Source organism: Synchiropus splendidus, chromosome 5 (genome assembly GCF_027744825.2).
Source record: "Synchiropus splendidus isolate RoL2022-P1 chromosome 5, RoL_Sspl_1.0, whole genome shotgun sequence".
Taxonomy (NCBI): Eukaryota; Metazoa; Chordata; class Actinopteri; order Syngnathiformes; family Callionymidae; genus Synchiropus; species Synchiropus splendidus.
In genome coordinates this window covers 34,225,201-34,445,200 of record NC_071338.1, presented here as the reverse complement: position 1 = coordinate 34,445,200, position 220,000 = coordinate 34,225,201, and the positions used below count along the sequence as shown (strand labels likewise).

Genomic DNA, 220,000 nt, shown 5'->3' with positions numbered 1-220,000 from the left:
CGGGTCACCTGACCCACGCACGCTTCTTCTGCTCGCAGCAAACCCTTCCACGTCCTCTTCTGTGTCGCCAGGTGGCCACCTTCCCCTTCGAGGAGCTGCCCGTGGCTCTACAAGCTGCCAAGCAGGACCCGGCTCCGGATCCCGCTCCAGAGTCCAGACCCGGCCAGTCAGAGTTCCTGGGCGGTTCAGGATGGGGGAGGACCGACGACCAGCAGCTGCAGGAGCTCCAGGAGGTGGTGTCGGAGGCGGAGCTGGCCCGGACCATGATCCAGCGTCTGACTCAGGGTTGTCCTGTCCTCGGCCGGAGCGTGACGGGAAGCGGCGCCGGCCACCTGCTGCAGAGAGCCAGTGGCGGCCAGCTGAGCGACAGGTAGGCCGGAGGGAGACGCTCCCGGAGACCTGTGGCGCCGCCACGCGTCACGCTTGTTGTTGTGATGTCGTCACAGCGCCGAGAGCCTGAGTCTGTGCGGCGCCGCCGAGGGCCGAGCTCGTCCCCTGGGCTCTCCCAGGCTCGGCGTGGCCAGTCTGACCAAAACCTCCGACTACAGGTGCCACGCTCTTCCCGTCACCGGCCTCAGGGGTCGGAGTTCTGATCACGTGACCCTTCCTCCTCCGCAGGCCGCCGTCCTCGCCCTCTCACAGGTGTAAAGTCTACACTCAGAAAGGGGTGGTCCCGGCACCCCCCCCCCTCCCCGTCCAGGAACCTCTCACCTCAGACAGTACGTTTCCTCGCGGGGGGCGTGGCCTCTCGGAGGCGTGAGCGTTTCCTGTCTTCCCCACAGGCAGCCTGGCGGCAGACAGCGGCCGCTCCTCCACCGAGTCGCTGCTGTCCAGAGGCTCCCCGGTGGGCATGGGCCCCCAGGCCAGAGAGCCCCCCCTGTCAGCCAGTCTGGGATCTGCCGAGACCCTCTGTGAAGACCACGTCCCGCCTCTTCCTCTGGACCCTCGCAGGGAAGGTGGGTTGACTTGGCTCATGTCCCAGTGATGATGTCAGGACACTGAAGCGAGCCGGGCCCCTGCAGGGCCGGGCGCCGGGGCCTCAGTCTCGGGTGAAGAGCAGGAGCTGCCAGAGGATGTGGGACTCCCCTCCGAAGGGCTGGAGCGAGTCCTTCTGCGTCCAGAACCCGACTCCGGCGTCACAGAGGTGGTGGCCATGGCCGAGGTCGGTGTGTGGATCAGAACCAGCACCTTCTGGGCAGGGATGGGCTGATTTCCTGGGTCTGCTGCAGGTGGCCATGGCGAGGCTCCGGAGCGACGGCGCCGTTCTGCCGTCGGCCGCGTCCTTCTGCGGCTCCTCGCTCTCGTCCTGGATGAGCGACCTCAGCGTGGCCGGCGAGGCCGACCCGTCGCTCCACAGGGGTCTGCAGGCCGGAGACACGCTGAGGAAGATGCCGCCGTCCATGGCCAAGACCGCCATACAGTCTCTGGGCGGAGTGTCCGTCCCTTCCCCAGGGAAAAAGCCCAGCCTGGGGCAGGATAGTGGCGACCCCTGGCTGAGGCGGGGACTGGATGGAGAGGGCGAGGAGCTTCAGTGGCGAGAAGGTAGGAGGCTCTGTTCCCTCACCATGCCGTTCCCCGTGCTGTCATGCTGGATTCCCTCCCGGCAGGTCTGGACCCGCCCACTTCAGCCGGGGACTTTGGGAGAGTGGCGGACGGCTGTGAAGCGGTCTGCCTGCGAGGAGACGGCGCGGCCGGCAGGTACGAGCCGGACCTCCACCGCACGGCCAGCCTTCCTCGCGGCTGGCACCAACTCAACCGCCACGACGGCCCAGAGCCCGGACCAGAGCCCCGGTCCACGCCCTGCAGTCCCCTGGCCACCCTCAAGAGGGCCGGAGCCCCACCTGCGCCTCCAGTCCGGAGGTCCAGCCTGGACCAGCGGAACAGAGCGGGGCGGGGCTCGGGCCTGGAGAGCAGCAGGCTCTTCAGCGCCAAGCTGGAGCAGCTGGCCTGCAGGACCACCTCTCACGGCTCCCACTACCACTGCCTCTCCCTGGAGAGGGGCGAGACCCTGAGGGCGGGAGGGGGCGGCGGCCGCAGCCTGGTGCGCGCCGGCTCCGTCTCCTGCTCCGCGGGCAGCAACTACCACGGTCTCTGCGCCGGCAGCGCCACGCGCAGCGCCCCCCAGTCTCCGGCCAAAAGCAGCAGCCAGTCCAAGATCTCGGCCGTCAGTAAGCTGCTGATGACCAGCGGCCCCAAGTCCAGAAGCCTGTCGGCCTCCGGCACCAGGACCCTGAGTTTCTCCTGCAAGTCCCTGAGCTCCAGCCCGCCCCCTAATGGAAAGGTATGACGCCAGCGTGAGTCACCTTCTCTGAGCGGGTTGTAACGTGGCCCTGTTCAGGCAGCGGGACCGAACCCTGCGCCGCCGCAGGGACAGACCTGCGCGACCTGGTCCACGCAGTCGCTCAGCCGCAGCCGCGGCGGGAGCCTGGCCGCCAAGCTGCCGCCGCGAGCCGTCAACAGTCGCATCTCGGAGCTGCTGCAGGGGAGCGCGGCGGCCCGGACCAGAGGCGAGGAGCGGGGCGCGGCCAGGTGAGGAGGCTCGCCGTCAAAGCCCCCGTCTGGGTTCGTGACCTGTGGTGTGTCCCGGCCACAGCGAGGCCCCTGGAGCTGCCGAGGAGAAGAGCCTTCCCTCCCCGTACAGCAAGATCACGGCGCCCAGGAAGCCCCAGCGCTGCAGCAGCGGCCACGCTAGCGACAACAGGTACCTGCCCGCCCTCACCGGTCCAGCCGTCCGGGTCTGACCGTGCTCCGCTCCAACAGCAGCGTGCTGAGCGGCGAGCTGCCCCCCGCCATGGGGAAGACGGCGCTCTTCTACCACAGCGGCGGCAGCAGCGGCTACGAGAGCATGCTGCGCGACAGCAGCGAGAACACGGGCAGCGCGTCCTCCGCCCAGGACTCCCTCAGCGAGCACAGCGCCGCGTCCAGACGCAGCTCCAGGAGCGGCAAGAAGAGCCGCGGCGGCACAGGTGAGGCGGCGGCGGCGGCGACCTCCACACGCAGAGCAGGGCCAGGAGGCCAGCGGTCCCAGTTAGCTAGGGTCACCCCGTAGCAGAGCAAAGAGAAGGGAGTCCCAGTGACTTGACACTCACAGTGAGGAAGTACACCTGCAGCTTACGTTTGACATACGTACAGTAGCACACAGACGGAGAGCCCATCCATGAGTATAACGTGAGCCTCTAGTGTCGTGTATTATTGAGGCGATCCACAAGCAAAGGATCATGGGAGTGGAGGACTGGGGCCAGGCTTGTCGTGAGATGCTCCCCTCCATCGGTGCATGCATGGGACTCCAACATATACATTGATTATTGAAGTGTGGATGAGAAGAACAAACCCGGGACGCCAGCTCCACACTGCTTGTCGACTGACTGAATACGTGAACGACTACTTCAGTCAACGTCCCAGGACAGTCCAAAGGAGACGAGCGTACCTTCTAGTAACCTACCACTATATGGTTGGTAGCACACTTGCTGCGCTTAGACTCAACAACTGGGGAGTTGAGGTCAGAGGTTTGTCCAAGCTGAGACACCGCGACCTGTGATGACACGTCACGTGACCCCGGCCGCGACCTGTGATGACACGTCACGTGACCCCGGCCGCGACCTGTGATGACACATCACATGACCCCGGCCGTGACCTGTGATGACACGTCACGTGACCCCGGCCGCGACCTGTGATGACACATCACATGACCCCGGCCGCGACCTGTGATGACACATCACATGACCCCGGCCGCGACACGTCACGTGACCCCGGCCGCGACCTGTGATGACACGTCACGTGACCCCGGCCGCGACCTGTGATGACACATCACATGACCCCGGCCGCGACACGTCACATGACCCCGGCCGCGACCTGTGATGACACGTCACGTGACCCCGGCCGCGACCTGTGATGACACGTCACGTGACCCCGGCCGCGACCTGTGATGACACGTCACGTGACCCCGGCCGCGACCTGTGATGACACGTCACGTGACCCCGGCCGCGACCTGTGATGACACGTCACGTGACCCCGGCCGCGACCTGTGATGACACGTCACGTGACCCCGGCCGCGACCTGTGATGACACGTCACATGACCCTGGCCGCGACACGTCACATGACCCCGGCCGTGACCTGTGATGACACGTCACATGACCCCGGCCGCGACCTGTGATGACACATCACATGACCCCGGCCGCGACCTGTGATGACACATCACGTGACCCCGGCCGCGACCTGTGATGACACGTCACGTGACCCCGGCCGCGACCTGTGATGACACGTCACGTGACCCCGGCCGCGACCTGTGATGACACGTCACGTGACCCCGGCCGCGACCTGTGATGACACGTCACGTGACCCCGGCCGCGACCTGTGATGACACGTCACGTGACCCCGGCCGCGACCTGTGATGACACGTCACATGACCCTGGCCGCGACACGTCACATGACCCCGGCCGTGACCTGTGATGACACGTCACATGACCCCGGCCGCGACCTGTGATGACACATCACATGACCCCGGCCGCGACCTGTGATGACACGTCACATGACCCCGGCCGTGACCTGTGATGACACGTCACGTGACCCCGGCCGCGACCTGTGATGACACGTCACGTGACCCCGGCCACGACCTGTGATGACACGTCACGTGACCCCGGCCGCGACACGTCACATGACCCCGGCCGTGACCTGTGATGACACGTCACATGACCCCGGCCGTGACCTGTGATGACACGTCACATGACCCCGGCCGCGACACGTCACATGACCCCGGCCGTGACCTGTGATGACACGTCACATGACCCCGGCCGCGACCTGTGATGACACATCACATGACCCCGGCCGCGACCTGTGATGACACGTCACATGACCCCGGCCACGACCTGTGATGACACGTCACGTGACCCCGGCCGCGACCTGTGATGACACGTCACATGACCCTGGCCGCGACACGTCACATGACCCCGGCCGTGACCTGTGATGACACGTCACATGACCCCGGCCGCGACACGTCACATGACCCCGGCCGTGACCTGTGATGACACGTCACATGACCCCGGCCGCGACCTGTGATGACACGTCACATGACCCCGGCCGCGACCTGTGATGACACGTCACGTGACCCCGGCCGCGACCTGTGATGACACGTCACGTGACCCCGGCCGCGACCTGTGATGACACGTCACGTGACCCCGGCCGCGACCTGTGATGACACGTCACGTGACCCCGGCCGCGACCTGTGATGACACGTCACGTGACCCCGGCCGCGACCTGTGATGACACGTCACGTGACCCCGGCCGCGACCTGTGATGACACGTCACGTGACCCGGCACTTGGTTCACGGTCAGAGCCTCCACTGAGTCCAGACTGCAGCATGAAGACTCCTCCATCCTTCTCTCTGCGCTGACATGGACTCCCTCCACGCACTCTGGTTTCCTCCCACTGCCCCCAGTGAGCTCGGCGAGGGTGTGTCTCACAGGCGCGACTCCTGTCCTGCAGGCCTCCAGCGCCGGCGCCTGACCCCAGCTCTGACCTCAGACTCCTCCTCCTCCTCCAAACAAGGCGCCACCTCGTCCTCGTCCTCGTCCTCCAGTCCGGGCGCCTGTTGGGTGGACGGTCCTCTGGGACCCCCCACCTCCAGCGGCCTGCGTGCCCAAGCTGCGACAGAGGCCTTCGAGATCAAGGTGTACGAGATCGACGACGTGGAGCGGCTGCAGAGGAGGAAGGAGCGAGCGGCGAGCACGGTGAGAGCTTCACTGACCTGAGCTTGTGAGGCAACACTGGAGGCGTCCCTGATGCAGGCTCCAGCAGGACCAGAACCCCCGCGGTTCTGGAGCCGCCAGTCGGACCAACCTCCAGAGTGAATGAGTGAATGTCCCCGTGTCGGTCAGGAGCTGGTGCACGTCAGCGCGAAGCTCCGCCTGCTGGAGAACCGGCAGCAGCGCATCGGCGAGGTCCGGGCCAAGTACCAGCAGCTGAAGAAAGAGCTGGACCAAACCAAGCAGCACCTGATGCTGGAGCCACAGACCTGGACCTCCGAGTGTAAGTGGCCCGGCCTTCCTGTCCACCCGCGTCCCCCGGTGACCCCCGTCTTCTCTTCCAGTCCAGCTCCAGCAGGTCCACCAGGCCGACTCTCTGGAGTACCTGGCCGCTCTGGAGACGCTGACGGACAAGCTGGAGACCCGGGTCAACTTCTGCAAGGCCCACCTCATGATGGTCACCTGCTTCGACGTGTCCTCCAGGCTCTCCGCGGTCTGAGCCGCTCAGGACAGGCGGTGTGATGAGGAGGACCCGGGCTCGCTTCCGACTCAGCATGCATGAATCATGGGACCAAACCAGAGGGAGTTCACCATCGCTGCTTTTCTAGGTCACCAGTGGTTCACCGGCTCCTCTCCTCGCTGCGAGTCGGGGAGCGGAGCATTTTCTCAGCATGTGTCGAACTGAGCCGCCGACCTGCCGTTGTCATGGCGACGCGTCCGTCCGCGTGGTTTCTACCTTCCTGTGATGTGTGTATTTCCCGTCTGCCTGCTTCTGTCTCGGTCCCAATATAAACCTCTGAAGGAGCCGTGCCTTCGTCCCCGCTCCCTGTGAAGGTCGTGACCTTGGCGACAACACCGGAACTGAAGCAGAGAGCCGAACTTTATTGGTGAGGCCGCTCCAGCTCGCGGCGGCACTCCTCCACCCGGGTCAGTAGGTCGGCGGCCAGAGGAGCCTCGCCGCCGTGCGTCACCCGCACCACCTGGAAGGCCTGGAGCAGCGGGGAAGAGCGTGAGCCAGGCTCTGACCTGCGGCAGGACGGAGGCCTCTCACCTGCCCGAAGGTGCCCAGGGCCTCCTGGAGCCGGCCCAGGTGATGCTGCAGCCTGGCCACGCGCAGCAGCTGCAGCCCCAGCACCGGGTGAGGGTCGGGGAAGTGCTTCCTGGAGGACAGGCGGGGCGTGGATGAGTCACATGGGCAGCCCAGGGGCCCCGCCCCCTCACCTGTAGGCAGGAAGCGTCTCCTCCCCGAGCGCCGCCGCTTCCTCCCACAGCTGCAGCTGCACGGCGGCGTCCAGAGCCAAATCCGTGACCCTGAGCTTGAAGACGTTCTCCTGGGGCAGGTCGGCGCCGGCGCCGCTCAGCAGGGTCCGGCAGGCGTGGCGGAGGGCGGCCCAGTCTGGAGCGCAGCTGAGGAGAGCACGGAGGCGGTGGCGGCGAGAGAGAGAGCGGGCGGCGAGAGAAGGATACTGCACTGGCTCTTCAGCTGCTCCAGGCTCCGGAGCTGCTCTCGCAAAGAGCTCCAGGACGACTGGGGTCCAGACAGCAGCAGCTGGTCCTGCAGACACATCACGCCTCAGCCTGAGCTGCTCCGGGGCGGAGACACCAGGACACCTCACCCAGCCAGTGGGCGGGCGAGTGAATGAGCGAGCGGGGAGTCACCGAGTCTGTGGACTGGCATCTGCTGCAGCGGCAGCTGAAGTGGAACTGCTCCTGAAGCTGCTTCTGACGACCTTGAGAGTCCAGCAGCGTCTCGATGTAACTGATGGTGAGCTGGGCGCGTCAGACAGGGTCACACACACAGGCAGCACTGTGGGGACCGTGCTCTCTCTCTCTCTCCTCACCTCCTCCCCCGGCCGCAGGTCCCTCACGGCCCTCAGCTGAGCGCGAGGCCCCTCAAACATCAGCGCACAGTTGGGCCGGCACTCGTGGTTCAGCAGCGAGAAACTGAGGAGCAGAGCAGAGGACGAGTCGGACCTGGAGCCTCCACTAGTCACACAGCACCAGACTCAAACGTCCCCTCTGGCCTTGTGGGGACCGCTCCTGCCCAGCACCCTGGACGTTTCCACCCTCAAATCTCTGTGTGGACCGGCCAAAATGTCCACACAAGATGCGTGTCTTGTCACAGACTGGTCCCCACAAGGACGCCAGTACACGCCCACACACACACACACACACAGTGTCGGAACAAAGCGGCGTCCCAGATGTCGGCGGCAGATTTTTGCGCTCAGTGATGTTTGTTTTGACAGTTTCTCTTCTGTTGTCAACAAAAACAAACATCAAAGGCCGTCTCCCCTCCCTGTGTCCCCGTTATTCACGCCGTCATGTCAGGCAACACCTGGACACCAGGGCCAGCGGACGGACGGACGCGGAGCAGCAGCTCCACCGCTCGTCTCCAAGACACTGTCCTGTGTGTTTGGGGCGGTGGGGGCGGGTCTCACCTGGGGTAAAGGCCCACTCCAACCTCCTGCAGCTCCTCATCACTGATGGTGAAGCAGTTGCACGACACCTGCAGAGCAGACAGGGGGCAGCAGTGAGAACAATCCTTCCACCCGCAGCCTGAGCTGCACCACCAAGCTGGTCCTATAAAGGGGGGAGAGGGAGGAGAGAGGGAGAGAGAGAGAGAGAGAGGGAGGGAGAGAAGGAGGGAGAGGGAGAGGGAGGAAGAGAGAGAGAGAAGGAGGGAGAGAGACAGAGAGGGAGAGGGAGGAAGAGAGAGAGAGAAGGAGGGAGAGAGACAGAGAGGGAGAGAGAGAGAGAGGGAGAGAGAGAAGGAGGGAGGGAGAGAGAGAGAAGGAGGGAGAGAGGGAGAGAGAGAGAGGGAGAGAGAGAAGGAGGGAGGGAGAGAGAGAGAGAAGGAGGGAGAGAGACAGAGAGGGAGAGAGAGAGGGAGAGAGAGAAGGAGGGAGGGAGAGAGAGAGAAGGAGGGAGAGAGAGGGAGAGAGGGAGAGAGAGAGGGAGGAAGAGAGAGAGAGAAGGAGGGAGAGAGAGAAGGAGGGAGAGAGAGAAGGAGGGAGAGAGGGGAGAGAGAGAGAGAAAAGATAGAAGAGAGGGAGAGAGAGAGAGGGAGGGAGAGAGAGAGAGGGAGGGAGGGAGGTATAGAGGGAGAGAGAGAGGGAGGGAGGGAGAGAGGGAGAGAGAGAAGGAGGGAGAGAGACAGAGAGGGAGAGAGAGAGGGAGAGAGAGAAGGAGGGAGAGAGAGGGAGGAAGAGAGAGAGAAGGAGGGAGAGAGGGGAGAGAGCGAGAGAGAGGAGGGAGGGGAGAGAGAGAAGGAGGGAGAGAGACAGAGAGAGAAGGAGGGAGAGAGAGGGAAAGAGAGAAGGAGGGAGAGAGAGAAGGAGAGAGAGAGGGAGGAAGAGAGAGAGAGAAGGAGGGAGAGAGAGGGAAAGAGAGAAGGAGGGAGAGAGGGGAGAGAGCGAGAGAGAAAAGAAAGAGAAGAGAGGGGGAGAGAGGGAGAGAGAGTCCAAGCTAATTAGCTGGCAGCACCATCTACGCAGCAAACGAGAGCTAAGACTGAAGCAGGAGCAGACAGAGCCGGTCAGCGTGTGTCTGTCTGTGACACTCTGGACTGACAGACGTGATGAAACAAAGAAAGCTGTGTGAGTGTGGAGAGTGTGAGGCGAGTGTCTGCAGCACTTGCTGCTGGACAGATGGAAGGCAACATGAAGCAGGAGGACACACTCACACTGGAGAGAAACCTGGGGCTGGTCTTCATCACAGCTCCTTCATCATCCTCAGCTGCGCTACTGACCACTGCTGAGCACCTCCAGCAGGTGGTCATAATGTTTAGGGCATAACACTAACAAGTACATGAGAGACACACGCATTCAACCTGTGAGCACGCTGCCCCCTGCAGGCGAGGAGCGGCGCTGCAGCGGGTTCGTCATGCGGCTCACCAGGGGCCTGACGCTGCTCAACCAGCCCTCTGACCCAGGAAGACACGCTGACGTCATCACAGAGGCCGGTGCGTGTGTGGGTGGGTGTGTGTTGACGTGGGCACCTTGGCGACCAGCTCCAGGGGGTCCTGGCAGGGGGTGGGCAGCGCGGACAGGTGGCCCTCTTCTGGCTGCAGGTAGAGCTGCAGCATGGAGGCCAGCAGAGACAGACCCTCCCTCTTCTGCTGGGACATGGAGGTGAGGTCTGGAAGGTCACAGGAGAAGGAGAACCTGAAGGCTGCACCCGGGTCACATGACGGGGAGGGAGGACTCACGCGACAGGTGCTCCTCCAGGGGGTACAGGTCCTCAGGTCTGCTCTCATCGGGACTCGACTGGACAACAGGGAGCACAGGACAAGAGAGGCGTCACCACCGGCGCCCGGCAACAGATCAGCGGGCAGAGAGAGAGAGACACTGACCAGAGCGAAGACCAGTCGCGCTGACAGACGGACGGCGTCTGTGGGGACCCGGGGCAGGAGGCGCCGCAGACACCTGCACTCTCGCTTGTGTCCAGGCCACGCTGCTGTCTGAGGGACACACACACACAGTCTGCTGAGACTCTCTCTCTCTCACACACAGTGCTGAGACTCTCTTTCTCTCACGCACACAGTGCTGAGACTCTCTCTCTCACACGCACAGTGCTGAGACTCTCCCTCCCTCTCTCTCACACACACAATGCTGAGACTCTCTCTCTCACACGCACAGTGCTGAGACTCTCCCTCCCTCTCTCTCACACACACAGTGCTGAGACTCTCTCTCTCACACACAGTGCTGAGACTCTCCCTCCCTCTCTCTCACACACACAATGCTGAGACTCTCTCTCTCACACGCACAGTGCTGAGACTCTCCCTCCCTCTCTCTCACACACACAGTGCTGAGACTCTCTCTCTCACACACACAGTGCTGAGACTCTCTCACACACACACAGTGCTGAGACTCTCTCTCTCACACACACAGTGCTGAGACTCTCTCACACACACACAGTGCTGAGACTCTCTCTCTCACACGCACAGTGCTGAGACTCTCCCTCTCTCTCTCTCACACACACCTGGCAGGTGACGTTGCAGTAGTGTGCAAACTTGCAGCTGGAGCATCTGGACAAAGTGTCACGTCTGCACAGAAGAAACACATGGATTCCAACTAACAGAGGACAGTTGGGTTCAGCCACAACTCCACTCCACACAGCTGTGTGTGTGTGTGTGTGTGCAGCTCCGCCTACAGGCGCGGCGGCTCCTGAGGAGCCCGAGGACCAGGCGGCGTCACGTGACGTCAGGAGAAGCCCTGGCGCCACCTGCTGGTGCAAGAGAGAGGACACACACACGCACACAGAGAGAGGGAAAGGCGCGCGCGCGCGAGCTACCTGGTGAAGCAGCGGTGACACACGCTCGCGGAGTGTCGCGAGGACACGCAGCAGGCCAGCGGCTCGGCAGCAGCCAGCAGCGCTCCGCTCCTGACGGCGACTGTGGCGCGCACACCGTTGCCTTTGCCCGGACTGACGAACCGCTCCAGCTTCGGCGCCATGTTGGGCGCGCGCGAGTGACGTACGGCGGCGTGATGACGCAGTCATCACGTGGGGCCCGCTTTTCGCGCCACCTCCTCCGGTTCGCTTCCGTGTCGAGAGAGTCCGTCCGTGACGTCACCAGGCGAGCCCTTTCACACGCACATACATTCTTTATTCGACACCGCGTGTTTCCAATACATTCAGAAAGACACACACTGCTGTTGGAAGACTGGAGAAACACAGGTGATCCCCACACGACGCCCTGGTCCACCAGGGCTGTGAAGAGTCGTCTGAACCAGCCAGGCGACTGGCGCCACTCCCAACCAACACACCGGCCCAGACTGGACCAGAGTGGCCGGAGCGCAGCTGGCACTACGAGGGCCACGATCGGAGCCCCCTCTCTGACGTGTGGACGACTCGGCCGCAGGTTCAACTCCCAACCCAGTGTCACACTTTACCTTTGTTCATGGAAGAAGCCAGCAAATCGTGGCCTGACTGTCAATATGTTTCCTGAGTGGAGCCCAGCTGCACCAGCCAGGAGGCCACCGTCCGCTCTGCCCGCACCACGAGTCAGCAGGAGTCATTCACCTGAAGAAGTGGGCGGGTCCAAGCTGGGACCGGCGCCGGTTGAGGGCCGAGGGTTTTAGAGTGGGTCCAAGGTCATTCGTGGGATCACGGAAACATCTCCAGAGAGAGAGAGAGAGAGAGAGAGAGAGAGGCCTTGAGGAACCACAGGCTCCTGAGTGAAGCTCCACGAACGCGGGACGAGGCCAGCAGCTCCCAGCTCCGGCGGTCCACGGACACGCCGGGCACCTGAGGACTGGACGGACGGCTCGGCGCTATGAGGAGCGGCGCAGCAGCCAGTGCTGGAGCTGGGAAGCCACGCGCTGCGACTGGCTGAGGCAGAGATGGAGCTTCCTGGAGAAGTCCAGGCAGACGGAGGAGTGCGGGTCCCCCAGGGCGCAGTAGAGGGCGGTGCCCCCCACGCTGATGACCACAGTGACCAGGCAGAGCAGGAGCAGCAGCAGACAGGAGTCGCCCCCCCCCACCTCTGCAGAGAGACGGGCTGATCAGTCGGGGCCCCCCCTTCCCAACCCCCGGGATGCGCTCACCGCTCTCGTATCCGTCGTCCGACACCTGGAAGCGCACGCGCCTCGCAGCCGGCGGTTTGGCGTCTTCCTCACGCACAATTCTCCTCTTCAGGATGGAGACCAGGCCGGAGGCTGGCGACAGCTGAGGGCAGCGAGACAGGTCATGAAGCCAGGAGCTGCTGGGACGCACCAGCTCGCCGCGGGGTCACGAGACTGCGTGGACTCGGCAAAAAGGCCTCCGTCAACAGGAAGCACCGGCTGCTTTCTTTCTTTCTTTCAAGGTATAATTTCATTTAGAAAATGTAACGACATTGGAAAAACCAATACGAATCCACAAGCGTCCTGGTTCACATCGTTGTGGTCACGTGACTTGAAGCTATGCAACAGTCATGGACACAAACGCTGAATCAGTGTCAGCCCAGTCAAGTTCCGCAGGTGTCAGTGGGGCAGGAGCCTCTGTGGAGTGGTGTTGGCTCACCTCCTCCACGGTGATGAGCCTGGCCAGGTCATCGAGTTTGGCGGCTCCTCTCATCACATCGTCTGACTCCTCCTCCTCCTCCTCCTCCTCCTCCTCCTCCAGCTGCTGACCCGGCTGTGACGGAGGCTGCTTCTGCTCCTCCTGCTGCAGAGAGAGAGGATGGAGACCAGACTTGGCTGCTTCATTCATCAGGACGAGGAAGACACAAGAACGATGAAGGAGGCGAGCACCTGACTGTCTGAGGCCCTCTGGATCTCCTCTTCTGTCCCGCTGAGCAGAGTCTCCTCCTCAGCCTCATCTTCCATCTCCTCTGCCTGACCGAAGTCTCCTCCCTGCAGCTGAGCAGGCTCAGACCCATCCCGCTCTCCGCCAGTGGCGAGGGGAGGGACGGCGTCTCCCACCTCTCCCCTCCCTCCCTCGCAGGCGTGGAGCGCCTTGGTGTCAGCAGGTCTTTGCTCTGCCGGAGAACAAGGTGGAGCAGATTAGCAGAGGCGACCTCAGGGTCCGTCCACTGGCAGGTCTCCAGGACTCGCCCCGACCTGAGTGGATCATCAGAAGCCCCACCTCCATCAGCGGCTCGCTCCCAGAGGAACATTCCTCAACAATAGGGAGGAGCCGTATGGACCAACAAAGTTGGTGGTGATAAAAGTTGTCATATATTTGGTGATGTCTCAATAGAAGAGTGAACTCTGCAGCGCAGAGATGAGCAACTCAATGTTTCAGGTCTCTGGTAGAAGCCGCTGGTGTCTGACAGGCTGCTCTGCCAGCTTTATTTAGGGCTTCAATGGAGCTGTCTGTCTGTCTGTCTGCTGTGTCTCATGTCTCTGAACAGTTGACTTGAACTATGGAGCAGTCTGGACACAGTTCCTAGATGCTACTGAAGAAACATTAGAAACCATCAGCTGAAGAAATGATCATGGAGTCAGAGTCTATTCTCCAAGTCATGATCCAAACTGTCGGTCCTTTGTCTTGTGTGATGAAACAATTCTCTCTCCTAAAATGCTTGTTCTCCATGGCCTTATTGAAGCTGTCACTCAGACTTTGAGGCTTTAGAATTTGTTGACGGTCCCTAACTGATGGCGGCTCCTAGGTTTAGCGCTGCCTGTGAGAGTGTGTCCTCCATCAGTGCACCATCAGTTATGGCGCGTCCCTACTGGACACAACCACGGTGTCGCGGCCTCCCCCTCCTCAGCCTCCCATCATGATGTCACAGCCGAGGGGCGGAGGCTCAGAGGAGGCTCGCAGGCCTCACGTCACGCGTGTCTCTCAGGAGCCGAAAGTCTCACCTGCAGGGCCTGGACCTGCCGCGGCTCCTTCTTCAGGTGTGGGCCTCCAAGAGTCCATGTGTGGACGCTGCAGAAGCACACGGACGGACAGGAGTCAGTGCGGACTGAAGCACACACAACAAGACACACAGAGGTCGGTGCACCCCCACACCACGACACACACACACAGGTCTCTCCCAAGTCTTACCAGAGCTTGTGTGAGTCTCGGCCTGCAGACAGGACAAAGAGAGAGAGAGAGAGAGAGAGAGAGACGGTGAGACCAACTGTCTTCCTGCTCCTGCTAGGTGAAGAACGAAGACGCAGGACGGCCCGTCTCAACACATCAAGGTCTAAAATTAGCCCCAACACTTAGCCTTGTGCGCGTGTGTAACATTAGCAGCTGAGTGACTGCTGAGGTGCAGGAGCAGCGTCTGCTCTCCGTCTCCCTCCCACCCACTTCCACTCGGCCTCTCTGTCAGTGACAGCACGACTCGTGTTTCTCTCCGATGTTCAGGTCTCACACTGATCCAGGGGCTTCTGAACCTTTTCCACAACAAATGGCCCCGGGGCCCCTTGAAGGAATAGAACTGACCCATTACTGTGCATTTGTTTCCAGTAGCAAGACACGTAAACAAGCCAAAAGCTCGTGATCAGATCAAGACAGCGGTCATGGAAACGTCCAACCAGCATGTTCACCAAATGCACGACAGAAGAAAAGAAGATGCAAACTGTTGAGGAAAGTGAAACCACGGTACGTCATGAATACAATTCTGAATGAAATAAATACAATAAAACGTCTTGAACAGTAAGTCAAGTGTAAGTGAAAGCATTGGCCATCTCATTAACTTTAACAGTGAGTACTGTAGGGGGCGCCATCACTTTCTTCGTCATTGTTTCTTCTCCACAGTTGGTGACTATCACAGATGTGCAGCTGTCAGGTCAGTTCACTGACTCACTACTGCCACCACACGTGGTCTAGAGGGCCAGAGTGGGCGTCAACGCTTGGTGCAGCACACTTGAGCCTCAGCGCGAGACGCCTGGTCTGGACGACAACACCTCGTGTTTGGAGCCGTCACTCTCCACAACAGAGGACGCTTGGACCAGACACGTGTAATGACAGGCCTGGCCGCCAGGGGGCGGGGGGAAACGTGAGTGACTGACCGGCTGTGAGTCCGGCACAGCTGCTGAAGGGCCTCCAGGTGCTTGGTGTCCGTGCTGAGGGCGGCTCCTCTGCACCGAGGCTCTGGCAGCAGAACACAGCAGGAACGTGTCAACACAAGACAAACCTGTGTGTGTGTGTGTGTGTGTGTGTGTGTGTGTTACCCCAGAGCTCCTGCAGCGCCTGCAGGTTCTCCAGCACTCTCTGATGGTACAGTCTCTCCAGGTGGATGCAGCATAAGGCCTGCTGGTCTGGGACAGAGTGTCAAGGAACGCTGGGGCCTCAGGAGGAGACCTGAACCTGGAGCGGACCCTCAGCACGGGCAGGCTTTGGTCCTCACACGCTCAACACCACACACTGAGCCGCTGTGCTCACACGCTGAGTCAGCAGCCATGACATCACAAGGATACAGTCTCCTGTGAGGACCAGGGCCTGCGCCACCTGTGGAGGCAGAGCCGGAGTGAGAGAGGGACAGAGGAAGACCAAGCACAGAACAACATGGAGGAGGAGGAGGAGGAGCTTCTCCTGCAGCAGCTCCGCACCTCTGACCCAGACCTTCCTCACACGCCCCGCCTGGAATCAATCACAGCGACAGGAGCGCCACACCCCTGGCACCGGTCCAGTCAGGCAGGTGTGCCGCGAGGCTGAGCTCATGCTGTCACGTCAGCCACACACACCGGGGGGGGCGGGGGGTACCTGGTGCAGCCGCTGAGGCAGCTGAGCGTCGTCCCCATACTCAGCCAGCTGCTCCAGAGAGCCGGGCTCCGAGGGCCGGGCCGCCGGTGAGGTCAAAGGTCTCAGCTCCTCAGGGCCCAGGAAGGAGGGCGGTTCTGGACTGGTCCCTGGACTGAAGGCCGTCTCCAACAAGCTTCCTACAGGGAGAAAACAAACATCACTCCAGACCTACAGCAAGTGCTCTGCTGGTCAGGGCCACCAGAAGGTTGGTTTCCTTGGTGCCGTCACTCGTTCATGCTTCAGGTGAGTTACACTGTTGTTACCCATCTGAACCAGGCGATGCGCTCTCAGAGTCGAGGATCAACTCAGGCGCTGATGACGTCACCCTCAGGCCACTGTCGCCCCTCTGATGATGTCACCAGGAGGTGGAGTTTAAAGCCACTGTTCCTCCATGTCGCCGGTTGATGACATCACCGACTGGTTCAGTCCAGGTCCCCACAGGTGAGTGGAGACAATACGTTGGTCCAGTTTGTGACTGGGGAAGCAGCGCAGCTCACTTCCTGCCTTCTCCTTTCACCAGCTTGTTCTTGCAGTGAGGTTGTTGTGACTCATGTCATTTCAAGGAAGTCACTTGTGTGTGCCTCAGTTTGCCACAGAAGCCTGACTCTCCGTCACGCGCGGCCTCAGAAACTGAAACCGTCCACAGGAACTTTCCCTCCGCGTCAGCCTCAATTATTCATCCCGAGTAAGTCGACCTGCTGCATGTGTGTGTGTGCGTGTGTGTGCCTCACCTGTGTCTGAATAAGAGGAGTCAGTCATCGGAGTTCCAGGAGACGGACAGTGAACCAGGCTGGAAGCGTCTGACTCTTCGTCCTCCTCCTTCATCAGCGCATCAGTGTCGTCCTCCTCCTCCTCAGATCCTCGGTGCGCCCCCTGCAGGTGGCCGTTGTCGTTGAGGGGCGGCCCAGTGAGGAGAGCGGCTCCGTCTCTGTCCTCCTCCAGAGAAAGAGAGTTGGAGGGGCAGAGGTTGAGGTTCTGGCTGAGGAGGTCCGCAGCAGACAGGCCCTCACAGCGGTGGGACATGATGGCGCTGTCCTGCTCTCCCTGACCTGGGGAGGGGAGCAGCGCGTGAGTCGACGGCGTCAGCAGCAGCAGGAGCTCCAGCAGAGCAAAGGTCAGCGTGTCCTGGTGGGAGGGAGTCTCACATGCTGGACCTCAGGCCAGCAGGACGCAGCCGGGACTTGTTCAGGGACGGATCACAACCAGCAACTGGGCAACTCAACCCAAACCACGTGACACAGGGAGGAGGGAGAGAGAGAGAGAGAGAGGGTGGGGGGCAACACACCGGCATGATCCATGTGGCTCCGCCCTCTTCACCTGCGACCCCTCAGGCCCGTCCTTCCAGTCTGTGGAGAGAGGAGCAGGTGAGACAGGCAGCAGGTGAGACAGGGAGCAGCGCTCAACCAGTTGGGCCTCATTCCTGTCGAGGACGGCCGGTCCCCCAGGGGCCCGCTCCAGGACACCAGTCCAGGAGGGGCCGTTCCTGGCTCCAGCTCCACAGGGGCAGACGGTGCCGTGTTCCAACGCCACCTGACTCTCTGAACACGCGCGCGGTCTGAGGGCCTCAGTCATGGGCTGCTCTGGTCTCAACCCCTGACCCGTCTCCCACCGCGCCACCTGCCAGGCCAGCATGAATGGACCAGAGCAGGTTCTGACCTGCAGCCCACCTGTCATGGTGGCCCAGGTGAGGGCGGAGGAAAACAGGTCCCGGCAGCTAGCACACCTGGGCAGGTGACCTCCAAGGTTCGGACGTTGAAGGGTCTGTGCTAGCTGCTAAAGCTAACGAACTCCCCGCAGCAGCGACCGTGTCACGTCTGACAACAACACGAGCGGCGTCCTCGCGCACACTCGCAACAGTCACGTCGCACAACCCCGAGTCCGCATCTGGTCGGAAGGGGGAGCCGAACCTTGTTGAACCTGATGCCAGTTAGCAGCGCAGCTAGCGCCGAGTCTGAGCTCCGCACGAGACAAGACAAGAGGAATCGACTCACAGGCGACGAGGCTGAAGTTCCGACATCAGACCGCTGCCGCCCAGACTGGAGACGGTCCAGGGGAGGGACGGACGGACGGACAGACAGGCGGGTAGACGGGCGGGAGGGAGGGAGAGACGGGGCGCGGAGCCGAGTGTCGCCACCTACCGGCCACTGCGCTCCTCTCTCCCGACAGGAGCGTTCGCCCAGTGACGGTGGTGACGTCATCTTCACCGACGGTCGCTTCCGTGTGGAAGCTTTGCCCCACACAAACATGAAGATGCACTGACTGCAGTAAGATCTGGGGAGGGGGTTTGAAGCCGTTCCAAAACAAAGTCCATGAAAACCAAGAAAAGCTTCTGGAAGAAAGGGGATCATTTCTGAAGCCGAAAACCATGGGTCGGTGGAGGAGGTCCAGAGATGGAGCAGTGACAACATGCTGGTGCAGTGAGCGTCATCAGGCTTCTACCAAGAAAAAGGCCTTCTTCGGTGGAGCGAGGTCTGTGACCTTCGGCGTCACACGCTGCAAAATAACAATGGAGAAAAGCAGCAGTGACATATGAATCACACTGGTGTCACAGAGCGCTGCGTGATGTGGAACAAACGCTCTGAGTCAACGGATGGATCCGCGAGGTGGCTCACGTGCTTCCTGTGTCAGGAACGCGCCTCCACCTTCAGGCCGCTCCGTGGCCAGCAGGACACAAACTGCAATGATTTCCTGACTCTTTATTCCCTCACACCTGTGACTTCTGCGAAGGTGGTGGCGCCCTCCACCCCAGACGCCCGTGTAGGGCAGCTGTGTGTCCAGATGAAAGCACACGGCGCTCGATCACCACGGGCTCCAGCTTTACAACCCTCTCCTTCAACACAAAGATATACTGGAAGCTGTTGACAACAACAGCAGCAGCAGCAGCAGTTTGACTCCTCGGAGGAGAGGCGCCGTGTTTCTTGGTCGAGCGACACAAATGGCTCCAGGTGCCCGGACAGTCACCCCCCTCAGGCCCAGCCCTCCCTCTGCGTGTTCTCCAGGACCTCCTCATACAGCCAGCTCTGCGTGAACTCCTGACTCTTGTCCATCAGCTGGAAGAGCTGGAGATACTCCTGGGGATAGACGTGTCCGGTGAGGATGTCCTCCATCATGCCCATCTGCGCCAGCAGCTTGGCGCCGCTGTCGGGAGACCAGAGGCTGCAGGAGGAGCACAGCCGGCGTCAGCACGCAGCTCAGTGGAGGCGGCGGGGCGGGGCTTACTTGAGCCGGTCCAGGAGCCGGACCTTCCTCTTGGCCAGACACTGCTTGACCATCATCAGCAAGGTGGAGGCGTTGGTGGGGGTCAGTCCCCCGGAGAAGAGGTGGCGACGGGGACGCAGGCGCACCAGGCACATGTGGTCGTTGCACAGCTGCAGAGCAATAGCAGAGCGACAGCAGAGCGTGAGGCGCCTGGCGACAGGTGAGGAGGAGCAGCAGGTCTCACCATCCCTTTGTAGGCCGGATGCTTCCTCTTGGACGAGGTGACGAAGGACGACCACGGCTCCTGCACCACGGAGGGAGCGGCGTTAGCGTGAGCTGAGCAAGAATGAGCTGTAGGGGGCGCTGCACCACCGGGGGGACATGACCTGGCCCGGACACAGGGGCCCCTCACCAAATAAGAGCAATTGGAGCAGGTTCAACGGCAACGTGAGTGTAGGTCCTCAGACCTGGAGCCTCATCAGATCCACCATCAACACGACTCAGTTCCACATCTTGACTCTGTCCTTCCCTCAACTAAAGCTCTGGCATGTGTTTCACCTGTGACTCACTGTTGATGGAGGTGAAGTCTGTGAAGATGAGACACTCCAGTCTGCAGCGTGGCACGCACGCACGCACACACACACCGGGGCCACCTTATTGGTGGCAGAGCCTCACAGCCTGAGGTGTTTGGAGCATGTGGCTCTGCTCAGCAGCACAGTCCAACAATGGGGCTCATGCAGGGCAGTTTCACACCGCGGGTTCTGTCTCGAGACAAAGCTCTTTTGGCTCAGAAGTCCCAGATGTGAACACAAGCCAGTCGGGTTTTGGCCGTGGACCTGATCCCAGCTGGAGAGCTGCACTTTGTCTGGGGAAAGTCTCCACGGGGGGTGAGCTTCTGGCCTCAGGCGACTCGGCACTAGACGCTGGAAACTAGGTGTCCAGCACGACTCCACACCATCATGATAGATGCCGGGCAGTCAAGGGTCTGATGGCTGTCTGGGCCCACGACATGCTTCACAAACCACTTCTCAGACTCCCTGAACATTGAGGTGAGCAGCTTCAGCTGCAGGAGACTGGAGCTGGGGAACAGGAGCGCAGAGGTCCAGGACTGGAGATGTGTGCAGGGTTTGATACCTCAGGTGTTTTCTCCTTTATTAGGCTGATCAACACCTGATGTTACTGACAGAGTTGCTTCAGTGAACCACGCTGTGCTCTACAGTCACTGTTCTCACTGCTGTGATCTGCAGCTGTCACTGCATGAGGAGCACAGTGAGGAGGAAAGAGTGACTGAAGATCACCAGACCATTCATGGATCATCTCTGACCTCTGGATCTGGACTTCACTGACTGAAACCTTCTCCATCCTCAGTCATCTCTCTCACTGTGGTCAAGGTGTCGTGAGAGCAGCGTGGACCAATCCAGACGCTCCGTATGGCGCAGCTTGTTTCTGCTGTTACTTCCTTGTAAAACAAACATGACAAGACTCTTTCATGTTTAGTTTTGGCTGTGAAACGCCGCACTCTGTTCCAGCCGTGGCTCTGCTCCGTCATCGGTTCAGTTCTGAGGGGAGGACGACTCGTAGAGCTAAGAAGTGCCCGAGAAATAAGGAGGTCAAGGCAAACAGGTTGTCGCTTGGCTGATGGCGACTTCCTTGAGACCTGCTTCATCGTGGGTCACAAAGCAGCTATTGTGTGCAGAGCGCCCCCAGCTGAGGAGGAAAAAAGGGACATGGCCTGAGGCGCACAGCAGGGGGCGCATCAGACTCAGACCCACACGAGACAGAACCCGCAGGGTGAAAAGGCCCTTGGCCTCAGACTGCTGGGCCAGCCCTGCTCGAGCCTCCTCGTCTCACTACCGACACCTGCTGGACACCTGTGGAAGCAGCGTGAGCCGTCACAGGAGAGCGGAGGCCTTTCCTCCCACCGGGCTCGGCCCCAGGACCTGGGCAGGGTCTGAAGCCTCACCTTATGCAGCAGGTCAATCTCACAGGCCATCTGCCAGAGGACGCTGAAGGAGATGTAGTGCATCATGTCACCGGGCTGAGACACCAGCTTCTGCAGGAACACGCACGCACGCACGCACGCGCGCACACACACACACGCACGGTGAGAGGCCGCTCCGCAGCGCCGCAGCTGCGGGGCCGTACCAGGTACTCCCTCTCGCTCATGAAGACATTGAGCTCCACCCGGCCGTATCTGAAGACCGACAGCCGCTCGAACAGGGCGTAGACCATCTTCAGCAGCGTCCCGCGCGTGTTCCTCTGCGGCATGATGCCCACCACCTTCACCGGGACGTCTGGACACAGCGTGAGGAGTCAGGCAGGAGCCAGTCAGGGGGGCGGGGCTTCCACTCGTGGCGCCTCACCGTCGGTCCACTTGGCCTCGGAGATGCCGAGGTCGTCGAAGAGCTTGTCCGTGAACATGACCGGAGCCTTGACGTTGCCGCAGCCGATGGGGTCCAGTCTGAAGAAGTCACAGTGGAGCACCTCCAGCCGACCGTCCAGATGAGCCTCCAGCTCCTGCAGCACAGAGGACGGTCCCTGGTGACGGGACCCTGACAGAGGCTCACCAGGCGCCACACACGCGCACTGAGGACTCACCTGCAGCTCCGGCAGGAAGGACTTGTCCCCCTCCAGCGCCACCACTCTCTGGGCCCCGGCGTTCAGCAGCGTTCGGGTCAACACTCCCGGGCCTGAGAGGAGAAGCGGCAGCTCTCAGCACCGAGCGCGCCGCGAGCACGCACGCACGTGCACACACCTGGGTTGCACTCCAGGATGACGCTCCGGTCCTTCCTCAGGTCCGGTCCCATGTGCTGCACCACCAGCTGGGCCAGAGCCGGGTCCACCACAAAGTGCCGGTGTTTCTTACAGGACTGAGCGCGTCGGGCGTTGTCCTCCACCTGGCCCAGGTCCAGGCAGTCGTACTGGCTGAGCGGACGACGCTGACCCTGGAGAGCGCCAGTCAGAGGAAGCATGTGACTCAGCAGGTCAAACTCAGGCCTCACTTCCCTGACCTGACCGCAGGGAACAGACTCCTGCCCGGGATCTCTCCCTTCACTACAGTAAAGGAAATCCCAAGGTCATTTTCTCCAGCTAAGGTGCAGCCCCACCTCCAACAGTTATGAAAGGACGGGACCTTGGTGTCCACCAGGGGGCTCCCTGAGTCATGTGAAGGGAAGACTCGCGTCTGGACTCCACTGAGTGAGTCAAATACAGTAGAAACCCCAGTCACTCAGGAGACTGACTGCTGCGGCTCACCTGTACTGCGACAGCAGAGAGGTTCCGGTGCGACGGCGAGCCTCTCTCAGGCCGGGCCTGCTGGGTCGCAGGTCGCCCGGGCCCAGACGAGAGAGAGTCCAGACTCAAGGCTCGGCTGTGCAGCACTGGAACACTGGCGGGGGAGGGCGGGGTCAGCACCGGGTGAGGCAGACGGGTTCCGCTCCTCAGGGTGGCACAGCAGGGCGAGCGGACCAGCAGCTGCAGAACCCGACACAAGCGGCCCGACATGATGGAGGAGCGGTGAAGACCCAGAGCAGTCGCTGACCTCGCGGTGACGTCACTTCCTGGAGAAGAGGTCAGCAGGATGCATGTGAGGAAGGTCAGGAGAGAAGGAAACGCCACGCAAAACGGCATCAGAGTGAAACGGAAATCTTGGGAGGAACTCGACACATCCTAACTGTCCAAAATCACGGCGGGGCGATGGAAGATCACATATACATCCGTCAGAAAAGTGCGAAAACAGCGGCGTTGTGGCGACATTGTGAGTGACAGAACATGGTTCCGGTCTGCTGGGGCGGACGTGACGTAAAACTGCCCGCTCCAGACGATGGAAGAAAACGCCTCAGGACGGCCATGGAGCCAGGTCCCGGTCAAACCCTCACCATCGTGAAATCGGTCCACAAATCTCAGCCAGACCGCGACAGCCGACAGTGGAGGCGAGTGAGAAGTTTCTTCGACGACAATACGCGAAGCGAGGTGAAGAGCGTGACATTGGCCGTCCGGCAACTGCGCAGTTAGGCTTCATAGGTCTCCAACTCGGAGTCGTACCTGAGTGCCGGGGCCGCGGCTCCGCGGGAGACACCGGTTCAGACGTCGGGCTGCCTCTCCGTGGCCGCTGGCTGGGTGAAACAGCGTGACATTGAGTGCACGCCGGGTCCCCGTCACAATAGCGTCCACACCGTCCTCATGACATGCGCGCGCATGCGCACCAGTGCGGCCTGGGCTTCCATGTTTGTATGGCAACCCAACAGGGACACGTTTCCGTATTCGTTTTGGGTTCGGCGGCCGTGAGCGACCCAGAGCTGTTCTGAGTGAACTTCACGCTGGCGCGCTGCTGTGACCGGCAACGACAGCCTCCAACTGGATACAGTGATGCAAAATGTTGTTGTCACTGCCTGATGTGGTCCGCCGGAAATGATGGTGCTGTAGCAGGAAGTTACCGACGAAGCGGTTTACGGTAAGCAAGCGTTACTTTGGTTTATTTCTTTGTCAACGTCAAACTGCACAGACCTGACCCTCACCCTAACCCTTCAACTAGATTGTAGAAGTAAAAATTGTAAAACGTTTTTAAAAAAAACGATATAACTATGGACGCACGCGCGTTACCAGTAAATGTCAGTTGGTAAAACATGCGCAATTTCCGGTTCCAGTCCCGGAATTTCCGGCGGACCACATCAGGCAGTGACAGTTGTCAAAAGTGTCGTTGTTGTCTGTCACTCAAACGGCAGTGGAACGCATGACGGAAGGACACGGCGTCACTTCCGCAGGCGGAGCCGAGCTCAGTCGTCGCCGTCACCATGGCCGGAGCGGACGTGCGCCCCGAGCGGCCCTACCACCTGCTCATCTTCGGAGCCTCCGGCTTCACGGGCCAGTTCGTGCTGGAGGAGGTGGCGCGCGCGGCGGCCGAAGGTCCGGGCGGGAGCCTGCGGTGGGCCGTGGCCGGGCGGAGCCGGCCCAGGCTGGAGCAGCTGCTGGAGCGGGCCGCCGCCGCTCTGGGTGAGTGAGGGCGCCTGCCTGACCGCGCGAGTCCCGGCTGTGGTGCGGGCGGTGCGGGCGCTCCACGTGTCGCACTTGGACCCTGGAGATCCCGCCTGGCCGCGAGGCTCCAAAGTTCAAGGCGATAACCCTGATGCACGCGCGCACACGTGTTGCGGTCCGTGTTGGGCACTCGCGCCTGGTCATGACGCGAGCCTGTGTGTGTGCGCGCGCGCGCAGGTGAGCCGCAGCTGAGCGCAGGTGTGGACGTCATCGTGGCGGATGTGGAGGAGCCAGACTCCCTGGCGTCCATGTGCCGACAGGCCGTGATCGTTCTCAACTGCGTGGGTCCGGTGAGTCTCTCGCTCTGCCGGCTCCTGGCTCTGGTCTCCGAGTGACGCGCCTGTGTGCGAGAGCAGTACAGGTTCTACGGTGAAGCAGTGGTGAAGGCCTGTGTGGAGAACGGAGCTCATCACATCGACATCAGTGGAGAACCTCAGGTGAGAGGCAGACACTGAGGGCTGGAGGTCCTGGCCCCGGCCCCGGCCCCGGCCCCGGCCCCGGTCCTGGCTCCTGCCTGGGACCTGGTCCCACTGACTCTGAGGGAGCTGAGCGCCGATGCGGTGTCTTCAGTTCCTGGAGGAGATGCAGCTGAAGTACCACGAGCAGGCGGCCGACAGCGGCGTCTACATCGTGGGCAGCTGCGGCTTCGACTCGGTGCCGGCAGACATGGGCGTGCTCTACACCCGGGACCAGTTCAAAGGTGGGCTGACCGGCGGGCTGACCGTGTCCCGGGGTTTGACAGGTGCGTGCCTGTGCGCAGGTCAGCTGACGGTGCTGGAGAGCTTCCTGACGGTCCGGGCCGGCCCCCACGTGAGTGACCGTGCGCTCCTCCGCCGGTGTCCGCGCCTGGCCTCACCGTCTCGCCCTCTCCAGGGCGCCAGCATCCATGACGGCACCTGGCGGTCGGCCGTCCACGGCTTCGCCGACAGCGCCAGACTCCAGAGGCTCCGCAGGAAGGTCAAGTCCAAACCTCTGCCGGTGGTGGGCGGCAAGCTGAAGCGCAGGTGACCGGGACTGGGACCTGAGCTTGAGTCGACCTTTGTGACTGACCCGGGACCTGACGGGGATCCAGAGGGTCCTTGTTCTTTAGCTCGGAGATCCAGCAGTACTCGGTGCCCTTCATGGGCTCGGACCCGTCGGTGGTCAGGAGGACGCAGCGCTTCCTGTGGGAGCAGCGGCAGGAGACTCCGGTCAGTGGCGCCTCTCGCCGCCTCAGTGTGCGCTCAGCTGCGGAAAGTTCTGCTGTGGCTCCGCAGGTCCAGTACGCCGCCTACGCCGGGGTGGGCGGCTTCAGCGCCGTGATCAAGCTGGTGTTGGCCGGCGCCATCTTCTGGCTGCTGGTCCAGTTCAGCTTGGGACGGAGCCTGCTGCTCAAGGTGAGTCCTGCAGGGGGCGGCCTCGGGCGGCGACTGACCCTGCCTCATGTGACCCCTCCCCCCAGCACCCGGAGCTCTTCTCCTTCGGAGTCTTCACCAAGTCTGGGCCGACCCGGAAGCAGGTAGGTGTCCGGGCCGGGGCGGGTGGCCCGGTGTGACCCCTCTGACCTGCGCCTGCAGATGGAGGCCTCCTCCTTCCGCCTCGACTTCTACGGCCGCGGCTACGCCGAGGGCCGGGAGCCCGGCGGGGCCCGGGGGCCCGACGCCACCATCCGCACGGCAGTCCAGGGCCCAGGTGAGTGGCCGCTCACCAAAGCTGGACTTGTCAACCCGTGTCGGTCGCTGAAATAGAGATAAAATCGAGGGTTTGACGAAGTGAAGCGCCACGGTCTGTTTCCAAACAAACTGCAAAGAGCTGGAGCGAGGGGAAGCTCCTGACCGCAGACCTGACGGACGGATGGAGCGCGAGGCTGAGCTGAGTCCCTCACCGACTCTCTGTCTCCACCAGAGTGCGGCTACGTGGCCACGCCCATCATCATGGTGCAGGCCGCGCTCACCCTCCTCCACGAGGCCCGTGACCTGCCGCCCAGGTGAGCTGCACCCCTCGCCTCTGATGCGGAGCTCCTGACCCGCTGCTCCGTCCCTGCAGGGGCGGCGTCTTCACCCCGGGAGCCGCCTTTGCCAGGACCACTCTGATCCAGCGGCTCCACCGGCACGGGATCACCTTCTCGGTCGTCTGACCTGACCTTTGACCTCTGCATCGTCTGCCTTCTGGTCCTTAACCCACCGAGTGTTTCCGCCCCCGCGGTCATGCGATCCTCTTGAACGCTACTGCCCCCTGCTGTGTCACTGTTGTCATTAAAGCCTCGCGCCTGTGTGGCGCCCTTTAGTGTCCATGTCGTCTCACTGCTCTTCGGGCCTGTGAGCTCCGGACCGGAGCCGCCTCAGGCGGGTCAAGAGTCCTTCCCGCTCCAGGATCACGTGACGAGGACACCGGTTCGACCAAGCCATGCAAGAGTGACACCTAGCGGAGCTGCTGTTGACAGTGACATTGTCTGCAAACGTTTTATTGAACTGAACCGGTGTAGAAAAAACCCAAAGCAGAGACATTCATCCTCCTTCATGACGAGGGATCCAGCAACACAGAAGTCCAACCAGGCGGGACAGGAAGACGGAGGGACGGCTCGCTCCTGCAGCAGAACCCAGCTCCTCTCTGGCGCTTGACTTGTGGAACTGAGGTAGATGAACCCCAGAGCACACACCGGCAACACTGGCGCGGAGCCGCGTCCTCCCACCGCAGTGCACTCGGATGCTAACAGCTTGTCACCTCAGTGGACCAACAGTAACTGGTGATGCAGCTGGCTCCTTAGCATTGGCATGTTGCTAACTTGGGTAGCCGGCGACTCGACCTGGACAGGTGAGCGTGGGAAAGAAGCGGCGCGTCATCTTGACCTGAGATGGCTGGTGTCGGCGCGATGATGTCGGGGGAGGTGTCGGAGCCTACAAAAGTACAAAAGTGAGTCCGGTGCCGTCGCGGCACTGGCTCCGGTAAGTGCGTCTTCGCGGCGGGTGGAGCTCCCCGCGTCCATGTGGGCGCACCTGGCCCCGTGAGACTGACTGCGGAGGTCCAGTCAGCAGGCGGAGGACCGGGGCAGGGGCATGGCGCGCTCCTTTTTGCCACCACCGTTCATGTGCGCGTACGGCGGCAGCTCGTCCGGGGCGCCGCCCTCAGCCTCCGCGCTGGCAGAAGGCGGAGTCTGATCCTGGTCCGGCGGCGTGTCGGCCGCCTTGTTGTCGGCGCTGTGGAAGAAACTGACCTCACAGAAGGAGGGATCCAGCTCCTCCTTCACGCTGCTGATGATGTCCACGAAGGACGGACGCATCTTGGGGTTGTACTGCCAGCACAGCCTCATCAGCTCGAACCTGCTCACACACACACACACCATCAGTCACGTGACCTGGAGCCAGGAATGATCCGTGCGGCTGATCATGCACTGTCCCTGCGGGGCCCACGAGGTTGCGCCTCAGGTGGAGGGTCAAAGCGCTTCACACTCACAGCAGGTCGGGGCAGCTGTGGGGCTTCTCCAGGAGCCCCCCCTCCATGACGAAGCGCAGCACCTGCTCGTTGGACAGGCCCTGGTACGGCTGCTCGGCCAGAGTGGCGATCTCCCACAGGACCACGCCGAAGGACCTGGGCGGGCGAGAGGGCGGTGAGGGAGGCGGCCGGCGCCAGGGACCCCGGTGGCGCGCCACCACTCACCAGACGTCCGAGTTGGTGGTGAAGACGCCGTCCTTCAGAGACTCGGGCGACATCCAGCGCACGGGCAGGAGGCCCTTCCCGCCCTTGCGGTAGTAGTCGGTCTCGTAGATGTCTCGGGTCATGCCGAAGTCTGCGCACAGCAGTCACACCAGAGAAGCTCAAGCGGCGCCCCCCGGTGGTCACTCTGAAAACTCCGACACGTGCAGGGCCCGGCAAACGGGTCAGAGCTGACCCCGGTTTTGGCGCCATCTCACATGAAAGCAAGGGCCAATCCGTGCCAGCCAATCAGGACGGCGGAGAAGAGCCTCTGACCTCCGATCTTGACGGTGAAGTCCTCAGCCACCATGCAGTTCCGGGCCGCCAGGTCTCGGTGGACGAACTTGTTGGCGTGGAGGTAGGACATGCCGTCGGCGATCTGACCCGTCATGTGGAGCATGGTCTTCAGCGGAGGCAGCGCGAGAGACGGGTCCTGCAGCTGCAGACGGACGGACAGGTGAGCGGGGAGGCGGGGCAAGGCGCCGGGCGCCTCACCTCTTTAGGTCTGAGGGAGCGCAGGTAACTCTTCAGGTCCCCTCGAGTCATCAGCTCCATGATGACCAGCGTGGGCTGACCTTGAGACACCACGCCCAGGAGTCGCACCTGCAACCCAACAGAGGCCCGTCAGCGCCGCCCGCACACCTGAGCCGGCCGGACGCACCACGTGGTGACAGTTGAACTCCTTCATGACCGAGGCCTCGTTGAGGAACTCGATCCGCTCCCTCATGCTGGCCGACTCGTTGACCGTCTTCACCGCCACCCGGGTCTCGGCCTCGTCCTTGACCACGCCCTTGGCCACGCCCTCGTACACCATCCCGAAGGAGCCCTGGCCCAGCTCCCGCAGCAGAGAGATCCTGTCCCGAGGCACCTCCCACTCGTCCGGCACGTACACTGAGACGGAGGGAGGGAAGCCACGTGAGTCATCCGCGGCCGAGACCACGGCGCCGCCCCTCCACACTCACTCTCTGCCGCGCTGAAGTACTCGGGGTTGACCGACGCGTACAAGACGCCGTTTCCAAGACGGTCGCTGTTCCTGCGCCACACAAAACACCACAAGGTCTGGCTGCTGAAGGTGCTGAAGGAAGGATGGAGGAAGGAAGGAAGGAAGGATGGGAGGAAGGTGGTGAAAGAAGGATGGAAGGAAGGAAGGAAGGAAGTATGGAGGAAGGAGCTGTAGGTAGGAAGGAAGGAAGGGAGGATGGAAGGAAGGAAAGAGATGAAGGAAGGATGGAAGGAAGGTGGTGAAAGAAGGATGGAAGGAAAGATGGAAGGAAGGATGGAGGAAGGAGATGTAGGTAGGAAGGAAGGAAGGGAGGATAAAAGGAGATGAAGGATGGAAGGAAGGATGAAGGAAGGAAGGATGGAAGGAAGGAAAGAGATGAAGGAAGGATGGAAGGAAGGTGGTGAAAGAAGGATGGAAGGAAGGTGGTGACAGCAGGATGGAAGGAAGGATGGAAGGAAGGAGATGTAGGTAGGAAGGAAGGAAGGAAGGGAGGATAAATGGAAATGAAGGATGGATGGAAGGATGGAAGGAAGGTGGTGAAAGAAGGATGGAAGGAAAGATGGAAGGAAGGATGGAAGGAAGGAAGGAAGGAAGGAAAGCGATGAAGGAAGGATGGAAGGAAGTATGGGAGGAGATGAAGGATGGAAGGAAAGATGGAAGGAAGGATGGAAGGAGATGAAGGACGGAAGGAAAGTGGTGAAGGAAGGAGGGATGGAAGGAGATGAAGGACGGATGGAAGGAAAGATGGAAGGAAGGATGGAGATGACGGATGGATGGATGGAAGGTGGTGAAAGAAGGATGGAAGGAAGGATGGGAGGAAGGATGAAGGAGATGAAGGAAAGAGATTTAGGAAGGAAGGAAGGAGATGTAGGAAGGGTGGATGGAAGGAAGGAGGGTTGGAAGCAGTCCATGTGACTCACCTCTTCCTGTTGAACATGAAGAGCAGAGACAGCAGGACGCTGGCGATCAGGATGAGCATGAGCGGCACCAGGACCAGGGCGTAGACCAGGTTTTCATAACCTGCAGAGAGACCGAGACTGGTCACTGCGTCAGCTTCACTCCTCCCCTCCAGCCGGAGCCAGTCCTCACGTTCAGCCACGTAGAGCTCCATGCTGCGAGTCCAGGAGCCGTTCCCGGCCAGCGAGGTGGCTCTGATCCGGACCGAGTAGTTCCCCGGGCTCAGGTTGGACAGGCGGACGCCCCGAAGGCTCTGGTAGGTCTGACTGGAGACGCACTCGTGCTTCTCCGTCTGAGACACAGGCACGGCCACACGTCAGACGCTCACCACGGCGGGGGCGAGCGGCCCACCTCCACACACCTCAGCGGCCAGTTGAAACTTGATCTCGTACATGAGGATGAGACCGTTCGGTCGCGCCGGAGCCGGCCAGCGCAGAAAGACCCAGTCCTCGTGACCCTCCCAGGTCACCGGCCCCGGAATGTTGTCGGCCTTTTCTGAGAAGCAGAGCAAGAGATCGTGATCATGACTCGGGCCGCTCAGCCAGGCCCGGCGGACTCCTCACCTGCAGGCTTGGTTCTGGAGAAGACGAACTCGGCGGCGCTGCAGCGCTGGACCTGGCTGTTGCAGGCGTGGACGTCGATGCGGTAGACGGTGAAGGGCTGCAGGCCGGAGATCTGCAGCTCTCTCTCCGTCACCGCCTGCTCCACGAACTCGTACTCGCGGTCCGCTCGCGGCGGGGGCACGGAGCTGCTGTTGGTCGGCACCAGCGGAGGGGCGGCGCTGCTGTTGCCGTGGAAACGGTCCCGTTCACCACGAGTGGAGTTGGCCACGCCAAAGACGTCGCGGCGCCGACGGTCCGGTGGCCTTAAAGCGAGAAAGAAGACTTGAGTGCATGTTCACGTCCGATATGCCTCACGGATCGGCTGGTCATCACCAAGGTCAAGAGAGGTCACGAAAGCGAGACTTGTTGATCACCACGCTTTTCATAGAACGGCACGGTGCGTTTACAAACAAACTAAAATGGCAGCCAGACGTTCCATCGTTGCGGCATGTTCAGGTGATCCGGGCTGGTTTCACGTCAGCAGGTGCCGCGTGTCGAGTCGGTGACTTGTGGCGACCCGTCGACGATGACCAGTGCGAGCTGACCGTTAGATGGAGTCTCTTTCTGGAGCGATTTCACTCCACAACAAATGACCAGAACTAATAAGAGCTAAAGTGAAACTCATTGAAAGCAGTCGACCTGTTGGAGAAACCAGTGATGCTCCGATCATGATCGGCCGATATCATCCTGATGGGTGTCACTGCACCACTGATCAGGTGCGACAGCCGCGCTCTGGTGAAGCCCCGCTGCTGGTGATGCGTCCGCTCCTGGCTGCTCGCTCAGCAGCAGCACGTCTGCTGTGGACAATGCTGCGCAGGGAAGCGCCTTTAAATGAAACTTGACGGAGCACGGAGAGTTTTCTGGGCTCATGACAGCGAGAGCGCTGGTTCCTCCGCAGCCGCCAGCGCAGCCGCCAGCGCAGCCGCCAGCGCAGCCGCCAGCGCAGCCGCCAGCGCAGCCGCCAGCGCAGCCGCCAGCGCAGCCGACGCTGAGCAACACCCGCCGTTCCCAGCGTGACATTTGGAACAGTAAGCTAAGGAAGAACGAGTCACTTCACCGAGCCTGATGAGCTGCCTTTCTCAGCTGTCGCTTTGGAGTCTGTTGAAAACTTCTGGAGAGGAAACTTTGATCACTGCAGTGCTCTCTGTCTCTCTCAGAGTCCCGCGACACTGTGTCAATATTTCACCGACACAGCAGGGACTCACCTGGACTTAAGCGCTTTTCAGTCGTGTCCTTTTGTCAAAATGGCTGCTGCATTCAGCAAGGTTTTTCTATTGTTTGCCTTCTTGAAGAGGGACATACAAAGGTGCCCGAATTAAGAAGATTAAAAGTTCCTGTTTTCACATCACGTTCGCCGAAGGTCTCATCATTTTGATGACAGATTCATTCCTGCGAGAAGCCCCTGCCAGACTGGATGGTGACTGTTCCCACCTCGGTCCTCACCCTTCCGCTCTCCACACGTCACTCACCGCGGCGTGAAGATGGAGTTGTGCAGGAAGTTCTCAAAGACTTTCCTGTAGGAGGCGTCGGCGGCCTCGGCCTCCAGGTCCTCCACAGACTTGGGACACGGGCAGCAGGGACCCTTGTCGGCCTCGTCTGGGTCCGGTTTGGTCGGGCTGGTGTCTTCCTCCGGGTCTCCCACTCCGACGGCAGCCACTCGGATCGGGATCTTCAGGTCTGTCGGGACAGAGACGTGCTGGGCATCTGGCCTGGGCCGAGTCAGAGGTCCGGATACCTTTGGAGCAGTAGTTGTGCTGGTACAGCTCGCGGTCCTCAGCCTGCTGCTGCCAGCGGACCAGGTAGTAGGTCTGGTTCCCGTTGGGCGACGTGGGCGCCGACCAGCGCACCACCAGCTGCGTGGTGGAGTTGGAGTACGCTCGCACATCCAGAGGCATAGAGGGCGCTAGAGGAGACAGATGAGCGGGAGACGCGGAGCCTTCTCCAGCCTGGGCTCCGAGCCGGACCTACCTGCCGGACTGGTCCGGATGTAGACCACCTTGCTCTTGGCGCTGGGCGTGTGCTTGTCATCCACCGCCAGAGTGATGGCCTTGACGAAGACGGCGTACTGGGTCCAGGGCTTCAGGTTCGACAGCAGGACTCCGGGGTCCAGGTCCTTGTCCTGCCGCAGCTCCACGTCCACCATGTTCCAGCTGTTGGAGCCGCAGCCGTCCTGACCCTCGAACTCAGTGATGTTCTGGTGAGGACTGTGGGGCGGAGGAGTCGGGTCACAACAGCGCCGGCGCACACGGGCGAGGGCGAGAGCGAGGTCTGGAGCTTACGCCTCCTTGTAGTAGACGATGAAGCTGATGAGGTCTCTGAAGTCGTGGGGTCGGTAGCGCTCCCACGTCAGCTTGATCCGGCTGCTGCTGGTGCTGTTGGACTTGAACTGGAGAATGGTGCTTTCACCTGCGAGACAGGGCGGCGTGAGCGCAGCTCCGCCAGTTGGCCACCACCTCACCTCCTCACTCACAGCTGGCTCGGTCGCCATTGTTCCTGAAGTCGCTCTCCTCAAACTGGCCCCCGATCCCCGTCTTCTGCCACATCTTGTGGATCTCCGACATGCAGAGTTTGGGGTTGGCCCGGAAGAACAGCTTGCCCTTGTTGATGGTGAGGTTGTGGTGCCTCCAGTCCCATAGGTACTGCAGCTGCTGGTTGTCAAAGGCTGAGAAGGCGTAGGTGCTGCGGCAGGAGCAGAGGGGATGTGGGGGCGTGGGGGGGTTTCACAGCCAGGTCAGAGGGCGGGAGACCACATCATCATCCTCATCATCACCATCATCATCTTCATCATCTTCATCATCATCTTCACCAGCTTCATCATCTTCATCATCATCAGCATCATCATCATCATCACCATCATCCTCATTATCACCATCTTCATCATTAACATCTTCATCATCATCATCATCATCATCTTCAGATTCATCTTCACCAGCTTCATCATCTTCATCATCATCAGCATCATCATCATCATCACCATCATCCTCATTATCACCATCTTCATCATTAACATCTTCATCATCATCATCATCATCATCTTCAGATTCATCTTCACCAGCTTCATCATCTTCATCTTCATCATCATCATCATCATCATCAGCATCATCATCATCATCACCATCATCCTCATTATCACCATCTTCATCATCAACATCTTCATCATCATCATCATCATCATCTTCAGATTCAGCTCACTGCGGTGAGGTGGATGGTGGCGATGATGATGATGGTGGTGGTGGTGAAGATGATGATGATGATGATGATGATGGTGGTGGTGGCGGTGAAGAAAATGATGATGATGATGATGATGATGGTGGTGTTGATGATGATGATGATGGTGATGATGAAGATGGTGATAATGAGGATGATGGTGATGATGGTGAAGATGATGATGAAGAAGATGACGTGATGATGACGATGAAGAAGATGATGTGATGGTGGTGATGATGATGATGAAGAAGATGACGTGATGATGATGATGATGATGATGATGGTGATGATGATGATGAAGAAGATGACATGATGACGATGATGATGGTGATGAGGAGGGCGGTGACTGCCAACTCACTCGTCCAGAAGCTGCTCTCCATCGATGGTGCGGAGGCTGCGCAGGAAGGCCAGCGAGCTCAGCGTGTGAGAGCGGCGGATCCGGACGTAGCCGGTCACTCTCTGGATCAGACCGGTGAAGCTCTCCAGCTCGGCCACCATGTTGTCTGGGCGGAGACACAGGCACAGACGGATGAGGGCCAGCGGCGCGGCGGCTCCCGGGCTCAGCACTCACGGCCTCTGCGGATGTTGATGTGCAGGTTGCCCTTGATGACGGTGCAGCCCTTCAGCGACTGCGCGGCGTCCATGGAGTCCACCACCTTCTCCTCGCACACCTTGTCACACAGGCCGTCGCAGGCTTTGCAGAACAGGCTGCGGATGAGACGGCAGATGTGAGAGGCTGCCGTCACGGCGACCTCGGGCGAGGCCAGGACCCACCTGTCCGGAGAGACGCGCGTGTAGCCCGGCGGGCACTCGGACATGCACTCGCCGCCGTGGATGATGAAGCTGCCGGGCAGGTGGACCTTGGAGCAGACCTCGGCACTGACGCAGCGCCAGCCCTCGAAGCGGTAGGTGCCGCGCGGGCAGTTCTTCACACAGCGCCCCTGGTGGTTGTAATGCACGCAGGCGGAGCAGGCGCTGTCGTTGGCCGGCGCCGTGCAGCTGCCCAGACACTGAGGGTGGCAGCACTCGCCCGCCGCCGTGCAGGCGCGCTTCTTACACCTCTCTGGACACTCTGGGGGAGAGAGACCAAGGACAGCCGTGGGCACAGGTCAGGTGACCGCTCCACTGAGACTCTGGACAAAACTGGCGGCAGACTGCGTCGGGGCTCAGGGTTCTGTCGCGCGACATGACGACACCCCAGGGCACGGTGGAGGACGGGGTTCTGTGAGCCCCAGGAGCAGTTCCAACGGTGAAGCACTCTGATTTACTCCCAACACCTGGACCATCTTTGAGAGGACCCAGCAGCGCCACGGCCACTAGGGGGCGTCACGCCTTGCTCAGAGGTGGATGCAGTCCTGTTGGTGATGTCTCACACACACTTGCTGCCGAGCGGCTGGTCAGGGCTCACGCTCACCTGCGCCACCTTGACCAGAGCGGTGCCTCACCGAGGTCGGGACAGTGCCGCGTGACCCGCCACACTGCCACTCTTTCAGTACAGTCGGGGACAGAATAGCAATGTCCCGGGTCGTGCGAGGACAGAGGTCCCCACTGAGCCGGCGCCATGGCAGCAGAGCCACGACGTGTTGATGCACAGGAGGACAATATGGCTGACATGATGGTTTCCTGCGGGAACAGAGCCGCCTTGTTCCCGTTTGGCCAGTCAGAGACGGCTCTTTAGAGGAGCAGCGGGCCACTTCTCCTTTCACCGACTTCATTCACGCTCTTTCATCCCGACGCAGCGGGCCGAGACCGCACGTCACCGCGGGCCGTTCGGGACAGCTCCAGCCAGACGAGCTCACGGCTGCTCTGAGGAGAACCTGGACCTGACCCTGCTGAAGGCTCAGACCTGGGAATGACGCGCCGCGGCAGAAGCTTGGCTCCACGCACCAGCAGCACGCGGCTTGCTGTGGCAGGGACGTGGACCCGACAGCGCGGGAGACTTCTGTCACTCCAGATGTGCCGCGAGTCCTCTACTGCGAGTCGCTCGGCTGCGGCTGCCCCCACGACCTCACATGTCCCCGGACGCTCTGGCTTCACAGAGGACAGGCCGTCCCTGAGGAGCACCGAGGCCAAACAACCTTATCAGGCTCCAGATTCCACAGATGAACATCACCCGCCGGATTCCAACCAGACGGAGGAACATTCCATCTCAGAACAGGAGCTCCAACTAAGGCCATCCGGTCATGACACGGCGGCGCCTCCAAAACGACTTGTGGTTTCCACCAAAAGGATTCTGGGTCACATGACTGATAGCACCAGACAACAGCCTTGAGGAACCTCACCTCAGTGTGCGCAGCCTCACACTCCCTCCCTCTCCTCCCCCCTCACCTCCTTTCCTTCCCTCCCTCTCTTCCTTCCCTCCCTCCCCTCCCTTCCTTCCCTCTCCTCCCTCCCTTCCTTCCTTCCCTCCCTCTCCTCCCTCCCTCCCTCTCTTCCCTCCCTTCCTTCCCTCTCCTCCCTCCCTCCCTTCCTTCCCTCCCTCCATCCATCCCTCTCCTCCTTCCCTCCCTCCATCCCTCCCTCTCCTCCCTCCCTCTCCTCCCTCCCTCCCTCTCTTCCTTCCTTCCCTCCCTCCCTCCCTCTCCTCCCTCTCTCTCTCTCTCTCTCTCTCCCTCCCTCCCTCCCTCCCTCTCTCTCTTCCTTCCCTCCCTCCCTCCATCCCTCCCTCTCCTCCCTCCCTCTCTTCCTTCCCTCCCTCCCTCCCTCCATCCATCCATCCCTCCCTCCATCCATCCCTCTCCTCCCTCCCTTCCCTCCCTCCCTCCCTCTCTCTCTCCCTCCCTCCCTCTCTCTCTTCCTTCCCTCCCTCCCTCCATCCCTCCCTCTCCTCCCTCCCTCCCTTCCTTCCCTCCCTCCCTCCCTCCATCCATCCATCCCTCCCTCCATCATCCCTCTCCTCCCTCCCTCTCTTCCTTCCCTCCCTCCATCCATCCATCCCTCTCCTCCCTCCCTCCTTTCCCTCCCTCCCTTCCTTTCCTCCTTCCCTCCCTCCCTCCCTCCATCCATCCCTCTCCTCCCTCCCTCCCTTCCTTCCCTCCCTCCATCCCTCCCTCTCCTCCCTCCCTCCCTTCCCTCCCTCCATCCATCCCTCTCCTCCCTCCCTCCCTCCCTCTCTTCCTTCCCTCCCTCTCTCTCTCTCCTCCCTCCCTCCCTTCTTCCCTCTCTCCATCCATACCTCTCCTCCCCCCCTCTCCTCCTTCCCTCCCTCCCTCTCTTCCTTCCCTCCCTCTCTTCCTTCCCTCCCTCTCTTCCTTCCCTCCCTCTCTCCCTCCCTTCCTCCGGACGCACAGCTGAGGAGGAACCAAAGACATCAAGCGTCCACACAACATCCAGACTCCAGCTTCCGTCAGTGTTCTGACTCTGCACCTCGGAAACAAGGCCTGGACTCAGCGCTCTGCCCCGGCTCATCCTGCCTGACAGCACTCACAGAACCCAATTAAAAGCCACGAAACTGCAGCTGGCAGCTCGGCACCACCAAACCAGCAATGTTCTCTTCCAAAGATTCCAGCGGTGGGTGTGACTGGGGACTAAAAGTAGCCCTGTAATTACAAGCCTCGGTCACAGGGGGTCGGCCCGCGAGTGACGGGCTCATCAGCTCCACTGGAGAGAGTGGCGGGTGGCAGGCCAGTGGCTTGGATGTTGGGAGGGACAGCGGAGGAGGCGGAGCAGACCCTCGCCGCGCATCAAACTAGCGCAGCTAATGAAGTGGGCCACAGCTGGAACTTCCCAGCAGCGCTGCTGAAGTGGTTCTGTCAGAGGTCAGCAGGGTCAGCGCCAGTCCACCTCCTGACAATCCCCACCCTCCACACCAGGCCTGTCACCACCACAATACAAATTCTAAACCATATTATTGTCAACAACATTTTCAGACTAAAGCAACCACCCACTTAACGATGGAGCATGAACAAACGTATTTTCTATGATAACACACAAACCCTGCACGGCTCGGTGGCGTGTGTTGGACGAGCGGCCTGACACGCTACAGTCTCTCTTCAAACTGTTTCATGATGAAACGTATTGAGCAGTCTGTCTGTCTGCTGTAGCTCATGTCTCTGAACAGTTGACTTGAACTATGGAGCAGTCTGGACACAGTTCCTAGATGCTGCTGAAGAAACAAGAGAAACCATCAGGTGAAGAAATGATCATGGAGTCAGAGTCTATTCTCCAGATCATGATCCAAACTGTTGGTCCTTTGTCTTGTGTGATGAAAAACCTCCTCACAATTCTCTCTCTCCTAAAATGCTTGTTCTCCATGGCCTTATTGAAGCTGTCACTCAGACTTTGAGGCTTTAGAATTTGTTGATGGTCCCTAACTGATGGCGGCTCCTAGCATTAGCGCTGCCTGTGAGAGTGTGTCCTCCATCAGTGAAGCCTCATGGGGACGCGGAAGAGGACGCCGCCGCCGCCAATATCCAAGTGTTGTCACCTTGGCAGCGGGAGAGCTGCATGTGTTGATGTGAACCAAGGCAGAGGAGCGCCTCAGAGAACCTGTGAGGACCACTCCATCTCATCAAAGAAACAGGGATCCAGAGAGTCAGAGTCCACCAGTGTCATGATCCGCGTGTTCACCCTGAGATGCAGAGTTGTCATCGTGGAGGTTGTGTTTAATGGCGGGATATGGTGTACCATAATTTATGGCCCGTCCGTAGTGTCACCGCATGAGAAGAGACTGGACACGGTGGCTCAGTGGGCTGACTGATTATGGTGGTTCACCCACCTGAGTGAGACGTCACATTTTTACACACGTGTATCTGTTTGCAGGTGTGTGCGCCGGCTTCTTGTCGCAAGAGAGAAAGCATCAACACGCCGAGTCTGCAGATCCACGCCCGTCTCCAGGGAAACAGCCGCTCGCGCTCAGTCAGCCAAAACACATGGAGCGCGGCGCGACAGCCATCTGAACGCTGTAAACATCGGCGTGAAGGACTCGCCTGACCTCGCAAGCAAGAGAGGCGGAGCACAAACTGAGTCAGGAAGGAGCCTGTGAGGGAGTGAGCGGCAGGTCGGTCCGCCGGGAGACGGGCCCAGTCATGACGTCATCCAGCTCCAGGCAGACAGTGGTATCAGCAGTGTGATAAGTGGAGCTCGCCAGCCTTGGAAATCTAAATATCGCCAATGTAAACACACGCACTTCCACCCCAAAATAACCCGGGCAGAGAACAGCAGGGAGACACGCTCAGAACACCATCACCCACATCTAGTTTGACTTCAAGTCTTGGAAAACCCAGCTAGCGTGTGTTTGTGAGAGAGAGAGAGACTGGTTGATCCTGACTTGTGGGGATCAATTCTTGACAAAACACCTCCTTGTGAGGACCTGATGCCTTTCTAGGGACCAGACACCAAAGGTCCAAGCCTCAATTTCAGGATGAAACTTCAAATTAACTGGGTGATTCTAACTGGGTTCCAGAACCCTCCTCAAACACTGGACAACAGCGGGCCTTATGTCATTGAACTCCCAAGTCACCTGGTCGTGGTTGGTCGTGGTTTGCCGAAGGTGCAGGTGAAACCGACACCAACGGCTCAGCTGCTCATAGATCTGACAGTTGGAGCAGAGGGGTCGCGGTGGACTCACCTTTCTGGCAGTGGTTGGAGTTCCAGCAGCGATAGCCGTAGTTGTTGTTGAACATGGTCTTCCGGCACTGGGGGCGGTTCTCCATGATTCCTGGGCAGACGTCGCTGCACTCCTCCGACTGCTTGTTCCCGGCGATGAAGTTGTTGAACTCTGCGTCCATGATGAGCGACCAGTCGATTGAGTCCAGATAGCAGAGCTCGGGGTTCTTCTCGATCCGGATGGCTCCTCGGGTGATGTTCCTCAGGCTGTGCAGGCCGACGTCCTTCAGGCTGGTCATCTCGAAGATGACCAGGGCGTAGTTGTAGAAGAGGTTTCGCCCCCGGATGACGGCCAGGTTTGGAAAGAGCGTGCTGAGGCTGTCCAAGCCAGACACTCGGAACAGCAGCACGTAGTCGGTGACCATGGTGAGCTTGGGAAAGCTGAGGGTGCGGAAGATCTCCTGGTTGATGGCGTTGCTGTTCTTGTCTCCGATGAGGAGGATCTGCAGGTAGCCCTCCACCACTGTGCAGTTCTCCAGACGCCGGAATTCACTGATGTCATTGCCGATGTCGATGCTCGGGCCGCAGACTGGAGGAGAGAGAGCAGAGATGAGCGAAACCTTAGCGTCAGACTCGCTGTGACTCTGCAGTTGGAGCTCCTGCCGGCAGCGATGTGGGCCACCATGGTTGGTGAGAGCGTGCCCTCTCGAGTCAGTGTCAGGAGAGCCAGAGCTGTGGGCACAGTAGACACAGAGCACCTGGCGCACGTCGGTGTGGCTGCCCCAACATAAAGCGGACAGAACGCGGCCAGTGACACCACACAAATCTGTTACTTCTGAAGACCCGTTTACACTCAACATCATGTGCGGATCCTTCTGTCCATGCTCCGCCTTCATTTCCACCATATTTCTGCGAGTTTCCATAAAGCTTAGGGACACGGACAGTGCAGTACCACTGGAAACCGCGGGGGCAGTGTTGCTGCTCCCGCCCGATACGTCGCTCTAATGAGGCACAAAGAAGACATTACAATGGCGGAAACTCTCCGTCCTCCAGTGGTGACCACCGCCTCCTACAACGCTGCCTTCATATCCTCTCTTGTGCGACAGCGACATGATCGCCACAGTCACCATGTTGCTTTGGAGTTTGTTACTGTCGTCAACTTTGACTGTGAGCTGCTCCCCCCGGTGGACACAGTGGTGAACAGCCATACCAGTGTAAACAACGCATGGAGGTGTAGAAGCATACATGGGCCCCGGAAGGAGTGAGGGGTGGTGTCATCATGGGAACCACGTGTTTCTGGGGCCAAAAGCTCTGAAAAGTGCTGAGCCACGCTGCAAGTCCAGAGGAGTGACGGAGAACAAGGTGAACAAGTCCAGAACCTGGAAAGAAGATGGAGGCTCGTGGTCAATAACTGATGGACGGGTGACATCGTTCACCGTTGGAGGTCATGTGACAGCGACCTGCACCGCAGCACTCCGGTTCTGGTGCCAGAGTCAGGTTCGTCTCGCGTACGCTCCATCAGGGAGAGGCGGAGTCACAGAGCCGCCCATGACTCAATTCTGCTGGCGAGCGAGGTATCATGCTAGCTAGCTAACACAAGCCGCGGTCTTCACCTCCAGCAAGATCAAGAGTCACACACTTTCCAGGGAAAATGTTGACGCCTGGGTCTTGAACAAAAGGTCAAAGGTCAGATTCAGATCAGCACCAAGCCTGAGAAAGTCACGGCAGAAGAACTTGCTCAGGAGGCGCCGAGTCAGCAGGACGTCAGCCACCTCACACCTGAGTTACATCACTGAGCTCAGCACTTCATGGGAGCCGACCCTCACCACGCTCCACGCACGCACACACTCTGGATGACCTCGCGCGCACACACACACATTCCATTCTTCTGCCCTTGTGGGGACCTCTCCTGGCCATCACCCTTTCCCCGGCCTCTCACCAGACTGGAACCCAGTTAGAATCACACTGTTAGTTTGAAGCTTAACCTCGTGGGGTCCAGCCTAACGACTCCCCACGCACGCACGCGCTACAGAGCACCAGCAGGGGGCCTGACAGGGGAGAAGAAGTGTGTTCTGCAGCGGTGCCGCCGGACCTTGCTGACCCCGGCCATCTGCCCTGTTCGGATCCAGCCGACCTGCAGGAATGCAGAGAGCCTCGCCGCCACACAAGGAACCTTCAGACGGCTTCACACCCCAGTGAGAATAAATGCAGGACTTGGACGGGGAACCTCTCGGCTGCTCCCGGGTTTGTTCTGCACCACAGTCAGAGCCGGAACACGCCGCTCACAGGCCCCTCACTCTTCCCGGCCCAACAGGAGCCGGTCTGTTTTGCTAGCAAATGTACTTTGGCTGGTTCTATTTTAAAACCCAGGACCTGCTTCAACCCTGCGTCCCCCAACATGTTGTGTCCAGAACCTACGAATCAGAGAGCCGTTGACAGCGCGACTGGAGGAATGGAAAACTGCCTCTCGCGTGTGAACACAAATGACACCACACCACGGTCCTGCAGCTGGAGTCCGAGGGTTCAGCTGCTCAGGGCGCCGCTCTACACACCCAGTTTCACACCCGCCAAGCTCAGTTTGGGCCGGACCAAGGTGGAGGACCTGACCCGCAGGGGCTGTTAGTTCCAGCCAATCAAGCACAGGCAGGTGTCGGCTGAACCCACCGCCAACTGATGACGGTCTTCAGACGCCGGGCGGGTGACGCGGTGAGCGCTGCACCACCCCCGCACTCCAGTCCCAAGGCAATCACGTTGACCTGGTCCAAGTCTGGAAACGGCCTCCTGACCTCAGAGACTATGAGCATGAGGCGACACGTGCGACCGTCACCAGGAGACCACAGGGCTGAGACGAGTCCTCCTGAAGGGGCCCGAGGTTCTCACCCACGTCCGAGCCAGCGTGAAGACGCTTGGACCTGAGCTGTCAGGTGGTTCTGCTCCCTTACATGTGACGGCAGAGCTGCAGGTTTGTTTAGCCACAGAGGAGAAATGGCTCCCGCTGACGTCTGCTCCGCTCTACAGGACGACCTCAGCGCTGCACTGACAGAGGAGGCCCACGGCTCCCGGCCTCTTCTCCTGCGTGGTGACTGGCTTCTTTGAGTTGGAGTGTTCCAGGTGGGACACGACCTTGGGCTGTCAGGGGAGCGCTACACAGACGGACTCTCACTGACACGGCCAGACTCCAAAACATCCCCACAAGACTTGAGACGCACACACACACACACACACACACACACACACGGCTTTGAGGACACAACACACCTGCAGCAGGGCAGCCACCCAGCATCACGGCCCCACAGCAGTGTGACACTTCATCGCCACGTTCACCACGTCACGCCACAGCGTACCGCCGCTCCTGTATCAGGCTCCTGTCACTGCGGGACTCACTGTGAGGTCCAGTGCAGTCTCTGCTGGGGGGTCTGCTGTTGGAAAGCCACTTCCCTCTGTGGACAGTTGAAAGTCTTGTGACACCATGGAGGCGTCAGGGGTGGACTCGGAGCCCAGTGAGTGCAGCTTCTCTGCTGGACTGTGACTCTGAGGTGGAGCTCCTCACTGCCTCAGGAGTCACAGGCTTCATGAGTGATCAGTCATCAGTCCAGGTGGATGATGCTGGCACCGCTCAACACAACAGGAAGACCAACCGACACCTGCGGACATGACCCTGGAGCCAGACCAAGCATTCCTCCCCGACAGAGAGAAGGACGGGAGAGGAGGAGGAGGAGGAGGAGGAGGACGGGAGAGTGGAAGAAGAAGAACCCGCGGAGTCGATCACGAACCATGTGCATGATGGGAAGCGAGTGAAAGGGCCAGGCGGGAGCAGAGCGAAGCGGTGATGGAGGGACACCGGGCTCCAGACTTACTCTCTGCGGCGCCGGGCAGACAGGACGACACCGCCAGCACCAGAACCCAGGACAAGGTCAAGCTGCTCCTCCTCCGTGCCGTCCTCATCGCGGGAGCAGCAGGACCCCGAACCTCCGGGAAGACCACCGCTGAGCTCGCGCTCCTCGCCTGTGGAGACGCGTTCAGGGCAGCAGCAGCTTTAGCCGCAGGCCGGCTAACGGCACCAGACGGAGCTGGAAGAGAGTCCGTTCCGAGGGCTTCACCGCTCCGCCTCCCTCGCCGAGAGGAGTCCACTCCTGGCGTCTTCGGTCCCGACGGAGGCGCCGAGCGGCTCCATGTCCGCGGCCGCAGCCGGAGTGCAGGTGTCGCCGAGGCCGAAGCGGCGTCAGGTGTGTGGGGAGCAGCCTCGCAGCGCGCACGTGGCTCCCGCTCGGTTCCGCTGGCAGACGCCGCTTCTGTCGGGCGCTGCTGCCGCCGCCGCTTGTGGGCCGCCGCGTCCGTGGCTGAAGTCTGGAGGCTCGGTGGATGCTCGCGGGCGTCGCGTCACTTGTGATCCCGGTAAACACAGCGCCGCGCGCACAGATCGTCTCCGAGTGGGAGGAGCGCTCACTCGCGCCGCATCTCCATCAAGGCCAAGCGAGGAAAACGGTTGCCATGACGACCGATCGCTTGGTCTTTGATATGAGCTCCATATTGGCACAAGTCACCGCGAGCAGCCACGCGGACCGGCAGCAGCGGAAGCAGGCAAAGCCATCCTCCTCCTCCTCCTCCGCCCCAGCGCTCATCTGTGGCCTGGTTTCTCCGCTATAGCTTCTAGCTTTGAATGAGCAGCTCTGACCGGCTGCGCTTCGTCACGTTGACCTCCCGTCACCTCCGTCCTTTCTGTCGTGTCACGCCGCCACAGAGTGAGACCTCTGTCTTCGTCTCTCCTCCGGCTCCTCGAGACACGGCCAGAAGAAAACGAGGAAAACGGATCCCGGATCCGGATTGTTTTGCTGCTCCTGAGTGTCTTCATCGTCGTCTGACTGAAGCCAAGTCTCCCTCGGTGTCAGGGCCACTGCAGGTGACAGGCGAGCCAGAGTGCGCCCTGCCTCTCGGTCTCCCCTCTCACAACCTCACGGTCAGTCCAGGTCACCAGGGGTTTGGCCGGCTCGCACCGAAGCATTGCTGCGTTGAAGCACTAAACTTGCATTTGGAGATGGAAGAGGAGCTGCTGAGGTCGTCAGTAGAGACTAGAAAGTGACGAGAGTCAAGCATGTCTACCACAGCAGAGGGAGGGTCGCATCCAGTCAGAGGGTGTGGACCATGATGTTTGCTGACCAGACAGGGATCTGTAGTGAGGGCTGCTGTGATGGCTCAGAGACACTCGAGGCAGAGGGTGGGCAGGTGCTCGTGGCAGTGTGGAGGAGATGCGACAGCAAACATCTGGAAATGCTTGAATTTATTAGTCTGACTCGTAACGTGTGCTCGTATTTACTGCCGTTATGTGTATTGTGTTCTTTACGTTTTCCTCCTGTATAACCTTCTGTCTCTTGGTTTGTATCCAGTGCACAATGCAATTGCCCGGCCCTGACTTGGACCGGTGGAGGAAGCGTGACACGCGAGCAGGGAGGCGCAGGAGGCAGACGGATGAAGAAGCACTGATATGTATATATATATATATGTATATATATATCAGAGGGCCTTGTATCTGGACTGTCCTCTGGAAGTCCAGAGCCTGGTGAAGAGTGGAGTGACAGAGATGCTAAACAAAAGCGTCCCCACCCCTGACATTTCCAATTGTCTCGGTAATTACGGCCCGCTTTCATCACTCCGGCGAGCAGAGCGCCCGAGAGCAGCCTCCCGCTCACATGACCTCAGTCTTGGCAGCGGTGCGGGACCAACAATTAGCACGGAGAGAAGGAAGCGCCCTAAAAATGAAGCAAATATGACGGGCCACCCAAGACAGCGAGTCACCCTCCAACAAGTGGTCACTGTACCAACAGGACCCGCTTGTGCCAGAGAATGCTGCGCTTGTCCACTTGCATTTGTTAAGGGCCGGTGAAGGTCTGCATGACGGCGGCCGGCGAGCCCACCTACCACGACTGTCCTGGCGGAAGCCATTCTCACGCTGCACTCATGCGGAAATAAGCCTGTTTACCACCGGCGGGTCACACATGCTAATGAGCCTCTGTCGGTTGTCCACGGTGGCTGCGCAGGAGAACAAGTGGGCCACAGTAGAGGGTCTGGCAGGTGGCTTCAAGGAGGTCTGACAGCACAACAGGAAGGAGGTTTTCATGATGGCGGACGTCATCTGGTCTGATGGGGAAGGGCTCCAGGAGCCCGTCCTGAAGGAAGCTTCCTGCACCCACCCACCCACCCACAGCAAAGCAGCTCGCTGCCATGATGGGAGGGGTGGCCTTCATTCGCATGCCACAGTGGGACAGACAGAGTAGGAGGAAGAGCTCCGTCTGGCCTGGTCCAGCCGTGTTTGGGGGGGGGGGGGGAGTCCACACAATCTCATGAAAGGGTAAAAATACGAACATTAATGTGAACAACGTTTACTGACTCAACTCTTTTTTTTTTTTTTTTTTTTTTTTTTTTTTTATCGTAAACGCAAAAGAGTAGATGAACGAAAGGTCGGTCGGAACCAACGTTTCCAGTCTTGTTTCCGGGGGACCTTGGTATCAGACCGGATGTGGCCAGTTAGCGGCTCTGACCGACTTTTAGCACGAAGCTAACGTCAATCTAAAGTGTCTGGTTGTTGTGAGTCAGATTTTCATCGGGATCTACCGCGGGAGCAACCGATCGAAAATGATCAAAGCGATTTTAATCTTCAACAACCACGGGAAGCCTCGGCTGATCCGCTTCTACCAGTATTTCGTGAGTATTTGTGGCTGGACCGGGAGCGATGTTCGGTCCGGGGCCCGGGCCCATGGTGAAACACGCGAGTGTGTTCTCTGAAACTAGAATCGGCTGCACAAGAACCACGCGCCAGCCTGGCTATTGAACCAGAGCGCCACCTACTGCTCTCGGTTGAGCTGCGCGTTGCAGGTGTGGTCAGGTAAGGTCGATTTGGGTGTCAATTCTGCCATATGAGTCGCGTACGGAGGATGGAAATGTCGTGGGATTCTGACGTCTCACTGTCCGTGCTGTGGCGCAGGTGGAGGGGGCAGCGTGTCAGCTGTCTGATGGTCACGCCACACGCGTGTCTGGTGATGGTGCGAGGAGCTCGGCGCGGTCACGCAGCCGCTGACTGACCTGTCTGTGTGTCTGTGGTGCAGGCGGAGGACATGCAGCAGCAGATCATCCGGGAGACCTTTCACTTGGTGTCCAAAAGAGACGACAACGTCTGCAACTTCCTGGAAGGAGGAAGGTGAGAGGAAGTGCTGCCTCAGGGCAGAGTTGTGCAGGCGAGGCAGCAGGTCCAGCTCAGGCTGGGCTGCTTCTCATCATGCTCCTCGGCCTGAGCTGCTGAGGCAGAAGCTCGGGTGGAAGACCGCGTTGCTTTGGGTCGTGAATGAAGGAGCTGCACAGGACTGTTGGACAGCTCTGGACACCAAGGCTTGTGTTGAGCGGGTGTGATGGGAAACGGGTCGGCTGGGGGCGGGGCTACTCCTGGTACTCCGCTTCTGTCTAGTCACCTGATGTGGACGGCGCGAGGACGGAGGCGGCTTCAAACGTGACCTGTCGTCTTCCTCTTGCAGCCTGATCGGCGGCTCGGACTACAAGCTGATCTACCGACACTATGCCACGCTCTACTTCGTCTTCTGTGTGGACTCGTCGGAGAGCGAGCTGGGGATTCTGGACCTCATCCAGGTCAGCTGAAGCAGAGCCGGGAGGTGCAGGTGGAGCCATCGGCGAACAGATCCCTTCCTTCCTTCCTTCCTTCCTTTAGCCTCACCTGTATGCGAGACATATGTCTTTATCAAATGAGTGGGCACAGCGCCACCTCGCGGGCATCAGGTGGTAGTGAGTCTGAAGCTGAAGGTCTGTCTCTAGTCTCTTCTGTGAAGCAGCTCTGAGAGACCAGGAGGACCCGGTGAAAGCAGGTTGTAGATCTGCAGCGCCACTACTTCTTGTCGGCCACACGGGGGCGCTGGCAATCCGTGGTGTTTGCTGAAGCCCGCCTCTCACTGCAGGCTGTGGAGAGGGAAACGTTCACCAGGCCTCCTCTTCCTCAGGTGTTCGTGGAGACGCTGGATAAGTGCTTCGAGAACGTGTGTGAGCTGGACCTGATCTTCCACATGGACAAGGTGAGACCCAGTTGAGCCCAGGTTCCCGCCACTGCCCCTCATGGTCGCTCCCGCTCCGTCCGCAGGTGCACTACATCCTGCAGGAGGTGGTGATGGGCGGCATGGTGCTGGAGACCAACATGAACGAGATCGTGGCTCAGGTGGAGCTGCAGAACCGCATGGAGAAGTCTGAGGTCTGTGGAACCCTCAGGGTTCATGCTTCATCCCTCTCAGTCAGAAGCCCGTCACCAGGCGGTCATGTGACGCCTGTCGTGCCTCACAGCCAAAGTCAAACCGACCAACCGCGCTGGGTCCGGATGGTGCCCTCTGGATCTGCTGCACTTCAGCGTCTTCTCGTGGCTCTGGCTAGAACTAGCTCTCTGGTTGTGACTCACTCCACGCTCTGCCACTGTCAACACCTTACGCAAGACTTCTGGGAAACTGGGAGCTGAGAGCCAGAGCTGGAGCGTTGAGCGCACTCACGTTGGTCTTCCAGCCGCTTTGTGGGGACCGCTGAGAGCCATCATGCTTTCCACAGCCCACCTCCTCAAGTTGTGGCTTAACCTCGTGGGGTCCGGCATAAAGGTCCCCACAAAGCAGAGTGTCCTCATGAAGAACAGAATTCTTACACACACACACACACACACTCGCAGGTGGCATGAGCAGTGTTCTTGGGAATCTTAAACAGATCCAGATGCTACACACATACACTCCCTCTCCTTCTCCTTCTCCTTCTCTGTCTCGCTCCCTCTGTCTCGCTCCCTCTCTCTCCCTCCCTCTCTCCCTCTCTCTTCTCCCTCCCTCTCTCTCTGTTCCTCTCTCTCTCTCTCTCTCCCTCCCCCTCTCCTCTCTCCCTCCCTCTCTCTCCCTCTCTCTCTCACTCTTTCTCTCTGGTTCCTCTCTCTCTCCCTCTCTGTCCCTCTCTCTCTCCCTCCTCTTTCTCTCTCTCTCCCTCCCTCTCCCTCTCCCTCTCTCACTCCCTCTCTCCCTCTCTCTCCCTCCCTCTCTGGGGTTTGACTTTCTTCAGTTCTCCAACACCAGTTGGAACTGACTGGCGGGTCAGGAGGTCAGGGGCTTGGACTCAGGCGGTTCCTCTCGGGTGAAGGCCACTCATGCGCCTGTCTCCTCCCCCCAGGGAGGACTGTCGGCGGCCCCCGCCCGCGCCGTCTCTGCTGTCAAGAACATGAACCTCCCTGAGATCCCTCGCAACATCAACATCGGAGACATCAACATCAAAGTGCCCAGCCTCTCCCCGTTCTGAGGCCCGGCCGGCCCCCGCTGGGCCACAGACTCTTCCTCATTCCTGCCCGGGACCTGGATCCTCTCCCCTCCTCCGGGAACATTTGCACAGTAGCTTGTCAGCCCTGCTGAGTCATGGAAACGTCTCCAGCCCTCGTGAGCGTGGCGAGCGACGTGTTCATCTTCAGTGAAGTGTGTTTGTCTTGTGTTTACGTGTCGATGTGAGTGTCGGGAATAAATGTTTTCCCCAGTGACTTGATGGGTTTTTTGGAACGGTGCGTCCACTTCCTCTGGAGATGGTGCAGACTGACCTGCCATTGAGCCCAAACTCCACCCACTCACAAGCTGATGTGGCTTCCCGAGGACCTGGGCCTCTGAGCGCAGCAGCTGACCTGCAGTGATGAGTGCTTGGCTTGGCTCTGAGTTCCTCTCCGCTGCTGCCATGACTTTCCCGTCTGTTCTCCAGGCTCCGGTGATGACATCACAGCGCATGCTTGTTGAGACACTGAGGTTCTGCTCGCTGTGCAGGAGGAGGAGGAGGAGGAGGACTGGCTGTGGAGCGGCTGTGTTGATCCAGCCACATTCCTCCTCCTCTCACTGTTTTTGTTCCCTCCCTCCATCCCAGAGGAAATGTGGGAGCAAACCAGCAGCCTGGTCCAGTCCAGGACCAGACGGGATCCCGAGCCGACGCCTCTCCAGCAGCTCCGGTACGTGTCTCTCATTACTGCTTCCACCCTGCAGCCTTCAGTCCCGGAGCTCCGGCCTCTGGACCTCTGGAGTCCGAGCAGGTGTGTGTGGACCTCTCTGTGATCCAGGCTGCTCTGAGACCCGGGAGACTTGCTCAGGTCCGGTTCCTCCTGATTCTGCCGACGTCTGTTCCTCATTGGTCTAATGTTGAGGAGCAATGATAAACGGCGACAGATGAGTACAGTCCTCCAAAAGGACCATCGAGAGACGACGCGCTCGAAAGGTGGATGGAAGAAGCTTGGAGTTAAGAGAGAGTGGCCTCCACGGCGGCCATCTTTGTCAGGAACACGAGCGTCGGTGGGCCGCCCTCTGCAGGTCTGTGCCGCTCACTGACCCGCTGCCCCTCCCCTCCGCAGGCATGTAGACCGCGCCGGCAGCGCCAGCATCTCGACATGGGGCGGGTCTACCGCGTGGGCAGGAACGTGGCTCTGGGGCTCGTGGTGGCGGCCGTGTGCGCTCTGCTCACCATCATGGCTCTGTCCGTGGCCCTCAACACGGAGCGAGTGCGGAGCCGAGGCCGGCACGGCGCCGGCGCCACCCCGCCGACACCTGTCTCCACCCCTGCTGCGGCCAAGCAAGCCTGGGAGCGCTACAGACTTCCGGCCTCCCTCCGCCCGCTGGCCTACGAGGTCCTCCTGTGGCCCCGGCTGACCCCCGACCACGAGGGCCTGTACGTCTTCAGCGGGCGCTCCACGGTGGTCTTCGAGTGCCGGGCCGAGACCGACCTCATCATCATACACGCCAGCAAACTCAACTTCACCCAGCAGGACGGGCTCCACGCCGAGCTGCGCGGACACGGCGGCTCCAGAGCTCCGGCGGTCCGCAGCTCTTGGCTGGTGGCCGAGACGGAGTTTCTGGTCCTGCAGCTGAGCGGCAGCCTGACGGAGGGGGCCCAGTACCGGCTGAGCACCGAGTTCGTGGGCGAGCTGGCGGACGACCTGAAAGGTTTCTACAGGGGCCAGTACGTGGAGGACGGCGAGAAGAAGTAAGTGGGAAGAGCGAGGCCTCCTGAAGCACCTGGCCCTGACAGTGCAGACGACTGGCCCGGTCCCAGCTTGTCAATGCTTCCAGGCTGCTGGCCGTCTCTCAGATGCAGCCCACCTACGCCAGGAAAGCCTTCCCGTGCTTCGACGAGCCCGCCATGAAAGCTCGCTTCAACATCACCCTCGTCCACCCGCCCGGCACCGTGGCGCTGTCCAACAGCCGGGAGGCATGTGCGTGAGGAGGCGCGGGCCGCAGGTCGCCTTCCTCCGCCAGAGTTTAACGTCCCCTCTTGGCTCCCCAGCGGTGGAGGAGACTCGGATGGGAGACGTTTCCGTGACAGTCACCAGGTTTGAGCCCACAGTGCTGATGTCCACCTACCTGCTGGGCTTCCTCGTCTGCAACTTCGAAACCATCCACTCACCAGACCCCGGCTGCCCGGTGAGAAGACGCACATCCGTGTCCGAAGGACTCTGAAGGCGACGGTCGGTGGCGCCGACCTTCTCAGCCTGGTGCTTTTGTCCTCAGACCATCAGGATCTGGGCCCGGAAGAAGGCCATCCTGGACCGACAGGGAGACTACGCTGCCAACGTCACCTGCCGCATCCTGACGTTCTTCGAGCAATACTACGACTTCCCCTACCCGCTGGACAAGTCCGGTGAGCCGCCTGATCTCCTCTGGACCAGGTCCAGGTCCAGGTCCTGCCCTCCTCCTGCTCAGTAAAGCAGACACCACGCAGTGTGGTCCCTTACCTTCTGGAGCTGTGCACCACAGGACTGTGTGACCAGTCACGTGGGTCACCGGACTACAGTCTCGGGGGGGGGTCTCAGCCCCCAGGTTCCCGGGCGGTGAGAGTCTGCTGAAGCCTCACTGTGGCTTGTCCCTCCAGACCAGGTGGCTCTGCCCGACTTCAACGCCGGAGCGATGGAGAACTGGGGCCTGATCACCTACCGGGAGACGGCTCTGCTGTATGACCGCGACAGTTCGTCCACCGGAAACAAACAGCGGGTAGCGACCGTCATCGCTCACGAACTGGCTCACATGGTCTGTCCGAACTGACTGCCTTCGAGCGGCGCGTCACCGCGCGTCTCTCACATCTCACGTCCGCAGTGGTTCGGGAACCTGGTGACCATGAGGTGGTGGAACGACTTGTGGCTGAACGAGGGCTTCGCCTCGTATGTGGAGTACCTGGGGGCGGACTTCGCCGAGCCCACCTGGAGCTTGGTGAGTCTCAAGCTGGACTCTTGGCGTGTTGAGTGCGACCCGTGTTCCGACCCGCCCGCAGAAGGACCAGATTGTTCTGTACGACGTCCAGCGGGTGTTTCAAGTGGACGCGCTGGCCTCCTCTCACCCGCTGTCCCGGCCCGAGGAGGAGGTCAACAGCCCGACGGAGATCAACGAGATGTTCAGCACCATCTCCTACTACAAGGTCGGATCGGGTTTCTCCCTCTTCTCTACTTCACATGAGCGAGAACCTCGCCCTCCCTTCCTGACTGTAGTTCTGGCCTGTGTCTGCACCCTGCAGGGGGCGTCGGTGCTCAGGATGGTGTCGGGCTTTCTGGGTGAGAAGGTGTTCGCCCGAGGAGTCGCTGTGAGTTGACATGAGGCGCTGAGTTTCCCGTCCACCTGCTGACTCTAGCCTCCCCCTCAGTCCTACCTGAAAAGCTTCCAGTACGGGAACACGGTCTACAGCGACCTGTGGACTCATCTCCAACAGGTGAGTCGACGGCAGCAGCAGGTGGCGCTGTCGTACTGCTGTCTGAGCCTCTGTCCTCGCAGGAGGTGGATTCCACCCCGGGCTCGAAGATCCCACGTGCCGTCCACGACATCATGAACCGCTGGACTCTTCAGATGGGCTTCCCTGTGGTGACCGTCGACACCCGGACAGGAAGCGTCTCCCAGAAGCACTTCCTGTTGGACCCGGAGTCCGTGGTGACGCGGCCATCGCTCTTCAAGTAGGAAGTGACGTCAACATGACCAGTGGAGGGGGTGTGACCCTGTGAGGGAGGCAGGAGGCCAGGGTCCGGCTCACACGGCCTCCTGGTGATCTCCTCTGTGGGGGAGGGGTGGAGGTGCATAAGGTCAGAGCAGCCGGTCCCTCAGGCCAGGCGCTGCTGGGGTCCATGTTTGCTCTTTAGCAGGAAGGACAAGTAGCTCTAGACTCCTCGGCGGGCGAGTCACAGCCGACCTCAGCAGGTCTGGCTCACCATCTCACCTCCATGTGTCGACAGCTACGTCTGGTTGGTCCCAGTGAAGTGGATCAAGTCGGGTGTGGACCAGGAGCAGTACTGGCTGCTCCAGGAGAGAGGTGCGTCCACGGTGCGGGGCGGGAAGTGGGAGGAGTCTCAGCGCTTGTCTCCTCCCGTCTGAGCGCAGGCTCCAACAGGAAGATGAGGGTCTCGGGAGACGACTGGGTTCTGGCCAACACCAACGTGTCAGGATACTTCCGGGTCAACTACGACCTGGACAACTGGGAGCGCCTGCTTGCTCTGCTCAACAGGGACCACCAGGTGAGTCACACCAGCTCCGCCCCCCTTCGCCCCCAAGAGTCAGAGCCAGCTGTCTTGTCTGAGCCACAGGCGCTGCCCGTGGTCAACCGCGCTCAGCTCATCGACGACGCCTTCAACTTGGCTCGGTGAGGAGACCACCCGACCCGCCCGCGGCCCGGCGCCTGACATCGGCTTCTGCTTGTGCAGCGCCAAGATGGTGAGCTCCACGCTGGCCCTGAGGACCACCACCTACCTGAGCCAGGAGAGGGACTTCATCCCCTGGGAGGCTGCCCTGGCCAACCTGGAGCACTACATCCTCATGCTGGACCGCAGCGAGGCCTACGGAGCGCTGCAGGTTCTGGCACCCGGACGGCCTGTGTTTTCTCCTGGCCCGGTCTCACTTGCGTCTGCCTCTGAAGGCGTACCTGAGGAAGCAGATCCAGCCGCTCTTCCAGCACTTCAGGGGACTCACGGCCAACTGGACCCGGGTTCCTGCGGGACACAACGACCAGTGGGTGTCTCTTTCTCCTGTCTGTGCTTGGACGAGCTCGAGTGCAGCCTCGTCTCCTCAGGTACAACCAGGTCAACGCCATCGCCACCGCCTGTCGCATGGGGCTGAGCGCCTGCCGGGAGCTGACCCGCGGCTGGTTCAGGAAGTGGATGGAGAACCCCAGGGAGAACCCGTGAGTCTCCCTCTCAGGGTGAGAGTCGCCCCAGAGTGACCTCCGCTCTGCTGACCTGCAGGATCCACCCCAACCTGAAGAGCACGGTCTACTGCAACGGCGTGGCCTTTGGCGGCGCCGAGGAGTGGGACTTCACCTGGAGGATGTTCCAGAACGCCACGCTGGCATCTGAAGCCACGCGCCTGAGGGGGGCGCTGGCTTGCACCAAGTTGCCCTGGCTGCTCAACAGGTGAGTGTCGCCGCGGCGTGGGGTGGATGGAGAGTGTGCGCGGGTGTGTTGTGCTCCTCCCAGCACCAGTCGCTGTCCCGGGCAGGTATCTGAGCTACACTCTGGACCCCACCAAGATCCGAAAGCAGGATGCCACGTCCACCATCGGCTACATCTCCAGGAACGTGATCGGCACGCCGCTGGCCTGGAACTTTGTCCGGGAGAAATGGAAGCTCATCTTCCAGCAGTGAGTCACGTCATGTCTGAGCCATGTTGGCCCCTGGGCCGGCGCTGGGGCCGGTGTCAGTCACGTGCTCTTGGTCCGTTCCAGACACGGAGACTATTCCTTCTCCTTCCCCAACATGATCAAAGCCCTCAGCAGGAGGTTCTCCACCGAGTTCGAGCTGCAGGAGGTGAGTCCTCTGTCTTCCCACACACACAGTGCTCGAGGCTCGAGGTGTTTGGTTCTGCTCTGAGCGATGTGGCGTCTCTGTCGCTCTGCAGCTCCAGAGGTTTCAGGAGGATCACGCCCAGGTGGGGTTCGGGTCGGCCACGCAGGCCCTGCGGCAGGCCATGGAGACCACCGCCGCCAACATCAAGTGGGTGTCGGAGAACAAGGCGCCGGTGCTGGCGTGGCTCTCGCAGCAGGCCGCCTCAGCTGAGGGCTGAGCCCGGTCCTGGCCCTCTGTTTCCAGGTGGCCCTCTCTTCCTTCCCAACTCCCCGGGTCACGGGACGGTGCTCAATAAACGCTGGTAAACCTCAACATGACTCGTGGCTGTTGCTGATGGTTGGACTGGTTGGAGGGACTCCGCGCGCGGCGCAGCAGTGGCCCATCCGAAGGTTGCCCTCACGTGACTCCAGGAAACATTTACCAGGACCGCCGCTGATTGAGATCTGCTGACGGAGACTTTGACCTCTCACCCCGACACGCGGCAGGAAACTGACTGGAATAAGGACACGAGTCACTCGCTGAAGACAGAGCGTGGCGTTGTTACTGGTCGGTGAATAATATCTGCGGCGTCTGGTGCGAACGGTTCAGAAATACAGCTGGAAATCGAAAGCAAAGTGGCTCCTGACTGCAGCCGACTCCTGTGGAGCCACACCAAACACTCTTCTGTTCAAGAGTCAACAGACGAGTCCAGTGTTCTCGGCCACCTGGGGGCGTGGCAGACCCGGCTCAAACAGAACCGTCTGCTTCTCCTCTCCGTGTTTGAACACCTGCGCGTGACTCCGCCCCCTGCGCCTCCAGGCCCAGCAGGTGACCGAAGCAAACAAGTGCGTCACGGCTCATGGCTGTGACTCCTGCTCCTGTCGTGCACGTTGTTCCTCTCGTGCGCGTCGTCCGAGGAGCCACGCCCCCAGGCCACCAGCCAGGATCAGCCTGGAGTTCAGAGTCTGCTTGTCAACACACGTGAGCCTTGGACCATGAACTCCTCTCAGCAGTATAAGAGGCCGCCACGGAGCCGCCCGGGGTTTTCCTCGCTGCCGCCATGAGTCGAGGAGTGTTCCTCAGCCGGAGCGTCGCCGCCGTCTGCGGGGTGGCCGCCGTGGCCGCCGTGGCCGCCATCATCGCTCTGTCCGTGCTGTACGCCCAGGAGAAGGCCAAGAACGGGGCGGAGCCGGGGCCCACCTCCGAGCCCACCGACCCCCCCGCCACCCCCACACCGTCCGGGCCCGAGGGGCCGTGGCAGCGCCACAGGCTGCCGGACTCGCTCAGGCCGCTCTCCTACAACGTGACCCTGTGGCCCCGGCTGGAGCCCCGCCCGGGGGACGGACTCTACTTCTTCACGGGGAACTGCTCGGTGGTCTTCAGGTGCGAGAAAGAGACGGACCTGATCCTCATCCACTCCAACAAGCTGAACCTGACCACCTTCGGGGGGCACCACGCCCTGCTGACGGCTCTGGACGGCGCCGCGGTGCCAAACGTGAGAAAGACCTGGCTGGAGGTCCCCACCCAGTTCCTGGTGGTCCAGCTGGACGGCCAGCTGCAGGTGGGCCGCAGCTTTCAGCTCTACACCGAATTTGAGGGAGAACTGGCCGACGACCTGGGAGGGTTCTACCGGAGCGAGTACGAAGAGGGCGGAGCCAAGAAGTGAGTCTGTCACTCCCCTGCCTCCGCTGGTCTTCTGCCTATTTTCGTTCCTTCCTCCACACGACTCCGGCTCCCCGCCACCCGGCGGGCGTCCTGGTGGCGGTGGTTCTGGTTTTGAGCGAGCTGACGTGGTCTCCCTCACGTGCGCAGGGTCGTGGCCACCACTCAGATGCAGCCCACGGACGCCAGGAAGGCCTTCCCCTGCTTCGACGAACCGGCCATGAAGGCGGTTTTCAACATGGTCCTCATTCACCCGCTCGGCACCGTGGCGCTGTCCAACGGCATGAACCACGGTCAGCTTCATGCTCACGTCACGTCACGTCACGTCACGTCACGTCACGTCACGTCGGGCTGCACTGCTGACTGAGCGTCTCTGTCAGTGGGCTTCAGGCATGGTCCTGGTCCTGCTCAGAGCACTTTTAACACAGATCTCCTCGGACTTTCTTCTTCATTCAAGCTGGTGCTCAGTTTCAGTCTCCTTATCTCCTCATGTCCTCTTCTACTGCTCCTTTCCAGAACATCCTTTCATGGTTCTTCTTGCTCGAGGCTCGTCAGATGAACTTCTCCCACCAGTCTTCATCTTCTTCCATGCTTTCTTCTTGTTTTGACTTTCCTGTCTCTGGATGATCTTCCACCACCGATCTGCTGCCGGGTGGCAGGTGTCTCCCGGAGAACCTCCTGAGATGTTCAGTCACCGCAGAGCGCCTTCCTCCCACAGAGCCGGTCAACGTCACAGACCAGGGCCAGACTTGGACCCGCACCAGCTTCGAGCCCACCGAGCGCATGTCCACCTACCTGCTGGCCTTCGTCATCTCCGACTTCACCTTCATCGGCACGGACGGCAGCGCCGACGTTCTGGTGAAGACATGGATGAATGAGCGAATGAATGTCACATGCCGTCGCTGTAGAGGAGGAAGCGCTGTGTTTCAGTCAGAGCCCAGATGTGAGAGCGGCAGAGAAGAACCTCCCGAGGAGGAGCAGGCTCCTGCTGGACCGCTCAGCGCCTGGTGTCAGAAGCATCACAACTTCATTTGTGTGTAAAGACAAGACGGCCTGAGCTCAGAGACGGTTGAGAGGGCTGTTCGTGTTCGTTATTGGAGCACAAAGACCAGTCGATGTTCTTTGGCTGAGAGTGAAGACACAAAGAAAACATTCCAGAACAAATATTAGAGAAGGGAGCGAAGGCAGAGCGTGACAGGTGTCGGGTGCTGGCTCGGCTCACCAGGGACCATCTTCCCTCTCTCTCTCTCTGTGTGTGTAGATCAGGATCTGGGCTCGCAAGAGGGCCATCGAGGAGGGTCAGGGTGACTATGCTCTGGAGAAAACTGGTCCCATCCTGGCCTTCTTTGAGAAGTACTACAACTCTCCCTACCCGCTCAGCAAGTCCGGTAACCTGAGGAACCAAGCTCGAGTCCCGACCCGGCTGCCGGTCCTGATCCCGTCCCGTTCTGCTGTCTCAGACCAGATCGCTCTGCCGGACTTCAGCGCCGGCGCCATGGAGAACTGGGGACTGATCACCTACCGAGAGACGGCGCTGCTCTACAACCCTGAGGTGTCGTCCAACGGAGACAAGGAGTGGGTGGCCACCGTCATCGCCCACGAGCTGGCCCACATGGTACCGGCCCGCTCGTCCGTCTGGTCCTCACTTGAACCTCCAGCTGGCTCTCGGCCCGCTGACTCCGCTCCTCTCTCCCCAGTGGTTCGGGAACCTGGTGACCACTCGGTGGTGGAACGACTTGTGGCTCAACGAGGGCTTCGCCACCTACGTCTCGTACCTGGGAGCGGACCACGCCGAGCCCACCTGGAACATGGTGCGTGACGAGGGAGGGCCCAGGGCTTCTCAGGCCAGAAGCGGGTCCTTCAGTTGGCTCCTTGTCTCCTCAGAGGGATCTGATGGTGCTGAACGAGATCGTGGGCGTGATGAGCGTGGACGCTCTGACCACCTCCCACCCGCTGTCCAGCGAGGAGGCGGAGATCCAGACGCCGGCGCAGATCAGCCAACTCTTCGACGCCATCACCTACAGCAAGGTGGAGCCTGCGGGCGCTGACGCTCCTCCCAGCTTCTCACCGTCTCTGGCCTCCCTCAGGGCGCCGCTGTGCTGCGGATGCTGTCCAGCTTCATCACAGAGGAGCTCTTCGCTCAGGGTCTGCAGGTGCGAGCGCTGAGGTCAACAACGTTCCCAGTCAGGGACGACCACGTCCAAATCTGCGCCTCGACGCGTCGTGTTGCTGCTGGTGTGACGAGACACGGGCCGCGGGATTGTTGTTGAGAAGCAGCGAGAAATGATCACCTTCTCTGGAATCATTCAGATCTGTTCGTTTCTGCTCCTTTCATTGGCTCCTGACTGAGGACCCCAACGAGGCTCCGCCTCACCACCTCCCACTGAGTCGCGGAGCAGTTGGAGCAGCGACGGGTCGTAGATGACGCGTGTGAAGGACGATCAAAGCCCTTCACACCGTGGTGGAGTGGTGGGAGAGACTTGGGTCTGTGACGCCACGCAGCTCACAGCTAGCATGTGGGTTAGCGCGCCGCTCCCTTGTCCAGAAGTGAACTAGTCACGAGCTCCACTCAACACATGGTGTCAGATCATGACTCAAATAAGACCTTTTCATGTGGACCTGATATTTGAGATTTCATCATTTCATTATCAGGTTATTATTATTCTGTCAGCTGTGTGACGCTCCACAGGGTCAATACTTGCATGGTGAGATGGTTTTAGCAACTTCAGCTTAGACAGAAACGCTGACCCTGATGATGTTCGCAGACGTACCTGGAGGAGTTCAAGTACCAGAACACGGTGTACAGGGACCTGTGGAGGCACCTGCAGGCGGTGAGTGGCGTGTTGCGGGGAGTCAGAGCTGACGCCCGGCCTGACGCCGCTCCTGTCCCGGGCAGGCGGTGGACAACTCCAGCATCGCCCTCCCCGACTCTGTGGAGGTCATCATGAACCGCTGGATCCTGCAGATGGGCTTCCCGGTGGTCACCATCGACACGCGGACGGGACGTGTTGCTCAGCAGCACTTCCTGTCCGACCCTGACGCCGTGGTGACCCGGCCCTCGCTCTACAAGTAGGCGCTTCCCAGCAGACCGCTTCGCCGGTCATGTGACGCCGCCTCTTTCTCGCCTGCAGTTACGAGTGGTTCGTCCCGCTCACCTGGATCAAGACCGGGGCAGCAGAACAGAGCTCCTGGCTCCTTCGGCAGAACGGTAGGTAGAAGCTGCTCCTCCACGGCGCCCTGTCATGTGACTGTGGTCTCAGACACAGACCCGGCGCTGACTCTGGGGCCCGAGGACTGGCTGGTGGCCAACGTGGACATGAAGGGCTTCTATAGGGTCAACTACGACCCGCTGAACTGGGAGCGCCTCCTGTCCAAGCTGGAGTCCCGACACCAGGTACGTGAGCGGCGGCGGCGGCGGGACGCCGGGCCTGGAGCTCCTCCCAACTCTCTGCTCTCCTCAGGACATCCCGCTCATCAACCGAGCTCAGATCATCGACGACGCCTTCAACCTGGCCCGGTGAGTCTCTGGTCCAGCGGCTGAAGCCGGCCGGAGTCATGACGTCGTCTCCTCCAGGGCCAACCTGGTCAGCACCACTCTGGCTCTGAGGACCACCAGGTTCCTCCGCGCAGAGGTGGACTACATGCCGTGGCAGAGCGCCAGGCGCAACCTGGACTACTTCTTCCTCATGTTTGACCGCAGCGAGGTGTACGGGCCCATGCAGGTGGGTGCTTCACCAGATGGTCCCATGACGCAGCAGGAAACGGTCTCCTCTCCTCCCGCCCCTCCCCTCCCCTCCCCCTCGCCTCCTCTCCTCTCCTCCTCTCCTCTCTCTCTGCCCCTCTCCTCTCTCCTCCCCCCCTCCTCTCTTCTTCTCTCCTCTTCTCTTCTGCAGGCCTACATCAGGACCCGGGTGGCTCCTCTCTTCCAGCACTTCCAGGACCTGACGGCCAACTGGACCTCCATTCCTGACAAGCACACTGACCAGTGCGGACGCTTCTGTTGGCCGTGCTCCTCCAGCTGAGCCCCACTGACCCCCCCACCCTGTGTGTGTCCGTCCTTAGATACAACCAGGTCAACGCCATCTCCCTGGCGTGCAGCAGTGGGGTGGAGGGCTGCTCTCAACTCACCTCCCGCTGGTTCTCCCAGTGGATGAAGGACCCCTCCTTCAAGTGCGTGAAGCTCCGCGCTGCAGTGTGAGTGCGTGTGTGACGCTCTCTCTCTGCAGCATCAGCCCCAACCTGAGGTCCACCGTCTACTGTAACGGCATCGCTGCCGGCAGCAAGGAGGAGTGGGACTTTGCCTGGTCCCAGTACACGAAGGCCAGCGTGGCTTCGGAGGCGGACAAACTCATGTACGCGCTGTCCTGCACGCGCGAGCCCTGGCTGCTCAACAGGTCAGTGAGCGGCGGCTCCCTCAGCAGCTCCCCAGGCTTCTGAGCTCAGACGCAGCGGGAGTGAGGACCTGAGCAGGTCCCGGTGCAGTGGAGACAAGCTCTCGCTCTTGAATCTCCATCGGGTGCCGGGTCCGGAAACACCACACCAGCGGGTCTGACCTGGCTGTGTTGCAGGTACCTGACCTACTGTCTGGACCCGCAGAAGATCCGGAAGCAGGACGCCACCAGCACCATCGTCTACATCGCCAGCAACCCGGCGGGCCAGTCGCTGGCCTGGGACTTTGTCAGAGCCAACTGGAATCACCTGTTCAACGAGTGAGCCGCTCCACCTGAGGCCTGCAGCCCAGCTGACTCTCACCTCCTCCCTGTGTCTGTCCTCAGCTACGGCGGCGGCTCCTTCTCCTTCTCAAGTCTCATCAGTGGCGTCACCAAGCGCTTCTCCTCAGAGTTCGAGTACGAGCAGGTGAGCACCCAGGTCCCGACCCGGTGTGACGCCATGCTCTCCTCACCTGGGGCTCTGTTTGCAGCTGGAGCACTTTAAAGAGGAGCATGCGGGTCAGCTGGGTTCTGCCACCGCCGCCGTGGAGCAGGCGCTGGAGAGGACCAGGGCCAACATCAAGTGGGTCGACCAGAACAAGAGGGAAGTGCTGGACTGGTTCACTGCTGAAGCTGTTGCTTTCTAACCCTGTCTGTGTGAGGTTTTTTAATAAAGATTTGATAGAAAAACACGCGGCATCATTTCCCCTCCCTCCCAGTTGAGACGCTCACATTGTCCCAGATTCCCATGATGGACCCGTAGAACAGAGGGAAGTCAGAACTGAGGAAGTGAGTGGTGCAGCGACACTATAAACCAACATGGCCGACCTCCAGCTCCATCTCTCTCCAGGCTGTTTCTGAGCCTCTAGATCAGCAGCTGCTGTTTGAATGAGCCGCTCACACGCACCTTCACCTCTCAGACTCCACCCCCCCTCCAGACCTCTGTCAGGCTCCGCCCTCGTGAGGACAGCGCTGCCAGCCCGGAAACTGCTCACGGAACATCAGCATATTTATTTTAGTTTAGCGTTGTTGATCTCGAGGGTCCTGTCCACATAAGTGACTCAACGCTGAGCTTCAGCCAAGTGTTCCACAACACTGAGACGTGGGACCTTTGAACATGCTCCTAACAGGTGACCTTATCATATGATGTCACATGACATCCTCGTGATGCAACTAAGGTAACGTGAGCCTCTGTTAAATCTGACACCTTCCAGTGTAATGTTCGCCTGATACTGCACATGGTTTCCACATGACATGCTTCATTCAAATGTACGTATTCGTATTCAAACATATTTGTCCAGCTAGACCACGCACACAAGAGTCTCATTTCAGAGCAAGACTGAAGAATCTGCTGTGCCCACCTGTCACTTTCATGTCAACTGAAGACAAAATTGTTGTGTTTGTTTTGCTCTGCTTCAGCATCACTGCCACCTCACGGTCCAGCACGGTGTCCCTGAAGTGAGTGGCAGGTCTCTGGATCCTGGTGAGACGCAACTCTGGCGCCAGGCTTCATGCCACCGGAGGAGACCGCAGCGATGACCTCACGTGCTCCTGGAGCCTGTCACTTCTCCAGCAGGTGCTCAGGACACTCCGCTGTCCTGGCTCCCAGCAGGGGGCCGTGGAGGTGTCGTTGACTCAGCTGCTGACCTCAGTGGGGGTCTTTCCTTAAAGACTTTAGAGCGGAAGTGCTGACGCTCAGCAGCTGTGTGTGTGTGTGTGTGGACCTGAGTTTACCAGGCGCGAAGGCAACACACTCCCAGACTGGTGAATAAATATTTATTTTCGTCCATAAATAAGATTTTTTATGTACAAAACATGTTGAAAATAACATGGTCGTGGCTCATTGCTGCAATGAAGATGCTGACGGCTCGCGTGCGTGTCAGTGCTGCCCGGCGAAGAGTGGACCCTGGAGCAGTTCCTGTGGCGACCAACAGAAGGCGCTGTCACAGGCGCTCTGGACCTGAGGGCGCCTGAGACAAGTCCACCCCGGCTGTGGGGGGGCGAGCGGCGCCGGGCCCTGCTGGACCAGCGCCGGCCCCAGAGTCTCACTGGGCGGCCTCGGCTCCAGAAGCTGGGCCGACAGGTGGGAGATGTAGCGCATGGTGAGGTGCAGGGTCTGGATCTTGGTCAGGCTCTGATGGGCCGGGACCAGCCAGGCGGGCAGGTAGGTCCGCAGGTGGTGCAGAGCTCTGGTCAGGTCTCTCATCCTCAGCTTCTCCCTCTCGCTGGCCGCCTGGCGCTTCTTCCCCGGGAACTTGGAGCGGGACCTCCTCTTGCTGGAGGCGCTGGAGCAGGAAGGAGCCTTGCTGCTGGTGGCGTGTGCCGGCGGGCTGCAGAAGAGCAAGGAGTCCAGGACCTGCTGGGAGCTTGGCGAGAAACAGAAGGAGGAGTCCACAGAGGAGGTGGGCGACAGGCTGCTCCCGGCGCTGAAGTATCCTGGGTCCGAGGTGGGATCCCAGGCCAGGAGGCAGCGGGGGCTCTGGCTCGGCAGAGGAGAGTAGAAGGTTCCGTCCATGTCTGAGAGCGGCTCGGAAGGTGACTGAGCTCCGCAGCAGAGAGCCGCCTCCATATAAGAGGAGGAGGTGTGAGGCGGCACCTCCGGCTCCCGAGCGGCTCGACCGACACCTGGGCCGGGGGTCTGCTGGGAACCAGGCCTGGCTCGGGAGGAAGGTGCGACCTGGCACCTCGGCCGGACCCCGCCACACTTCTGCGGCGGGAGCGCCGGCGGGGGTCGGGCGGTGCAGGGGAGCCTTCCTCGCTGCTGGGGGCAGAAGCGTGGCAGCAGCTGGGAGGTGTGGTGTGGGGGAGAGAGAGGACTGGTGGAAGTCACGAGTCAGACGGTCACAAAGGTGAACACCAACAATGAACGTTTCTGTTTTTCATCAGCGGCGACTCCGCGCCTGACCGGCCGGTCGGCTGCAGAGCCAGCGGGAGCGCTCCTGTCCGACCCACGTCTCACACATGTCACACTCCTCATTTCTCAAGTGTGAAGCTCCAGTTCTGACCTCCTCCGCAGCCATTGCTCACCACCTTTGTGGAATAACAGCCCTCAGCATGGAGATCCAGCTCTGGGTTCCTATTTCAGAAACACACTTCTGAAGCTGCTCTGAACCTGACTTGGGATGAAGTTGACCTGAAGCTCAACGTGTTCCCACAAACTGCTGGCCCCTGCTCTGAGTCCGACGTGTGAAGACAAACAAGTGAGGTCAGAGGTCAGAGCCCTGCTCAGGGGAGTGGACAGATGAAGAAGACAATCTGCCCATTTATTCATCGTGAGCATAACAACGGCCTGAATGAGCCAGAGACGTCAAAAGTCTCTGGCTCATCATTTGTTTTCCTGAGTTTGAACCTCACCTGGGCAACATTCTGCAGGCTGACCTGCGACTCCTCCTCACTGTTGTGAACAGGACGGCAGCCATGGGATGACGGTTGACCGAAAACTTAAGTAAGGACAGTGAAAAGTGTGAAAACTGGTGAAATATTGCATTTCACGTGAATAGAAATCAACTCCACTGTGGACCAGACGATAAAAAGGCAGTTTATTTCAAAATATATTTTCAGTATTCCTTCAATGCAGTCTGAGGAACGTATGATGTGTGTGTTTAAGTTTTAGTCTGACGTTAAAAGGGCCACAAAAATACAGGCATCAGGCCACATATGGCCCCCGGGCCGCGCTTTGCCCAGGTCTGGTGCAGCTAGTGGCACCATGTGGTTTCAATCCTTTCACTCACTTGTAGACAGGAAATGGAGGATGAGCAAATGGTGGTGAAGGAGACCGAGCGAAGCGTCACAAGTCAGCCTGGCGACCTGAGGTCGGACCTGAAGACAGGAAGCTTCGGCAGGCCTCAGTGCAGCGAGCGCCACTGGTCAGGTGACCGCCACCAGGCTCATCAGCGCCGAGGCGTCGACTCTTTCATCCCTGCCTCTGGTGTTTGCTCTTCACATTAGAGGCTGCGCTGCGGCTGGGTCCACGCTGAATATTCAGGAGCTTAGTGAGGGCAGCAGGTGAGAGGGGACCGGGGCCCAGTCTAGACCTCGCGCTGCTGAGACTCATTAGCAGAGAGGCTCTAAATGGACTGGATCAGGAGAGGAGCTCCTGGAGAGGAGCCTCTGGAGAGGAGCCTCTGGAGAGGAGCCTCTGGAAAGGAGCCCCTGGAGAGGACTCTCTGGAGAGGAGCTCCTGGAGAGGAGCCTCTGGAGAGGAGCGTCTGGAGAGGACTCTCTGGAGAGGACTCTCTGGAGAGGACTCTCTGGAGAGGAGCCCCTGGAGAGGAGCCCCTGGAGAGGACTCTCTGGAGAGGACTCTCTGGAGAGGAGCCTCTGGAGAGGACTCTCTGGAGAGGAGCCTCTGGAGAGGAGCCTCTGGAAAGGAGCCCCTGGAGAGGACTCTCTGGAGAGGAGCTCCTGGAGAGGAGCCTCTGGAGAGGAGCGTCTGGAGAGGACTCTCTGGAGAGGACTCTCTGGAGAGGACTCTCTGGAGAGGAGCCCCTGGAGAGGAGCCCCTGGAGAGGACTCTCTGGAGAGGACTCTCTGGAGAGGAGCCTCTGGAGAGGACTCTCTGGAGAGGAGCCTCTGGAGAGGACTCTCTGGAGAGGAGCCCCTGGAGAGGACTCTCTGGAGAGGAGCCTCTGGAGAGGACTCTCTGGAGAGGACTGTCTGATCTCTCAGTGTCCAGGTGCTGGACTGTTGGACTCGAGCTTTGTTGAGGTTCTTCCACCACTTCGCTCCGTTCAGATTCACCTGAACTGGCTCTCTCTCTGACAGCCACTGACCACTGCAGCTCAGGGGCGCTCCGGAAGAGCTGCACCCCTCCGTCAAGCAGGTGGACGTAATGTTCTGGCGGAGTGTTGTGTTTCACATGATAGGAACAGTGAGACAATTCTCGTCTCACGTCACAGTCATCAGACAAAATCAGAAGGTTGAGGCTCACTCCGCGGCTGTGGTGAGGTGTGTCCTCCTGAGGCCACCGTAGCTGCAGAGCCTCAGCCTGCCCGAGCACGAAGCCCCGAAGACTCCACAAACATCCCTGAGAGCAGCGCTGCTGTGGGACTTCTACTCTCCTCATCCTGCGCCCAGTCCAAACTGGGTCCCCAGCTGGGCGGGGTGTGTGAAGATGGCTTCATGCTTTGCCTGACCGGCTCGTCTTCTGTGGACACGAGCTGCTGAGCTGGTCCTCCCAGACAAACTTGGACCAGGCAGATGGGAAGTGTTTCATTTTTTATTATAAATAGTGAAATATAAAAATAGTTTTGACATATGTACAAAGGAGCAAATAAATATGGGCGCAGCATATATTAATAATAAATACTGAGTTCACAGTGAGGCAGTTTGACGTGAGGGCGAGGAGGGCGAGGAGGGCGGAGCTTCTACCCCCAGAACTCCAGCGGCACCAGACCCAGGCAGAAGTCCTCGCTGTACACCTGCAAACAGAGCGGAGGGAGGCTGGTGAGAAGTGCGCTCTGGGGGTTGGGGGGTTGGGGGGGGGGGGGGGGGGGGGGGGTGTCCGAGGTCTCACCTGGCAGGAGGCGGCCTGAGCGCCCGGGCAGGACGGCGGCGGCAGCAGCAGCTCCGTGTCCCTGGCAGGGCCGAGGCTGTAGTGGCCGTAGCTCCCAGCATGCAGTGCGGCCTGCTGCGGCTCCCGGCTCTGATCCTGGCTCTGCACCAGGCGTCCGGCCGAGCTCCGCCTGAAGTAGCCCATGATGTTGTCGGGGGCGGAGGCGTCGCCTCGCTCCCGACGCTGGAAGAGCACCTCCTCGCTGAGGCCCAGCTGGGCCGACAGGTGGGAGATGTAGCGGATGGTGAGGCGCAGGGTCTCGATCTTGGTCAGGCTCTGTCCTGTGGGGGCCATGGAGGCCGGCAGGTAGGAGCGCAGGTGGTGCAGGGCTTTGGTCAGGTCCCTCATGCGCAGCTTCTCCTTCTCGCTGGCGCTCGCCCGCTGCTTGCTCCGGACCCGAGGCGCTCGGCCCACCTTCCCTGGGCCGGACCCGGGGAAGGGACGGGACCGGCTCTCGGGCATCCTGGCGGCGGAGGGCGGAGACAGGCTGGAGTCCAGGGAGTGGACCGGAGAGAGGGTCTCCGGGGACGAGATGCTGGACAGGTCCGAGTCGGAGCACCAGGAGTGCTGCAGGCTGAAGTAGGAGGACGAGTCCATGTCTGACGGGGAGAGAGGCGTCTGTGCTGCCGAGGCCGGCCGGCCGGGCTTATAAGGCCTGGGAGGTGTGAAGTCACACCTCGGCACATTCTTCTCTCAGACCCCTCCTCGGCCCCAGCAGCTCCCTCTGCTGCTCTGGGAAAGTGGAGCTTCAGCGCTGGACGTGTGAATTTCGGCTCCTCCGCTCCTGCTCTGCGTGTCCCGGGGTCACCTCGCTCTTCTGAAGAGGAGGAGGAGCCTTCTCCCACGCCACATGAGCTGCTGGATGGATGCAGGGCGGATGTGTGGCTGAAGGCACCGACACACGGAGGGATGTTTGGAGGACACGGGCTCTGTAGACCAGTGTTCTCCAACCGTTTCTAACCATGGCACCTTGGTCCACAGCACCACAGGAACCTGGGCCACTGGTGCTTCAAGCCCTGTAGAAACTCCCTCTTCACTGGTGAAACACTGGCTTGTTCTGTTGCCAGGCTGTTGGCAGAAACACATGGCAGAAGATGTCTTTGTTTCCCATGTGTCCAGAAAGAGGCGGCAATATGGCAAACTATATCATGGTTCATTGATGTGTTGACTGACTTGAAATCACTGTTTGGATGGGATCACTTCTCTTTTGCATGATGTGACTGTAGTTTCCAGACAAATCCTTGGCTTCTCTGCCTGAACTTGCTTCATAACAACAATGATTCTTTCTCTCTTCACATGTATTTTGTGGTGCGTTTAGTTGTTCAGAGCCACCTTTTAAAGCCCAGAGCAGACGTTGACAGTCCATGAGCATCAATACAGTTTGGAAGTCAGACAGGTCAGGTTAGCTCTGTTAGCTCTGTTAGCTCTGCGCCGCAGACAGTCTTTGGCCTGGTGGCGGCTCCCTCCCTCCCTCCCTCCCTCCATGGTTCTGTGGTGAAGGTGTGTGGTCCAGTTAGAGGCGCATCAGCTTTAGAAACAGCTGGAAGTTGTTGAAGCATGTGAGCGGCTTCTTGGCTGTGAGCGTGTGGGAAGAGGAGCGCGGCGCACCACAGCAGCGCTGCTTTGACTGAGGGAGGGATCAGCATCAGCATCAACACACTCTACAGTGTTGATGCTCTACAGGTGACGCCGGATCATTTTCCCGCGACACACCTGACTCTCTAGTGTGCCGCGGCGCCCCGGGTGAAGACCGCTGCTGTAGACGGTGGGAGGAGGGACGACTGAAGTGGTGGATGACTGGATGAGTGGAAGCAGATGCCTGAGCAAATGAAAGCTGAGGGGGCGGCTACATGTGTTGGACAGTTTGAGCAGGTCTGCAGTGGTCAGTGAGAGACCTTCTGAACTTGACCCTGACAACGCTGCCCCCTGACCTCTCCCGGCTGAACATCTGAGTCTCTCTCGGTCTGATCTCTCATTTTCTCCGCGATGATGGAGGAGGGATCTGCAAACCTGTTAGTGGCTGATGAAGCCTGGTGCTCAGTGCTGCGACGGAGGTGTGAAGAGCTGATGGGCCTGGAGGCGTCACTTCACACCTCTGCTGTGAGAACCAGGAGCTGCTGAGCCCTCCTCTCACTGAGAGCTGGCTGGCTGTGTCCCAGAGCTTCTCTGCAGGGAGAAGAACGTGGTGAAGGCAGCGACAGTGACGACCGCAGGGTTTTGGATGATGGTCACGGGCTCCCCTTCATCAGCACCAGCCTGAACTCAAACTGAGATTTGACGTGGAAGAGCGACGCTTCTTTAACACAAGCTTCCTCCTCTCCGCCTTGGATGGAGTGGACCGGGGCATTTCTTTGGTTTTCTTCTGCTCCCGGAGGCTGGCTGACCTCTGTCCAGTGTGTGGTGGCGGTCAGGCTCGGGGCAGCATGAACCCGGCGTGACCTCCCGGTGACCGAGGTGAGCGGCCGGGATCTGGCACCTCTGGGTGAACACCCACCCACGCTGAGACTCAGAGCGGGCAGACCGCCACCTGTCTGGACTTCACCGAGCGTTGACCCTGGCACGACCCGCCGCTGCTCACACACACGCTCAGACCGGACTCTGGAGGTCCGGCTGAAGTCGCGCAACCCTGTTTGGCTCAGCGCAGACGTCAAGACTGTGTGTGTGTTTGTGTGTGTTTGTCTATTGTCGTTGGGACCAGTTTAGAGAAAAACACCTCCTTGTGAGGACATTTGGAGAGAAATACGAGAATGTGTGTGTGTGTGTGCCTGTGCCAGAGAGAGTCCTCGCAGGCGTCAGGTCAGGTGTGAAACCAGGGTCACCCAGCAGGGGGCAGTCATTTGGAGCCCACTGCCAGCGATGACATCACTAGCGTGTGCTGCTCCTGCTGTGGTCACATGACCTCCGCTCAGCATGTGTGTCAGTTGGCCGTGGTCATGTGACAGGATCATCCTGGTCTTTATTCAGGTCTCCACTGTGGCACAGCTAATACACGCACGGCTACAGTTGCTCACGACGACGACACGACCTAACCACGATCTAAGCCCTGCCCCCCCACACACACACGCACGCGGGGCCTCAGTCACACCACAACATGACGCATACATCAAACTTCATATCAAAACCACTAGGTGTCACTGTTCCTGTCAGAAGACGGCAGAGTGGAGCAGCAGCAGCGACCAACAGAGAAACACGTGACTGGAGCTGCCGACCAACAGGGCGACGCTAGAGGAAGGGACGTAGGGATGGAGGAGGAGGAGGAAGAGGAGGAGGAGGAGGAAGAAGAGGAGGAGGAGGAGGGAGAGGAGGAGGAGGAGGAAGAGGAGGAGGAAGAAGAGGAGGAGGAGGAAGAAGAGGAGGAGGAGGAAGAGGAGGAGGGAGAGGAGTGGAGGAGGAAGAGGAAGAGGAGGAGGAGGAGGAAGAGGAGGAGGAAGAAGAGGAGGAGGAGGAGGGAGAGGAGGAGGAGGAGGAAGAGGAGGAGGAAGAAGAGGAGGAGGAGGAAGAGGAGGAGGGAGAGGAGAGGAGGAGGAAGAGGAAGAGGAGGAGGAGGAAGAGGAAGAGGAAGAGGAGGAGGAGGAAGGAGGGGAGAACGAAGAGGAGGAGGAGGAAGAGGAGGAGGAGGAAGAGGAGGATGAGAGGTGAGCAGGAGGAGGAGGAGGAGGAGGACGAAGAGGAGGAGGAGGAGGAAGAGGAAGAGGAAGAGGAGGAGGAGGAAGGAGGGGGAGGACGAAGAGGAGGAGGAGGAGGAGGAAGGAGGAAGAGGAAGAAGAGGAGGAAGAGGAAGAGGAAGAGGAGGAGGAGGAAGGAGGGGGAGAACGAAGAGGAGGAGGAGGAAGAGGAGGAGGAGGAGGAAGGAGGAGGAAGAGGAGGAGGAGGTCATCACGACGGCTCGGCTGGTTGGTTCCATCCGCTCGGCTCAGGGAGCAGGAACCAGCTCCAACACTGACTGGACTCACACTCTTGTACACAACAGTCAGGACACAGGAACTACTGTGTGTGTGTGTGTTCATGTTTTGCTGGGTTTATGAGGACCCAGTCTTGACAAGCTTTTGGCCTCAGGTTCAGGTGAGCCATGTGTTTAGGGGGAGGGAGAGGCTGGGGAAAGGGTGATGGCCAGGAGGGGCCCTCACAAGGACAGCAAAACAAATGTGTGTGTGTGTGTGTGTGTGCGTGCGACTAACACTGGTACAGGAGCTGAGAAGGAACAAGGACAAGTCCACGTAGGCCACCAGATATAACAAGTTCAGTCCTCTCTGCCGACGACAGCTCGGCCTTTTGAGCCCCGCCTCGCTGGACCCGCCCCCCCACCCCCGGCCGCGGCAGGTTTGGCGTCTCAGGAGAGGATCTTCTCCCGGGTTTCGGGCAGCTTGAGCGCCAGCAGGCCCCCGCAGACGAGCGCGGAGAAGGCGAGGAAGATGGGGATGATCTTGGTGACCCCGATGAAGGCGGCGAAGATGAAGCTGGCCAGGATGGCGGCGAACTTGCAGACGGCGTTGAGGATTCCGAAGGCAGTGCCCCTGCGGAGGACAGATCCGGATCAGAGGCGTGTCGGCTCCAGCCGGGGACGGCTGCTGGTCAGGTGGCGACTCCTCATGTCACGCCACAGTTACCATGGTAACAAATAAAGACCAGAGTTCCGGCCACTAGTGGGCAGCACCAGCTGAGAAGTGGGAAGAGCAGCGAGGACCGGAGGTGCTCAGCCTGGGCAGGAGGAAGGTGCCGCGGCCAGGAAGTAGGACTGACATTTGAAGGGTCACCACCTCCTGCTAACCAGGAAGCAGAAGCAAGCGCGCTGGCTCGCAGTAGCGGCGGCACACAAGACGGGACTTTGTGCGGCTGCGGGACACGTCTCTCAGCAGACGAGAGCGGTCTTTCTCAGACGTTCCGGGGCGCACTGGCGCCCCGTAACCCGCGAGGCCTCGGCAGCTTCCTGCCAGGAGTGTGCAGCTGTGTTTCACCGCAGTGGGAGCGGAGCACGTGCGCGGCGTGTGTCGGCACCTTCTGGACGACGGGTACAGCTCCACGGAGATGACCTCCACGCCGTTCCAGGCCGCCACGCTGACGGCGTAGAAGAGACACTGCCAGCAGATGACGGCGCCTTGGCTGAAGCTCAGCAGCAGCAGGAAGGTGCAGGCGGAGGAGGCCAGCATGGATCCACCTGCAGAGGGCAGCGGTGAGCCGGGGGCGGCGGGGGGCGGGGGGCGGGGCCCGGGGCACTCACCGATGATCCGGATCCTCCCTATTTTGTCCATGAAGAGAGCGGAGACGATGTTGCCCGGCAGCACGGCCAGGCTGCCCAGGAAGCTGACCATGTAGATGACCACGTCGTTCTCCTCCTGGAAGTTGAGGTGGCAGCCCTTCTTGGGGTGCAGGAAGGTGCTGTTCTCCATCCGGCAGTCCCTGAACTTCTCCTGCCAGAGGTCTGGGCGCAGGACATCCAGCCGGTCAGCGGCGGCGCCGTTGCCCGCCCCGCCCTCCTTACCTGTGTTGTAGAAGACGGTGTTCTTGATGGTGCAGTTCTCAAAGAAGGTGTTGGTGGATCTGATGTCCTCGAAGTAGCAGTTCTGGAAGAGGGAGTCCTCAAACTTGACAGACTTGATCTCGATGTTGGCGAACCTGAGCAGAGCGGGCGGTGAGGGTGTGGGGAGTCCCGTGCCGGGCGGGCGGGCACCTACTTGTCATGGATGTACTCTCCCTCACGGTGGACCTGGTTGACCAGCGAGAAGTTGAAGTGGAAACGCTCCACTCTCTCTCTGTGGAAGACTCGCACCCTGGACTGATACTCTTCATACTGCATGTACTTGATCATGTCGGGGAACCAGACGCCCAAACCGTGGTAGCTGCAGAGACACGGGGCGGCCGTCATCTTCATCATCATCACCACCATCATCATCTTCATCATCATCACCTTCATCATCATCATCATCATCTTCATTACCATCACCTTCATCATCACCATCACCATCATCACCTTCATCATCATCATCATTACCATCACCATCATCATCATCATCATCATCATCACCATCATCATCATCATCATCATCACCATCATCATCATCATCATCACCATCATCATCATCACCATCATCATCATCATCTTCATCTTCATCTTCATCTTCATCATCATCATCACCATCATCATCATCTTCACCATCATCTTCATCACCATCATCACCATCATCACCATCACCATCATCACCATCATCACCATCATGGCTGGGGTCTCACCTGAAGGCCAGACAGAACCACACGATGACCAGGAACAGACCCTGCAGTCGGAGCTCTGGAGCCGATAAGGACATGATGTTGGCCATCACCTGGGAGGGAAGCGAGGGGGGAGGGAGGGTCAGTTCCCAGCACCAAGATCTGGAGCAGGAACACCCCACACCTGCTGCAGCATGGTCACGTGCCGGACCGTCCAGCGCTGGAAGGCGGTTCCGGTGTCGCTCTGGATCTCGATGAACTCGTCTTCCTGCGTCTGCGGGGTCTTGATGTTGGTGACCTGTTCCACAGAGAAGTGAAGATGCTCACATGCCACTGAAGAACTCCACAAGTTAGATCCAAGCTGAGCCCGAGCTGGTCTGAAGACCCCACAGAGTCCTGTTGCTGCGGCCGCACGGTCGCCTGGCCTGAGGTGGCTCTCTGCAAGCCCTTTGGTCCAGCTGGACCTTGACCTTGAGAGGCCACAGAGCGCTCGACAGACTGCTTCCCTCCACGGTTTGACAGAGCACGCAGCTGGAGGGTCAGACCCGTATGAGCCAACACTTCCGTGACCTGTGACCCGAACACTGACTCGCTCTCTGTCCTGACCCATGTGAAAACACAGCCGAGCAGGAGGAACCTACGGTGAAGACTCTCTCCGGTTCACCCTTGGCCTTCCAGTTGGTGTCGTGCACCTGCCGCAGGACCATCCAGGCCTCGTCGTGCCGGGCGCTCTGCGGGACAAACACACGCTTGATCATCCCCACCGTCATGGTGTGGGGGGCGCTGAGCCCTGTGTATTTGCAGAGAGCAGCCGTGCGGTCGGAGGGACGGACAGTGACCCGGGTCTCTGGATCTCACAGCCCCTCGACAGCTTTGCACCACGGTGGGATTTGGCAGTGGTGGCTGATGACTCGGCGGCTTTGCCCAGCCGGTGAGTCGGTGGGCAGGGAGCGGAGGAGGCCCCGGAGCCGCTCGTCCGTCATGGGTCCACTCTGCTGCCTCCTGCCCACCTGCTCCTCAGCCTCGCCAGTGTGCGGGTGACTGCGGAGTGAGAGGTGCCTGGGCCCGAGGACAAAGGGTCTGACCTCCAGCAGGAAGCGAGGACTCTCAGGCATGAAGACCACCCCGATGAGAGCCGCCAGAGCAGGGAAGAGGCAGACCAGGATGAAGAGGCGCCAGCTGTGCATCTGGAAGTCCGAGCCGATGGCAAAACCCCAGCCTGCGGGCGAGAGAGAGGAGCGGCAGTCAGGTGTGTCAGGAGCAGGGCCTCTCTCTCCTGCCTCTCTCACCGTAGTGCGGGATGATGCCCCAGGCGCTGAAGGAGGCGTAGAGCCCCCCCAGCATCCAGAACATGCAGAGCCAGCTCAGGTGCTCCCCGCGCTTGTCCATCTGCAGGAACTCGGTGAAGTAGGTGTAGACGATGGGGATGGAGCCTCCGATCCTGCAGGAGAGATGTTCCGCGCTTCGCGTCACCCGACCTCACAGGGGGCCCGTGGCCGCCACTTACCCGAAACCAGAGCAGAACCGGAAGAAGAGGAAGAAGCCGTAGCTTTGGGCGAAGCAGGACAGGAAGGAGAAGAGCAGGTCGATGGCCAGGACGTAGATCAGACACTTCCTGCGGCCCATTTTGTCGCACAGGCCCCCCCACACCAGCGCCCCCACCATCATGGCCACGTAGACCAGCAGACCTGCACACAGGACGCGCAGCTCAGCTCTGCCCAGCAGGCGGCGCCGTTTCACTCAGAGACAAGCGGCGGTTCGGTCGTGATGGAGCGCAGCGCTGAGGTGGACCTTCAGGTGCTGCTGAACGACAGGGTCCCACCTCCTCTCCAGTGTGCTGGAGCCCACAGAACCTTGATGCATGTCCTGAAGTTCCAGGTGGTCTAGTCGACCCCCCCCCCCCAGCTCTGACCACAGCCGCTAAGCAGCTTAGCAGCACGTGGAGGACCACCTTGCATTGGGGTCTCCACACCTGCGTCATTTTCTGCTCAGAAAACAAGTTCTGTTTTCTTCTCTTGACGTTGCCTCAGTGCTGTCAGGTCCTGCTGTGGAGTCCTCCTCTCAAGCCAGTGTTTCTCCAGATGCCTTCTGGTCAGACCAATCACAGACCCTGAGGTGACTTGAGGGATGTGGAGCTCTGGAGGAGAGAATATAAAAGGTTGTCCTCCTGGTCGTGGGGGCAGCAGCCAGCACAGAGGCCTGTGCTCGCCTCTGTCCACAACCCTGCTCCAGACATTCCCTCAGCTGCGAGGCCTGGCTCCTGGAGGAGCAGAGCTTCTCCCTCCAACAGAGTGTGGACACACGGACGGGAGGCGAAACCACCGACCAGAGCTTGGTCTTGTGGCTCAGCCTCCATCCTTCCCTCACTGAGGAAGATCTTCTCTCCAACCTGAACCATGCTTGTGGTCTGAGACTCTCCAGGCACGGTCAGGAGCCTGGGAAGAGACTGACTCATGATGGTCTCAGGAGGAGAACATGAAGCCACCTGGCGGCTGCTGACCAGAGGAGGAAGTGGAAGCTGGGGTCACCTGCTCCCGTCTCTGCTGTCACTCACCTAGAAGCCCCTTGTCCGCGTTGGAGATGCACATGTCCTTCTCTGCACTGGGCAGGACGAAGCCCACCACGAAGCCGTCCACCCCGTCCGCCATCAGCGCCAGGCCCAGCACAAAGAAGAGGGTCCACTGGAAGCGTCCGTGACCACAGTCCTCCATGATGGCCTCGTACTGCTCGGGCAGGTTCTCCTCCTCCTCCTCCGGCTGCTGGGCCGCCACGCGAGCTTTCCTCTTGGCCTCCAGTCGCGCCGCTCGCCGCGCCTCCTTGATCTCGTCGGGGTGGGGGATCCCCTGGTACTCGCCCTCGTACATCTGCTCGTCCTCGTCGGCGCCCTCCGTGGCGTCGCTGCGGGCGTCCTCCTCCTGGGGCGGGTAGTCGGTCTGGTATGGGTAACCTCCATCCTGGGTGTAGGCGTAGTCCCCGCCCTCTGTCACCTGAGGGCTCACGTTGTTCTGATAGGGGTCGTCCATGGTTCCTGCCGCGTGTGCTGAGAAGATCCTGATGCAAAGATGAGCTCACTGCTGCAACATCATCCAGTGAGCGAAGCCTTTCTGCAGAAGTCACTTCCTGCCGCTGGTGGGAGGCTGGAGCAGGTTCTTATGTGGAGCCTGATCCGTGGAGAGCCACATTCTGGACCTGCAACAGGAGCGAGAGGACACCTGAGCACCAAGCTGCAGCCGTGAAGGAAGAAGGAAGCACCCGCGCCTCAGCCGCCTGTCGCCCCACAACTCTCCTCTCAGTCCGTCGCTCGGTGTCTGTGTCTCCAAGGATGAAGTCCACGCAGCCTGAGTTTGTCTACCTTCCCCCAAGTGAAGGAATGAGGAAGCTCAGGAACCTCGGGGACAGTGATGGCTGAGGAGTGATGGAGCCGGCCAGAGATGGGCGGGGCCACAGCGGGGTCACAGGGTCGTGACACTCCTCTGTCAGGGAAGACGTTTTTGCTCGCCACTCTCGCGAGTCAACGGACACATTAGAGGTGTGTATTCCTACAACGGGCAGAGCGATGGCAGGTCACCAAGCTCCAGGCCTCGTGAGGACCGCAGCGTTGAAAGAATGGCGCATGGCAGTGAACCACAGTCCTGAGACCCGTCCACTCAACTAAAAACCCTTGGAAACATGAGCACGAGTTTGTCTCTGTGGCCCCTGCGCGAACAAAGTGAAATATACATCATACAGAACTATCCATCAGGTCATTAGAAGGTGGAGTTTGGACCGGATGTCGCAGGCGTGTTCCTGCGCTGCTGCTCACGGTCCCGCACTGAGCCTGGCCAGGCGCCTTCACGCAGCAGCACTGCCACCTAGTGGTCATAGGAAATACTACTACAACTCGGAGGCGGTGAGAGGCCAGTTGTGTCGACTGAGCTGAATCAAAGCGATCAGTGAAAGGATATAAACTGACTCCAACAAAGCGGAATAAGTCCGGTGTGTGTGGAGTGTTGGAGCACAGAAGCGTCTGGAGCTCAGAGCTGACCCCAGGTGCGGGGCGCAGGTGGACCCTGAGGGCCCAGAGACGCTGCAGCTGCCGAGCCACTGATTTGGGCTCTCGTGCTGTGCTTTGGAGGCCGGATGATGCTGTAATCCAGATTAAGAGAGCAGTTTTATGGTTTTGTCCTTGCTGCCTCTGGAGCAGACTGAAAGTCAGGAAGCGTGTCAGAGGTGGATTAGAGAATCTCTCTGGACTTGATGTGGAATCAGAGGTGACTGAAGCACCTTCACAGCTGCCGCTTACGTAAGAGGCGCCGGCTCGCGCCTCACTTCCTGTTGAGGGGGGTCGAGGTGGAGCCCTCAGTGCAGTCCAAATGAATGAATGAAAGGGTCGCGTCGGGGCACCTGGCTCTGTGGGCACAACGCCGTCTGGTGAGCCCTGCTTGAAGTGAGCCGAAGGTTCAGGTCAGGAAGCGTGCGAACACACACACAAACTGGTCTCTGACTCAGACGCCACGCTGGCCAGACTTGACTCCTGCGAGAGGGACGGCCGCAGCAGGGGGAGACAGGAAGTGGCATCATCCTGACTGGCGAGCAACTGCTGGACGGATCCTGCCAGTCGCTGCCGTCAGGTGGCAGTGACTGGGGCTCAAGCGCCGACGGAACACGATCCCCCGCGACGCTCTCTGACTGACCCGTGAGGTCAAAGGTCATATTGCTCACGACCGTTCAAACACTACGCCAGTTCGTCAACCAAAGCCACAGCTTCTGCGAGCCATCGCCAGAACCGAGGGTCCAGACTGAAGCGGGTCGGAAGCGCTCAGCTGTTCCCAGGTCAAAAGTAGGAAGTGGAAATGAACTCACCGGACTCATCTTCTCCTCGACGTGAAGCGACTTCAGACTCTCCGAACCGGACAAGTCACTGCTTCATGTTCAGAGGCGCAGAGCCGACACGGAGGCCGTGCTGCAGCCGAGCCACAGGGATTAGCGTCCAGCCTCACGATCCCCCGCCCACTCCCGCCCGCCTCACCGGGAGACTCCCCTCCCCCCGCCTCCCGGGCCCATCTTTGAGGAGGGACCGGCTCCTACTCCGAGCGCTGCACTGGCTTTTTTGTGAATCAGAGGCACTCTGAGGTCAGAGGTCACCGTTACAGAGAGAAGTGGAGGAGTCGCTGGTTCTGAAGCCCCACACACACCTGCTATAGTGGCTCCAGCCAACATGCTAACAGTAGCAAGTGGGTCGTGGCTGGAGACATTCTCTGGAGCCCCTCAACTCAACAGGTGGAGCAGCCACTGGGGATGGTGACTGGTGGTGGGGTTTGGCGTCTCTCGTGGGCGCGGCGCCTTCACCTGGACGCTGGAGTTTGCTGCACGACTCAGCGTGTTGCAGTCAACCATCTGTCCAGCAGGGAGGTCTTCAGGTCTCCAGGTGGCAGCACACTCCGTCATGGTGACGCAGATTAAAAGAGACAACATTGGTGCGGCGCTACATTTTGTTTCACTAATCCCCCCCGACACACACACACACACCGACCCCCCACCACCCGGCACGGTGCGTCCTGCAGCGGGACATCATTGTAGCGAGTAGATGTCTTCACAGAGGCAAAGCTCTCTAATCCCTGGGCAGATAATTCGTGAGCAAAGAGGATTAGCTCCACCCCACAAAGCCATTGGCTAAATTTAGCCCCTGGTCCTCTTCCAGCGTGTGGTCCCGGGTTAAACCCCTCCCCCTAGCCTCACCCACCACTACACACTGTTGGGCGCCGCGTCGGATTAAATAATCCGGCCATTGAGCCGTTACACTGATGGAGATTCTGTTAGTGAAGCACACGCCCCCAACATTCATGACCTTCTGCTCACTGGGATTAAGGTTGGTGTTGTGTCAGGGGGCGGGGCTCAGGCCCAGCGATGGATCATTGCTGGTGAGGAGCATCGGTGGAGGAGCCGCGATCCAGACTGAGAGCAGGGAGGGCGACTGAAGAGCTTGCAGTCAAGGAAGCCCCCGTCAGGGCCGACCCTGGCGGTCAGTCAGGGCTTCCTCGTGAACAAGTCGGAGCCCATGACCTTCCCATGTCAAGCAGCCCCACCTCGGCTGTTGTTCCCTCTAATTCCTGCTGAAGCAAATCTGACGGCCGCGCTGAAGAGACGACGGCGAGGCTGTGATTGGTCTGATGTCACCTGACCTGCTGAAATGGAGGCTCGATCACACACGTGCACGGGCGTTGTACACACCAAATCCTCTGATGGGATCAGCGGGATTACGGCCGCAGGTGTGCGACGCACGACACCTGCTGGCCGTGGCTGGCACTGCGCCTCCATTCAAGGTCATTCACTGGGGTCTCTGGGTTTCACCCTCGAGCTGCTCATGTCACATCTCTGCACGTGAGGTCTTCCCGCGTCAGAGTGACGATGCTGACAGAGACACCACGGTGAGGAACGCAGGGGTCAGGGGTGGGAAGGACGTGCGTCACCCTGGAGGAAAGAGGAGAAACTGGACCGCAGGGGTGAGAGTCAAGGTTGTCAAGGACTCCCACGACCTGCGAAGGATGGAGACTCCAGCACCAGCACTTTCCCAGATCCTGCTGCCTTCTCACTGCTCACTCGCTCCAGCTCCGGTTTGCTGAGTGCTGACGGCTGGTCTCACCCGTCTCTGCTCCATGAACAGACACACTCCAAGCTGCCTGCCTCTAAAACCAGCCCCGTCTGCCCTCCGAGATGCTCCTGAGGTTCCACCAGCAGACACGAGCTCTTCCTCCATCGGCAGCCGTCGCACCTTCTGTGGGGGTCCGTTGGCAGATAGTGCCCTCTAGTGGTCAGTGAGCAGACTCGAATCTGGGCCTGGAAACCTCACGGTGGCCTTCTGAGGGCCCCTGGCAGGGACGTGTGGTTAGTCATTGACCAACAGGCCTGGACTGAGAGGAAAACACAAAGTGGCATGTGGAACCTTTGCCTTCCGTGCTTCGATAATGCGCAGGGGCCTGCACGCTCTCTGAGGGAAACAGCTAAACAGAGGTTCGAATGCAGGAGGGACAGGTGACTGACCTGGGCGTCCTGGAATACTAGCGTCCTAAATCATCTTTAGGACGAAAATAGCCATGAAAGACTGAAGTGATGACAAACACAGGGATCACTTTCGATAGAAGCACAGAAACACCAGCGATGATGCTCTCCTCTGGTGTCCACGCCGTCCTCACTCCAGCCTCTCCTGGGCTTGGTGACACTTCCTGCTGAGAACCATGGCCGATGACGCCTCAGACGTCCTCGCTGCTCTCATGAACTCCTGCGGAGGAGGAGGACCGCCCAGGTTCTGTCCAGCTTGATGGCCAGCATGTCCTGTCTGCAGCAGAAACACGAGGGGAACCTGCAACCCAGCTCATCTGGTTCCGGCGTGTAAAGGCAGCGCCGCAGTGAGAGCCAGCAGGGGGCGCTGCAGCCCCGCGGGCGGAGTCCTGTCCAGGGTGTCCCCCGCCTCTCGCTTCGGTGTGCTTCGATAAACAGGACAGTGTTTGTATTCCGCGCTCCAGCGTCTACTTTATGCCACTGTGTTGTGGTTATACGCGTGTCACTTGCAACACGTGACCTCCTCGCCTCCCGTGCGCGGTTTCACTGACGCTGACTTTGTTCTCGGTGTTGTTTAGTCAGTTTCGAGACAAGTGACCCCAGTAAAGCGTTTGCCCACCTGCGCAGTCTGGCTCGGTTGTGTTTCAGGTTTCAAAGTTTGCTCTGAAACACAACAACAACAACAACACAAGCAAAGAAGCAACAGCGCGACTTGGCGCATGCGCCGTGCCGCCAGCTCCGGCCCCTCCCCCTGGGTCGTCCTGGGAAACCCAAACTAACAAGCCGCAGTCACAAGTTGGTGGTCAGACGGAGCCAGTGTGGGACCTGCGCCTCCCGGGACCGGTGCCTCCGCTGACCGCTCCAAAGCGACAGGGAAGCGGACCGAGGCGCTTGTTATGGTTCTGGCGGGTCCACTGCGGGTGAGTCTCGTGAAGGAAGCCAGCGCGGCTCGGTTCGGAGTGAAGTCCAGTCATGACGGCAGTGTTAGCCCGTTAGCTCCGCCACGCAACAACTGTCCGTTTCTTCCGTTCCGAGTGACGGACGGCACATTTCGCATGTTTGTTTTGTGCCGAAGTGAGCTGTAGTTGAGGTGCGCGGGCAACTTTTACTCGGTAACCAGAAGGGCTTTGTGTGGAGACGAGTCTCGTCATTCTGAGGGGACCGGTGAGAAGGTTTCACGTCACCCCACTCTGTGCTTTGGTGTAGCTGCCAAACAACCGCAGCAGGTGGGACTCGCCTGGAGCTCAGGTGTTGTCAGGGTCAGTCCTCCAGCTGCAGATGGCCTGGTGCCGGCGGCTCATGGAGGCGAACCTGGCTGACGAGGCTGTGCAGAGCAGGACCTGGACAGGTGTGTCGTGCCCCACCAATGGTCTCACGCACCAAAGTGAGCCAGCTCATCTCTGGTGCCGCTCCTGCGGAGGAGAGCCGGGCCCGTCTGCGGCCACACGTGACGAGGCAGGTGGGGCTGTGGAATCACCAGAGCCAGGTGCCTTCCTCTTCCTGGCTCCGAAGTCCAGCTGCGGCCATGATGCTGCCTCTGGGCTCCACGAACCCGAGTCACCATTCTGGGCCGCTGAAGGAAGTGGTTCTTCCTGAAACACCAGGGGCCTCCTGGTTGTTGACTCTCGCCTGGAGCCTCTCATGTTTGCCTAAGAAACTCCTCAACGCTGGTCTCTGACAGTGAACTCCGGTGACCTGCGGCCCTTATCAGCAGCTTTGTGGTTTGAAGTTCATTGATGTCCAGGTTTGTGAGCAAGGAGACGGCAGTCAAAAATCACTGTGTTGTTCCGAGAGACTTCCTGGGATCTGAAGGAGTGAAGAGATAAAGAGTCTTCAATGACGGCGAAATCCCTCCGTCTGAGACGTGTGCGCAGCCCCCGGCTGTGGCCGCTGTGGTCACGCGACCTGGCACGTCATCGCCGTGTTGGGTGTGAGACACGTCCTTCAGTCCCATGGTGCAGACTCAAGCCTTTCATCCTGCATCTCCAGACATGAACCTCCACCTGGGCTTAACAGAAGCTGCCAAAGTAAACATGTTTTTGTGTTCAATTTTTGCATGTCGAAGCGTTCCTGTGAGGTCTGGACCCGGCTGTGGTGGGGTCGCTGGAGGGGGACGGACCTGCCACCTCCAGGGCTGAAGCCCTCAGTGGCTCATAAACATGACATCACTGTTCATATATGGAGAGCCGCTCATGCAGCCCAGGTGCCAGGATCCTCTCTCTAGTGTTGGCGTGTCACGAGCCTGCGGGAGCTCGTGTTTGTTCTTGGTTTTTGGACTTTGTTTAGACGACCGAAGTGCTGATCTCAGCAGTGTTTATCCGTCCCGTCCGTTAATCATCCACCGATGGGCGGCATCACCTTGTTACCTGTGCCTCGTGGGATGCAGGCTCCGCCCCCTCACTGCCAGCGCCAGCAGTGAGCCGTGTTTAGCCGCTGTAATTGGCGTGCTGGGCGCCCACGTGCTCGGTGTAAACACACCTGTCTGACATGGACTTAAGCCTCACCTGAGCGAGCCTCGCCTGCGTCCTGCCGCCAGGCCCGGGCTCCACGTGCAGCTCAGTGCGGTTCCACCGCCTCACGCCTTGACTGTGCCGTAGATTACAGCAGTTTAATCTGACTCTGTCCCTCTCTTCGAGGCTGCTCTTCACTCCCCTCCCACGTCTGTCGCAGGAGGGTCTGGTGTGGTGGCCTGGAGTGTTCCCAAGCTGCATATGCAGCAGCACATGCAGAAGATCTTCCGCGGTGACCTGGGTCAGAAACGTGTCCAGCCAGTGTTGTTTACTTGGTGCTCCGTTAATTAGAATGAGCAGCCGCGGGAACCATATTAATCTGATCAGCAGAGACCCAGCTTTGCCGCTAAACCTCTTACAGCCCTTTCGGGAGGGAGAGCCACTTTCTGTTGTCTTCACGCAGACGGTTGCTTCTGCTGTGGTGAGGCTCTCGCAGCAGGAGCGAGCAGGAGGTCGGAGAGCTGCGAGCAACCAGGGGACTCGCTCAGCTTCTCACTTGGTCCTGGTGTGGAACACGTGACCGCACCAGCCGACGAGCTCGTGAGGACCAGAGCGAATGGCGTGCAGCACGCCTAACTCTGCTGCACCTTCCAAACCCTGCCATTGACTCGCCACTTGCTGCCTCCATGTCCTTCCGCACACTTCTTCAAAGAGACGTTGTTGGGACCGACCAGTATTTTGTCACTTGTTTCTCAGTCTCCTTCTGAAGGAACAGACAAAGGTGAAGAACTCGCCTCGCTTCCTCGGTCCTGGGCCTTGTCTCTCTGACGCGGAACATCTTCCGTCACCATAGGGAACATCTGCAGCCAGATTTACCTGGGCTGAGCCGCAAGGTCCCATTTTAGGCCCATGCATTAGAAAACCTCGTGCAAGTCTCTTCACTGCATCATCAAGAAGTATCTGTCACGCCCTCTAGTGATCCAGAAATCTGCTGCAGCTACACCCCTGGTCACGCTTTACCTGCTATTGTCCGAGCGTCTCATGGCTTCCGCTGTGTCTGAGACAGAGATGTTGAGGAAACCACGGCTGATTTGAAGCCTGGGCTCCGGGGCTTGGCTCAAGTGCCCGGGCGTCTGCTGCGAGACTGAAGGCCCTCTCCCCTCATGAGAAAGGGCTGCTCAAGGTGAAGTCTGCTGGTGAACTTGAGGAGGTCACACTGTCAGGCAGCAGAAAAGGCTTCCGTTAGCAAGCTGCGTCAGAAGAAGCCGGAAGCCTGTGTCAGCTGAAGAGTCGTGAGTCATGCGGCTTGTTTTCGACGGACGTGTTACAGTCCAGGCTGAAGGACAGGAAGCCCTGAAGCAAAGCAGATTGAGTGAAGGCGCAGCAGTGTGGGGGCTGATGAAGGCCAAGACCCTGGTTACAGCCAATAAGATGACGCTATCTGGGCCGGCAGGTATTTGGTTTCAGTGCAGCAGGTAATAACTGTCACCAAACACTGAGGAGACCTTTCATCCCGCGCTCCCCGGCCAGCCTTTGTGTGAACAGAGGCGGCTTTTGTGTGGCGGGCCAGGTGGCGTCACCGCGCTGCCCTCATATCTGTCCGCTGGGACGTCAGCCGCGGTTGATTAAATCAAAGTGCCGTGACGGTCTAAGTGGTCGGCAGCAACAGGTGCCGTGGCTGACGCTGCAGCGCAGTTAAGAACCGGGTTCAAGCTCAGAGCGCGCCGTCTGTGGAGCATTAACTGGCCCACTCCTCAGCCCTCTTGTCAATGCTTGACCAGCTGGATTCCACAGCTACGACAGCCGACCCAGGAACATCCTCGCTGTGTTCAGCCAGCCGGGGGATGGTCGGGACAGTCGTGGAGGAGGGTCTGGCTGGAAGTAAATCTCAGGAGTCGTGTGCATGGGGCTACGGTGTAGGCGCCCAGAAGCTGAGGGTCATGAACGTGATGTGGAACGTGGGTCACTTTCAGTCGTGTTCTCCTCCACCGCTCTGCCTGCGTGAGGCGCCACATGATGCCACTGTGTCTGTGTGGGAGATCCTCCAGATCACGCTGCAGTCACATGGCCGCACCTTGACGCTCGTCCCTGGTTTGGATTGCTGGGTGGCGCCGTGCTGAGGCTCTGATGGTGACCAATGGAGGCCCTGCCCGATGCTCTGAAGAGTCTAATCTGGAGCAGCAGGTGACAGGTGGGATTAAAGGCCTGTTACGCAACGGCCCTCTGACTGGAGCGACTCCAGAGAGGGACGGCAGCGCTCAGTAAGCAGCTGGGAAATCTTCGGAGGTGAAGAGTGAGTCCAGCACTGGAGACGTGGGGGCGGGACTCTGTTGTGTTACTGTATGTGCTCAAGTTGACTCCCAGTTGAAGGCACGGACTCTGACTCAGGGTGACTGCTGGCATGGCTGTTGGTCTTGACTGGATTTGTCAGACTGGTTTGCCTGCCTCCTAAAGCACTAGTGCAGGCCACTCTACCGTTTCATTCATGTTTGGACAGCTCTAACGTTCATTCTCTCAGCTTGCTTTCTCATTCCTCCAGCTTTGAGTGGAGGAGCTTTGATTCAGTGCCATGTCAAACCAACCGCCGCCACTCTGTCATCCAAGCTTGATCTGAGGGATGGAAAAGGAGCAGAGCGTGGAACTCTTCTGGTCATTTCTCTCCCCACACAGCTTTGTTTGTGTATTGCACTTAAGTGTTGGATACGGCAAGAGCACAGGTGCCGCTCACTGTAAGGTTGGGAGTCTCATGCTTTTGACTGGGTCACCACACTTTGTTGAAGGGTTCTGCTCCGTCATCACTCCTCCCTCCTGTTCATCTTCCGTGGGCCAGTGACGAGCTGCTTCTGGGCTCTGTACGTGTTCCCTGTTGCTGTGCATGTCTTTGGATCTGCATCTTGTTTTGAGCCCACTGTACGCCAAGACGTGAAGCTTGATGCTCTCCTGGTGTCGGTGAAGGTTTGTAGTGTAGTGAGCACCTTGTCAGCGGAGCGGCAGTAGCTCTGCGGGTCAGACGAGCAACACTGTGACCACATGAAGGTGTGTGGTGGACCTAGAGGAGCATGGTCGGCTGGTTCCCTCCGACTGTTTTCCCCTGCCACCGAGAGCCGGTGCCTCAGTATAGAACTGTAGTGTATAGACTGTGACCGAGACCATCCGTTCTAGTCGTTCTCCATCTAATATGAGGTGAGAAGATGGTTCCTGCAGGGAGCACACGAGACCTTTGCACCTCAGAAGTACAGAGGAGCGAAAGCAGCTGTTGATAAGAAAGAAACAAGCTGGAAGAGTTTGCAGGGAGAGGAGGGAGTCTGAAAGCTAACCATCACAGGTGTGGTCACATGACACTGAGAGGAGAGCCTTCAGGGTGAACAGCGTGTGAGAGCTGCAAAGGAAGAAAAGGGATCATCCCAGGTGGCAGCGGCGCATTCTGAAGAGACACTGGCAGGAAGAGGAGTCTCAGTTGGGACAGGACCCCTGGTGGGCCACGTGCGCGAGGTCACCTGTTGGTCAGAACCTTGCCACACAAAGGCGCCAGCACTTGTGCATGCCTGACGTTGTCGCCTAGCTTTGTAGCACTGTCCAACATTTGCTGACCAAAGCTCACCAGCCAGCGTGTTGGGCTGCGTTATGCGAGGCTCTTGTCAGAGGCGAGGGAGGAAGCTGGCCCAGTGCACTTTAAGGGAAGAGGATTAGACTCTGGAGTATTATTAGCCCTCCGATCATCCCGTAGCTGATCCGCCTAGTTCCAGCGCTGCATTTGTTCACTGGGAGATGTGGACATTTTTGTCAGAGCAGAATTGTCCAGGTCCTGTCCTCCAGTGACTCCTCTGCTGCTCTGACTGGATGGGTCTTTTGTCAAACCCCCGCAGCCCTCCCTGTCAGGTCCGTGTGATGACCACCGAAGCCAGTGTCTGTTTTGGTGCCAGGGATCTGCAGACAAAAGAAAATTGTCTCTGCAAATATGCGAAGAGAGTCCAGGCCTTCAATCCCACCAGTGTACCGAGTCGCTAATGACCCAAGCCCGGTTCTCTCGGAGACCATGCTGTCAGTCCTCTAGTGGGTTGACAAAATGTCAGCCTTCATGTGGTCACGACCTGCAGCCATTTGATGCACCAGCATGCAGACACAGCACAGGTGGATCCTCTGTGGTGTATGAGCAGCAGATGATGCACACCTCAACGCCGCCTTACCTGGCCGCGTGCCCGCGAACACTGGAGCTCAGCTGTGGTTCTGACCCTTGTCCCGTCAGTCAGTGGGTCTACCGCTGTAACAGCTGCCGCGGTGACTCTGTCCTGTCCATTTAGCCATGACTCAGGTGGAGGAGGAAGGTGTGTCTTCAGTCACCGCTGTGGTGACTGGTGTGGGTGTCCAGCACACGGACAACCACCTCACCGCGGTGATACAAGGACAAACGTTATCAAGCCAAGGTTTCGTCCTGGCTGCCGAGACCAGACCTCGTCTGGGATTCATCTCCAGGGACGGAGTTTCCTCTGTCTGACTCACTTCAGCTCCCTCTGTCCTTCAGTCTCAAGGTGGACACTGACCACGGTCGTATGACGGCCCTGAAGCCTTTGGACTTGCACTTCTTTTCTGTCTTGTCTGGACATTTGGGCCCGGTTCTCTCAGATGATCTGACTAACGTGTTAAATTCCCATCGCTTCTGTCAGTGTGGGCATGATGATGAGGTTCTCCGCTTGTGGTTGGGCCTCCTCCAGGGTTTGTCCGTGCTGAAACTGTCACGCGCCGTGTTTCTGTGAGACTGTTGAACGCGGATGGTCAAACAGATCTCTCCCACTTTTTAAATATTTATGCTGAGCAGTGGAGAGAATAAAACATGGCCGTGCTGTACAAAGGTCCCTGTTCTCCGTGTTCCTCCAGAGGACCGGTCGCAGCTTCAGCGCCGGCCTCAGTGTCAGGTTTCCAACACGCTCTTGCGGATGTGATGTTTTTGTGCAGCAAGGTTATCGCTCAGTTGAACTTTGGCTCAAGTGACTCTGAATAAATCATGTTGACTCATCGCACAACTGCCAAACACAGGTCACTCACGAAGCGCTGTTTACCTGCTCACGAGTCTCAGCTGACATCTGAACATCTTTCTGTGTCTCCACAGTGTCCAGGGACATGAAGCTCACGCCGAAGCAAGCTCCACTCTATGTGAGTATTCCCTCATCAGCTGCCCTGACTCCGTGATCCTGGACCCGCGAGACGCTTGGGTTCGCTCTTTGTCTGTGTTTCCACGTGGACCAGTGCGGGTCCGCATCCTCCACCTGTGGAGTCACAAATACTGTAGTAGTTCAGACGTGAGGGACTGGATTAGGTTTTGAAGCTAACTTGGCAAACAAAGTTTCAGAAGTCAGAGGGAGAAAGAGGAGGACTGGTGAGGGCCGCTGGATTGACTGCCAGGCCCGTGTGATCCTTCAAACCCTGCCGTGGTTTCCCAGGCTGAGGGAGCGTGGTCCTCCAGACGGTGCCAGGCTTACTTTAGCTGATGTTTCCATGGTCTGTTCTCCAGTCAGGAGATGATTATACTGGGTTCAGTTTAGGACAGAAAGACATTTTTCCCGATTTGGGATTGGAATGTGATGCCAGCGATGCTCACCGTTGGGTCGACATGGTGACTCCGTTTTGGAAATGGGACAGTCTGAGGACGCCAGGACTTGTGCTCTGACACCAGCGGTGATGACGTAGAGTTACAGGATTCACAAAACATCTGAGCCACGTGAGTCTCCGCAGGTCACGACACATCGTGTCCTGGAATGATGTGGAATGCTCAGGGAGTTACTCATCAGCGACAGCATTCCTGCTTGCTGCTGATGAAGATGCTCCAGAGTTGCTGCTGGGCTCCTCCTGACACGTTGGTACAGCTTCCTCAACACTCCTGCAGCTGCTCCCTCCTCTCTCCAATCATCCTCTGCTGCCCCTCTAACAAGCCCTCCCCCATCCCCCAGTGAGACGCCCGGCGGGCCGGGAGCCGCGCAGGAAACAAGCAGAGTTATGAGGCCAGAGTGGACGTCTGTGGTGGGGCGACGGCCAGACCATCTTATCTGCAGTTTACAGCCTCCACTCTTGGGAGCTGCCGGGCCTCATTACATCAGAACCTCACGCAGTTATGATGGCGCTGCGGTGTTGGGGCGCAGGAGGCCTCTTCAGCAGCGCGTTGCAAGATGCTGCCCAGTGTGGGTGGAGAAGCGTCGGACCCGAGCGGCTCAGTTGAACCAGGGAGCAGCGGGACTCCTGCACATGCGCGGCACAGTCTCAGCTGGGTGTCTGGATCAATGGTGGAATGTTGGTTTGAGTTATCGCGCTTTTGTTTCCTGAAAGTTTGAGTTGTCTTTGCACAAGTAGCACACACACGGATCTGAGTGGGCGGGTGGTGGTGGGGGGAGGTGAAGGGTGGGGGGGTTAGCGAGCGGCCTCCAGCTGTTCTACCGAACCATCCTCAAAAGAAGCTCCCTGATTAGCGGGTCAATACCTCAGCGGGTCACTTTGTGAAGTCCTTATTAGCAGCAGGAAGCTCAGCGGTGGACGACAGACTTTCATGAGCCGCTCTGCCTCTGAAGCCGTCCGGACTCACGCCCAGCTGCTGCTCCTCTAACCAGCGCTCAGAAACAGTGAGGAGGGTTTACCTGCAGGGGTCAAAGTTCAAGAGCGGCTGGTCTCAGCGGGGCTGGGTTAGGGGCCTGGATCCATCCCTGAAGAGTCTGGCAGAACAATGGCCTCTTCATGCTCTGCCCCTGTGCCCACACTTCTCCTCCTGACCCCTGGTGGCTGGAGCATGTTCCTCCCTGACTTGTGAAGCTCTCGCTCATCGTGGCACTAGTGAGTTTTCTCAACGTGACGACTGGAGTGTGGCGTCTGAGACCCGTGTCAGCAGTGGGTGGGACCTGTGTCCAGTTGATCCCCTGCACCACTGTGATCATGTGGAGTGAAAACCCTCGAACTGAACCGGAGGCCCAAAGCTCTTCCACGCATGGCGTCTGCTGTAGAAACCTCTGTGCGAGAAGTGAGCGACGCTTGTTACTGCTGTGGCTTCACATCTAGTGGAACTCATAGCTGCACTCCTTCTTCCTGGTAAAATACCAGCTCTGTCAGACTGTGGATCCTGACTGTGTGCGTGTGTGTGCGTGTGTGTGCGTGTGTGTGTGTGTGTGCGTGTGTGTGCGTGTGTGTGCGTGTGCGTGCGTGTGTGTGTGTGTGTGTGTGTGTGTGTGTGTGTGTGTGTGTGTGCGCGCGCGCGCGCGCGTGCGTGCGTGCGTGCGTGCGTGCGTGTGCGCAGGGTCAGTGTGTGCTCACTGTGCAGCTGACGAGAGAGGAGTTGTCGGAGGATGAAGACGCCACCCGATACTTTCTGCTGTTCTCTGGCAGCACGCAGAGTCACCTGACCAGCACCGTCAGGTCCGGACCCGGCAGCCTGCAGGCCGTCTGTCCAGGTGAGGGAAGCCCAGCCTGAAGACTGAACCTCAACCATGTAATGTTTGTCGTCCTCTTCTCCTGCAGCTCACGACTGCTGTGAGGTGGTGTCCGTCACTCTGTGTTCACTCCAGCTGGACCCTCAGGAGGAACCGGTGCCATGTTTGGGTCGTGCGATTCCAGTGGCTGAGCAGAGATTCAGCTTCGTCCAGGACCTGGCTTTTGACATGGCTCAGTTTCTGGTAATGACTCGCTGGCTTGACTCGGTGTCTCCGAGACCCTGGTCTCAGCTCCTCTGGTTCTCTCAGGTGAGCACAGCAGGACGGGCTGATGGCCTGGAGGGGGCGCTGCTGCTGGACGAGTGTCAGATCCCCCTGCGAGAGTGTGAGCGCCTGGACCAGAGTCTGTCTCTGGCGCTGCGCCACCTGCCACTGCCTGCCGGCTGGAGCCTGCTGGGCAGCACCTTCACCAACAGCTCGGGTGAGTTCCTCATGCTCCATGCTGGTGCTCTAAAGACCTGATGCTGAACTGTCTGAGCTCAGTAGGGGGCACTGTGTGTGGGAAGAAGAAGTACAGCTGCGTTGCTCTGAAGACATCTTGACTCCGGGAGCGCGCTGAGGTCACGGGGAACAAGCAACACTCATCTCTGTCTCCTCCTCAGACGTGGAGCCCAGAGAGACTCTGCTGCACTTCTCCTCCCGACGCGGCCTGTGTCGGGTCACCAGGTTCCTGCTGCAGCAGCCCGGCGCTCGCGATGCCCTGAGACTGGCCAACAGACAGGGCCTGACCCCAGCGGCCCTGGCCCAGCAGAGAGGACACGCAGGCCTGCTACAGCTGCTCACACAGTAGGTGGATTCACCACGTCTGGGGCTGCCGTGGTTTGTCTGCGCCATGACATGAGCAGCCTCTTCCCAATGACATCATGAGTCGCTTGGGTCCTCAGAGTCAGGAAAACGACGAGGCGATTCTTCTGCTGTTGGCAGTGACATCACTTCCTGTTCCTGTGTGTTTGTGATCTGTGCGACTGTGTTGGGAAGTGGAACCTGGAGAGCCTTGGGTCTGGAGGACTGCTGCTGGCTGTGTTAGCTGAACGCTCCGATTCCCTCACTCTCTCATTGAAGCGCTTGGTAGAGGGTCAGAGGTGACGCGTGTGGCCTCATCAGACCGCCCTGACACGCTCTTCCTGTGTCTGCTGTCAATTACATATCTGGAGATAGTTTTTGCATCTCGGACATGTTTTTAACCTATTTTTGCAGTAGACCCTATAATACTAACTTTCACTCCCTTTTCACACGTTACTGTAAGGCTTTTAAAAAAAAAAGATGGCAGCTGAAAAAAGCGGCACATTCATTGGGTTGGTCAATATTTTCAAAAGGAAATCTAAGCTGTCTCGATGATTGACAAAAGAATTCGAAAATCTCAAACGACACTGGAGCAATGAAAACAGATGATATATGAACACAGTCTGGAGGCGGCGCTGCAGCGGTGATGTCATGGAAGACGGTTTTCACTTGACACTCTTGAGGGAACTTGGACATGTCTGAAGGTGCACACGCCCTCTGACACAGTCACTCACACGTGTTGGTTTTGCTGTCCTTGTGGGGTCCTCTCCTGGCCATCTCCCTTTCCCCAGCCTCTCTCTCCCCCTAAGCCTGACCAAAACAAATGGCTCACCTGAACCAGGACTCTGAACCAAACTGGAACCTCATTATAATGACCCAGTTATTTTGAAGTCTTCATCCTCAACATGAGGCTTAACCTCATGGGGACCAGCAAAATGTCATAGGGGCCTCACAACAATAGTTTTTGTTGAAGGATTGGTCACCACCAAAAAAAACAAAGAAAAAAAGGTAAACAAAGCACACACACACACACACACACACACACTCAGTAGGTCAGCGATCAAATGAGGAACTGTGCTTGTGGCTGTGTGCTAGGATCATCTGACTGAGCTACTGTGGTCACATGATTCTCTGAAAACGACAGACTGCACCTTTGAGTCACATGATCGCAGCAGCCACGCCAGTGTTTAGTGTGTTACCACGGCAACAGCTGAGCGGCTCTGTGTGAACGTTGAAGTGACCTCAGCTCGGGGGAGGAACGGGCCCGCCCCGGGTGGGAGCCGCAGGAGGCGTGGCCTCTGAAGAAGCGGCCCTCGGAGCTGCTGCTAACGTGTGTGGGTCAGCTGATGTGTGGCTGATCTGAGCGTCCCTCCCTGCAGGGCCGAGGAGGATCCGACCAGCGACCCAGGACAGGAGCCGGACGGCCGGCTGCTCTCCAACCTGCCCGCCCTGGACACACACACTCTGACGCTGACACCCGGTGGGGACCGTCCAAGCCTCCAGGCCAGCGTGGAGCAGCTTCTGCGTCTGCAGGTCGGTCATGTGACTCACACATGTGTTGTGGGTTATTCCTCACTTGTTTAGACCGTCCTCACTAGGTGGCGCCATGAACTGAAGCAACATCCGCAGCACTTCACACACAACTCATGTTAACAAACACAGATCACCTGGAAACACCTAGGTCCAAAACCTTCTTCACACCCAACTAGGCATTACACCGTTGGCACTCATGCACCTCACACATGAAAATAGACCACACAAGCACAAACACACACAGGCAGAAGGTGATAAAATGGACAGAAGCAAAACACACATTTGAAAAGTTCCTGGCCAACGCACAGATGAAGGCAGTGACCGACCCATGTTCATGTACAGAGAGACACACGAGCCCAGAATCTGGACATGAAGACACTCACACACTAACTTTGAGCTCAGCTTTGTTCTCGTCACCTGCGTGAGTGTTGCTCCGCTGCATGTTTGTCTTTTCTCTCTGCGTTTGTCTAACCGGTGAACTCCCTGAGTCAGCAGGCAGCTTCTGACAGGAACCACCACGTTTGTTCTATCTTTCAGAGAGGCTCGGTTCTGGACCAGGAGTCTGGGTCGGGAGTCAGTGCCACCCAGAGTCTGGGCTGCGTGGAGAAGCTACAGCCGGGCTCCTCGGAAGGTTGGGGCTCACAGGAGAGCTTGGTTCCAGGCAGCGTCGAAGAAGCGTGTCCACGTGTGAGCTGTGAGTCCGGCCCCCAGGATCATGGCCCGGTTCCCCCTCAGGATTGGGTGTGTCTCAGTTCAAACAGGCAAAGAGAAAGAAAAGAAACAGAACCTGTTTCCAGTGACGGGAGTGAAGCGGACCCAGTAGAGGGGGGGCTCCTCCCGCTGGGAACGTCCACACCAGCGGTTCGGGATCAACACGCTGAGGTCCCGGTCCAGGAAGGACGGGGAGGAACTCCGGGACTGGACTTATCTGAGCAGGAAGCTGGAGAGGACTCTGCCATGGGTCAGTCCTACTCCTCAGATGGATCGGCTCGGGACGACAGCGGGGAGTTCAACGGTGCGGTATCATTACCGGGGCGACACCCTCATCCCTCTGTGACAGAGTGCGGTGATGTAATCAGGAGTCCGGACCTCCTCCTGATAGAAGGGCCCACTCAGGGGGAACCTCCAACACACACTCTGGAACAAAACCAGGAAACAGCTGGTGGGGATTACGAGACGGGCTCCAGTCCAGAACTCGCCCCCGATTCTGGGAACTGGGCTGTTGTGGAACCTTCTGGAGACGACATGGAGCCTGTGTGTGGAGCCGACAGGAGACCTGAGACATCTGTGGAGGGTCTGCAGAACCCAGAGGTCTCGGGCAGTGATGATGACTGCAGCTTCCAGTCGCTGGGAAGCTCCACCACGGATATTTACCTCCCGACCCTGGAAAGTACGAGTCTAGAGGATGCGGCTCGGTCCTCTGGTTTGGACCAAGAGGGTGCTGGAACAGAACTGTCTCTCAGCAGCCCAGAGAGGACAGGAAGTGCATCAGGTTCCCCCCAAAACAGCCCGTCCTCCCCTTTGGATTTATCCTCTACTGGCACAGTGCTGAGTGAAGCTAGTGAGTCTGGGTTAGGATCCAGTCTGCTTCCTGTGGACCAGGTCGGGCAGGAGTCCTGGGCGGAAGGAGCTCCGGGGGTCCCTGACAGCTCAGTAGCAGGTGAGTCACCTGCCGTCGTCATGTTTTGGGAGGCTGCTGAGATCATGTTAGCCACATGCTAGCCTGGTTGTTGTTGTTGTTGTTAGCCTGAAGAGAGTGTTGGGTCCTGAACGATCACAAGAGCCACGACACATGCACACATAGGTGGTGCCAGCCGGATCTGACGGGCTTGTTCATGGAGGGGTTCCTCTGACATGCCTTCTGCTCTGGTCCTCGCTGGACCTCCAGCAAGACGGCTGCTGAGCGGGGGCTCAGGTTCCTGGCTGAGTGTCGCTGCCCTTTGCCTCAGCTCTTCTGTCACCACGTGATCAGAGGAGCGGAAGTGTTGGAGGAACAGAGAGCGAGAGTTTCAGGGTCACGGTGAAGTCAGCAGCAGCAGCAGGAGGTGATGATGAGGTCACTGCTCTTATCTGGAGCTCGCCCGTCATCACTGAAACCAAAGTAGAGCCGGTTAATGATTCTTCAGCAAAGTCGGAGCACATTGATTCTGCTGAGCAAACAAGCTTTTCCTCACCCAGAGCAAACGGCCAGGACAAGGTCCAGCAGAGAGGGGGGTGACGTGGGTCTGGATGAGGATATGATCCAGAGGCTGGACACTGAACCAGTGCTGCTCTCTGAGTCACCTCTAACTGCTCATTCTCAGATGCGACTCCTCTAGCTCTGTGTGAGGTCACGAGCTTGGTAATGCTCATAGTCAACTGGTTGCTCTTTGCTCTGCTCTACAACCATGTCATTTTATGAAGGCAAAGGCCCCCCCCCCTCTCTCTGCTCCTTTGATACTGGACTCCAGGGGACTCAGGCGGGTGTCACACTAACACAGTGGCAGGTCATCGCTGTATTTACAGCGAGGCAGAACTCAAGTTGTCATGGTGATCTGGCGTTTGATTGACGGCCTACACTTGAGGAGCTGATGAGAAATCAAAACGCAGTGTGGCTGCTGTCAGGTGTGTTGTCCTGGCGCTCGGCAGGAAGACGAATGAGTGTAATCCATCGCTGATCCAAAACCCTCACTCTGGCTTTATGGTCAAATACTGCTGTGATGGCACTGCAGTCAAACCCAAACTTCAGTATCAGGACGACAGACAGATAGTGTGTTGTTGTCTGCAGAGCTGGAGCTGGAGGTGGACGTGTCGGAACCCTCTGGCGCCGCAGTCCAGGAGGAGGACAGAGGCTCGGCAGAGAAGGCGGACGTCTCTATGGTAAGACCAGAGTCTCCTTGCTGGATTTGCAGTGTTAATCTGGGACCTGTGTGAGATTAGCGGGGCGATGAGTCATCGTTTACGCCCTGAAATGGTCGGCCATGTTTGTTTACTGGAAGAGGAAGTCTGAGTTTCTTCCTCCTTTCACTGGTGAGAGTGAACCGAGGTCCAAACCTGTTCTCGCCCGCATCGACCTGGTGTTTGAATTTCCCTGTCTTCAGGTTAAAGATTCGCTGAGAATCTAAAACAGACAGAGAGAGGCACAGCGTGTGCTTAGCTGCTGAGGAGTGGGAGAGCTGGCTGCTGCGGCTCCTCCTGCAGGGGGCGCTGGCACGCCGTTTCTGCTGAGGAGCACGTTCAGTGTGTTTCTGAGGATTGTTGCTGACTGACAGATTCCTCAGTTGATTCTGCGCTGCGTCCACCTATTCCTGGCTGTGGGTGAGACACAGATGTTTACCGCAAGAGGAGATGATGGTCCGCCAGCAGAGGGCAGCGCAGGAAACTTTTGAGCGTCTGAAAGTTCCAAGCCGTCGTGGCTGATGTTGTTGGAGCTGCTTGTTCTCACACTTGACAGCAGTGCAGTCGTCATCTGGGTGTTGCTGCAGTAAATATTTGAAGATAAGGAGCACGTTTGTGCAGCTGCTCTCTGGTGAGCGTGTTTAGCTAGTGATCCTGCAGCAGTCCCGTGAGCCGCAGAGGCGGATCGGGTTCACGAAGCTCGGCTGTCAACATGTGTGTCTGTGTGTTGGTTCAGGGCAGTGTGTCTCTGCATTGTGTGTTAGTGCACATTATTGTGTGTGTGTGTGTGTGTGTGTGTGTGTGTGTGTGTGTGTGTGTGTGTGTGTGTGTGTGTGTGTGTGTGTGTGTGTGTGTGTGTGTGTGTGTGTGTGTGTGTGTGTGTGTGTGTGTGTGTGTGTGTGTGTGTGTGTGTGTGTGTGTGTGTGTGTGGGTGTTTAGCTGTGTGCATGCATATTCTAATTCATACTGGTGTGCCTTTGTTTTGTGTCAGTGTGCGTGTACTTGTATAGTGGTCCTTGCTGGTTTGAGAATTAAAACTTCCAAATAGCTGGGTCATTAGTTAGGTTGGGTAATTCATTTTAGGGGGAGAGGCCAGGGAAAGGCTGCTGGCCAGGAGGGTCCCCACTAGGGATGGGCGATCATTTATTGTACACCATATCCCGCCAAACACAATCTGCACGATACACTCGTGACACACTCGCTGCATCGGACCAGCACGCGTGAACATGAGGAGACGGTGACGGTGACGGCGCCGCGTTTGACGGCCCACACCGGCGTGTGACAGTTGTGGAGAGTGTGGTGGACACCATGGTCGTTTGAAAGTGATGTTGAATCCACGGAACCTTGGATCATGACACTGGTCGACTCAACTATTATATTTAGACATAAACAAATAATGATGCTGGAGACAAACTCCAGTCATAATTTTCATCATAAAACAGTTTCAAGAGAGACTGTAGTGTGTACAACTAGGGCTGGGTATCGATTCTAATTTCAAGAATCGATTCGATTCCGATTCTCATGACTTAGAATTGATTATCACGATTCGATTCAATTCGATCCGATCCGATCTCGATTCAGGTTAGTATTGAAACCATTTTCTGAGCTGTTGGCATGATCACATGACAAGTTACACAACGTATTAATACTAGTATCATATTGACATTCAACAGGAAATTAATGAAGGATTCATAGTAAATGATAATAAAGATCCAGATACAGAAGGCCAGATGTGACTGCTCATGGGACTGCTGCATTATTAGAAATATGACATTAAAAATTCACCCAAAAGTTGCTGCTGTTTAATACTAATGTGTGTTTATTTTATTACCAAAATGAAAAAAAGATATTCTCAGCCATTGAAAATGTAAACAGAGTGCTGGTGACTGACTTCACAGCAACCTGACGGTCATTGGTCAGTATGTAAACAGCTCTCTGTGGTCTGTAGTACGTACAAGAGGTCCCACTCCTCATCAATATAGTGAGTTGTCATATTTGTGTAAGATTGCGAAGATGTCCACGCATCACTTGTAATGTCCCCCTGACTGCTGACTGAAGCTTACTTTTCACGTTTTCTTTGACTGACTGGTGCATGTTTGGGATAACAGACGTTTGCGAGACACCGTAACATAGTGAGGCTCTGTTACTTTCATTAGCCGCCTGAAGCCCTCCTTTCCAACGACGGGCGCATATCTTTGCAAATGAAGCCCACAATCGCTTCAGTTATTTTCACAGAGCGTGCAGAATTACCCGCTAGTGGTAAAGTTCGCTCGAGTTTCATTTGTTGTGGCCCGGTGGATGGCTTGGACAGGAGCGCTGGGTGATGTCGCGTCACGTGACTCGTGAGGTGGGTCATATTTCCGCAATACTGCAACACTTCCAGTACCTCCATTAGGCATACGTGCTAATTGCTATGCTTTTGTCGAGCGCGTTTTTGGTTTGGTCGCGTCTGAACGTTGCTAGTGTTGCCACTGTGAGGAGGCATGTTGTTTTGACTTTGGTGTCCCAGGTGCGCGCATGCGCACTTCACCCAGAGAATATGTGTTAAAACGTAAATTAATTAATACGATCTTTGGACCTACGAATCGATTTTATGGAATTGCTGTACGAATCGATTCAGAATCGGAAAATCGATTTTTTTTAAACACAGCACTATGTACAACACATGGAAGAGAAGGAACATGGATTTATCCTGGTCATTGTCGTTATCGGCGAAGTTGCTACATTTATCGTGATAACTTTTTTTGTCCTTATGGCCCGACCCCAGTCCCCACAAAGATGTGTGACAACCCTGCATGTGCGCGTGCCTGTGTGTCTGTGTCACTGTTTTCATCCACAGACGCATCATTTCCATTTCTCTTTTGCAACAACTGAAATGAGAATCTGGGGGTTTCATTTAGAAGTGAATTAGTGTTTTGACTCCATGATGTTCAACGAAATGTTGACGGCAGATCAAAGAGAGCTTTGACCCACTCAGAAGTTGATTGTATCAAATTAAAGGTTCAAAGTTCAGCCACCAGAGGGAGTCAAACTCATCCGTGAGGGGAGCCGTCATGATTCCCACAAGTTCTGTTGGCACGGTTCCCACAGTGACGGAGGGACTTCAGTAGGAGGGACCCGAGTGTGAGCAGATGTGAAGCGCTGCCTTGTTTCCCTCACCACTGCTGCTGGATGTAGAGCCTGGACTGGGGTAGGGAACATGTACGAGCGACACAGGCAGAGGTACAGCCTCTGCGCCCGCCGGGAGAGAGCGCTGGACGTGGTGCTGACCAAGGTAGGCCCGGCGCTCAGTTGCTCTGTACCAGCATGGAGCTCCAGACTCTGGAGCTGCTCCGGTCACACGAGCAGCAGCGGGACGCTTCTGCTCGGACCTCTGATGGGTTGAACCCGCTGAGGAGGCGGGTTCATTCCTCCCTCTGTCATGTTCCTGCTCCGTCCGTCACATGAGCAGGGTGAGCACGCCTGAAGCTTGTGACAGTCAACGCACCGTTCAGGGTCGAGCTAAGAAGCTAGCGCTGCAGAGTGGACCATGGGACTGTTGAGGTTCAGAACCAGCGGTTATTCTGATGTTGACAGTGTTGGTGTAGTTGCTCTCAGAGTTGTTGTTGCCAACATCTCCAGACGACCCGCTGACGTCCACATGAGTGAAGAGCCGTCTTCGCCTGCTCGCCGCAGGGATCAACCCTGGCAAATCACAACTTGCCTGTGGGTAATTATCCGGCCCGACAGTTGCAGCCGGGGCCGCGGCGACTGCGGAGAAGATTGCTGCTCTCGCAGACAGAGTGCTGATTAGCTGGGGAGGAGTGCGGCTGCCGGCCCCGCCGAGGGAGCAGGCGTGTGCAGGAGCTTAATGGGCCTCAGATGCTGGAGACCATGACGAAGTGAGATGTGAGAGATGAGAGCTTCAGCAGGACCCGGTGAGGAACCGAGGTCCGTCAGCTGATGGTGTGACTCTGTCATGGAGGAATGTGCGACAGGCAAACGCTGTGAAGAATTCCACTTAAAACAAAGTCTTCCTCTCAGGACGTCAGAGCTCGCTGCAGTCGCGTCGAGCTAAGCGGGCGCTAGCTTTCAGTGCTAAGAAGAGCTAACCACTGCTGGCTGGCTGTATGCTCCAGGCGTGCTCCGGATGACTGTGGTGTGGACCTGATGCTAGATAGATGCTGAGTGGCATCTCTCTCAGCAGGAGGAGAGGAGGGGGATCATCCTGAAGTAAGGCACTGGAGCTCATCTTCTCTGAACTCAATAATGTTGGAAGAGAGAGAGCTTTATTTTACAACACCAACGTGGTGGAAGTCTCGTCCTCAGTTGGCCCCGCGCCCGCATCATGACTGCTTCTGTTGCCGACTCCAGCTTGTGGTTCTGGGACGGTGCGACGTCTATGTGTCGTCTACACAGCAGTGAGTCTGACTCGGCTCCGACGTGCTGCAGACAGGGGTCCTTACGTCTGGCTCATCCAGTTCCCTTACACATCTGCCAGGCTGGAACTGGTCTTTCTCTTGTCTCTCTCCTACGGCGGCCCAGAGCAGGACCGCGTGAGCCCATTGTGGAACTTTCCAGAGGGCAGTGGGTCTGAGAGAGTGATGAAGGGAAGAGTGATAATTGTGTGGGAACAGGGTGGGCGCTCAAGGAGCCGGGCCAAAATGACCTCATTCCACTCACAGCGTGGTCCTGACCACCGCCAGCCAACACATCATGTTGTGAGTGTGTGCTGGTGTGAGTGGGCCTGTCAGGCTCTCTGCTCCCAGGTGACTTCATGTTCGCTGTCTTTTTGCTCATAGTTGGTGTGATCAGCAAAAGTGTGTGTGTTGGGTGTGTTGTGTTGTGTTGTGTTGTGTTGTGTGATGGAAATAAAGTCAACCAGAAACAAGTTAAAGCACGTGACACTAACGTGTAACAAATCTGTCCTGGTCAATGTGCTTGTTCAGTGTGTGCTTGATATCCGTGCACAGCTGTGACAAAGAGAAGTGTGTGCGTGTGACAGAGTGGTGAATTAGAGTGGCAGCCATCAGTGTTGGTGAGCTCCTGCTGATGCTCTCCACTGCTCATGAGGCTGGAGGAACAGGAGGGGAAGTTGGTGATGTTGATGAGTCGGAAGAAAATTAATTAATAATCCTGAAGTGTCAGCTGATTACCCGAGAGCTGTTGAAGCAGCTGTGGTGATGAAGCTGTCAGTGGTCTACGCACGCACGCACGCACGCACGCAAACACACACACACACACACACACACACACACACACACACACACACACACACACACACACACACACACACACACACACCTACACCTGTTATACATAAAGTGCTGAGCAAGTCCAGGGTTTATAGGCAACCACAGTGCTGTGTGTGTGGATCATTATAATGAGGTTTAAGTTTGGTTCAGAGTCATGGTTAAGCTGAGACTTGTGTTTTGAGTTAGGTTTAGGGGGAGAGGCTGGGGAAAGGGTGATGGCCAGGACAGGTCCCCACAAGGAGAGCAATACAAGCGTGTGTGTGTGTGAGCGAGCGCACACACACACGCACACAGACAGCAGAGTTGGCTGCAGACCCTGCGCCGCCGCCGGCCGCTGCCTCCCCGGTTGTGCGGCCAGCGACATCATCGTTCCTGTGAGCTGACGGTCACATGCTGCTGCGGCTGATTCACTCTTCCTGTTTCTCTGCAGATGCAGCGAGACGCCGAGGCGTCGCTCCATCAGCCGCTGGGCTCCGACCTCTCAGGTGAGTTTGTTTCTCCTGAACTCATAGCTGGCAGGCTCAGGCTGGCCCAGTGGCCCAGTCAGAACCAGGAGGCAGGCGGCTGAGTCCTCACGCCTTGTGAAACAGGAAATGAGATCACGCTAAATGGTTCTCCAGCTTCAATCTGTTTCCTGCTGAGTTTGTTTTCCTCCATTTCTTTTCACTCCTTCCGTCACTTGCCTCTGCGCCGCTCGGCGCTTCTCCGTTCGCAGCCGTGTGTCCGCTGGTCTGATGCCAGCGACGTGTTGCGCTGCGACTGTGAGCTCCTGATGGGACCAACTCCACGTCTGAAATAAAAGCAGCTGGCTCTGGAACAGTGCTGCCTGGGAGGACTTTAGGAAGAGTGGGCCTGGAGTTGTGATTTCATAGGGGGTGGACCCTGAACAGGAAGCCCGTGAAGTGCCAGTATGACAAGCTGACGGCAACTGATGGCTTCACAGATGTTGAACCCAGAAGTGTGGACCGTCAGGAAGCAGAACTTGAGCAGCTAAGTTGCCAAACCCGAGGCTCACAGGTGAAGGTTGATAGATTCTCTCATTTAGAAACGTCTAAATGAGAGAGAGAAACGTCAGTGGTGCGAAGGCAACCACCTGAAAGGCAGTTTAGGAAGAAGGTGAGCACGCTGAAGTGATGTCAGTATAGTAGAAGTGACAGGTGGTTTGGTGCCGGTGTCGCTGGCTGGGGAACATCAGGAGAAAGCTCTCGAGCGGTCCGAGTCTCATGGCTCTCTGACTCGTCACATGACTCGAAGTGGTCCAGATTGTTGAGTTTTGGTCAGACGCTCGTGGGCCCAGGCCTTTCCTGTCTTGATGCTATGTTAGACATTTTCACTCAGAAGCATGTGTCTCAGCTCTCTCGGATGCATGGTGAGTGAAAGGACTGTCCTCTGACCCACGTGTGGGTGGGTCACGTCCCACCGGGTGGAGGTCGTGTGTCGCCTCACGAGTGCATGCAGTTGGTGTGAAGGGAAGTGAAAATGGTGCGGGTGGGAGGGTCGAGCTCAGGTCCCACTTGGAGTGATCAAGGATCCTCCTGGTGGTAGATGCTGACCACACCAGGGCTGTGTGACCTTTTGACCTCTCCAGCCTGTGCTCCTGCCTTCATGTCTGCTCGGTGTCCAGTTATCGAGGTTTGGCCCTGTGTTTATCTCTCACTTCCTCACTGGAGTCCTGCAGGACCAGAACAACTTCCTCTGCGTCGAGCAGAAATAGAAGTCCCAGATGATTCACAGGAACAAGTTTGATGAATGAGCTCACCAGAGTCGGCTGCTCGCCAAACCAAACGTCTTCCTCAGCAGCCGTTTCTGGACGTGCCCTTAAAAGATCTCAAGCCGCACTTCGCTCACACTCGTACGGGCTGATGAAGGCGCCACCTGAGGGAGACCATACCTGTCTGTGTGACAGTTGTTTACCTTACAAGGAAGTCACCTAGACAAACAAAGCGATGTTCCCACTCTCAGGAAGTGGTTCTTGCAGCCATCATGTTGCACACAAAGGTGAGCCAGTCCACTGGCTGCTGCGGCTTCATCCCCGAGCCTGAGGCTGACCATCAGGTCAGCATGGAAACTCACCATTCAGTTGGATGGACTGACTGCAGGTCACCTGACAGGGGTGTTGTGTGACCAGGCCTGGATCTGAACTTGTTTTTGTGTGCAGCTGTGAACAGCCCACCATTGATCCGCTGCCGCTGCTCTCACACCTTCTCAGGTTCCCACGGCACCTGACAGACGCTCCTTGTTCTCACTTAGGTTTCCCTCGCTTCTCCTCAGGCTGCGACCAGCTGCCTCCTCTGCACAGTGACAGCGGCAGCTGCACCTCCACGCCGTTCAGAGACCTGGGCAGCGACCTGGAGAGCTTCCTGAGTCCGGAGCCAGGGTACGACGGCATCTTCCTGAAGGTCAGAGAGTAGCAAGTTAGCACCACACAACATACAACACAGGCACGGAGTTGTGTGGTCGAGAGCTGGTGGTGATGACGGAGGTGGGACACATGGTTGTCACGCATTAAGCCCCCAACCCTGGTTAACTGGGACTTCAGGAGCCAGTGTGCTCCACAGCATCTGCCTTACACTCGTCATGTGACTGATTTCACAGGTGAACTGCTCCCCCTGGTGGCCGGTCCCCTGTGTTGACGGCAAGTGAATGTGTGGTGTGAGGGTAGCGATGCGGCTCCTCAGCAGGCTGCCATGTGACTCGCACCCTCACGCCGGCGGGGACTTCCTGTTTGTCCCCGGTCAGCTTCAGTCACATGTGTTGAGTTCTGTCACCACACACCGCTGAAGTGACCTCGGCTATCTGAAGCCCATCCGCCGTCAACTGTCGAAACAGCCATTCATAATCCACTTCCTGTCTCTGCAGCCCGATGACAAAGTGACGGGGGGCGACAGCGCCAGCGAGGTCTCAGTGTCCTGCTCCTCCACAGACGACGCCGCCAGCGTGGGTCCCTCCGGCTCCAGCAGCCCGGAGGACAGTCAGGCTCTGAGCTGCAGCTGGAGCCCGGAGGTCAACGTGCGCCCGGGCCGCACCGCCGAAGTTGAGGACGAGGCCAAAGACTGCGTGGCCGAGGTGCCGCGGCGCTCTGGACTGCTGCGGAAAACCCTCCGCTCGCTGTCGCCGCTGCGCCGCCACAGCTGGGGCCCCGGCAAGAACCAGGCCGGAGACTCGGAAATGAACCAGAGGAGGTGAGGTCCGGGGCGGGTCCGAGCCAGAAAGGTCTGGACCACGCTGAAACATGTTGTCAGGATCCTGCCTGAGCCCTGGAGCACGCTGCTCTGAGGTCTCACTGGTTCTTTTCTCCCTGTTGACAACAAACAGTGTGTGCATGAGTCAGGTGTGTGCTCTCCTGCTGCAGGCTCCTGACCTACTTTCTAATCCCTCTTATTTACATATTTGTGATTTGCATCTGACATTGGCGAGTCGCTCCTATCTTGCTGCTACAGCGTCGGATCGCTGTCTGCCGTCGGGAGGACGGTGAGTGTCGCCCCAGGACACTGGGACGGTCGGAGCAGCTCCACTTCAGTGGAGCTGCATGGCGAGGGAGAGGAGGGCCGACGATAAGAGCGGGTGGGGCCGAGGAGGAGTCCAGCACTGTAGCACTTTTATTTCCACTGGGAAGTGTGTGTGTGTGGACCTCCTCATGTTCTGGGATTTGAACCAGCTACCACCTGCAGGGGGCGGAAGAGAGCGGTGACCTCTGACCTTGTGTCCGCAGCTACAGCCTGGAGGGTCTCAGTGGGGTCCAGGATGAGCTGAGGGGACCCACCAGTGAATCCAGCAGGGAGCCCAGCAGGATCTCCCGGCATGACAGCGACGAGCGAGGGTCTCTGGTGTCTCTCACTGAGGAGCAGGAGGAGGGGGCCGGACACCCGGGGCTGGACTGCCAGGTGACAAGCACACTCTCTGCATGTAACAAGAACTTTGTGAAGGGCATTTGAAGGGCCAAGTGACCTTGAGTAAACACCTGCTGGTCCCCGCATGCTTCCTCACGAGACAGAGACGTCTAACCTCCGGTGCAGTTTCTGAATATCCATCACCAGAGATGAGTGGAATCAGCACTAAAGCCCAGGAACAAGTTTAAGGAAATTTGACATGGACAAGTTCATCAGTTTTATTGAAGCCCCGTGGCTGCCTGAAGCTCTCCAGCCTCTGTGTGGTCACCTGACCCCGTCCGTTTCTCCTGCAGAAGTCCAGACGCTACCGTCCACTCAGGAGCAGCTGCTCGCCGATGACGCTGCCGCTGACCAAGTCTGTGTCCATGTTGACCATCAGCCACCGAGATATTGACGGTGAGTGGCGCCTCCATGCTTCCATGCCTCTCTGGACCTCCTGAGATCCCAGCTGTCTCTTCTCTGGGACGCTGGTCGTGATCTGGTCACTGTGGAAGACTTGAGACTCTGCTCTGTTTTGAGGTCAAGGTGGAAGATTAAAAAAAAAAAAAAATCACCATAGAATTCTTAAGCCCATGGCCATGACTGGGGACAGACTCCATCTAGTGATCAGAAATAAACCTGCTCACTTCAGGAAGAAGCTAGATCCAGTTTCATCCCTGGAACTGGGACCAGAGCGGTCACACCTCTGAGGCCCCCCAGGTTTTTGCTCCTGCTGCTGATAAATGAGGCTCACAGGAATGGAACCTGTGGCCGTCCTCTGGAGACTAACCAGCGCTTGTGGTCTCTCCTGCGGCGCCAGCGGTGGGACGTCTGAGGCGCAGGCGGAGAATCTCCTTCTCCTTCAGCCTGTCGCCCATCCTCACCCGCTCCAAGTCTCGCTTCTCGTACGGCGAGTCCTCCACCAGTGACGATGACGAAGATAACACCAGTGAGTACAGTAGAAGCAGCTGAAACCTCCCAACCCCCCAGTGCCCCACACCCTGCCGTAGTCTCTGTGTGCGGTAGAGTGAGAGGCGCCTGGCCAGCGACTGTCAGATGAACACGCTAGTGAGTTCACTTCCCTGCCTGACTCCCCCCACACCCTCACTCATGAGCAGCCAAACCTTGGTGCTGGAGTAACACTTGGAGATGGACCTCCAGCAGCTGACCACTTCCACCGGCGCCTCCAGCTGGGGCCTGACAGTGAGCCTTGCCTTCTGGCTCGGCTGTCTGGGGGAGCATCTGCATCTCTGCTGAAGGTCCGCTCCCCTCTGCGGCTGAGGACCTCGGACTCGGAGCTGTGGAACACCTGTCTTGTCTTTCCTTTTCTAAGTCTAATGAGATTTTTGAGGTCTACTGAAGAGTTTGGGCCGTTCTCCTCCTGTGTGAACGTGCTTTCCTCCTGCTCATGAATGAGGTGGAGCAGCTCCAGTGCTGCCTTCTGTGCTGGTCCACTGACGGTGACTCTCTTTTGCAGGCATGAAGTCGTATGGCAGCGCCTCTGGATCCCTGGCTTACAGGTTGGAACTCTCACTCGTCCTCTTTGTGGTGTCTGGAACTGGTTTTTATCTTGAATCAGGGAACAGAGAAATTCAAGATTCTATTGGCTAAAAGGAACCAGGAAGGCTGTGTTGCTTCAGTACTGAGTTGAGCTGTTGCTTCTGAATCTGAGACTGCATCCGGGCTTCCTGGTGCCGACTGCAGCAGCAGGTGGTCGCTGCTGATGAGGCCCAGCTCCAAGCATGTGACCTCATCACTGGGTGGTCTGTCAATGGCCTTCAATCAAAGCCTTGAAACAAGTTGATCTTGTTTGTGCAGGAAGAAGGCTGTGTGTTGAGCGACACTGATGAGATTAACACTTCAGTGATCTTGTGTTGCAGCATCTCAGAGGAGGAGCCGGGGCCGCTGCGCGCCATCGCCGAGCCCAAGAGCGTCACCAAAGTGGGGCGCACCTTCAGCTACATCAAGAACAAGATGTACAAGAAGACCCGGGTGAGAGACAGCTCTGCGTGTGAGGTCAGCTCCCTTGCGAGTCGTGGTTGGCCCCGTTCGGGCCGACCCGGACTGGGCCCGCAGCAGGAGACTTGTGAGGGTGGCTGCACATGCCGCTGGTGTTTGTCCACGCAGCCTTGTTCTCAGCGACACAAACAGGAAGTGGAACCGGAAGTGGATTTTAGTGTTAAAGCGACAGGGTCCATGACCATGTTGCTCAGATGAGCCTGGGTCATGTGATCGTCCCCCAGCATGGCGCAGCCTCGCCGCTCCTGCTGTGCTCCGCCGGCAGCTTGCAGCAGAGTTGAGCAAGTGCCAGTAAGAGGAAGGTGTCATCAGCGTCTGTGCCGGCTGAAGGGTCGCTCCTCTCACTTCCTCTTTCACTCTGACCGCGCGGCCTCTCTGGGAGGCTCTGCAGGATGTTCTCCAGGACTCACGGCTTCTCGCTGAGGTGGAGGGGCTCGCACGAGGTAGGAGTGTGTCCGGACATCGACCTCTGTGACTCAGGGGAGGGGTGTCGCCTGTGCAGGACGCTCTTGGGTCTGTAGTGCGACATGAAGGTGGAGCTCAGGCAGGACCATCGACGCTCAGCACAGAACTGGGCTGGAGGGAGTCGGGTCTCCTATAGGGTCAGGACCTCGAGTCATGGGGCCCAGACAGGACTTCACACAGTTGGGGAAACATGAATGGCAAGGTCGTGACAGGTTCCTGAGAGGTCACAAGGATGTGACCCCGGCAGTGAGCCTTTATTTATTTCTTCATTTGTTTATGTGTGTGTTTTAGCCACTCCCCCCATGTCCCCCTGGAAAATGTCATCATAAATCCATGACGCAACTATCAAACCCAACAGCAAAGTGGACCTTCCAAATGCCAATGGAAGTCACGTGACAGACACATTTTTTAAATGACCTCTCTCTTAAATGACGTCGCTAATATGTGAAAAACCAAAGTGCTCACTCTCAGCGCTGCAGTCACTGGCCGTGCCTCATTCGGGCTCCCGCTGACGCTCAGGTGGCTTGTCTTCTGTGCAGGAGAAGGACCGAGAGAAGAAGGAGACCAAGGAGAAGAAGAGTGTGAACGGGCACCAGTTCTCCACTGTCAGCTCGGCGCTCCACTGCTCGCAGTGCAGCAAAAGTCTTAGCAACAAAGAAGCTTTTCACTGCACACGTGAGTCCCTCTGTTGTTCCTCACCACACGCAGTGACGGCGAGCGTGATGAGTCAGCCAACTCGCTCGGCCTCCCACAACTCAGCAGCAACAACACTTCCTCACTCGTTGGAAAGAAGGGCAGCATCTCCCTCCACGACAGGAACTCTGGAAAGAGGATGTTGTTTGTTACTCAGCATGTTTGTGCAACTTGTCTGACGCACACATCCAGACACACACACAGAGCTGCAGTGTGTTGCATCCCCGTCAAGAGACTCTGATTTCCTCCCCCGGGGCTCACCTCTCATGGTCGCTCACGTCTCTTTTCTCTCCTCAGACTGCGGCTCGTCCGTCCACAAGGCCTGTCGCGACAATCTGCCGCCGTGTGCTCAGCTCAAGACGAAGGTAGGAGCCCTCGACTGTGGGGCTCTTCCTCGGACAGGAGGTGACTCTGATTCTGTTTGCTCCACAGCAGATGCTCAAGCAGCCGGTCCCCCTCCTGGAGTCCAGCGCCGTCCCCACTGTCACCCTCAGGAAGAAAAGTGAGACGCCGCACCTCCATGTCTGGGCTGCGTGTTGGGGCTAGGGCCCAGCACCTCCTGGGTCAGGTCTCGGTCCAGCTGTGGCTGAAACCAACAAATTAAGAGTAGCATTAAAAAGAAGTCCGACCTAAACTCTCTGCATCAAAACGGATCGGGATCATAAGAACTGCTAGCTCTGGGGGCGGGGGGCTCCCCCTGGTGGTCGGGGCAGACACAACACTCAAGTGCTTTCACCGCGTGTGACGCTTGTCTGAACCGATTCCGGTTATGTCATCCAGCTGGCGTCAGCCGAGACCGCCCCTGGTCGGCCATCTTGTCTCCGGACGACCACTCCTCCCTGCTGATCCCGTCGTCACGGCGACACGCCAGCATCATGGGCTTCTCCGGCAACAGCATGTCCAAGAGCCTGTCTATCAGCAACATCGCCGGGTGAGAACCACCACGAGACACGATGGCGAGCTTTGAAAGTTGACCTGGGCACGTGTGTGCTCTGCAGGCCCGTGCTGGACGAGATGCCCATCAGGGGGCTGCGCTACCTGTCGCAGTCCACTGACTCCCTGAACAGAAGCAACCAGGTCACCGAGTCCATGGAGTCGCTGACAGACGAAGGTGACTAGTCTAAACATGTCTTCAGCATTGTTAGCATCTGAGCTGCTGTAATGAGTGCTGCCCCCTGCAGGGACCGAGATGATGGACGGTCAGCTGATGGGAGAGTTCGAGGTGGAGGCCAAAGAGTTGGAGAGCGACTCCTGGAGTTTAGGAGTGGAGGCGCAGTTCCTGCAGCAGCTGGACAAGGACCTGGTCAAGAGGCAGGACATCATCTACGGTAACCTGACATCACACTGATCCTCAGCTTCATCTTCACATGCGTGCGCACACACACACGCCTCCACCTAGAGTCTGAAGGTGCTGAAAGAGTTGACCTGGATGTTCTGCTGCAGAGCTGATGCAGACAGAGATGCACCACATCAGGACTCTGCGGATCATGTCAGAGGTCTACAGCAAAGGCCTACAAAAGGAGGTCCAGCTGGAGCAGCAGACTCTGGACCGACTCTTCCCCGTGCTGGACGAGCTGCTGGAGCTCCACACGCAGTATCTGTCACGGCTCCTGGAGAGGAAGAGGGAGAGTCTTCTGGAGGGCGACGGTCCAGAGGGGGTTTTCATCATCCACAGGATTGGAGACGTCCTGCTCAGTCAGGTGAGCGTGTTCATGGTCGGCAGATTCAGCATCAGCTCAAGACTCTTTGTTCTCTCTGCCGCTCCAGTTCTCCGACTCCAGCGGCGAGCGGATGAAGAGAACCTACGGTCGCTTCTGCAGCCGCCACTCTGAAGCCGTCAGCTTGTACAAGGAGCTTCTGGCCAAAGAGAAGCGCTTCAAGACCTTCATCAAGGTGCGTGGCCGCCTCTTCCCTCACGTCCTGCTCTGGCCTCATGCTCCTCCTCTCCTGCAGAAGAAGATGAGCAGCAGCATCGTGCGGCGGCTGGGCATCCCAGCCTGCATCCTGCTGGTGACCCAGAGGATCACCAAGTACCCGGTTCTGATCCAGAGGCTGCTGCAGCACACCAGGGGTCAGTCCCTCCCAGGATCTACTGCTTCACTGTCTTCTTCTGGCTTTTTATACACGAAAGACGACGGTCTAAGAACCTGGAACTAGATGTGACAGTCTCAACCACAGTGGTTCTCAGTGGGAGGAGGGTGCAGGCTCTGTCCAGCTCTTCCTCAGATAGTGCGGGTCTGGTGTCTTGGGTCTAGTTCTGGAGTTAGGGGAGGGGATGGGGCAACACATTGTGCCTATGGTAGGAAAAGAGCTGAGCTAGGAGACAAAGCTTTTCACTGTCAGACAGTCTGTCTGGACTCTCGAAGAGAGAGAAGCTCCTCACCCTCAGTTGAGGTGGATCTTGTCAGGAGGTCTAGTGAGCCATGAGCTGTGATGAGGTGAAGGCCGCAGCCGTGAGACCCTGATCCAGTTTGTGTTTGCAGAGGGGGACCGGGACCACGAGGACCTGACGAAGGCGGTGCGGCTGGTCAAAGACGTGATCGCCGCCGTGGACAGGAAGGTGAACGAGCACGAGAAGAAGCGGCGGCTGAAGGACGTCCACTGTCGCACGGACAGCAAGTCCATAATGATGATGAAGAGTGGGCAGATGTTCGCCCGCGAGGACTTGCTGCGGCGCCGGCTGATCCACGACGGGCCGCTGCAGCTCAAGAGCAGTCAGGGCCGGCTGAAGGGTGAGAGAGGCTTCTGGACGGACGTGGAACCGACACGGACCCTGGAAAGCGTGACCTTTCTTCTCGCCGTCAGATGTTCATGCGCTGCTCCTGTCCGACGTCATCGTCTTCCTGCAGGAGAAGGACCAGCGCTACGTCTTCGCTCTGCTGGTAGGTCCACACTTCCCGCGTCCTCATGGTCTCACCAGAACCTCCCTCACACAATGGTGGTGTCCACAAAGGTCAACGTTCAGTGACAGAAGGACGAGTGACTCAATACAGCTGTTAAGAGGAGTTTATTATAACAGCTGCTCTCCTGTCTCCTCCTCCTTCCTGCATCTCTCCTCTGCCCTCCTTCTTCTCCTCCCTCTCCTTGGCTCCGCCCCTCCTCCCCTCCTCCCCCCTTGCAGGACCAGCGCTCCACTGTCATCTCCCTGCAGAAGCTGATCGTCAGAGAAGTGGCCAACAGAGATCGAGGTCTCTTCCTCATCACCGCCGGCATCGAGAGGCCAGAGATGATGGAGGTTCTGGCCAGTTCCCGGGACGAGAGGAACACGTGGATGCAGCTGATCCAGGAGGCCATGCAGTCCATGTGAGTGAGCGGCTCCGGACCTCTGATCGGAGGATCATCCACTCTCCTCAGTGTGCAGCGGACCACAGTCAGTTCTGGTTCATCAGAGTGCCGTATTACAATATTCTGCTTCTCAAGTCCTTCACTGTTCTGCGTCCAAAACGAACGAAGAAGCAAACATTTGTGCTGGACTTTAACTTGAGACTCCATCCTCAGTCTGACTGATGACTGTCTTGTCTCCTGCTCCTCAGGGAGAAGGACGAGGACGAGGACGAGGGGATCCCCAGTGAGACGGAGGAGGACAAGAGACAGCTGGGGACCAAAGCCCGGGAGATGAGAGGTGAGGGCTGCGGCTAGTGAACAAGCGTCGCTTCGTCCGCCTCACGCCACAGTCTGCCGTCAGATCTGTTGAAGCAGAAGGACACAGAGATCATGTCCCTGCTGGAGGAGAAGGTCCGTCTCTTCAGCAGCATGTGGGACAGCGGGAGTCTGGGCGAGGACCTGCTGCGACAGACGCAGCCCTTCTTCAGGTCCACCTCCAGTCTGGAGCCGCCCAGAGGAGCGTCCATCATGCAGGACGCGCTGCAGGAAGGTGAGCGTCCCAGCTGGCGGCCTTCCAGGCTCAGGGCTGACTGTGGATGCCGCCATGTCTTCTTCTTCGTCAGCGTCATCATGTCACATGGATTGCTTTCAGTTTTCTTGGATTGTGTTTTTAAAGTCATTGTTGCCTAGCAACCGTGTGAGCGCGGGGTCAGCCGGACCTGTGACTCGATCAGTGGCCTGCGTGTGTGTTTCAGTGGAGACTCTGCAGGCCCTGGTGAACGGAAGTCTGGGGGGAGCCATGGCCGCGGGCCCCGTGTCTTTACCTCGGAGAGCAGAAACGTTTGGAGGCTTCGACAGTCACCAGATGCACAGCAGCAAGAGTGAGTCTGTCTGCAGCACACACTTGCTTCACTGGTCACTGGCAGAAGAAAAGGAAGCAGCTCAAAGTCCCGAGTTCAAACAAGACGAAGAGCCAAGGTCCTTTCTGTGTTGAACTCTGACTCTGTCCTCAGGCGGAGAGCGAGATGAGAGCGAGGACACGATGGGCGAGCTGCGCCGGACCGAGTCGGACAGCGTCCTGAAGAAGGTCTCCTGCCCGTCACCCTTTCCCCTGCCTCTCCCCCTGAACACACAGGACTCTGAACCAAACTGAGAACCAGAACCACCCGGTTGTTTTGATGTTTTCACCCTCAAACTGAGGCTTAACTTGTGGGGTCCGGCGAAAGAGCCCCACAAGGAAATCGGAGCCCAGTAGGATAGAGGAGCTCAAACACACACACACGCGTCACTCATCTCACTCTGTGTCTGCAGGGAGGAAACAACAACAACCTGCTGCTGCTGCTGAAGAGGAACAGCGAGGTAACACACACACACACACACACACGCTCGCTCGCTCGCTCGCTCGCTCCAACTTCCTCCCCGGCTGTAATCCAATGTAGCTGCTGATGACATGGAAACGTCCGGCGTCATCAGCGCTGCTCTAATCGAGTTGCGAGAGCCGCAGACATGAGTCCTGCTCCCGTGTTGTCCAGAGCCACAGCACCCACCATGTTGATGCGTGTGAAGGCCGTGTCGCTTTTGAAGAGTAGGATGTCGAACGTGAAACAAGGCCAGCTACGAGCAGACCTGAAGCCTGGGGGCTCCAGTGTGTGATCTTCACCTTCACATCTGAGCTTCAGCACCTCCTGTGTGGGCTCGCCTCTTCAGCAGCATCTCAGACACACTCTCTAGGCTTTGGACCAAAACACATTGCAGGATGGAAAACAAAAGCGTTGGCGTTTAGATCATGGCTTTAATCTGAGGACTGGGTTTGAAACAGCAGCTGTTATCACTCGTGACATTAGAGCAACGCAGCATCACTGTCTGGGAGTGAGGACGCAGCATTGGAAGGTGAAAGTGAGCGTCGCGTGAAGCCGGGCTGACTTGTCGGGGACGAGGTCCTTCAGGTTCCTGTGTGTCCACCGGCCTTACCTCAGGTGGACCAGCACCGGCACAGCGCTCACCGTCTCTCTCCTGCAGCAGGTTCTCCACAGCGTCTCCAGCCTGCACCTCCTGCTCAGCTCCCTGCAGGTAACCAGCCGCTCCCTGCTCATCTTGACCGTTGACCCCGGTCTGACCCGGCTCCTCCTCCTAGGCAGTGGTGGTGCAGCAAGACAGCTTCATCGAGGACCAGCGGCAGGCGCTGACGGAGCGCTGCCCCTCCTCACGGCCCTCCTCGCGGCCCAGCTCTTTGATCGAGCAGGAGAAGCAGCGCAGCCTGGAGAAGCAGAGGCAGGAGGCGGCTGCGCTGCAGCGGCAGCAGGCGGCGCATGCCGAGGAGAAGCGGAGGAAGGAGCGGGAGTGGGAGCTGCGGGAGCAGGACCTGGGCCACAAGGAGGCGCTGCTGCAGCTGCAGGTGTCAGGAGCGGTGACTCCTGATCCTCGGCAGAAGCCCGTCCTGATCCGACTCTGTGCTCCTGCAGGAGCAGGAGGTGCTGAGGCAGCGGCAGCAGCTGGAGCTGGAGCGGCAGGAGCTGCACAGCAGGAAGGAGCAGTACCAGCGGGACCTGGAGCGGCTGCGGGACGCGCAGCGGAGGCTGGAGCGGCAGCTGGACACCATGCAGGAGGTGAGCCGTCCGCCGCCTGCTCTGCCCCAGCGCTGCCTCACGCTTCTGCCCTCCCTCCCCCACTCCCTCCAGAGACCGGACGAGTGCCGGGTCCCCGGCGGCTCTGTGCTTCTGGACCCCCTGGAGCTCTCCGTGGTGCCGGTGCTGCCGCCGCCGCCGTCCAAGCCCAAGGTGAAGAGCCTGAATCCCTTCACCGCCAACACGGTGAGGCTCGGCGAGGGCAACAACCAGCTGTCCAGGAGCCTGCTGCAGCTGAAGAGCAAGGACAGCAAGGAGCGGAAGAAGAAGAAGAGCAGCAAGGGAGGAGGCAGCGCTGTGGCAGGTGAGGGCCGCTGCCGCCGCAGGAGGAGGAGGAGGAGGAGGAAGCCAGGGTTGGCTGCTCCCACTCCTGATCACTCGCTTCATTCTGACATCCAAGGCCGCGAGCATGTTAGCAGGGAGCTAGCTAGCGACCAGAGCGGTCCGAGGACCAATCAGCCAGCTCTGCTTGGTTAATGTATCGCTCGCCAGGGCCTCCACCGTCTGCTGCAGCGGCCGCATCCTTGTCACGTGACTCTCTCTCTCTGTCTGTCTCCCTCCAGACTCTCAGCACCTTCCTGAGGCTCCTCTGGATGGAGAGATCTTCTTCTGCTGAGCTGAGCTTCAGCCTCTCCGTTCATCGCCGAGCGACCGGAACCTGCCTCACCTCCTCGGTCATATTTGGACTCCTGCTGTTACCGAGGTGCCCGCGTCCTCAGACCGGACCCTCCGGCAGCCGGGACCTCCTGTGGACCCTCATCCCTCGGATCTGTTGGACTTCTGCACTTTTAGGGATGAAAAATGTTCAGCACATTTCAGCTTCACTGCCACCAGGTGTCACTAGAGACGCCAGCATGGAAGCCACAAGAGAAGGTGTGTGACTGGAGTCACCATCCCCTCAGCAGAGAGAGCAGTGTGACACCTGCTGGACAGGTGCGGGAGCAGAGATGCTCGTCCTCCAAGGGCTTCCCCCGCCGGAGCGGCTCTGAGTGCCTCGTCAGCGGTTTAGGTGGGTCGGTTCCGACCTGCTGCCTGGGTCCCGGCCTCCTCACCGAGGAGAGGAGCGCAGGGCTGATGGAACTCGGAGTGAGACTGTTTTCCAAGTCCAGGCCGAGTCGCAGGGGTAGCCTCTCTCCAGAGCCCTCCGTCAGGATGTCCCGGCTCTGACTCGGAGACGCGTCCCAGAAGGACCCGTCGAAGACCGGATCGAAGGCTTGGGTTGGAACTGCGGCCCGCGTCCGCCGATTCCTCAGGAGCTTCACCTCCCACCACATGGTTTCTCCAGATCTGAGCATGGGGCGAGGCGGAGTCCCGCGCTGTGGGACATCCCTGTAGGAAGAGCTCGTCCAGGATTCTCCTGTGTTTTGTAAGAAGCTTTTATTTATGTCTGCGGCTCGTCTGGAGGGACGACTCCTCCTCTGCTAATAAAGCATGTTCGTGCGAGGCTGCTGTGCCGTCACTCACCTGCCCACCGGGGGGCGCCCTCTTGTGGTGGGGTCGCAGCGCTGCAGCTACTTCAGTGAGCTGAGCTGAGTGGAGGTGAGACACCTCGGTGAAGCTCTGTTTCACATGATCGTCTCGGACCGACAGACGCTGAGGCACAGTCCTGGCAGTGGTGAGAGGGAGACCCCTCCCCGTCACCTCCTCGGCTCCAAACGTCTGTGTCTCCAATGTGCTCCTCATGTCCCTCTGAGAGACTCATTCCTGACCTTCTTTCTCCCACTGACGACCTCAGTATCTCGCCAACACTCTCAGGTGACCCGTTTGGACCTGACCCAGATCCGTCAGTGGAGTGAGCTGTCGAGGTCATGCGACTGCCCCGACACGTTCCTTTGATGTGTGTTCCTCCCACGTGGCCCTCATCTTCACTTCTCCTCGTAGAATCATCCACTGACCGCTAGGAGGCGCTGTGTTCGGACCCACGCCCCAGCCGAGCCCCTGCAGGTCCGTGTGGATGATCAGCGGACTGCAGTCAAGATCACGGACCTCAAGGTGGCGGAGTGAAGCTGCCAAGGTCTCAGCCGTCTGAAGCTCCCGGGTGCTTTGGCCACTAGAGGGAGACACGGAGGTTGGTGTCCAGTTGACTCACGCTCGCGTCTCCTGCGCTGTAGTTCCTCTGGGCTCCAGCAGGGGCCACTGTGACTGCACTGCAGCTTCCGCAGCCACAGAAGCCCAGTGTTTGCTGATGATCGTGCAATTACTGAACTAGTCAATGAAGGAGGGCGTCTGTGACGTCACAGCTGGCTCTGTGTGTGTGGGGGGGCACATTTGGGTTTAGAGGGTTAGAAGCCCTAACTGGGCTCCAGTCTGGTCCAGAGTCCTGGTTCAGGTGAGCCATGTGTTTAGAGGCTGGGGAAAGGGTGACGGGTCCCCACATGGGTGGAGAGACCAACCTGCGTGCGCCCTTGTGTGTGTGAGAGAGAGTGAGTCCCGACGATCACTGTCACGTCTGTTTCCCTGCCTGTGAGGTGAGTGGAGCAAGTCTCTGTGAGGCCCACTCCCACCTTGATCCCAGGCGCGTGTGGTTTAAAGTTTCTCAGTCGGGTGCCAAGCTCCGCCTCCAGCTTCCCGGTCGAGGACGAGGGTCCGCGTTGACGTGTTCCAGCTGTTGTGGCTTCAAGTCCTGTCATGTTGGCGTCGCCCTTCATCCCTGCCCTGGTCATGTGACCACAGAGCCCTGCCACACGCTGCCCGTTAGCTTAGCATGGAAGCTAAACCAGCCTTCAGACCCGGAAACAGATCGAGGCTGTGCTGCTGACCGAGTGGATGAATCGAGACAGTCTGGTCACTGCCCCCCCACCCCCGTGTGCGCCGCCACAAGATGGAGGGCCTGACCACAGCAGGTGTGTGTGTGTGGACTCACAGCGCTGTCCTCAAACACTCGCAGGAGGTTGCCCCGGCAGCCAGCTGGTTTGTTTGGAGGATCCGTTCGTTTCCATCCCAGGGTCCGGGGTGGTCCTCGCTCACGCCGCTGACACGTGTGCGGGAGTTTTGCCAGTCGGTTCTGTCATCCATTGCTTTGGTCTGTCATCTGATTCCCTCTTCCTCCTTGTGTGTCGTGCGCTTTTCATCACCGACCTTCACAGATGTTTCAGCTCTCCTCCTTCCTGCTACTTGCTGATGTCCTCCAGAGGGCTGAGGAGGTCTTGCTCCAGGCACCACGTGCCGCTCTTCAGTCGAGCGACATCCATTCAGTGGCGCGGGAGGCCCGGACACCAGGGCGTGTCACGCTGCCGAGGGAAGCCGGCGCCGCCACGGTCGGGTTCTTCTGCCTGCCGTGATCAGGAGCCAGGTCATAAGGCCACCCGCCGGACCTGACCCGCGGGCTGGGTCACATGACGCTCAGGCCAGTCAGGCGAGAGCAGCCGTCCTCCGCCCTGGCCCGCCCTGGGGTTCAAGGGTCAGCGAGCCAGGAGCGGTGGAGCCGGACCTGCAGCTCGTGCTGTGCCCACCTCCACAAGGGTCCACAGGTCTCATGGATGTTCATCATGGAGAGTCCAACTCTGGGCAGCAGAGAGTCCGGCCGTGCCTCTGACGCGTCTCTCAGCTAAACTGAGGCGTGCGTGAGAGTGCCTGACTTGTGTGACCAAGTCTTGACAAGCCTCCTTCTTGTGAGGACATTTTGGTTCCGAGGTTGAGAAGGTTCAAACCTCAGTGAAAGTAGTGGCTTCAAACTGGGCTCCACTTTGGTTGGAGTCCTGGTTCAGGGGGGACGGTCAGGAGTGGTCCCCACAGGGATGGTGAGTCTGACCGCCACTCTTGTCTCTGCTCTGCTGTCTTGGCGGTGAGTGAGGTTCTCTGTCACACCTGCAGCCGCGTCCCTCGCTCTCGGAGGAAAATGAAATCCTTTACCTGGGGCTGATGGGAAATTGATCTCCCCCACTCCATCTCCGGCCGCGCCGTGTGCACTGCGTCACAGCCAGGCTCCTCCATGTGCACCTCAGAGGCACAGTTTGTTTGAGGCGGCGAAGATTCGTCCACTAGATCCTGTTTCTCTCGGCCCATGAAGTCAGTGGGAGAAGAGTCTCACAAACCCGAGGGAGTCTCACAGACTGTTGACCAGGGTGGACGGCGCCGATGTTTAGGTGGTTCTGAGGCTGGAAGCTGAACTGAGAGGTGGTGGTGAGGAGGAGGAGGAGCCTTGTTGCAGCTCAGGATCTGTCCGCTGGTCCTCCAGCTGTAGCTCCAGACCAGCAGCTGTGGGACAGGTCCGTGGACTCTGCTGTGAGCAGGAACCTTCTGACCTGGTCATCTCTCTCTGTGAGGGTCAGGGACTTGAGCTGAAGCTCCAGGAAGAGGAAGCCAAATCACAATCCTGCCTTCTGGCTCAGCTCTTTCTCCACCGCCTCACCCAGTTCTCCTGACTGAAGCTCCAGCCATCCACGCGGGTCTCCCGTGGTCAGCCTGGGGTCTGGAGCTGCCGGTGTACGGACGCAGCCGAGCACGAGTCCCGGCGAGCCAAACAGAGCCACATCCCATAGTGGAGAGTGGACCACCCCACAGCCCACAGGCCCAGCGCTGCAGACTGTATGATCCGCAGCACCAGAACTGAGCTAGATGTTGGAAGCGTCCTTGAAGACTGGAAGCAAACATCTGCATGTTGGTGCTTCAGAGACAAACAGCTTCCGCCTGAAGCCGCTTCACGTGTCTCCTCCTCCTCCTCTGCTGCGTCTCAGATGGAGGAGTCAGGACTCCCAGGAGACTCCCCTGCTGAGACCCTCCCTCCCTCCCAAACACCATCACCGGTCCACCTGGGCTGAAGCCTCCGGCGGGTCTGTGGCTCCAACTCCACCCCAAACATTTGGGCTTCTCTCCAGAGACCACAACGCTGGCGCAGCGTGGCTCTCTCTGGGGACCAAGACTCTCCGGCTTCACTTTGTCCCCAGAAAACAGAGACGCACTGCGCTGTGCTTCTCCTCCTTTTTAGGCCTCGACTCACTTGACTCGTGGGAAAAATCCCAGCCTCAGCCCCAGAGGAACCTGGTGCTCAGTCCACAGTAGAAATAAAAATGTCCCCAGAAAGGGGGTGATGTGGCAAACTTTGTCAGGATTTGTCGATGTATTTTAAAGAAAAGAAAGTTTGCAAGGTTTTAATCCAGTTTGGGGAATAACTGGAGCAACCTTTCACATTCTTCGTCTCAGCTTCATAACACCAATGATTCTGTCTGGCATCAAGTTTTTATCTCGTGTCTATGCCACTAGCGCTAATGGCGCTAACGCGACGTCCAGCAGAGTCAGTGGTGCTAATGACTCTGCCTGTTTTCTGAGAGCGGACTGGAGCTGTTGCGTCGGTGTAGAAAACAGAGCCCAGTGATGTCATCGGGAGGAGACGATGATGTCATCGGGAGGAGACGGCCCAGTGATGTCATCGGGAGGAGACGGTGATGTCATCGGGAGGAGACGGTGATGTCATCGGGAGGAGACGGTGATGTCATCGGGAGGAGACGGCCCAGTGATGTCATCGGGAGGAGACGGTGATGTCATCGGGAGGAGACGGCCCAGTGATGTCATCGGGAGGAGACGGTGATGTCATCGGGAGGAGACGGCCCAGTGATGTCATCGGGAGGAGACGGTGATGTCATCGGGAGGAGACGGTGATGTCATCGGGAGGAGACGGCCCAGTGATGTCATCGGGAGGAGACGGTGATGTCATCGGGAGGAGACGGCCCAGTGATGTCATCGGGAGGAGACGGCCCAGTGATGTCATCGGGAGGAGACGGTGATGTCATCGGGAGGAGACGGCCCAGTGATGTCATCGGGAGGAGACGGTGATGTCATCGGGAGGAGACGGCCCAGTGATGTCATCGGGAGGAGACGGTGATGTCATCGGGAGGAGACGGTGATGTCATCGGGAGGAGACGGTGATGTCATCGGGAGGAGACGGTGATGTCATCGGGAGGAGATGGCCCAGTGTTGAGGCTCTGCCTTGAGCTGGAGGCTCAGCGAGCGTCCTGAGCGTGACCCTGCTCTCGAGGCCATCTTCTCCGGCAGCACCTGAACCAGAACGGTGGTCCGCGCTGGCGCTCGTCCGCCGGCCCCGGGGCGCTCGCTCATGGAACATATGCTCCGCTGCCATCTGCTCACAGGATCACATCACAGCTTCTCTTTCTTCTTGCTCCTCTCACTCCAGAGCACAAATGTTTGTCCTCAGATCAGGAGCTATTTTTACTGCGGGGGGAGCTGGCAGACGAGGTGAGCGGTGATCTGTCGCCAGAGAGAGGGAGGAGGAGGAGGAGAGTGCAGGCAGGGTGGAGACACCCCAGAGGATCGGAGCGGCTTGTGGAGACGGTTGGAGACAAAGTCAGGACGCACATGTGGAGAGGAGAGACCAGGAAGACTGGAGATGATGATGATGATGATGATGATGATGAAGGTTCAGCAGCGCCAGAGTCACGGCTCATGTTGATGTCACCTCCTCCACATGTGCTGCTCCTGACCTGACCACGGATGACTGGAGGCCTCAGCTCCTCCCACATCTCTGGGGCGACAAAGCTGTCGATCGGGCCGGAACAATAACCTCGGTTCTGGCCGGTGCCGGCTCAGGACGCCTGCTGATGGTGAGCAGCGCTCCACCGTAGCCCGGCACCGGACTCGCCGGGCCAGGTGACCCGTCGGCGAAGCGTGACACCACGCTGCTCAGCAGACCGACCCACCACTGTGGCCCCGAGCGGCTCTTTGTGCTGTGCTGTGTCTAGCGATCAACTGCTGTGATTGGTTGGACTGCAAAGCATCATGGGAAGCGTTTAGGTCACTGTCACTGAGGTGTGTCCTGGTGCTCTGCTGTCACGTCTTCCTCCGAGCTTCAGACGCTGCTGGACTGAGACGAAGGTCAGACAGACTGGTGTGCCACCTCTTCATCCCCCAGGATCCGTCTGAGTCTCAGAGTCAGAGCCTGAACTCCAGGGCTCCGCGCTGTGATGCCTGTCACGGGGAAGAACGACACGACGACACGACTGGCCACATGACTCGAGCGCCTGACAGCGACTCGTTACCAAAGCTCACGTTCATGAAACCAGTCCTCGAGTCTTTGCAGCACAGGAGCCACTTGTTCTGCAGAATCACCGATTTGGTTTGGTCCCACAAACCGGTTACTTGTGGGAGACGAGACCAACTTGTGACGGGCTGACGGCGGCGTTTCTGAGCGCGAGGAGCACTTCCTCACGGACCTGGAGGCTGGAGACGCCAGTAGAGAGGAATGGTTCATGCGCCGAGGCGCCGGACACAGGTGAGAGACCTGCTGTGACGTCATCACGCAGCCCAACAGAGGAGCAGCGCAGGCGTGGCTTGTTGGTTCTGGTGGAGTCTCTTCCAGTCTCTTGTGTCTGGGGCGACACCTGCAGGTGACTCTGGGGTCAGCACAGCTTGGCTCCCGTCGCGAGTCAGCGCCTGCTGCGCCACAGCTCCTCCCTCTGAGTCTGAAACAGTGCTTCTCAGCCATAGGGCCAGGGTCAGCGCCCCCCTAGAGGGCCACCTGAAGTTTCTTCGCTTCACCCCTCTGGGCCGTGAGACGCTCAGTTCCGACCCCTGAGCCACGTGTGGTGGCAGCAGTGAGTCAGTGAACTGACCTGACAGCTGCGCACTGTGACAGTCACCAACTATGGAGAAGGTCTTGGAAAGAAACAGTGAAGAAGAATTAAAAACTGTTCAGAAAATCACCTGTTGAAGCAGATCTTTCAATTATTGAGAAAAGTTTATGGCAAAACTCTCATTTAGACTTCAATCTTCTTTAGAGAATTAAATATACAATGTATACGTACAGTGTATATATATATATATATATATATAAAGTATATATAGTTAGACTTTTGCATGACAAACAAATGTCTTTGTTGCGCTGATCACATGGTTTCATGTCACTTCACAAGGCTTTGCTTTGTTTACGTGTCAGTAGATTCAATATGGTTCTTGATCACACATGAACTCAAGAGTCACGCATCAGTTCTATTCCTTGAATGGGCCCCGGGGCCACTTGATGTGGAAGGTTCAGGTCCCTGGCACACACACACACTCATGCTTGTCTCTCTGTCCTTGTGGGGACCTCTCCGGGCCCTCACCCTGAACCGGTACCCTGGACCAGACTGGGACCCAGTCAGAATCATCCAGTTACTTTGAAGTCTTCAGATTGAGGCTTGGACTTGTGGGGTCTGGTCAAATGTCCCCACAAAGTTATCTGGTCCTCACAAGTGAGCATAAACAAGGCCACGCCTCCACCCGCAGCAGAAGCTCAGTCAGAGGTCAAAGGCTGAGCTCCAGAGAGCAGGCGGATGCTTGCTTCATCCTCCACCAGATTGGCCCCGGCGGGAGGCCCCTGGCCCTCGGCAGCCCACAGGTGCGACGCACGGAGAAGGAACTTCACTTCTCTCATGAATTTCTTATGGGATCCGACGCTGGGATGGGCTCCTCCTGTGGCACGCAGCACTCAACTTCAGCCATTTCACAGATGACGACTGTGAGAAACGGCTTCAAATGGCCGTGTAAGAGAAAGAGGACGAGCCCCGCGCTAATGTGCGCGGCGCCAGGGCTGAAATATTCACTAGGCTTTTAGGCGTCCCTCCGTCAGCCCACGCTGGTGGAGCTGAGGCGGTTTCAGACCACAGAAATCTGGCAGCTGTTTTTACGCCTCCGAGGGACACGGCGTTGAATATTTCAGTCGCCTGTGTGGAGTCAGAGCGATGATCGCCTCGCCCTCCGAGACTGAAGCAGCGCAAGAGAGCGCTGGCCGCCAGGGTCGAAGGTCGGGGAGACGCGGGACTGAGGGAGGGACGCTCCGTATAAACTGGACCAGGGACTAGGTCACGCAGGAACCCGCCGTTCTGGAGCAGCGCCGCGCGTGTGCCGCCATTTTGATAGGACACAAAGCCGTGTCTCGCTGTGTCCCCGTCTTCCTTGAGTGAATCAAGTGTGTTCCACCGTCCTGCACCTATTGCTGCCACTGCACCTTGCTTTACTGTAACCCACTCTGCTAGTGTCCTCAATGAAGACCGGACTGGAACTGTGACCTGCCGCGGCGGCGCCGTGATGGTTCAGGCGGCCGATGACACCCGGGCCTTTTGTCGCTCCAGTGACTCGAACTGACTGAATCCCCGGGAGCGAAGCTAGCATGTAGCCAGTAGCTGGACTCAGCTAGCACGTAGCCAGTAGCAGGACTCAGCTAGCACGTAGCCAGTAGCTGGACTCAGCTAGCATGTAGCCAATAGCTGGACTCAGCTAGCACGTAGCCAGTAGCAGGACTCAGCTAGCACGTAGCCAATAGCTGGACTCAGCTAGCATGTAGCCAGTAGCAGGACTCAGCTAGCACGTAGCCAATAGCTGGACTCAGCTAGCACGTAGCCAATAGCTGGACTCAGCTAGCATGTAGCCAGACTTTATAGCTTAACTCCAAACCTTAGCAAAGGAAGCGTGGACCGATGCTAACAAGAATATGAACCAGAGTCAGTGGAGAGATAAAAGCCCTGGATGTGGATCAGAGCGTCACAACAGTCGCCCACGCACAAGTCTCAATGTGGTGAACGCCCCTCGCGTCACTAAGCGCCGGGCTGCAGACAGAAGTTTCATCATCAAAGCAGTGACTTCTTCCATGAAGGGTGTCAACACGTGACCGTCACAGCTCATGGGATCAGAACCAGCGGATGATCTGCGTTTGGACCTGAGCCCCTGGTGACCCGCGGACATGGACGACGTGGCGCAGTGTGTTGACGTTTCAGCTCAGATTCAGGTCATAATATATTCCCTTTCGTTTTTCATTCAACAAAGGTGAAGAAGAAGTCATGTCAACTGGTGAGTGGATTTTCCGTCTGTTCCATCTGAGCCTCGCGTGTGTGCGCTGACCTCCGCCATCAGACACATCAGATCTCCTGTTTGTCGTCCTGCAGACCAGTTTCCGCTCCACTTCACACGCTGAAGTTCTGCGGTCCGGACCAGGAGGGAGCGCGATTGTGGCGTCCAGCCTCGCCTCGCCTCGCCTCGCCGGCGCCACGTGGCGCGTGACATCATCAGTCAGCGGAGGCGCGGAGACTGAGCGCCGGCTGCAGCAGCGGAGTCCTCGCTCAGACGCCATTATTCCCCATAACATCAGAGGGTTCTGCTCGCTGGCTTCACCTGACACATCCCATCTTCTCCGGGCCGGCGCCGCGCCCGGCCTCGCTGGCTGCCTCCCAGATGATGCAGCAGCTGAGCCGAGTCAGACAGCATTTCCTAATGAGGCTGTGGATCCACGGAGTCCACGTCTTCATCCTGCTGCCCTGCAGCTCCTCACCTCCCTGAGAGAGGAGACTCGTGAGTCGGGTCGACGTGGGTGATCCGTGCGATGAAGACGTGAAAACCAAGTGAGGAAGGACGAGGCGCCGTGCTGGAGGCCCCCGAGCTGCTGGCTGGCCCCGCCTCCTCCTCCTCCTCCTCCCACAGCTGAAGAAGTGGAGAGTCTGCTGCCTCCGCTCCAGACTGGTGGAAGGAACGCTCTGCTCATCAGGTCGTGGTGGCAGCAGCTGGAGTAAAGAGGCCCAGAGCGCTTCTCTCCAGGAGCCTCGTCTCAGGCGGGACAGACAACCGCTCTCTCTGCCCCGGGGCCTCCCCCATTAACGGCTTATTCAGCTTTTTCTGGGACGGTCCGAGCCGGACACTGGGCTGTGGAACCATGGGCGGCGGATGAGAGAGCAGGATCTGGGGAGCAGGAGTCTGGTGAGAACAGACATCAGACACGGTCACAGCGAGGGTCGGGGAGGCTCCGCAGGCTCAGATGGAGCTGCAGGTCCGTGAGTCCTCTGGAGACCTCTGCACAACAGCTTCAGGTGGTATCAGAGCAGCTCCCCACAGCAGCTGGGCCGGGGCCGCTGGGTCAGGAGCTGCCACTGTCCTCACCTTCCTCCACTCAGGACGACCTTCGTTCTCACAACAAGACTTTGTTGGCTGGAGGAGGCCACGTTAGCAACTGCTAGCATGGCTGCTCAGCTAGTCCGGGCTCACGCCGGCGAGGAGAGGCGCCACTCTGGACTTCACTTACTCCACATCTATCGTCCTGATGACGGCTCTGTGACAGTGACGGCGAGCTCTGAACGTAAAACAAAACAAAACAAAAATCCTTCCCTTGAAAACGATGCTGCACTGCCGAAACATTCAGGGACAGAACTTCAAGGTTGTGAATTTCCAGGTGTCCGTGCTTCCACACAAGCCCGGAGCTCCTCCCACCGGGATCTTCTCCCTCCTGGAGAGGTCCTCCCACAGAAGCTCCTCCGTCTCTGTTGTGGAAATCCGGTCCTGATGCGTGGCTCCGGCTCAGGAGCAGATGGGATGGAAGCGGCAGGATCCCAGGCCGAGCGCTTCCAGAGAGGAAGAGTGAGATGAAATGTCAAGAGCCGGAGCCACGGCTCGGCGCGGGAGGCTCCTAATGAACCACCTGCGCTGAGCTGGGCGCGGACGCTGGCGGCCTGCATGAATCTTTCATGGTCTCTGAGGACGGAGAGCTACAACAAATCCAAAGGTCAAAGAATAAAGTGTGGAGGAATGAATGAGGGAGATGAGGCTGAAGACACATCCCAGAAGAAGTGAATCCCAAACACACTGCAGCAAGCAGGACTGGACCTGTCCCTCACCAGTGCTGACTTGACTTGAATCAGTCAAGTCTCTGCTTCATCTCAGGTGGAGACAGGACGTGAGCTACTGCTTGCTTGTGAGGACGCAGGAACCTCAGAGAAGAGACTCAGCCACATCCTGAAGACGGAGCTGGAGCCAGTCACCGTGAGCTCGGACCAGGACCTCAGACTGAGACGCTCCGCATCACGCCTCAGACAAACCTACGGATGAGGAACCATGAGCAGAAGCACACTGCTGCTGCAGGACTGTGTGTGGAGGTCCTCCGGGGACGGATCACGAGACGACCCCCGCAGAGTTCAGAGGTCAAAGACAGCCGATTAGAGGGGAGCTTCTGCTGCCGCCAGCGTACTGCCGGCGCCTCGCATATGTGGCTGCACCACGTTGGTGAACGCTGGTCTCCGAAGCCGTGAGTCACGAGTCTGTCCTCGTGGTGGACTCCCGAAACACTGCTGAGTCAGCTGTTTTCTCATATTCCCAGGAGTCAGAGACGGCCCAGCAGGAAGGCCACGACATGAGTCCGACACACCCGCCTGAGTCCTCCAGGGCTGATCTCGCAAGTGGCACCAAGCCTTGTCTGCTCGGAAGTGACTTGTTCTTCAGGTGAGAAGCAGCTGTGTGTCCCGGCACGTGACCTTGGAACCACCTCGACTGACCCTGAAGCCGGCTCCGTCCATGTCTCCGCTGGAGCTGCGGCTGAAGTGGCTGGAAGCCCAACTCCGCCGCAGCGCTTTCCTTCACGTCTTTATTCAGACGTCGAGCCGCTCTTTGAGTGTCGAGATTTCTGGTGAGAAACGCACAGTAGAGTCGCTGAAACACTTGTTCTCCTCCGGTGGAGCCTCCACGTCCCGACAGGAACTTCCATCTCAGTTTCTTCCTTCGTGCTCCGTAACGTCTGCTGAACAAAGACAGAAGAGTAAAAACTAAACTCAACTGCACCAAAAACGACTTATAAACACGTAGACAAAAGCCCAACGTGAAGCGCACATGCAGATCAAACAGCTGGAAACAAGAGCAGGGAGGGAAGTTGACTGGGAAAATAACCCAACGGACCCCAGACTCTGAAACTCAGAGGGTGAGAACCCTGGTTCTCTCCAGCTTCAGAGGAGGAGAGGCAGGCTGCTGGGGAGGCGGAGCTTCACTTCAGATGGTACTGGCAGGTGCTTTGATCTAAGTGGAGCAACAATTACCAACCACTTTCAAAGGGAGCAAACATCTGGAACTAAAGAGGACCATGATGTCGGCTGATGACGTGGTGAGAGGTGCTGCGTCACATTTGCCTCTGAGCCCAACAGCGGTAAACATAAGACGTGAGAAATGACTGCGGCGGAGACTGGAGCGCTGATAGAGCTTCGCGGCAGGAGAAACAATTCCACGTGTGGGACCTAACTCTCAGGAATCAGAGGAGCGATGGCGCCCCTGGCGCTGGTGCCGGAGCCGACCGCAGCGCAGCGGGACGGTCCGACGCACCACTCCTCCCGCGCTTTTGTTTTGTGGCAGGTTCAACTGCGTGGTCATATCACCTTCCTCCTGCTCTGTCTTCACCAGTCCACAAACTAGCCACTTTCACCACCCGCTCTGAAGAGGCGGCGGCTGAAACTCTGCTGCCAGCTGGCCAGTCAGAGCACAGGTGTTATGCAGGGAGGGAACATGACCCGAACCGGAGCAGCGGGGGGAGGCGGCTGGAGGTGACGTGACAGACAGGTTGCGTCCTTCAGCACTTGAGCAGAGCGTGTGTCGTGGCGCCTGCAGCGCTGGAGCTGTGGCTGAAAACCAACGCGCGGACGTGGCAGACGCTCGGCGAGCCTCAGGTGGAGGCTCCTCCCACCGACCGATGACAGACCTGAGGCTGTGTCCAGTTGCTGCTCAACTTCCAAATGTCTCACGTCTCCACAGAGAGCGGGAGCAGATCCGAGCCTCCGGGGCCGGACGAGGTCTGGACTCACGTGCTCTGGACCCGCTCTCCCATTAATGAATCCCAGAAAGCTGGAGGGCAAGATTGACCCCTGGCTGTACGTGCCCCTGGACGGGTCAGAACCGGCTGATGGGGGACCAAATCTGCCCCCAGAGAGAGTGAAGGAGCAGCAAACGCTGTGGGCGAAGGTGAGCGAGGAGATTCGCTTGTTGACTCAAGCTTTCGAACGAGCAAAACACCTTTCCCTCAGGCGCCACACGACGGCTCGACTTGTGAGTGACCTGCGTGTGTGTGTGCGACTGGTGAGTGACCTGTGTGTGTGTGACTTGTGAGTGACCTGGTCCTGTGTGTGTGTGACTTGTGAGTGACCTGCGTGTGTGTGTGACTTGTGAGTGACCTGCGTGTGTGTGTGACTTGTGAGTGACCTGCGTGTGTGTGACTGGTGAGTGACCTGTGTGTGTGTGTGACTTGTGAGTGACCTGTGTGTGTGTGACTTGTGAGTGACCTGGTCCTGTGTGTGTGTGACTTGTGAGTGACCTGCGTGTGTGTGTGACTTGTGAGTGACCTGCGTGTGTGTGACTGGTGAGTGACCTGTGTGTGTGTGTGACTTGTGAGTGACCTGTGTGTGTGTGACTTGTGAGTGACCTGGTCCTGTGTGTGTGTGACTTGTGAGTGACCTGCGTGTGTGTGTGACTTGTGAGTGACCTGCGTGTGCGTGTGACTTGTGAATGACCTGTGTGTGTGTGACCTGTGAGTGACCTGCGTATGTGTGTGTGACTTGTGAGTGACCTGTGTGTGTGTGTGACTTGTGAGTGACCTGGTCGTGTGTGTGTGTGACTTGTGAGTGACCTGTGTGTGTGTGTGACTTGTGAGTGACCTGCGTGTGTGTGTGTGACTTGTGAGTGACCTGTGTGTGTGTGTGACTTGTGAGTGACCTGCGTGTGTGTGTGTGTGACTTGTGAGTGACCTGTGTGTGTGTGTGACTTGTGAGTGACCTGCGTGTGTGTGTGTGACTTGTGAGTGACCTGCGTGTGTGTGTGTGACTTGTGAGTGACCTGTGTGTGTTTGTGACTTGTGAGTGACCTGCGTGTGTGTGTGTGACTTGTGAGTGACCTGCGTGTGTGTGTGTGTGACTTGTGAGTGACCTGTGTGTGTGTGTGACTTGTGAGTGACCTGCGTGTGTGTGTGTGACTTGTGAGTGACCTGCGTGTGTGTGTTTGTGACTTGTGAGTGACCTGCGTGTGTGTGTGTGACTTGTGAGTGACCTGCGTGTGTGTGTGTGTGACTTGTGAGTGACCTGTGTGTGTTTGTGACTTGTGAGTGACCTGCGTGTGTGTGTGACTTGTGAGTGACCTGTGTGTGTTTGTGACTTGTGAGTGACCTGCGTGTGTGTGTGACTTGTGAGTGACCTGCGTGTGTGTGTGTGTGACTTGTGAGTGACCTGTGTGTGTTTGTGACTTGTGAGTGACCTGCGTGTGTGTGTGTGTGACTTGTGAGTGACCTGTGTGTGTTTGTGACTTGTGAGTGACCTGCGTGTGTGTGTGACTTGTGAGTGACCTGCGTGTGTGTGTGTGTGACTTGTGAGTGACCTGTGTGTGTTTGTGACTTGTGAGTGACCTGCGTGTGTGTGTGACTTGTGAGTGACCTGCGTGTGTGTGTGTGTGACTTGTGAGTGACCTGTGTGTGTGTGTGACTCTGACTCTCAGGAGTCTGCGCGTCCCCCTGAGCTGTGTCTCTCTGACACGAGCCGCTCCTCTGACTTGATAATGAGGCAGCCACTTGTCAGTGGGACTGAGGAGCAAACATCGGAGCGTGAGTGTGCTCTTCTCCATCTGAGGACGACAGGATGTGAACGTCACTTTCTGATTTGGCAGGGAGGCCGGAGACGTGGATCCAAGTCTGAGAGCGTGAGGACGACAGGCCGTCACGTGGCAGTGTTGAGGTCACGGCGGGTCGACAGCGTGTCTGTCTCACCGGCGGCTCCCTGCGACTGGGTCACTGGCCCCGTGGTCCCAGGTGTCCGATGTCTGACGTGGCGCGGCGGCGGGGGGAGGGGGGGTCCAGACCCCAGCACGCCTCCTGCTCCCCCTCAGCACCAGCAAACGCTGCCTCTCTCCCCGGAGCAGGGGCCACAGTTTGGACTGGGACTGTGGCGCCACTGCTGACATGATGGGAAACCTATCGAGTGAGTCATGGAAGGACGTTCTGCAGAACACGGCTTGGTTGCTTGTGACTTCTGAACACATTTAAAGATCCGATGACTCTCATTCGCGACAAAATTCCCTTCTGATGCGACATGAAAGAAGAAGATCCAATATTTCCCTTGGGAGAAAACCCCAGCAGCAAATGGCGTCAGAGGGCCACACACATGTGGAGCAGGGGGCCTCTGTCAGGGAGCCTGGGGTCGGGTCACCTGATGGCATGTTGGGACGGACTTGTCAAATGAGGACATTCAGAGGGTCAGAACCTCAGTAAAGGTCCAGTCTGCTCCAGAGTCTTGGTTCAGGCCGGGGAAAGGGTGACGGCCCGGGGAGCTCCCCTCAAAGACAGAGAGACAAACGTGTGTGTGTGAGGCCGCTCCGCTGCGGCTCAAACACGTCAGCACAGCGAAGACACCATCTGCAAACAGGTCGCAGCGACTGTCAATCAAGCCTCCGCCGGCTCCTTAAGGCTTCACCCACCCCGGACATTTCAGACACGTGTAGAGCGCGCACTCTGGCCGCGGTGCCGCCGCATGTTTATTCATGGCTCTTATTCTGAACCTCCTCGCTGACAACACGTCGGAGCCAGCTGCGCGTCACCTGGGACCTCACCGGCACCTGGGGCCAAATGAAGCCGCGGCGCCACTCGCCGTCAGCCGGTCCAGGCGCCGGTCCAGGCGCCGGTCCAGGCCCCGGTCAGACAGAAGCAGGCGCCGTGCACCAGCGCTGATTCGAGTCGACATGAAAAGACGAAGCGGATCCAAGACGCGTCACGTTGTCACTTCCTGTCGAGCGAGATGGCGCGACGCTGCCACCACACGCCTGCCACCGAGGGGGGGTCGGCGTGCTGCATTAGTCATGTGAGGAAAGGAGAAGCAGGGCGGACGCGGCTCGTCATCTCCGGCGCCATGCATAATTCACGCGGCCCACGGGAAGAAAAGAGCGTCTCTGCCGCCGCCGAGCGCCGTCGGCTCGCCTTTCCTGATCCAGCTTTTGTGATCTCTGGACCAACAGAGGAAGTCGGCTCCTACATTTCAATTTCTAATAGAGTAGAGAATAGTTTGCATGACAGAGCGCGCGCCCCGAGGGAACTGACTGTACCGCTGCTGAAGGATTTACCAGCATGTCACCACAAGATGCATGAGGACACGTGAAGTCATCTTCTCTCGCTGCACCACAGGGGGCGCTGGACCACCAGGTTCCTGACCCAGGTGGGTTCCACACGTGAAGGGGCCGTGACCTTCACCTACTGACCACTCTGGCTTCCACTCTCACCGCCTTCGCGCTTGTGTCTCCAGAGACTTCTGCGCCGACGGCGTGGTGTTGAGCCTCGGCCTGCTGTAGTCTTTGGTGCTTCCCTCCCATCAAGACCGGCACGTGTCAGGCTTTCGCTCGCGGCACAAGCTCCGGCCCTCGGCGGGAGGATCTGCCGCACCTGGACAAGAGAGATGGAGGTTGGGGTCAGGTGATGTCACTCTGTATTCCAGGCCGGCACACCAGGGGCAGCCACCCTCACGGCCTCCACCACTTCATGTCCTGAAAGCGTCAGGAAGACGAACAAAAGGCAGAAGAGGAGCCGAACCCAACATCATCTTCTGCGCGCGTATTCATTAGCTCTAATCCCTAAATCGCAAAGCCTTCATCCCACATCACCAGACCAGCGCTTTCATCTGGCGCTGCGTGGCGCTTTGGTCACTGAGGTTTGCTCACCTTTTGAAAGAGGGAAACCAAGAGCAGCCAGGAGCCGGGTCACGGCCCGTTCATGTGCGCCGCCCACAGATCCGCCCTGAAGGTGGCGGCCTCTGCTGCTCCAGCAACAGAACAAAGATGGTCGCTCCTGAGGTTATGACGGCGCTTTGTTCTCCAGGCCCAGGAGACCCAGTTTCAGCCGCTCGGTGGCCTCCTGGTCCCGCTGTGGGAAGGCTTTGACAGCGACATGATGCACTGAACTTGATGATGGTGGCGACGATGAAGATGAAGGTTCATGGATGATGAAGGTCGTGGTGAAAGCCCAGAGCGAGCGATGACATGGTTAAGTGAGGGATGAGGTGCTGCACGAGCCTCCTGTGGCTCCTGAGTCCTGCGCTCTCTGACTGGTGTGGCTCGCCACTGTTTCTGTAGCTTCTGGACGTCTGATCGCCGCCGCAGCTTTGACTCAGACTCGTGTTGGAGTAACTCTCACCAGAGACGGAGTCAGCGACTCTGCTGAGGCCCATGTGACTGTTGGCCTTGAATCCCAACATGGACTCCAACATGGCTCCAATCAAAAGCGCTTCCTTCCGCACGACTGGTGTGGTGGGCTTCAGAGCACGGCGTTTACCGCGGCGCTGTCAGCAGTGCTGGCGCCTGAACTCACCGCCCAGGAAGCGCCGCTGAATAACCCCTCGCCGGTTCCTTATGGAAGCAGATAGAAGGGAGTCCTTCAGACCCCCCTCTATCTCGCTCTCGTCTCTGCGCGGCGAGGCGACGACTGGGGGCTGTTTACCGCCTCCGCACGCGCCGCCTCGCCCCAGTGGACGCTTGGAACATGAAGGGCTGCCAACAAAATGAGAGCTTTCCCCTGCGCGCGCCGCGTGGTCGACGCCGGTGAGCTGACCCAGATCGGAGCGTGATATTGATGATGACAGCAATAAAGACGTCTTCCTCGCCAGCCGCGCCCAATTAGCTCGATCTGCGCCGGAGGTTCATGCAGTTTGACAAACGTAAACATAGTAATGTGGCCCGAGGGCGAGGCCACGGCGAGCCTGACGGGACCCGGTGGCGGGGCAGGGACTGAGTCCGAGTCCTGGATTCAGGTGCCAAACACCACGTGCGGTGGCTTGTGTTCCGCAGGTTCTCCGCGAGGAAGCCCCGCCCACCGCTGATGCAGCGACCAGAGGCTCCAGACCCGGATCAGACTGCAGTTCAACAGGAAGTGACGTCGTGAGAGGACAGGAAGCAGTCAGGCACCTCCGGGTCACCCGCCGACGGCGAGAGCAGTGATCCGGTGCCGGGCCGTCTCTCACAGACGACTTGGACTTGTGATGGCGTTGTTCTGAGGACGCGCTGCGCCCGGCTGCAGCAGAGGAGTCAGCGCGCTGCAGTCTGGTCCCATGGTGAGCCGTTTCCATGGCAACGCTGCGACTGGAGCGACAGATTTCTCAGAACTGTAAATAACGCAGTGCAAAACAGCTGCTTCTGGGCTCAAGCTGGCCGTGTGATGTGCTGACCTCAGGTCCAGACCAGTGGCCCGAGGCTCCTGTGACTCCAGCGCTGGAGCAGGGCGCATCACTCCGGTCAGAGGTCAACCTTTTTGGAAGCTTTTATTGATGACACAAAGTACATAAAAAGCACCGACTCTCGCCAGGTTTCACTTCCACCTCACAGCTGCGGCGTCCAGAGAGGTTCCTCTGTCACAAAGTGGATTAAACACACACACACACGCACACACTGGTACTGCTGTCCTTGTGGGGACCTCTCCAGGCCATGGCCCTTTCCCCAGCCTCTAAACACATGGCTCACCAGAACCAGGACCCTGAACCTGAACCACTTATCCTGAAGCTTTAAGGCTGAACCTTGTGGGGTCCAGCACAAATGTCCTGACAAAGCCAAATGGTCCCCATAAGAATAGCTATACAAGGTGAACACACACACACTTGCACCACTTGTGACTGGTACTGACAGTTACAAAAATGTTTTCTACGTGAAAAAGCAGTTTCACATCAAAAAGCCTAGAAATGATGGAACAGTTTGTCAAAATGTGTCGGGGTGGTGGTGGTGGTGGGAGGGTGTGTGTGTGTGGGGGGGGTGGGCCGGAAAGAGAGCTGGAGGTTCCATCACCTCTCTGGAAAGTGTGATGTTGAGTCAGGACTCTGATTGAGTCCCAGCAGGTAACACCCCTCCTCCCCCTGCGTGTGGAGTCTGGCGCCCCCAGTGGCCTTGGCTGGTGCGGCATGGAAACAAAGACTGGACGCAGCACCGTCCCAAATAAGTTAACAGGATCCCACACTCACTTGTACAATATTTACACCGATTTTAAATTAAAATAGATTTGACAGACGCCGTCGCTTCCTCCGGAGTCCCGCCTGAGCGGGAGCCAATCAGAGGGCGAGTCCCTGCCAGTGGTTGGTCTGTGCACGAGCCCTTCAAAGCGCCCGAGGCCACACTAGCAGAAATAAATATCAAATATATGTGGTATTTCTATATATATATATATATTTATATGGGTGAAGCAGCTTGGGCCGAGTGCCGGTCCCGCTCCTCCGCTGGTCCTAAATCCAGAACCTGCACAGCTTATAGCAAGTAAACAAAGTGTAAAAGTCGGTTCTTTTTTTAGGTTGGATCCACGATATCCAAAAGTGTAGCAGGCACTTAAGTCCGTCCGACAGCAGAGCAGGTTGGTTCGGTTGCTCCTGGAGAGTGGGGGCGGGGGGCCCCGCCTCTAGCCCAGGATGTCCAGGTAGACGGGCGTGGCCTTGCCCATGGCCGACAGAACCTTCTGGATGTCCTTGATGTTGAGCCGCTGCTGAGCTTCCCGCTGCCAGCAGCCCAGCATCAGGTCGTAGACCTCCTTGGGACAGGCGCGCGGCCTCTCCAGGACCCGGCCCTGGGTGATGCACTCGATGACCTGCGGGGACACGCACAGACACAGGCCTGCTGAGGTCCGCTGAGGGTGGGCAGAAGAAAGGCCGAGGACCTCGCTCGGCCCCACACTTCTCCTGTCTTTCTCACGTCTTCACTGAGATGAAAACATCACATTGTCTTTGTGTGCATTAAATCAGAAGTGTTTCTTCAACCCTCCTCTCCACAAACATCTGTCCTCCCTGACTCCCATTTCTGAGCTGAGCATCTCTGTGACTCTCACGACTCTGACTCCTGGGTCTCTGAAACCGTCACACGGACGATTCCATTCGCTCGTAGGTCACACGGTGGCTGCGGTGGGCGGAGCTTTCCTTGTGATCACATGATCATGACGAGCCAGTCACGCCAGAGGTGTGTGGACGGAGCAGAAGCTCGCAGCCCAGCCGCGCTCCGGAGCCTGGTGTAGTTCCTACTTCACACCCCGTCTGCACTCTCTTCTTCACCACCTTCTCTGTCCTTCCTGCTGATGATACAGACTCCTCCCTCTCACTTCTATTGCTGTTTAAACGTTGCTGAAGGATAAAGAGGAGCAAACAACGATATTTCCGCCGCGGGCCACTAGGGGCCCCCACAGTCTCGTACCTCGTTGTTGCCCAGCTGGAACCAGGGCTGCTTCCCGTACGTGAAGATCTCCCACAGAATGACTCCGAAGCTCCAGACGTCGCTCTCCGTGGAGAACTTCCGGTACATGATGCTCTCCGGAGGCATCCAGCGCACCGGCAGCATGGTGTGTCCTCCGACCTGCGCAGAGAGAGAGCAGAACACGCCTGGCAGATGAGCGTGTCGCCGCCACAAAGGGCTTCACGCCTCATTAGCATGCGCAGCGGCAAAGCCCTTATCAGCCACCTGCTCCCAGTATTCACACCGCCGCCGCGTTCCTGCTGCCGAGGCGCGCGCCGCTCTCACAGAGAGAGTTCGGTATGAGGATCAGAATCTGGCAGCCAAGAATCCACTGAGTTGCGATGGCTTTTAAATCAGTCGCCGCGGGGATGAGGAGACGGCGCAGCCATCGCGCCTCAGCTCACAACAGCAGCAGCAAACATCTGTGCCCGAGTCGGAGTGTCACACGGAGTTCACGCGGAGGAGCCACGACAGTGACTCGTCTTTAGTCGAGTCATTAGGGGACCAACCGTCCGACCTGGACGTTGAAAGCAGGATCGGGGGCGTTGGGTTCCGTGGTGGCTGCACTGCATGTGAGTCTCAGTCCAGGGTGACTCCTCCAGACCCGAGTCGCTCAGACAGTCGACCCTCCGCAGCGCTAGAGCCACACTAACGTTAGCATGACTGAGGACATTTATTCTACAGTATGAATATCGTTCATTGTTTGTGCTACTAATAAAGAAGTCATTCACAGACGCAGGAATGCTGGATGAGGCAGTGTGGCTGAGTGTGTGTGAGAATTTGTAGTTGCAGGTGGAGTCCAAAGACGGGCGTGAAGCCCACTGGAGGAACAAACCCTGGAGCTCAATAGAGGGTCCAAGGTCAGACGGAGAGCCACCTGGGTCCTGGACGTTGCCATGGTTACGAGGGAGCCAGCGACCAGGACTGGCGTCAACAGCGGAGGACCAATGGGACGGGGACGGAGCCCACGTGGAGAAAGGTTTGTGTATAGAGGGTCAAGACCTCAGATAGTTGTTTGTGGCTCTACCGGACGACTGCTGAGGCTCAGTCAGGTGTAGTTGCTGAGCCAGAATTCTGCCCACGTATTAGACTCCTCTGTCAGGGAAGACATTTCTTGGACATAGCTTGTTGGATTCTTGGTAGAGTCATTCTCACAAGTGAAGGAACGCGCGGAGGTGTATTTCCAACAATTAGAGGAGTGAATTTCCATCCGTCCCAAACTGGGTCTGACTGAGACCCAGGCCTCTCACGCCGCCGCAGCCTTCTGGGGTGCGAGGCTCCTCGCCAATGCGCCCCCCGGTGGACAAATCTGGCCAGTCACTTCTATTTAACGCCCAACAAAAGCAAGGTTGCCATGTTTGTGGGGCCACGTTGTGTTGTGTGTATTGTAGTTTCTCCTCATCTCAGGCGGTTTGGCTTCCACCTGAAACCCCTCTTGAGCACTGGCTGATTTTCACATCTTGCAGCGGAAGATCTTCCCCCAGCTGACGGCGGTGTCGCCCTCTCGTGGCCCGGTCCAAGCGCAGCCGGGTCATGTCCAGACCAGCGGAACATGAAATGAAGTGGGTGTTGCCATAAATCCTCCGGGGCTGATATGAATCGATGGAACAAGCCTCCATTCATCATCCCGGCGCCAGGCTGGAGGTGGGAAATCTATTTCCCATTCAAGTCGGCCAGCGCTTTAATCACCGGGCAGATGAGCCGGACAAGACGGATGGGAGCCGCCGCGGCGGAGTGACTCCGGCCGCACTATTATCCCGCCACCATTGACCAGGCATAAATAACTGGCAGACCACAGGGGACGAGGAGCGGGACGGATCATGGACAGGAGGAGCAGCGGTGAGCGGGCGCGCGGCTCGGGCCTTCTCGCTTTGTATTGCACAATGAAGCATGAATCTGCCTGCTCATTGGATTCCAATGAAAAGACCAGGAGAGCTCTCAGGTTCTAGCTGGAGAAGCAACTTTGGTGCAGCAGGGGCCACTGTCAGCTGGAGCGACCCGTCCTCACGGGCAGAAACCTGGAGCCCTTCCTGCCACCGACCGAGGGCTCCGGCCGGTTTCTCCTCTCCGATCACTGCCAAGGTGAGTGTGAAGCATTTAGAAGGAGTTTGTCTCAGAGGAGAACGTTCTCTCCACACCACGACGGCCTGGACCTGATGGACGACCATCAGGTCCAGGCCGAGGACTTGGTCTTGTCTCTTGTTCATGACTTGACTTCAGTGTCAGCAGGAGATCCATCAAGGTCCCTGGTCTCCATCAAGCCGTGGACAGGAGTGACCACACATCAGGATCAGGACCTCCACATGAGGACTGTCAGACCCAGAGGGGAGCCACCGTCCAGAACCAGAGCCCACAGGTTGCATATCCAACACTGGGTTCCTCCACGTGAATCAGAGACACATGCCATCTTTGATGGCGACCTGGTTCATCCATGAGGCGTGGACGTGAGTCACAGTGGTCTCCTGCCTGCCATCTGCGCCGCACACAGTTCCAAAACATCACCACCTCTGTGCAGAGCAGGTGGTAAACATGGACGACATGTGGGTCTCAGCATCAGTGACGCTCGAGCACCTGCTCTGAGCCCAGACGTGCGGCTGCCCAGAGGAGCCAGCGCGGGCAGGACAGCAGCAACATCTCTTGGAACACCAGCTGGACCTGACTCGAGCGTTCATCACGACTCGACTCTGACTCTGTGTTCATCATGACTCATCTCTGACTTGGGCATTCATCATGACTCGGCTCTGACTTGGGCGAGCTGGCTGTTACTGTGTTGCCGTGAGAGCTGGCGCCACCCAGCAGCTGCTGAATGGACAGCACCTCATCTCCACCGGGGCCGCGGCCCGGCAGGCGGAGCCCTGACGGAGTGAGCGGCCGCGAGAGAGCCAGTGTGGAGATGGTTGTCCGGGGCCCTCTCAGCTGTCGGGGTCTCGCAGGGCGCCCCGCGGTCTGCCGAGCGCCGGGAGAAGAGCCCGACTGGACCGGTAATCTAACCCCCGCCACGCCGCTGTGCTCGCCGCCGTTAATCCAATGGCTCCCCTGCGTCGACGGGACAGCCAGTAATCCAGTTTACACAGCAACTGAGCGACTTCCTGCAGGGCGGCCGCGGTGCGACGCCGGCGGAGAGCGATGAGGATAATTACAGCAGCCATTACGTTTTAGTTCCATTGTGTTCCGCCTTTCTCTGGCATCTAATTAGCCGGGCCGCGCCGGCGAAACCCAGGGTGCTGGCAGGAAGCCACGGGGCGCAGGGAGAGCAAGTGCAGCCATCACAGAGCCACGTCTGCCACGAGCTCCGGCCTGGTGCCGCGCACGTCTTCCTTCGCCTGCAGTCTTCCTGGCCTTTCACGCTTCAGTTTGGTCTCATTAAGGCCGTGGTCGATATTTCCACGCGTCACAAAAGATTCTTCACTGTCCAGCGTCATTGCGATTGAAAACCTGCTGACTCAGCAGGACCGTCCCGGCGGCGATCCTCCGGAGCCGAACACACTTCCGAGCTGCTGGCAGGTGAAGAGGATCCGGCCGCTCGCCGAGCTGCCGCCGAGGAGAATGTAAACAAGGTGAGAAGCTGGAGACGTTTCCTGCCGCGGCAATAAATATATTCTGTGTTCTCATTAATGCGCCGCTGCATGCGCTTTTAAGAAGCTTTGCTGATAAATAATGCAGCGTCTGTTTGATCCTGGAATCGGAGCAGAGCTGAGGAGCATTTTTCTTCAAAGCCAGCAGCTCAGGTACTTCCTGGCACCGTCACCGGGAACAACAAGTCCTTGAAAGCGAGTCATTAGAGGCGAGCGCTGCGAGCCAGGGAGCGAGTCATTAGTCAGGAGGAGTGTGGCGGCTGGAGTGCCACATGAACAGCGCGCTCGCCGACACGGACGCACCGGCGAGCAGGAAGCAGATGCTGTCGTCTCCTGCGCTGCTTCTTCCCGAGCAGGACCTTCATGTTGGTGTTCACTGTTGCGTCGTGTTTGTGGTGATGAGTCTGACTCGCCCGTCCGTGTCTTCGGCTGTGTTCACAGCCACGGAGGTTCACGTCAACAGGGGGGCCGGACGATCTTCTGCCTGAGCTGGTGCTGCGGCACCTCTGCTCCTGCGAGGCTTCGACGCTCCACCTCTGGTGGAGGTGGATGATTCTGGTGTGACCTTTGTCAAGGCTGTGTCCCACGTCTCCCCCTGACACCAGCACTTGCTTGGGAGCGCCCTCCAACCACCAAGTCAAGTGACTCGACACTTGATGAGGTCACACGGCGTGTCATTGGCACCGTGCTGTGTTTTGTTTCCTGCATATCCAGTGTTGGAGACAGCGTTTTGGAAATGGCAGCTCCGACGTTTCTGCAACTTCTTGCATCGGCACTGATCACCTCACTTGGTTTGGTGAACCAGCGGAGGAGAAATGGGCGGAGCCTATGTTGCGGTGACAGACGTGTCAGAGGTGTGAGGATGCTAACGTTAGCCTGGATGCTAGCCCACTGTTGTTTGTTCAGCAGAAATCCAAACCTACTGTTGAACATCCGTGTTGTATTGTTCATGTTGTGGGACACGTGGAGCATGTGGCTCGCTGACGTGTGACGCCAGAGACAGTCAACAAACATGTCCCTGTTGTCCTGTCCAACACTGTTGTGAAATCAGGGGCGTTCCATCAGTCAGTCAGAGTCAGTTTCTCTGCCACTCCACTCCTCAGGAGGACTTCCAGCCTCCTCCACACGGACGTGAAGCTCCGTTGCCACGGTAACCAGGACAACACTCAGGCTATTTCAGTGAGCTGATTCACTTGCAGAAGAGCCGCTCGCCTCCCACGTGGGCAGCAGAGGGCCGTGACTGCGGCGAGTCACGTGACCACCATCTTCTCCATGTGTGAATATCAACCTTCAATGACGCCGGCGAAGAATCCCAATCGGCCCACCCCCTGACAGCCACGGCACGCGCTCGGACGAGAGGCCACACGTGTCTGGGTGATGTGTTCAGGGGCCGCCAGGGTGCTGGGACCTTCCAGTGCCGGCGAGCGACAGCACAGGACGCCTGGGTAGCTAGCGTTAGCACCTGTGCTAACACGAACCGTGGGGCCAGCAGATGCGGCCACACTCGATGACGGGACTCGAACCCCGTACAGTCATCGGAGCAAGAGAGACTCTGAAGGACTGGGGTCTCGGGCCACACTCTTGTGCCTCTGCTCCTCCACAGACGACATCTTGACTGACCCCATAGCACGAGCCAAGTCTGGCCTGAACCCCAGGTCCAGGTCCGTTCTGCCGCTCAGGAACCTTCTACTCACATTAGCCGTGCCACGGCGTGTTGCGGCCCCGGGGGAGGAGTCTGGGGCTCAGAGGGATCATCTCCGAACCCGCTGTCTCTGCACCGCTGCACAGACTTCATCTGTGGCGCCGTGTGATCGGAGGAAAAGAAAAGCGCAGCAACAGAAAGGGCTGCTCTTAATCCCCGGGGATCGGTTTAAAGATAAGAGGCGCTCAGCAGCGAGGCGGCGTGACGAAGCCGCTGGCGCCGTCCCTGCTCCCCGTCCTCTTGCTTCTGACCCCAGTACATTCCTCATGTTCTCTTCTATTGACTCATTTCCTGTTGGAATTGTTGCTTTCGTTTCTGGAAGACGGAACAATAAAAACATGTTTTTGCTGCAGAATCATTGTCCATTTCCCCATGTTTGGACACATTCTCCTTCGCTCTACATGTCTTGGTTGCTGCCGCTTTATCGACTTCATGACTCCCTCCCCCCCATGTCACAACTGTTGCTGTACTTGTGGGGACCCACTTCCTTGTGAGGTTTCGTGTGTTGTGGGTGAAACAGGAAGATGTTTCTCAGCAAGTCTGGCAGCAGTGAGGGTGAGCGTGAGCGCCCCCATGTCAGGTGCGCCGTCGCCGCTAGCTAGGAGGACTCACCCTGTAGTAGTCGCTGCTGTAGACGTCCCGGGACATGCCGAAGTCTCCGATCTTCACCAGCAGCCCGTTGCCCACCAGGCAGTTGCGCGTGGCCAGGTCTCTGTGGACGAAGTGTTGGGAGGCCAGGTAGACCATGCCCGAGGCCACCTGGGAGGCCATGTGCAGCATCTGAGAGAGCCCCAGCTCCCCGCTGGACTGCAGAGGCTGACCGTCCACCAGGATCATGGCGTCCGGCCCGTGAGCTCTGAGGATGGACAGAAGAGCCTCAGTGGCAGTGGAACACAAGGTCACCTGACACCCGGAGCTGAACCTGAGCTCAGTGTCAGGACGGGACGCCGAAGTCGACGTGGTCTCTCCTTCATCTCCTCAGTGTGAGTGGGAGGGAGTGGTCATAATGTTTCCAGGGATGGAATAGCATTCAGTCAGAAATGTCTGGCAGCTGGAGGCCCATGAAAAGCTGCTCCTCCCAGCAGGTCAGACTCTCCAGCTGGACTTCCTGGTGTGGTGGTCCATCTGAAGCTCTCAGAGGATGCTCCTGAGGAGCAGGCAGAGGAACATCCTCTCTCTTGATCAACCCTCGGGGGTTGTAGTTGGGTGACTGGACAGGACTGACTTGGAGGATGATGAAGATGTGTGCTCTGGGCCACATGGGGAAACACTTCCTGAGTGGGTTGGACTCCACCAGGACTGTAGCTCCTCATAACCCTTATGGAGTGGGGGGGCACCATGCAGCTCGGTGGCCTCAGATTCTCATCAGATGAGAAGCTCCACTGAGTCTGAGGTTGTGGTTCTCCAGAAGACAAAGCTCCCCATTGTGACCTTTGGAGGGGAGTTTCTCTCTCAGAGGAGAAGCTCTGCTCCGCCACAAGAAGACAGCTGAGGTCTGTCCTGGACTAGAGGGGTGTTGGGAGGGTGGCCCGGGGCGGAGCCAGGACACCCTGAAGAGAGGATGTCTCTCACTAGAAGATCTCTGGACCTCTTTGCTCCAGCTGCTGCCCCCACCACCTGAGCTCAGCTCAGAGGGAGGACGTGCTCACGTCCACGGTTCGGTCCTGAACACTTCCAACTGCATCTGCAACTGCAACTGCAGCTACGGATCCGGTCGGGAGATGGATCTGTCATTCATCACGACAGCCGCCTTTCATCTGCTCCAAGGCTGGAGGATGGTTCCGACCAGCTTCACACAAGTGCTGACGTCTCCTCTTCAGCTGGATACACACAACGAGCGTCTGGGTCTGAAGGTGGTTTTCTGGAGGCCATTTTGTCTCTTAAATGTGAGCGTCAGGACCAGAACAGAGCCGGACTCAGCCGGGAGTTGCTGCTTCCATGAAAGAGTTTCATCACCCGTGACATTTCCTTTCATTCCAGGAAGCGTTTCCCATCAGACACACCTCCACACTCACATTCTCGCATGTCTATGCTTGTGAGGACCATTGGCCTTTCCCCACAAGTGTAGCTACACAAGGACGCACGCACAGAAAGTCACAGAATCACAGACTCAGAGGTGAGCGTCGTCCATGAGTCTGTGAGCCCTGGAGGACTCTCTCCTCCTCACAGGCTCATGAGCCCGAGCCAGAGAGCAAACTGACCTGAGGAACTTGTTGAGGTCGCCGTGCTTCATGTACTCGAACACCATGATGAGCGGGTCTCCGTCCACACACACGCCCCAGAACTTGACGATGTGGTCGTGCTGCAGGTTGGTCAGCAGCTCCGCCTCCCTCTGGAAGTCCTTCCTCGCCGCCAAGTTGGGATCTTTCAGCGTCTGAAGGAAGATGCTGGGGTGAAAGAGTCGAATGAAAACGGAACGGTGGACACGGCGAGGACAAGCGCGCTCGCTTCCGTCCCACCAACTGAACAAATCTGGAGGCTTTCACAGCGGAGAACAAGCGGAGGACAAGCGACGTCCCCGAGCTCGGCACATTTTTACTCTCACAGAACATCGCTCCGTCGCTGGGTCGGCACGTGCAACTAGAACGGTAGGACCCGGGTCGGGGTCAGAAGGTCATGTCACTCACCTTGACAGCCACCAGCGTCTTGTCCTTGGTGGGACTCAGGTTGTAGCACTCGGCCAGGAAGACCTTCCCGAAAGCTCCCTCGCCCAGCTCCCGCTTCAGGATGATGTCACGGCGCTTGATGTGCTGGACCACTGTGGGGAGGAGAGAGGGCTCGGCTCACATGAGAGTCCACCGCCTTCACACGGGTCTCGCCAGAGCGCTCACTCTTCTGGAAACACTTGGTTTATTACAGTGGTGCCTCGGTTTCCAGAACTGGAACTCCCCCGAAAAAAACTAGAAAAACCATAACGTGTGCGGAGCGACCAGCTGAGCCACGACGTGCTCTGTTACTGTGTATAACGCAGCCTCTGTGTGCAGACGTGTCCTGTTACTGACTGTTTTCTCTTCATACTGAGGTGTCAAACCTTTCCTGGACCGTGGCAGAGTGTCACAGGGAGGTGCTGGAGCGCCACTCCAGGGTCCTCTGTCCTGTTGTGGGCTGGAGCTGGGACAGGGATGAGGCCAGTCCGGGACAGAGCGTGACTTGGTTTATGACTTTGTCACAGCCAAACTGCACAGAAGCGCACATTCAGAGCTGGACACACACCGGGCACCTCTTCCCTTCTGGAGAGACGTCACTCGCTCGGCAACCCCTCCCACATGCAGCGGCCACACACACAGAGGAACAGCCACCTGCAGCAGACGCTCAACAGTCACTCCGACAAAAGCCTGTTTTAAGGCTCAGAACGCACCATTTCTTTTTCCATTCATTGTAATGGGAAACATCGATTCAAATTTCGAACAATTCGCTTCTCGAACGGCTGTCTGGAACGGATTGTGGTCGAGAACCCAGGTACCACTGTATTTATTTTGTGGATCAGGCTCCTGTATTTTTTTACTTTAGTTTGCTTCATGCTGAAGACCAGCCTTGTTTTCTGGGCCTTCTGACTTGAAGAGTCCACAGGTCATGACCATCTGGACCGCACACTGTCGTGTCAAGAGTCTCGTGTCTGCAGCCGGAGGAAGGAGGACCCGGCCGCCGGTGAGAGACGGCGAGCACTTCCTGCTCCTGTGAGTTGTGTTGAGGAGGTGAAACCTGGTCAGCAGTCAGAGCGAGTCAGGTCTAGAGCAGTGAGAGCTGCTTCCTGTCGTGTGAGCTGTTGCCGTTCTCTCTCGGAGTCAGTGTTCAGGCGGGGTGGGCCTCTCCTTCCACCAGCACCACTCTCTTCGGGGCGTGGGTCTATTCCTGATCACCTTTGGTTTCCAAGCTTCACTCCAGGACTTTGTTCTCTCAGACTCCTGAATGACTCAGTTTCCAGCTGCTTCTTCCGCTCCAATCAGACTAACCTGCCCCAGATGACTCACCAGCGATCGGAGGTTCGGTCCTGCCGACCAGACTCGGAGTCAAGTCTCCTGGTTCCTCGAACTCTGCCTCGGAACAGACCAAAAAGATCTGCAGCTCTTGGTACTGATCCAGATTTTCTCCATGTTTTCTGAACCGCCTCCTACAGTGCCACGTATTTGTGGCATTTCTGTGTCGGACAGTGAGTTTGGAGTCTGAGGCGTCGTCCATCTGAGCCCAAAAGTAAAACGGACTGAACACAGCCAAGTGCGAGTGAGGACGTTGGAGATCTTCAAGGACGAAGCTGAGGACTCGGAATGATCCGTTCTGCTTGTTTCCTAAGCAGCGAGTCATCAGCGTGTCCTCGCCGGCGACGGAAACAAAAGCAACAATTACGAGCGAATTTCACCTTCGCTCTCCTCCAGTGGCGAGTCGAGAGGCGGCGGCGAGCCATTTAGCCGGGGTGACTCGCACTGAGACCCGCAAGATTAAATCTGTCTCCTGCAGCTCAGCCGCATTCGTTTGTGGAGTTCACCCCTCGACCCGACACTGGCTCAGGACGTGCTGGGCCCGGCGGGTCACGGAGCAGAGGGACGGAGTGTGTGTGTGTGGGGTGGGGTTGGGGGTTGGGGGGGGGGGGGGGGGGTGGCAACCACACAACAAAGTTTCTCATCTGAAGTCGACTCTGACTTGGATGCTGTAGGTTCTGTTCTGGTCGCTGATGGGCTGATGAGGCCAACAGTCACAAACCCTGGCTAGATGGGACACCCTGAACCAGCAGCAGGTCGACAGGGCTCTGTGACTTGGCCCAGAGGCGAAGGACTCGACGGCGTTGTGCTGTGCTCAGATTAGAACCTGGACCAGGTCACCTCTGACGCTCACCACCAGGGGTCGCTGCGAGAGGAGCCAGTGGGGGACCGACAGCTGCGCCCTAAATCGAACCGACGGCCTCTTCACCATCCCGCCAGAGCAGTTAGTGTTCCGAGTCTCGTGCAGGTTCAGACGCCCTGCACCTCCACCTTTGTGAGAACCTGCATGAGGTCTTCACCAACGGAGTCAGGACATTTTGGCATGTCCACTCCATTACGCCTCATTTTGAGGATGAAGACTCCAAACTAACTGGGATCAGAGTCCTGGTTCAGGTTATTTTGGGGAGCTATTTCTTTATGTTGACACACTGGGCTCTATTGGATTTTGTTGGTGGGCTTTTATTTTGAAAGGCAGCGCTCTGCATTATGACGGAAGTTCAGCAGTTGGCTCTCTTTTTCGCTGGACTCACACACCGCTCTGCAGTTTCCACATCGAAACCAGTCATTTGAAGCGAAGATTAGAAGTCCAGTGTCACGTGTGTGACGAAGTGTTGTGAAGGCTTCACGGAGCTGTCGTCATGTTCGCGCTTGCGCTGCATCCAATTGGCCACGTGGATGTTCACTGCGACTGTGTATTGGGCTGAGCAGCGGCCGTGTTGAGTGGAGAGCCCAACCCAGCGTGACTTCTGAAACCTGAGTGGACGCGTGCCGTGGAACCGACGACAGAAGGAAGGAGAAACATGTTCGACGGCCCTCCCACTGGGCCACCGCGGCCCATCAGTAACCGACCCCAGCAGAACACTGTGCTCCAGGCCACAAACAATGAGAGCAGGGAACAATGGTGGGCACCAGGTTCCTCGACAGCAGCTCGGTGAGACTGTGAGTAACGTACAGGAAGAGGAAGTGATGTCAGAGCCGTGCGGCGTGACACACACACACACACACACACACAGTCCTCGCTCCTTCACCAGCCGCGGGTGAACAAGTCCCGAAGGAAGCCTCAAGTCTTCACGCCTGATCGACTTCCAGCTCCAGATGGACGGTGATCGAGACGCAGTTTCATTCGTAGCTGCCCTCATTTATTCATGATCGGATCTGTGCCACCTTCACAACGTCCGGACCTCAGCTATTCATGGGATGCATAATGTAGCGCCGCCTCATTTATTCAGGACCTGGAAATGGGATTTCCTTGCTGCGGGCCGTGCTCAGGCGCCGGACTCCACCGGCCGCCATTTTGAGAGCCGGTCAAGGGGATGGGACGTGTCGTGTCACCTGGTGTTACCTGTGAGCCCAGCACTGAGGCCACGCCTTCTGCTGCTCATTCAGCCGGGTCACAGGGGTGCACCAGAGGGGGCGGTCCAGTCGGACACAAATGAGCCCTGCATCACTGAGCCCTGCGTCACTGAGCCCTGATTCTGACCCCGCCCCCCCATGAGCCCAGCTTACTGGTGGAGGGCTTGTTGCAGTTGTGTCCGTGTCGATAGTACTGCGGGTTCTCCACCACAGGGATGCGGGTCATCCCGATCACCACTGCGTCAGCGCTGGCGTCCAAGCCGCACGGCGTGACGATGCCGTGGTTGACGTGATGAAGAGGGCTGGCGGAGTCTTCCTCGCCGCTGATCACAGCCACCGGTCCTGCGGCGAGACAGAGAGAGGACGGTTGAGAGACAACAGCGCGGTGGCAGAGTGGGTGTCAGCGCAGGTGGGTCACACCTGCATGACGTGCACGTGTCGCGGCCATCTTGTGTGACCTTCCACAATGAACTCAGGTTTGGTCCCCACCGAACGGATTCCATGCACAGCACAGCTTCAACGTCATGAGACAGCAGGTCGTAAACATCCTCAAGGTCGGAGCCTCGGAGCGACGCAGCGTCAGAACACTTCTGCTGATGAACCCCATCAACCACCCGAGCTTCTGGCACCAATGAAAAACTGCCCGGACTGAGGAGCGCGAGGAAGGCGAGGACCTTGGTCGGGAGTCAAACCAGCGCACCTGGACAGCCAGTCCCAGGCGAGTCGCCGGGATCTCGGTCCCGCAGCCATCCATCACTGCCGCTGACCTGACAGTATTTAATGGAGCCGTCCGTCCTGCGGCCCGGGAGCAGCAGCTCCGCCCACTAAATGAGATTGACTTCTAAACCCGGAGAAACAGATGATGCAGACGTCGAGCCTGATCAATCGATCCTGCTGCATTAGCTAATGGGCCCTCGCAGCAGCAGACACGCGCCCTCGGCCGTCCCAGCTCCCCGGGGGAGCCGCCCCTTCAGTCACATGACTGATGGCGTGAAAGGCGCCGGGCTCCATCACCTGATTTGACTGCGGCTCGACTCCTGTTTACCGCTGCGCGGCAGTGAGCGCGGCGCGGCGCTCGGCTGAATCACTTCCACATCTGTGTGCCGATCCCCTCCCCCACTGGAACACTGCACTTCAGGCCCCTTTCTGACATCAAATCTGGAAAATGATCCCCCTGCGGCGTCCTGACACGACAGCAGCGCCGTAAGAGTCGCGGGAACATTCAGCGTCATATTAGGTCACCGTCTATATCAGCCACATCGGCACGGGCCAGGACGTCACGACAGGTGGGGACCCCTGAAGCTAGTGGCGCGAGGAGGCCACGGTGGTGCAGTTCTCCAAACGCCTGGGTCTGGAGACAGCAGAGCTGAGTGGCGCCTGCTGGAGACACTGGAGAAGCAGCGTAAGAAGATTCATCTCAGCTTCTTCACCTATGTCCAGAGCAAAGAGGTGAAAGGACCAATCCTGGGTCTGTCACATGACAGTCAACGGTGCCTCGGCCCCAGCAAGTCGGGTCACCAGCGAGCGTGTGACGTTGCTGCCGCTGACCTTGGAGAACCAGCACAGAGACGCCGGTGCAACCTGAGAGCAGGTGCATCTTCAACCTGCAGAAACAGGAGCAGCCAGCGAGATGAAGAGCAGGAAGCCCATTAGCTGTCGAGTCTCAGGTCCAGTTTCCTCACACTCGCTCAGTCACTGACCCGCGGCGGAGGCCCCCATCAATCACGGGCCATTGTTCGGCAGCTCCTGGAGGAGCTCTGCAGCTTCCGCTCTCTTTTGTTTTCACCCTCACTTCGCTGATTAATTCGGAGGGGGGGGGGGGGTGTTGGAGGACTCACTCTGGAGGCTCAGCACTGGAGCAGTCGGTCCGCAGGCTCAGCTGCTAGCAACAAGCTACTGAGGCCGCGTCACTTCCTGTGCCTGCTGAAGAGCCTGGCAACTGTATTCTAGATCCTCCAGAGTCAGAAGAGCGGGTCATTGTGGCAGAATGGTGTGAACGTGTGTGTGTGTGTGTGTCCAGACCCTGGAGCTGACATGGACGAAGCGAGTGGTCAGGAGAGGAGAGAGGTTCAGTGACATGCACCAGGTGACCGGCGTGAAGGACAGAGGTCTGCAGACGTGCTGGTCACATGCAGGGGACGGGGGGGCGCTATGAGTCTCAGAGCGGACAGGTCAGTCCCCGACCCTGCTGTCGCACGTGAGCTTCATAGCGCCGGGCCCCTGGGTGACTCACGCTCCTGTGTGAGGGCCTACTTGCTGGGCTTCTGGCCTTCCTGGAGGGTGGGCGGAGCCCAGGGGCGGGGCTGAGCTGCAGGAGGTCGGGCGGCAGACAGACGCACAGCACTGCAGGACGACACACAAGTGTGAGAGCATCAGACACCCCATGCAGTGGCTCCCACCCAGGGCAGCAGGGGGCGCTGTTTGCATCCCATGCCAGGAGTGGTAGTCGGCGGCGGCCTCACTCAGAGACAGAAGCGTCTGGATGGGTCAAGAGAAGCCCCCGCTGGTCCCTCCGGGCTCCTCCACCGGCCGAGCGCGGAGCAGCCAGGCGCGGCGACCCGCCAAGGTGAGCGGCCGCGAGGTGATTATCTCGCCGAGCAGCTCCATTCCCAGCACAAGGGGCTGTTTATTCAGCGCTGAGTGGATATCGAGCGACGACAGAGCTGGAGCGGCGCTGCCGACTGCTCGACGTTTAAGAGTTATTGTGAGAAGTGACAAGATAATGCATCGCTCACGAGCCGTGTGAGCTCGGCGCGCCATGACTCATGGACCCTGGGACTCACAGGACTGACCCTGTCACATGATGGACTCAGTTGGCCAGTGTGGAGTCACCCAGAGACACGCCTTCGGGGTCACAGGAAGTGGAGGCGAGAGTCAGGGAGCCGCTCGGAACATGCTCACATGCTAACGTTAGCCTAGCGCCCCAGCTCAGAGTCCTTCAGGGCGACATGAGATCAGCCAAGAACGAGACGCGGCGCCGTGCGTGATCAGGCTGCTCCTGATGACATCAGAAGTGCAGGCGGCTGTTGTCGCTCTTCTCAAGTGAAGCCAGTGTGAGGAAGGTAGCTGCAGGACTGTTTTCCCTCCACACACACGCAGACGTGTCAGGCTGATGCTGGGGAGAGCGCCCGGCCACTCAAGCAAAACAAACAGCAGCGTTCCTCTCGGGGCGGCTTCTGTGGGCGACACTAACCAGACATCATGATTCACCGCCGGCTGTCACTCACGGCGCCGTGTCCGGGCATAACTTCCTCTGCCCATCCTGCAGCAGACGCACATCAGATCCATGGGACCAGGCCGTTCACGATGCGAAGTGAACCACTGCACCAGCTGAACACAAGTTTTGGATCGAATAAGTGCCTTTGTGGGACACAGTCTAGCTTTCGCCCGCGGCTGCTGTCTGCAGGGGGCGAGGGCGGTCACCAGATGATCCAGGTTTTCAAGACCTCCCCTGGCCTGGCTCTAGACCACAGGCCGAGGACCGCCTCACTGTACGCCGACAGAGCGGGGCGTGTGACGGCGAGTAAACAAGTCACCTGTTCATCAGTGAAGCAAGGCTTCGACTGATCCGTGGACAAACGATGAGGACATGTTTCTGCACACGGGCGGACGATATGGAGGCGCCAGCCGGGACCAGAACTTCCAGGTCGGAGGGTTTGTCGTTGGCCTGACGGCCCCTGTTACAAACCGGCGACTAGACAACAGCACTTTGGCTTGCGTCCCCTCCCCCGCGCTCCACGGCACTGCGGTCCAGACCAACCGTTAAACCCGCGTCGCTCGGAGGTGCTGGTGACGGCGTCCAGGAATAAGGAGCGATCTTGCAGCAGGAGACTCAGAGAGACACCTTCAGCATCAGCAGGGCGAGACTCAATAAAGCTCGGCAGACGGCGGCGCGGCGGGAGGCCCAGGGCAGGACTGTGTTTTGCTGCTGCAGGTGCTTTTCACCACTGGACGGTCTCATTACACAACACCTGCCCCCCCCTGCCCCCCCGCAGCTGGGCGCCACGCTGAGGCTCCAAATGGGACGATTATGACGGTGAGCACAAGCGGCGCTTAAATAAACATGACAAAGACGGAGAGGAGTGAGAGCTCCTGCCCGTGTCACCCCAGGTCAACATCTGTGATGTCGCCTGGATGATGTCATCGCTCCAGAGGAGGAGTCCGCCACTTTGACACTCACCTCTCCAACACGTGAGATGGCAGTTTTCTGCCAGCGGAGGCTCAGATCCAGAGCAGCCGGGCACTTGGCGTGAGGAAATAGAGAACGCATCCATTAACCTGCAGCTTCACTTCTGCTTACAGTGGATTAGTCACATCAGACCCGAGCAGTCGAGTGCGGCACAATTCCACTGCTCTGCCTGAGACGGAGGCGCCTCCTCTGCTAATTACTCCGCTCTCAAAGACGTCCTCCTTAAGCAAAGTCTTGGATCGTGCTGACGGACCAGCCGGAGCGGAGCGGCTCTTTACTCGACTGGTTTCAGAAGATCAAGTGGCCAGTGGCCCACTGAGTGCTCAGAAGAGGTTCAGTTCAAAAGAGGCCGAGTTTGTGAGCGGCGCCACATGTGAGAGGCGAGAGCCACGGAGAGGTAGGGAGGGATGAAAAAGCAAGGCAAACACGCGGCGCTAAACAAGTTCAAAACCTCCTGGAAACACCATGGAAACCACCTTCTCAAACACGTCACAGACCATGGGCCCCAAGCAGAAAAGCACTCTGGGAGAGCAGACCTCGGCCGAGCAGCTCGCTCGCCGCCTGCCTTGTTGCTCTGCATTTATCCGGTCAGTTCCAGACTTTTCAGGCTTGAAACCTTCAGAGACAGCAGCGAGCTCATCAGGACAGTAGGTGGCAGCAGCAACACACACGGGCGACTCCAGTCACACGCGGCTCAGACATTCATGTTCACGATGCACCAGGTCTCATGCTTTCTGGCTCTCATTTTGCCGAAGTGACGCGAGCCATATTTTCAGCAGTGGAGGTGCTAGCACGTCGCCAGGCTATGGTCCGGCTGCAGGGTTTCATGCTCAGGGCCGTTCTTTAAAGTTTCCCCTCAGAGTCTCACGTGCACACGCCCTGAGCCTCTTCCTCGCGGTGTTTGGTCACAGCGGCAGCAACGTCAGTCGACGTGAGGGGCCGAGTGTGGCGCGAGGGTCGGGTGAAGGTGACAAAGTTGGATGTCAAATGATCGTCACAGAAATGGGATCATTCAGACTGCTAGCACCAAGGCTGCTGTCACCACGGCAACGCCAGCCAGCGCCCACCGTCATAAACGAGTACACAATGGAATAAACTGGTGTTAGCACAAAATGTTTACCTTGACGCCGGAGCCTGGGGCCTGAAGCGCTGCGCTAACATGGCTCAGTAGCGCTGAACACCGAGTCACACGAAAGTCGGTTCATTGGTCAGCGCTCGGATCAAGTCGCCGTTGGAAGCTCTGGCCCTTACAGCGCTTCAGAGTGAGCTGTTCACCACTGGCCCAGAAAGTTGTTTTAGCGGGACTCTGTTGACACACAAGCGGACGTGTGCCTCTTGTGCAACACCAGGAGGCGCTGATGCTCATCTCTGAAACGGTGGTCAGAGGCCTGAGCCTCAGTAGACAGCAGCCCCCCCCCCCGTGCTGCTGTTAATTCCGCGTTACTGGCCGCGTTAGCGTCCCTGCTTAATTGCCTCCATTTGCTAAATGGCGCTGCTGTAGTTTGTAAATGACTTGAGCAGTCGAGGCTAATTATCACTCTGGGTGATGCAGTTGAGTGCGGCAGCTCCACCGGCAGGAACTCGGCAGGCGAGGGGGGATTAAGACTCCGGGGGCAACGTGAGGTGGCGGCTAATACGGCTAAGTACAGTAGCGACAGGTGCTAATAAACAGGGATTATTGTTGGGGCGGCGCAGCAGCGAACTCTGAGTGAACTGTGGAGTCTGACTCTTGGCTTTATAAAAGGAGTTTTGAGGCGTCAGATGTGAAGACGTGGCCTCACAGGCGACGCTGGGGGCGGGGTGAGACCACCTGGACCGCGGGCCAGCTCCGGAGCCTTCAGCAGGACCGTCATGTGACAGCAGGCCAGCCACGTCCGTGTAAAGCAGAGGGCAGGAAGACGTTGGCAAACAGAAGGGTGAAACAGTCTCACAATATTCCAAAGCATCTATCACTATAACCACGGCAATGAGCCGACAAAGATAGGTGGTGCCACACAGCTCAGGCCTCCACAGGTGCAGGCTGTGCAGTTACACATGCCGTCCACTCTCCAGGGTCTGACTCGTGTCTGTGTGCTGTGCCACGCACTTGTGGTGCAACACTGCAGACATTCGAACAACAGTGGACATGACGGCGACATCGGCACCAAGGCATCAGATAACAGACCGTCTCACTTGGTACGTGGTTCACAGGCAACAAAGGAAGCCATCACATGAAGAGCATGCGAGACATGGCTCTGACCGCACGGACAACCTTTGTGGTACAGTGCGGTCAGGTGGCACGCGGACACGGCAACACACACACACACCCAACACAGGCTGAGGATGTTCTTCAGTGCTGACACTGTTCTCACAAAGCTGGTGCAACACTGAAATGCCCATAGTGCCGCAGGTGTGGTGCAACCTGCCTCCACGCCTGGCATCACGAGGTGCCGCAGCATTGTGGCTGCGCTGCAGTGGCACAGCCTGTGTTGGGTGGACACCAGGAGTTCCACCCGACATGTCACTTATGCCAGCTGCACTCTTGACTGCGGCACCCTCCGAGGTCCACTTCCTGACTCACTTCTGCTGTTCGTCCTGGTGAGGCACGGTGCTCCACCTGTTCTTGCTGGCACTTGCTGTTTTGGGGGACTTTGTTGCGGTGTCCGTGTCGGAGGAAGGCGGGCCTCCCTAACCGCTGGAAAGACTTGAGAGCGCGTCCTCCTGGTCAGGCCTGCGCCGCCGGTCACGCCGGGAACACACCTAACATGCGTCACGCGCTCACCACTTTTGAAATCCTCCACTTTCAGCTGGTGAAAAACAAATTTGTTTCCAAACCGGTTCTGCAAGCCGACAGTCGGCCACAGCGCGGCGCCTCTCCCGCATGTGGCAGCGGCGGAGACTGTTTCACTGTCGCTGAGACTAATTTGATTTGCAAATCCACAGCCGCCGGTGTTTATCTGCAGCAGATGACAGCGGCTGGACCAGTGTAATAATTGCGGCAGGAGCAGTTATCTTTTGTGTCTCTTGTCAGGGCGAGCTCACGTCCAGCCCTCAGAAAAGGCCAGGCAATCTGCTCTCCAAATGTCATGTTGTCAGCGGCAAAACAAGGCCAGAGGGAGGGAGAGCTCTCAGGTTAAGGATGTTCACTGGGCCCACACTCTCCCACCAGAACCGCTATCAGCCGCGGCATCTGGGCTGCAGCCAGCCAAGCAAACACCAGCCATTAATCACTGATTCAAAATGTTTTCTTGTTTTGCATCTTTTTTTTTCCCTCCACGCCAAGAGGAAATTACATTTCGCCTGGTGGATCAGATAGTGAGGCGGCGAGGATCTTATCGGCACGGCGGCATCAGGCCAGGCCAGAACTGAGCCGCACCGAGTCACAGCCAGCGCTGGTACCACTCTTCTGACTCGCCGTCACCCGCGGTTTTAGCCATTAGCTGATGGAGCAAACACCCAGTCCAGTTCTGATGATGTCACGCTCAGTGATCTAAGCATGGGAAGCAACAGCTGGGAAGTTCCTCTCAGGATGACTTTCACTCAAAAGCTCCTGGAGTCTCTGTGGAGAAGAAGAGTGTCACAGCCGGCAGTCGGGTCTCTGTGATCCAGCTGCTGCCCCCGTGACCCCATGACGGCTGGCTAACTGAGTGACATCCTTCTGGGAGAAGATCCGGACCAAACTCTGTTGCAGCGAACATGAACGGACCACACTTGACTTGATGTATAAATCCACATGACCCAGAAATGAGTGTTGCTTTAGGGACGCTCTTAAATCACAGCCGTCCCTGAGGGTGGCATTAAATCACACTCTCGCTCTCTGTCAGCGCCGTCTCATGATGTGATGCAACATGTCTCTCTGCTTCCACTGAAGACGCCAGTGTTTCTAATCACTGACACGGTGCCGTTCACTGACCCACATTCCCACGTCCTTGTTGAGATGAAGTGCGACGCCAAACGCTCACATTGTCCCCCAAATCTTGGGGCCAAGGCTCGCGGTTCGGACGTGAAGGATCCTGAATCCTAGATGTCCAGATTCCCATGATGGACCCGTAGAACAGAGGGAAGTCAGAACTGAGGAAGTGAGTGGTGCAGCGACACTATAAACCAACATGGCCGACCTCCAGCTCCATCTCTCTCCAGGCTGTTTCTGAGCCTCTAGATCAGCAGCTGCTGTTTGAATGAGCCGCTCACACGCACCTTCACCTCTCAGACTCCACCCCCCCTCCACACCTCCGCCCTGTGAGGACAGCGCTGCCAGCCCGGAAACTGGTCACGGAACATCACATAGCATATTTATTTTATACCCGGTTTTTCTTCATCACGGGCAGCTGCTTATTTCCTGTCAAGTTGTTTGGGACCGGTATGGTAAACCATGGCTCAGCCTCCGCCATGTTCACCAGCCTGCCTCTGACATGTGACCTGCGGAGCAGCTCATGTTTGTGCACCTGCTGTGACTCGTCCAGTCACTCCCTCCATCTGTGAGACTCGCAGGTCACATGACAGCCAGCCTCCACAGTGTGTCTTCATCATCACAGCATCCTTCAGCGGCGAGGATCACGGCGCCGACTCCGCAGAATCAACATCCGATGCCATCTGGCAGCACCTCATCATCGCCATGGCGACACGGCCGTTTATCTGCGGCGGCTCCTCGTGAACCGCAGCCACTTCTGACTCATTACCGGGATTGAGGTGTCACACCGACGTCGATGGTGAAAGATGCGGCGACCCATGGGAGCGTGACCTGCTAAATTGACATCATCTGCCGCCTTTGAGAAGCCGGTAACGGCCCCTCCTCGCGGCGCGACACGCACTCCGTCTTCATTTCACACTCGGAGCGCTGCAGATGGCCGTGGCATTTCCGTAACGGCCTCGCGAGTCATTCAGAACCGGAGCAGCTCCTGCTGAAGGATGCAGGTGCTCCAGGAGCATCGAGGTCAGGGCTTGGAAACCACATGGCGGCGGAGCAAACCTACAGCGTTTCCCTCGACACCAGAGCGGCCCCCCTCACGCCCAGCACCGTCTTCAACACACCAGCTCGCGTGCTAGCGTAGCGCCAACACCATCAGAAGACAGAGGAGGCTCAGCTCAGGCACTGGACTGCACCAGGTGGAGCCAGTCCCACAACCTCAGCACCTTCATCTCTGACTCCTGAGTCTCCACCATTATAAAGCAGAGGTGGCCTCCCTGCCTGCACCCTCTTCTTCACCTCCTTCATCCAACCTCCGCTTGATAGTTTTACACTCTACATTTGTCAGTTAAGTCTTCTCTGAAAAATCCTTTCAGTATGTAAGAAGACCACAAAACCAATGTCAAAGGCAGGTGTGACTGGTGCGAGTCTCATCTCCTCGCTCTCGTGGCAGCCGATCGTCAAGGAAACAGGCCGTGGAGTCCCACATCACATCACCTCCATCACTGAGCAACCGCGCTGGAGCTGCAGCGTGGGAGTGAGCGCGACCTCGGTGTTGGGCTCTTACATAACACGGCTCCCCGCTGGGCCGCTGGCTAAAATTCAGACGGACTTATCGAGCAGTTGGAGGTCAGCGCGCCTCCCCGGCACACACACACACACAATCGCTGGCGGGAGCTGAAACAGACTCTTTCCGAGTCGACGCAGGAGTGCCTGAACATTTACTCGGTTTCTGTTGTCGGCCATCTTGTGCAAACACATCATTACAACTGCAGTTTTTTTGACATTTGGATGTTTTCGCGACCCTTTCTTTTGAAGTGAGGTTGACCTTTTGACCTTCGACTGCGTCAGATTATGAATATTCCACCACGGGCCAGCAGGGGGCCGACGCTAACACTCAGGCCCAGACCAACGTCCCTCTCCTCGGAGCAGAAAGTTGAGCGAGTGCAGCCATCTTTTGTTAATCGGCGCCCGGCTGAGTCGGCACTGTCCCCGAACCATGGTCTGGTGAGACATTAAAGCCTTCATTAGTCGACAGAGAGTCTATTTCAGGCACAGCCAACAACAGCACGCCAGTTATCAGCCACGTCCTCCAGGGGGCGGAAGCGTCCTGGTGAAATTAACAGTGAGTCTGAGGTGCGGCGTAGCGCTCCACACAAGCAGGTGGCTTCTGTCACCGGGACTCCACCGATGCCTTCTCTATTCGTACACCCAAGCGCACAAAGTAAATACACTTCGTCCAAGTACATGCTGGAGCCCTGGCAGATGTGCGGTAGCTGACGCAGTTCTGGGTACTTCTGCCACAGGTGGAAGTGCTACTCCTCCTACTAGGACCAAGTGCTGGTACTGTAGACGTGTTTGCACATGAAAGCAGTGGGAGAAAGAGATATGGTTGCAGTAAAAGTACTCACAGTCAGCATCAGTGTAGCAGTATCAGTACCAGGGCCAACAGAGTTAGCGGCAGCAGTATCAGTATCAGTATAGCAGTATAGCAGTATAGCAGTATATCAGCATCAGTGTCAGAATCAGTATCAGGAGCAGGAGCAGTGAGGAGCAGGAGCAGTGAGGAGCAGGAGAAGGAGCAGTGAGGAGCAGTGAGGAGCAGGAGAAGGAGCAGTGAGGAGCAGGAGCAGTGAGGAGCAGTGAGGAGCAGTGAGGAGCAGGAGAAGGAGCAGTGAGGAGCAGTGAGGAGCAGGAGCAGTGAGGAGCAGGAGCAGGAGCAGTGAGGAGCAGTGAGGAGCAGGAGCAGTGAGGAGCAGTGAGGAGCAGGAGCAGTGAGGAGCAGTGAGGAGCAGGAGCAGTGAGGAGCAGGAGCAGTGAGGAGCTGTAAGGAGCAGGAGGAGAAGGAGAGGAGGAGGTGAAGGAGAAGGAGAAGGAGGAAGAGGAGAGGAGCAGAGGTGGCACCCGAGCGCTGGCTCGTCTCTGCATCTCCCTCAAACGTGTTTACAGAGGAAACACAAATCTGCTCGACTCCTGCTCCTCTGCGAAGCTCGGCAGCTGACAAGAGGAGCGAGCTAATCTTTTGTGAACATTTCCCTTCAGGCGAGAGGCGGCTGCTGCGGCAGAAGACTGCGGCGGCTCCTCCTCCTCCTCCCACATCTGTATTCAGCCGAGTCCTGACATTTCTAAGATTCCACATTGTTGCTGGATTTAAAAATAAATAAATATATATATATTTTTTAAAACTACTCAACTATTGATGGCAGCGAAAAGCTTTCCGAGCGAATCAGTGGCTTCGATTGGTGCGGCGAGCAGCGAGGCGGCGGACAGCGAGCACTTAGTGGCTAAGAGAAATAAAGCGAGACAAAATATAGCTTCAGTCGTCAGTCAGGTGACCCGAGAAGACCACCAGCCGCCTTTCATCCCCATCAATAAGTCAGCAGCTCTTGTTTGTCCTCCTCTCTGGATGACAACAGGAGTCACGCCTGGACGGAGAAGCTTTCAGAGCCTCCATCTCGGAGGAGCGGAGAGTGACTGAGATGTTCACGTGAAGGTCAGCAGAGCACCACGTGAGAGGATGGAAGACCAGAGAGGCTGGGAGAAGATGGAGGAGTGCAGGAGGCAGAGGACGTCAGGAGATGGATCTGAGAGGACGAAAGACGAGGGAGGATTCACGACGGGACAGGAAGCGAGATAATGCAAGAGATGAGATGGAGGATGTGAGGAGACAGAGCATGTGGGATGGTGGAGATGTCTGGAGGAGCGGCGACAGGAAGATGCTAAATGGTGTCGGTGTGAGGTGATGGTTGATGGGATGATGATGCATTAACTGATGAAGCATGTGAGACGGTGGAGTAGATGAGGTGATGGAGGACGTGTGTTGGCTGAAACAACAAGGTCTACAAAAGAGGAGTCTTCTTCTGTACAGACGCTCCAGAGATCATTCCTTCATCATCATTGGTCCCAGTAAGTCAGGGCGGTAATGAAGGTGGACAAGCAAGAGGGATGAAGGTTGATGAAACGTGGAGGTCACAGAAGAGGAAACACCTGCAGTGCTATCAGTGGTACTGCAGTAGTTCTACTGTCTGTGATACATGCAGCAGTACACAGTAATGGGAGTGAGGTACCGGTCAACGTGGTGACGTCGGTGGCAGGTGAAGCGTGGACTCCACCCCGCACGACGAGGCTCCGAGGAGCAGCCCGTCTGCGCTTGGACCAAAGAGAGAAGAGCCGGGAAGGTGACATGAGCCCCGTGGTTCGCCATGTGTCTCACTGGCGGCTCTCAGAACTGGCTGCCCTCTGGGGGCCGAGCGTGCGGGGTGTGTTTCTTCTGCGGGCTGGAGGAGGCCATGTGACTGAGGCGAGCGTGAGCTGGCCTGGCACGTCATGCACCAGCGCGTGTGTGTGTGTCAGGCCTGAAGGTGCGGCGCCGCTGAGGACGGCTCTGTGAGTCCAGGCGCCACCGCTGCTTCCTTCACTCTCTAAAACCTAGTGTTCTGCTGCCTTGCGTGGCGTCTCAGGATCCAACATGGCGGCTGAACAGGACAGCAGGGTCAGCTGACTCATGATGAGGACCCTTGCGCTCATCGCGCGACGCTCATCACTGAGCAGCTCTTTCTCTCAAGAGAAAGACGGACTCGACTGACATCTTCAGCGGAGCCGCGCGGCGAGCTGACGCTCAGCGGTGGAGGGCAGTCGGGAGGCGGGCCGCCGCAGGTGACACAAATCACGCTTCCAGCTCATTGAAAAAAAAAAAAGGTTGATCATCAAACGGCAACAAGCAAAACAGCAGCAGTGATTCAGAGCTGTGGAAATCCATGATGGCTCCGTCTGAAGGTAATGGCTTCTGGAAACCTCGCAGCAGAGTCTGGGGTCAAGACTCTCTCTCACACACACACACACATATGTCTCACCATCCTTGTGGGGACCTCTCCTGGCCCCCCTTTCCCCAGCCTCTCCTCCTTAACCTGACCTGAGCCAGGACTCTGAGCCAGCCGGGCGAGTCCTGATGCCTTCAGAGGACCTGCCGCGTCGAGCCGTGACCTCGCAAACGCATGAAGAGCTGCGCCTCGTCTTCCTGGGGCCCCTGTCTCCCTCCAGCACTCGGAGTCTGCCACACCACGGAGGGACATTCCTTCTGGCTCAGCTCTGTGCACTGAGCTGCACTGCGACAAGAAGGTCCACTCCACAACCGTGGTCGAGCTCAGGACACTGAACCTCTCCAGGCTCCTCCCCCAACAGGCCGTCAAACCCACCAGTGCAGAGTCTAGAGTGGCCCTCTGACTCGTCACCTCTGACCCCGGCCGGGGTCACTCGCCGGGCGTGTCGGGGCTGACCACTGCAAGTCACATGACGCAGGTGATGCTGCAGCGCGGCAGGTTGTGAGTCATGAGCCGAGCGATCATCTGAAGCTGAACCTTCATCATCATCATCATCATGGCTGCCCTCCTGGTTCAGGATCGTCACTCAGACCGCCAGCGCCAGAGCCATAAATCCAGACCTGGATCCGACCCAACCAGAACAAAAGCCGTATTAATCCTATTGAGTAGCTCGCCGTGATTGACAGCTGGCGTGCGCTAATGAATCCTGCTTTCCATCGTGCGACTGCGGTGTGGAGGATGAATGAGCAGCAGGTAAAGCGGCGAGTCATCGGAGAGCGTGGCGACCACAGCTATTGATCGGCTGGAGCGTGACACAGGGCTGCAGAGCCTCTTCTGCCGCCCGGGGTCACCAGCAGGACGGAACTAGGAAGAGAGCGGGACACAGCCGTTACAGCGCTTCCCATGGGCTCAGTCGGACAGTGGGTGGCGCTAGTGTTACCGCGCACACACACACACACACCGCCAGCAGCAGCAAGTGTGAAAGAGGTAAATCCACATGTTGATTTGCTTCAGCGACTCGATCGCTTCAATAAGTCAGGATTTCTGGTCACATGAGCAGAAGTCATAGAAATGAATCGGGAGATCCTCAGAACGTTGTAGAATCCAAACAGAACTCAGCTCCAAAAGCAAATCCCGCCCTCCTCATCCTGCTTCTGACACAGGCTCACAAGCAAATGATCCAGCAGGACGTCCAGTCCCTCTACAGTCTGAAGGCAAACATGCCCACTCACCTTTCATTCCGAATTTGGAGCGACGTCCGTACTTGTTGATGAGAACAAAGAGGACCAGCAGCAGGACGCAGGCGAAGCCCGCCAGGCCCACGGCGATGGACACCTGAGAGACCAGACAGTCGTCAGCCGGCGGTGACGGCAGCAGCAGCGCTTGAAGCTGGCGCGGTGAAGCTAGCAGACAAGCTAGCGTGCGCGATGACGTCAGCCGGCGGTGACGGCGGCAGCAGCCTGGCCAGTATCGGGTGGAAACGGGCCGAGCCAAACGCCCTCCTGACACAACACAGTTTAGGACTCACTCCGAACGTGTCCTCCTCGGGCCGACCGGCGCCATCTTCCGGGTGCTCCGGGTGCGAGGGACCTGCAAGACACAGACGTCGGATGAGCTGCTGCGTCAGCGCGTGCCTTTCATCACCGACACAGAAGCGTCGCGAGGCTGCCGACACCAGACCAGGTCCTGGATCAGGCGTGAGACGCTCCTCTGGGTCTGACCCGTGGGCTCCTCCCACAGACTCTCTCTGCTCACTTGGTTTCTCAGCACAACAATGTCAGGCCTCACTTAGCCTGAGATGGGATTCTTCTTCTCCAGCTCTGGGTAACTCCCGTCTTTAGTTCCCGTTCCTTCCTCAGTCATCACGGTCACTAACTGACAGATGTCGCTCGGCCTGTTTCAGGAGATTATGAACCAGATTTGTGTGTTTGTGGTGGGTGGGAGGAAACCAGAGTGCCTGGAGGAGCGCCGTCATGTGGCAGGTTGCGGAGTCCAGCGTGTGAGTGGCGGCGGATCTGGGCAGCGCAGGAGGCGTGAAATGAAGCGGCGTGGTGTCAGAGGCAGAGCAGGAGGCCTGCGGCGGCACATCAGCCGGCGAATGAGCGCACGCCCGCAGTGGGAGAGTGACGGAGCGAGAGACGGTGGACGCCGCCATCCCCACCACCGCTTTCCCCGGTCCCCACAAGGTTAAGCCTCAATTTGAGGATGAAGACCCCAGAATAACTTGGCTCTGGTGAGCCATGTGTTTAGGATGGTTAGGGCTACACACACACATACACACAGGTTTGTCTTCCTATCTTTGTGGGGACCTCTCCTGGCCATCACCCTTTCCCCAGCCTCTCCCCCTCAACCTGAGCATCTCAAACACCTGGCTGAACTGAACCTGGACTCTGAGCCAAACTAACAGCCACTGATAATGACCCAGCTGTCAAACTGAGGCCTGAGTGAGGACCGGCCAAGATGTCCTCACTGTGTTGGTTTAAAAGTCACACACACACACGCACTCACTCACTCACTCACACAGATGCACACCTTGTCTCTCTCTCTCTCTCTCTCCAGAGTGACTTGTTCACTGTGGCTGGTTAACTGAAGCTGGAAAACTGCTGATGCAAATCCAATAAGGAGAGTGACCTTCACCAGACCCACCGCCCCTCCTCCCTTCCTCTCCTCCCCCACCCGCCTTTTCTCGGGTTCTGGAGCCGTCAAGGATCAGACACACAACAACACCATCTCCGACTGAACCTCCTCGTCTCACGCGGAACAGGAAGTGAGGTGAGCTGTGGGGAAAGGGTCAAAGGTGAAGGTCAGCAGTGGTGATGCTGCAGCTGCTGACTGAAGGTGAGCGGACGCAGAGCAGCTGCTAACGCTAGCAGCAGAGGGGTCAGACACCACAGACACGACTCTGTGGTCAGAGTGGGACCAAGGAGCACCGGAGTGTGGCGCTCGCGATGGAGGCCACTGACCACTGCAGGAGAAGAGCGGGTGGAGCATGACAGCCAGAGGTGGTGAGGAGTGTGTGTGTGTGTGTGCAACTCACCCAGCACCACCATGTCTGCGGAGAGAGAAGACAGCAGGTGGAACTGTGAGTCGACTGTCTGAGCCCGGCTCTCTCACGCTCCCTCAGATGGCAGGAGCAGTGAGGCACAAGCCGGCAGACACACGAGGAGAGGGAGACCGCCTGGGGTCAGAGGTCGCGGCGGGCTCACCTTCGTGGTCCATGTCCACGAGGAAGTGCCCGTACACGGTCTTGGTGGCGGTGCCCAGAGCGTTGCTGGCCTCCAGCGTGTAGTCGCCGTTGTTGAGGTGCGTGGGGTTCTGGAAGAGCAGGCAGCCCTCCAGCACGTCCTGGTAGAAGTCCATCACCGTGCGGACGTAATCGTTCTGCTGCAGCTCCTGCCCCCGGTGGAACCAGCGCAGCTGGGGCGGCGGGAAGCCGCGCACCGTGAACTCCATACAGGTGTCGTGGCGCCTCTCCGGCTCCGCCAGCTTCAGGATGACGGGAGGAACTAGGAGAGAGGAGACGGGGAAGTCAAGACGGCGCCTGTGCTTCTTCTTCAACCGGTGGAATCGCCGAGTCGTTCTAATGAGTCAGTCACTGAGTCCTCCTGTTGTTGAACCAGTCATTGAGTCTTTGTGAAACGGAGCCTCTGCACGTCCCTGAGTCATGGCTACACGGGGGGTTCCCACCTGCTCATTTCACAGCCGTGGCTCGGCCTCCATGTTAGTTTAAGCTGCCGGCTCTCCACATCTGGCGAGTCCCCGACACTCGCGGCCTGTGATTGGTGGGATGTGTGACGCTGGTGAGTTCCACACTGTCGACAGTGGCTTACTGAACTAACGCTTTCATGGGAGGAGGAGTTTGGCAGGACGCTCCTCCCCCTGCCCCCCAGCTCACAGCCAACAGGGATGAAAATCCACCTGCTTCTGTGGATCCCATCAGGAGGCGGGGCTTCATATGGACTTGGTTTGAATGAATGTGTGAAGGTTCAGATGCACAGCTGATACAACTCTGGCTTCTCTTGTCTGTGGTCAGGGAAAGAATCAGGATGAAAATCTGTCTTTTCTCTCAGGGTCCTCTGAGTCAAACAGCTGCCCAGGAGACTCCTGCATCTGACAGGGTTACCGTGGCAACAGCTGCTCAGTTCATCTCTGTTCACCATGATTTGAGCCAGATGTTTGTTTTTATAAGAAGTTACTTTTGGACAAAGAGATGTTGACAGCGTGTCATGTCCGTGACCTGGGGAGTCGGGAGGTGACTCGGCAGGGGGCGGTGCCTCCTTCACTACACCTGAGACCATGAAAAAAAAAAACCCAAAAGAATTCCAGGAGGAAGGAGAGAGAAGTGAGGAGGGCAACAAACTCAAGCGTGGAATGGAGCCAAGCCAGGAGGGCGCGGTCACAGGATCCAGCCAGCAGGACTCACACTGCACGGCCAGCTGGACGGAGGCGTTGGTCATCCCCACCACGTTCTCGGCGATGCAGGTCAGCTGGAAGCCGTTGTCCTGGCGGCTGAGGTTGAAGAGCGTCAGGTTGATGGAGTGGATGTTGGGCCAGTAGACGTTGGACTGCGGAGACAAGAGACAGCAGAGCCGGTCTCTCAGCGGAGCCGCGTCACCGGCTGCTGAGGGAGTCCTACCAGGTGAGTGTTGATGGAGTGCAGGCCCCCCACAGTCCAGTCCACCTCGGGCAGCGGGGACCCCGATCCGTTGCAGCTCACCGTCACGGTGTCGCCTTCCGTCACCAACACACTGCTGTGGCTCACACTGATCTCAGGCAGGTCTGGAGCCAGCGAGGACACAGAGAGAGACGCACTCCTTCATTCTCATGGCATGACTCCACATCATGGGTTAAATCACAATAGTAGATGAAGGAGCTACATTCACATGAAAGTCAGCAACAACTGTCAACATGGGCCTGAGGTGAGCAGCCGCCAAAGGCACCGATCACAACACAGCAAAGCTCCTCCAGAGAAGGATGAAGATGATGATGATGATGATATTATGATGTTCATCATCATCTTCACCACCAGCACCATCATCATCATCATCATCTTCATCTTCATCATCATCATCACCATCATCACCATCATCATCATATCATCATCGTCATCACCATCATCATCATCATCATCTTCATCATCACCATCATCATCACCATCATCACCATCATCATCTTCATCACCATCATCATCATCATCATCATCTTCATCATCACCATCATCATCACCATCATCACCATCATCATCCTCATCTCCATCATCATCATCACCATCATCATCACCATCATCATCCTCATCTCCATCATCATCATCATCATCATCTTCATCATCACATCATCATCTTCATCACCATCATCACCATCATCATCTTCATCATCACCATCATCATCATCTACATCATCACCACCATCATCACCATCATCATCATCACCATCATCATCATCACCATCATCATCATCTTCACCATCATCATCATCACCATCATCATCATCATCACCATCATCATCTTCATCACATCATCACCATCATCATCAACATCATCATCATCATCACCATCATCATCACCATCATCATCATCATCACCATCACCACCATCTTCATCACTATCATCACCATCATCACCATCTTCATCACCATCATCCTCACCATCATCATCACCATCATCATCCCCACCATCTTCATCACTATCATCACCATCATCATCACCATCAGCATCAACTTATCCTCCTCTTCCTCCTTCCCTCCTCCTCCAGATCCTCCTCTTCCTCCTTCGCTCCTCCTCCAGATCCTCCTCTTCCTCCTTCCCTCCTCCTCCAGATCCTCCTCTTCCTCCTCTCCTCTCCTCCTCCTCCTCCTCTCCCCCCCCCCCCCCCTCCTCCTCACCAGCACCAGCTCCTCTGACTCACCGCAGTTCTGAATGTACATGTTGTGCAGCCTGATCTTGGAGGCTCCGACCCTGCAGTAGAGCTGCTGTGTGTGCAGCCCAGCCTCGAACCTCTGCTGCCACAGCTGGATCCAGCGGATGTCACAGCCGCAGTCGAAGACCACGCCTTCCAGACGCCTGCGACACCAGGAGACAGATCAGAAACCACATCCTACGGTGACGAGGAGACGCTGAACTCCAGGTCAGTGGCTCCTGCCACATTGAGGAGAGCTCTGAGTGGCAGAATACTCTTCCTCCCGTGAGGTTCCCAGGCACCTGGGTCACCTGGGTCCGACGCCCTGAAGGTCGGCCCGACACACTCACGCTGCAGAACTACAGTCATTTATCAAACTGAAGGTGTTGGCAAAATGTGTGTGTGTGTTCTTGTACAGGACCAGAGTGAAAAACTAAGCAACAGAGTCAGGACATTTTGGCTGGTCCTCACTGTTCCAGACCTCATTTCCTCATCGAGGAAAGTGTGGAAATAAGTGGGTGATTCTAACTGGGTTCCAAGCGCTGGTTTACGTGTTTGGGTTCAGTGGCTGGGGAAAGGGCGATGGCGTCACTACGTGCCAACATCACCATCCACCACCAGGGCGATATCACAGCACACGTGCAGAGCACATGCAGCGGCCGTCCGTCTGCGTGATGTTGAGCAGCTCTCCTCTGCGGCGCCACTGGACTCCAGCAGAGATTATGATCTGAAATGTGACAGAGCTAATCAAGGCTGTTGGGCCGCGAGCGCTGGGAGATCAGGCGAGCTCCTGGAGCGCGCGTCCACCGCAGGAATCTGTTCTCATTACCAGGTGCTGACGTCCCTCATACATTATTCACGCCTCCTCGGTCTGCGCTTGACCTCCGTCCACGGCCTCTGGACCAGCACTCATCTGCTCGGAGATTGTCCAATCACAGTCTGACAGGCGTGTAAAACTGGGCCAGATTGAAACGGACCACGCGAGACAATAAACCTGCAGGCGGAGTGTTGATGACCTTCAGGGATTTAAAGGTCACAACTCAAAACAAAACATGGACGAGTGGAAGCAGAATTAATCCACTGGATTCACACCCAACATCAACAGAACAGACAGGAGGCCTTGATGTTAGCATGTGAGACAGGAGGCCATGATGTTAGCATGTGAGACAGGAGGCCATGATGTTAGCATGTGAGACAGGAGGCCATGATGTTAGCATGTGAGACAGGAGGCCATGATGTTAGCATGTGAGACAGGAGGCCACGATGTAGCATGTGAGACAGGAGGCCACGATGTTAGCATGTGAGACAGGAGGCCACGATGTTAGCATGTGAGACAGGAGGCCATGATGTTAGCATGTGAGACAGGAGGCCACGATGTAGCATGTGAGACAGGAGGCCACGATGTTAGCATGTGAGACAGGAGGCCATGATGTTAGCATGTGAGACAGGAGGCCATGATGTTAGCATGTGAGACAGGAGGCCATGATGTTAGCATGTGAGACAGGAGGCCATGATGTTAGCATGTGAGACAGGAGGCCATGATGTTAGCATGTGAGACAGGAGGCCACGATGTAGCATGTGAGACAGGAGGCCACGATGTTAGCATGTGAGACAGGAGGCCACGATGTTAGCATGTGAGACAGGAGGCCATGATGTTAGCATGTGAGACAGGAGGCCACGATGTAGCATGTGAGACAGGAGGCCACGATGTTAGCATGTGAGACAGGAGGCCATGATGTTAGCATGTGAGACAGGAGGCCATGATGTTAGCATGTGAGACAGGAGGCCATGATGTTAGCATGTGAGACAGGAGGCCATGATGTTAGCATGTGAGACAGGAGGCCATGATGTTAGCATGTGAGACAGGAGGCCACGATGTAGCATGTGAGACAGGAGGCCACGATGTTAGCATGTGAGACAGGAGGCCACGATGTTAGCATGTGAGACAGGAGGCCATGATGTTAGCATGTGAGACAGGAGGCCACGATGTAGCATGTGAGACAGGAGGCCACGATGTAGCATGTGAGACAGGAGGCCACGATGTTAGCATGTGAGACGGGAGGCCACGATGTTAGCATGTGAGACGGGAGGCCTTGATGTTAGCATGTGAGACGGGAGGCCTTGATGTTAGCATGTGAGACAGGAGGCCTTGATGTTAGCATGTGAGACAGGAGGCCTTGATGTTAGCATGTGAGACGGGAGGCCACGATGTTAGCATGTGAGACAGGAGGCCTTGATGTTAGCATGTGAGACAGGAGGCCTTGATGTTATCATGTGAGACGGGAGGCCACGATGTTAGCATGTGAGACAGGAGGCCACATGTGGAGTGACTTGCTCAGGTGACACTGACTCAGGTATCCATCTGCGAGTCAGTTGGACTGAAAGTGACTTGCACAGTTCAGCGAGATGCGCATGAAACCAAGTCGTTACACCCAAAACCCAGGGTCCCAGGGACTCGCTCAGGTGTGTGGGACTCAGCTGTTGTAGCACTCTGACTCGCATTGTGCGCCAGATGACTTGACTTGCACCATGAGTCAAATCAAAGTTGGAGTGAATTCACTCAATACTCAACAATTTATTCCAGTGACCACCAGATGGCGCACAGGTCAGGCGGGAGGAGACAGAAGAAGAAGACTCACAGCTCGGAGAGTTGCAGGTGCTGGAAGAGCTGCCAGGACAAGGTGCTCAGCGGGTTCTTGGACAAGTTTCTGTGGAGCACAACAGACACACCGTCAGTACAGCAAATCCAACACCAGACACACACACACACACACACACACACACACACGCCAGCTGTCGGCAGAGGTGTCCTGGCTAAGACTCTCCACCCTGTGTTTGCTCGAGCCATCGCTCTCCACTGACGTGTCTCAACACAAACAAGTGCGACTCCTGGGTGGACCACACACAGAGCTGCGGAAGAGAAGCGCTTCCCTCTGGTGACCACGCGACATCATCATCATCAGCCAGGCCGGACCAGCCGCGGCTCTGGATGTGACTCCAGCGTTCAACACCGTTTGGAATGACTTGACGACCGTTGAGGCTCCTGATGCAAGAAGCAGAGCTTCACACAGGAAGTGGTGTCGGCCTTCAAAGGTCATCCTTGGTATCAGTGCGAGAAATGTCGGCCTAAATTGGATGAGGTGGGGGTTACAGGCGCGTGGCGGGGAGTCGATTATGAAATAAAAAAACGAGCGTCTCTGTTCATGCGCACGTTGGATCTGTTGCCAGGCCTGGGAGGGCAGACACACACCCAACTCTGTGTGACTGAAGTGTCAGACACAGGCGGCTCATTTGCACCAGGAACCATAGCGACGTGGTTCACATCAAACTTTCATCAGCAGCAGAGGAAGAGAGAGTGTTCCAGCGCCGGAGTGTTAATATTGATGTGGGCGCTGCAGCCAGGGGGCGACGGCGGGGACGCTGGAGCCTGCTGATCCTGAGGGCTCACCTGACCGCGGGTCCGAGCCGTCGTGGCCACGTGAGGTGGGAGGTTGAGGTGCAGCAGAAATCAAACACCATAGAAGCTCTGGGGAGCAGCAGGTCAGTGTGAACCAGGCTTGTGGGGACACAGTGCGACTGACTGTATTTGCTGTACAAGACGACCAGCGTCATCATCCTCCCAGAGCCGTGCAATCACACACACAACACAGTGTAGTCTTAGCTCAGAACAGTGAATCACAGCATTCAGTCGCCACTGTTGTATCAGTAGCATCCTCGCGCGACTCGCACACACCTAGCACAAGCAACATCAGCGTAATGCGCAGCGTGGTAGAGACCGAGTGGAGTTTGGCTGAGTGTGGATTGTCTAGTTCAGTGTCGGATGTGCGGCAGAGTTGAGTAAACAGGAAGTGATGTCATCTGTCCCCGGTGAGCCAGGTCAGACGGCTCGCAAAAATCAACGGGACGTGAGTTTATCGAGTCCCACACGTGTCAAACAAGACAGGAAGTAGACCAGACTCATCACTTGCAGGCAGCTGATTCACTTTCTAGTAGTTGACGGACTTGGTCGCACACGTCTGGCAGGAAGGTAGCCCAGGTCACAAGTCCAAGTGACTGGGACTCGGTCTCCATCTTTATACTCGATACTAGACTCGCTGACCGACGCTGCACTCTAGTGGCTTTTGCTTCAACTGAGTCACACATTCAAGTCGGCTTGTGCTCCGGACGGGAAGTGGACTCACCGAGTCTCACATTTAAAGGACTCAAAACAGAGGTTTTAATGAAAAGCTGAACTTCTGCTGAAAGGGATGGCGAGTCATTTCCAGCGCTGAATTATTCAGCCGCAGCGTTGGGAGGATAAACATGCTGTGATAACTCCATTTCAGGGAGGCGGTGATAAAGCGCGAGTGTGTAGTCGGGTCGTCTGGTTTCAGATCACGGACAGCAGCACTTTCTCATCCTCCACAGTCGAGATCCTGGACCAGACGCCCTCCAGATCCAGTCCAACACTGAGGCAGCTCAGCGACACACACGTCGACACGTCAGGGACGAGTCAGACCCCACTGACTGAGTGAGTTGTTTACTGACGACTCCAGAACCAGAACTGTCAGAAGTGACTCAGTGACTCAACAGAGCGACTCATGAAGAGACTCACAGATCGGCTCACTGGGTGGATGAATGAGCAGCTGCTGAGGCAGACACCGGAGGAGCCGAGGCAAGGGAGCGACTGCCGCCGTCGCCATGGAGACCGGCTTGACACTGAATGGTTTCTTGATGAAATCGATGAAATTGTTGAGTTGATTAAAAGAACGGTGCCGAACGCTCCCACGAGGCTCGTTGTGCAGCTTCCTGCCTCCAGACTCCCTGAGAGCCGCTGAGGTGAACTGCTCTCAGCCACGTGGAGGTCCCATAAAAGACAGCAGCGAGTCAGCCATGAGAGAAAAGAACCAGATAAATCACATCTCCAAAATGTGAAAATACAAAAGCAATTCGACAATCGCATTGAAATCCACTGAAGTAGACGAGGTGAAAAGAAGTCCTGAGGCAGAGACGCTCCTTCACTGACACCTCAGGGAGGGAAGTGTGTCAAAGACGTGGGAGCCAGAAAAACCACAAGCCTTTCCTGCAGAAGTGACATGGAGGAACAACACCAAGTGAGTGAGAGGTGGGAAGGTGAGGCCGGCGCAGCGCAGCGCAGCCGCTCCCCGAGCCTCGCAGTTCCGCAACCATCGCCAGTTCACAACCAGCGAGGTCCAGGAGAGGATCTGGGAGCTGGAGCACCTCTGGGGTGGCTTTGTTGATAAAATGTGATTATCTGGTTCCAGACAAAAATAATCCAGGCTCTGAACCGGGACCAGCCCAGAAGCTTTAGTGGAGATCCAGAGGGTTTAAAAGTGTGGCTCGTGTTCTGGCGTGGGCCGAGTCCCAGAGATGGGACAGAACAGTGTTGGTATTGATGGAAACATCAGCGCAGAGCTCGCGTCTGTCGCCGCCACACGCCAGAGCCGCCCACCCTGACTGGACTGCAGCTGGTTCTGATGGGCTGGGGAACCGAAGACACGCTTCACAGCTAGGTCCGGAACGGATCTGGTCCCACCTGCTTTGAGCTGATGATCAATGAGCTCAAGTTTGAAGAGCAACTGATGGATTGATCAGAGTGTCTGCACTAAACTCCACTCCTCAACTCCTCCACTGCCATTGATCAGGAGGGAAGCCTCAGCCCGCCTCCGCTGACAGCTGCACTCTGGTGGCCAGATAACCTCCACGCTCGCAGCCGAAGCGCCACCTGCTGGTGAGCTCAAACGCACTTGGTTGTTCAGAGACAGGGAGGTGGGCGGGGTGAGGTTTGTTGTGACAGGGAGGTGGGCGGGGTCAGGTTTGTTGCGACAGGGAGGTGGGCGGGGTCAGGTTTGTTGCGACAGGGAGGTGGGCGGGGTGAGGTTTGTTGCGACAGGGAGGTGGGCGGGGTGAGGTTTTTTGCGACAGGGAGGTGGGCGGGGTCAGGTTTGTCATGACGTCATAGAAACCTTATTGTGATCATCTCTCAACACGTGCGACGCCATGAGTCAGGGACGCGGCTCCCGTTGCTCTTCATGATGCTGAAGGCAACACTGCCACAGTCCTTCCGCTCGGAATTCAGTGGCGAAGCAGCATCAGGCGTGCGCAATGAACGCAAACAGCAGCCGTGGAGGGTCTCCACACGCTGTTTGTCAGTCTGTCGCCATGGAAACCAGAGGAGCGCACGCTTCGGATTACATCTGCATCGTCGAGAGCCGAGGTCACGCAGGACCTGCAGTGGTCTTCAGTGCGACTGACAGGAGCTTGGGCTTCAGGAGAACCACACATCACGTGCCTCTTTTCATGATCTGATTGCTTCAGATTGAGATTGTCCATCCGCAGCTGAAAGTGAGACTGAAAGGGCTGGTGTCCTCGCTCAGCCTCGCCTGGCGTCTTCATCGTCCTCCGCTGCTGTCACGCTGAAGAACATCTGTGTCCCTGCAGAAGCTCTAACTGGACTCAGGTGGACCCACTCTGAACCCGCGGCAGGTTGCATCCGCTTCGCCGGCTCTCGCCGCCACTAATGCGCCGGGGAATATTCGGGTCATGGAGCAGCCCAGCGGGGGAGGTTGGACGGGCCAAGTGGCGTCTGAGAGAAGAAACAATCATCTGGAGTCTGGAGCGGTGCCGACGCCACGGGAGAGACCTGCGAGATTCGAGATGAAGCACGCCACCTGCGAACACACTCAGACCTGTGCAAACCATGGACCAGCTCACCTTTCCAGCTGGGCTTCTGCATCCAGCCTCTTTCCCTCCCGACTCTCACTTGCCCTCCTTGTTTTACAGTGATCTTCTGTGGATGTGATTCTGACAACATTTCAGCTTCATCTCTGCTGCTCAGCGCACAAAAATATCTACTGTATGCAACAAAAATTAATCCTGAATTGAATATAAATTACCGCAATTTCTGGAATACAGGCCTTCTTGCTGTCAAGACATAAAGCCTCACGATATTAGATCAACAAAATGAAGCGCTGACTGGCTGTTTGACCGCGTGTGTCCTTAACCGGCCGTTTCCACAGGTCCTTCGGTGCAGTGGTGCCGAGTGACACCGCCACATACACAACAGAACTAGCAGCAACTAGAAGAGCTGCTATTTGAAGTGAACTATTGGAGCTGGCTGATGTTGAGGAGCTCATTTCTCTTCAAGTCGGTCCAAACATGCGCATGCACTGTGACAATTGGGGGGCGGAGTTAAGAGGGAACGGTTGCAGTGCAGGTTTCACACGACAATACACAGAGAGCAGACGCCAGTCAATGAAGTGTGCTGTCTGTCCAGTGCCCCCAATGGTCTAATGTGCCTTCAGTGACGCGAGTTAGTTTACTTCGTGTATTAGAAGATTCTTGATATATATATATATATATATATATATATATATATATATATGTATATGTAATATACAATTCCAAAACAATTGAATGCTTATATTTTTTTTTATTAAAAATGTAAAAAATGTTAAATTTCACACATGTTCCATTCCTTCATGTGAATTACACAAATTGTCAAGAAATTGAAAAATATTTTAACGCTATTATGAACTATTGCAGACACAGCCGACGACGGGTCCCTCACAGTGGTGTGGATGACCGCTCAGGGAGTTTGTGGGTTTGCTCAGACACATGAAAAATGAGAGGGAACATTGCTGCTGAGCTCTGGCTCCATCTGCCAACCAGCAATGTGAAGCCATGAACGGAGCGAAGCCCCTCGCTAGCACCAGCTGATGCGAAGCTACAGGACAGTTTCAAAGCTTTGTTAGCTCACGTGGCCAGGATCCAGCAGGTGGACTTCAGGTCCCCGGTTTGACCTCTGACCTCTCCCTGGACGCCACAAGAAGTGAGCATCAGCAGCTGCCTGGTGTGTGTGTGTGTGTGGACCTGGCTTATCCAGAGGTCCAGCCTCAATTCGAGGATGAAACATCAAACTAACTGGGTGATTCTAACTGGGTTCCGGTCTGGTTCTGAGTCCTGGTTCAGGTGAGCCTTGTGTTTAGGGGAAGAGGCTGGGGAAAGGGTGATGGTCCCCACAAGGACGGAGAGACAGGCATTGACCAGCAGCCGCTCTCCTGATCACAGCAGGGTGAATCTGGAGCTGCGAACACTAACATCTCGTCACATCGACGATTCACGAGTCTGCACTTTGGAAAATGACCGCCAGACGAGTCGCCGGTGAAAAGCAATTTGGGTGAAATGGCTGAGCAGTTGTGGAGAGCAGCGGCGCTGATGAGGTCTGAAGAGGATGGAGTGTCGTCTCAGGCTTTAGACTTCAAAGGAGCGGCGGGTGCGGGCTCCTCGCCCCGCCTCACCTCTGACCTCTGGTCACCGAAGCACCGCTGCGGCTCCTGAACGCCCCCTGACTGAGATGAAACATGGAGGACTTGAGCAGGAAGAGGGCTTCAGCCATTCACCCATCCTCCCTGAGCGGTCCGATCTGACCTCAGCTCACCAGAACCTTCCCACTTTCGCCTGTGACTTTTGACTTGGTGTGACATCACGATCACCTGAGCCCATGAGGTCATGTGATCACCGGTGCTCAAAGCTCAAACACAGACCACACCAAGAAGGGGGAAGGGCAACAGCATGTGTCTGCCTCGAACCAGGAAGTGGGTGGAAGAAGGTTCTCCTTCATCTCTGAGGACTGAGCTCCATGAATATGAGCGCTCCAGTTGACCGCTGACAGACGTGAACACGCACACCTATCTCAGTGAGGACCTCTCACCCTAAACTTACACTCAGTTATCTCGTAGCATTAACCCTCAAATGAAGGCTTAACCTCCTGGGGACCAGCCAAAAGGTCCCCACAAGCATAGCTAAACAAGGCAGGCCCACACACACACACACACACACAGATCTGCAGAGTCTTGTTGCCTGCTTTCCTGGAGCGGGATTGCCAGTCAACAGGAATCAGATCCTGCTCTTCCTGTCCAAACACACTGAGAGTTTCTCGCTCGCTGTGTTTGACTGACAGCTCTGGCGTCCGAGGGCTCAGCGCTGTGTACACCGAATGTCAGCCCTCGGTCCGACAACTGTCTGTCAGGCTGGCCAGAGGCGGGGCAGACGTTGCCTGGGCGACGCCACAGCCTGTGAGGAGGGATGCGTGGCTGGACTGCAGATGGACGCTGCTGTCTTCACCTGAGCTCCACAGAGATCAGAGCTCATGGTGGTCGGCATCTCACGGTGGCTCGGGCCGACACCAGCAACCACTTCCACAGATGGAGAACAGGCGACTCCACTGAGATGCTCATACTCCACACGCGTCTTCTTCACATGTCCATCACTGACTTCAGCATCTTGAGAAGATTCAGGCAAAGTCGTCATTTGGAGAGCAACCAGCTGTGTCTGCAGACCCTCCTCACAGCAGAGCCCATCTTGGTTGTGCTGCTGGAGCAGGAACATTTACATGACCCACACTACACTACAGACTTCAGCTATCGGTCGGAGACTTGCCACCTTCAGAGGTTCTCTGATGACTCTGCCATAGTTGGACGTACCAGCAAGGGTGAGGACACTGAGTACAGGAGGCTGCGGTGGAGGACTTTGGTGCTTGGTGTGAGCTGAACCATCTGCAGCAAGTCCAAAGAACTGGTGGTGGACCTAAGGAGGACCAAGTCTCCTGTGACCCCCGTGTCCATCCAGGGGGTAATGTGGATATGGTCGAGGACTATAAATATCTTGGGGTCCTCGTAGACTATGAACTGGACTGGGCTCAGAACACTGAGGCCCTTTACAAAAAAGGACAGAGTCCTCTCTACTTCTTGAGGAGGCTCAGGTCCTTCAACATCTTCGGGACAATGCCGAGGATGTTTTATGAGCCGGTGGTGTCCAGTGCAATTCTGTTGGCTGTGGTTTGCCGGGGCAGCAGATTAAGGGTGGCGGACGCTAACAGACTCAACAGACTCATCCGCAAAGCTGGTGATGTGGTGGGGGTGAAACCGGACTCCTTGGAGACGGTTATGGAGAGGATCTGAGGAGCATCCTTGGTTTCAACATCACCCACCCGCTCCATCTGCTCCTGGTCCAGTACAGAAGCACACGGACCAACAGACTGAGACTGCCCAACTCAAAGACTGAGCGCCACAGGAGCACCTTTCTTCCTGTGGCAGTAAAACTGTTTAATTCATCCCTGAAAAATGAAGGATTCTGTCATGGCTCCGCTTCCAGGCTCCGAGTCCTGGTTTTGCTTTTTTCCCCTCTGTTCCTTTGGCACACGGCTGGAGCCGATTAACCTGATGACTTGTCTTCAAGAACACCTGGGCTCCAGCAACGTGTGCCAGACCGTTATATATTTATTCCCATGATTTGTTCCCAGTGTTGTTCTTCGTTTCCATGTTCCCTGTGATGTGTCCACTCGCTCCTGTGTTTTTTGGACTTCTCGTTCCTCTTGGTAACTCCTGGTTCTCGTGTCTCTCCCTCTCTGTTCAGCTTCTTGTTTTGTGTGCTAGCCAGCTCATTTAACTCCTGGTTCTCATTGTTTCGGTCTCTCATGCTAGCCAGCTCATTTAACTCCTGGTTGTCATTGTTTCGGTCTCTTATGCTAGCTAGCTCATTTAACTCCCGGTTCCGTGACGCTTTCAGTTGTTTTCTTGTTTGTTTAATTATTAAATATTATTTATAATTCCCTCCTGCCTCCTGTGCCTATAACCACTTGCACTTGGGTCCTATACCACATCCCCTATACGTGGCTTTAGCTCCCTCGTCCCTTCGTCCCGTGACAGATTCTTTGGCATGTTTTTCTGATCACTCTGTCCTTGAATCTGCATGGCTTCCAAGCTCTTTGGTATAGCTTTTTGCACTTTATAATATTTCTTTTTTCATTTTATTGGGATATGTAGTGTACAGAGAATGTTACGAACAGAATTTCCCTCGGGATGAATAGTTTTTCTGATTTTCCAGATCAGATCAGACAAGTTACTTCTCAGATTGCGTCATTTTGAAGGTGAGCGGCTAATGCTAACAGCTACCTGTTTTTACAGACCTGGACACCTTCATGTCACGGTTCAGTGGGTCTTTCTGCTGCTTGGGGGACAATAGGTTGCTGAGCAGACAACACCATCAGCAGGTCCGAAACAGGAAGTGCATCACAGGCCTGGTGGTCACGAGCCCACGACAGGAGTGTCAGCCTCACCAGAACACCAGCGTGTGGTGGGAGGTGAGAGCGCCCCCTTCACCTCTTCTGTGAGAGCCGCACGCTCAAGCAGCCATCAGCAGCAAACTTGTGCGGAGAAAAGACGGCGCCCACGCAGGGCGGACCCAGGCCGTTGGAGCCAAATCTGGCTCCACTGGCCGTCGTGCACTCGGCTTAATGAAGCGTCAGAAACACTGGATGGAAGGAAGCTCAGTGCAAGAGTGTGGGAGGACAACAGGCAAACGGCTGCATCAAACGTCCTGCTCCGGCTCCCGCTGAAGAAACATGGCCCCGAGCAAACAGCGCTCTGTCCCGGGAGAGGTGAGGGTTCTATTCCCTGCTGCTTTCAACCTATCAGCAACACATGAGCGCGAGACAGGGGAACACGCCGCTGTCTAACATCTGCCTTTTCACGGCTGGAGGCTTGCGAGTGTTGAGAAAAGACCATCATGCTAACCCAGTGTTTAAGTGGCGCACAGAGAGTCGACAGACCAGGAAGCGCCGCCCTTAAAAATGGACTGACATGACTGCCAGGGACGCCAGATCCCAATCCTCTTCTGCATCAGCGCGCTCAGGTGGAGCAGCCGGCGCTAGCATGCGAACCTTCCGCCACAGCACGGTCTGTCGCTTGGTTCCAGCGTGTACAGACGCCTCCGGGTGTTTACACACATTATGATCAACCTTCCGTCTCAGCTTCTCCTCAAAGCTTCTGACCTTTTCCGTCCCTCAGCACACACATTCCAAGCAGCACTTCCTGGAAGGCTTCAGATGTGACTCACTCCCCGACATGTCGTGCCACTCCTGCCACAGACACCTGAGGGTGACCGGCCCCCAACTCACCGCTGGGTCCGCTCCTCAGTCGGGTGGCGCTCGTCCTTGCCGGGTGTCACACTAAAGGTCAGCGTGTGGACAGGGACGGCACCAGTGCAGCCGAGAGAAAGAGCCGTCCAATAAATCTCCGGGGAGCCTTGTCACCTGGGAGCCGCAAAGGTCACCGCCTCACGGAGAGAAGACGCTCATTAAACGGTCCCTTTTCTTTCATTCCAAAATGCCACTTCCTGCACAGGTTAGCAGGGCGCGAGTGAGAACTGCGCCTAATACGACAGCTGAGTGTTTTGTTTACTCTGAAGCAGCTCAGGAGCAAGACACGTCAGCAGGTCCCATCAACCGCCAATACATTTTCATTAGCACGCTAGCTAGCTAGCTAGCTAGCACGCCAGGAGACAGCTGCCGTACTAGCAAGCAGCTTGGCAGCACACAGACAACCTCGTCACGCCCCGAGGTCGATGAGTGTTGTCTGAAGCCCCTCGGAGACGTCAGAGGTCCATTCACGAGGACGACGCCACCGAGTCCTCTCACACCGACACAGCTCTGGTTCAGGCACCGGGCCAGTCAGGATCCTCATACGACACGTGGAACTAAAGTAGGAGGGGCTCAAAAGCGTCTCTCTGGTGGAAGTGAGCAAAACGCTGGCCAAATGTCCTGTCGCTCTGTCATTGTGAAAAGTGTTTGTTGCTTGAGCAACGATCAAGGCAGCGGCGCCCTCTGATGGCGAGGAGACACCTGGTGTGTGTCCTGTGCCACCACTTCATGCAGCTGTGTCAACAAGGCGTAGCTTTATTCTCATCTTATACACAGAGAATATGACACACCAACTGATGATGTCAGGTTCGGAGCCAGTCCTTTGCCAGTTAAACTGGGCTCGGGAACCGTGGGGCTCTCAGTGAGCTGCCAGTGGTGTGGACTCGGCCCGTCCACCGCAGGTCCCGGGTGTCTGTGATGGCAGGTTCTGCTACCATGGGAAGGTCCTGATCCACAGGTCTGTGGGGGTCGCTTGGAACCCGGTCCACATGCCGTGACCTGGATCAGCTGAAACCACCAACAAACGCACGGCAGCGCCACACTGAGGCTGTGCCTGTCTTCTGTCTCTGGCGCGGCGACCCGCAGGCGGCACTGAGCTGCGGGTCAGGCTGCGGGACGTTGGGAGCAAACATGCTTGTTTCCCTTTTTCCACAACAGCTACTCGGCTCTGGACGGCTTCCTGACGAACTCACACAAGTTTGATGGCAGCCTGGTTTCCACTCCAGCACGAGCCGCCGATCGCAGCGCCGGGACCTTCTCTTCTCACTGCCCACAAGTTGGAGGCCTCGTTTCTATCGGGCCAGTCTGATGCTTCACCAATGAAACCTCATGAAGTAAACCCACCCACTCCGGCCCGCTCTGTGTCTGAACCACGGGTCCAGGCAGACTGTTGGGGGAGGGGCTCCACCCTCCACCCACGATGGTGCAGAGAGTCGTCAGCCTGGCAAACGCTGGTGAGGCAATATTTGATCAGCACTCACTGCTAATGTGCGTTCAAGATGCAAATATCAAATCAGCAAGCTGCTGTTTGCTTTCCAAACAGCGAGTGACGGATTCTTCCTCTGCAGCGGCGCCGCGCTTACGCAACGTGGCAGGTTGCACTTTAACACGGCCGCGTTGGCTTCAGCTCTCGCTCCATCAATCTGAGGTCACGGGGGCAGCAGCTGACGCTGGAAGGTCCAGACCTTCCTCCCCAACATGGCTCGCCTGGGTCTGCTCTGGCAGAAGCTCTCAAACAAGCTCCTCAAAGTGTGTTCTGTGGAGGCCTGGGGCGAGACCTGCCACTCTGCTATGAGGCGTGCAGCTGTGTGAATGTTGAGGTGAGCCAGTCCAGCACAGGATCAGGCCAGTGACGAGGGCATGAGGACACACAGAGTGAGTCAGGTGTGTTTTGGGAGTCCAGACCGCTCCAGCCACGGGTGAGGACCTCACAGCTGGGGACAGGCGAGAAGGTCCAGGAGTGACCGCCAAACACAGTCCCAAACTGGCTGCACCAGACTGGACAGCAGGAGACGGCGACAGTCGTGGAGAGTTGGCCTCACCATCGTAGCTTTCATACAGGAAGCTCTAGATGACGACACTGGTCGACTCTGAGGCTCTGGATCGGTGTTGGTGTCATGAGATATCCTCATAGGTTGCTTCATCATGAAACAGTTTCAAGAGAGAGTGTGGTGTCCCACAGGTGGAACAGAACCAGCACGTATTCACGGTGACCAGCATGACACCATCATTATCAGGATCTTTTTGTGTCCAGATCACCACCCCACTGACTATAAATAAACTCATCCCGCGACTCCTCCTGACTCACTGTCGGCGCTGGAAGTTCTGTGCTGTCGTCTCCATGATTGTCCTTGGCCTCAGACTGAAGGCTGACAGCCGGGAGAACAGAAACTGCCTCTCGTCACTGGAAATTGCAAACGGCAGCGAGCTCAGGTAAAAGACTGCGGCCGAGTTCCTCGCCGTGTTTACTCCCTGAGAAGAAGGGCGAGGATAACAGCCTGTCATACGCTGACACATCAGCCTTTGTTAGAGAAATGACTTCGCTCCTCACCCAGCTCCGCCACTCGGCCTACTGGACAAATTGTCCATTTAGCGAGCGGCGGCTAAATGGAAGCGCGTCTTCGGCGTGTTGCTCTGCCGGAGCACAAAGAACCAGGGCAGATAGGAATCCAATTATCCCAGGCGAATAGTGGATGTCTCATTTAAGATGTGCCGCGCTACTGACAGTAATGGCACCCGGCGCCGTTCTCCCAGAGCCACTCTCTATCAATGACATCATCTGGCACTCCACGCTAACTCATGTGGCGCCATACACGGGGGGCCGTCATCATGAGGCTGCTGAGCGAGAGAGTTACTCACATGTAGCGCAGGTGTGGATTCTGGGCGAAGGCTCGGGCCTGGATCACCTTCAGGCTGCAGTTCATGATGGTCCTGGAAGGAGAGCAGAAACAGGCTGGAGTGAGACATCTTCCCCTGAGAGCAGCAGGAGACCCAGCACCTCAGACTTCAGACCAACACCGCCGTCGGAACCAAATCTGTGCGCTGCCGTCCTACCTGCCGCGGGACGGTGACGTCACACTCGGCAGATACCAGTTGGTTTTTTTCCTGCAGAACAAAAAACGTCTCATATATAGCGCTGTCAATAGATTATTATTTTTGAATGTCAACTAATCCCATTGAGGCTGAGTTAACTGGCGATTAATGGCAAATATCTGATCTGAATGTAGCTTAAAAGAAGCAGTTCTCAGCACCAGAGTGGCCGATAATGTGGCCGATGCTAGGCTGTTAGCGTGTTGCGGAGCCTCGTGAGAGCCTCTGAGCTTCCTCTGAAGAATGTTCTGGACAGTATCTGTCAGCTGGTTGGAGCCAACACACGTTTGCATGAGGAAACCTTATTGGCCACTCTGCTGTTGAATCTTCCTTGGACTGCAGGAAGAAACACTGGCTTTGGTGTCACATGACCTCAGCCAGGCCCCAAAACGTCTGCCCAAGAGCCTGACTCGGCTCTTCAGAGTCTGACAGTTCATCCCACTCACGGGTGTATGACCCCGTCAGCTGCACCAAGAGTCCATGCGTAGGTTTGGTTCTGATGCTGCAACAGGCAGGTATCCAACACTCGTTGTGATCCAAGCTCAGGTGCTTGGTATGTCAGACGCGTAACCAGCGATGGAGAAGGGAAATTCAGTGATCAACTGTGACTCTGGGTTATTGCTTCTTCTGTCTTCATCTCTTCTTTTTGTTGGGACGCGTGGTTCTGTCTCTGTCCACTGGGTTGGCATGGTTCGTTCTTCTGCCAGCTTGAAGCCCTGGCTCCAGGTTTTTCTCCACTCTGACGATGAGTTTAGGGTCACTCGACGGACGAGTCATTGGAAGTGTCTGGGCTCCTTCTCTCGCTGGAGAAGCTTCTCTTCCACTGCTGTTTAAATTCCAAATTTAACTTCCCGCTGCATGTATCGTACTCACCCCGGAGCCCGTCTGGAAATAGAAATTCTCTTTGAAGTTGCGTTTGATGAAAGATTGGTGAACTGGCGTGTCGGTACAGTAGCGACAGCCTTCATCCTCAAGGAGGAAATGAGTGTGAAATTAGACTTGTCTTTGTTCCGTCCAGGCTCGGCCGAGCATCAGTTGACCTCACGGAGAACATGAGGCTTCTCCGGAGGGAGGACTGGAGCTGTTGGTCGTGAGGATCATCCCGGCACACGAGCAACAGGAGGGTCTGCTGTCAGAGTCCCACTGAGCCACTCGCACTTGAAGAACCTGTCCGGAGGTGAAGAAGCTTTTGACATGTGCCTGGTGGCTCTAATTCCAGAGATTTGTCTCTGTTGTGCGACATTAGCGCAACAGTTTTCCTTCTGTCTGAAGTGTGAGAGCAAAGAGAGACAAGAGCGTTCAGATTTACAGACTGAAAAATCAATGTTTCAAGAGAAGCCAACGCCGCACAGCTTTTATGCGTCTCACTACCTGAAGGACAAAAAAGAAAACACGAGTCTTTAGAAGAAGAAATCACATTTCCTGTTGCCAAGAACTTGTTTCATCCAACCCAGGAAACGGTCTCACATCCAGACATCACATCCACCAGCATCCTCTTCCAGTCCAGCGCCATCACGCTGGAGTCACATGCTCATCCAGCTAGTCAACGTATGGCCCTGGGGTCACGTGGGGCCATTTCTGCCAGGTAAAGTGTACAAGCGAGCAGTTGCAATGAGTGTGTGTTGTCATCATCCCACTCCTCCCAAAACCCTCCACAGCTGATCAAACTCCTGCTTTGTCTTGGGTCCGCCAGGAGCCACGGCTGTTCAACTTCACACTTGATGCCACAGGATGTGGCCAGAAACAGGTGAAGGGGCTTTTCATACTGCGGGTTCTGTCTCGTGTGGGTCTGAGTCTGATGCGCCCCCTGCTGTGCGCCTCAGGCCATGTCCCTTTTTTCCTCCTCAGCTGGGGGCGCTCTGCACACAATAGCTGCTTTGTGACCCACGATGAAGCAGGTCTCAAGGAAGTCGCCATCAGCCAAGCGACAACCTGTTTGCCTTGACCTCCTTATTTCTCGGGCACTTCTTAGCTCTACGAGTCGTCCTCCCCTCAGAACTGAACCGATGACGGAGCAGAGCCACGGCTGGAACAGAGTGCGGCGTTTCACAGCCAAAACTAAACATGAAAGAGTCTTGTCATGTTTGTTTTACAAGGAAATAACAGCAGAAACAAGCTGCGTAATACGCAGCGTCTGGATTGGTCCACGCTGCTCTCACGACACCTTGACAGTGAGAACAGTGACTGTCGAGTGCAGCGTTATTCACTGAAGCAAATCTGTCTGTCAATAACGTCAGGTGTTGATCAGCCTAATAAAGGAGAAAACACCTGAGGTACCAAACCCCCGCACACATCGCCAATACTGTTCCCCAGTACGAGTCTCCTGCAGCTGAAGCTGCTCACCTCAGCCTTCTGGGAGTCTGAGTTTGAAGTTGTTTTTGACTATGCATCTATCATGTTTGTGTGGAGTCGTGCTGTACACGAGGTTTCCAGCATCTAGCACCGAGTTAGCACAGTGAGACACAATGAGGAGCTTCTGATCCGCCTCCCTGACTGGTGTTACCCACACTCCCTTTCATCTCTGCAGATCGGGTCTCGTCGCAGACGACGCAGGTTCAAACCCGACAGAGGAAGTCTTCAACGTGGTCCTCGGACGAAGCCACCTGTTGTCATGAGACCCGGCTTCCACCATCAAAAGTGGCTGCTATTTCAAGTCAGATGTAAACGGCAAACAATCCTGAAATAGACAATAATCCCTCCACTGATCACGACGCTCGGCGGTGCGGCTTCATGCGGCGCTCGACTGTGGGAAAACCAGACTCCCGCTCGCTCGCCCAGCAGCAGGAGAGAGAGATGGTAATGAGAAAAATGCTAATTCAGACGAGGAGATATTACACTTGGCCTCCCTGATGAAGGATCAAGGGGATGAGGCGAGAGGCCTGCTCTGACTCTGAGGGTGATACGCTTCTCTGAGGAGAGAAGAAAGAAGTGGAGGAGGTCAGAGCGGGAAAGGGAGGCAAGTGTCCTTCTGGATCCGCTGCTTCAATAGGAGAGACCAGAATAAAAGGATCACCATGTTACAGCCGGATCCCTAATTCAATTTTCCCTGCTGCTCATAGCTCCGTCTGACCAGCGGTCGGAGGAGACTGTTTCAACAGCAGCTCCAGTTTGGAGGAATCTTCACGTCACCCGACCGTCCTCTCCTTCTGAGGCTCCCTAGGAGACAGTCCTCATGAGGCATTTTCAAGAGCTACCAGCTTTTGCTTTGCCTGCTGACATATTTGAGGCATTGGTGAGTCCCACAGAGGGGCACGAGTCTTCCTGGGTCCACCAGGGGTCGGGAACCTTTTGGACCGCCGCAGACATCTTCAAATGAGAGAACTGCACACAGCGAAATGTAAAGTGAAGACCAATCGTTAAGACTCAGAGCTTCTATTTTAAGAATTATTCCAATGAATCACAAAGTTACAACAACATGAGTGGAACTGCTCCTCATGCGGCAGGTCCACAGCGCCACCTGTTGACTAGTGTGGTCACAGCAATGAAGGCACTTGAACTGCAGTTCAGAAGACAAGCTGTTGGCGACTCGCCTGACTAGGTCCGCATTGGTGCCATCACACTCAACAACACACTCAGTTACGGTGATCTAAACGGTTCCCATGATGCTTTGCAGTCCTGTCAACCTACAGTACCACAGTGGTTAATCGTTGCAATGTGGCTCCGCCTCCAGAAAGAGAAGCGGGATGAGGAAGGAGTACGCGTTGGTCTGGTGTGACCAGGCTCAACCGCTGTCATGATCAACCACTGCCATTGGTTGAGTGGGCTGCAGAGCATCATGGGAAGTCACCATCACAGAGCTTGTTATTGAACGTGATGCCGCCTCAGCATCATGTGACACTAAACCTGCTAACTCCGTGGATAAACACTTGGACCTGGCTTGTGAGCCCGGGGTTCCTGAGCTCTGCCATCGGCCATGATGTCTGCTGATGACATAGTGATTCCTGGTGAGGAGGTTGAGGGGAGGCGAGGGACGAGTGAGGCAGGGTGATGATGAGGGAGTGAAAACAGTCACAGGATTTGGAGTCGATCATCAGTGACAGACTGAGATGAAGGAGGTGGAGATGACTCAGAAGCAGCCACTGCCACGGAGCCAGTCAGAGATGGAGATGCTGAGATGGGTAGTGACTGGAGTCATCAGCAGCAGTGACAGAGGTTTGGACTCGTGGAGATGAGAGGCAGAGTTGGACCAATGGAGAGGAGGTGGACCAGTGACTGGTGAGAAGACCGGTCTGACTCACAGTCTCTGCAGGCCAGAGTAGAGCTCCATGTCCACGTCCCGGAGCGTCTGCAGGCCCGTCCAGTTCTCGATGTGTCTGTGAGGAGAGAGACACACAGTCAGTCGGGTTCAGCAGCGACAACAGATGCAAGTCGCTGTCAAACCCCGGGATGAAGCCACAATCATTTCACTAGCAATTATTGTGACGACGCCGCTGCGGGGGGGGAGGGGGGGAACTCTTCAATGTCGCTGGATGAAAGAAGTGAAGCCATCTAAATTGCTTTGGTAAAAAAAAGTTGGAGGGAAAATGACTTGTTTGTTTGGAAGTGAAATGGGCGACACACGCGAGGGCGCGCCGCTTTCAATTACGGCTGGAAATGAGTGGCTGCGTGGGGACACGCCGCGCTTTATTGCTCCGGAGTGGAAATGTGATTACAAATCCAAGGGTTTGCTTTCTTCCGCCCAAATGTCAGATTTGAAGTCGGTGCCATGAACTCAACGCTCGGTGGGAACGCTGATGCGAGCTGCGCCACGGCGACTCGGACATGTCAGCGCCGCCAAACAGCTGCTCGATTGCCAATGAGATTGGGAAGAAGTCATCTGGAGATCAAGAGCAGTCATTCACTCACACCATCTGATCGGTTAAGACTCGGTCCAGACGGCCAGAGGTCGGGGGGGTCAGGGGTCGGCACGGGTTGATCGTTTCAAGACAGTCAGGAGTCAGTCTGTCTCGAGTCAGGCCAGAAATTGACTCTCAATTTTGGTCCCCTAAGCTGAATGTGCAGCATCTGCTGTGGTGAGCTCTGAAGGGCTCCAGAGCTTCACTCCACATGGTTCTCAAGGACCTGATTTCAAACAGCAGCTAATGGCTGTCGACCGAACCTGCTCTCACCAAGACACACGTTGTGTGCGTGTGTGGTGCGCTGCTCTGCATGAAGCAGGCTCACAATCACTGAAGGATTTAGCCCCAAAAGTTTACTGACAGAAGGTGTTCTTGCACAGTGATTCTTAACCATAGTTGAGCCGCGTGTGTCCCCTAGAGGGCCACCTGAAGTTTCTTCGCTTCACCCCTCTGGGCCGTGAGACGCTCAGTTCCGACCCCTGAGCCACGTGTGGTGGCAGCAGTGAGTCAGTGAACTGACCTGACAGCTGCGCACTGTGATAGTCACCAACTATGGAGAAGGTCTTGGAAAGACAGAATGATAAAGAAAGTGATGGCGCCCCCTACAGTAAACACTGTTCATAAAAGCACCAGTTGAAGCAGTTTCGAAAATTGATTACAACATTTTATGGCGAAACTTCCATTTACTTTTATTTTCTTTGGAGTTAAAATCTATTATTTGTATTTTATCATTTCTGATATTTATTTAAATCAGAATTGTATTCAGTTTTTCCAATTTTCTCAACAGTTCACATCAGGTGTCATTTTCTTTCTTCAGTAAATGTGATGAACAGGACCTGCACCTGCGTCTGCTGCTGGTTGGACTTTTGCATGACAAACAAATGTCTTTGTTGCGCTGATCACATGGTTTCATGTCACTTCACAAGGCTTTGCTTTGTTTACGTGTCAGTAGATTCAATATGGTTCTTGATCACAAATGAAGTCAAGAGTCTTCCATTCAAGGAATAGAACTGATGCGTGGTGGGCCCCACGATCAAAAAGGTTCAGGACCCCTGGTCTAGCACATCACACACACACACGAACTAAAGTTCATGATTCAACGTTTGTTTTTATATCAGGAAACAGTGAAAATGTAAATGACAATAATGGGCAGCAGGATCAACAGTCGCAGCCCTTGTGGACACCACTGCGCAGACACATGAACGACTCGACGAGGCGTCACGCCCCGATTTAGAGCTGAGTGCAGCTCCAGCAAGAGGAGTCCTGAACAGAGAGCCAGATCTGAGTTTGTGAGTGACAGACAGAGCCAGAAACCCTGAAACACTCTCTTGATGTGGTGCGACCAGGCGTTCTGAGGACGGCCCGCTCTGAAGGGACCAAAACCGGATCAAACTGAACATGAAGAAGAGACTGTCGTCAGCACGTGCACAGAAACATGCGTGATGGTCCAACGTGTTGGAGAAGGCGCCGACATGCCACACATGGGCAACGCCTCTGAAGCTGCGCCACAACCGTTTCTGCCAAGGCAACAGACCCCGGCTCGGCTGAAGCACACGTCACCGCTCATTTCCTGATGTTAAATGACTGCAAACAACAACTTTGTCTGGAAACATGACGTGTTTTCCAAAAGGACCAGGTGAGGACACTCCCTTCAGTCATGGTTACTGAGGTTGGGTAACGCACTGCTCCTCAGGCTTTTAACTAGGGGGGCGTCTGGGCGTCCATTTCTCTTTCAGCCCGACACCCTCAATCTTTCATCAGCGCCTGCGTAATGCTCCAACCACAGTCTCATCAGATTTCTGTGAAAAGGAAGTTTCCGTGCAGTATTTTCGCTGAATATGATAAATACCCTGCACCGGCACCAGAAGCTTGGCACCAGAAGATTACAAGAGGACAAACCGGGTTAGTTTCCAACATGAACTGAAAGTCTTTTCATTGAATGAGCCACATGGCGACAATGCTGCACTGAACTCCCGTGAGAACTGCATGCAGCGTTTGCCAAACAACGCATGAACAACTTGTACAGATTTTATAGAGAAACACTTGCAGTTGTTGCCGTCCTTTTTCATGTATTGGCTGTAAAACATTTTCCAAACCAAAAAATGAAAAAGACAAGACAGACATCACTCAGCGTCTTTCTGACGGAAAAACAGGTCAGAATTGTTTTCTTGTTTGAATGTTTAACTTCAGAGAAGACTCACAGATTCACAGCTGATACAACTGTTCTATGCTTGTCTTGCATCACTACATGAAGGAAGGTGAACAAAACTATTGTCGAGATAGCATGTGATAAGTGAAATAATCATTATTTTAATGAATCAGAGTCAGTTATCTGAAGGAGAGAGTCCCATCCTCATCCCTTCATCAGATCTCCACCACAGAAGAAGGAGAAGACGTGGATCTGCAGCTGCTCCAGAAACATAGCTCCAGATCCCCAGGCCTTTCTGCATTATGAATTTGTTATTGTGACAACGTGTATGATATTTGACGCAATATGTTTGCTTTAATAAAGTTATACATTACTTTTGTACAAATATATGTTTACAGCCTCCTTTTCTTTTTACACAGCAAGTTATGTTGGTGGACAACATCCGTCCTGGCGTGACGTGGAGGGGAACGGGCGGCGGGTGGGGTTATGGGATGTGGGCGTGGCTATGGACGCCCTGTTTCAAATGCTTGGCTTTCGTTGCTCCGTATACAACACTCCAAATGAACTTCAGATGAGTTGAGATTATTTGTTGCCCCGAGCTAAACTGTTTACGACATGCTACTATTGAAACAGTAACACCGGCAACCTTTCCCAGCAGTGGGGAGTCGGCGGGAACACAGAAGCAGAGCGCACGTGGAGTTTCGACCACCGTGGCACAGATCGTGGGTGTCTGTCTGTTTGTGTTATTCATCAGTCGCGCAGTAGTCTCAAGTTTTGCCCTCAAGTACCAAGTCAGAACAGGCAGTGACGCCATGGTTTATGGCAGCGTTTTTCAACCGGATGCAGTTTCACCTCACCTCACCTGTCCGGAGACAGAGGCGGTGATATGATGCCATGAAATCATGACAGTGAGAAGGTGTTGAGGAGCAACCAAGGTGAGGAGATGATCCCATGGACTGGCTGCCATTCTTTCTCGCTACTCTCCTGTAGAGCTCCAGTGTGTTGATGCGCTGATCCCTCCCTCAGTCAAAGGACAAATGAACAGGGTTTTCTATAGGACTGTAGGCATAAGTGCACTTTGGCCCAGGTTCCTTCGGTGGTGCGACCAATGAACCAAGGGTGCCGTGGGTTGAAAAAACCTGGATTATGGAATGGAGTTTCAGATACGGTGACTGACAACGTGGGATCCTTTGAATCCGTCCGTCACTGACATTAATGTCTAGTCGCCGAGTCTAAAGTCACCACCTTAATAACCTGAGTCTGGTGCTCATCCAAGTCATGTGACTCCAGTCCACACCTCTGAAACAAAGTACCAGAAACACACACCAACCAGGGCGCCACACCAAATGTCCTCACCAGTACAGCTACACCAGGTACGCGCACACACACACCCATCTGCTGTAGAAACCTGTGATCTGGAGTGGAGAGGAGCTGCAGCCAGGACTGGAACCAAGCACCGACAGATTTGATCTCAGGCAGGACCATCTGTTGGGGGAGCATCCGGGGGCCACCGAGAACCACTTAGGTGCCAAGGCCCAAACCCACCCAAAGAGAAGCGGCTTGTTTGGCGGCTGAAGGCGAAGCCGAGCGAACACTGATATCTGCAGGTTTCTAGAGGAGCAGCGCAGTGCGTGACGCTCAGGAGCAGAGGGAGGTGGGGACGGAGCCGTGACATCCACATGGACACGCGCTCGTCGATCCACTCAGCCCCTGTGGTGCCGCTGCTTCAGACATCCACAGGAAGCCACTGTCACGTGTCACAAAGCCCCGTGTGCCAGGCCTGTAGGTGGCAGTATGGCGGACGCGTGTGCAGCGTGGTGAATGTGCAGGTTGCTGAAGTCTGACAACACCAGCGCCACCAGCAGGTGTTTCCCAAGAAGTGAATTTCGACGCCACTGTCATGTCATATTGGACTGCAGCACCTGAGTACAACCACTAGGAGAGGCTTTGATGCATGGATGACTGTGACTGTCCTGCGCCCCGTCTCTGACCTGAGCGATCTTGGCGAGACGACGGACGATCAGTGTGGTGCGCCCCCTGATGCTCGCTCCGTCGACTCAGGCCAAACCTTTGGTTTCAGAACCAAAGTTTGCAGCAAATGTGAAACTTGTGTTCTGACGACTGCCGGTGCTCAACAGCGCCTTCATGAGAGCAGGCGGGACCACGACTGCTCCAGTCCCCAGAGTCCTCAGTCCGAGCCAAACCTGTCAGCTGGTGCTGCTGGAACTCACAGTCCACAGGGAGGAGCGGGGCTCTGGGCCCGCCAACTGAGGCCTCAACAGCTTGAGCTGCAGGCGAGAGGCGCGACTCGCTAGGAGCCGGGCTCCTCGCCCAGGTCAGCCACTCGTCACTCGGGGAGAAGCCTCACAGCGGCGACGTCCCCTCCTGCAGCAGGAGCTGAGTGAGACTGATCTACAGTGGAGCTGCGCCACTGACTTAATGGGAAAATGTTTAATAAAACACAACGTCTCTAGCGTGTTGCAGCGATATCGATCTCCAGCAGGCTGCGGCGCCTTCTCCCCCAAAACACTTGAAGTCGAGACGTAACGGCGAAGTAGCACTTGTCCAGATTAAAACACACACACCCCATCAGTCACATCAACTGCCAGTGTGTGTTCAGACTTCGAGCTGCTGTGAACAAAATGGAGAAAAGAAGAGATTTGTTTTTATTGTGTTGCGCAATATTTGACTTCTTATTTAGGCATCAACTTTTCCCGCCCTGATGACGAATGTTTTTAATTCAGCACCAGAAGACTGAAAAAGACAAAGCGTCTCAATAAGCACGACTCATAATTTCGGTGGTGACTCCGGAGTCAGAGCAGCGATTCACCACTGCCAGCGAGCACAACTGGATGTAACTCCAGTTCTGTGAGGGCATGAACCCGACCGGTTGAGGGTGGAGCTTGTGAGCAAGTGATGTGCCCAGCGTCTGAAAACATGGAGGCGTTGGGGTTCAGTGAGGGGAGTGGCCTTGACTCAGTGCATGATGAGTCGGCTCCCGAACATCCAGCAGGTTCAGGTCTGACACCAGACTGAATACCATTCGGAGCTTGTTGTTATGTTCGGTTCTGGTTTTCATTTGTGCTGTTTCCTTTTCCTGTATTCTTTCCACCTTCGCAGCAGCACAGCTGGAACCCGTCAGCTAATCAAGCCCCACTGACTTCAATCACAGTCTGTGTTCCATAGCCAGACTTGAACCGTGTCTTCTGAAGGTCCGGTCCAGAGTTTCCGGTCGTGACGCTGATTCAGCAGAGCTGCAACCGCGTGCCGCGTAACCACAGCTTCCGAGCCGGAGAGTCAGTTTCTGCCACCGTCAGCACCTCCAGGTTCCAGATCGGGCTTGGGGCCAGCAGCCGGCTCCTGCGTGCTGGTGTGACCAACTTCTGCGAACAAAACCTCCCATCTGCCCAAGTACTGCAGCTGATCCGGTTCCATCTGCTGCCCGGGGGACCGGGATTCACAGACCTCTGGTTGTGGCTCTGGGCCAGATGCAGCCAGTTCTTGTGAGTTCCGTCGGTTTACACTGAGCTACAGAACAAACAACACAAATCTCCAAACCATCTTGGTTCGGTCGTCAAACATTCATGAGAAGACAATGTTGCGCTGTGACTCGCTGCATAACCTCGTTGAACACGAGTCAACATCGGCGGCCAGAGAGTTACAAGAGTTTACCAGGTTCCTTGAACACACCAGCAGAGGAGTCGTGGCGTCGGCCCCGAGAGGACGCTGGCTGCATCCTTGAGATCACCACAAAAACAACAGGCTGTCCAGCGTGCCAGAACTTTGACAGCCGGGTTCGGGTTGGGCCTTCGGGCTCCGACCACATTACATGACTGGACAGGCCAGATCTGGCCCCCAGGCCTCTAGGGTGACACCAGAGTCTCACATACTGTGATGCCCTACAGAGGCTCATGAGTTGCCCGCCAGCTTCTGGACCGTTTCCATGGCAACCAGAGGAGTCTTTGGTCCCGGGTTATGGACGGCGGCTGAGACCAACTCTGAACATCATTTCCTCATGGACCGAGCCGCTGAGAGCAGCGCTCGGCGGAGCGGAGAAGAAAAGCAGAACGTGCCGAGCTGGCCATATTGTGCTCAGAGCCGCGTTTAGGAGGCTTTGATTGCAGATTACGCCGCCATCTGTGGTTATTATCTGCCATCATGTCCGAGGCAGGAAGCATATTTGAAAACCCTCCTCTCCCCCCAAGTCCCCCAGAGTCCGGCGGTCCCAGCAAGGGAACTCTGCTGACCTCCTCCATCAGTGGACCCGGGGGGGGTGGAAGACCAGCTGGAGAAGCTAGTGGTCCAGCAGGTGGTGTGACCTCTGACCAGCAGGTGCCGGGTCTGAGCGCAAGTCTGGCTTCCTGGCATCACCCTCATCCTCATCTGAACTGAGATCTGTTCACGCTCATGAAGCAGCGGCGCAGGACGCGGCCGTGAAAAGAATAATTGTCTTTAATAAGATCTGATAAGACTGTGGAGGGGACGCTTAGATTATGACCACCTGCCAAGTCTGTTCGGGTCTCATTTTAGAGAAAAGGAAGATAAAAACACTGCAGGAAAAGAAAGAAGAAATAAAGGATGAAAGATGGATTGATGGAATAAAACAGACATGTTGAATGGGGACAAAGAACAGATGGAGTGATAAAAAGCCAAAAGGGCAAATGGATCCTTGGAAGAATGAATGAAAAGAGGAGAAAAGGAAGAAAAGATGAAAAAAGGAGGAGGGACAGATGGATGAGTGAAAGAAGGACTAATGAAAGGGAGGAAAAAGGAAACAAGAAGTGGATTCTAAGGGAGAGAAGGGAAAACAATGGAGTCAGAATGGAAGGCATGGAGCAAGGAAGGAAATAATGGAGGAAGGAAGGAAGTAATGGAGGAAGGAAGGAAAGAGTGGAGGAAGGAAGGAAATAATGGAGGAAGGAAGGAAGTAATGGAGGAAGGAAGGAAGTAATGGAGGGATAAAGGAAGGACAGAGTGGAGGGAGGAAGGAAGTAATGGAGGGATAAAGGAAGGAAGTAATGGAGGAAGGAAGGAAAGAGTGGAGGGTGCAAGGAAGGAAATAATGGAGGAAGGAAGGAAGTAATGGAGGAAGGAAGGAAGTAATGGAGGGGTAAAGGAAGGAAAGAGTGGAGGGAGGAAGGATGGAAGTAATGGAGGAAGGAAGGAAGTAATGGAGGAAGGAAGGAAAGAGTGGAGGGAGGAAGGAAGTAATGGAGGAAGGAAGGAAGTAATGGAGGAAGGATGGAAGTAATGGAGGGATAAAGGAAGGAAAGAGTGGAGGGAGGAAGGATGGAAGTAATGGAGGAAGGAAGGAAGTAATGGAGGAAGGAAGGAAGTAATGGAGGAAGGAAGGAAAGAGTGGAGGGAGGAAGGAAGGAAATAATGGAGGAAGGAAGGAAGTAATGGAGGAAGGAAGGAAGTAATGGAGGGATAAAGGAAGGAAAGAGTGGAGGGAGGAAGGATGGAAGTAATGGAGGGATAAAGGAAGGAAAGAGTGGAGGGAGGAAGGAAGGAAGGAAGTAATGGAGGAAGGATGGAAGTAATGGAGGGATAAAGGAAGGAAAGAGTGGAGGGAGGAAGGAAGGAAGTAATGGAGGAAGGAAGGAAAGAGTGGAGGGAGGAAGGATGGAAGTAATGGTGGAAACTTGAGTTGTCAGATATAATCGGGATGTTTGTTGATCAACATCAAACCAACAAACAAAAAGAGGCTGGGACCAGGAGCCTCTCCCTGGTTGCTATGACAGCAACCACAAATAAGCCCAACAGAAGGTAACCATGGTAACATGCAGAGGAGAGGTGATCTGTAGCAAAGATAGATGTCAAATGTCCGACACCTTCTCCTCTGATGACACGGACCGTGGTGGAGTGGAGTGGAGTGTGGTGAAGCAGACTGGAGGGGAAAGTCTCCGCTCCACCACCTGTGTCCTGTGGCGGCGAGGATGGCGGGATGAGGCGAGGCGAGAGACGTCAGGCTTGTTAGCAGCAGCCAGGGTGGCTGCCATGACTGAGAGCCATCAACATCCTCACAACAGAGTGGAAAACTAATCTGTTCATCAGCTGCGGAGCCGCTGAGTCAGCGTCTTGATGTGACTCACTTCTCATGAGTGGGACTCACTTCTTGTCCAGAGCTGGGCGACACTTCTGCCCCAGGAACATCAAATAGCCATGTTCTCTCCTCAGACTGGACCTGAGTGAGCGGCTCTGACATCATCATGGAGATGAAATCCCACAACACGATAATGACATCATCAGTCACCACAGCCCAAATTGAAAAGCGGCAAACAAATGAAATATTCAGCAACCTGAGCACCGTGTCTCCCTCGCTCCCCTGCTCCTGCCTCAGGTGATTGATGGTGGAGCAGGGGAGGAAGTCTGGTCCAGGCATTGCTGTGTGGAGGTGAATGAGGGATGCCGAACCCTCGTCCAGACGTGGGTCAGCCGCGCTAGCATGTCGCTGCAGCGCCAGGAGGCTGGTCACGTCAGCCGCCAGGCTCCAGCATGTTGTCTTTTTTTTGGGGGGGGGTTGTCTCCAAACACAAGCAATCGTCCGACCCACAGCAAACCTGATCCGATCCACGCGTAAACACTCTTGTGACGGGGACACGAGGTGAACTGATGCTTGATATCAGCTACATGTCTTCACTGAACTGTAAACACCCGAACCACAGTAGAAGATTGCTTCCAGCCTGGAAAACACAGAGCGCAGTTATCATTCACGGAAATCTAATCACAGACGGGAACAAAGCCCTGCAGCACATGACAGACATGTATCTACCCAACTCCAGTTGAGGGGAAACCCCACCCCCAAAACTCCCACCCACAGGGCTTTGATTCCTGTCTGTGTCCGATGGGTTGCACTGGCAGGGAGGCAGGCCACGGAAAGTGGATCCGGGGTATGGACACTGTAGGCAGACATCCCAGCCAATCACACTTGAGGCTGAGGCGTCGCCATGACGACAGAAGTGGTCAGGAAATGACCAAGAAAAGAGCCAACATGAGAGACGTGGGTCAGACAGTCCGAGATGATGATGAGGATGGAGCGGGTTGCCAGGTTCACTCTCGCAGAAATCGCTTCTGCTCTGCTGCGTGCTTCGATTCGACAAATTGCAGCCTTTGCGATTGGTCCTATAACATCACAACGATGATTGGAATCTCTTTTATTTCTAAATACCTGTTTTTTAAGTATCGTTTAAGGAAAACTAACGGAAGTTACTTTTGCATTTTATTGACACGACAAGACAACAGAGCGAGAGCAGTCTGAGCGGAGTCGCCATCGGCCGCCGACACAGCTAGTAAACCGGACTATTTTGTCCCGTGTCCCTGCGGCGATATCTGAACCACCGCCACACAACTGATGTTGATGCCGTTTGTCCCCACAACATCTGACCGGCGGGCATCATCTGCTAAGCTCACACTGGTTACTATTTCTGTCTTCTTCTCCCGAGTCTGAGTCTGAGAAAGCCAGTCGTGTGGCGTGTCGGAGCTGATAGCTTGGTTGCTAATGCTACAAACACTTCACGATTGAGATAGTTGCCAAAAACACCATGAAACAACTAGTCTAATCAGGGTCCCCCCCATGATCTGCTGAAACCAATCACCAACTGACCTAACTCCAAATGTGTTGCAGCCAACCCAACCCGACAGAGAATTGTGGATGGTAAATCTCATTCCAGCCTGCAGCCACCCTGACTCTGACCACGACTTTAGCTCCCTGAGCAGCAGAGTGTTGAGAGTTTCGTGGCGTAGTTGTAGACATGTACTCACCCACATCTGTGCTCTCACTCCTGCCACCACTGTGGGCGCGCAATGTTTTGAATTGCCACACTTGAGAAGTGGAGGACCTCTCTGTTGGGCGGGGTGTGTCCCATCGATAGACAGGGAGGCGCCCCACAGTCCACATCCACACCAGAAATTTTCCACGCTGATGAATGGTGAGCGACTAATCACCCAGCCCGAGCTAAGATCAATCAATGTTTTATCACCTGGAGTCACAGAGACTGTGGACTTGTGGAGCATTTATTATTATTATTAATAATATCCAACATCCTGCGGCTGCCTGCTGGGCCACACTGTCCCCTCGTTCGGGAACCACGTGCGACAACTGAAGCACCATCATGTGACCCCGGGTTCTGGGCCATATATAGAATTTATAGAACTTATAGAGCGTTGACTTGAAACAAAGACGTGTCTGAGTGGTTTCTCTCGCAGCAGAGCTGGAGCAGGCCAGGAATCAGCTGATCAAAGTCTCACTAGAGCAGATGCACGGATGGATCACTTCCACAGTGAAATGCCAATGAGGTCTGAGTCACGCCCGGCCAGGAAGGCACTCTGTGCCGTGCGCGCTCCGAACGGAACAGAACAGGTTACACCCACAGCTATGGAAAGAGCATCAGTGAGAGGCTGGAGGTCCGCAGGCGAGGATGTTGGTCTTTGCGGATGTGTAAGTCGTGTAAGTGACAGTTTCCAGACTCCGGTTGTGACTGGCCGCCGGGTCAGATAAACAGAGGAAGAGAGCAAGACTGCTGTCCTTTGAGTTGGTCTGGATCTGTCTTCCAAAGCATGCAGTCAAAGCACACACACACACACACCTCCATGAGTTTTGGAAGAAACCAGAGTCGCCGGAGTCGCCCTCGAGTCAGCCAACATTCATATAGCAATGGTTAGCTAGAGCTCGACGAGTGTTGACATGGCTGGTCGCCATGACGACTCTGCGCACCCCAAGGTCGTCCTGGCGACGCTGAATTATTTAGCTTTGATTCTGCTGCCGCATGAATCATGAGCTGACGAAACGTGGAGAAATCTGCACCTGAGAGGTCAGAGATCCAGAAACGGGATCGGGCTGAGGACCTTCAAAGGACGTCCAGAACCAAACTACTGAAGACGAGCCCGGTCACACACCGAAGAAGAGGAGGAGTCACTCAACACCTGGGCTGTTCAGCCGTCACTAAACATGGAGGACGCCGAATCATTGCTTTGCTGAACATGACAGGACACTTTGGAAGAGAAGGAGCGAGAGGAGGAGGGAGGAGGAGGAGCCAGAGGAAGAGGAGGAGCGCAAGGAGGAGTATGAGGAAAAGAGGAGCGAGAGGAGGAAGAAGCCAGAAGAAAAGGAGCATGAGGAAGAGTGGGGTGAGAGGATGAGGAGCATGAGGAAGAGTGAGGTGAGAGGATGAGGAGCATGAGGAAGAGTGAGGTGAGAGGATGAGGAGCATGAGGAAGAGGAGGAGTGCAAGGAGGAGTATGAGGAAAAGAGGAGCGAGAGGAGGAAGAAGCCAGAAGAAGAGGAGCATGAGGAAGAGCGGAAGCATGAGGAAGAGGAGGAGCGCAAGGAGGAGTATGTGGAAAAGAGGAGCGAGAGGAGGAAGAAGCCAGAAGAAGAGGAGCATGAGGAAGAGTGAAGTGAGAGGATGAGGAGCATGAGGAAGAGCAGAAGCATGAGGAAGAGGAGAAGGAAGAAGAGAGGAGGAGAGCTTTCCACTAAATCTTCAAAGTGTCCTGCTCATGTGAACGCGGCATGTCAGATCCAGATTTCGGCAACTGGCCAGCGCTGCATTACAAGTGCAGGTGGCCTCATTGGCAGAGGTTGCTGGGTCACATGACCAGGCTGAGCGGACAGCAACAGCTCGCCGTGGCACCGCTGCCGGTAGGATGGCGTCCTGGGTGGGCGGACCACATCAGAGGCGCTGACACCGACATGACATGAGAGGTGCTTCCGAGGCGGGGCTCGGCAGCGTGGCGAGTCAGACACCGCGACTCAACTGTGCCGCTCCAGGTTGGAGCTCCACGGAGACACTCACTCAGGTGAGTCTGAGTTACAAGGTCCCAGTGAGTCAGGTTCTTGTGGACTCTTTGGACAATTCAGATTAGTTAAAGCTAGTCCTGACTCACACACTCACCCCACTTGTTGTCTCTGAGTCACGATCAGAGGCGCAAGTCACTTGATTCAGACTCACCAGGAACTGATCGCCATTGAACACATACGTCAAGCCTCCACTGTTGCGGTGCAATATGGGATGTGTGACACGTGGCGGGGGGGAGATGGAGTGTCGCACTCTGCGCCGGCACCATCAGGTCTGCTCGTGAGGGTAAGTGAGGTTGATGGTATTTATTTTCCAAAGAAAAATCACGAGCTGTGAACTGCTAATCAAATCCCCTGAAGAAGCGAGCAGCGACGGAGAAAGATAAATCATGATGATGAAGAGAGGCAGCATCTGGGGGAGCGAGGGGAGAGCGTGGAACAGGTGACGAGAGCATTCAAGACTTTTCCTGTTCCTGCAGCTGCAGGGACGTCCCCCACTTCATCCTCTGGTTTTAAGGTCAGCGTCTCCTCTTCCTGTTTCATATGTCGTCATGACTTTTGATGCCTTTTGTTCAGAATATTAATCTGCATGAGCCTTTTGTTTGTTGTTTTTTTCCTCCATGTTAAAAAATTCCATCTCTGTCTGAATCGTGTTCATAATTTTCCTTTCATTTTAATGTCTGTTTTTTTAAATACAAATACTTGTCAATGAGAAGTGGCATTGATACCATCGCTGCATTCCTTGTTTCTTGAAGGTAAAATACTTAAATAAAATGGTTTCATTTCCTGCGTGGACTCATGCTTCCCTCTGTTGGCGCGTCAGTGTTTCCTTCATGGAGAATCCTGCGACAATGTTTACACACTACCTGAAAAACTTACAGAAAAGATTCCCAACTCATGAGTTAACGCTCAGACACAAGGTGGCTCACGTGACCTTTGACCTCTCATCTACACGCCGCAGCGATACGTGGAGACACAGATCTTACATAATGAGCAGCTTCACCATTAAAATTTCAAGTCATCCGTCTGCTCCGCCTGCAGCAGGCTCCGAGTGCCAAATAGGGGCACGGATCTCGCACCAGAAGCAGCTCCTGGCTCCACTGACACAGATGACCTGCATGACTCGACGTACACTTGTTTCACAGCTGAACAACACGAAACGCTCGGCAACTATTAGGTACAAAGGTCACAGCAAAGACAGGTCAAGGCTGCTGAGAAATACCAGGCTCACTTTCACTTTCTACCGCCTACGGCCTCCTCGCCGCACCCCTCCCCCCCACTCTAGGAACCAGAGCGACCTCCGCAGGAGTCACGGTCACGTCAAGGTAGTGATTCCTCCCACAGGCAAACTGGATGCCTCCATATAGGAGGGCACGGAGTGAGTCCCGGGGTCACGAGAGCTGAGTTGGAGGACGTGCGGCCGCGATCACCCAGCTCCGGTTTCACACTCTGGTAATTGAATTGGAGTTTTTTGCCCCCAAAACTAAACACCTGATTAGAAGCCCATGTTTCATTAATTACACCTGCGCAGCAGATTAAATTACTCACAGTGAGAAAGAGCCAGGAGGGATTCCACACACACACACACACACACAAGCGGCGGCCCACTCACTTCACCTGAGCGGAACCTCGGGCCGGCTTGGCAGCCGCGGCGGGCTTCTGTCGGAGCCGTGCAGTGGAGGGATCGATACTCTCAAGTGCTGCGCCGCTGCAGCGCTCAACTGAGAGAGTCCAGGAAAGTTAGTTTCTCGGAACAATCGCGGCTCGAGCGGGTCGACGTGGACTCCCGAGTCAAAGAGGAGTCTTACATCATCACCTCATGCATTTATACATTCTATCGACTTGCGCTCCGCAAGTACTCATGCACCTCCTGTCAATCAGCGGTTACTAGAAAGTTTCTTTCTCCCAGAGTTTTAGCCTGCAAGCTGTCACTCTGATTTCCTCCCACACAGTGGTTAAATGAGCCGCATCATTCTGACATTAATCTGTAGTCCTCGCACGTCGAGATCTCCTCATCCATCCACTGAGGGTGGAGGGGAGGCAGGTCCCCAGGAGGGGCCCTCCGTCTCAAACTCCAGAATCCAGTCACATGGAGCTAAACGTTTATGTGTGATTCCAAAAGGCCGCAGGTGAAGGATCGACACCTCGGAGCATGTAGAGTGTGGTGCTTCAGCCTCATGGCAGAGTCGGAGTCTCCTGCTGTAATGTGTCACTTCGGGAACAGGTTTGCTCCATCCATTGGCCACCGCCCATGATCAGTGTGCTCGGCGCCCCTACCTTTCCTACTTGCTGCTCAGAGGTCAGAGGTCAGACCGGGGAGCAATGACTTCACCGGTGACACTGCGAGATTATATCTGTGACACGTTCAATCATTCATAACGGCTAGCAGTTGAACATCTAAAGAGGCATCAAGAATTCATCCCTTCATCTATATTTCACACCTTCACGTTCCCCATCATGACTCATTTATTTCCCTTTACCTGTTTTCATTTATTCATAAATGTCACCCTCATTAACATCATGGCGTCTGCTGCCTGTCGAACTCATGGTTCGGGGGCCAGCGCCGGCCTGCCCCCTCACAATTGTGGCCGAACCCAGCTTCGCTGCTTCGACAAAGTGAATACAAGGGCTTTAGCTTTCACCACATATCAGCAGCTTCATGTTGTTGGCACCCCCCGGTGACGTCACCCGATGCAGCAGTTCCTGATGGGAAGGTTTGTAATCCAAGATGGCCTCCCCGAACGTAAACAGGAAGGAAACCAACAACTTCTGTTTGTGTTTCCTCTGTTTCTGTCTGCAAAGAAGTTGCTGCTGTCGTGGACATCACTCTCCTGTTTTCCGACTTCCATGAAGGGTAGGCACTGAACTGACCTCTGACATCAAAGGTTCACTGTGCTATGGAAGGATTCCGTTGGCAGAGCAGACCACCAGAGCACCAAGGAGTGGTCAGTCGGAGCGGTACCTCGGGTCAGCCGCCAGAGGCGCTGCTCAGTCCGGCGCAGCAGGGGTTAGTGTGCCGTTTCTGGTCTTCTGTGTCACGGGCAACATTAACACTGAAGACAATAGATGTGGCTCCACCCAAGCTTCTGTGACGCGATCATGACGGATCATTACACACTGACTTTGTGGAAAACCAACGGGCACTTCTGGCCGTGGACGAGTGAAGAGTGGATGTGAAGCCCAACAGGAATCTCTGAACAGGTTCGCTGTGACAGGGAAGGACTGTGCTCGAGTCCCAGTCCTCCCTCTAGTGACCCTGTAGCAACATGACCCTCTAAATAAGCTGTCGTCGGTCAAAGATGGGGGCGTGGGGAGGGAGGGAAGGAGGGGAAAGTCCTTTGTGAGGAGGCAGGATGACGATGCGTGTTGGGAATCCCGCTTTCACTCTCCCGGGGTTCACATGCTAATGAGCTGCCACCTTGAGGTTTGACTTTTTAAAAGCACAGCGTTCACGTCTGTGGGGGTAGGGGCTACAGCTTCATCACAGCCCTGATCCACCTGCGAAGTGATGATGGTAGCAGACACCGACATGAGTCCAGAACCGACTCGTCACAAGAGACTCGATGAGCAACAAGAGACTGGTTCTGATCGCAGTGTTGTGGCTAAGACCAGGCTAAGCTAGTTCTGAACCGTGATGGCGAACGATGCACGGAGAGCAAAGTCACAACATAGGACGCTTCACGGCAGTTCTCCGGAGGTGGTGCGCGCAGCAGGGCTACGTTAGCACAGTAAACGCACAAGAAAACAAAGAAACCTGTTGGCATGAACATCTCCTGTGTCCCGCCCAAGCTAGCACCGCAACACCACCTGACCTTTGACAGGAACACCAAGACTTTTGAAACGTTTGATGAAACGCCACGCGAGGACAAAGAGTCTCTGAATGATCTGTTGTCTCGCTTGACCATAGAGGTGGACAGTAAAGCCAAGTCACAAGGTTGGGATCCTGCTGAACATCAACCGTCACACAGAAGGCAGACACTGGAGTACAGCAACAAAAGACAACAAAGGGCTTGAAAATCGACAATCAACAAAGCAATGTGAATAAAAACAGAAGCTAAGCTAAGCCAGCTCATGTTCCACATACATGTTTGACAGGTTTAATATTTCGCCACCAAAGCCTGAACATTTATGAGCCTGGCCTGGTTGACGGCTATAACATAAACAATTCCATGGAACAATGTTTCAGTGGCTCATAGCACCCGACTTCCGCCGTACCGTCGACGCTGCTACTCGCTGCATGCCTTATATTTAGAATTATAACGGCTAAGACTGTTTATGCTAGCTCACAAGAAGTGTGTTCAGACTGTGGTAGTGACTGGCGTTTTGGTGTGGCACACAGGTGGAACACAATGGGGTTTCTGCGGCTGAAAGCTAGCTATCTGGAGCATCCCTGACACGTACTGAAGTTTTGGTGTCACTTTTTCCTGCGCATTAAAACATAACACTGACACACATCTGCGTGACGTCATTCCAAGGCATGGTCAACAGGTCTGCAGCGACTGGTGCTCGGCTAACACCACACTTGCGACTCCACTGCCGTTTACCGGCCACAAATCGATTGTCACTGTGTCTCCTGACTCCGGCTGACAGGTTCCTCCCTCTGAACCTCCACGCGTGCTCACAGAGTCGGATCTGAAGTCCGGGTCCGGCAGCGCCCCCTAGCCTGCTGCCCTCAGCATCCGCATCGCCCCGGAGCGCGTGGGCCTGCGGTTCCGCTGCGCGGCGCCAACTTTCACCCCCGCGCTCCCGCAGCAAGTTGACTCGACGGCCGAGTCAACAAGTCCGGGCGCAGCAGCGTGATTCCGGGATACTCACATGGACGTGATGTTCTTGAAGAGCTCCGCGATGTCCACGCTTGTTCCGTTGCTGCCGGCGTCCTGCGCGGCCAGCAGCGGGAAGAAGCGGCCGCTGTCCGACTTATTGCAATAGATGTCCGCGGGAGAGCAGCTGCAGGTCGGCGGGCAGTCCAGCATGGAGCTCAGCGAGGCCCGGAACACGCTCATCAGGAACAAAAGCCGGATCGAGTGAAACCATAGATCCATGTCTCCGGGCGAGCGATGATGGAGAAGAGGTCCCGATGTCCTCTGCGCTGGAACAGAAGAGGAGGAGGAGGAGGAGGAGGAGGAGGAAGGATGATGGTGCGTCTCAGCACAGAGGACGCTCTGTGTCTGCAACAGAACCCCCTCCCGACCGAAGCCGAATCCGAACGGAGGAAACCAAAGTCCAAATCCAGAGAAGACGAGGCGAGGCTCCGCTCCCCGCAGCCTCTCGCGGACGGTATCGTCGTCTCCTCCTGCTGAAAACCTCGGAGAAGTTGGAGCGTCAAGTCCCTCCTACCTGCCACACTGGTACCTGCGGGGGCGCGCGCGCGTGCGTGTGTGTGAGAGACAGCAGATGTATCGTCATGACTCCACCAGTGACGCCGCGGACCCGACGATGTTGGAGAGATTGACTTGGAGTATGGAGGAGGTTTCTTCTTACATCTCACACTAACAAGTCTGTCTCTCTGTCCTTGCGAGGACCTCTCCTGGTCATCACCCTTCCCCCAGCCTCTCCCCCTCAACACATGGCTCACGGAACCCAGTTTCAAGCCCCAAATATGAGGCAGAACCTTGTGTCCCCACAAGTGCAGCTGTACTCAGAGCGAGAGACTCGTTGTTACTCAGGTTCACGTCAGGAAAGTCTGCCTCGTTCTACCACAGACCAATCAACTGGCAGGACGGTGGTCACGTTCGCCTGTCAGCTCAGGTGGCCGCTAGATGGCGCGCTCTTCAGTAAAAGCGGCGCTGCTAAAACCGAGAGCGCCACCTACTGAACTGCGAGGACAGTGTTTCATCAAGCCCTTTAATCGTGATAAATTTATTGTCATGAATGTCATGTTCCATTTGGTCACATCAATAGTATCAGGAATAACACACACAAATCATCTTGAGAAAAAGTGACTTGTTGAGACGGACTTTCAAACTGCTGATGACGATTGAACTGCTGCTTGGGTCACTCCTGGGTTCGCGTGATCTTCAACCTCGACTCAGATGATAGGTCGGCGTGTCCTTCAGTTGCTGGTTCGAGTTTGAGTCAACCGACTCATTGAATTAACCGGAGAGCCACGGAGAGGCTTCTGCACCGACTCAGCTGATTTGAGAGCCTTGAAATGTGGGTCCACCAGGGGGGTGTCCCGGAATTGGTTAATCTATTCCTGTGAGGACATTTGGCTGAGTTGATGCCGTTTGACCTCAATCTGAGGGTTACAGCTTCAAAATAACTGGGTCACTGTAACTGGCTTCCAGTTTGGTTCAGAGTCCTGTTCAGGTGAGCCATGTGTTGAGGGGGAGAGGCTGGGGAAGGGGTGATGGCCAGGTGAGGTCCTCCCAAGGACAGAGATGCATGTGTGTGTGCCGGACAGAAGCTTGTGCGGGTTCATGGCATCCATGTTCTTATGAGAGAGTTCAGCAGGTCCAGCAGAAGCTGCAGCCAATTCATTTGTTCTGGCTCAAGGACAGAAGGTGCAACTGTAAGAGTGTGGCCGCCAGAAGTTCGGAAGCTGGCTCCACTCCCTGCCGTCCCTCGACACTGACCCAGGGACTCGAACCCAGGACCATGTGTGCTGTCTTTCTGAGCTCAGGTTGAGGGGGCAGCAGCAGAAGTAACCAGGCCCAATCTCTCTCCAGACAGACACTGTCTCTCACTGGCGTCCTGCCTCCGCCCAGCTGGACACCTCAAGGTACTTCTAGTAGCAAGTCTCTCATTCGGGAACTTGATCTCTGGTCGTAGAGATTATGACCAGCTCCGGAGACTGAAGGTCTGGACCGGGTGCGGTCCTGTAGTCCTGTAGCCAATGTGACCCGACACGACCCGGAAGTCAGAACATCTGAGGGTGGCAGCCAGGGAACGGATCTGCAGTCGATGATGCTTCAGCGGCGGATCTGAACCACAGACGGCTCATCACGCACCGCAGAGATGACCTGTCCATCATCCTCATGTGCTGCAGCTCGTGTGTTGTGTTTTTGAAATAATGATTTTTGTATTCTGGTATTTATCATTTAAAAATATATATTTAAATGTGGTTTGCCGTCATACAACACTACTATGTTGTCATCAATATACCATGAACATTTTGGTTATGATTGCATTCATTTACGATTTTTGCATCTTGAATCTGTTTTTTTTTATTATTTTTTTATAATTTTTAGCCTAAAGTTCTAGGTTCATTTCATGCTTACAGAAATTGTGATTTTATCTTCATGATAATTGTTTCCATATTTCTATCGATGAATTATTTAATGAGCTTTCTCTGGTTTCATTTTCCCACCTCGGTATTTGAGAATGCAGTGGAACTGGAGGTTTTGGACAGTTGATGATATTTTAATGGGTTTTACTGAGTTGAGCAGTGATTTCAAACTTTGCTTTTATACGCGCTTGTTTTCTCTCACGGGTCTTCATTATGGAGCCTGTGATGACGCACCTCACCGGCAGGTGGCGGGCGAACATTAGAGCTCGGGACGAACTTGGTGCCGTTCAGCAACGCTCGGAAGTTTCTGCCACTCCCGGACAGTGCACCCAGTCACGTGAGCAGCTCCAGACAGAAACTGCACATTTTGAATGATAAAACATTTGATCGCGTCACTGACATAAATCACCTTCCAGGTGACGATGGCGTGTTCTCACTGGCTTCCTGCTTCATCTTCCATCAGTTGCGTGTCTTCCAGGCGCCTCGTGACGCTTGCGCCATCTGCTGTTCGATTGGCTTCATTACATGCTGAATATTAACAAATATGGGGGAAGTGTGTGTGGTGCAATAAATCTCAGGGAGGAAATCAGAACGTAGAGGACATGAGGGGCTTGCAGGAAATAATGACCGTTTGTTACATTACATTAAACAGAACAATTTCATCATGAATATACATCGATTATCATTCATTTATGGAACAAACGTCTCACTTTCTGTGCGGGTGGATTTTTACAGATTTTATCAACTGAGCTGCTTCGTTTCCGTGGGTTTTTCATCTGAAGCAGGACGAATGTTCCAAACATTGACATAGTCTGGTGTGAAGGAGGCGGCGGCGGGTCGGCGAGTCAGATCAGCAGCTGGTGTCTGTGACTCGTCACCACTGGTCTCCAGCAGGAGGAGACTCAGAAGACTCAGAAGTGGCTCAGCTGTGTCGCCATTGTTTATACAATCTCTGGAGTTTCTGGATTTCAGATTCTCAAGTTGCCCTGGATCTTTGACTCAACAGCGTTCCTGCTTGTGCAGAGACTTGGGTCTTTGACCCATCAACTCCTAAAGGACTCGTGCAGGTCCGTTTGCGGCACCTGGTCAGAAGTGTGCTGGACTCTTTCTTAAAGGGTCCCCCATCAGGACTCCGGTGTTTGGAGTCAAAAGCCTCTGAGTCATGGCTCATGGGTTCATGAGGAGGAAGGAGAGGGGACACGATGAATGACTCTTATATGATCAATTCCTCCAGTGTTTCTTGTCGTCTTTTTCAACATGAGGCACTTTTGGATCATCCTCTTCCGCTTCTCTCCCTCGAGTGTCTCCAGACCACAACGGCTCCGGGAGTCTCTGAGTCTCTCTGCCTAATTGTGATGGATGGAGTCATTTCCTTGCCTGCTCTCCAGGAGGTTCTGCTCGCCAAGTCCTGCTCTGCAGGCTCTGCTCAGCAGGTCGTGACACTCCTCACTCGAGACCCGCAGCAGAGCCTCTCCCGGAGGGTCGGCCAGGTGCCCACGGAGGGTGTTGCTGGGAGTCGTCTTCACTCCCATGAGTCATGACTCTGAGTCCATCTGTACGACTCTCACAGGTCACAGGCACAGACCTGACAGCGTCGTGTTCCTCCTGCCACCACTTTTCTTATGACATCCGCCGCACTCTGGAGGAAGCGCCGGCGAGTGTCTTGAGGTTCAGTGAAAAATGCATTTCCTGTCATCAGTCCCCCCACGCCCCACGCCTTCTCCTTACAGAGGCTATTTTCACCCTAATGTTGCTTCCCTTCTTCTCTCCCCTGCTATCGATCGGACAAGCAGGCCGGATCAATAGATCGCTGTAGATCACAGCGATTGCCGCTCCGCCTCCCAGGATCCGGAGCGTTGGCTCATGTCTGCGACAAGGTTATGAAAGAGACTGGTGGGAGCGGATGCCGCGCTGGTTTGTTCTGACTGATGACCAGCTTCACTCTCCTGCTGGTGCAGAGGGATCCACAGATCCTTCTGGTCTTTAGCGCCGCAGGGCAGGACAACGCGTCTGTATGAGCTTCTTGAGTCCTCCAGATGCCGCCATTCCTCAGTCGCTGCGCCATTAAACCTTCACCTCCGCAGGGGACTAGTCAGCACCTGAAGCTCCCGAGTCGGCAGGACTCGACAGGAGACGGAGCAGGACTTCCATCCAGTCAATCAAAAAAAAAGAAAACAACAAGACCAGGACTACACAGAGACTTGGCTTGACCTGGCAAGATGATGACTTGGTGTGGAGACTTGGCTAAACTTGACAACTTGAGGATTTGACAGCACCAGGACTCAACCCACCAGAATGAAACAGGAAATAAGGCTAACAGAAGAACACAACCGGTGACCAGAGGTCGGAGATGCTCCTTGGTATTTTACCAGGGATGGTGAGGTCAATATTTTCTTTTAAATAGTTTCACAACAAAGTTTCATCACCAATTGTTATTAGTTTGCAAACGTCTTTATAAATCCCAAGATTCCCCAGGTTCACTCCTGCCAGTCTGAAGTGCAGACTTGTGAGGCTGAAGCTGGAAGTGGAAGATCACTCGTGTTGACTCGCTGAGTGGCGCCACGTTTGAGCATCTGTGAGAGACTCCAGATGAGTCACAGACTCCACTCCTGGACTCCAGAGAGGGCCGCACCATTTTGAAAACAACTGACAATGCCATTTATTTTTTGTAGCAATATATAACAAGAATTGCCACCGGATAACTTGGCAAAGAATTAGGTTGATCCTCACAAGTAGATCTCAAACAAGCAACAAATTGGCAAGAAGATAAAAATAATGAAAGAATGAGAAAAAAATGAAAAAGACTATGTAATTGAAGTGCCAGGGAGAGTTCCCTTCATGCAACTCTGGACTTCCAACACACATTAATATCATGATCGGCCCATGAGTGTGATCTCACTGCCGATCACAACAACCGATCACATATGTGTGACAGCCGGCGCTCTGATGAAGCCCAGCTGCTTGTGATGCGTCCGCTAATCCCTCCCTGCTGCTCACTGGCCAGCAGCACGTCTGCTGTGGAGCTTCTTCAGCATCGTTCCAGGTCTTGTGTCATCAGCAAGGCATCCACAAAAATCAACTTACGCCCTGCTTGACACACAGAGTGACTCCACCTTCACCTTGGAAGATTTAGTGGCTGAACTAAACGTGACCACTCAACTAGAGCAAATTAAACTCAAGTAGCAAGTAAAACTGCCAGTGGTCTACAAGTTTGGGCACTCAGTTTTGAAGTCCATGTCAAAGTGCACCAGGCTTTATCCCAATCGGTAAGTCTCATAATTGCTACGGAAAATACAGATCTCAAATGGCCTCACCTCCAGCACCTCGTGAACAAGTTACCACCTCTCCAAGACTGTGATGTGGGATTGTTGATTGGTTACGACTGCTCCACAGCGCTGGCTCCCTCGGAGGTGGTCGTGGGTGGTGAAAATGAACCTTTTGCTCAAAGGACCGTTCTAGGATGGAGCATTATAGGGTCAGCCAAGCCCTACTTGGACAGGCAGGGAAACCAAAGCTTGAAGCTACATCCGAGTACTGAAGGTCCTAGAATCTGACTTCAATGAAAGGCGCAATGAGGATAAGTATGTGTGCCAAGAAGATGTCTGCTTCGTACATCTCCTCAGTAACAACATTAAACAGAAGGAACATTACGTTACATTATGAGATGCCCCTTCCCTTCGTCCTCCATTTCTCCCAAACAATAAGAAGCTGTTGTTCGGTTGCAACATCTAAAACAAAAAGTGAAGGCCAACAAACAGGTATTATGACCATTACAGAGCCTTCATGCAAGATATCATTGAAAACGTTGACGCAGAACCAGCCCATTCACCTTCTGTGGGTACACCACCCAAGGAAGCCAGGTAAACTGAGAGTTGTCTTTGATTGCTCAGCAAAATTCCGTGGCATTCCCTAAACGACCCTCTTCCAACAGGCTATGACTTGATTCATTCTTTGTTGCTCCTCTGGTGGGAGGATGGAGAGTTGGCCACAGGACCAAGAGAGTGGAGAATGGCAGTACACCTTCTTCTCCTGGGTGTGCTAGCTTTGGTCTCAGATACCTGGCACGGCAACACAAGACTAACCACCATTCAGCATCAGCATCAGCATCCGTGGATAAAATAAACTCTGATGTGGATGAGCTGGAGTTACAACGGTTGACGAGGCAAAGGAACTGATCATCAGGGCAAAAGAGCTTTGCAAAAGTGGGGGTTTGTACGTACACAAGTTCAACTTGAGCTGGAAGAAAGTCCTCTCCTGTGTAGCACCACCTGAAAGGGCAGTAAGCATTGACAGTGTCAACCTTTATCTAGAAATGACACCAGAAGGCAATATACCTGGCATTCAGTGGTTTGTAGAGAAGAACCTTTACCTTCAATGTCAATGCAAAGGACCACACCCCAAGGCACCGTAGTCTCCTGTCAGTCACTGCTTCCCTGTACGATCCACTTGGGTTTTGGAGCCCCATTCACCCTAAGTGGAAACTGCAGTTGTGTAGAAGGGGGCGCAGGAAGGGACGATCCAATTCAGTTTGATCAAAGATTGAAGCAGGTCCTGATACCCAGATGTTACCACCCTCAGGATTTTGGCGCTGCGGTTGGATGACAGTAGAGAGCCTGTGTCATCCATGTGACTCCTGAAGACAATTTTGGGAGCAACTACTGGGCCACAGCCTGCCCAGCCCTCCTACTGTGCGAGACCTGAAACCATCTCCAACTGTGACAATCTGCACTTCACTGTCAGTTGAGGGGACATTGAGTTCTTCGCTGGCAGGACCGGGGGGCGCCAGAGCTCCTCAATTACCACCACGTCTTCATCCAAAGCACCTGTAGTCACAGGAGCACTGAGCTGGCTGCTGGTGCTGCTCACGTCAACATACAGCTCATCTTCTGCATCTCTGAAGTTGAGGTGGAGGACAACCGCTGGGTAAACCACAGAGACGGGAATGGCCACTTTGTTGAGGGATAACTAAGAGACAGGTTTATATTTTGCTATAGAAGCATAACAGATAGATAGGTGTTGCCTTTCCAAATGTAATAGGACTTGTTTGTGACTCTCAGTAGCTATATATTCCAGCGTAATTGAATTAAGATAGCTTCAATGTTAGCTTATCTCGGGACCATTGCCTTCGTCCGCTCTGCTCTCACTCGGGACTGTTTCACAATCCAAGCCACTTTCGTCCTTGATCTGCGGTTTGATGAATGCCTGTCTAGTTAACAACCTGTGCTAACATGTAGTGCTAGCCGTCTCAACATTTTCAACAAAATTCTCCGTGCCATACTGGATCACTTAGGGGAGCCCGGTTGTCGCTTCCAGCGGTCTGTGTGGAGTCTCCTTCGCTGTCCAGCTGGTGCTGGGCCCCTGGACTCTGTCCTCTTGTGGCCTTGTCCTGACGCTGGTTGTGATGACGTCTCCATCCTCTGTGTGTGACCGGCTGTCCTCTCTCTTGCACTCGCTGTCCAGTCGTCCTCTGGATAGTGTGGGCGGGACTGTTGTGGAGAGGGGGTGGTGGGAATCAGCTCAGGTGATTGTTGTGGTCGCCGCCATGCGCTGACCAGGTGGCAGTGACCCCAGGCTCTTTTCTCGGGGGGCCCCCGGCCCCCTCCTGGCGATCTCCTGCAACGTCGCTCTGTGCGGCGACCAATAATGCTTCAGCCTTTTCGACAGACTCAGACTTGAGCCGTGCTCCCAAGTCCCTCCTGACACGTCTCTGCACTATTTCAAATGATGATGCCAGAGGCCTGGCCCATGTCCTTCAGGTAAGTTTTTTTTTTTTTTTTAGTTTTAAACTCTCCTCTTTGTTGGTTTTCCCTGTTTAAGGGTTTTCAAAAAATTGGACTTTATCTTTGCTCTTTTTTTGCAGGAACACCAATAAATGATTATAACCAATTGTTACAATTACATTTTAGTCCCGGTTAGGGTTAGGTCAAATTTAGGGTTAATTCAAGCTCTCAATTTGGAGTTGGTTAGGGCTAGGGTTAAATTTTAGGCTGGGTTTAGCCTTAGGGTTAGGGTTGGGTTAGGGTTGGGTTAGGGTTGGGTTAGGGTCAGGGTCAGGGTTTAGGGTTAGGGTCAGGGTCACGGTTTAGGGTTAGGGTTTAGGGTTAGGGGTTAGGGTTAGGGTTAGGGTTAGGTTAGGGTTAGTGTTAGTGTGAGGATTAGGGTTTCGGTTCCGGGGGTTCCGTTTGTTGCACGGGCCTACTGGTCCCCAGGCACCTAAAAAATATTTGTTTTATTGCAGCTGGTGGATGATGGAGCGAGAGGAGAGAGAGAGATGGATGAAAACATATGGAGTGGCCAGGTCCAGGTGGCGGTGATGGAGCAGGGATGGCGGGGTGGAGGATGAGACGCTGGTGGATCGGCTGCTGTCCATGTGGGGTGGTGCTGGAAAAATGCAGTGCTCAAAGGTTTTTAGAGTTTATTTTTCGTTGAGACCCCCTGGTGTTCTTGATTGTAGCCTGTTTATCCATTTTATCTCTTGGTATTTCCTTGTTTTGTTGGTCCAGTTTTTGTTTCCCTCCAGGCCTGTAATAGTGAAGTCTGGAGTCTGGTGGCTGCGGAGGTGGGTGTAGAGGGTGGTGGTCAGTCCACCTTCCCTAGCTCTGTATATGTGTTGTTTTAAGCGGGTGAGTATGGAGTGTTGTGTTTCGCCAATGTAGATATGTTTGCATGTGGAACAGGTTATTGCATAAATCATGTTGGTGGAGTGGATGTTGTATTGGTGTGTGATGACTGCAGATTTTTTGGAATGTATATTATGGATTGTTTTGAGGTGTTTGTATTTGTTGTGTTGTGGTGTTTTGGTTGGGGGTTTGTTTTCTGAAAATTTGGATCTTATGAGCAGTTTATGTAGGTTTGTATTTTTTCTATAGGCTAAAAGTAAACGGGAATTTTGTAATGTATTGTATTGTTGTTGGGTATAGTGAAAATTGGTTTTGATTTGGTGTAAGACGGATGCGTTTTGAAGGGAGAAGGTGGAGATCAAGGGGATTATGGAGGTTGGTTTGTTTTGTGTTTGTTGCGGGGGGGTGGGTGATGTTATTGGGGTGGTGGTGGGATCCACGGGACCCACCTGGGAGCCAGAGGGTGTGGGTGAGTGAGGGGGAGAGAGGGCCGCTAAGGTGCTGTTTTTGATGGACCGGAGGTATCGTTTACTGTAGTGTCTTTTGGTTTGGAGTGAGTGGAAGAGTGTTTTTATTGCCTGGTTTCTGTCGGTGGTGGTGGAACATATTCTGTGGAAACGGATGATTTGTGATTTGATGATGCCCTTAAATGTGTGTTTGGGGTGATAGCTGGATTTGTGGAGGAGAGAGTGGGTGTCTGTGTTCTTGAAGTAAACTTTGGTGAGAGGTCGTTTAACAGGACTGGAATGGTTGTTATTGAAAAAAACTGTTGTATCGAGAAAATCTATTTGTTTTTGGTCAATGGTGTATTTTATTTTTATGGACGGGTGGTGGTTGTTTAAGGTATTAATGAAGTCGTGGAAAAGGGGTAGGGTGTGAGCCCAGGCCCCAATGATGTCGTCCAGGTAACGGAAGTAGAAAAGTGGTTGAAATTGGCATTTTTGTAAGGCACCTCTCTCCCACTCACTCATGTAGATGTTGGCATAAGATGGGGCGAACCTCTGGCCCATGGCAGTCCCGTGGATCTGCAGGTAGTGTTTATTATTGAAAAGAAAGTCATTGTTGCAGAGGCAGATTTCAATCAGTCGGAGAAGTTCAGTGTCAGGGCGGGAAGGGTCCGGGAAACGGTCAAAGTAAGTCTTTAGAGTCTGGAGTCCGTGGGTGGTATTGATGTTAGTATATAAACTGTCGATGTCGATGGTGAATAGGTAGGCTGAGGACGGAAGTATTTGGGACTGGATGAGTTCTATGAAGTGGTAGGTGTCTTTAATGTAACTGGGGTGTTTGGTGGAAAGTGGACCGAGGAATTGTTCAATGTATAGGGAGAGGTTGTAAGTGGCACTGGAGCAGTCTGAAATGATGGGTCTTCCTGGGGGAACTTGAAAGGGAACAGTCCAGGTCTGAGGGTCTTTATGTATTTTGGGGAGGAGGTAAAAGTGTCGTTGTCTGGGGGTGTCCGGGCCGAAGAGGAAGTCGCGTTGTTTACCAGTGATGTATTTATTTTCGCAGAGGGATTGGATGATTTGTCGGATTTCTGTTTGTGTTTGGGGCTGGATCGTTTTGGGGATGGGTTGGTAGTATTTTTGGTTGGATAATTGTCTGTTTGCCTCCAGGAGATATTGCTGTCTGTCCATGATTATGATTTTTGAGCCTTTGTCTGCGGGTTTGATTATGATGTTGTTTTGATGGATGAGTTGGTGGAGGGCTTTCCTTTGTTCCGGGGTTAAGTTATCTGGTTGGGGAGTTGGGGTAGGTTTATGTTTATTTAAGGAATTTAGGTCTCTGTTAATTAATTGAAGAATATTTGTGTTTATTTGTGAGGAGTTGGGTGTCCAGGTGGAGGGATAGGTGAGGGTGGTTTTAGTAGTTGATTTGTTTTTGAAATAGTCTTGTAGTTTGAGTCGTCTGTGATAGTTGAGTATATCCCTTTCAAGTTCCCCCCTGTCGAGGGTTGTGGGTGTGGGGATGAAGGTGAGTCCTTTTTCGAGAAGTTGACGTTGTGCTGGGGTGGGTGTGAATAAGGTGGAGAGGTTGAGTACGGTGTTGTCTGAGTAGAAGTCCGGTGGTTGTTGGCTGGGGAAAGGGTGGTTGGGGTTAGGGTTAGGGTTAAGTGGGTTAGGGTTAGGGTTGTGGTTAGGGTTAGGTGGGTTAGGGATAGGTGGGTGAGGGTTAGGGTTGGGGTTGGGGTTAAGGTTAGGGTTGGGGTTAGGGTTAGGGTTAAGTGGGTTAGGGTTGGGGTTAGGGTTGGGGTTAAGGTTAGGGTTAGGGTTAGGGTTAGGGTTGGGGTTGGGGTTGGGGTTGGGGTTAGGGTTAGGGTTGGGGTTAGGGTTAGGGTTAGGGTTAGGGTTAGGGTTAGAGTTAGGGTTAGGGTTAGGGTTAGGGTTAGGGTTAGGTTAGGGTTAGGGTTAGGGTTAGGGTTAGGGGTTAGGGTTAGGGTTAGGGTTAGGGTTAGTGTTAGTGTGAGGGTTAGGGTTTCGGTTCCGGGGGTTCAGTTTGTGGCACGGGCCTACTGGTCCCCGAGCACCTAGAAAATATTTGTTTTATTGCAGCTGGTGGATGGTGGAGCGAGAGGAGAGAGAGAGACGGATGAAAACATATGGAGTGGCCAGGTCCAGGCGGCGGTGATGGAGCGGAGATGGCGGGGTGGAGGATGAGGCCCTTGTGGATCGGCTGCTGTCCATGTGGGGCGGTGCTGAAAGGTGGTGTTGGAAAAGAACAGTGCTCAAAGGTTTTCAAGAGTTTATTTTTCGTTGAGACCCCCTGGTGTTCTTGATTGTAGCCTGTTTATCCATTTTATTTCTTGGTATTTCCTTGTTTTGCTGGTCCAGTTCTTGTTTCCCTCCAGGCCTGTAATAGTGAAGTCTGGAGTCTGGTGGCTGCGGAGGTGAGTGTAGAGGGTGGTGGTCAGTCCACCTTCCCTAGCTCTGTAAATGTGTTGTTTTAAGCGGGTGAGTATGGAGTGTTGTGTTTCGCCTATGTAGATATGTTTGCATGTTGAACAGGTTATTGCATAAATTATGTTAGTGGAGTGGATGTTGTATTGGTGTGTGATGACTGCAGATCTTTTGGTGTGTATGTTATGGATTGTTTTGAGGTGTTTGTATTTGTTGTGTTGTGGTGTTTTGGTTGGGGGTTTGTTTTCTGAAAATTTTGATTTTATGAGTAGTTTATGTAGGTTTGTATTTTTTCTATAGGCCAACAGTAAACGGGAATTTTGTAATGTATTGTATTGTTGTTGGGTATTGTGAAAGTTGGTTTTGATTTTGTGTAAGACGGATGCGTTTTGAAGGGAGAAGGTGGAGATCAAGGGGATTATGGAGGTAGGTCTGTTGTGGGATGTTTGCTGAGGTTGAAGTGGTGAAACGGAGGTGGTGGTGGGGTCCCCGGGACCTACCTGGGAGCCAGAGGGCGTGGATGAGTGGGCGGGAGAGAGGGCCGCTAGTGTGTTGTTTTTGATGGTCCTAAGGTATCTCTTGCTGTATTGTCTGTGTGTTTGTAATGAGTGAAAAAGAGTTTTTATTGCAGTGTCCCTGTCGGATGTTTTGGAGCATATTCTGTGGAATCTTATTATTTGTGATTTGATGATGCCTTTGAAGGTGTGTTTTGGATGGTAGCTGGTTTTATGGAGGAGAGAGTGGGTGTCTGTTTGTTTGAAATAAACTTTAGTGAGGGGTTGTTTTGTGGGGTTATTATGGTTGTCAAAAAAAACAGTGGTGTCTAGGAAGTTGATGTGGTCCTGGGCGATGGTGTGTTTGATTTTTATGGATGGATGGTGGTTATTGAGGATGTTGATGAATTCGTGAAAGAGTGTTAAGTTATGGGTCCATGCTCCTATGATGTCATCTAAATATCTGAAATAAAAAAGGGGTTGAAGTGGGCATTTTTGTAAGGCACCTCTCTCCCACTCACTCATGTAGATGTTGGCATAAGATGGGGCGAACCTCTGGCCCATGGCGGTCCCGTGGATCTGCAGGTACTGTTTATTATTGAAGGAAAAGTCATTATTGGAGAGGCATATTTCGATGAGTTGGAGGAGTTCTCTGTCAGGGCGGGAGGGGTCAGGGAAGCGGTCAAAACAAGTCCTGAGAGTCTGGAGTCCGTGGGTGGTATTGATGTTAGTATATAAACTGTCGATGTCGATGGTGAATAGGTAGGCTGAGGACGGAAGTATTTGGGACTGGATGAGTTCTATGAAGTGGTAGGTGTCTTTAATGTAACTGGGGTGTTTGGTGGAAAGTGGACCGAGGAATTGTTCAATGTATAGGGAGAGGTTGTAAGTGGCACTGGAGCAGTCTGAAATGATGGGTCTTCCTGGGGGAACTTGAAAGGGAACAGTCCAGGTCTGAGGGTCTTTATGTATTTTGGGGAGGAGGTAAAAGTGTCGTTGTCTGGGGGTGTCCGGGCCGAAGAGAAAGTCGCGTTGTTTACCAGTGATGTATTTATTTTCGCAGAGGGATTGGATGATTTGTCGGATTTGTGTTTGTGTTTGGGGCTGGATTGTTTCAGGGATGGGTTGGTAGTATTTTTGGTTGGATAGTTGTCTGTTTGCCTCCAGGAGATATTGCTGCCTGTCCATGATTATGATTTTTGAGCCTTTGTCTGCGGGTTTGATTATGATGTTGTTTTGATGGATGAGTTGGTGGAGGGCTTTCCTTTGTTCCGGGGTTAAGTTATCTAGTTGGGGAGTTGGGGTAGGTTTATGTTTATTTAAGGAATTTAGGTCTCTGTTAATTAATTGAAGAATATTTGTGTTTATTTGTGAGGAGTTGGGTGTCCAGGTGGAGGGATAGGTGAGGGTGGTTTTAGTAGTTGGTTTGTTTTTGAAATAGTCTTGTAGTTTGAGTCGTCTGTGATAGTTGAGTATATCCCTTTCAAGTTCCCCCCTGTCGAGGGTTGTGGGTGTGGGGATGAAGGTGAGTCCTTTTTCGAGAAGTTGACGTTGTGCTGGGGTGGGTGTGAATAAGGTGGAGAGGTTGAGTACGGTGTTGTCTGAGTAGAAGTCCGGTGGTTGTTGGCTGGGGAAAGGGTGGTTGGGGTTAGGGTTAGGGTTAAGTGGGTTAGGGTTAGGGTTGTGGTTAGGGTTAGGTGGGTTAGGGATAGGTGGGTGAGGGTTAGGGTTGGGGTTGGGGTTAAGGTTAGGGTTGGGGTTAGGGTTAGGGTAAAGTGGGTTAGGGTTAGGGTTGGGGTTAGGGTTAGGGTTAGGGTTAGGGTTAAGGTTAAGGTTAGGGTTAGGGTTAGGGTTAGGGTTGGGGTTGGGGTTGGGGTTGGGGTTAGGGTTGGGGTTAGGGTTGGGGTTAAGGTTAGGGTTAAGGTTAGGGTTGGGGTTGGGGTTAGGGTTAGGGTTAAGGTTAGGGTTGGGGTTGGGGTTAGGGTTAAGTGGGTTAGGGTTGGGGTTAAGGTTTGGGTTAGGGTTGGGGTTAAGGTTAGGGTTAGGGTTGGGGTTAGGATTGGGGTTGGGGTTAGGATTAAGGTTGGGGTTAGGGTTGGGGTTAAGGTTAAGGTTAAGGTTAGGGTTAGGGTTAGGGTTGGGGTTAAGGTTAGGGTTAAGGTTAGGGTTGGGGTTAAGGTTAGGGTTAGGGTTAGGGTTGGGGTTGGGGTTAAGGTTAGGGTTAAGGTTAGGGTTGGGGTTGGGGTTAGGGTTAAGTGGGTTAGGGTTGGGGTTAAGGTTAGGGTTAGGGTTAGGGTTGGGGTTAAGGTTAGGGTTAGGGTTGGGGTTAGGATTGGGGTTGGGGTTGGGATTAAGGTTGGGGTTAGGGTTGGGGTTAAGGTTAGGGTTAGGGTTAGGGTTAAGGTCAGGGTTAAGGTTAGGGTTGGGGTTAAGGTTAGGGTTAGGGTTAGGGTTGGGGTTGGGGTTGGGGTTAGGATTAAGGTTGGGGTTAGGATTAAGGTTGGGGTTGGAGTTACGGTTAGGGTTGGCGTAAGAGTTAGGGTCGGGGTTGGGGTCAGGTCCGGGGTGTGGGTTGGTTGAAGTGTTGATGAGGTTATCTTTAGTTATGTGGATAAATTTAAATGTGTCAGCCAGTGGTGAAATATGGTGGTTGCTGTGAGTGTTGTCCAGTGTATATTGTCGGTTAGTGTGTGGAATAGATGTGATGGGATGCTGGGGATGTGTGGGAGGTGGTTTCTTATGTAATTATTGAGTGTGGTGAGGTTGTGTTTTTGTATTTCTGTCAGATGTGGGGAGAAATTGATAAGGGGGATATATATGTCGGTGTTGGGGAAGGTGGACTGAGCCAGTCGAAACAGTGTTCTCAGTTGTTTTATTGTTGTTTTTTTAACGTCTGTGTCTCTATTGTTTATGCCTATTGAAATTATTAGAATTTTGGTAAGTGGGCAGGTTGGGCTTTTTTCGACTGTTTTGATAAGGTGGTAAATTTTGGCTCCGGGGAATGAGTCTACTTGTATGTTGGGTTGGGTGTATGGGGGGATGCGTTCCAGGTTAGAGTCGCCTATGATGACTATTGGTAGGTGTGCAGTGATGTGCCAGTCTTGGAGTTTCCGGGAGGGTTGTACTCTGTGGGAGGTGACCATGTGGTAAGGGGGGGAATGATGACGGGGGGGTGGAGTTGATGGCTGGTTGTGTGAGACGGGGCTGATGGTGCTAGGGTGTGGGCTGGCGTGGGGCGGCCGGGCCGGACTGGAGAGAGCCTGTGATGTGGAAGCCTCAGAAAGGGTTTTTTCAGTCAAATTGACTTTAAAATGCCCTGTCATCATGCTGTTTTTGGCTTCCACCAGGCTCTCTGTTGGTCGTTTCTCAGCCACGGAGGTTGTTTGTGGCCGCCCCAAGCCAGGTTGAGCTGTTGGAGGATCTGGGGAGGAGGAAGGAGGACCATTAATTGTTGTGAGTCTGGTGGTAGGTTGAGGAGTAGGTAGGGAGTGGGGTGGTTCGGGAGTTGGTGGTGTTGTGTCCGGGTCAGTCGAGTCGTGTTCTAAGTGAAAGTTAATGTTGAACAAGTCCGGGTCAATTTCAACTGGAGCGGGTCGAGGTGGTGGTGTGGGGCTACTGAAGAGGTCTACGAGGATCTGTAGTACATTTTGGTTGGGGGAGGTCTGGGTCATGGCCTGGAGGGGGTTTGGAGAAGGTGGTGGGGGTGAGAGTAGGAGCAGGTGGTGGTTTCCGGGTTCTGGGCTGCTTGGGAGGTTGGTTTCTTGTGTGGGGGTTGTTTGTGTGGCCATGGTCTTGGCTGGGGAAGTGGTCTGGGTGGAGGTGGAGATTAGTAGCTGAGGATTGAGGGTGGTGTTATGTTGGTTCGTGGAGACTGTCGGGGTTTGAGGGGGTGTCTGGGTTGATTTAGAGGGGGGACGGCACGTGTTGGTGGTCCTAGGGTTTTGATGTCTGGGGGTAGGGGGTGTATTGCGGCTGGTGCTTGGAGGAGGGGTCTTGCTTCTTGGGGGTGCTGTGGTCCGTAATGGGGTGGTGTTGGTTGTTATGGGTGGGACACCAGGGGGCTCAGGAAGGGAGGAGAAGGGTGGTGATGCTGGGTCGGAGGTGGTGGTTTGGACATCGGTGGTTCCAGGTTGCGGAGGTGTGTGCTTTGTGGCTTGGCGAAGTCTCTGGGTTCTTTGTGGTAGTGGGGGTGGGTTGTTAGTGGGGGGGGCGGTGTCAGTCGGTGATCCGGGTTCTGGTGGTTCCTGTTGGTCGGTATTGAGGATGTTGTTCATGGCAGTGATGGTGGAGGGTCGTAATTTATTGCCGTAACGTTTTTGGATCCAGCGGGTCGCTATTTCAAGGGCGGTTTTATTAAAGGGGGTGTGGGATAGTCCGTCAATAGTGGAGTTGTGGTGTTGTTGGAGGATGAATAGATTGTCCTTTAGCCATTTTTCTGTGGTGAGTTTGATTCTGTGTTGGGTGTATTCGGTTGGGGCTGAGGGTTTGATGAATTCTGTTAGTTTTTGTGCTTGTTTTTTCATACCGGGGGGTGGTGAATTGTTGGTTATGGCATAATCTATGGTGTTTTTGTGGTGTATGGCTTGGTATAATTTGTAGTACAGTTTAGATATGCGTCTGGTTTCTGGGTCTGGGGGTCCTAGTGGAAGGTGTGTAGGTTGTCTAAAGGTGTTTGAAGCTCTGTGGGGTCGGCTAGGGTGGCGGAGAAGAGGAGGGGGACGAAGAGGAAGGTGGAGTAGTGGTTGAGGGAGTCTGTCAGGGGGTTGTGGGGGGTGGGTGTTTGGAGGTCTCTGGGGTCGGCTTGGGTGGCAGAGGAGAGGAGGGGGACGAAGAGGAAGGTGGAGTAGTGGTTGAGGGAGTCTGTCAGGGGGTTGTGGGGGGTGCTGCGCAAACCTGGGAGCGGCTGGCCACATGTCCACCGCCCGCTCAACCTTAAAATTGCTTAAAAACAGAGGTCAAACCGTAAAAGTTGGAGGAGGGCCCTTACCTTGCAGGCAGCAGTAGGCGGAGGTCCTCACAACGCTGGTAGGTGTTGCGTGTGTTCCCCCGTGGAAGGCCTCCAGGTGTATGCGCAGCCTGATTGGTGTGGGTGCAGCTTAGCTGAATTGGCTTGCTGCCCCAGTCACGGTCTGCAAGAAGCCTGGAAACCCGACAGAGGCCTAGCCTGGGCCGGCGTGTTAGTCTCTCCAGAGGAAGGCCCGTGGCTGTGGTCCCGACCAGGGCCCTCCTCAGTTGGTAAAAACTCCGTTTAAAAGCAATAAAACCCTGTATTAGGGGGACTAAAATGCCCCAGGTTAAAGACAGGCAGTGGCCATGTGGCCAGACAAACATAAAATCATAAATAAAATCATGAATAAAATAGGTCCCGACGTTTCGCATGGGGTCATGCTTCTTCAGGAGACTTAAAGGTTTGCGGCGCAGGTAAGTGGTGTATATAAAGGTGAGTAGTGGAGGAAGTCAGCGTTTCCCGCCATTTTCCGGGGAGCCAATCACGGAAGTGGGGCGTGGGGGGGTTTCTGAGTCCTGATTGGTAGGTGTTGGTGGGGTGATGGTGGGGTGGTGTTCAGTGTTTCTGATTGGATGATCCGGGGTGATCTTCAGGATGTTGTTGGGTTCCAATCAGGCTTGGGTAGGTCCATTTCGTGGGGTAGTGGCAAGCATGAGCGTCCACGGCCCCGCAGGTCCCCGGTTCGAGTCCCAGGTGGAGTGGCCCCCCTTTTTTTTTTTTTTTTTTTTTTTTTTTTGACAAATAGGGAAAGGGAGGTGGGAAGGGGGAAGGAAGAATGTTTTTTTTTTTTTTTTTTTTTTTTTTTTTGACAAATAGGGAAAGGGAAGGGGGAAGGAAGAAAGTTTTTTTTTTTTTTTTTTTTTTTTTTTTTTTTTTTGGACAAATAGGGAAGGGGAAGTGGGAAGGGGGAAGGAAGAATGTTTTTTTTTTTTTTTTTTTTTTTTTTTTGACAAATAGGGAAAGGAAAGTGGGAAGGGGGAAGGATGAATGTTCATATTCTTAGGTAGAGTCTTGTCACTGGAGTGGTGTGTTGTGGAGACAGTCCACCCTGTGGAGCAGCGGCAAGCCCGTGGGTCCCCGGACCCGCAGGTACCCGGTTCGAGACCCAGGCGGGACGCCCAGGCCGGGGGCCCAAGATCCATCCAAATGCGCGCGCCAGGAGGCAGCGGCCCGCGGACCCCAGTTCAACAGAGGCAACTTTATTGGCAGAGGAGTTGAGGTGGATTGTCGGAGATGGTTGCAGGTAGTCGTGAGTGGGGTGCTCAGGGACAGTGGCACTGGCTAAAGGTTAGTGTTAGTGTGAGGGTTAGGGTTTCGGTTCCGGGGGTTCAGTTTGTGGCACGGGCCTACTGGTCCCCGAGCACCTAGAAAATATTTGTTTTATTGCAGCTGGTGGATGGTGGAGCGAGAGGAGAGAGAGAGACGGATGAAAACATATGGAGTGGCCAGGTCCAGGCGGCGGTGATGGAGCGGAGATGGCGGGGTGGAGGATGAGGCCCTTGTGGATCGGCTGCTGTCCATGTGGGGCGGTGCTGAAAGGTGGTGTTGGAAAAGAACAGTGCTCAAAGGTTTTCAAGAGTTTATTTTTCGTTGAGACCCCCTGGTGTTCTTGATTGTAGCCTGTTTATCCATTTTATTTCTTGGTATTTCCTTGTTTTGCTGGTCCAGTTCTTGTTTCCCTCCAGGCCTGTAATAGTGAAGTCTGGAGTCTGGTGGCTGCGGAGGTGAGTGTAGAGGGTGGTGGTCAGTCCACCTTCCCTAGCTCTGTAAATGTGTTGTTTTAAGCGGGTGAGTATGGAGTGTTGTGTTTCGCCTATGTAGATATGTTTGCATGTTGAACAGGTTATTGCATAAATTATGTTAGTGGAGTGGATGTTGTATTGGTGTGTGATGACTGCAGATCTTTTGGTGTGTATGTTATGGATTGTTTTGAGGTGTTTGTATTTGTTGTGTTGTGGTGTTTTGGTTGGGGGTTTGTTTTCTGAAAATTTTGATTTTATGAGTAGTTTATGTAGGTTTGTATTTTTTCTATAGGCCAACAGTAAACGGGAATTTTGTAATGTATTGTATTGTTGTTGGGTATTGTGAAAGTTGGTTTTGATTTTGTGTAAGACGGATGCGTTTTGAAGGGAGAAGGTGGAGATCAAGGGGATTATGGAGGTAGGTCTGTTGTGGGATGTTTGCTGAGGTTGAAGTGGTGAAACGGAGGTGGTGGTGGGGTCCCCGGGACCTACCTGGGAGCCAGAGGGCGTGGATGAGTGGGCGGGAGAGAGGGCCGCTAGTGTGTTGTTTTTGATGGTCCTAAGGTATCTCTTGCTGTATTGTCTGTGTGTTTGTAATGAGTGAAAAAGAGTTTTTATTGCAGTGTCCCTGTCGGATGTTTTGGAGCATATTCTGTGGAATCTTATTATTTGTGATTTGATGATGCCTTTGAAGGTGTGTTTTGGATGGTAGCTGGTTTTATGGAGGAGAGAGTGGGTGTCTGTTTGTTTGAAATAAACTTTAGTGAGGGGTTGTTTTGTGGGGTTATTATGGTTGTCAAAAAAAACAGTGGTGTCTAGGAAGTTGATGTGGTCCTGGGCGATGGTGTGTTTGATTTTTATGGATGGATGGTGGTTATTGAGGATGTTGATGAATTCGTGAAAGAGTGTTAAGTTATGGG

At 56.3% G+C, this 220,000-nt stretch overlaps 12 protein-coding genes across 30 annotated transcripts in view; 6 read left to right on the top strand and 6 right to left on the bottom strand.

The window, feature by feature from the left end:
- kif26ba (kinesin family member 26Ba) overlaps positions 1–8,379 on the top strand; it is a 35,345-nt gene extending 26,966 nt beyond the window's left edge. Inside the window, exons 14-26 of one of the 2 annotated variants that reach the window (XM_053866556.1) lie at positions 72–370; positions 447–548; positions 619–719; positions 783–956; positions 1,023–1,162; positions 1,230–1,542; positions 1,608–2,281; positions 2,339–2,529; positions 2,594–2,701; positions 2,761–2,966; positions 5,484–5,728; positions 5,879–6,026; positions 6,088–8,379. In XM_053866556.1, coding sequence (XP_053722531.1) covers positions 72–370; positions 447–548; positions 619–719; positions 783–956; positions 1,023–1,162; positions 1,230–1,542; positions 1,608–2,281; positions 2,339–2,529; positions 2,594–2,701; positions 2,761–2,966; positions 5,484–5,728; positions 5,879–6,026; positions 6,088–6,242 — 2,856 coding nt within the window. In that variant the 3' untranslated portion in view covers positions 6,243–8,379. Of the gene's footprint in view, positions 1–71; positions 371–446; positions 549–618; positions 720–782; positions 957–1,022; positions 1,163–1,229; positions 1,543–1,607; positions 2,282–2,338; positions 2,530–2,593; positions 2,702–2,760; positions 2,967–5,483; positions 5,729–5,875; positions 6,027–6,087 lie in introns of both variants that reach the window. The other variant, XM_053866555.1, reaches the window with a different exon arrangement.
- On the bottom strand, positions 5,261–11,256 carry smyd3 (SET and MYND domain containing 3). The gene is made up of 12 exons (XM_053866586.1): positions 11,036–11,256; positions 10,724–10,787; positions 10,095–10,202; positions 9,951–10,008; positions 9,741–9,880; positions 8,182–8,249; positions 7,585–7,687; positions 7,403–7,513; positions 7,211–7,298; positions 6,965–7,139; positions 6,795–6,903; positions 5,261–6,732 (listed from the first exon to the last, which is right to left on the bottom strand). Exons 1-12 carry the CDS (start codon positions 11,194–11,196, stop codon positions 6,625–6,627), a joined length of 1,293 nt encoding a protein of 430 aa, XP_053722561.1. The 5' UTR covers positions 11,197–11,256; the 3' UTR covers positions 5,261–6,624.
- Positions 11,257–11,328: 72 nt separating this feature from the next.
- Positions 11,329–23,494, bottom strand: LOC128759539 (dimethyladenosine transferase 2, mitochondrial-like). Of its 5 annotated transcripts, none has more exons than XM_053866584.1 (13): positions 17,896–18,009; positions 17,190–17,250; positions 16,636–16,953; positions 15,866–16,041; positions 15,580–15,610; positions 15,334–15,420; positions 15,172–15,253; positions 14,219–14,240; positions 14,032–14,098; positions 12,976–13,202; positions 12,746–12,886; positions 12,289–12,409; positions 11,329–12,227 (listed from the first exon to the last, which is right to left on the bottom strand). In XM_053866584.1, exons 2-13 carry the CDS (start codon positions 17,200–17,202, stop codon positions 12,016–12,018), a joined length of 1,497 nt encoding a protein of 498 aa, XP_053722559.1. In that variant the 5' UTR covers positions 17,203–17,250; positions 17,896–18,009; the 3' UTR covers positions 11,329–12,015. The 5 variants fall into 5 exon arrangements, with proteins under 5 accessions (XP_053722559.1, XP_053722556.1, XP_053722555.1 ...); XM_053866581.1 differs by lacking the exon at positions 17,896–18,009 and adding an exon at positions 18,043–18,869 and having other exon boundaries at positions 11,330–12,227; positions 12,746–12,889; XM_053866580.1 differs by having other exon boundaries at positions 11,330–12,227; positions 12,746–12,889.
- LOC128759537 (saccharopine dehydrogenase-like oxidoreductase) lies at positions 22,713–26,938 on the top strand. Of its 3 annotated transcripts, none has more exons than XM_053866569.1 (13): positions 22,713–23,074; positions 23,866–24,094; positions 24,314–24,426; positions 24,493–24,573; positions 24,707–24,836; positions 24,897–24,946; positions 25,010–25,140; positions 25,209–25,326; positions 25,393–25,512; positions 25,578–25,634; positions 25,693–25,807; positions 26,021–26,102; positions 26,162–26,938. In XM_053866569.1, the coding sequence occupies exons 1-13, from the start codon at positions 22,874–22,876 to the stop codon at positions 26,250–26,252; spliced, it is 1,518 nt and encodes a 505-aa protein (XP_053722544.1). In that variant the 5' UTR covers positions 22,713–22,873; the 3' UTR covers positions 26,253–26,938. The 3 variants fall into 3 exon arrangements, with proteins under 3 accessions (XP_053722544.1, XP_053722546.1, XP_053722545.1); XM_053866571.1 differs by having other exon boundaries at positions 22,728–23,555; positions 26,162–26,935; XM_053866570.1 differs by having other exon boundaries at positions 22,729–23,555; positions 23,827–24,094; positions 26,162–26,934.
- LOC128759531 (insulin-like growth factor 1 receptor) lies at positions 25,999–44,257 on the bottom strand. Of its 2 annotated transcripts, XM_053866560.1 has the most exons (21): positions 42,982–44,254; positions 39,147–39,713; positions 34,352–34,649; positions 34,149–34,285; positions 33,936–34,080; positions 32,841–33,049; positions 32,650–32,776; positions 32,339–32,574; positions 32,106–32,273; positions 31,840–32,047; positions 30,332–30,633; positions 30,130–30,263; positions 29,901–30,060; positions 29,732–29,831; positions 28,771–28,841; positions 28,470–28,699; positions 28,304–28,411; positions 28,085–28,247; positions 27,773–27,902; positions 27,569–27,703; positions 26,002–27,435 (listed from the first exon to the last, which is right to left on the bottom strand). In XM_053866560.1, exons 1-21 carry the CDS (start codon positions 43,067–43,069, stop codon positions 27,144–27,146), a joined length of 4,008 nt encoding a protein of 1,335 aa, XP_053722535.1. In that variant the 5' UTR covers positions 43,070–44,254; the 3' UTR covers positions 26,002–27,143. The 2 variants fall into 2 exon arrangements, with proteins under 2 accessions (XP_053722532.1, XP_053722535.1); XM_053866557.1 differs by having other exon boundaries at positions 25,999–27,435; positions 29,732–30,060; positions 42,982–44,257.
- A 1,298-nt stretch (positions 44,258–45,555) lies between these two features.
- ap3s2 (adaptor related protein complex 3 subunit sigma 2) lies at positions 45,556–48,668 on the top strand. The gene is made up of 6 exons (XM_053866590.1): positions 45,556–45,823; positions 46,225–46,316; positions 46,648–46,759; positions 47,125–47,196; positions 47,262–47,369; positions 48,311–48,668. Exons 1-6 carry the CDS (start codon positions 45,755–45,757, stop codon positions 48,434–48,436), a joined length of 579 nt encoding a protein of 192 aa, XP_053722565.1. The 5' UTR covers positions 45,556–45,754; the 3' UTR covers positions 48,437–48,668.
- A 289-nt stretch (positions 48,669–48,957) lies between these two features.
- LOC128759532 (aminopeptidase N-like) lies at positions 48,958–54,296 on the top strand. Of its 2 annotated transcripts, none has more exons than XM_053866562.1 (21): positions 48,958–49,121; positions 49,518–50,146; positions 50,233–50,375; positions 50,447–50,583; positions 50,671–50,800; positions 51,032–51,150; positions 51,253–51,366; positions 51,428–51,571; positions 51,668–51,733; positions 51,794–51,859; positions 51,922–52,097; positions 52,374–52,450; positions 52,519–52,652; positions 52,722–52,777; positions 52,839–52,986; positions 53,051–53,142; positions 53,204–53,314; positions 53,376–53,543; positions 53,629–53,769; positions 53,854–53,935; positions 54,027–54,296. In XM_053866562.1, the coding sequence occupies exons 2-21, from the start codon at positions 49,554–49,556 to the stop codon at positions 54,189–54,191; spliced, it is 2,862 nt and encodes a 953-aa protein (XP_053722537.1). In that variant the 5' UTR covers positions 48,958–49,121; positions 49,518–49,553; the 3' UTR covers positions 54,192–54,296. The 2 variants fall into 2 exon arrangements, with proteins under 2 accessions (XP_053722537.1, XP_053722536.1); XM_053866561.1 differs by having other exon boundaries at positions 48,981–49,121; positions 51,032–51,186; positions 54,027–54,292.
- Positions 54,297–55,013: 717 nt separating this feature from the next.
- On the top strand, positions 55,014–60,692 carry LOC128759362 (aminopeptidase Ey-like). Its single transcript, XM_053866238.1, has 20 exons — positions 55,014–55,615; positions 55,766–55,908; positions 56,334–56,473; positions 56,877–57,003; positions 57,076–57,230; positions 57,313–57,426; positions 57,500–57,643; positions 57,703–57,768; positions 58,381–58,446; positions 58,512–58,684; positions 58,747–58,823; positions 58,876–59,009; positions 59,077–59,132; positions 59,190–59,337; positions 59,509–59,600; positions 59,678–59,785; positions 59,842–60,009; positions 60,184–60,324; positions 60,391–60,472; positions 60,537–60,692. The coding sequence occupies exons 1-20, from the start codon at positions 55,014–55,016 to the stop codon at positions 60,690–60,692; spliced, it is 2,892 nt and encodes a 963-aa protein (XP_053722213.1).
- A 4,610-nt stretch (positions 60,693–65,302) lies between these two features.
- On the bottom strand, positions 65,303–67,010 carry LOC128759541 (mesogenin-1-like). Its single transcript, XM_053866587.1, has 2 exons — positions 65,561–67,010; positions 65,303–65,465 (listed from the first exon to the last, which is right to left on the bottom strand). Exons 1-2 carry the CDS (start codon positions 66,194–66,196, stop codon positions 65,412–65,414), a joined length of 690 nt encoding a protein of 229 aa, XP_053722562.1. The 5' UTR covers positions 66,197–67,010; the 3' UTR covers positions 65,303–65,411.
- A 2,592-nt stretch (positions 67,011–69,602) lies between these two features.
- Positions 69,603–76,790, bottom strand: LOC128759535 (synaptic vesicle glycoprotein 2B-like). Its single transcript, XM_053866568.1, has 13 exons — positions 76,646–76,790; positions 74,358–74,992; positions 73,311–73,491; positions 73,093–73,244; positions 72,889–73,022; positions 72,445–72,534; positions 71,988–72,101; positions 71,828–71,916; positions 71,272–71,436; positions 71,079–71,212; positions 70,818–71,018; positions 70,595–70,754; positions 69,603–70,113 (listed from the first exon to the last, which is right to left on the bottom strand). The coding sequence occupies exons 2-13, from the start codon at positions 74,824–74,826 to the stop codon at positions 69,930–69,932; spliced, it is 2,073 nt and encodes a 690-aa protein (XP_053722543.1). The 5' UTR covers positions 74,827–74,992; positions 76,646–76,790; the 3' UTR covers positions 69,603–69,929.
- Positions 76,791–79,597: 2,807 nt separating this feature from the next.
- LOC128758559 (A-kinase anchor protein 13) lies at positions 79,598–117,613 on the top strand. Of its 9 annotated transcripts, none has more exons than XM_053864622.1 (39): positions 79,598–79,761; positions 86,399–86,442; positions 88,565–88,718; positions 88,786–88,940; positions 89,007–89,178; positions 89,360–89,543; positions 90,920–91,073; positions 91,611–92,733; positions 93,841–93,932; positions 99,615–99,669; positions 101,456–101,583; positions 102,044–102,366; positions 102,897–103,068; positions 103,368–103,470; positions 103,874–104,002; positions 104,531–104,573; positions 104,934–105,045; positions 106,077–106,212; positions 106,528–106,595; positions 106,663–106,732; positions 107,011–107,161; positions 107,229–107,341; positions 107,412–107,558; positions 107,674–107,930; positions 107,998–108,123; positions 108,184–108,301; positions 108,714–108,962; positions 109,036–109,112; positions 109,352–109,533; positions 109,764–109,852; positions 109,916–110,104; positions 110,310–110,435; positions 110,568–110,641; positions 110,866–110,913; positions 111,574–111,624; positions 111,689–111,949; positions 112,017–112,160; positions 112,233–112,482; positions 112,742–117,610. In XM_053864622.1, exons 2-39 carry the CDS (start codon positions 86,410–86,412, stop codon positions 112,792–112,794), a joined length of 6,111 nt encoding a protein of 2,036 aa, XP_053720597.1. In that variant the 5' UTR covers positions 79,598–79,761; positions 86,399–86,409; the 3' UTR covers positions 112,795–117,610. The 9 variants fall into 9 exon arrangements, with proteins under 9 accessions (XP_053720597.1, XP_053720594.1, XP_053720595.1 ...); XM_053864619.1 differs by having other exon boundaries at positions 101,435–101,583; positions 106,666–106,732; XM_053864620.1 differs by having other exon boundaries at positions 101,435–101,583; positions 111,577–111,624.
- A 13,240-nt stretch (positions 117,614–130,853) lies between these two features.
- Positions 130,854–200,726, bottom strand: ntrk3b (neurotrophic tyrosine kinase, receptor, type 3b). Of its 2 annotated transcripts, XM_053866729.1 has the most exons (17): positions 199,910–200,726; positions 182,547–182,621; positions 178,078–178,149; positions 165,878–165,946; positions 163,248–163,402; positions 161,980–162,122; positions 161,767–161,908; positions 160,550–160,849; positions 160,381–160,395; positions 158,872–158,933; positions 158,576–158,678; positions 144,602–144,790; positions 141,026–141,156; positions 140,600–140,772; positions 139,011–139,254; positions 133,083–133,241; positions 130,854–132,486 (listed from the first exon to the last, which is right to left on the bottom strand). In XM_053866729.1, the coding sequence occupies exons 1-17, from the start codon at positions 200,134–200,136 to the stop codon at positions 132,301–132,303; spliced, it is 2,445 nt and encodes an 814-aa protein (XP_053722704.1). In that variant the 5' UTR covers positions 200,137–200,726; the 3' UTR covers positions 130,854–132,300. The 2 variants fall into 2 exon arrangements, with proteins under 2 accessions (XP_053722704.1, XP_053722705.1); XM_053866730.1 differs by lacking the exon at positions 160,381–160,395 and having other exon boundaries at positions 130,856–132,486; positions 199,910–200,724.
- Between the last annotated feature and the right edge of the window lie 19,274 nt (positions 200,727–220,000).

Bases quoted from the DNA above. Each gene is read 5' to 3' on its own strand.
- ntrk3b (XM_053866729.1), bottom strand. From the start codon at position 200,136: ATGGATCTATGGTTTCACTCGATCCGGCTTTTGTTCCTGATGAGCGTG. The intron at 139,255-140,599 runs GTCAGTTTGCTC...GTCCATCCTCAG, and splicing joins GACCTCAACAAGTTCCTCAG to AGCTCACGGGCCGGACGCCA. The intron at 133,242-139,010 runs GTGAGTCCTCCT...CTCTCTGCGCAG, and splicing joins ACAGCAGCGACTACTACAGG to GTCGGAGGACACACCATGCT.
- LOC128759362 (XM_053866238.1), top strand. From the start codon at position 55,014: ATGAGTCGAGGAGTGTTCCTCAGCCGGAGCGTCGCCGCCGTCTGCGGG. The intron at 59,010-59,076 runs GTACGTGAGCGG...TGCTCTCCTCAG, and splicing joins AGCTGGAGTCCCGACACCAG to GACATCCCGCTCATCAACCG. The intron at 60,325-60,390 runs GTGAGCCGCTCC...GTCTGTCCTCAG, and splicing joins TGGAATCACCTGTTCAACGA to CTACGGCGGCGGCTCCTTCT.
- LOC128759539 (XM_053866581.1), bottom strand. The intron at 15,611-15,865 runs GTACCCCCCGCC...CTGCCTCCACAG, and splicing joins TGCCTCAGCGGCTGCACCAG to GTGGCGCAGGCCCTGGTCCT. The intron at 12,228-12,288 runs GTGAGCGCATCC...GTCTCTCTGCAG, and splicing joins GGACGACGGATACGAGAGCG to AGGTGGGGGGGGGCGACTCC.
- ap3s2 (XM_053866590.1), top strand. From the start codon at position 45,755: ATGATCAAAGCGATTTTAATCTTCAACAACCACGGGAAGCCTCGGCTG. The intron at 45,824-46,224 runs GTGAGTATTTGT...TCTGTGGTGCAG, and splicing joins TCCGCTTCTACCAGTATTTC to GCGGAGGACATGCAGCAGCA. The intron at 47,370-48,310 runs GTCTGTGGAACC...TCCTCCCCCCAG, and splicing joins ACCGCATGGAGAAGTCTGAG to GGAGGACTGTCGGCGGCCCC.
- smyd3 (XM_053866586.1), bottom strand. From the start codon at position 11,196: ATGGCGCCGAAGCTGGAGCGGTTCGTCAGTCCGGGCAAAGGCAACGGT. The intron at 7,140-7,210 runs GTATCCTTCTCT...GCTGCGCTCCAG, and splicing joins GCAGCTGAAGAGCCAGTGCA to ACTGGGCCGCCCTCCGCCAC. The intron at 6,904-6,964 runs GTGAGGGGGCGG...CCTGTCCTCCAG, and splicing joins GAGACGCTTCCTGCCTACAG to GAAGCACTTCCCCGACCCTC.
- LOC128758559 (XM_053864618.1), top strand. From the start codon at position 86,410: ATGAAGCTCACGCCGAAGCAAGCTCCACTCTAT. The intron at 89,544-90,919 runs GTAGGTGGATTC...CCCTCCCTGCAG, and splicing joins CTGCTACAGCTGCTCACACA to GGCCGAGGAGGATCCGACCA. The intron at 108,963-109,035 runs GTGAGAGAGGCT...TCTCGCCGTCAG, and splicing joins CAGTCAGGGCCGGCTGAAGG to ATGTTCATGCGCTGCTCCTG.
- LOC128759532 (XM_053866561.1), top strand. From the start codon at position 49,554: ATGGGGCGGGTCTACCGCGTGGGCAGGAACGTGGCTCTGGGGCTCGTG. The intron at 51,187-51,252 runs GTCTGTCCGAAC...TCACGTCCGCAG, and splicing joins CTCACGAACTGGCTCACATG to TGGTTCGGGAACCTGGTGAC. The intron at 51,860-51,921 runs GTGAGTCGACGG...CTGTCCTCGCAG, and splicing joins TGTGGACTCATCTCCAACAG to GAGGTGGATTCCACCCCGGG.
- LOC128759537 (XM_053866569.1), top strand. From the start codon at position 22,874: ATGGTTCCGGTCTGCTGGGGCGGACGTGACGTAAAACTGCCCGCTCCA. The intron at 24,427-24,492 runs GTGAGTCTCTCG...GTGCGAGAGCAG, and splicing joins TTCTCAACTGCGTGGGTCCG to TACAGGTTCTACGGTGAAGC. The intron at 24,947-25,009 runs GTGAGTGACCGT...CGCCCTCTCCAG, and splicing joins CGGTCCGGGCCGGCCCCCAC to GGCGCCAGCATCCATGACGG.
- LOC128759541 (XM_053866587.1), bottom strand. From the start codon at position 66,196: ATGGACTCGTCCTCCTACTTCAGCCTGCAGCACTCCTGGTGCTCCGAC. The intron at 65,466-65,560 runs GTGAGACCTCGG...CTCTGTTTGCAG, and splicing joins CTCAGGCCGCCTCCTGCCAG to GTGTACAGCGAGGACTTCTG.
- LOC128759535 (XM_053866568.1), bottom strand. From the start codon at position 74,826: ATGGACGACCCCTATCAGAACAACGTGAGCCCTCAGGTGACAGAGGGC. The intron at 71,917-71,987 runs GTGTGGGGTGTT...CTTCCCTCCCAG, and splicing joins ACGTGACCATGCTGCAGCAG to GTGATGGCCAACATCATGTC. The intron at 71,019-71,078 runs GTAAGGAGGGCG...TCCTGCGCCCAG, and splicing joins CACCGTCTTCTACAACACAG to ACCTCTGGCAGGAGAAGTTC.
- LOC128759531 (XM_053866557.1), bottom strand. From the start codon at position 43,069: ATGAGGACGGCACGGAGGAGGAGCAGCTTGACCTTGTCCTGGGTTCTG. The intron at 28,412-28,469 runs GTGCGTCCGGCC...GTTGGGTTGCAG, and splicing joins AGTTCAACTGTCACCACGTG to GTGCGACTCCTGGGCGTGGT. The intron at 27,436-27,568 runs GTGAGTGTGAAG...GTGTGTGAGCAG, and splicing joins CACAGCTGCCCCGACCTGCT to GTTCGAGCTGATGAGGCTGT.